At 45.8% G+C, this 215071-nt stretch overlaps 4 protein-coding genes and 5 pseudogenes across 11 annotated transcripts; 3 read left to right on the top strand and 6 right to left on the bottom strand.

Moving 5' to 3' along the window:
• Window positions 1-834: 834 nt before the first annotated feature.
• Window positions 835-17401, bottom strand: LOC136170673 (apolipoprotein L3-like). Of its 3 annotated transcripts, none has more exons than XM_065939087.1 (6): window positions 17227-17401; window positions 15147-15296; window positions 14733-14828; window positions 11313-11411; window positions 6005-6128; window positions 835-3487 (listed from the first exon to the last, which is right to left on the bottom strand). In XM_065939087.1, exons 4-6 carry the CDS (start codon window positions 11341-11343, stop codon window positions 2680-2682), a joined length of 963 nt encoding a protein of 320 aa, XP_065795159.1. In that variant the 5' UTR covers window positions 11344-11411; window positions 14733-14828; window positions 15147-15296; window positions 17227-17401; the 3' UTR covers window positions 835-2679. The 3 variants fall into 3 exon arrangements, with proteins under 3 accessions (XP_065795159.1, XP_065795168.1, XP_065795151.1); XM_065939096.1 differs by having other exon boundaries at window positions 15197-15296; XM_065939079.1 differs by having other exon boundaries at window positions 14733-14808; window positions 15197-15296.
• A 4357-nt stretch (window positions 17402-21758) lies between these two features.
• Window positions 21759-124934, bottom strand: LOC136170656 (apolipoprotein L2-like). The gene is made up of 4 exons (XM_065939057.1): window positions 124859-124934; window positions 30464-30571; window positions 25695-25815; window positions 21759-22811 (listed from the first exon to the last, which is right to left on the bottom strand). The coding sequence occupies exons 2-4, from the start codon at window positions 30492-30494 to the stop codon at window positions 21950-21952; spliced, it is 1014 nt and encodes a 337-aa protein (XP_065795129.1). The 5' UTR covers window positions 30495-30571; window positions 124859-124934; the 3' UTR covers window positions 21759-21949.
• On the top strand, window positions 26190-27224 carry LOC136143978 (zeta-crystallin pseudogene; annotated as a pseudogene).
• Window positions 45015-50033, bottom strand: LOC136159301 (apolipoprotein L3-like). Its single transcript, XM_065921367.1, has 3 exons — window positions 50003-50033; window positions 48565-48688; window positions 45015-45819 (listed from the first exon to the last, which is right to left on the bottom strand). Exons 1-3 carry the CDS (start codon window positions 50031-50033, stop codon window positions 45015-45017), a joined length of 960 nt encoding a protein of 319 aa, XP_065777439.1.
• On the bottom strand, window positions 106544-115228 carry LOC136164881 (apolipoprotein L2-like; annotated as a pseudogene).
• Window positions 110922-113869, top strand: LOC136143852 (zeta-crystallin pseudogene; annotated as a pseudogene).
• Window positions 124935-128705: 3771 nt separating the features above from the next.
• Window positions 128706-133609, bottom strand: LOC136164830 (apolipoprotein L3-like; annotated as a pseudogene).
• A 21632-nt stretch (window positions 133610-155241) lies between these two features.
• LOC136170578 (apolipoprotein L3-like) lies at window positions 155242-214386 on the bottom strand. Of its 6 annotated transcripts, XR_010663656.1 has the most exons (7): window positions 214259-214361; window positions 204753-204863; window positions 193964-194087; window positions 191324-191447; window positions 176158-176265; window positions 171403-171522; window positions 155242-159394 (listed from the first exon to the last, which is right to left on the bottom strand). XR_010663656.1 is itself a non-coding variant. In XM_065938898.1 (5 exons), the coding sequence occupies exons 3-5, from the start codon at window positions 199293-199295 to the stop codon at window positions 190640-190642; spliced, it is 963 nt and encodes a 320-aa protein (XP_065794970.1). In that variant the 5' UTR covers window positions 199296-199363; window positions 204753-204863; window positions 214369-214386; the 3' UTR covers window positions 187968-190639. The 6 variants fall into 6 exon arrangements, 4 of the variants coding, with proteins under 4 accessions (XP_065794970.1, XP_065794978.1, XP_065794968.1 ...); XR_010663657.1 differs by lacking the exon at window positions 171403-171522; XM_065938898.1 differs by lacking the exons at window positions 155242-159394; window positions 171403-171522; window positions 176158-176265; window positions 214259-214361 and adding exons at window positions 199265-199363; window positions 214369-214386 and having other exon boundaries at window positions 187968-191447.
• Window positions 171907-172865, top strand: LOC136164772 (zeta-crystallin-like; annotated as a pseudogene).
• Window positions 214387-215071: the final 685 nt, after the last annotated feature.

Genomic DNA, 215071 nt, shown 5'->3' with positions numbered 1-215071 from the left:
GAAATTTATTGTATTTTCTGTTTTTATTAGGTGTAGAGTAGGCAAATTGATCAAGACAGAAAGTTAGGGTGGTGGTTGTCAAGGGCTGTGGGAGGGGGAGGCGGATTTATGGTCTCGTGGAGTCTCAGGATTCAGGAAGAAAGACTATGGGGATGGATGGTGGTGATGGCTGCACAATATATGAATGTATTTGAGACCACTCACCTGTACACTTAAAAATGGTTAAGGGGTACATTTTATGTTGTGTATATTTTACCACATGAAGTAAAAAAGAAAGAAAAAAAATCCTATTACAAAGGACAAATATTGTATGATTCCACTCACATGAGGTCCTGAGAGGAGTCAAATTCATAAAAATCAGGGGCACACTTGTGCTTGCCAGGGGTGGAGAGGAGGGAGAATGAGGTATTAGTTTATAATTGGGACAGAGTTTCATTTTTGATGTAAAACATTCTGTGGATGGATGGTGATGCTGGGTGTACAATGATGTGAATGTCCTTAATACCACTGACCTGTCCACCTAAAAGTGGGTAAAATGGTAAATTTGATGATTTTCAAAAATTAAAACAAACTGTTAAAAAGCTGAACCTTTGTGGGAAAACATAGCAGCACCTGGACCCTTTACAGTCTGTAAAACACCTTCACACACACCGTCATGCAAGCTACCTCAGCCCTGTGATGGAAACGTTTACTATCTCAATGTCACCAGGGAAAACTGAGGTTCAGACTTGCCCCCAAATGGGGAAACTGGCTGGTCGGTCTGTTTTCTGGACAATGCCATTTCCTTACAGGAAGAGAAATCCCTAAACCTTCCAGTAGTCTAAAAATGTACTTTCCTGTTGGGATTATGCTGTCAGTCTTCACGCTCCAGGGAATCAGCCAGAAATAGAGAGAGAGAGAGAGAAAGAAAGACACAGGGACCCAAGCTGTGATGGAACAAGGGTGCTTTATTGAATTCTATAAGAGTATATATACTGTAATACAAGGTAGCTTCTTCAGATAAAGATCAAGAGATCAGACTTTATTACAAGTTACCAAGGAAGCAAGGAGCAATAGAGGCCATAAGGCCAAAAGGTGATCCATATCAAAAGAGGGTCGTAAACAATCCCCTTCACCAAATGGAAAAGCTAAGGAAGGAAATCCTATGCAAGCATCCCAACTCTTTGATCTCCATCTTGGGAGCAGCTTGCCTGCTCCTCTCACCAGCCATGGACTGATAAGGAAGAGAGGGCTCAAGGGAGATAGGAAACAGCACACAGGAATCCTTCTGTTAAACATTCCCTGACACTTTCCTTCCATAAATGCTCCCTGTTAGCTTGAGATGAGTCATAAACATCAATTATCTCTTGTCCGAAGTAGTGAGCTCAAGGCCCGAGTCCCTAGGGGCCACAGGGAGCTGAGTCTGGCAGAGCCAATGGGGACCCTCTGCGACTGGCATCAAGTGTCAACTCACTTCTGCAACAGTCCCACCTCGGCGGAAAGCTGCCTGAATTCTTCCTTCACAGAGACTCTGGGGCCCACTCTGCTGTGTCCACATCCCTCCATCTTCCATGAGTGGGGAGAAAATTTGGCATCATGCAGCCCTCCTTGGTGGGGATAAAATGGAAACAGTGACAGACTTCATTTTCTTGGGCTCTAAAATCACTGTGGACGGTGACTGCAGCCATGAAATTAAAAGACATTTGCTTCTTGGAAGAAAAGTTATGACCAACCTAGACAGCATATTAAAAAGCAGAGACAGCACTTTGCCGACAAAGTCCCCTATAGTCAAAGCTATGATTTTCCCAGTAGTCAGGTATGGATGTGAGAGTTGGACCATAAAGAAGGCTGAGTGCTGAAGAATTGATGCTTTTGAACTGTGGCATTGGAGAAGACTCTTGAAAGTCCCTTGGACTGCAAGGAGATCCAACCAGTCCATCCTAAAGGAGATCAGTCCTGAATAGTCATTGGAAGGACTGATGCTGAAGCTGAAACTCCAATACTTTGCCCACCTGATGTGAAGAGTTTACTCATTTGAAAAGACCCTGATGCTGGAACAGATTGAAGGCTAAAGGAGAAGGGGATGACAGAGGAGGAGATGGTTGGATGGCATCACCAACTCAATGGAAATGAGTTTGAGTAAACTCCGAGTGTTGGTATGGACAGGGAGGCCTGGGCTTGCTGTAGTCCACGGGGTCCCAAAGAGTCGGACATGAGTGAGCAACTGAACTAAACTGAAGAACTCATAAAAAATTAAAAAGCATCAATATGGACACAGATATATGCATAATTGAATCACTTTGCTATATACCTGAAGCTAATACTATATTGTAAATCAACTATACTTTAATAAAATATGGAAACAAACAAGTCACTATCTATTGAGTTCAAAGGTGAGTTGATGCTGGCGAAGTAGGGCTAGAGACCCTCACCATGGGGAAACCCTTCTTGCTGGAACATCAAACCCTGGGGAGCGTGACAGAGGAGCCCCTGCTACTTGTGCTGGACCTCTGCAATCCTAACTCTTTGGCTTTCTCACATTTTCAAAGCTCCCCTATTCCTGGCCTCTCACTGCTCGTCTCCCTGTCTCTCCCTTATTCTGCCCTCCGTGTCTTCTTTAGTCCAAAACAAGTGGTTTCTCCCCGTGACCCTGCACACGTCCCCGGTCCCTGCATTGCTCTAGGGGTGGCCAGTCGGGCCCTATTGCAGACTCTCATAGATCCAGGAGAGCGCCTCCAGCTTCTTCTCCAGCTTCTGCGCTTTCTGCCTCATGTTCTCAGCTGATTCTGTCTTTGCCCCCTCCTGCAAGTCCTGTACGTCTTTCACCAGGAAGTACACGTGCAGCGCCAAGAATAAACCTGATGTGACTCCACTCGCGATGCGGGCTGTTCTACACATTGCCAGAGGTGTGCCTCTGAAATGACTTCTCACCTGTTGGGCACTTTGGACAGAGACTCGTCCGGTGGTTATGTAGCGCTGAGCAGTGGCTCCTAATTGAGGGTTGCCTCTGGCCACCCTGACGGCACGAATATGCCTCCCAAAGTTTTTAACTTCGTAGAGATACAAGCCATAGGAAATTATTTCGGCTGCATCAAGGAGACTGGCCTGGGTTTCTGCTGATGACGTGTTTACCTTTTCCACCACCATGGTGGACACCCCTGTCACAGCAGCTGCTGCTCCCAGCCCTAGTCCAGTGACTGAGAGTCCCAGGCTGAGGCCTGCTGTAAAGGGTGCCAGAACCAGGCCAAGGATGCCCAGGGCACCAGACGCAATGCCGGTGGAGGAGGCTACCACATTGGAGATGGTGCAGTCCCTGTGCACCTTGTCAACGTGGTCTGCGAGCTCACGGAGCTTTTTTATGCTCTCCTTCAGCTCCTGTTTTACCTGAGGAAACTCCTTCAGAAACCTCTCCTTTTCCTGCTGGTATTTTTGGAGCCTGTCTGGGTCCTCCCTGGCCAAGTCTGTTAGCAGCTTGATCAGATGTTCACGGAGTACATCTGCACCTTCCCTGTAACAATGAACAGTAAAGCCTTAGAAAGAGAGTTTGCTTGTCTATGCAACAGGCTCAACAAGCTCTATCCTGCACAAACCACAGAGATTTTATTGTAAATCACAAGAATTTTACTAATGTAAAAGTTTTTCCAACCTGAAACCCTCATTTGGATATTGTTAGTGCTCCATGTATTTATTCAGTCATGGACTAAATAAGCAAAGGTCATCTTAGGATACCTTTAACTTAAGAGAGATATTTGATAAAGACACCTCAAAGGCGGACCAATACCATCACTTCCAGAATGTGTGTAAAATGGGAACTTCACAGATAAACAAAGAGAAGTGGGATTAGAGCAGAAAACCCTTCATTCAAGGACTTTAGTGTATAGTGAGGAGTCCACTTGTTCTTTGTTCTTGGCTGCTAGGATGTGGTCCCTAGGCCCCCAAAATATTCTGGCTGATAGAATGTCCTCGTCTGTCTGGGACTTTGGCCACTGGACAGTCTGACAAATTGACATGTGATGGGCCTCTGGGTCACGTGGTATCAGTTCTGACCTCCAGAGGAGCTGGGCTCTAGGGCATTAGTCTGACCTCTGGGAGGGGCTAGAGATGACAGGTCAGGGTAATTTGTTGTTAAATAGGGTGAGCGTTCCTGGCGGGCAGTGCTCCATGTGTCCTGCCCCACTGAATCCAGGACAGTAACGCATCCTGGGGACAATGGGACCTTCATGTGTGAAACATGCCCAGACTCTGCCCTGTGGCTGATGGGAAACTGCATCCTTCCCTGTGAAAAACCATAACTGGGATCCTGAAGCTTTAAGTGAGTCTGGGCATCCTTCTATGGAGTTCTAGAATCTGAGGGTGGTTGTGGGATTCCCCCAAATTTGCCCTTGATGGGAAATGTAAGGACAGTCCCAGCACTGTGTCCTCATACTTTTCAGACTGGCTAACTGTGAACCTGGAATTTTATTTTATTTTTTTAATAAAAACTCAGCTAGAAGGACCCTTAATGATCATTTTGCCTGGCATCTGCTCTCATTCAAGCCCAATACCCTTGGCCTTCTCAGCAGAAGGACACTGGGTCTGTCCACTGCCCATATTGACTGAGAAGCAGGAGATGTGCTGTGAGTCTTGTTACCCATGGCCCCTCCAGCCCACCTCACTGACTCCTGACCCAGGACCCAGCACCCCAGATCTCTCAGGGGTTATATGTTAATTTCTGACAGCTTCATGAGCCTGCACCCCAAGGCTGTGTGCAACTTTATGGAACCTCTAAAGATTCAAGGCATGACGAAACACCCATCTGAGTGGCTGAGCCTGAGGAGACCGGCACTTGCACAGCTGGTGAAAGAAGTGTTTTCCTCTTTGGTGGGGATGCGTGAGGCTCCTCGGAATCCCTCAAATGATGCACAATCAGAGCCACCCATTGTGACCCTGGAGGGCTCACTGAGCCACACAGCCTCCTACTGTCAGAGCAGCTCCACGTAGACTAGAAGAGGGTCCCAGATGGAGTGAGAACCCAGGTCCCAGGCAGGGTGTGGAGGACACGGTCACCGAGGGCCCTCTAGCCCGGCTTGAGGGGATCCCATCAGAGAGGGAAGAAATGTCCCCCGTCCCACTCCTGGGACCTCTGCTAGGGTCACAGCCCCTTCAGTTCTGTGTCCTGGCGCCTACCCTCCTCACTCTAGTCCTGGCCCTGCTGCCCAATCCTGCCTACTAGTCCTACAACCTGGACCCTCTGCTCTACCCTGACCCCTGGGTCTGACCCTGTTCCAGGTTTCCCTGGGCTTTTGGATGAGATGATTGCACTTGGTTCCCCACCTCTGACCTGCAGTTCACTCTGAGGTCATCACTACAATCCATCAGATTGAATTGGTATTCCCACTGGACACATAACACATAACAAATCTGAGACTGAAAGTCTTAAACCCACAGGCTCAGATTTGGGCAGGGCTAGATCCAGGATCCCACCAGGTCCAACCAGTTCCCCTCCAGCCTCTCTGCCTTATTGGCCAGCGGGAACATGCAGTGTTGGTATAATTCCTAAGATGGGGAATGAAAGAGTTCTAGTCAATTCCCAGGAACACAAAATGATGTTCGGGTCAGGATTTTCTGACTTGACCCAAAGGAAGTCCTTCTTGGTTCTCATCTCCAGGAAGAAGGTCCCTGATTCTTCCCAACAAGCTTATCTTAAAATTAACATAGATTGAGCACCTACTCTGTGTCAGCAATCATGAAAAACACTTGCATGCATGATCTCAGAGTCCTCACAATAAAACTGAATAGATGATGAAGCAGAGAGTAGTTCAGTAACTTGTCCAAGGTCATATAACCTGCCCTTCCTTTCAGGTTTCACCTCTTCTCAACCCAACATCATTCACTGCCAACAAATAACAGGGAGGAAGCATTCCACATAGGATCTTGAGGAGGAACATCCTCAACCCCAACCATAGGATCTGTCTGGAGAAAACTAGCCTGGGAGAATCTTCCTGGGGGCATACTGGTGACATTTCTGGTGTACCTGCATGGTTACCTGGACAAACCGGCCTCAGTCACAAAATTCTCCCAGGGTTTGTCTTCGAGCAGGAATTTCAGGTGTTCCCATCTCACACTCTTTTGGAGAAATTCAACGACATCCTCAAAAAAGCTTTGGCTCTCTAGACAGAAAAATAAAAATAATTGAAGATTCAAATAAACTATGGGGTGATGTAAACAGTATCGAGTATAAGTGGTTAAAGTTCACCTTTCTCAGCAGCATTCATCTGGCATGCTGTTGATGGATTTATCTGGGGTGTCATGTGGACTGTGTGCAGTAGCCCCAACTCATAAGTTAACTAACGCCCAGACCCACCCACTCTGCAATGACTGTATTAGAAGATAGGGGGCTTTAAAGCAGTAATTAGGTGAAATGAGGCCTTAAGTGTGGGGCCTTAATTCAGTAATATCAGTGTCCTTGTTAAATAAAGAGACGCCAGATCTCTTCCTCTCTTTCTCTTCCCTGTAGTATTAAGTGTTCTTAGGTTTTCTTTTTCTCATGCATCACTAAGGGAGAAATGAACTCAGGGCTCACATGAAGGGAAACCACAGCACTAGATCTGTGGTTTGATTGATTAGGGTGGGTGTGGGTGGAGGAAATAACTGAGCACCTGGGTGTCTGCTGCTTTCCCTTGTAGCTCAGTCAGTAAAGAATCTGCCTGCAGTGCAGGAGACCCAGGTTCGATCCCTGGGTTGGGAAGATCTCTGGGTTGGGAAGATCCCCTGGAAAAGGAACTGGCAACCCACTCCAGTATCCTTGCCTGGAAAATCTCATGGACAGAGGAGCGTGGTGGGCTGCAGTCCATGGGGTCGCAAAGAGTCGGACACGACTGAGCAGCTAACACTTACTTAGGGCTTCCCTTGTGGCTCGGCTGGTAAAGAATCTGCCTGCAATGCGGGAGACCTGGGTTTGATCCCTGGGTTGGGAAGATCCCCCGGAGAACGGAAAGGCTACCCACTCCGGAAGCGCAGTGGCTGCCATGGACCGCGCAGGAAGCACGGCTGAGAGGTGCTATCCCACGCTCACGGTCAGGGGCGGCGGCCGAGAGGAGCAACCCCACGTCCAAGGTGCGGTGGCTACACGGGCTCAGGAGGGCCGAGAGGAGCTACTCCACGTTCAGGGTCAGGAGGGGCGACTCCTCCAAGGTAAGTAGCAGCAGCTGCGGTTTGCTGGAGCAGCCGTGAAGAGATGCCCCACGTCCAAGGTAAGAGAAACCCAAGTAAGACGGTAGGTGTTGTGAGAGGGAATCAGACTGCAGACACATTAAAACCATAATCACAGAAAACTAGCCAATCTGATCACAGGGACCACAGCCTTGTCTAACTAACTCAGTGAAACTAAGCCACGCCCTGTGGGACCACCCAAGAAGGAGGGGTCATGGTGGAGAGGTCTGACAGAATGTGGTCCACTGGAGAAGGGAATGGCAAACCACTTCAGTATTCTTGCCTTGAGGACCCCATGAACAGTATGAAAGGGCAAAATGAAAGGATACTGAAAGAGGAACTCCCCAGGTCGGTAGGTGACGAATATGCTACTGGATACCAGTGGAGAAATAACTCCAGAAAGAATGAAGGGATGGAGCCAGAGCAAAAACAGTACCCAGTCGTGGGCGAGACTGGTTATAGAAGCAAGGTCCGATGCTGTAAAGAGCAATATTGCATAGGAACCTGGAATGTTAGGTCCATGAATCAAGGCAAATTGGAAGTGGTCAAACAGGAGATGGCAAGAGTGAACATCGACATTCTAGGAATCAGCAAACTAAAATGGACTGGAATGGGTGAATTTAACTCAGATGACCATTATATCTACTACTGTGGACAGGAATCCCTTAGAAGAAATGGAGTAGCCATCATGGTCAACAAAAGAGTCCAAAATGCAGTACTTGGATGCAGTCTCAAAAATGACAGAATGATCCTGTTCGTTTCCAAGGCAAACCATTCAATATCACGGTAATCCAAGCCTATGCCCCAACCGTTAATGCTGAAGAAGCTGAAGTTGAACGGGTCTATGAATACCTACAAGACCTTTTGGAACTAACACCCCCAAAAGACGTCCTTTTCATTATAGGGGACTGGAATGCAAAAGTAGGAAGTCAAGAAACACCTGGAGTAATAGGCAAATTTGGCCTTGGAGTACAGAATGAAGCAGGGCAAAGGCTAATACAGTTTGGCCAAGAGAACGCACTGGTCATAGCAAACACCTTCTTCCAACAACACAAGAGAAGACTCTACACATGGATATCACCATATGGTCAACACAGAAAAATCAGATTGACTATATTCTTTGCAGCCAAAGATAGAGAAGCTCTATACAGTCAGCAAAAAGAAGCACAGGAGTGGACTGTGGCTCAGATCATGAACTCCTTATTGCCAAATTCAGATTTAAATTGAAGAAAGTAGGGAAAACCACTAGACCATTCAGGTATGACCTAAATCACCTCCCTTATGATTATATAGTGGAAGTGAGAAATAGATTTAAGGGACTAAATCTGATAGACAGAGTGCCTGAAGAACTATGGATGGAGGTTCGTGACATTGTACAGGAGATAGGGGTCAAGACCATCCCGATGGAAGCAAAAAAGCAAAATGGTTGTCTGAGGAGGCCTTACAAATAGCTGTGAAAAGAAGAGAAGTGAAAAGGAAAGGAGAAAAGGAAAGATATAAGTGTCTGAATGCAGAGTTCCCAAAGAATAGCAAGGAGAGATAAGAAAGCCTTCCTCAGCAATCAATGCAAAGAAATAGAGGAAAACAACAGAATGGGAAAGACTAGAGACCTCTTCAAGAAAATTAGAGATAACAAGGGAACATTTCATGTAAAGATGGGTTCGATAAAGGACAGAAATGGTATGGACCTAACAGAAGCAGAAGATATTAAGAAGAGGTGGCAGAAATACACAGAAGAATTATACAAAAAACGATCTTCATGATCCAGATAATCACAAGGGTGTGATCACTCACCTAGAGCCAGACATCCTGGAATGTGAAGTCAAGTGGACCTTAGAAAGCATCACTATGAACAAAGCTAGTGGAGGTGATGGAATTCCAGTTGAGCTATTTCAAATCCTGAAAGATGATGCTGTGAAAGTGCTGCACTCAATATGACAGCAAATTTGGAAAACTCAGCAGTGGCCACAGGACTGGAAAAGGTCAGTTTTCATTCCAGTCCCAAAGAAAGGCAATGCCAAAGAATGCCCAAACTACAACACCATTGCACTATCTCACACACTAGTAAAGTAATGCTCAAAATTCTCTAAGCCAGGCTTCAGCAATACGTGAACTGTGAACTTCCAGATGTTCAAGCTGGTTTTAGAAAAGGCAGAGGAACCAGAGATCAAGTTGCCAACATCTGCTGGATCATCGAAAAAGCAAGAGAGTTCCAGAAAAACATATATTTCTGCTTTATTGCCTACGCCAAAGCCTTTGACTGTGTGGATCACAATAAACTGTGGAAAATTCTGAAAGACATGGGAATACCAGACCACCTGACCTGCCTCTTGAGAAACGTATATGCAGGCCAGGAAGCAACAGTTAGAACTGGACATGGAACAACAGACTGGTTCCAAATAGGAAAAGGAGTATGTCAAGGCTGTATATTGTCACCCTGCTTATTTAACTTATATGCAGAGTACATCATGAGAAATGCTGGGCTGGAAGAAGCACAAGCTGAATTCAAGACTGCTGGGAGAAATATCAATAACCTCAGATATGCAGATGATACCACCCTTATAGCAGAAAGTGAAGAGGAACTAAAGAGCCTCTTGATGAAAGTGAAAGAGGAGAGTGAAAAAGTTGGCTTAAAGCTCAACATTCAGAAAACTAAGATCATGGTATCTGGTCCCATCACTTCATGGCAAATAGATGGGGAAACAGTGGAAACAGTGTCAGACTTTATTTTTGGGGGCTCCAAAGTCACCCCAGATGGTAATTGCAGTCATGAAATTAAAAGATGCTTACTCCTTGGAAGGAAAGTTATGACCAACATAGATAGCATATTAAAAACAGAGACATTACTTTGCCAACAGAGGTCCATCTAGTCAAGGTTATGGTTTTTCCAGTGGTCATGTATGGATGTGAGAGTTGGACTATGAAGAAAGCTGAGAGCCAAAAATTGATGCTTTTGAACTGTGGTGTTAGAGAAGACTCCCTTGGACTGCAAGGAGATCCAACCAGTCCATCCTAAAGATCAGTCCTGGGTGTTCATTGGAAGGACTGATGCCGAAGCTGATACTCCAATACTTTGGCCACCTCATCGAAGAGTTGACTCATTGGAAAAGACCCTGATGGTGGGAGGGATCGGGGGCAGGAGGAGAAGGGGACGACAGAGGATGAGATGGCTGGATGGCATCACTGATTCGATGGACATGAGTTTGGGTAAACTCCAGGAGTTGGTGATGGACAGGGAGGCCTGGTGTGCTGCGATTCATGGGGTCGCAAAGAGTCGGACACGACTGAGTGACTGCTCTGAACTGGATGTCTGCATGGGCATTAGAGAACAACCGAACTAGTACCTGCCTGAGGCAGTCACCTAGTAATCAGGTATGTATCATGGGAGCACTGGGCAGGGGCCCTAACACTCCACAGGGGAGAGGGGATTCTAGAGAAGGGGAGAGGTTTCTATTTGGAGCTAACACATTCCAGGTAGGGGGGGCAGCGCGACACTAGGCAGGAGTTGCTATGCGGTAGGCCCCGGCCCAGGCCACGGACACACATTATATTTGGTCCTCATCACAACATAGGGAAATACCCTTCTCATTTTACAGGTTAGGTCAGGTAAGGTGCTCCAGATCTGGGAGTCCTGTTTGGGAGGCAGCAAAGGCCAGATTGGGGTTCAGTTTAGAGTCCACTGACCCTCAGAGAGCAGCTGGGTGGGCAGCAGGGCGAGCAGTGGAGGAAACAGCCTCTGTGTTGACAGCCCAGGGTCTGGGAGCAGAAGGAGGCTTGGACCACGGGAGAGGGCAGGAGAAGCTCCAGGGGACCTCCCCTCCCTGTCCACCTAGCCTTGGAGACTTCCTCTGCTGTGCCCGCCCCCTCCATGGGCTGTCCTGGCCTCACTTCTGAGTCATTAGCAGGGGGTCAGAAGGTAGGGGGAGGAAGTTAGCATCTTGTCTGTGGCTCCCTGAGGACCAGGAAAGAGACTGTGGGAACAGACCAGCAAGTGTTAGGGGACTCCCCATTGCCTCTCTGGGGGATGCTTCTCCACGCCTTTCTTGGTTCTTGATTACTTGGCAGGTTAATTTGGCCTGGAGGCACCACACTCAATTCTGGGTCACAAGTAGGAACCTGCCAGAGACGAGGTGGCTGACTACCTGAGCGGTCCCTGGGATCTTCTGAGCTCATGGTGACAGCAGCAGGGTCTCAGAGATCTCACCCGTCTGTGTCAGGCTGGAAGAAGGTGTCGTTTCACCCTTGGGGAAGAGAAAACAGATTGTGGGCTTGATCACGTGTGAGCAGTGGCTGTAGGGAGCAGCGAGGGGCGTGGTCCTGGTTTCCCCTGGGACGGCCACCAGCGCCACCAGGAACTTAACCCAGCGTGGTTCTCTGTCCCCTGGGCTCTGCAGATCACTTGTTATGGAAAGTTACTCATCCTCCTGCCGTCCTCCCCAGCCAGAGTCCTGCTCTCCTATTGGGGCACAAGGAGAGGATAATCAGAGAGGAGGCAGCCATCTGCGAAGTTACAGGAGCAATAAAACCAGAGACAGAAGAACAGGTAGGAAGGGAACACTCTGGAAATTACATGAGACTGGGAACAGTTGTGTTACTAGTTGGTTATAGGTGATAATGATCCATTGTCTATGATGTGCAGGCTCCTGAAACTCACCTAAACTTAGGTCAGTCCAAGTTTTCCCATTTCTGTTGAAGCCCAGCCTTGAACCCAAGTCTTTCTGATCCAAATTCCGGTTTGTGATGACTAAGCTCTACTTGCTTTAATGTACAAAAATGTCTATTTGTGGATGCATGTTAATTGGAAAATGACTTTTTACTGCAAAATGATGTCATGCACCCTGTGGTTGAGTCTCTGCCTTGATAAAGTTCCCTGTGCTGTAGCTCCCACAGCCCACATCTTCCTCGCTTCTGCAACAGCCTTTATCCCACAAACCTTTTTTCTGGAGTCCCACCAGCCCCACTCCAATCCCTGCAGCCCTTCCCTGGTCGGCTGAGGACCTGAATGGTGTCCTCTGCTGTCCACTCCTGATTGTTGGACTTCAGGCTGTTTTTAATCCTTTATGTAAATAATAGTGCAAAGAACACTCTTCTTGTATAAAACTTTGCCTACACTTAAGATTCTTTCATTAAGCTGTTTCTAGAAGTAGAATGACTGGATCCAAGGGTATCAACACCTAACATTTTTTCATACTTAAGCTACTTTGTTATGCAAAGTAACTGTACAAATTTCCATTCACACATATCATATGTGGTGGTGTCCATCCTTGTCTTGCCAGTTCTCTGTTATTTTTTAAATAGCAGATCTTTATATAGAGAGAACTTCTTCTGGTTCCAGTTGTGACTATCTTGTGTTGGGAGATGAGAAAAGAAGCCATGTTAATTATACTTAGGCAGTATTTTAAGAACGCAAAAGAGTACTTATTTAAGTATTCTTCCTGAGACCTGGCTGAAATGATAGTAAAGGTCCTTATAGTTACAGTAACAGCTACTCGTGAGAGTGGCTTGTATTTCTGATTTTGCTCTGCACTGGTAGTTAGTCTAACTAAGACTATAAATTATAATCCATATTGTTCTGATAACCAGGAGGTGTGTACCACTGTATCCCCATGTATAGCTAAGGAAGCTGAAGCATAGATGTTCTATGATTTGCCTGAGGTCAGAAACCTTGTTCATGGAGAACTGGACCCCACCTCACTCTCTCGGCTCAAGATCCCATACCTGTCTTCTTCTCACTTTACTTCTAGCAATAATAGTAATAAAAAAGCAGGGATGGTGGCGACAGGAAACCAGAGTCTTCACACTCCTCCCTGGGTTGAAAATTATGACTGCTCCTTATTTACCGATTGCACATTTATCCTTGCTCTGGTCTCCCCTCTCCATAGATAGAGTTACTGAGACAATCACTGGTAAAACTGCCCCTGCCATTCTCTACAGCACCCAGTCTAGAGTGGCCCAACTTCCTTAGAGTTTTCCCCAAGCCCCCTAACCTGAGCCCTGATCCTAGAATCTTTCTTTCTATCACCTTCCCTCTGCAATGCCCAGGGTTCCCCTCAAGAAGAGTAACCATCAGCTCGATTACTAGGGAGTATGCCTGGTGACACAGGCTGTGGGCACTGACTGTGGATGGGAGAGAATTTACACAGACAGGCCTGTCTCCAGGCAGGTGGGAGAGGAGAGCTGGCTGGTCCCCTGCCTCCTTCTCTGCCTCGAAGCTGTAGGACCGCAGGAGCCAGGGCAGCCAATTGAAATTCGGAAACATAAGGACCAAGAGCCAAGGCAGAGACAGGAGAAGAGCTTGGGCAGAGAGGGCTGATCCTGGATGATGGCAAACACTTGAAAATGCATTTGGACCCTTGACCTCATCCTTCCATCCTTCCCTGCCATTCTTGTCCTTGTCCTGACCCTTGTCTGGGGCCTCAGCTGGGTGTGGATGCTGGACAGTGCTTCCACTGCTGGATTTCTATCCAGGGCGTTTTAGCATCTGATTGGTCACTGCTCGAAAAGCCTATCAGTGGGAGAGAGGAGAATCCTGAAAAGACTCCTCACCCAACTATATGGCCAGATGCAGAGGCCTCCCCTCCATGCGTCAGAGATTCTCACCAAACATCTCCCTCCATGTGGCTGCAAGTTATCCACCTTGGGCAGGGAAAGGGTTGGGGGGGTTAGGGCAGGATCAAGTGCAGAGCCCTTAGCCCATCACCAGGCCGTCCTGATGTCCCTCCTCCTGTCCTCCTCACCCTCCTGACCCCACAGGGCCTGGTCCAGGGGTCTGGAAGACTCCCAGCTCCCTGGACTCTGACTCCCCCCCAGCCTCCAGGCCTTCGCTCAGGTTGCTCCTCCCCCTGCAATGCCTTTCCCTACCTGCCTCACCAGGTGAAATGTTACCTGTAATTAGAGTTCCCACTCCAAAGCCTCCTCCCCCTGCTGCCTCCTCCAGTTCCTCTCCAGGCCCCCCCCTGGAATCTTGCACTTTTCTGGTTGTGGGTCTATTTGTGTGGAGTTTCTTCAGCTCCCAGCACTGGGCAGGTGCCCTGTCTCTTCTCTGCTGCTCCTCCTGCTCCAGGGCCTCGGCTGCTCCCTCCACCCTCCCGGGCACAGCCTGGCTAGAATACGAGGTGTGGGACCCGTTACTGGGACATGAAGCAACCAGCTTCATGAAGACACAGCACCACACTTCCTTTACCTGTGGTGGAGTACTTATATTTGTTTTCCTTGTCTGTCTTGATAAAAGTTCTTTCTGATAGACAGTGTCATCACATTTCTGAGTGTTTTCATCTATGGGCATCCTGAAGTTTCTAGAAGATCACACTCTGCCAGTAAACTGCAATGTGAGACCTACATTGTCCATGCTCCATGTCATCTTGCTTTAGGAAAGCTTTTGTAGGAACACAGACACCTGCCTCCACATCCAGGTTCTGCCCCTGCTTAACCTGTGCCTCGGGCCATGACCTCACCTCCCTGAGCTTCCATTTCCCTTCTGTAGTGACTGATCACCACCCTTTGCTCAGACAGTCGTCCTGAGGATGGGGAGATGGGCGGGGGTCCTACCCACCCCTGCTTACCTAGGAGTCTTCCTCTGGCTGAGTGTGAACAGGATCCAGTTGTTCTCAGCTCTGCAGATGCAGCCGCCTTCTGTCTCTGCAACAAACCACACACACCTTGTGGTCCCAGATATATTCGGAGAAACAGAAGGAAAGTGAAACCCTCACTTCTGAGTGGCTCAAGTAACCACCACTCTGCCCACCAGGCCCTGCCCAAAACTATTCCCACCCTGCTGCTGCCTCCTTAGAGAAACAAGCCCAGCCCTGACATCCCACGTCCTTCTGACACAGCCCACCCTGACTTGGCTCCTTGAAGGAGACCTGCCACCAACACACCGCGAGTCCCTTGGCCAACCACTGCCCCACCCATGGCAGTCTCTCCACCCCCTCAGCCCTCTCCACCCACCAGCTCACCAGCCTGCCTGCTTTATTCACCCTCATGCCACCAACACGTGGCACAGTTCCAGAGCACACCAGCTCCTCACCGCATACTGGTCATACTGCTGCTGCTGAGGGTCACATCCACGTGGCTTCTAGGGTTTGTTCATGCAGGTCCTTGTGCCAGGGACACCTGCTGCATCGAACCTGGAGAAATCATACTCACCCTGTAAAGCCAAAGTCTGGCCTCACCTCCACTGAGAAGCCCTCCAGGACATCCCTTGCAGAATCCCAAGTCCTTGCTCTGCTCCCTTGGTACCTGGGAGAGGGGCCTAATGCCACCCCTCAGCCACTCTCCTCATGCCCGCCCCCACTCTTTCAATCAAGTCTTTCTAGACTTGGCCCTGCTGACAGGCACAGAACTAGTGCCTTCAGGTCTAGCAACTCGCCTGAGGAGGCCCGCATTGGTGGTCAAGAGCTCACAAGGCTCTGGGCTCAGTGGCCCCTGGGCTCTCCTGCTCCCGTGTGGTGGGCGGTCAGGCAGCCCTGGGGACTGCTCCCTCCTCCTTGGTGGGCAGACATGGGCCACCTCCAGCATGTCTTCTGCACAAGGTGAACATTAGTCCAGAGGACCTTAAGGGGGAGAACTGATATTTGTGGGTCCTGTAGTGAGTTAAATGGTAGCTCCCCCAAAAAGTACATCCACTACCTAATCTCTACAACTGTGTATGGGACCTTATGTGGAAAAGGGTCTCTGAAAACCCTTTAAGTGAAACATCTTGTAATGAGAGCATTATGGGTTCTCTGAGTAGGCCCTAAATCAACTAGCATCCTTGTAAGACACACAGAGACAGCAGAGAGTAGGGGGAGAAGGCCAGGAAGTGACAGGGGCAGGATGGAGGCGTGCAGCCACAGCCAAGGAGCGCTGCAGCCTCCACCAGCTGGGAGTGGCGGGGAGTGGCCCCAGAACTTCTATGGGAGTGGCCCCGCTGACAGGAAGCAGCACTCCAGCTCCAGTGCTGGCCCCCACCTCTCTCATCACCTCCTGCTGCTCTCTTCCCAGGGCCCGAAAGTGTACCTGCTCGGAGGCTGGACGGGTCAGCAGCTGGAGGCCTGGGAAGCGTTTGGTCTAGGAGCCTGCAGCTCTCCTGAGCAACCAGGCCAGCCAAACAGGGACCCAGGGGCCTGAGTGCTGACCTGCTGCCCTAGTGCAAAACATACCTTCTTTGCTACAAATAAGTCTAAACCCAGCATATACAGAACAGTGAGGAATACAGGGAAATTGAGCCACCAGTGTAGACCTGGTAGGACAAGCCACTCTCTTCTAGATGTGGAAGTGAAAGTGAAAGTCATTTAGTCCTGTCCGGCTCTTTGCGACTCGCGGACTACACAGTCCATGGAATTTTCCAGGCCAGAATAATGGAGTAGGTAGCGGTTCCCTTCTCCAGGGGATCTTCCCAACCCAGGGATAAAACCCAGGTCTCCCATATGGCAGGCAGATTCTTTTTTTTTTTCTTTTGCAGGCAGATTCTTAAGCAGCTGAGACACCAACAAAGCCCCAAACTTGAAGCACTTCCTTTGAGCCAGAATCCAACCAGCGACCCAAGGATGACAGCAGCTAACCACCTCTACAGTCCCCTGCTCTACCAGCTGAGCTACCAAAGGATGCAGAAGTGGAAGGACAGCGATAAAGACTAGAAATTTTACCATTTTTATAGGAAGAGGAGAAAAGAAACCTTTTTTTAAAATTAAAAATATAAAAATTAAAAAAAATTTGCAACTACCACAGATTATTTTTTATGAACAAGGCAGCCTGACACACTTTAATAATAAAGGGATGTTTTTAAGCCTAGGGAGGGCGTCGTCAGACGCAGATCCCGAGCCAGATTTCCTGAGTAGGCAGTGCTGTCTCTACGTGGAGCCGACGTGGGGACGTTGGGTCGACAGCACCTCGGCCGTCCACGCTGAACACACGCCCCAGCTCACACCCCTCGAGACCCCTCAGGGCAGGACCATCCCCGGCTCAAGTTCTGGGCCCGGGGACACAGGGCAAAGCGCCAGCCCGGGGCCCGAGCCCCGCAGGAGGCCGGCGTGCGGCCCGCTGGTCCCTCTGCCGCACGGAGCCCCCCAGACCCACCTTGGTGAAGAGCCGCCACCACTGCCAGATGCGCAGCTTGAGGTGGGCGGCGCAGTTCCTCTGCAGGGCCTTCATGGCCGTCAGCTGCTGCGGCCGCTTGCCGAAGGCCCTGTGGGCGAGGGTCACGGTCAGCGCCTCCAGGCGGGGCGGGCCGGCCAACCTCCCTGCCCGCAGTCCAGACCTCGCTCCTGGGGTTTTTCCCGGAGCTAAGATCCAGCGGTGTGACCTCACCCAGGGAACTGTGTCCCCCCCACCCCCACCCAGCAGATGTTCCAGGACGTCTGGAGACAGCGCTGGCTGTCCCAAGTAGGGAGGGCGCTGCTGACCTCTGGTGGGGAGAAGCCAGGGCTGCTCTAAAGCCTCTGAGAGTCCCCCTGTGGGCCACAAAATGTGGTTGTGTGAGGGTTGGAAAGAATTTCCAGATACAGGGCATTTAGAAGAGAGAAAGTGCTGGGAACAAAGGGCAGAGGGAGCGAGGAGCGCTGCTCAGACAGTGGGCAGACTTCCTGAAGGACCAGGGACAGCTGACTGATCAGCCAGGATGCTTGATGCCCTCTGTGGGCCAGTGGCCAATTTTTATAGCCTCAACACAAAGAAAATTCCTGCTGGAAGGGTGGCGTTAGGTGATTTGTTAGGGTGAGTTTGTTTGTTTGTTTGTTTGTTTTACCTACTATGGGGTCAGGGAGCTGGCCGGTTAGATCACAGGACTCATGGCGACGGTCGGTGTGGGGCGCAGTCAGTTTGGGAGATGACCGTGGTGTGGAGCTCTGTATCTGTGGCCGTGGGATAGGGCTCCACATGGCATCTAGCTTTGCCCTCGGGGGACCCCAGGGTCCAGGAGAATACTTTGGGCTGCATGTGTTACAGAATGCAAGTCCCAGAGCCTGACATACTGTGAGCCAAACAATAGCAGAACATCAGAGTTTGGGGCCCAGAAAGGTTTATTGCTGGGCCATGCAAGGAGATGAGAAGTAGCGCATTCTTTAAACATCCTGAAGTCCCCAAAATCTCTCAGCAAAGCCCTTGGACAGGAAAGATATGGGAGGGGAGTGGTGAGTTTTTGTAAAGTTCTTGTTGTCAGATCCTTTGTTCTTAAGGTCAGGTCACTGCCAGCTCATGATGTTTGTCAAAACCTCTACAATAAAAATGTTATTTTCTCTTCAGACAAGAAAGGGCAAATTCCCAAGGCTCAACTTTCACTCTCTGAGGTCCAGGCCCTATCTAAGAGGAGCGGGTCCCATGTGGGCCGGTTACCCTGCCCAGGAGCCTTCTTCCAGCACCCAGTCTACGTCCTCCCACCAATGCCCAGGCCCCGATAAGATGGCAGATCTCAGCTGGCAACACCCTCAGGTCCCCAGGCCCTGTCCAGCCGTCATCACTGAGGGAGCCAGACACCCAGACCCAGCTGTCCCTCAGACTTCACATTTAACCTGGAGCGATCGTTGCATGGGATCCATAGGGACATGTGTTGCAGCAAATGCCCTTCAGGTTAATCCCTAGCCCCCAGCTGTGGCCCTTCTTAGGGAACAGCCCCCACCACAGAGTAGACCTGAAGCAATGCGGTGCAATGTCTTTGCCACTTAACCCTGACCTCTGGCACCTTCTCAGGGTCGACAACTGACCTCAGCTGGACCAGTTCTTGGAACTTGAATGGAGTGACTGAAGCTGGTTAAAGCTGTCACCTTAATGACAGTGTCCAGTTACTCCAGTTGCTGAGGCCTCAGTGCACTGGGACCCATGGAGACCTCCACCACCTCAGGGCTCAGAGGTGGGGATTGGGGAGAGGTTCACTGTCTTCTCAAGAAGGGGCCTGGCCAGTGGGTGTCCAAGTGAGGGTCTGGAGCTCTGCAGGTCAACGTCCCCAGCCTGTCCCCCACCCTTCAACTCACCTAGAGGCCTGAGGCTGGAAGGCCTGGAGGGCCGGGGAGAAGGTGGCCATCCCCCTCTTACCACACTCCGCGTTGAGAGGACACGGCTGCCAGGCTGACTGTTGGTGGGGTGGGACCTGCTCCCAGGTCTCCTGCCGACTGTCTCCTAACTGTCTCGATCTAACGGCTGTAGGACCCCACCCCTATTACACCGGGAAGTTTGGGCATCCATGCTCAGAGTCATGGGTGCCAGGGAAGAGCTGGACGCGGGTGTTGCTAAGGTCGATATTTTTAAGGATCATTCTAGCCCCATGGGGAATAGATGGGTGGGGGCAGGGCAGTGCCCCAAGGTGAACACAAAAAGATGGTTCTGGAAGCTCCTGGTGAAACGTGAAGGCAGCCTAGGTGAGGCATGTGCTGTCTTTCTCTGCCCCTCTGTTTACGGCTGACCCTCTCTCACACCTGCACACAAGCCCTCTGCCCTTAATCACCCTTGAGTGCCCCATGTCCATCTTGGTCCCCAGGGCTAGAGGAGGAGCATCTCCATGCTCAGCCCAAGTCAGACAACACGGGCTCCCCTGGGGGTCCCATGGACTATGTCTGTTTGCCCCAGGCTTGTTGACCTCCTTGTCACACCCTGAAGTTCCTTGACATGTTGCAGCCAACCGGTTTCATTTTTCTCTCTTTCTTTTTTGTTTTTTCCGAATCAAAGTCTGTTACTGCACAATGTCTGGAATTTCACGGGAATTTCCAGACCAGGTCACTGGTGCACTCCAGACCCAAACAGCACCTTGCAATTTGTTAGATGTTCCATCCACTGTGTTGTCATCACCACTGCGGCCACCACGGTTATCTTCACCATCGTCATCAAGAAGTCACTGCCTTAAGATCTACATAGACCATTCTTCATAAAGACATACAGACGGCCAACAGGAATAAGTGAAGATGGTCAACATTGCTAATAATTAGAGAAATGCTAATGAAAACTACAATAAGGTGTCACCCCCTACCAGTCAGAAGGGCCATTGTCTAAGTCTACAAAGAAACAGTGTTGGAGAATATGTGGAGAAAAGGGAAGCCTCCTGCACTGCTGGTGGGAACGTAAATTGGGGCAGCCGCTATGGAAAACAGTATGGAAGTTTCTTAAAAACTAAAAATAGAACTATCAAGTGATCCAGCAATCCCAATTCAGGGCATATATCTGGAAAAGACAAAAGCTCCAATTCAAAAAGATACATGCACTTCAATGTTCCTAGCAGCACTATTTATGATAGAAAGACATGGAAGTAACTTAATGTCTGTCAGCAGACAAAGGAATAAAAACCATGTGGCACATGCATGCAATGGAATATTGCTCATTATTTCAAAGAAGGAAATAATGCCATTTGTAGTAACATGTATGGATCTAGAGGTGATCATGCTAAGTGAAGTAATTGAGACAGAAAAGACAAATATATAGTGTCACTTATATGGAGAACCTAAAAAAGTAGCACAGGGAGTACCTTGGTGGTCTAGTGTTTAGAATTTGGTGTTTTCAATGCTATGAAATTGAAAGTGAAAGTCACTTAGTCGTGTCTGACTCTTTTTGACCCCATGGACTATATAGTCCATGGAATTCTCCAGGCCAGAATACTGGAATGGGTAGCCTTTTCCTTGTCCAGGGGATCTTCCCAACCCAGGAATCAAACCCAGGTCTCCTGCATTGGTAGGTGGATTCTTTACCAGCTGAGTCACCAGGGAAGCCCCGTTCATTCCCTGATCAGGGAATTGAGATCCCAAAAGCTGCTTGACATGGCCAAAAAAAAAAAAAAAAAAAAAAAAGAATACAAATGAACTTATTAACAAATCAAAAGAGACTCAGAGTCACAGAAAACAAATTTATTGTTACCAAAGGGGCAGAGGGGTAAATTAGGAGTGTGGGATTAAAAGATGCACATTACCATACATAAAATAGACTAAAAAAAAAACCCCAAGAACTTAATGTATAGTACAGGGGAAAATATTCGGTACCTTGTAATAATCTGTAATGAAAAAATGAAAAAGAACAGATATATACATAGATATGCGTTAATGGAAACATTTTGCTGTATATCTGAAACTAATACAATATTGTAAATCAACTGTACGTCCATTAAAGAAACAAGCAAGCAAAAGAAGTCACTGGCTAATTAAGATAAGCTGCTGGGATCCAAGGTGAGTTGATGCTGGAGAAGTAGGGCTAGAGACCACCAACAGGGGGAGACTCTTCATGCTGGGGCACCAGACCTTGGTGAGGGTGCTAGTGAAGCCCCTGCTGCTTCTCCTGGATTCCAACAATCCTAACTCTTTGACTTTCTCTCATTTTCAACCCATTCATGTTCCTGGTCTTTCGTTGCTAGTTCCTCTGCCTCTCCCCTTATGCTGCCCCCAGTGACTTCTTTAGTTCAAAGTAAGTGGTTTCTGATGGGAGGGGGTTTGGGGGGAGAATGGATACATGTAGATGTATGGCTGAGTCCTTTCACTGTTCACCTGAAACTATTTTGTTTCACAACATTGTTAATTGGCTATTCCTCAAATTAAAGTAAAATTTCATAGTATGAAGGGAAAAAGTGGTTTCTCTCCCCCCACCCCCACCCCTACTCTAGTTCCCCCTCTTCCCTCAATCCAGGCTCCAGGTTCCTTCCTTCACTCTCCCTGAGCCGTCACCAACATCCATCCCTCGCCTGCTGTACTCAGCTGCAGAAACCCCAAATTCCTGATACTCAGCTCCAAAAGTTTTCTCTCCCTCTCTTTTTTTTCTCTAACAAGGTACCTCTGCACCTTGACCCATGTGTATCCTGATCCATGCACTGCTCTGGGGGTGGCTGAGTCAGGCCCTACTGCAGAAGTTCATATATATTGTTGAGCTCCTGCAAATTCCTCTCCAGGTCCCTGGCCCACTGCCTCAGGTTTTCAGCAGACTCTGCCTTTGCACCATCATGCAAGTGCATTGACTCCCTCACTAGGAAGCCCACATCCACCAGGAGGAAGACACCTGCGGTGGCTGCACCCACAATCCGGGCTCCTGCGACAGCTGCCGGAGCCATGCTAACGGAACAGGCATTCTTTATCACCCGGGTGCCTGGGACTATGATTTTCCCAGGGGCCAAGTAGTCACCTACATTGGCTGAAAAGTCAGGGTTGACTTTGCCTGTTTCCATGTTACATATATTTTTTTGAATGTGTTCCACAGCTTTTGTAAAATTCTCTGTTGTATCAACAATTCGGGAGTTTCTCCTGAGTACCTCTAGGAGCATCTTCCATTTGTTGATGCCTGTTGACATCAGGCTACTGGCTTCAGCTTCAGCTGCTGACCTGATTGCATTTTCCTTGCGGCTGGTGGACAGAGTTGACATAGCAGATGCTGCTCCCAGCGCTAACCCAGCGCCCGAGAGTGCCAGACTGCCCCCCACTGTCACGGGTGCCAGAGCCAGGCCAAGGAGGGTCAGGGCACCAGATGCAGCGCCAGTGGTGTGGGCCACCATGCTGGAGATGGTACACTCCTTGTGGGCCTTGTCAACCTTGTCTGCGAGCTCGTGGAGCTTTCCTATGAGCTCCTCCAGCTGCTGCTTCACCCGAGGAAACTTCCTCAGAAACCTCCTCCTGTCCAGCTGCGCTTTGGTGAGTGTTTCCTGGTCCTTCTCTATCAAGTCTCCTTTCAATTCATTTAGATATTTGTGTAGTGCAGCCTCATCTTTCCTGTAACAATGAAGGTCAAGGGATTAGAAAGGCAGTTTGCTTGTCTGCAAAATAGGTTCCATAATGTCTATTCTGCATAAATATGGATTTAGCATTATAAATCTATTAGAGAAGAATTTTACAAATGTAAAATTTTCTCTTTCAACGTTAAACACATGTTTTGTACCTTGTAGATGCTTCATATACTTATTCAATCCTGGAAAGAAAGAAGAGAAAGTGAAGTCGCTCAGTCATGTCTGACTCTTTGTGACCCCATGGATTTCAGTCTGCCTGGCTCCTCTGTTGGGATTTCCCAAGCAAGAGTACTGGAGGGGGTTGCCATTTCCTTCTCCAGGGGATCTTATCGACCCAGGGGTTAAACCCAGGTCTCCCGCATTGCGGCAGACTGTTTACCATCTGAGCCACCAGAGAAGCCCCATTTAAATCCTGAAAGAGATCAGCAAATGTCACCTTAGGATACTGGTAAGTTAAGAGAGGTATTTGATGGAATTCCCTGGTGATCCAGAGGTTAGGACTCTGTACCCTCACTGCCCAGGATATGACTCAATCCCTGATTGTGAAACTAGGATCCCACGAACCATGTGGCTCAGCCAAAAAGAAAAAATAGGTATTTGGTAAAGATGCCTCAGAGACAGGTGAACATCATCACTTCCAAAGAGTCGGTAGGTTGGGAACTCCACAAATAAGAGAAGTGGGATTGGAGCAGAAAACTTGTATTCAAGGGCCTCGGTGTGTAGTGAGGAGTCAATATTTCTTTGCCCTTGGCTACTGGGAAGTGGTCTCTAAGCGCCTAGAATATTGTGGCTGATGTGAATGTCCTCATCTGCCTGGGCCTCTTGCCACTGGACAGTCTGATGAGATGTATGATGGGGCCTTTGGGTCATGTGGTATCAGTTCTGACCTCTGAAGGAGCTGGACTCTAGGACATTCGTCTGACCTCTGGGAGGGGCTGGAGACCAAAGTCAGGATAATTTGTTTTTAAATGGATGAGTGTCCCCAGCAGGCAGTGTTCCCTGTGCCCTGCCACTCACTGAATTCCAGAACAGTAATGCATCCTGGGGACAATGGAAGCTTCGGGTGTGAAATCAACCCAGACTCTGCCCTGTGACTGATGGAAACCCACAGGCTTCCTGTAATACACTGGGGTCATGATGGCTCTCAGTGAGTCCTGTCTGTTCTATAGGGAATTCTCAAACCTGAGGGGTGTTTTGGGGATCCCCTAAATATGCCATTGGTTCAGATGAAAGCATATTCCTGGGCACTGTGCCCTCACCCTTTGCAGATTGGCTGTCTCTATGACTTAGAATTTGTAGGAGAAAAAAAAAAGCCCAAACTCAGAACTAGGAGGCACCTTAACAGTCCTTTAGTCTGCCATCTGCTGTCTTCTAAACCTTGTGTCCTTGGCCTTCCCAGCAGCAGGTCCCTGAGTCCATCCACTGCCCCAGCTGCCTGGAGATCAGGAAATGTGTTGCTGGATCCCCTGGCCTCTGCAGCCCACCTCACTGACTCCTGACCCAGCACGCAACGAGCCTGACCTCTCAGGGGTCACATGTTAATTTGTGACAGCCTCAGGAGCCTGCACCCCAAGGTCATGTGCAGCTTTGTAGAACCTCTAAAAAAGATGAGGAAACATCCATCTGAACGGCTAAGCCTGAGGAGACTGGCACTTGCACAGCTGGTGGAGGAAGCGTTTTCCTCTTGGGTGGGGATGCGTGAGGCTCCTCAGAATCCCTCAAATGACACACAATTGCAGCCACTCACTGTGACCCTGGAGGGCCCCCTGAGCCACATGGCCTTCCTACTGTCAGGCGGCTCCACGTAGATTAGAAGAGGGTCCCAGATGGAGGGAGAAGTCAGGTCCCAGGCAGGGTGTGCAGACATGGTCACCGAGGGCTCTCTAACCCAGCATGAGGGGATCCTGGCAGGGAGGGAAGAAATGCCCCCCGTCCCACTCAGGGGACCTCTGCTAGGGTCACAGTCCCTTCAGTTCTGTGTCCTCGGGGCCACTCTCCTCACTCTAGTCCTGGCCCTGCTGCCCCAGCCTGCCTACTAGTCCTCCAGCCTGGACCCACTACTCCACTCTGACCCCTGAGTCTGACCCTGGTCCAGGCCTCCCTGGTCCTTGCTTTCCCACCTCTGACCCTACGGTTCACTCTAAGGCCATGAACAGAGTCCATCAGACTGAATTGCTATTCCCATTGAACACAGGCAAGTCTGAGACTCTAACATATAAGCACAGAGCCCCAGAGTTGGGCAGCGCTAGATCCAGGATCCACCCAGCTCCAACCAGTTCTTCTCTAGCCTCTCTGCCTTATGGGCCAGCAGGATCCTGCTGTTTGGTTTGATACAATCGTTTGGTACAATTCCTAAGATGGGGAATAGAAAGGCTTCAGGCAGAAGCCTGAGTAATACAAATGATGGCGTCAGGATTTTCAGACTTGCCCCAAAAGAAATTCTGCTTGATTCTCACCACCAGAAAGAAGACTCTTGGCCCCTGTCTCTTTCCAACAAGTTTTTAATATGTTCATATTGACTGAACACCTACTCTGTGTCAGTCACTATGGGAAGCTCTTTGCATGCATAATCTCAGTGTCCTCACCGTTTAACTGAAGAGATGAAGAAACTAAGGCAGAGAGTAGTTCAGTAACATGTCCAAGGTCACATAACCTGCTCCTTTCTTGCAGGTTTCATCTTTTGTCAATTCAAGGTTATTCACTCACTACCAGCAAATGACATGGAGGCAACATTCCTCACGAGATGTTGAGAAGGAACATCCTCAGCCCCCTCCATAGGGTCCTGCTTGGAGGAGGTGTGCCTGCCAGGAGGAGACTAGCCTGGTGCTGGGGGAGTGGGTGGCCTTCCTGATACACCTGTGCAGGTTACCTGGACAAACCAGCCTTCGCCTCAATTTCCCTCAGAAATTCAGTCAGCAGGAGTAGCAGTTCTTCTCTGCTCAGTATGTCCCAGAGATACTCAGTGACTTCCTCAAAAAAGATCTCAATATCTAGATGAAAGGAAAGGGAATAAGGTTAGAACTTGTGAAGTGAAAAACGGAAACCGTTTGTTGCTCAGTGCTCTTTGACTCTTTGTGACCCCATGGGCTATTGCCCGCCAGGTTCCTCTGTCCATGAAATTCTTCAGGCAAAAATACTGGAGTGGGTCGCTGTTCCCTCCTCCAGGGGATCTTCCCGACTCAGGGATCAAATCCAGGTCTCCTCTGTTGCAGGCAGATTCTTTAGTGTCTGAGTCACCAGGAAAGCCCAGAAAAATGTGTGGTGGATAATAAATGATACTGAGTATATATATATTTTTTAAACCCTGTTGAACCTGGGCTTGCAGATTTTGATTTTTCAGCCTAGAACAGGTATCTAGATCACTATGGTGATAGGATAGAAGTTGGTGAGAGCTATTTGAGTTTTTGAATTTGGTGGACCCGAAGTGCTGAAACTCCAGTTGGATGTTGCTGTACCAATTCTGAAAGACCACCAGGTTCTAACAAAGTCCAAGCATGTGGTGTAAACCTAGTGGACGCATATATCCACTCTGGAACTCGCAGTATAAAACCATTTCTACCTTATACTTCATGCTGAGATATGGCTGGGATGGTAGAAGCTGCTGGAGAGAACGTATCTGCTTTCAAGAAAGGTGACATTCACTACCAGGATGATCTCTGGGGGCTACGCCGAGTTTGCTGTGGCAGCCCATCACACTGTTCACGTGTGTCCCCAAAAAACTGGACTTTAAACAAGGAGCTGCCATCAGCATCTCATGTTTTACTGCTTATCGAGTCTGCTCCACAGTGTCCGTGAAAGCTGGAGGAAGTGTTCTGGGGCTAGTGGAGGAGTTGGAAGAGCAGCAGGTCAAATGGTTAGAGCTTATGGCTTAAAGATTTGGGCACAGCTACTACTGAGGAAGGACAAAAGATTGCTTTCCAAAATGGAGCCCATGAAGTGTTTAATCACAAAGAAGCTAATCATATTGATAAAATTAAAAAATCTGTTGGTGAAAAAAAGTGGATGTGATTATTGAAATATTTGCTAATGTCAATCTTAGTGATGATTTGAATTTTTGTCACATGGAGGACGAGGAATTGTTGTTGGCCGCAGAGGTCCTACTGAAATAAACCCACAGGATCCATGACAAAGGAATCTAGCATAAAAGCAGTAGCTCTCAAAAAAAAAAAAAAAAAAAAGCAGTAGCTCTCCATTCATCCTTCAAGAAGCATTTCAGCAGTTTGCAGCAGCCCTCCAAACCAGAATGGAAATTGGTTGGTTGAAACCAGTAATAGGTCCCCGGTATTCACTGGAGAAGGCAGCCCAGGCTCATGAAGATATCATTCATAGCTGTAGGGCTATGAAAAAACGAATTTCTCTTCAAATGATTAATCCTTCCATTGATTTCCTGTATAATTAGAGGTTTCTTACCTCAGTTTTGAGTACACTGTGTTTGCTCTGCTTAGCATTCATTTGATTCAGTGAGTTTCTTCTCTTTAAAAAAAAATTCTTTTTCCCTATCATAGGCATTGGAGTGTAGTTTATTTTATAGCTGGCAATATTCTTTATGCCTTCTACCTCTCATCAAGGAATCATCATGATGGGAAACAGGATGCTAGTGGTCACTTGGCATTGGAGGACATTACAGATTCCTAACCGATGCTTATCATTAATTCCATACCTTTGTCTAAAACATGCTAATTCAAAAGAGGATCGCTTGATTTCCAAGTCTGCTTCTCCTTATAAAGTTTCTTTAGTCTCTGATTAGTCCACAACTATACTGGACTCTTTGACGATTCTCTGAACTAAACAAGACCTCTTTTCCAAACTAATCTCATCTAGATCTACAAGTCTCTCAGAGGGGCAAGATAAACATATGTCCAGAGAAATCTGTTAGCTTTCCAATATTCCCCAATATTTTATGCTATTCACTAGGTTCAGGATTGATTACCAGTGATCCATGTATTCTGTGAGAACAGCAGCCTTATCTCTGGTATGATATGATACTAGGAGCACAGTTGGGCTTCCCAGGTGGTGCTAGTGGTAAAGAAGCTGGCTGACAATGCAGAAGGTGTAGGAGATGCAGGTTTGATCCCTGGGTGGGGAAGATTCCCTGGAGAAGGGAATGGCAACCCACTCCAGTATTCTTGCCTGGAGAATTCCATGGACAGAGGAGCCTGATGGGTTATAGTCCATGGGGTCACAGAGAGTGAGACATGACTGAAAGGACCTAGCACATCAGGTGCATAGTTTCCAAATATATATGTAATGATTGGTTCAACGTCCAAGTAAATTTAAAATGATCTCTTTGTGTGACAGGGATCATATATTTTTGTTTAAATTAATAAACAAATCTGATGCCTTAAGGATGATCTGCTTTTGTTATCATAACATGTATCAGCAATAAATTCTATAGTGCATTAAAAAAATGGTATTTTTTAGTATAAATTAGTTAAAATTCATTTTTTTGAGCAGAAATCACCTGGGCACTCTTGGCAGACTAACCTGGGGTTATGGATGAAACTGTTTCCCTCCCACCGTTCAATTCATATGTTGAAGATTTAACCCCCTGGTGACTATATTAGAAGACTGGGCCTTTAAGGAGGTAATTACGGTAAAATGAGGTCATAAGTGTGGGGCCCTAATCCAATCAGTTGAATGTCTTTATTAGAAAGGAAGACACCAGATTCTCTCTCTATTCCTTCTCTCTCCCCCAGGGGAAACGCCATGTGAGGAAAGAGAGAGAAGGCAGTTAGAATTTACAAAACAGGTGGAGAGGTCTCACCAGAAACCACCACGACCTTGATCTTGGACTTCCAAAGCTCCAGAAATAATTATTTAATTCTGGGATTTAGGTGTCTTCAGGAATCTACAATTTTAAACCTTCAGAAAGAGAAGGAGGACTTCCCAGGAGATGCAGTGGTAAAAATTCACCTGCCAGTGCAGGAGATGCAAGAGTCATGCATTCAATCCTTGGGTCGGAAATATCACCTGGAGTAGGAAATGGCAACCCACTCCAGCATTCTTGCCTGGAAAATCCCAAGAACAGAGGAGCCAGGCAGACAACAGTCCACGAGGCCATAAAGATTCGGACACAACTGAACAACTGAGCACACACACACACACACACACAAAGAGATGGAATACAAGGGATGTGTTTTGTTAGTTACTACTTGTGGCAGAGACTCGTAGCACCCTATAAATGACTGCTTTCATGTTTTGGTAGTGAAACAAAAGAATATTCACGTTAAATGTGATAAAGAATGTAATGACAATAAATAGCCTCAGATCAGTACAGAGCAAGATCACTGCTCAAATGAGTTACCAAAATCCCCGTGTGATTTCAGGGATCTAGAGGTTATGGAATTGCTCAGTGTTAGTTACTCAGTCCTGTCCAACTCTTTGTGACCCCATGGACAGTAGCCCACAAGTCTCCTCTATGCATGAAATTCCCCTGGCAAGAATACTGGAGTGGGTTGCAACTTCTTCCTTCAGGGGTTCTTCCCGACCCAGGAATCAAACCTGGGTGTCCTGCATTGCAGGCAGATTCTTTTACAGTCTGAGCCACCAGGGAAGCCCAGAAGTTATGGAATTGTAGGTAAGACACAGGCAACTGGAAAATGTATATATAATATATGGAGGGTGGGGCTGGGTCAGGATGTAAGATGTGTTTCCTGGTACATCCACACACAGATGCATTATTCTTATTTCACAGATGAGGAAAATGAGACTCAGCCAAGATAAGGGACAGCCCAAGGCCAGTGAGCAGAAAGCTCAGAGGTGGAATCCAAGGTCAAGTGTCAGATACTTCTTGGACATGACTTGAATCCTCCTTATTTAAACTCCAGTGATTTCTTCATTCTACCATGCAGTACACCTAGAGGGATTTTTGCAAGTGATTTTTAGTGGTGAGCACGCTGCAGCATGTACAGAAGTAGAAATATAATGTTGTACACATGAAACTTATAGAAAGGTATAAACCGATGCTACCTGATTTTAAAAAAGGGTTTTGGGCCGCCTGCCGTTGAATAAGACTACCATGTGAGAGGCTTCATCTTACTGATCAGAGACACTCAGGATGTGCAGTTAAGGGGTGGAGCCAGACGTGATCCTGTGTAAAACCCCATCATCCTTCCCCTCCAGTTGGGAGCCGGCAAAGATCAGACTGGGGTTCAGTTCAGGGTCCGCTGATCCTCGCAGAGCAGCTGGGCAGGTGGCAGGGCAAGTGCTGGACAAAAGGTGTCTGTGGTGATACCCAGGGCCTGGGAACAGGAGTAGACCCAGGCCAAGGGAGAGGGCAGCAGGAGCTCCAGGGACCCTGGATGACCTCCCCTCACTGCCCTGCCTGGCCCTGGGGACTCTCTCTGCTGTCCCCCTCCCCATGGGCTGTCCTGGCCTCACTTCTGAGTCACTTGCTAGAGGGCAGTGGGGGAGGAAGTGAGCACCTAGCAAGTGGCTCCCTAAGGAGAGGGCTGGGAAGGAGGCTCTGTGGACACTCTCCCATTGGGGGAACTCCGTGTGGCCCCTCTGGGGGGCTCCAGGATGCTTATCCATCCTCTTCTTGGTTCTTGCTTCCTCTGTGGGTTAACTCTGCTGGGAAGAACCACCCTCAATTCTGGGTCACATGCAGAAGTGGACAGAAAAAAGGCAGCTGACTACCTGAGCATTTTCCAAGGTTTTCTGAGCTCATGGTGGCAGCAGCGGGGTCTCAGAGATCTCCGTTCAGCTCCTTGTTTCCGTCAGTCTGGAAAGAGGTGTGGCTTCACCCTTGGGGAAGAGATAAGAGCTTGTGGGCTCGATCACGAGTGAGCAGTGCCTCCAGGGAACAGGGAGTGGTGAGGTCTCTGGTGAGTTCCCCTGGGACGGCCGCAAGTGCCACCGGGAATTTAACCCAGTGTGGTTCTCTGTCCCCTGGGCTCTGCAGGTCACTAGCTAAGGAAAGTTACTCATCTCCCGCCACGTCAGAGTCCTGCTCTCCTTTTAGGGCACAAGGAAAAGGTCATCAGACAGAAGACTCCCATCTGCAAAGTTATAGGAGCAAAACCAGAGACAAGAACAGACAGGAAGGAATAATCTGGAAATTAGGTGAAGCTGGGAACATTTGTGCTTACTAATTGGTAATAACTAATGTTGATCCATTGTCTATGATGTGCAGGCTCCTGAAGCTCACTTGAACTTACTTGAGCCTAAGTTTTCAAGCTGATTCCAGAACCTGGGCTTGAACCCAGTCTTTCTGATCCAAATCCCAGGTTTGTGATGACCATGCTCTACTCCCTTTAATATACAAAAATATTTATTTGTGGATATATGTGTATCAGTTAAATGAGTGCTTTCATCCCAAAATAATGTCCTGCTCCCCGTGCTCGATTCTTTGCCTTGATAAAGTTCCTGGTGACACAGCTCCCAGAGCCCACACTCTCCTTGCTTCTGCAATAGCCTGTATCCCACAAAGGCCTGGAGTCCCATCGTCCCCACCTCAATTCTTGTATCCCTGCCCTGGGCAGCTGAGGACCCCAATGGTGCCCGATCCTCTCTGCTGTTCTCCCCTGACTACTGAACTTTAGGTGGTTTCTAATTCCTTATGCAAATAATCGTGTAAAGAACATTCTCCTTGTATAAAACTACATTTGAGACTGTCTCCTTAAACTATACCTATAAATAGGGTCTAGGTAGATAGCTATCTAGGATATAGGTTATGGGATCTAGAATATAGCTATCTAGGCTAGACCACAAGACATTTGCACCTAAAAAGTATTCATACTTAGAGACATAACTGACAGGAGAGAGGAACGGTCTGTTGGGCAGAGTCCCAGAGAGGGATCAACATGAGAGGGAGGCCGAGGGGAGAGCAAGGGACAAGTTTACCAACATCATGGCCCATCCCATATTCACAGCAGCCTTCACTCTTCACCAGACTTTTCAGAAAACTAGTTGAGAATGAATTGCAGGAAAAAAAAAAAAAAAAAAAAAAACAAAAAACAAAAAAAACAGGTGGTGTGTTTGTATAATTACGGAGGAAGATAAAGGATACCCATGAGAGAGATAGACATGGGATCCAGAAATCAGGAACATCAACCCAGAGGGAAGGGAATCCAAGGATCCCAGCTGGGCATGCAGCAGACCTAGAGAGAAACCAGTCCAGAATGGGATAAGAAGTCCAGAGTCTGTGGGGACAGGGGACTTGGTATCATATGAGGCACAGTTCCAAAGAAATGGAGGAAATGTTGGAGATAAGCAGTGCAAGGGGTGAAAACGAGGCCAATTAGAAACATCAGGAAAAACTAAAGCTTCGATGAAAATCATGTGCAGCTACAAGGTACAACTTAGCTCTAAAAATGTATTAAAATAACACAAAAGTCTAAACTCCTTTGTTTGATTTTTTTTATTTTAAGGTAAATTTATTTATGTTCAAGTCTTGATTTTGGAGTTTACCCAAACTCATCTCCACTGAGTTGGTGATGCCATCCTACCATCTCGTCCTCTTTCGTCCCCTTCTCCTCCTGCCCTCAATCTTTCTCAGCATCAAGGTCTTTTCAAATGAGTCAGCTCTTCTCATCAGGTGGCCGAAGTACTGGAGTTTCAGCTTCAGTATCAGTCCTTCCAATGAATGGCCAGGACTGATCTCCTTTACGATGGACTGGCTGGATCTCCCTGCAGTCCAAGGGACTCTCAAGAGTCTTCTCCAACACCACAGTTCAAAAGAATCATTTCTTCTGAGCTCACCTTTCTTTATATTCTGAATCTCATATCCATACACAACTACTGGAAAAACCATAGCCTTGACTATATGAACATTTGTTGGCAAAGTAATGTCTCTGCTTTTTAATATGCTGCCTTGTTTGGTCATAACTTTATTTCCAAGGAGTAAACGTCTTTTAATTTCATGGTTGCAATCATCATCTACAGTGACTTTGGAGCCCAGAAAAATAAAGTCTGACACTGTTTCCACTGTTTCCCCATCTATTTGCCATGAAGTGATAGGATCAGATGCCATGATTATAGTTTTCTGAATGTTGAGCTTTAAGCCAACTTTTTCACTCTCCTCTTTCACTGTCATCAAGAGGCTCTTTAGTTCCTATTCACTTTCTGCCATAAGGGTGGTGTCATCTGCATATATGAGGTTATTGATATTTCTCCTGGCAATCTTGATTCCAGCTTGTGCTTCCTCCAGCCCAGAGTTTCTCATGATGTACTCTGCATATAAGTTAAATAAGCAGAGTGACAGTATACAGCCTTTGTATATTTGTATATTTGAAAAGTACTGCTTTCCGGATTTGGAACCAGTCTGTTTTTCCACGTCCAGTTCTAACTGTTGCTTCCTGACCTGCATACAGGTTTCTCAAGAGGCAGGTCAGGTTGTCTGGTGTTCCCATCTCTTGAGGAATTTGTCACAGTTTGTTGTGATCCACACAGTCAAAAGCTTTGGCATAGTCAGCAAAGCAGATGTTTTTCTGGAACTCTCTTCCTTTTTCAATGATCCAGCAGATGTTGGCAATTTCATCTCTGTTTCCTTTCCCTTTTCTGAATCCAACTGGAACATCTGGGAGTTCATGGTTCATGTACTATTGAAGCCTGGCTTGGAGAATTTGAGTGTTGCTTTGCTAGCATGAGAAATGACTGCAATTGTGTGGTAGTTTGAACATTCTTTGGCATTGCCTTTCTTTGAGATTGGAATGAAAATTGATCTTTTCCACTCCCATATGAGAAGGCAAAATGATAGGATACTGAGAGATGTACTTCCCCAGTCGGTAGGTGCCCAATATGCTACTGGATATCAGTGGAGAAATAACTCCAGAAAGAATGAACAGACGGAGTCAAAGCATCAACAACACCCAGTTGTGGATGTGACTGGTGGTGGAAATAAAGTCTGATGCTGTAAAGAGCAATATTGCATAGGAACCTGGAATGTTAGGTTTATGAATCACGGCAAATTGGGAGTGGTCAAACAGGAGATGGCAAGAGTGAATATGGACATTTTATGAATCAGTGAACTAAAATGGACTGGAATGGATGAATTTAACTCAGATGACCATTATATCTACTACTGTGGGCAAGAATCCTTTAGAAGAAATGGAGTAGCCATCATAGTCAACAAGAGTCTGAAATGCAGTACTTGGATGCAGTCTCAAAAACGGTAGAATGATCTCTCCTCGTTTCCAAGCAAACCATTCACTATCATAGTAATCCAAGTGTATGCCCCGACCAGTAATGCTGAAGAAGTTGAAGTGGAATGGCTGTATGAAGACCTACAAGACCTTCTAAAACTAACACTGAAAAAGATGTCCTTTTCATTATAGGGGACTGGAATGCAAAAGTAGGAAGTCAGGAAACACTTGGAGTAACAGGCAAATTTGGCCTTGAAGTACAGAATGAAGCAGGGCAAAGGCTAACAGAGTTTTGCCAAGAGAACACACTGGTTTTAGCAAACACCCTCTTCCAATAACACAAGAGAAGACTCTACACATGGACATCACCAGACGGTCAACACCGAAATCAGATTGATTATGTTTTTTGCAGCCAAAGGAGAAGTTCTATACAGTCAGCAAAAACAAGTGCAGGAGCGGACTGTGGCTCAGATCATGAACTCCTTATTGCCAAATGCAGACTTAAATTGAAGAAAGTAGGGAAAACCACTAGACCATTCAGGTATGACCTAAATCAACTCCCTTATGACTATAGAGTGGAAGTGACAAATAGATTCAAGAGATTAGATCTGATAGTGCCCGAATAACTGTGGATGGAGGTTCGTGACATTGTAAGGAGGCAGGGATCAAGACCATCCCCAAGGAAAAGAAATGCAAAAAGGCAAAATGGTTGTCTGAGGAGGCCTTACAAATAGTTGTGAAAAGAAGAGAAGCGAAAGGCAAAGGAGAAAAGAAATATATACCCATTTGAATGCAGAGTTCCAAAGAATAGCCAGGAGAGATAAGAAAGTCTTCCTCCCTGATCAATGTACTTGTTAATCAATATAAAAATTAAAATACACTTCTAGAATTTGGCATCTGAAGCACTAAAGGGAGGAGGAGAATTAATATCTCAGTTTACAAAGCTGAGAATCAAGAAATAGTGGGTCCAGTTGAAAGCATAACAAATGAAGATGTAAATAAGATGCTTACAAGTACACAGCTTCCTAATGGGAGATATCAAGTTAGTGAAATAATGATATAAACAGAAGATGGGGAAAGGTATAAGAAAAAGTAAAAAAATAAATGGAATCCTTATTTTTCCCAGTCAGAAGTAAGTAAATAATACCAAATTTTGAAGTCAAGAAAAAGAAAAATGCAACCCTGAATATTGATTAGCTATTGTGGTTGATGACTCCCCACTTTGCACAAGGAACCTTCCCAATTGCTTGGTATGAATTCACTTCCTTTGAGTTCTCACAATGATCCTATAAGAAAAGCAACTGAAACTCAGAGAGGTGAAGCAGTTTACTCAAAGCACACAGCTAGTGCTAGAGCCAGAATCCAAGTCCAGGTTCCTGTCTCCTGAGGACACATTCTCACACCATTCCGCCTCCCAATGTAGTAATATCATTTAAAGACATTGATTAACTATCTAAGCTTTTCCTTGGGAAGGAATGAGCAGAACCCTCTGTACAAATTGATCTGTTTAACCATATACACTTAGGACTGGATTGTTTTAACTCTAAGACAGCAGCGGTCACTTTATAGCAGTCAGTAACCCACAAAATGGGGTGGTTTCTAGTGCCACCACCCTCAAGATGATGGAAGCAGTTGAATTAAATGCCAACAAGAAATAAGTGTGTCTCCTGTTGTGACAGCTGTCAGTATGGGAGACACATTCCTTTTGATGAAACCAGTTGTCTTAGAAAGCAAAAGTGAAAGTGGAAGTGTTAGTTACTCACAGTGTCTGACTCTGCGACCCCAGGGACTGTAGCACTCCAAGCTCTTTTGGAGGAAGTTCTCCAGGCGAGAATACTGGAGTGGGCATTACCTCCTCCAGGAGATCTTCCCAACCCAGGGATGGAATCCAGGTCTCCTGTATTGCGAGCAGATTCTTTACCTTCTGATCTACTAAGGAAGCCCTTTAAATTCTCTAAGTAGGGATGGTAACTGGGGTTTAACCAGAATAATCAGAATGAACAGTAACCCTAAACAGACACACTGTCCAGCAGCCTCTTGCCCACCCACATGTACACACACGGGCTTCTGTCCACTCAAAGGAAGGAAGACCCCTTGCAGGGGAGGTGGATCCCACAGGCTGGCATCTCTGCTCCTGCAAGGGCAAGGATGCTCTTGAAGATGATCAGAGAAGGTCAGAAGGGGCACCCACATAAATAATAATAGTAAAAGATAGTGATTACTATAAAGATGTTTCACTGGGCCAAGCTGAGTCTGTGAAAGGCTGTGAGTTCAAAATAATATTCCATGGAGAGGACTTTAAATAAAGTGTGATCAAAAAGGGAGACATAAAGGTTAAAAAGTGTGCTAGTGGTAATGCAGGAGACACAAGACTCAAGAGACATGGGTTCAGTCCTGGGTTTGGGAAGATGCCCTGGAGAAGGAAATGGCAACCCACTCAAGTATTCTTGCCTGGGAAATCCAATGGACAGAGGAGCCCAGTGGGCTATAGTCCATGGGGTCACAAAGACTTCGAATCTTTCTTTTCCTTCTTAGTTGCCAAGAAGAGTAAGTACGATGGGAAATATTTCATTGTTAATTAAGTTTATAAAGAAGAGGAGTCTTGAAGTCTATAGGTATATTCCTTTCTGTTTATTAACATGAATGTTTATAAAAGATTGAGAAAGAAAGAACAAGCCCTGACATCCTGAGGCTGGCCTGGTGTCACAACAGGACGATGCTCTTCTTCTGTTGGATGTAAAGGCTCTCACAGAACTCCAGCCTCACACAGGGTCACCCTGAGAGCAGGAGCGAAGGGGAGAGCACACACTCATCACTGCACCCTCACCAACTCCTTGCCCCCGACCTTGGCTGAAAAGCATGACTGCTCCTTCTTTACCAATTACACCTTATCCTCGCTCTGGTCTCCATACAGGGAGTTACTGAGACTCACACTGGTAGAACTGACCCCTATTCTCTGCAGCACCCAATCTAGAGTGGCCCCATTTCCTTAGAGTCTCCCTCAAATCCCCTCACCTGAGCCCCATCCTAGCATCCTTCTTTCTAACAGTTTCTCTCTCCGATCCCCAGGGTTGTCCGTCAGGAAGAGTAACCATCAGCTTGCTCACTAGGGAGTGTGCCCAGTGGCAGAGGCTGAGGCACTGGCCGCGTAGGTGGGAGAGAATTCACACAGGCCCACCTCCAAGCAGGTGAGAGAGCAGAGCTCACTGGTCCCCTGCCTCCTTCTCTGCCTAGAAGCTGTGGGAGCCCAGGAGCCAGGGCAGCCAATTGCAATCATGAAACATGGGGATGAAGAGTCAAGTCAGAGAGAAGAGGTGGGCTCAGGCATAAAGGGCTGGATCCTGGATGATGTCAAACACTTGTAAATGCGTCAAACCCTTGACTTATTCTTTTGTCCTTCCCTGCCATTCTTGTCCTGGTCCTGACCCTTGTCTGGGGGCTCAGCTGGGTGTGGATGCTGGATGGTTCTCCCTTCTGCCAGATTCTTATCTGGGTGTCCTCCTCTATTAGCCTCTGATTAGTCACTTCCTGGAAAGGCTGCCAGTGGGAGAGGGGAGGAACCTAGAGCAGCCTGTCCCTGCCCAACTGCATGGCGAGACACAGAGCCCTTCCCTCCATGTGGGCAGACAGAGATTCTACCAAACCTCTTCCTCCACGTGGGACAGCTCATACTCTATGGGCAGGGACAGGAAGGGTAACGACAGTGTCAAATTCAAAGTCCTTAGCCCATCACCGGGCTGTCCTCATGCTCCAACTCTGTCTGACTCACCCTCCTGACTCTACAGGGCTTGGTGGAGGGGCCTGGAGGACTCCCAGCTGCCTGGACTCTGATTCCCCCCCCCCCACCCCCAGCCTCCAGGCCTTCGCTGAGGCTGCCCTTCCAAGGCCTTTCCCCATGTGCCTCACAAGGTGAAATGTTTCTTGTCCTTGGAGGCCCATCTCAAAAGCTTCCTGCCCCTGCTGTCTTCCTCTAAACCCTTCCAGTCTCCCTTGGAATCTTGACTTTCCTGCCTGTGGGTCTATTTGTGTGGAGTTTCTTCAGCTCCCAGCACCGGGCGGGGGCTCTGTCTCTTCTCTGCTGCTCTTCCTGCTCCAGGGCTTCTGGGGCACCCTCAACCCTCCTGGGCACAGCCTGGCTAACACATGAGGTGTGGGACCTGTTACTGGGGCATGAAGCAACCAGATCCTCAAAGACATGTTACTATACCTCTTCTACCCACAGTTGAGTCATTCCATTTGTTTCCCCTGTCTGTCTTCATAAAAGCTCTTTCTGATAGAGAGTGTCATCAGATTTCTGAATGTTTCCATTTATGGGCATGTCATCGTTTCCCGGAAGATCACCCTCTGCCGGTAAAAGAGGATGTGAGACCTACATGGTCTATGCTCTCCACCATCTTGGCTTAAGAAAGCTTTGGTATGAAGACTGTACTCTCAGGTAGCAGGAAAACACCTGCATTTCTTCATGCTTCCTTACTCCAGCCATGATATTTTTGTAAGAGGATAAAGAGGAAGAGAGACCTGTGGGAAAACATGAGGCTTACCCCAAATCTGATATCCTATCCTGAGACTTGAAGACTCGAGCAGGACATTCCTAAATCCCCGCTCCCATAAGATGTCCAGTCCAGGTCTGGGCTGGGTGTGGGGCCCAGCTTCTTCCAGTCTCTCGCTCTCTGCTCCCTAACTGCTGCCTGGGACTTTGAGGGGAGAAGCGTGGAGTCATTTCCCGACTGCATTGGAGGCAATTTGGAAAGCACAGAAATGGGTGTGCTACTCTTTGACTGAGAAAAGTACCACTTAACCATGTCCTGCTTGAAAGAGCAGGAGGAGAAGATGGAAAAAAAGGAGGTGGGGTACGAAGAGAAAGAGGAAGAGACAAAAAGATTCTAAGCAATCAATCAATTCCAAAGGATCTAAATGAAAATGGAAAAGAAAAAGAACTACAAACATGCTAGAAAAAATGTTAAAAATAACTTTGAGTTGAGGAAACCATTCTCATCAAGACATAATTGCTGGAGCCATAAGGAAGGTTTGATTTATTTGACTTCTTAAAAACTGAATATTTCAAAAGGATGCCACAAAACAAGTTAGAAAAGAATGAGAGGCCAGAAGACACTGTTTGCAATGTTTATAGTAGACAAAGATGAACATTCGCAACACAGAAAGAGCCTAAAATCCACATGAAGAGACTGAATGCAGTTTTTCACAAATGGGTAAGAGATGTGAACAGACAACTCCCGGGGAGGCAACTTGCCCAGGGTCACACTGCTCTCCGTGGACACAGTGCAGGCCAAGTTCAGACCTTCTGACATGCGTATGTGAGGGAGGGGAGTGGAATGTGATTTTAATACCCCAGAAATTTCTAGGTTTGTCTCTACCTTTATAAACACATAGATCTAATCTCATGCCCCTCTTGTTATACTGATATATCTACAGTTTGGCTTCTTGTCTTGAGATTGTAAAACCTGTATCATAATGTGGGCATTGTGTGGCAAGGCCTGCATCTCCCTACTTGGTCTCCTCTCCTTCCTCTCTCAGGCCTTTTTTTCTCCCCCAGGACCTGGCACTGAGCAGTCACTCAGAGACCGGGTGGGTGATGAAACCTGATTCCTTGTATCTCAAAAGAAAACCCCACCAACCTCAGCACAGCACCCAGGGGCAGACTCAAGTTGGCCAGGCCACAATGAGGAAGGACTCTAGCTGCTTTGCCCTACTCCATCCCGTCAACTTTCTTGAAATTTCCCAAAGGACTGAGCACCCACAACACACACCTTCCTTCTGGGGTCACCGCTCGTGTCTCAGGGGTCCACATCCCAAGCTGAGACCCCCTGAACAGGTGTCTCCCTCCCTCTGCACTCTTTAGGGGCCACGGGGGTGGGAGGAAGCTGTCAGACACACTTGCTTCCACATCCAGTCTCTGCCCTTAGGGCCATGGTCTCACCTCTCTGAGCTTCCATTTCCCTTCTTATGTCAACTAGTGACAATCAAGGTTTACTCAGACATTTATCCTGAGGATGAGGAGATGGGCAGGGGTCATACCCCCTGCTGCTTACCCAGGAGACTTCCTCTGGCTGAGTGTGAACAAGATCCAGTTTTTCTCAGCTATGCAAATGCAGCTGCCTTCTGGGTGTCTCTGCAATAAACAACGCATACCTTCCGGTCCCATATATATTTGGAGAACCAGAAGGGAAAGTGAAACCCTCACTTCTGAGTGGCTCAAGTTACCATCACCCTGCCCCCACCAGCCCCTGCCCAGAACTATTCCCACCCTCCTGCTGCCCGTTTAGGGAAACAAGCCCAGCCCTGACAGCCCACATCCTTCTGACACACCCCCCCTGCCTCGGCTCCTAGAAGGTGACCTGCCACCAACACACTGCGAGTCACTGCCCCACCCATGGCTGTCTCTCCACCCCCTCAGTCCTCCCCACCCACCCGCTCACCAGCCTGCCTGCTTTATTCACCCTCATGCCACCAGCACGTGGCACAGAACACACCAGCTCCTCACCATATACTGGTCATACTGCTGCTGCTGAGGGTCACATCACTGTGCCTTCCAGGGTTTATTCATGCAGGTCCTTCTGCCAGGTACACCTGCTGCATCCAACTTGGAGAAATCATACTCACCCTGCAAAGCCAAAGTCTGGTATCACCTCCACTGAGAAGCCCTCCAGGACCTCACTTGCAGAGTCCCCTATCACTGCTCTGCTCCCTTGGTAGCTGGGAGAGGGGCCGAAGGCCACCCCTCAGCCTCTCTGTCCATTCCCCACCTCCACTCCTTTTGATCAAGTCCTTCTAGACTTGGCCCTGCTGACAGGCACAGAACTAGTGCCTTCCGGTCCCAGCAACTCACCTGAGGAGACCCAGCCTTGGTGGTCAAGGTCATTTGAATGAATGGAAAGTTTGTGGGAAGGGCTGAGAGCATGCTGCTATTTTCTACCCTGGATTATTTCTAGCTGCAGTTTCTTTTCTTGAAATGGAGGACCTTTACAGGAAGGCTAGTGATCTGGCAACTCAAAAGTCAACAACAGAAAACCAGTCTTATTTTCTGCTTGGTTCTTGAGCAAAGAGCCAAAGTGTAGGGAGGGCTGAAATTAGCCCCGCTCTGTGCAGGCTCTGTCCACACCTTTCCTGTTTTACTCTCACATCATGTCTAGGAAGTGTCGGCTCCATTTTTCAGATAAAGAAACAGAAGAAAAGGTCCTACAGCCTGAGAGTCTTGGTAGATTTTCTTCTTTGCCCCAATGACAAGGCGCAGCAGTGGGGCTGGACCCCCCATGGAGGCCCACCTGCCCATCCTTCAGGGCTGTTTCATCCCAGAAAATGGCCCCAGTCATCATGACCACCTTCCCCATCTTAGAGGGAGGGACAGAGGAGTGATGGGTGTTACTCCATGAAGACCACACTCTACGGTTTGGTCTTACAATTACCGACCAGGAACCTGACCTATCTTTGCAGTAGGGTAGCTGATGGCAGGGGCGAGGAGGGGGCTTTCTTCCAGCAACTCAGGGAGGAGCCAAGATTCAAACCAAGGTTATCACTGCCTATTGGAAACGCCACTCCTTGTTTAAAGTTGCTTTTTTTTTTTCCTTTAAATCATTTTTTCCCCAGTAAACTCCCTCCTAGTGATTCTTCTCTCTTCCACTAGCATGAGTTTGTCTGGAAGTTAAGCAAAACCTCCCTGAGGTACAGAACTCAGCTAATCCAGAGGACTGTGTCCAGCTGTCATGAAGGTCCTCTGCTGAGAACGCCTAATAGACGCCAGCCCATCATGGGCTCAATAAACACAAGCCCATGGGAGAGCAGCCACGGGAGCTACAGACTCAAATCAGGTGAGGATTCAGCAAGGCTTCAACCCAGGGGCATGAGCTGAGACCACCCATTTCAAGATCCTAAAGATTTAATGATGATAAAATTGGGCTTCACTTAACCCCAACATCACAAGAGAAGTACCCCAGGATGGCTACAGCGACGCACCTGCCTGTCCTCGTCACTTTTTATAGGACCAGTGGGAGTGAGTAGGGAGCTTCAGACTGAGCATGTGACCAGAGGGCTTTAGAGTCATCAGAGTTGCTGATGGAGGTGGACCCCAGGGGGCAGAGCACAGGGGATCCCCTCCAGGCTGACAGCACAGGTGACCTCAAGGGAACGCGTCTCGGCCACTCACTGCCAGGCTGCTCTCGTCACAATAGCCAAAGTAGGAAGAAAGAAAAATAATATAAGAAAAATTCTGTCTATGCATACCACGGACTATTACTCACTTAAAAAAGGAAGAAAGTTCTTTTTAAAAAAATTATTTTAAAAGGAAGAAAATTCAGACACGTGCTACAGCCTGGATGTGCCTTGAAGACATTATGTTCAGTGAAATAAAACAATTACAAGAAACTTATTGTATTTTCTGTTTTTATTAGGTTTGCAGAGTAGGCAAATGGATAAGGACAAAAAGTAGGGTGGTGGTTGTCAGGGGCTATGGGAGCGGGAGTCACGGTCCAGAGGAGTCTCAGGTTTCAGGAAGAAAGAATATGGAGATGGATGGTGGTGATGGCTGCAAAATAGATGAATGTATTTTATACCACTCACCTGTACACTTAAAAATGGTTAAGTGGTACATTTTATGTTGTGTATATTTTACCACAGGAAGTAAAAAAGAAAGAAAAAAAATCCTATCACAAAGAACAAATATTGTATGATTCCACTCACATGAGGTCCTGAGAGGAGTCAAATTCATAAAAATCAGGGGCACACTTGTGCTTGCCAGGGGTGGAGAGGAGGGAGAATGAGGTATTAGTTTATAATTGGGACAGAGTTTCATTTTTGATGTAAAACATTCTGTGGATGGATGGTGATGCTGGGTGTACAATGATGGAGTGTCCTTAATACCACTGACCTGTACACTGAAAAGTGGGTAAAATGGTAAATTTGATGATTTTAAAAAATGAAAACAATTTGTTAAAAAGCTGAACCTTTGTGGGAAAACATAGCAGCACCTGAACACTTTACAGTCTGTAAAACACTTTCACACACACCATTGAGCAAGCCATCTCAGCCCTGTGATGGAAACATTTACTATCTCAATGTCACCAGGGAAAACTGAGGTTCAGACTTGCCCCCAAATGGGGAAACTGGCTGGTCGGTCTGTGTTCTGGACTATGCCATTTCCTTACAGGAAGAGAAATCCTTAACCTTCCAGTAGTCTAAACATGTACTTTCCTGTTGGGGTCCTTTAATGGACAGGAACCTGGTGGTCCAGAGGTGACGATGAGAAAGTGAAAGAAGGAAGGAGGCTAATATTCCCTGGGTTATGCAGCCAGCCTTCGCTCTCCAGGGAATCAGTCAGAAAGAGCGAAAGACACGGGGACACAAGCTCTGATGGAACAAGTGTGCTTTATTGAATTCTGTAAGAGTATATATACTGTAATACAAGGTAGCTTCTTCAGATAAAATCAAGAGACCAGACTTTACAAGTTATCAAGGAAGCAAGAAGCAATAGAGGCCATAAGGCCAAAGGCGATCCATATCAAAAGAGGGTCGTAAACAATCCCTTTCACCAAATGGAAAAGCTAATGAAGGAAATCCTATGCAAGCATCCCATCTCTATGCTCTCCATCCTGGGAGAGGCTTGCCTGCTCCTCTCACCAGCCATGGACTGATAAGGAGCAGAGGGCTCAAGGGAGATAGGAAACAGCACACAGGAATCCTCTTGTTAAACATTCCCTGACACTTTCCTTCCATAAATGCTCCCTGTTAGCTTGAGATGAGTCATAAACATCAATTATCTCTTGTCCAAAGAAGGAAGCTCAAGGCCCGAGTTCCTAGGGGCCACAGGGAGCTGAGTCTGGCGGGGCCAATGGGGACCCTCTGCGACTGGCATCAAGTGTCAACTCACTTCTGCAACAGCCCCACCTCGGCGGAAAGCTGCCTGAATTCTTCCTTCACAGAGACTCTGGGGCCCACTCTGCTGTGTCCACATCTCTCCATTTTCCATGAGTGGGGAGAGAATTTGGCTTCATGCAGACCTCCTTGATGGGGATAAAATGGAAACAGTGACAGACTTCATTTTCTTGAAGTCCAAATCACTGTGGATGGTGACTGCAGCCATGAAATTAAAAGACATTTGCTTCTTGGAAGAAAAGCTATTACCCACCTAGACAGTGTATTAAAAAGCAGAGACATCACTTTGCCAACAAAGTCCCCTATAGTCAAAACTATGATTTTCCCAGTAGTCATGTACAGATGTGAGAGTTGGACCATAAAGAAGGCTGAGTGCTGAAGAATTGATGCTTTTGAACTGTGGTGTTGGAGAAGATTCTTGGGAGTCCCTTGGACAGCAAGGAGATCCAACCAGTCAATCCTAAAGGAGATCAGTCGTGAATATTCACTGGAAGGACTGATGCTGAAGCTGAAACTCCAATACTTTGGTCACCTGATGTGAAGAGTTGACTCACTGGAAAAGACCCTGTTGCTGGGAAAGATTGAAGGTGGAAGGAGAAGGGGGCGACAGAGGATGAAATGGCTGGATGGCATCACTGACTTAATGGACATGTTTGGGTAAACTCCAGGAATTGGTGATGGACAGGGAGGCCTGGCGTGCTGCAGCCATGGGGTCGCAAAGAGTCAGACACCACTGAGTGACTGAACTCAACTGAACTTAAGAACTTATAAAAAATTAAAACAGGATAAATATGTTCATAGATGCACATATAATTGAATCATTTTGCTATACACCTGAAGCTAATACAATATTGTAAATCAACTATATTTTAATAAAATATGGAAACAAACAACTCACTACCCAATGAGTTCAAAGGTGAGTTGATGCTGGCGAAGTAGGGCTAGAGACCCTCACCAGGGGAAACCCTTCTTGCTGGAATATCAAACCCTGGGGAGGGCGACAGAGGAGACCCTGCTACTTGTGCTGGATCTCTACAATCCTAACTCTTTGGCTTTCTCCCATTTTCAAAGCTCCCCTATCCCTGGCCTCTCACTGCTCATCTCCCTGTCTCTCCCTTATTCTGCCCTCCGTGTCTTCTTTAGTCCAAAACAAGTGGTTTCTCCCCGTGACCCTGCACATGTCCCCGGTCCCTGCATTGCTCTGGGGTGACCAGCGGGCCCTATTGCAGACTCTCATAGATCCAGGTGAGCTCCTCCAACTTCGTCTCCAGCTCCTGGGCTTTCTGCCTCATGTTCTCAGCCGATGCTGTCTTTGTCCCCTCCTGGAAGTCCTGTGCGTCTTTCACCAGGGAGTACACGTCCAGTGCAAAGAATATACCTGACATGACTCCACTCCCGATGTAGGCTGCTCTTGTCGCTGCCAGAGCTGTGCCTCCGAAATGTCTTCTCACCTGTTGGGAACTTTGGACAGAGACTCGCCCGGGGGTTAGGTAGGGCTGAGCAGTGGCTACTAATTGAGGGTTGCCTCTGGCCACCCTGATGGCACGAATATGACTCCCAAAGTCTTTAACTTCGTAGAGATTCCTTCCATAGGAAATTATTTTGGCTGTATCAAGGAGACTGGCCTGGGTTTCTGCTGATGACATGTTTACATTTTCTACCTCCTTGGCGGACACACCTGTTACAGTAGCTGCTGCTCCCAGCTCTAGTCCAATGACTGGGAGTCTGCTGAGGACTTCTGTAAAGGGTGCCAGAACCAGGTCAAGGAAGCCTGGGGCACCTGAAGCAACGCCAGTGGAGGAGGCTACAACATTGGAGATGGTGCAGTCCCTGTCCACCTTGTCAGCATTGTCTGCGAGCTCACAGAGCTTATTTATGCTCTCCTTTAGCTCCTGTATTACCTGAGGAAACTCCTTCAAAAACCTCTCCTTTTCTTGCTGATAGTTTTGGAGCCTGTCTTGGTCCTCCTTGGCCAATTCTGTTTGTAGCTTGATCAGATGTTCACGTAGTACATCTGCCTCTTCCCTGTAACAGTGAATTAAAGCCTTAGAAAGACAGTTTGCTTCTCTATGAAGCAGGCTCAACAAGCTCTATCCTGCATAAGCCACAGAAATTTTTTGTGTGTGTGTGCAATAGAGTTTTTATTAAAGTATAAAGGAGATAGAGAAAGCTTCTGATATAGATATCAGAAGGGGGTAGAAATAGCACCCCCTTGCTACTGTTAGCAATGGAGTTATATACTATCCAATGAATCCAAAGAATGTCTGGAGGTTGTAAAGACTTCACCAGACCTACTCCCATAATTTACATTTTAAGATAACAGAGTTGGCCAGAAGGATAAACCACAGAGATTTTATTGTAAATCACAAGAATTTTACTAATGTAAAAGTTTTGCCAACCTTAAACCCTCATTTGGATATTGTTAGTGCTCCATGCACTTATTCAAACATGGAATAAATAAGCCAAGGTCATCTTAGGATACCTTTAACTTAAGAGAAATATTTGATAAAGACATCTCAAAGGCTGACTAATACCATCACTTCCAGAATGTGTGTAAAATGGGAACTTCACAGATAAACAAAGAGAAGTGGGATTAGAGCAGAAATCCCTTCATTCAAGGACTTTAGTGTGTAGTGAGGAGTCCTCTTGTTTTTTGCTCTTGGCTGCTAGGATGTGGTCCCTAAGCCCCCAAAATATTCTGGCTGATAAGAATGTCCTCATCTGCCTGGGACTTTGGCCTCTGGACAGTCTGACAAGTTGACATGTGATGGGCCTCTGGGTCACGTGGTATCAGTTCTGACCTCTGGAGGAGCTGGGCTCTAGGGCATTAGTCTGACCTCTGGGAGGGGCTGGAGATGACAGGCCAGGGTAATTTGTTGTTAAATAGGGTGAGCGTTCCTGGCGGGCAGTGCTCCATGTGTCCTGCCCCACTGAATCCAGGACAGTAACGCATCCTGGGGACAATGAAAGCTTCGTGTGAGAAACCCGCCTAGACTCTGCCCTATGGCTGATGGGAAACTGCATCCTTCCCTGTAATAGACCATAACTGGGATCCTGAAGCTTTACGTGAGTCTGTGAATCCTTTTATGGAGTTCTACAATCTGAGGGAGGTTGTGGGATCCCCCATGTTGCCCTTGATGGGAAATGTAAGGACAGTCCCAGCACTGTGTCCTCATACTTTTCAGATTGGCTAACTGTGTGCCTAGAATTTTATTTTAAATCAAAACTCAGCTAGAAGGACCCTTAACGATCCTATTGCCTGGTATCTGCTCTCACCCAAGCCTGAACCCTTGGCCTTCTCAGCAGAAGGACACTGGGTCTGTCCAAAGCCCATATTGACTGGGAAGCAGGAGATGTGCTGTGAGCCCTGTCCCCCGTGGCCCCTCCAGCCCACCTCACTGACTCCTGACCCAGGACCCAGCACCCCTGATCTCTCAGGGGTTTTATGTTAATTTCTGACAGCTTCATGAGCCTGCACCCCAAGGCCATGTGCAACTTTATGGAACCTATAAAGATTCAAGAGACGTGAGGAAACGCCCATCTGAGTGGTTGAGCCTGAAGAGACTGGCACTTGCACAGCTGGTGGAGGAAGCATTTCCTCTTGGGTGGGGGTGCGTGAGGCTCCTCGGAATCCCTCAAATGACACACATCAAAGCCACTTACTATGACCCTGGAGGGTTCACTGAACCACACGGCCTTCCCACTGTCGGAGCAGCTCCACGTAGACTAGAAGAGGGTCCCAGATGGAGTGAGAACCCAGGTCCCAGGCAGGGTGTGAAGGACACAGTCACCCAGGGCCCTCTAGCCCAGCTTGAGGGGATCCCATTAGGGAGGGAAGAAATGTCCCCGCTCCCACTCCTGGGACCTCTGTTAGAGTCACAGCCCCTTCAGTTCTGTGTCCTTGGGGCCCACTCTCCTCACTCTAGTCCTGGCCCTGCTGCCCAAGCCTGCCTACTAGTCCTACAACCTGGACCCTCTGCTCCACCCTGACCCCTGGTCTGACCCTGCTCCAGGCCTCCCTGGGCCTTTGGATGAGATGATTGCACTTGGTTCCCCACCTCTGACCCTACAGTTCACTCAGAGGCCATCACCACAATCCATCAGATTGAATAGCTATTCCCACTGGACACATAACACATAAAAAATCTGAGACTCAAAGTCTTAAACCCACAGGCTCAGAGTTGGGCAGGGCTAGATCCAGGATCCCACCAGGTCTAACCAGTTCCCCTCCAGCCTCTCTGCCTTATTAGCCAGCAGGAACCTCCAGTGTTGGTATAATTCCTAAAATGGGGAATGAAAGAGTTCTAGTCAATTCCCAGGAACACAAAATGATGTTCGGGTCAGGATTTTCTGACTTGACCCAAAGGAAGTCCTTCTTGGTTCTCATCTCCAGGAAGAAGGTCCCTGATTCTTCCCAACAAGCTTATTTTAAAATTAACATTGATTCAACACCTACTCTGTGTCAGCAATCATGAAAAGCACTTGCGTGCGTGATCTCAGGGTCCTCACAATAAAACTGAACAGATGATGAAGCAGAGAGTAGTTCAGTAACTTGTCCAAGGTCATATAACCTGCCTTTCCTTCCAGGTTTTGTCTCTTCTGACCTAACGTCATTCACTGCCAATAAACAACACGGAGGAAACATTCCACATAGCATCTTGAGGAGGAACATTCTCGGCCCCAACCATAGGATCTGCCTGGAGAAAACTAGCCTGGGAGAATCTTCCTGGGGGCATGTTGGTGACATTCCTGGTGTACCTGCAAGGTTACCTGGACAAACCAGCCTCAGTCAAAAAATTCTCCCAAGGTTTTTCTTCGAGCAGGAATTGCAGTTGTTCCAATGTCACACTCTCCTGGAAATACTCAATGACATCCTCAAAAAAATTTTGGCTCTCTAGACAGAAAAATAAAAATTGAAGATTCAAATAAACTGTGGTGTGATGTAAACGGTATCGAGTATAAGTGGTTAAAGTTCACCTTTTTGAGCAGCATTCATCTGGCATGCTGTTGATGGATTTATCTGGGGTCTCAGGGGTACTGTATGCACCAGCCCCAGTTCATAGGTTAACGCCCAGACCCACCAACTCTGCAATGACTGTATTAGAAGATAGGGGGCTTTAAGGCAGTAATTAGGTGAAATGAGGCCTTAAGTGTGGGGCCTTAATTCAGTGATACCAGTGTCCTCTTTAAATGAAGAGACGTCAGATCTCTTCCACTCTCTCTCTCTTCCCTGAAGTATTCACTTTTCATAGGTTTTCTTTTTCTCATGCATCACTAAGGGAAAAATGAACTCAGGGCTCATGGGGAGGGAAGCCACAGCACTAGATCTGTGTGTTGATTGATGAGGGTGGTGTGGGTTGAGGAAATAACCGAGCACCTGGGTGTCTGCGTGGGCATTTGAGAACGACAGAACTAGTGCCTGTCTGAGGCAGTCACCTAGTAATCAGGTGTGTATCATGGGAGCGCTTGCAGGGGCCCTAACACTCCGCAGGGGAGAGGGGATTCAGAGAAGGGGAGAGGTTTCTACTTGGAGCTAACACAGGTAGGGGGGACAGCACGACACTAGGCAGGACCTGCTATGTGGTCGCCCCGGCCCAGGCCCTGGACACAGATTATATTTGGTCTCATCACAACATAGGGAAATACCCTTCTCATTTTACAGGTTAGGTCAGGTAAGGTGCTCCAGATCTGGGAGGCCTGTGTGGGAGGCAGCAAAGGCCAGATTGGGGGTCAGTTTAGAGTCCGCTGACCCTCAGAGAACCGCTGGGTGGGCAGCAGGGCGAGTGGTGGAGGAAACAGCATCTGTGTTGACAGCCCAGGGTCTGGGAGCAGAAGGAGGCTTGGACCAAGGGAGAGGGCAGGAGAAGCTCCAGGGGACCTCCCCTCCCTGTCCACCTGGCCTTGGAGACTTCCTCTGCTGTGCCCGCCCCCTCCATGGGCTGTCCTGGCCTCACTTCTGAGTCATTAGCAGGGGGTCAGAAGGTAGGGGGCGGAAGTTAGCATCTTGTATGTGGCTCCCTGAGGACCAGGAAAGAGGCTGTGGGAACAGACCAGCAAGTGTTAGGGGACTCCCCATTGCCTCTCTGGGGGATGCTTCTCCACGCCTTTCTTGGTTCTTGATTACTTGGCAGGTTAATTTGGCCTGGAGGCACCACACTCAATTCTGGGTCACAAGTAGGAACCTGCCAGAGACGAGGTGGCTGACTACCTGAGCGGTGCCTGGGATCTTCTGAGCTCATGGTGGCAGCAGCAGGGTCTCAGAGATCTCACCCGTCTGTGTCAGGCTGGAAGGTATCGTTTCACCCTCGGGGAAGAGAAAACAGATTGTGGGCTTGATACGCGTGAGCAGTGGCTGTAGGGAGCAGCGAGGGGCGTGGTCTCTGGCAGGTTCCCCTGGGGCGGCCACCAGCGCCACAAGGGACTTAACCCAGCGTGGTTCTCTGTCCCCTGGGCTCTGCAGATCACTTGTTAAGGAAAGTTACTTATCCTCCCACCGTCCTCCGCAGCCAGAGTCCTGCTCTCCTGTTGGGGCACAAGGAGAGGATAATCAGAGAGGAGACAGCCATCTGCGAAGTTACAGGAGCAATAAAACCAGAGACAGAAGAACAGGCAGGAAGGGAACACTCTGGAAATTACATGAGGTTGGGAACGCTTGTATTACTAATTGGTTATAGGTGATATTGACCCACTGTCTATGACATGCAGGCTCCTGAAACTCACCTAAACTTAGGTCAGCCCAAGTTTTCCCATTTCTGCTGGAGCCCAGCCTTGAACCCAAGTCTTTCTGATCCAAATCCCAGGTTTGTGATGACTAAAGCTCTACTTGCTTTAATGTACAAAAATGTCTATTTGTGGATGCATGTTAATCGGAAAATGACTTTTTACTGCAAAATGATGTCATGCACCCTGTGCTCATGTCTCTGCCTTGATAAAGTTCCCGGTGCTGTAGCTCTCACAGCCCACATCTTCCTCGCTTCTGCAATAGACTTTATCCCACAAACCTTTTTTTCTGGAGTCCCACCAGCCCCACTCCAATCCCTGCTGCCCTTCCCTGGTCAGCTGAGGACCTGAATGGTGTCCTCTGCTGTTCACTCCTGATTGTTGGACTTCAGGCTGTTTTAAATTCTTTATGTAAATAATAGTGCAAAGAACACTCTTCTTGCATAAAACTTTGCCTACATTTAAAATTCTTTGATTAAACTGTTTCTAGAAGTACAATGACTGGATCCAAGGGTATCAACACCTAACATTTTTTCATACTTAAGCTACTTTGTTATGCAAACAAACTGTACAAATTTGCATTCACACATATCGTATGTATGGTGTCCATCCTTGTCTTGCCAGTTCGCTGTTATTTTTTTAAATAGCAGATCTTTATATAGAGAAAACGTCTTTTGGTTCCAGTTATGACTATCTTTGTTGGGAGATGAGAATAGAAAGCGTGTTAATTACACTTAGGCAGTATTTTAAGAAGGCAAAAGAGTACTTATTTAAGTATTCTTCCTGAGACCAGACTGAAATGATAGTAAAGGTCCTTATAGTTACAGTAACAGCTATTTGTGAGAGTGGCTTGTATTTCTGATTTTGTTCTGTACTGGTAGTTAATCTAAGACTTTATAAATTATAATCCATATTGTTCTGATAACCAGGAGGTGTGTACCACTGTATCCCCGTTTATAGCTTAGGAGGCTGATGCATAGATATTCTGTGATTTGCCCAAAGTCAGAAACCTCATTCATGAAGAATTGGGTCCCACCCCACTCTCTGGGCTCAAGATCCCATACCCAGCTTCTTCTCACTTTGCTGCTAACAATATAGTAATTAAAAGCAGGGTTGGTGTTGGCAGACAACCAGAGTCTTCACACTCCCTCCCTTGGCTGAAAATTATGACTGCTCTTTATTTACCAATTGCACCTTTATCCTTGCTCTGGTCTCCCCTCTCCATAGATAGAGTTACCGACACAATCATTGGTAAAACTGCCCCTGCCATTCTCTACAGCACCCAATCTAGAGTGGCCCAAATTCCTTAGAGTTTCCCACAAACCCTCTAACCTGAGATCTGATCCTAGAATCTTTCTTTCTATCACCTTCCATCTGCAATGTCCAGGGTTCCCCTCAAGATGAGTAATCATCCGCTTGATTACCAGGGGTATGCCTGGTGGCAGAGGCTGTGGGCACTGACTGTGTGGATGGGAGAGGATTTATGCAGACAGGCCCACCTCCAGGCATGTGGGAGAGGAGAGCTGGCTGGTCCCTTGTCTCCTTCTCTGCCTCGAAGCTGTAGGACCCCAGGAGCCAGAGCAGCCAATTGAAATTGGGAAACACAAGGACCAAGAGCCAAGGCAGAGAGAGGAGGAGAGCTTGGGCAGAAAGGGCTGATCCTGGATGATGCCAAACACTTGAAAATGCCTTTGGACCCTTGACTTCATCCTTCTGAACTTCTCTCCCATTCTTGTCCTGGTCCTGACCCTTGACTGGGGCCTCAGCTGGGTGAGGATGCTGGACAGTACTTCCGCTGGTGGATTACTATCCGGGGTGTCCTCCTCTGTTAGCCTCTGACTGGTCACTTCCCAAAAAGCCTATCAGTGGGAGAGAGGAGAAGCCTGAAAAGACTGTCCCCACCCAACTATGTGGCCAGATGCAGAGGCCTCCCCTCCATGTGGGCAGAGATTCTCACCAAACATCTCCCTCCATGTGGCTACAAGTTATCCACCTTGGGCAGCGAAAGGAGGGGTTAGGGCAGGATCAAGTGCAGAGTCCTTAGCCTATCACCAGGCCCTCCTGATGCTCCTACTCCTGTCTTCCTCACCCTCCTGCCTTCTCAGGGCCTGGTCGAGGGGCCTGAAGGATTCCCAGCTTCCTGGACTCTGATTCCCCCCCAGCTCTCAGGCCTTTGCTCAGGTTACTCCTCCCCATGAAATGCCTCTCCCCACCTGCCTCACCAGGTGAAATGTTACCTGAAATTAGAGTTCCCACTCCAAAGCCTCCTTCCCCTGCTCTCTCCCCCAGTTCCTGTCCAGTCACCCCTGGAATCTTGCACTTTCCTGGTTGCGGGTCTGTTTGTGTGGAGTTCCTGCAGCTCCCAACACTGGGCAGGGGCCCTGTCTCTTCTCTGCTGTTCCTCCTGCTCTGGGACCTCTGGAGCTCCCTCCACCCTCCCGGACACATTCTGGCTACAATACGGAGTGTGGGACCCATTACTGGGACATGAAACCACCAACTTTTGAAGACATAGTACCACACTTCTTTTACCTGCAGTTGGGTAATTCCATTTGTTTTCCTTATCTGTCTTGATAAAAGCTCTTTTTGACAGAGAGGGCCACCAGATTTCTGAGTGTTTCCATTTATGGGTGTCCCTTGCTTTCCAAAAGATCACCCTCTGCCCCTAAACTGTGAAGTGAGGCCTACATCCTCTTCACACTATGCCATCTTGGTTTAGGAAAGCTTTTGTAGGAATACTGTACTTTCAGGTGGCAGGAAACACCTGTATTTCCTCATGTTTCCTTACTCCAGCCATGACATTTTTACAGGAGGAGAAAGAGGAAGAGAGAATTGTGGAAAGACATGGGCTCCTGCTAAAATCTGAATAAAGCCTTACTGCACTGGAGGCTCCTTTAAAGGCAGAACAAAAGCGTGTATTCCTTTTTCACTGCAGTAGGTACCTGTTAAGTAAATCCTTCTTTAAGGAAATAAAGCAGCAGACATGCAGGAAGGAAGGTAGGGAGTCTGGGAGAGCAGGAGAGGAGGAGGAGAAAAAAAGAAGGCGGGGAGGAAAAAAGAAGGAAGAAAAAGAGGAAGAAGAAGAAACAAAAAGCTCTAATCACTTAGTCAAATCTAAAGGGATCTAAAGGTAAACCCGAATGAAAGAAATGAAAACATTATGCAAAACATACTGGAAAAATACTGCTAACTTGAGGAAAACTGTCTCACCAAGATACAAATCCCAGAAACCATTGGACCTCTTAAAAATTAGAAATTGCTAAGGACACTGTAAACCAAATCAAAATGCAAGGGATCTGGAGACAGTGTCTGCAATACTTAGAGAAGATAATGGTGAATATCCCCAACACAGAGAGAAGCTACAAACCCATATGAGCAGACGGAAACTAGCTTTTAAAAGTGGGTAAGAGAACTGAACAAACACTCCCTGGGGAGGTGGCTTGTCCAGGGTCACACAGCTCTCCCTGGGCAGGGTCGAGGCCAAGACCAGGCCTTCTGACACTGGTATGTAAGTAGGGAATGAAATTTTCTTTAATTTTATGTAAACTGATCAAATTGAACCCTCTGTTTTATTTTTTTCTTTTTCTTTTTAGCTGGACTGCCCACTATGTGGGATCTTAATTCCCCAACCAGGGACTGAACCCACAATCCCTTCATTGGAAGCAGGTCGTCTTAACCACTGGACCACCAAGGAAGTCCCAGGAATATGATTTTAATAACCCCAAAGTTCCTAAGTTTATCTCTGCCTGTCTAAACACATAGATCTAAGCCTATCCCCTCCTGTTACATTAGTGTGTCTACAGTTTGACTTTTCATTTTATATTGCAAAACCAGGATCATAATGCTGACATTGTGTAGTGAGCCCTTCTCACTTCCTGCATCTGGACCATCTTCCCCACACGTGATCAACCATCATGGGCAGCCCTGAGCTGAAGACTCAGAGAGCACAGGAAGGCAATGCCCTGGTTTCCCCACTTGGTCTCCTGCCCCTTCCCTCTCAGGCCTCAGTTTCCCTCTAGGACCTGGCACTGAGCAGGCACTCAGAGACAGGGTGGTAATGAACCTGGATTCCTTGTATCTCAAAAGGAACTCTTTCCCCACCCTGGGGGCAGCCACAAGGTGGCCAGGCCATAGGAGAAGAGGCTTTCATTCTCCTGTCCTCTACCCATCTGCTTTCTCCAGATTTCCCAAAGGGCTGAGCACCCCCAACACCCTCCTTCCTTCTGGGATCACCGCTCGCATCTCAGAGTCCCCATCCTGAGCTGAGCCCACCTGAGCAAGTGTCTGACCTCCCTCTGCACCGTTTAGGGGCCTCGGGGGTGGGAGGAAGCCCTCAGACACACCTGCCCCCACATCCAGGCTCTGCCCCTGCTTAGCCTGCCCCTCTGGCCGTGACCTCATCTCTCTGAGCTTCTGTTTCCTTCTTCTGTCAACTAGTGACAATCATCCTTTTCTCAGATGGTTGTCCTGAGGATGCGGAGATGGGCAGGGTCCTACTCCCTTGCTTACCCAGGAGTCTTCCTCTGGCCGAGTGTGAACTAGATCCAGTTGTTCTCAGCTCTGCAGATGCAGCCACCAGCTGTGCAGTAAACCACACACATCCTCTGGGCCCAGCTATACCTGGAGAAGCAAAAGGGAAAGTGAACGCCCTTCCATCTGGGTTGCTCAGATTAAACAAACACCCTGCCCACCAGGCCCCACCCTGAGCTAATCCCATCCTCCCTGTTGACTGCCTTAGATAACCAAGCCCAGTGCTGTCCTGTGGAGTCCTTCATGGCCGAGCACATTGTGCCCTGGGCTCTGTGAAGGAAGACCTGCCAGCAATAGACTGTGAGGTCTTTGCCAATAGTGCTCCATCTACTCCAGGGCCGCCTTCCCAGCCCCTCCACCCTCTCCATCTACCCTCACTCACCAGCCTGCCTGCCTTCTTCACCTTCGCACTGCCAGCACTTGGCACAGTCCCAGAAGATACCAGCTGCTCACTGCATACTGGTCGTACTCCTGCTGCTGAGGGCCACACTCATGTGGGTTCCAGGCACTTCCTCCCTCAGATCCTTCTTCCAGAAACACCTGCTCCTACCACCTGGCAAAGTTATGCTCACCTTTCAAAGCCCAATCCTAGCATCACTTCGCCTGAGAAATCCTCAGGAAGTCCCCTGCTCTGCTCACATGGTACCTGGGAGATGGCCTAAAGTCAACCGCTTAGCCATTCTGTGCATGTCACCTACAACCCTTGTAGTCTCAGTTCAGTTCAGTTCAGTCACTCAGTCATGTGTCCAACTCTTTGCAATCTCATGGATTGCAGCACACCAGGCTTCCCTGTCCATCACCAACTCCTGGAGCTTGCTCAAACTCATGTCAATTGAGTCGGTGATGTCTGGGTCCCTGTAGTCTTGTCCATGAAGGTAACAATGACACCAGTGACTTTGGTCCCAGTGGCCCAGGCTGGGTGATCAAGGCCATTTGGATGGATGCAGAGTTCACAGGATGGGCTGAGAGCACACTGCACTTTTCTACCTCAGCTTGTTTCCACTTGACAATAGGTCTATTTTGCAGGACTTTTGTAGGAAGTCCAGAGTCTTAGTAACTTAGGAAAGTCTACAGAGAAGGCCAACCCTGTTTCCTCTCCCATGATGACTCTTTTCTGGGGAACCTAAAAGGAAATAGGCTTGGTTCTCTCAGGAGAGCATCACTCAAGGTGCTCACTTCTTCTCCCACTGTAATCTAGCACCTGATTCAGCAGTGAGGGCCGGACGGGGAGGGGGACAGCAGATTGAGTCCCCAAGGCCAGGAGGGGAAGGGGAGGTGGCCTCACAGCATCCCTGGAGCTTCTCCTGCTCTCTCTCTTGGTCTCAGCCTCCTCCTGCTCCCAGGCCCTGGGGCATCACCACAGAGGCCCTTTCCTCCAGCGCTAGCCCTTGTCCACCCAGCTGCTCTGTGAGGGTCAGCGGACCCTGAACTAAACCCCAGTCTGGCCTTTGCCACATAGCACCTGTGTGACCTGGAGCTCCTTAACTGACCTCACCTTAAGATGGAAATCATGTTTCCCTATGTGTTCATGAGGGTGAAGTCACGTGTGTGTCCATGTCCGGGGCCAGTGCCTTCCACACAGTAGGTCCTGCCTAGTGTGCTGCTGTCCCCTCTCCCTGGAATGTGTTAGTTTCAGGCGGAAACCTCTTTCTCTAGAACCCCCCTCCCCCATGCTGTGTTAGGGCATTTTCCCAGTGCTCCCTTATATAAACACCTGCTTGCCAGGTGTGCCTGCCTCAGGCAGATACTGGTCTTATTGATCTCAAGCACCCCTGAAGACACCCGGGTGCTCCATTGTTTCCCCAACCCAATCAATCAGTACAGAATTAATTCTGTGGGTTCCCTCAGTTCCTGCTGAACTCCCACCAGCAAGTTCTAGTTTCCTTTCTCCCTAAATGATGCAGGAAAACGGGAAAAATTTAGAAGCCTTCCTGCTGAGTGGGTAGAGAGAGAGAAAGAAATCTGATGTCTCTTCTAATAAGGGCATGAATCTTCTTGGATTAGGGTTCTGCACTTATGGTCCTACTTAATTACTGCCTTAAAGGCCCTATCTCCTAATACAGTCATTTCAGGGGGAAGGATGGGTCAGGATTTCAACTTATGAATTAGGGGCAGGGGAATGGTCTACCTGCAACCCCAGGTGAATGCATTAACAGCACCCCAATGACTCTTGCTCAGGAAGATGAAATTTAACCACTTTATGTGTGTTCTTGTTTGCTCAGTCACTCAGTCGCATCTAACACTTTGCACCCTCATGCACTGTAGCCACCAGGCTCCTCTTTTCATGGGATTCTCCAGACAAGAATACTGGAGTGAGCTGCCAGTTCCTCCTCCAGGGGATACTCCAGACCCAGGGATGGAACCCGTGTCTCATGTGTCTCCTGCATTGCAGTCAGATTCTTTACTGCTGAGCCACTTTAAACTCAATGGCCAAGACATTATTGACGATCTCATTGAGTATTTCCTGGAGAGAGTGAGCAGGGAAGAACTGCAGTTCCTGCTCACTGAAGACAATGCCTGGGAAAGTTTTGTGGCTGAGGCCAAATTGTCCAGGTAAAGCACACCAGTGTGCCGGGAATTTTACCCAGATCCCTTGGGAAGATCACCTCAGGCTGTCTTCCTCCTGGCAGACACACCTCCTCCAGGCAGGATCCTAAGTTTGGGATCCAGGTTGTTCCTCCTCAAGATTCCATCAGGTATATTTCTTCCACATCATTTGCTGGCAGTGAATGGCCTCAGGTTGAGAAGAGATGAAACCTGTAAGGAAGGGGCAGGTTACGTGACCTTCAACAAGTTACTGAACTACTTTTGGCCTCAGTTACTTCATCTGTTCCATTTTATTGTGGAGAAAACTGAGATCATGCGTGCAAAGTGCTTCACATGATGGCTGACACAGAGTAGGTGCTCAATTAAGGCTAACTATTAAAAACTTGCTGTGAAGAGACGGGATCAAAGTTCTTTTCCCTAGAGATAAGAACCAAGCCGGACTTCCTTTGGGACAGGTCAGAAAATCCTGCCACCAACATCACTTTGTGTTGGAAGACCTTTTAGAACTAACACCCAAAAAAGATGTCCTTTTCATTATAGGGGACTGGAATGCAAAAGTAGGAAGTCAAGAAACACCTGTAGTAACAGGCAAGTTTGGCCTTGGAGTACAGAATGAAGCAGGGCAAAGGCTAATAGAGTTATGCCAAGAGAATGCACTCATCATAGGAAACACCCTGTTTAATAACACAAGAGAAGACTCTACACATGGACATCACCAGATGGCCAACACAGAAATCAGACTGATTATATTCTTTGCAATGAAAGATCGAGAAGCTCTATACAGTCAGCAAAAAGAAAACTGGGAGCTGACTATGGCTCAGATCATGAACTCCTTATTGCCTAATTCAGACTTAAATTGAAGAAAGTAGGGAAAACCACTAGACCATTCAGGTATGACCTAAATCAAAATGCTTGTGTTTATACAGTGGAAGAGAGAAATAAATTTAAGGAACTAGATCTGATAGAGTGCCTGATGAACTATGGACAGAGGTTTGTGACATTGTACAGGAGGCAGGGATCAAGACCATCCACAAGAAAAAGAAATGCAAAAAAGCAAAATGGCTGTCTGAGGAGGCCTTACAAATAGCTGTGAAAAGAAGAGAAGTGAAAGTAAAGGAGAAAAGGAAAAATGTACCCATTTAAAAGCAGAGTTCCAAAGAATATCAAGGAGAGATAAGAAAGCCTTCCTCAGTGATCCCTGCAAAGAAGTAGAGGAAAATAATAGAATGGGAAAGACTAGAGATCTCTTCAAGAAAATTAGAGATACCAAGGGAACTTTTCATGCAAAGATAGGCTCAATAAAGGACAGAAATGATATGGACCTAACAGAAGCAGAAGATATTAAGAAGAGGTGGCAAGAATACACAGAGGAACTGTACAGAAAAGATCTTCACAACCCAGATAATCACAATGGTGTGATCCCTCACCTAGAGCCAAACATCCTGGAGTGTGAAGTCAAGTGGGCCTTAGGAAGCATCACTACCAAGAAAGCTAGTGGAGGTGATGGGATTCCAGTTGAGCTATTTCAAATCCTAAAGGATGATGGTGCACTCAATATGCCAGCAAATTTGGAGAACACAGCAGTGGGTGCAGGACTGGAAAAGGTCCGTTCTTATTCCAATCACAAAGAAAGGCAATGCCAAAGAATGCTCAAACTACTGCACAATTGCACTCATCTCACATGCTAGTAAAGTAGTGCTAAAATTCTCCAAGCCAGGCTTCAGCAATACGTGAACCGTGGACTTCTAGATGTTCAAGCTGGTTTTAGAAAAGGCAGTGGAACAGAGATCAAATGGTCAACATTTGCTGGATCATCGAAAAAGCAAGAGAGTTCCAGAAAAACATGTATTTCTGCTTTATTGACTATGCCAAAGACTTCGACTGTGTGGATCACAATCAACTGTGGAAAATTCTTCAAGAGATGGGAATACCAGAGCACCTGACCTGCCCCTTGAGAAACTTGTATGCAGATCAGGACGCAACAGTTAGAACTGGACATGAAACAACAGACTGGTTCCAAATAGGAAACGGAGTATGTCAGGGCTGTATATTGTCACCCTGCTTATTTAACTTATATGCAGAGTTCATCATGAGAAACTCTGGGCTGGATGAAGCACAAGCTGGAATCCAGATTGCCAGGAGAAATATCAATAACCTCAGATATGCAGAGGACACCACCCTTATGGCAGAAAGTGAAGAAGAACTAAAGGGCCTCCTGATGAAAGTGAAAGAGGATAGTGAAAAAGCTGGCTTAAAGCTCAACCTTTAGAAAACTAAGAAAATGGCATCCAGTGCCATCACTTCATGGCAGATTGATGGGGAAACAGTGGAAACGGTGGCTGGCTTTATATTTGGGGCTTAAAAATCATTGCCGATGTTGACTGCAGCCATGAAATAAGACGCTTGCTCCTTGGAAGGAAAGTCATGATCAAAATAGACAGAATATTAAAAAGCAGAGACATTACTGTGCCAACAAAAGTCCATCTAGTCAAGGCTATGGTTTTTCCAATGGTCATGTATGGATGTGAGAGTTGGACTATAAAAAAGTTGAACACAGAAGAATTGATGTTTTTGAACTGTGGTGTCAGAGAAGATTCTTGAGGATCCCTTGGACTGCAGGAGATCAAACCAGTCCATCCTAAAGGAGATCAGTCCTGAATATTCATTGGAAGGACTGATGTTGAAGCTGAAAATCCAATACTTTGGCCACCTCATGCGAAGAGCTGCCTCATTTGAAAACACCCTGATGCTGGGAAAGATTGAGGGCAGGAGGAGAAGGGGATGACAGAGGATGAGATGGTAGGATGGCATTACTGACTCAGTGGACATGAGTTTGAGTAAACTCTGGGAGTTGGTGATGGACAGGGAAGCCTGGCGTACTGTGGTCCATGGGATCACAAAGTCGGACACGACTGAGCGACTGAACTAAACTGAAGTGAATGTTAGTAAATCAGGTGGCCTTGGAAGAAGTTGGTGCATTTTGAAGTATTACTGAAATGGAATATGACCCTATGGTCCTTGCCCCCCACTCCCCGTCCCGCCACCCCCCACTATGCCCTCTGTTGTCTTTTGCCTGTGGAAAACTTAATCAAAGAATAAATTTCATCAGAGAAGTGAGAAATGCTGAAACAAAGCAAAACAAAATAAGGAGATAAATAATGTAGTCATTAAGGATTTTCAAGGACCTTTAGTTCTTTCTCAAGGGCTATAGGTCCTATTCTAAGCCTTATCCTGTGAGCTGTCTAACAGATACTAAAACACCAGGTGGAGAAGTTAGCTACATGATGACCAGACTTATACCCAGGACTTGAGCTGCCACAATTCCGAGAAGTGACCCCAAAGAAATGGGAACAAGTGCACCCTGGAACTGAAGATTAACTGTACCTAAAACAACCAAGATGATGCTAGCCAGACCAGTGATGACCAGTTGAAGATGACTGTTAGAGATGACTCTGCTGTTTCTGCATGTAACGCCACCCCCCCCCCCAACTCTGTCTATAAATGCTCTCACCTCCTGCTTGTTCGGGGGTGTGGGGAGTCAGGCTGAGGACAGATGTCTGCCACCCTCGCCTGCAGTTGCCAGCATCTGAAATAAAGCAAACTTTTCTTTCCACCAACTTGCCTGTTTACTGGCTTTTGAGTGGCGAGCAGAGGGACCCTCCCATGCCTACCTTTTGGTAACATTACCTGAGGCGGGATAAGGGTGAGGGTGGGGCTGGAACTGTCCGCAATCCTAACAGGGAATGATTTACTTCTATGACGAGTCTTTTTTAAGAACCCATGTGGCTCCTGGCCTATCAGCCAGTCCCCACATGTCTGAGTCAGTCTCTTGTCTTGTAAACTCCGTGCACAGAAGGTTCTGGGGCTCTGGGGGCACGACTCCAGAGTTTTGTTCTAATGTCACCACTTGCCGCAGAGTTGTGCAGCTGTAGAGCTTGTGGCAGGGGGCCTGAGAGGAACTCCAGGGCCCGGAGCACCAACTGAGGGCAGCCTCTGGACATAGGTCAGGGGTCCTCACAGGCAATCAACCCCACCAGATGATTTCCAGGGCACTCATTGGAGGACCCCTGTCATGGATCATTGGTTTCAGTTGGGTCGGCTGTAGCCTGGATACCAGAAGTTCCTTTTTAAACTAGAACTCTTAAATTGAGTGATTTCAGTAAGGCTTTTTTTTTTCCCCATGGTGAGGGAAGAATTGCCCACATTCTGGTGAAATGCTGGAGTTTCTGGTGACAGTGGGTAGGGATGCAGGTCAAGCTCATCTGTGGGATACTGTGCCCCCTCCATGCAGGCTCCCTGGCATTCTTGCCCCGCTGGATGAGGAGTGCTGGTTCTCCAAAGCCACGGGAAAGAGCTTCGAGGAGAACGTGGTGCAGGAGCAGGACACGCACCCCAAGTTCCAGAAGCCCAAGCAGCTGAAGGACAAAGCAGATTTCTGCATCATCCACTTCATGGGCAAAGTGAGGAGCGCACACAAAGGAAGGTGCAGATGGACCTTATTGGGAGACAGACGATTCTATGACCTTGAGCCCTGAGGTGGGGGACAGGTGAGCAGTACTTATTCATCATCACGTGTTCCGTTTTGCTAGAAGCTTGCAGCAAACCTGTAAGGTGCTCAGGCCGTGTATAATTATTAGGTGCATTTTCCAGGTAAGGAAGTGAGATTTGTGCTAAAGGTGCTGGCTCTGGAGTTTGTATTGGGGCTCTGTGTCTGTGTTATTTTGGGCCAGACAATTCACCTCTGTGAGTCTTGGTTGCCTAACATGGAAATTGGGGGTGACCAGCACTGTATCAGGGAACATGAATTAAGTAGTCTTGGGAAGCCCAGCACTGCACTGTCAGTACTCTGTGGCAGGGCCTCTCAGCCTCCACATTGCCCTTCTTGAGGGGTGGAGGCCGGCTCAGTCTTTACTCTCCAGGACTGTCCGGTGCATTGTAGGATGCTTAGTAGCAGCCCTGACTCCTCCCCACCAAGGTCAGTGGGGCAGTCCCTACTTGAAACAGCCAGTAAGGCCTCCAGACACCCCAAACATCTGCAAGGTGTGGCCAGTAACTGGCCGAGCTGCCGTCACACCAGCTGGCGCACCTTCCCCAGGTGCCTTGTTCCTGGGGCTTGGCCCTGACCGAGCAGGACTGTCCTGAGTCTGCAGAGGTCCAAGCTTAGACTAAAGCTGGTCCTTCTCAGCATGTTGTGATGTTGGTACAGAATATCTTGCAGTTGGTTACTCTTGGATATGTGATGAGCCAGGCTGTACTCAGTCCCCTCGTCAATGACAACTGGTGACAGGAGACTTATACTGATGCAGCGCTGCTCCCAAGCCACCTCTGGTCCTTGCCCACCATCCTCCACGTGGCCCCGCACTGCTTGGCCTTGTGTGCTTGACTCCAATGGCTTCTTAGTATGTTGAAGACACTCGTGACTTTCAAATGCCTGTTAAAAGAAACTCCATTTCCCTAGTTATCTAAGGTAATGCCACCTGAACCCCCTTGTCCTTTGGCACCTTGGTTAGAAATGCACATGGGCAGAGATGTTTGCAGGTAAGGTCCTTTCAGGGCCGAGGATTTTCTTTCCCTGCAAGTCTGACTCATTATCTGCCCTGCGCTGCTGAACCCCACCTGCCTACTTTCCTGCCTCCTTTCAGTCTCATTTCCCTCTACCAGGTGAGGCTGCCTACAGCAGTGGGCCCAACCCTAGCTCTAGGCCCACCCTCGACTTCGGCCTTGCTCCAGTGTTACTTGGTGGCTGGGGTAGCCTCTTGGAGAGGGCTAGCAGCCGGCTCTCCTCCTCTAGATCGAAGCCCTTGAGCTCGACAGCAACTTGTACCGCATGAGCGAGAGCAAGGTCTTCTTCTGGGCCAGAGTGCTGGCCCCCCTTGAGGAGGAGCGGGACCTGAAGATCACGGACGTCATCATCGGCTTCCAGGCCTGCTGCAGGGGCTACCTGGCCAGGAGGTGCATCCCAGGATGCCCGCCCACAGCTCAGGGCCCCCAGCTGTCCTGTGGTGGAGGCACTGATGAAGTGGGGCCTGGGCGCCCTCACTCAGGCAGGTGTCCCACGGGGAGGCCTATGTGCTTTCCCTGCCCCCTGCTTCCGGGATTTCTCCCTGAGGTTTAGAGTGAGCAGGCGGGAGGGGTGACTGTGCTCAGATTTCCCCTGCAGGAGAACTCCTGCTTCCCACTGTTCCTCCGGGGTGACTCCCAGAAGATCCCAAGCTCCAGGGAGGAGGCGTCCTTGAGTCCCAGCAGCTCCTCTGTTGTCAGGTGCAGACTTGTACAGGTCAATGGGCAGGACAGCTGAACGTTTACCCCCTGACCACTCTGAATCTGTGCTCAGGGGTGTCTGTCCCAGCCTGAACTCTGAACTCTGTGGGCAGAGCGTGAGTGTGTGGTCTTTGGACAAATGGACTTTTGCAAGACATGAACTGCTGACATTCTCCTGCCGAATGGAAGTCCCTGAGTTACTGGAAGAAGTCCCCTGCCTCTCCCTTCCCCCACTCCACTCCTCCCAACCCCTCTTCCTTATCTGGAAAATAAAATTGAATTCCTGGCTTTGATTATGGGTGATTGTAAGACCGGACAGTAGTGTGTGGTCCTCATGAAACAACACTCATCACTCTTATGTCCCTCCCCTAAAATCAGGGAGGAGGTGGCCGTGATGGCCCAGGGACTTTTCCTGGGATGAAGTAGCCCTGATGGAAGGTCAAGCAGGCCTCCAGGAGGGGTCAGGGTTCCAGGAAAACTGCAGTCCCTTCTGCTTGGGACAAAGCAGAAAAGTCCACCAGCAGTCCAGCTGCAGGACTCTCAGGCTGTGGGATCTTTGTTTCTCAGTTTCTTTATTTGCACAGTGGAGCTGACAGTTCCTAGAGCTGATGTGAGAATTAAATAGGAAATGTGAGGGTGGTGCCAGCAGGGACCCTGGCACATGCTCAGTCTTCTCCCCACAATGAGTCTCAGGCACTAAAAAGGAAAAGGGCTGACTCTCTCTTGTAGAATTTTCTGAGTTACCAGGACACTAGCCTTCCTGTCAAAGTCCTTCATTTGGAGTGAAATTAATCTGTTGTCAGGTGGAAATAAGCCAGGGGAGAAAAGAAGTGTGCTTTCAGCCCTTCCCGCAAACTTAGGCATCCACCTAATGGTGGTGACCACTGAGGCCAGCCCTCCTCCTGTGGGTCACTGGGAGAAAAGGCACCTGTATCATCCCTGTCATCAAGGCCAAGTCTAGAAGGATCTGATCACAAGTGTTGAGGGTAGAGGCCTGGATAGAGAGGCTGAAGGGTGGCCTTAGGCCCCTCTCCCAGGTGCTGTGGGAGCAGAGCAGGGGACAGTGGACTCTGAACCCACATGGACGTGGCTCTCAGCAAGAACAACATGGCCAGTATGTGGAGAGCAGCTGGTATCTTCCAGGACTGTGCCACATGCTGGTGGCATCAAGATGAATAAGGCAGGCAGGCGGGTGAGAGTGAGTGGATAGGCAGGGTCAAGGGGGCTGGAAGAAGCCCATGGGAAGGGGGAGGGATTGGAAAAGGGGCTCACAGTGCATTGGTGGCAGGTCTTCCTTCGGGGAGCCCAGGGCAAGACGTGCTGAGTCAGTAAGAGCCTGACATGTCAGGCGTGGCTTGTTTAGCTAAGGGAGTCAACAGACAGTCTGGGTTTAGCCCAGGGTGGGACCTGGTAGGCAGAGTGTTTATTTAATCTGAGCAATCCAGATGTGAGGGCATTCGCTTTCTCCTTTGCTTCTCCAAGTGTATCTGGACCCACACGATGTGTGTGGTTTATCGCAGAGATGCACTGCTGGCGGCTGCATCTGCAGAGCTCAGAACAACTGGATCTTGTTCACACCCAGCCAGAGAGGATTCCTGGGTAAGCAGGCGGGTAGGACCCCCACCCCTCTCCCCATCCTCAGGATGAATGTCTGAGGAAAGATGATTGTCACTAGTTGACAGAAGAAGGAACTGGAAGCTCAGAGATGTGAGGTCATTGCCGAGGCAACAGGCTAAGCAGGAGCAGAGCCTGGCTGTGGAAGCAGGTGTGTCTGACGGCTTCCTCCCGCCACCTGGGCCCCTGAACAGTGCAGAGGGAGGGTCACACCTGCTCAGATGGGCTCAGCTCAAGATGTGGACTCCTGAGATGTGAGTGGTGACCCCAGAAGGAAGGCGGTTTTGGGGGTGCTCAGTGCTTTGGGAAATTTAGAGAACGCTGAGGGGGTAGAGGAGGGTGGTGCGGTCAGACTCTCCTCCTGTGGCCTGGCCTCAAGATTGAGGCTTCCGCCAGGGTGCTGTGCTGAAGCTGACAGGGAAAAAGAGTTTCTTTTGCGATATTAATATAAGGAATCCAGGTTCATGACCATTTTGTCTCTGAGCGCCTGCTCAGTGTCAGGCCCTGGGGGGAAACTGAGGCCTGAAAGGGGAGGGACAGGAGACTGTGTGGGGGAACACAGGGCTTTGTTTTCCCGAGCTCACCAGGCCCTCAGGTCAGGACTGTAGGTGATGGTGCTACTTTGGGGGAAGATGGCCCTAATAGAGTGAGGGGGCTTAGAGTGCTGTGTCCACATTATGATGCTGGATTTGCAACATTAAGATAAAAAAGCCAAACTGTAGACATGTCAGTATAACAGGAGGGACATGACCTTAGATCTATGTGTTTAGACAGGCAGAGACAAACCTAGAAAGTTTGGGGTTATTAAAAGTATATTCCTGGGACTTCCCTGGTGGTCTAGTGGTTAAGACTTTGTGCTTCCATTGAATTGGTTGTGGGTTCAGTCCCTGGATGGGAAACTAAGATCCCACATGCTGGGTTTTAAGGTTAAAAAATTAAGTAAAAGAGAAAAATAGAATGTATATTTTGATCAGTTTAAATAAAATAAAATCACATTCCCCACTTATATACCCACATCAGACAGCCTGGTCTTGGCCTCCACTCTGTCCTCTTGCTCTCTGAGAGCTGTATGACCCTGGACAAGTCACCTCCCTGGGAATTGTTTGTTTAGATCTCTTGCATGCGTGACTTCTTAGTAGTTAAGTCGTGTCAGATTCTTTGTGACCCCATGGATTGTAGCCTGCCACGCTCCTCTGTCCATGGGATTTTTCAGGAAAGAATGCCAGATTGGGTTGCCATTTTCCTCCTCCAGGGGAATCTTCCCAACCCAAGGATCCAATCCACATCTCCTGCAATGCAGGCCAATTCTTTACTGTCTGAGCCACCTAGGAAGCCCTTTCAGATCTCATGCATTTCTTAAAAGCTGGTTTCATTCTTCACATGTGGGTTTGCAGTTTCTCTCTGTGTTGGAAATATTCACCTTTGTCTACACAATATATTGCAAACCTTGTCTCCAGGTCGCTTATCTTATATTCTCATCTAGTTTATGGTGTCCTTTGAAATTTTTGATTTTTGAGGTCAAATGGTTTCTGGGATTTGTGTGTTGGTGAGAAAGTTTTCCTTAACAATATTTTTCCAGATTGTTTCCTTTCTTCTAGTATGTTTTTTTTTTTTTCTTTTTTCTTTTTTCTTTTGGATTTACATTCAGATCCCCTCGGGTTTCATTGATTGATTGATTAGAAGCTTTTTGTTCCTTCTTCGCCCTCTATTTCTTCCCACTTTTATCTTCCCCTTCCTTCCTTTTTTTCCCCTCCTACTCACCTACTGTCCTGAACCCCTCTCTCCCTGCCTATGTCCTTCTTCTTCTCCTTAAAGCGAACATGTTTAACAGGTACCTACTACAGTCAAAAAGGAACACACTGTTCTTCTATGCCTTCAAAGGAGCCTCCAGTGCAGTAAAGCATCTTTCAGATTTTAGCTGGAACCCATATCTTTCTTCTTATAGAAAACTATTGTGACTGGGGTAAGGAGACATGAGGAAATGCAGGTGTTTCATGTTACCTGAAAGTAGTGTTCCTAGGAAACTTTTCTTAAACCGGGATGGCATTGGCGAAAAAGGATATAGGTCTCATATCACAGTTTATTGGCATAGGGTGATGTTGAAGGAGGAAACAGAGAGAGCTGGACTCCATCTTAGGCCAGGCTGTGAACATTAGGCTACACGCATGGTCACCCTCCTAATGGACTCTCAACACTGTGCCCGGTGTCTATAGAAGCGGCATAGCAATGGGAAACCAGACTCCCTGGATAAAAGAGCCTCAGGACTTGTACTTGAACTCTCTGCTGCCTATAAAGAATATGGTAATTATCTCTGTAACAGAACAGAGTCGTAAATTCCATTATGTTTTCGGGATATGATCACAGGCCTATTGATAAATGTCCACTGTTTATCTAGTCTTGTGACACATAAATCATAGGTTATCTTTGATCATATCTCTCTTTTACCTTGTTCAAACTAGTTTCAAGGAATTTGGAGAGGTGTGTTTGAGCAAGTACACTTGGGGTATATAAAGTTTTCACAAAAACTGATCGTGGTCCTTGGCTAAGAGGAGACTCTGCCTTTGGCATGCCGGTGTAATAAACTGCACTCCACTATCTGCACTCTCCTTCTGAGTGAGCTTGTTTTCCAGAACGCGTGGCTACAACATTTGGTGCATTGGCCAGGAAACTCCTTACTTTGAGGAGACAAGTCCCATTTGGCACTCCTCTGAGGCCTTGCAGCTTGAATCTTCTAGAAGGGGGAAGGCACCTCGCCCTTCTCGAAGGATTCTTCTTCTCAACGCCCAGACCTTTCATGTTAGCAGGTAGTGGACAGCAGCTGGGAAACTGAGCGCTCAGGTGAGGAGGAACCCACCCAGCAGGGTGGAAGAGGGGGCCTGATCCGCCCCCCCCCCCCGGGAGGGACTAGAAGGGACACGGCCTCACAGGAGCCTGGAATAGGCAGACAGCAGCGATTGCTTGGCACACAGGTTGACTAGCGTGCTAGGGTTTAGGAAGAAATTTGTGAAGGTCATTTAGGAGGTGTGTCCATGCCGTCTCAGGGAAAATTATTACCAAGTGATCACCAGGGGATTTTTAGGATAGGAAACTGGTCCTTGTATGCTTGTGTTCTCCCCTCCCCCAGGAGGTGTCCCATCTGCTGTGAAATTCTTGACCCCCTTGGAATTGTTAGACTAGAAGGAGGGGGATATATAAGTGAGTATGAATTGGCTTTCCCGGAGATGGCCTGGGACATGGGATATTTAACCCATCTGTGTTTTCATCCATACCTGATCAAGCCCACCAAGGGATAACAGACTTTAAGGGAGAAACAGCCTTGGACCACATGGTGTTCTGGTTCGGCTGTGCTGACCAGCAGGTGAAGACACGCTGATCCCCCTTCTCCCTCTGGGATCTGGCAGGTAAGGCTCTTCCTACCCCAATTAGGAAGGAAGCAGAATAGCAATTTAAGTGTCACTGAGTGGAAATATCAGAAGTACATAGGGTACTGAGAACTTCGTAGACAGAACAAAAAGGAAAAGTAGAAGAAGGTCCGAAAAGGTAAGCAAGATGGGGGGAAGTGAATCTAAGGCAACTGTATTGGAGTGCATGATTAAAAATTTAAAGAAGGGATTAGGAGGAGACTATGGGGCGACTCGATGGACATGGGTTTGAGTAAACTCTGGGAGTTGGTGATGGACAGGGAGGCCTGGCGTGCTGTGATTCATGGGGTCGCAAAGAGTCAGACACGACTGAGCGACTGAACTGAACTGACTGATGGGGTGAAGATGAAGCTTAACCCCCTCCACATACTCTGTGAAGTCGAATGGCCCCCTATGGGAGTAGGATGAAATTCAAGATTTTCACCACCAGAGAACACCATGAGCTTAAAAATAGTGGAAGCAGTCTATACAGTAGTCAAAGGAGAGCCAGGACACCTGGATCAACATCCATATAATGACTCACGGCTAGGGTTAGCTCAAGACCCTCCTATTTGGACAAGGTTCTGTATCCAGAAGGGAAAGGGAAAAATATTAATGGCACAAAAGTTGACTGATGATAAAAAAGGAAATTCTACAGGATTTGGACGGGGATGACCTGACCCTTCCCCCTTTTGGATAATGAGGCGCCTGCCTCCCAGTGCTCCACCAGGACCGGAGGCCGCCTTAATGCCCAATCCAGGGTCTGGTGAAGTTCCTGCAGCAGCCACTGCTCTCCCATCAGCTCTCCTGGAGTTCCTAGAGCCGCCGTTTTGCAGGCTCCAATCCCCGGTGACAGAAGCCTCTGGCTAACACTTCCAGGATCCAGCTCCAGCCGAACCTCCCAACTTATACCTGCATCTCCAGGTGAGTACTGACAAGAAGGGGAGGGAGACATTAGAATTAAGCGGAGACTGCGCTCTGCCAGAGAACTGGAAGAAAAGAAAGAGAACAGACAAGAGATTTGCAATGCTAGCTGCTGCTCTGGGAAAGTCTATCTCAGGCCCTCTGGAAAACCTCCTCTGCCCCAGGGACAGGACAGTGCTTCAACTGGTCCCAACGGAGGCCCCGGCCCCTGTTACAGCCCAACAAGTGTGCCCGCTGCCGAGCTTGTGGCCACTGGAAGAATGAATGCCCTAAGGCAAGGAAGGAAGAGGACGTTCCTGCAGTTGCGGGGCTTGCTAACTTGGAAATTAAATAGGGCTGCTGGGGCTCAGAGATATCAGGTCCCTGAGAGCCCATGGTAACCTTAGAAGTAGGGAACCAAAACATTGACTTCATGGTGGATACAGCAGCAGAACTGTCACTAGTAACAAAACCTGTGGCACCACTGTCCAAAGAGACTACCACTGTAACTGGGATTTCGGGAGAAGAGATGATCAAATCGTTTTGCCAGCCCAGAAAATGTCAGATGGGGGGTTACCAAGTGATTCATGAATTCCTCTACATTCCTGAGTGCCCAGTACCCCTGCTGGGATGAGACTTGCTCTCCAAACTATGAGCACAAGTGACTTTCTCTCCTGAGGAAAGGCCAGTGTCCTTCAAGATGGGTACTATGTCTTATTTGCTCTCTCTCTCAATACCACCCCAAGATGAGTGGAGGTTGCATGGTCCTCTGAAGGAAGAACCGGGTGGGCCGGAAGAGCATGAGAGAGAGCTAACTGAATTATTCCCTGAGGTCTGGGTGGATGACAACCCCCCTTCCCCCAGGCTGGCTAAACATCAAGCCTCAGTGATAATAGAACTCAAACCAGGCACCATCCTAGTTAGAACGTGCCAGTACATGCTACGGATAGAGGCTTGGGCCGGCATACTGCCCCACATCAATAGATTGAAAGAAGTGGGCATTCTAGTAGACTGCCAGTTGGCTTGGAATATGCCAATCCTGCCAGTCAAAAAGGAAGGAGGACAGGACTGTAGGCCTGTACAAGATCTCAGGCTAGTCAACCAGGCTCCTGTGACTTTACACCCCACTGTTCCAAACCCCTATACCTTACTTAGCCTCCTGCCAAAGACTAAAGTTTATACTTGCCTAGATCTCAAGGATGCCTTCTTCTGTGTACACCTTGCCCCAGTGTCACAGCCCATCTTTGCCTTTGAATGGGAAGATCCAGTTGGGGGCACCAAACAATAGTTCACCTGGACTCCCCCACACAGGTTTAGGAACTCTCCAGCCATCTTTGGGGAAGCCTTGGCTTTTGACCTGGACTCATTCCATCTGAAAGAGTTTGGATGTTGGCTCCTACAATATGGGGATGACCTGCTACTGGCTGCCAACAACAAGGAAAAATGCTGGAAAGGGACAAATGCACTGCTCCAGCTGCTGATGGAAGCAGGTTACCGGGTGTCGAAGAAGAAGGCACAGATCTGCAAGGAGGAGGTAAGGAATCTGTTTTAAAGAAGGGCACAAGGTTCCAGACCCTAACTGGGTCCTATATACTGTTGGCACTAGCCTGATAAAACAAGGACAATGGCTGTCAGGTTAGCCAAAGCGGAAGGGGCCATCAAGACTCAAAAGGGATGGTGGGAATTGCCAAGTGGCAAATTATTGGTACTGGAGGAGCTGGCAGACACTCTGGTAAGCCAGACACACCAAGCGACCCACCTAGGCCATGCTGCCTGCTCACAGGTTAATGCTGCCTCTCGGGTATTCAGACAAAATCCTCTGGGTATTCAGCTGAAAGGCACGCTGCCCTTTGAACACCTGGGAGTGGACCTCACTGAAATGAAACCTCACTGACACTACTGTTACCTGCTGGTCATGGTATGTACATTCTCAGGATGTATAGAAGCTTTTCCTACCTGGACTGAAAGTGCATCAGAAGCAGCCTGCTGCCTGCTTAGGGAAATAGTTTCCAGATTTGGACTTCCTACCAGCATTGGTTCAGACAATGACCCAGCTTTTGTAACTGATTTAGTACAACAAGTAAGCAAAACTTTAAACATCAAATAGAAACTGCACACTGCATATAGGCCCAGAGTTCTGAGATGGTGGAATGAACCAACTGGACACTTTCAAAGACTCTCCAAGTGGATCATAGAGACTGACTGCTCCTAGGTGGACTTGCTCCCGATGGCTCTGCTCAGACTCAGGATGACCCCACAGTCCCAAAGCTGTTCTCCATACGAAACTGTGTATGGGAGGCCCCCTTCCATAATAAAAGCGGAGTCAACAAATTTGCCTCAGGTAAGAGGGGATAGGATTTCACAGCAGATGGAACTGGGTAAGGTAATAAATTGGGTAACTAAGTTTGTACAAGAAAGGGTGCCATTCCCCCTTGGGAACAGATTCATGAGTTTACACTTGGTGATCAAGTATGGGTCAAAGATTGGAAACATGATTTGCTAGCCCCTTGGTGAAAGGGCCCTTATATTATTTTAACTACCCCTACTGCAGTTAAAGTTGCAGGTATTGTCCCCTGGTTCCATCATACGAGGGTGAAGAGAACACACTACACAGACCCAGAAAACACTGAGTGGACTGCACAGAGGGACCCCGCTGACCCTTGAGGGATTAAGAAGGAAGAGATCCCGGACGAGCCCCTTCAGAATGAAGCTGCACAACCAACTCCTGATGCTTGGCCCCATCAATGTGATTTTGAATTTCCGTTTCAACTCAGGACAGTGTTTTCATCTCATGGGCAGATTCCTATGCAGACTTCAACAGCACCTTCAACTGCTGTGTATGTGGGGCTATTCCTCTTTCTGTGACAGACGGACTTCTTTGGTGGGTGTCACCGCTCTGCCAAGGAGATTTTAAACCACTCTGCTCTTTTCTGGGATGACAAAAAGAGACTTTCCTCTCTCTTTTCAATCATAACTTCTCCTTGTTATCTTGATGTAAGACCTACAGTCAATAGACTCGGGTCATGGGGTTACATTTGATATAAATGCCAGTATAACAAAAGCCTAACCTACAACAAGCCCCAGTAAATCTACCTTATTTACATGCTAGGTGAACAAGATCTGTGTTTCAGTGGTATGAGTATATTGCTGCCTTATTCATACCCTCTATAAGGACAACAGATATTATGATTAAAGTAGAGGTCTTGACCAATTTCACAAAACAGGCCCTCCTAGATAGAACAAAAGCCATCCAAACCTTAAATGAAGAGCAAATCCAAATGAGAAAAGCAGTAATTCATAATAGAATGGCTTTGGACATACAGCTGCTCAAGGTGGGACCTGTGCTAGAATTAAGGTTGAATGTTGTGTATACATTCCTGACTTATCTGACAATGTATCGACTGCTTTAGATGACATGAAAAACCAGGTAAAAGCAATGTCAAATGAAAACATTCCTTTCTGAACTTCGGTCCTATCTTGGGTGAAGGCGATTGGTAGAAAACTATATATACCACTGTTATAGTTGTCTTGATAGTTCTGCTTTGTGGACCCTGAATTTTACAACGTATTATGAACTTTGTAACCCGAAGGTTGATGTCATTCTCCCAAGCTGGCGGTCGGAGAGCCAGGGTGCAATATATCCCTATGAATGATGCTCATAATATGAGTTAAGAGCATCAAGAGGGGGAAATGAAGGAGGAAACAGAGAGAGCTGGACTCCATCTTAGGCCAGGATGCAAGCATTAGGCTACACGTTTGGTCACCCTCCTAATGAACTCTGAACTTTGTGCCCGGTGTCTATAGAAGTGGCATACCAATGGGAAACCAGACCCCCGGATAAAAGAGCCTCAGGACTTGTACTTGGACTCTCTGTTGCCTAAAAGTATATGGTAATTATCTCTGTAACAGAACAAAGTTGTAAATTCCATTATGTTTATCGGGATATGACCACAGGCCTATTGATAAATGTCCACTGTTTATCTAGCCTTGTGACACATGAATCATGGGTTAACTTTGATTGTATATCTCTTTTACCTTGTCCAGACTAGTTTCAAGGAATTTGGAGATGTGGGTTTGAGCAAGTACACTTAGGGTGTATAAGGTTTTCACAAAAACTGATCGTGGTCCTTGGCTAAGAGGGGACTCTGTCTTGGGCCCACCGGTGTAATAAACTGCACTCCACTATGTGCATTGTCCTTCTGAGTGAGTTTGTTTCCTGGAACGCATAGCTACAGCAATGTTTTGGAAATTGAGGAATGCCTGTAAATGGAAATGCTCAGAAATCTGATCACAGAGATTGTCAGAAAGAGTTTTTCATCCAGACAGACAAGGAAAGCAAATGGAATTACTGCACCATAGGGAAAACAAGGGTTGTGCTGTGTCTTCAAGAAGGTGGTTGTTTCGTGTCACAGTAACAGGTCCCACACCTCATGTTTTAGCCAGACTTTGTTCAGGAGTTTGGAGGGTGCTCTGGAGGCCCTGGAGCAGGAAGAAGAGAAGAGAAGAGACAGGGCCCCTGCCCAGTGCTGGTAGCTGAAGAAACTCCACACAAATAGAGTCACAAGCAGGGAAGTGCAAGATTCCAAGGATGCCTGGAGAGGAAGTGGGGGAAGGCAGTAGAGGAAGAAGGCTTTGGAGCTGGTCCTCCAAGGACAGGTAACATTTCACTGAAATCAGATTGATTGAATTGTTTGCAGCTGAAGATGTAGAAGCTCTATACAATCAGCAAAAACAAGACCTGGAGCTGACTGTGGCTCAGATCATGAGCTCCTTATTGCAAAATTCGGACTTAAGTTGAAGAGAGTAGGGAAAACCACTAGGCCATTCAGGTGTGACCTAAATCAAATCCCTTACTTACAATTATACAGTGAAAGTGACAAGTAGATTCAAGGGGTTAGATCTGATAGACAGACTGCCTGAAGAGCTATAGATGGAGGTTCATAACATTGTACAGGAGGCAGTGATGAAAACCATCCCCAAGAAGAAGAAATGCAAAAAAGGGAACTAGTTGTCTGAGGAGGCCTTACAAATAGCTGTGAAAAGAAGAGAAACAGAAGACAAAGGAGAAAAGCAAAGATACACCCATCTGAGTTCAGAGTTCCAAAAAACAGCAAAGAGAGAGAAGAAAGCCTTCTTAACCAAACTATGTCAAAAAAGAAAAGAAAAGAAATAGAGGAGAACATAAAATGTGAAAGCCTAGAGATTTCTTCAAGAAAATTAGAGACACTGAAGAGAATATTTCATGGAAAAATGGGCACAATAAAGGACAGAAGTGGTATGGTCCTAACAGCAGCAGAAGATGTTAAGAAGAGGTTGCAAGAATACACAGAAGAACTATAAGAAAAAGGTCTTAATAACCCAGATAATGACAATGATTTGATCACTCGCCTAGAGCTGGACATCTGTTGGGGTCCTTTAATGGACCCGAACCTGGTGGTACGGAGTCAATGATAAGAAAGTAAAAGAGAGAAAGAGAAAGAGAAAGAGAGAGAGAGAGAGAGAGAGAGAGAGAGAGAGAGAGAGAGAGAAAAGACCCGGGACCTAAGCTCTGATGGAGCAAAGGTGTTTTAATGATTTTTCTATGAGTATATATAGGCTGTGGTACAAGAAACTTCTTTTGGGAATGATAGAGATCAAAAAACCAAACTGTTACCAAGGGAACAAGGGGTAATGTCAGTCACAAGGTCAGGAGACAATCCATATCTCATGAAAGGGGAACGAGACTAAGCAGTTTTGTCCTAAGGAGAATGTTTACTAAAGGAGACCCAAGTCTGCCTCACACAGTGACCTCAGTCCCTGGGAGCAGCGTGCTGTTCCGCTTGAAGAGGGACAAAGGACTCATGAGAGACAGCACGTAGGAATCCTCCCATCAAACATTCCCTGACAACTCCCCCTTATTTATTTATAATATTTGTAAGAAGAGTTCTGACCATCAGAGTTTATTCAGTTTTAACAATCTTTGCATGAAGGCAACAGCAGACAGCAAATATAATTGTTAAGATAATCACCAAAATTATAGTTCTAGACCCGATGCTATGAGTAAGGCTTTGAAACCATCCATGTGGGTCTAGCCCAGATAATTGATGAGCCAATTGTTCAGCTAAAGTTTCCATACTATTGGAAGAGGGCAGATTATTAGAAAAGGTTTTACATATTTCTTTTTTGTAATAACTGTACATTCAGAAAGGCATTATCATATATGTTTTGTAAGTTAAACTTGATTTGTTTCCAGTTGTAACCACTATTATAGAAATGAACAGGAGTAACATGAAATTGAGTAGAATTTCAATCATCTTTTAGCATCATCTGTTTTTGTACGTCTGTTCATTGATCTCCAACCCATTTGATGGTTGTTCTCAGTTCCTGTATTTCTTTTTTAATATCCTCATCTATTTGAGCCTGAGTGGCCCACATAGTATGAGCATCTTTAGTCCAATTTTGGATAAAATTGTGTGTTTGAATTGAGGTTTGTAAAGTAACGCTAGTGATGGCAGCAATGGTGTAAACAGTTATTAATCCTATAATGCCAAAAATCAGCCATCCAATGAATCGTTTAGATCACTAGAGCAATTTAGTAAATAACTGGGAAGCAAGTCTAGCCTTGGGACTTTCTTCCCAGAGCCACTGGAGATTTATTGCTAACCATAGATTATGTTGAGATCGAAGAATCAAAAGGGAGTAATTTTTTAAGGAAATAGAGGAGTTAAGACAAGTATATAATTTGCAATTTATGCAAGCTACAGAACATAGTCTTATTAAATTGTGAATTTCCTATAGCTACAACAAAAGGAAGTGGAACATAGGCTTGTATAAAATATGATTGATTATAGTGAAAGAAATAATTGCTATAGCTATGATTGGTCCCTGTGAAATGTCTGGTCCAAGTCCCAAGTTCTTCGGTGTTTGCAGCAAGTTTTCAGATGTCCCATTGTTTAGGCCCAATCTGTTTATCAAGGATGATTCGAGAACGAGGTGGGGGCCATTCCATCGTCAAGCTAGCCAAGAAGTCCTCTGTCATGGTAATGTTCCATTGTAGTATTAGTAACCTTCCATGTTACTTGAGTAATATAATCATACATAGTATTGTTAATACCATCTGAGCAGTTCAATAACAACATACTGTGGGGTCCCCAATTGACAATTGTATGATTAGCTTTAAACATTAATTTTCCTGATTTGGCCTGACATTTGTCCCAACGAACAGGAATATATTTAAAGTTCTTATTAGTAAACCCTTTGCATAGTGCTCTTTGTTTTTTCTTTAATTCTTTTCCTAAAGTTTTAGTAGTATAAACATGATTCATGGACAAAGAAAGGGCAGTAAGTAATCCAAGAAGCATCAGAAAGTCCTCTTTTGGAGGCAGGGGAAGGCCTAAGTTTGTCGGCTAATATGCGTAATTCTGTTGTGCCCATACACAAAGGAAGGATTTCATAACCTAGAAAGATATTAATTAGTTTTTCTTTTTCTTCAGGATGAGAGGGCCCCTCCAAGTTCCAAGGAGGGGACATATGTGTTGACTCATTAGTGGATATGATTGGTCCTATATCTGTCCATTTTACAACCTACAATAAAAAAGGGGGTTTAGGTATATAAGCCCAGTAAGTGTGATCTATCAGGTCAGCCTGAGCTGGGAAAGCAAAAACAAGCAAAGCAAGCATAGCGAAGAAAAATATTTTCAGGATTCTGAGGCATTCCCTGTTGAGAAATCAGATTTTTAGTTGGATTAGTAAGGGTTTTTATCTGTCCCCAAGTAGGGAGATCATAAGGCTGATGACGTCGAGTGCGGCGTTTTTTGGAAATTTTTAATGTCGCCATGGCTTGCATTGGAATTCTTTCTTCCTGGGTTTTTTTTTGCTGTTTCATCTCTAGTCTGAATGCTGGGGGGCCCCTTAGGTTGAATCTTCTGAAGAGGAAGTCATGTGAGTTCGTTGGATCCATCTGGAGAAATAGAAGCATATCCTTTCCCTGTAAGATTAGTTTCTTAGATTTCCATTGATTAGTTAACCCGTCTTGATATCAAATGGGCAAAGGAAAGGAGGTGTCCTTTAATGTTTCAAAACTTCTTTTTTTGTTTGTTTGTTTTTTGTTTTTTGCTTTTGTCAAAACATCTCTTTGTGGTAAGTTTAAAAAGTTTAAAACAAATAAGGCTATATTAACAATAGTTATAAAAAGAAAGGAAAGTGATAATGATGAAAACATCCTTAGGAAATATTTCAGTCCAAAAGAAAAAAATCATTCAGAAATCTGTTTGGGACTGCTATTTGGCTGTGGTTTGTGTTATTTGGGGCAAAGGATTAGGAGTAACCATTCAAATATTTTTCCCTAAGTGAAATTATTGAAAAGGTGATGTAGAACAACTTGACTAATGAAAGTGTTGCTCACATCCAAATATATTTGACCTTGTCCTTGAAAAAGAAATGCAGCTTAGCAACTGTTGAATCTCACTGTTCAGTGTGTTAAAAAGGATGACTACACTTCCAAGACAGACCTGAAAAGAAGGTGAACATTCCACATTTCTGATATTCTTAGGAACAAATAATCCATTCGGGAAATGGTGTCTTTTTTTATGCCGTTTTCGCCCTGCTTTAAGAATCCTACAGATTGGGAATGGAAATAAAGTCACACCAACAATAGTTACAGGCTTAAAGACTACATTACACCAGAATCTAGTAAAGTTTGCTCTGGACAAGGAAGACAAAAGTGTTCTTGTGTATTTCCTCTTATTTAATTTTTTTATTTGCAGTTACAATGTGTAATGTGTTTGTCCAATCATGTCTTGTGTTTGTGGACTATGAGGAATGTCTGCAATCTGTTTAATAGAGAATGAATGTAAAAATTGTTTGAACTGCTTAGAAATATAGGCAGAGTCACTGTCTGTTTTTATAGAATTAGGTGTTCTCATTATCGTGAAGTAAGTTGATAGGTGGGTTATAACATGTTGTGTAGTCTTACGTTAGAGAGGTGTTGCCCCTAGAAAAGAAGAATTTGTATTGATCGAGACATGGAAGAAGGAAGAGTAAGAAAGTTGAGGACAATGAGTTACATCTATTTGCCATAAAATTTGCTTTCATTTGTCATTAGCCCTTCTAAAATTCTAGCACTAAACATCCCTAAAAGTTAAAAGGCCAAAACAAAATATGATAGCACAATAAACAAATGTAATATTTATTTTAAATAAACACATCATACTTTGTGGTTTTCATTGTGATCCACCCAAGCACTTTAATTGCATTTTTCAATATATTTGCAGTATGAATGTATCTGCTGACCAAAGTTAATTCTGTTAAATGTTGTTTTCCCAGAATTTTTCTTTTGTTTCTAATTTGGCCTGATTTGGAGAAAGAACATCTGCTGTAGCTAGAACAACAATGAAAAACTGGCCTAGCAAAGCCTATGTAAATATTACTTTATTTTATAATAAATGTTTCAACAATTAAAAAAATATTTTTGTATTTATCATTTTATTTGCCATTTCTTATATTTTTTATTAAAAGCATATATTTTACTTTTCTATAGCAACCATGAAATGTCTTGTATGTTAGCATTTTATAGACCATTGAACATATTTATCAAATCATATTATATTATATATATATATCTATTCTTATACAAATATATATTTATATTCATTAACAGCTCAAAATCTCTTCAGCTCTTCTGTAAGATAAACCCCTTGTAAGAGTAAGCCAATGTTCAGCAATTAATGCTTCAAAATCTTACTTCATTTGGAAATGACCCAGCCATTTAACAAACTTTTACTACTTAGTTCAGCACAACTCTAGAAACCTAAGTCACTCCAATCCCAAGAGACTGCTCCAGATTATAGATAATAGATCATTCTATCAAAAATACAATGATTTCTAATAGAGCTTATCTAAAAGTTTTCATCTCATCTATATATTTGTATATATATATATAAAGAGTTACCTTTTTGTTGACAAACTTAGTCCACCCCAAACCAAGGCATAACAAAAGTATTATATAATGTTGATAACTCAAGACATGTCTCAACTAGATTAACAAATAATTATATTTAAATCACATTCACATTTAAATAAACATTCTACCCAATATTGAACACCCTTTAGTTCATGTAAAGCTGAATCTAAATAGAGCTCATTAACTCCACACTATCTAAAAACAAAGACATACATTGAGACATAGATAATTTTAGATACATTGGCATAGTTCTCTGCTTGAAATTTAAAATATCCTTTTGTTTTATTTATTTATTTTGAGTTCCACCAATTTGTTAATGGCTGGAGTCCTAGATAGAGTGGGCTGTGTATCCCAAGGACATGATAAGAGTTGACATAAGGTTTTTTTTTTTCAGGCCTATTTTTGTTTCCCAGGCAGAACTGGAGCTCTAAAAAAATATTTTAACAAGTTAACCTTTTCCTAACTGTACGTGCAAGAAGAACCGGTTTTGCAATTTCAAAAAAGATTTTATTTTAATCAGTTTTCTCCTGAGTCTAAAGAATATCATAGCCATTCAGTGTCAAAAATATCATTTCTCCTTTTTGTAGCTATAATATATTATTAATGATATATTCATGAGGGAATTTTTGTCACATAGGAAGTAAAGCCTTGGCTACAAAATTTTGACAAATACTAGGACTGTTATGGAGAAGGCAATGGCACCCTATTTCAGTACTCTTGTCTGGAGAATCCCAGGGATGGGGGAGCCTGGTGGGCTGACATCTATGGGGTCGCATAGAGTAGGACATGACTGAAGTGACTTAGCAGCAGCAGTAGCAGGACTTTTAAGCATACGTTGAGGTAACATAGTCTATTGAAATCTTTTATGAGGCCCTATATGATTAGGATAAGGGAGAGAGAAAGTGAATCTCTCCCGGTCTAAAGGGTGTAAAGGTATATTGAAAAAGCAATCTTGTGAATTAGTAATAATAATGTGCCAATTTTGAGGAATAGTAATAGGTGATGGGATCTCTGGTTGCAATGCACCCATAGGTTTCATAAAAGAATTAACTTTTCTAAACTCTGTTAAAAGACACCATTTGTTATATTCCCTTTTTATAACAAAAATAAGAGAGTTTCAAAAAGAGCAAGATTCTTCAATATGTTTCAATTTTAATTGTGTGTTTATAAGTTCTTTAGTAGCTTGTAATTTTTTTTTTTTGTAAGGGGCCATTGCTTTGTCCAAATAGGCTCATAATTTTTCTCAGGTATTTTAATAATCATTTTGTTAAACGAGCAGTGGCCCCTAGGAAAAATGTGGAATGTATATCTGAGTTTGCCATTGCATAAGTAAGTCCCTTCCTATTAGATTAAGGGGTGCATCTATCACATAAGATCTTAATGTTGTAGGTTGGCCCTTTGGTCTATCATATGGTAGATTTGAATATTTTGATAAATTTCTTGTACTTTGGTTTGAGAAATTCCTGCAATTTGGCAAGAGACCTTTTGTATAGGTCAGGATTTGGGCCACAAGTGTTTGGAAATAATCATAATATTAGATCCAGTGCTGAGGAGACTAGAAAATCTTTTACCATTAATTTTGATGTTTATATTTGGTTGGACATATTTAAATACCAATGATGTCCATAAGGATCGTTTTTGATCTGTATTGCCAAATCTGCCCGTCCGTACATTATTAGGGGAGTTAGTAGAAATGTAAGGCAAAAGAAATAATTGAGCAATTTTGTCCCCCCTTTTGAATTGTCATAGAATCTGAGCTGATATCATAATTTGAATTTCTCTTTTATAATTTGAATCAATTATTTTAGGGTAAACAGTAATTCCTTTAGAAGCCAAATTAGATCAGCCAAGTAAAAGACTGAAGGTTTGTGGGGACAGGGGTCCAAAAAGTCTAGTAGGTATTCTAGAAGGGACTGCTTAAGGGTAAAGGAAAAAATCATTTAGGGCTGGTATATTAATGGCAGCACTGCTGGACGTTGAGGGTTTGAGGGAAAAGAGAATTTGCCCCTGGTTTTTGTTGTAGGGGACCTGGGAGGTCCCCTGTTTGAAGTTTCCTGGAATAGGTTTTCCTTTAGTATCAAATTTAAATTTATTGTCTTTGGCCCAGTGCATTCCTCTATGGCAGCAAGGGCAAATTTTTGGAGGTTTTTTATTAACCTTCTTAGGGCAGTCCCTTTTAAAATAGTTTTTATCTGTACATGTAAAGCATCCTTCATTTCCCTTTTTAAAAGGTAGTAGCCATTGTTTCAGCTAGTATTTGCATCTTTTAAGTTTTTGATCCTAGATTGTGACAAGTCTTCAAATAATCAATAATAGTCCTAGTCTCACAAATTGTAGCTATAGCTCTTTGACATTTCTGATTTGCATTCTCATAAGCAAGTAATTTCTCTAGCTGTTTTTTTATTTCTTCTCCAATTACAGTACGGGAAATAGCAGCTTCTAATCTAGCTTAAAAATTAGCATAACTTTTCATTAGGTTCCAACAAATGAGAGACTTTTGGAGTTGCGACTGTTGGCAGAGGAGAAGCATTTGGAGCAGCCGGGGCAGGGCTAGTAAGAAAATTTTGAGATATTTTGTATTGTTTTAACTGGACCTTTTGTAAAGTTTAATCATTTAATTTATATTTATGTAATAAGTGTTCTGTCTGTTGCTGAATATTGGAAGGGCTAGAATGTACCTCTAAATGGCAGAATTACAGCTTTAATAAGAGCCCATAGGGGCTAGAGATCAATTGGAATATTTTTTCCTTGTTTGGCTGCTCATTTAACATTTTCTTTGACTTGGAGCCAAATTTCTAAATCAAAACTGCATTTATCAGGAAACTAAGGATTATATTCAACTACTGTTTGAAGGCAAGCCTCTATTCATTGGCATGAAACCAGAAGTCCCTGAAATTTAAACAAATGGTGAAGTAAAGTAGAAAAATAATGGGGCTGGCCAGCCGTTTGACCCATTCCTTAGTACTCACCGACCTCAAAAGGTCCCTGAGTCAGTCCACATGATATGCCATGTATACCAGTGTCCCTGTTGAGGCACCATTTGTTGGGGTCCTTTAATGGACCCGAACCTGGTGGTACGGAGTCAACGATAAGAAAGTAAAAGAGAGAAAGAGAGAGAGAGAAAAAAAAAAAGACCTGGGACCTAAGCTCTGATGGAGCAAAGGTGCTTTAATGATTTTTCTATGAGTATATATAGGCTGTGGTACAAGAAACTTCTTTTGGGAATGATAGAGATCAAAAAACCAAACATACAGCAACCGTTACCAAGGGAACAAGGGGTAATGTTAGTCACAAGGTCAGGAGACAATCCATATCTCATGAAAGGGGAGCGAGACTAAGCAGTTTTGTCCCAAAGAGAATGTTTACTAAAGGAGACCCCAGCCTGCCTCACACAATGACCTCAGTCCCTGGGAGCAGCGTGCTGTTCCGGTTGAAGAGGGACAAAGGACTCATGAGAGACAGTACGTAGGAATCCTCCCGTCAAGCATTCCCTGACAGACATCCTGTAGTACGAAGTGAAGTGGGCCTTAGGAAGCATTATTACAAACAAAGTTAGTGGAGGTGATGGAGTTCCAGCTGAGCTATTGAAAGGTTGAGGCTGTGACCCTTTAATGACACCCAGCTTCTTGGCCTCTGGAGGAGAGGATTTCGATCCAGGGCCAGAGATGAGACTTGATCACTTGAAGCTTCTGTGTAGCAAAGTTTTATTAACATGTAAAAGAGATAGAGAAAGTTTCTAACACAGACATCAGAAAGGGCAGAAAGAGTGACCTCTTGCTAGTTTTTAGCAGGGCATTATATACCTGATAGCAAGCTGCTATCAGATAAAAGAAATGCCTCTTCAGACAGAGAGTGTTGCACCAGGCTCCTCCCCCACAACATGCAATTTGAGATAGAATGGCCCAAGGGGAGTCATCTCCAGCCATAAAACAATTGACATGCATCTTGAAGAAACGCAGATTTCCAAGCAAATACATAGTGTCATTAATATAGCTTAAGGAAAACATTTCCGTGAGTAAGACATACTGATTTGCTGAGCCATTATCAGCTCAAAGTTTGAAAAAAGGTTAGTCTTAGGGGGAATCAATTTGAAGAAAAGCAGATTCCAAAGCAAATACATAGTTTCATTAGCATAGCTTAAGAAACACATTTCCATGAGAAAAATGCATTGGTTTGCTGAGCCATAACAGCCCAAGGTTAATTTCTGACACTGAGTTCACAACCAAGTGTCCTCCTTCAACAACAGGGTTAGAGGAGCCTCCTTTAATTTTGTGTTAAAGAAGAAGAAAGCTTCTGGCACTTGCAGTTTATTTCCTCCTGCCGCTTGGGGACCTCTGGCCTTTCTACCTGAGTGTTAACCCTCTCACTAGTTCAAATCCTAAAAGATGCTGCTGCTAAGTGCTGTACTCAGTATGTCAACAAATTTGGAAAACTCAGCAGTAGCATCAGTCAAGGTGCTCACTTCCTCTCCCACTGTCATCTAGCACCTGACTCAGCAGTGAGGGCAGGATGGGGAGGGGGACAGCAGATTGAGTCCCCAAGGTCAGGAGGGGCGGGGAAGGCGGCCTCCCAGCACCCCTGGAGGTTCTGCTGCTCTCTCTCTTGGTCTCAGCCTCCTCCTGATCCCAGGCCCTGGGGCGTCACCACAGAGGCCCTTTCCTCCAGCGCTAGCCCTTGTCCACCCAGTTGCTCTGTGAGGGTCAGCGGACCCTGAACTAAACCCCAGTCTGGCCTTTGCCACGTCCCACCTGTGTGACCTGGAGCTCCTTAACTGACCTCACCTTAAGATGGAAATCATGTTTCCCTATGTGTTCATGAGGGTGAAATCGCATGTGTGTCCATGTCCTGGGCCAGTGCCTGCCACACAGTAGGTCCTGCCTAGTGTGCTGCTGTCCCCTCTCCCTGGAATGTGTTAGTTTCAGGTGGAAACCTCTCCCTCTCTCTTGAATCCCCCCTCCCAGTGATTTTGGAGCCCAAGAATATAAAGTCTGTCACTGTTTCCACTGTTTCCCCATCTATTTGCCATGAAGTGATGGGACTGAATGCCATGGTCTTGGTTTTCTGAACGTTGAGTTTTAAGCCAAATTCTTCACTCTCCTCTTTCGCTTTAATAAGAGGCTCTTTAGTCTTTCTTCGCTTTCTGCCATAAGGGTGGTGTCATCTGCATATCTGAGGTTATTGATATTTCTCCCAGCGATCTTGATTCCAGCTTGTGCTTCATACAGTCCAGCATTTCGCATGCTGTACTCTGCATATAAATTAAATAAGCAGGGTGAAACCATACAGCCTTGATGTACTCTTTCCCCAATTTGGAACCAGTCTCTTGTTCCATGTCCGGTTCTAACTGTTGCTTCGTGAACCGCGTACAGACTTCTCAGGAGACAGGTAAGGTGGTCTGGTATTCCCATCTCTCGAAGAGTTTTCCACAGTTTGTTGTGATCCACACAGTCAAAGGCTTTGGCATAATAGTAAAGCAGAAGTAAATGTTTTTCTGGAACTGCCTTGCTTTATGGATGATCCAACGGATGTTGACAATTTGATCTCTGGTTCCTCTGACTTTTCTAAATCCAGCTTGAACATCTGGACGTTCATGGTTCACGTACTGTTGAAGCCTGGCTTGGAGAATTTTGAGTGTTATTTTGCTAGTGTGAGAGATGATTGCAATTGTGCTGTAGTTTGAATATTCTTTCATATTGTCTTTCTTTCAGATGCGAATGAAAAATGACCTTTTTCAGTCCCATATGAAAAGGCAAAATATAGGACACTGAAAGACGAACTCCCCAGGTCAATAGGTGTCCAATATGGTACTGGATATCAGTGGAGAAATAGTGCAAGGAAGGATAAAGAGATGGAGTCAAAGCAACAACACCACCCAGTTGTGGGTGTGACTGGTTATGAAAATAAAGTCTGATGCTGTAAAGAGCAATATTGCATAGGAACCTGGAATGTTAGGTTTGTGAATCAAGGCAAATTGGAAGTGGTCAAACAGGAGATGGCAAGAGTGAACATCGACATTCTAGGAATCAGCGAAGTAAAATGGACTGGAATGGGTGAATTTAACTCAGATGACCATTATATCTACTACTGTGGTCAAGAATCCTTTAGAAGAATTGGAGTAGCCATCATAGTCAACAGGAGTCTGAAATGCAGTAATTGGATGCAATCTCAAAAACAGCAGAATGATCTCTGTTTGTTTCCAAGGCAAACCATTCACTATCATAGTAATCCAAGTGTATGCCCCTACTAGTAATGCTGAAGAAACTGAAGGTGAACGGTTCTATGAAGGCCTACAAGACCTTCCAGAACTAACACCCAAAAAAGATGTCCTTTTCATTATAGGGGGCTGGAATGCAAAAGTAGGAAGTCAAGAAATACCTGGAGTAACAGGCAAATTTGGCCTTGGAGTACAGAATGAAGCAAGGCAAAGGCTAACAGAGTTCTGTCAAGAGAACGCACTGGTTTTAGCAAACACCCTCTTCCAACAACACAAGACAAGACTCTACACATGGACATCACTAGATGGTCAATACCGAAATCAGATTGATTATATTCTTTGCAGCCAAAGGAGAAGTTCTATACAGTCAGCAAAAACAAGCCCAGGAGCGGACTGTGGCTCAGATCATGAACTCCTTATTGCCAAATGCAGACTTAAATTGAAGAAAGTAGGGAAAACAACTAGACCATTCAGATATGACCTAAATCAAATTCCTAACAACTATACAGTGAAAGTGGCAAAGAGATTCAAGGGATTAGATCTGATAGGGCCTGAAGAACTATGGAAGGACGTTCATGACATTGTAGAGGAGGCAGGGATCAAGACCATCCCCAAGGAAAAGAAATGCAAAAAGGCAAAATGGTTTCCTGAGGAGTCCTTAGAAATAGGTGTGAAAAGAAGAGAAGTGAAAGGCAAAAGAGAAAAGGAAAGATACCCATTTGAATGCAGAGTTACAAAGAATAGCCAGGAGAGATAAGAAAGCCTTCCTCAGCGATGAATGTACTTGTTAATCAATATAAAAATTAAAATACAATTCTAGAATTTGGGATCTGAAGTACTAAAGGGAGGAGGAGAACTAATATCTCAGTTTACAAAGCTGAGAATCGAGAAATAGTGGATCCAGTTGAAAGCATAAGAAATGAAGATGTAAATAAGGTGCTTACAAGTACAAAGCTTCCTGATAAAGGATATCAAATTAGTGCAATAATGATATAAACAGAAGATTGGGAAAGGTATAAAAAATAAAAAATAAATAAAATCCTTATTTTTCCCAATTAGAAGTAAATAAATAATATCAAATTTAAGTTAAGAAAAAGCAAAATTCAATACTAAATATTGATTAGCTATTGTGGTTGATGACTTCCTACTTTGCACCAGGCACCTTCCCAATTGTTTGGTATGAATTCACTTCGTTTTAGTTCTCACAATGATCCTATAAGAAAGGAAACTGAAGCTCAGAGAGGTTGACTAATTTACTGAAAGCACACAGCTAGTGCTAGAGTCAGAATCCAGGTCCAGATTCCTGTCTCCTGAGCACACATTCTCACACTATTCCACCTCCCAATGTAGTAATATCATTTAAAGACATTGATTAACGATCTAAAGCAGAAGCTTTTCCTTGGGAAGGAATGAGCAGAACCCTCTGTACAAATTGATCTGTTTCAACCATATGCACTTAGGACTGGATTGTTTTTACTCTAAGACAACAGGAGTCACTTTATAGTAGTCAGTAACCCACAAGAATGGGGTGGTTGCTAGTGCCACCACCTTAAAGTAGATGGAAGCGGCTGAATTAAATGCCAACAAGAAATGTGTGACCCCTGCTGTGACACCTGTCAGTGTAGGGGACATGTTCATGTTGATGAAACCTAGTTCTCTAGAAAAATAGGCATGAAAACAGAGTTAAACCAGAATAATGAGAGTGAACTGTGACCTTCAACAGATATTGTCCAGCAGCATCTTGCCCACCCACACGTGCACCCATGGGCTTCTGTCCCCTCAAAGGAAGGAAGACCCCTTGCAGGGGAGGTGAATCACAGAGACTGGCATCTCTGCTCCTGCAAAGACAAGGATGATCTTGAAGATGATCAGAGAAGTGGTCATAAGGGGGCACCCACATATAATAATAATAATAATAATAATAATAATAATAATAAAAGATAATGATTGCTATGAATATGTTTCCTTGAAGCAGGCTGAGTCTGTGAAAGGCCGTGAGTTCACGATAATATTCAAATGAGAGGACTTTAGAAAAGTGTGGCCAAAAAGAGAGACATAAAGGTTAAAAAGAATGCTAGTGGTTATGCAGGGGACACAAGACAAAAGAGATATGGGATCGATCCCTGGGCAGGGAGGATCCCCTGGAGAAAGAAATGGTTGCCCATAGGGGAGGAGCCAAGATGGCGGAGGAGTAGGACGGGGAGACCACTTTCTCTCCTAGAAATTCATCAAAAGAATAACTGAACGCAGAGCAAACTTCACAAAACAACTTCCGATCGCTAGCTGAGGTCACCAGGCGCCCAGAAAAGCAGCCCATTGTCTTCGAAAGGAGGTAGGACAAAATATAAAAGACAAAAAGTGAGACAAAAGAGCTAAGGACGGAGATCCGTCCCGGGAAGGGTCTTAATAGAGGACGTTTCCAGACACCAGGAAACCCTCGCACTGGCGGGCCTGGGGGAAGTGTTTGAATCTCGGAGTTTGAATCTGGCTGGGAGGGACAGAATAAATAAAACCCACAGATTACGAGCCTAAAAGCAACTCCCAGCAGAAAAGTACCCCAGACGCCCGCATCGGCAACCAGCAAGTGGGGGCAGAACGGAGAGGAGTGGGCGGCATTGCTTGGGGTAGGGTCTGGGGCCTGAGTGCCCTGAGGACAATCGGAGGGAGCTTTTGTGGGTTCCCAGCTTGAACTGTGGGAGAGCAAAAGAGAGAGAAAATTAACCGGCCCGAACACACTGCCGGCCGCTCGCAGAACAAAGGGACCGAGAAAGTCCTGAGAAGAGCTCGTAGGCTGCGGACCGGCCCAGCCCCGCTGGAGGCAGGAGGCAGGGGGGAGGGGAAAGGGGGCAGGCTCGGCCCCAAGGACCGCATCCCCTACCACACTGCAAACGGGCCTCCGCCTTCTAATCAAAGACCTCCGGGGATTCTGGATGGTCGACATCTGCCGGGAGGGTCGTGGTTAGACACAGTACACGCATCTGGCCAGTGCGGGCGGGATTGGGGCTGGGGACGCAGAGGGCAGAAGGCGCACGCACCCGACTGGCGCAGCGGAAACTGAGGCTGGGATAGCACAGGACAGAAGGCGCGCCGCACCCGGGGGGAGAGAGCGCCCGACAAGCGCCTGGCTGCCTGAGCCACTCGGCGGCGTGGGGACAAACCGCAGGCGCAGCTTCGTGTACCGCGCTTTTGTGAATCACCCGAGGGCTGGAACCGCCTGGAGCCTGAGCAGCCCAGACGGTGAAAATAGCGCCAGCCCCTCCCTGCAGCGCCAGCTCCACCCCAGAGCGCGACGGAACTAGCTACCTGAGCGCGACGGAACTAGCTACCTAAGTAAGAATCCACCTCCGCCCACCTGTGTCAGGGCGGAAGTTAGGTGCGGAAGAAACCGGCAACAGAAGCCAAATAAACAAAGGGAACCGCTTCAGAAGGGACCGGTGCAACAGATTAAAATCCCTGAAGAAAACACGGACTTCACCGGAAGGACCTATAGATATCGAGAAGTATAAGCTGGAACGAGGAGATATCTGAAACTGAGCCGAACCCACACTGACCGAAACAGCTCCAGAGAAATTCCTAGATATATTTTTTTCTTTTTTCTTTTCTTTTTTTTTTTTTTTAAGTAAGAAAAAAAAATTTTTTTTTTCTTTTTTCTCTTTTATTTTCCTTTAAAATTCCCTATTACTCCCCCATTACTCCTTAACTTTCATTTTCATAAGATTTTTACGATTTTTTTAATTAGGTAAAACAATTTTTTTTCTTTTTTTTTTTCTTCTTTTTTTTTCCTTTTCTTTTTTCTTCTTCTCTTCTATTTTCTATTTTTCTTTTTCTCATTTCTTTTAAAGTCATCTAGTACTCCTCTTACTACTCCTTAATTTTCATTTTCAATACACTATAACCTTACAGGGGGAAAAAAAAAAAGAAGAAGAAGAGAAGCCCTATTTTTAAACCAAACTTCATATATATTTCTAAAATTTTTTTTTTTAATGTTTTGGTTTTTGTTTTTAATATAGTATTTTTAAGAGTCTAACCTCTACTCTAGATTTTTAGTTTTTGTTTTTCAGTATATGATATAAATTGTGAACATTTAAGAATCCAATATTCAGCTCCCATTTTTATTCAGGAGTGTGTTGATTATTCTCTCCCAATCTTGACTCTCTGTTTTCTACCTCAGAACACCTCTATTTCCTCCTTTCTCCTTCTCTTCCCAATCCAATTCTGTGAATCTTTGTGGGTGTCTGGGCTACGGAGAACACTCTGGGATCAGACAACTTCGTAGATCTGTCTCTCTCCTCTTGAGTCCCCCTTTTTCTCCTCCTGCTCATCTCTATCTCCCTCCTCCCTCTCCCCTTCCTCATGTAACTCTGTGAACCTCTCTGGGTGTCCCTAACGGAGGAGAAACTTTTCACCATTTACCTAGAAGTTTTATTATCAGTGCTGTATGGTTGGAGAAGTCCTGAGACTACAGGAAGAATAAAACTGAAATCCAGAGGCAGGAGATTTAAGCCCAAAACCTGAGAACACCAGAAAACTCCTGACTACATGGATCTTTAAGTAACAAGTGACCTTCCAAAAGCCTCCAAACCTACACTGAAACCAACCACCACCCAAGAGCCAATAAATTTTAGAGCAAGACATACCACGCAAATTCTCCAGCAACGCAGGAACATAGCCCTGAACGTCAACATACAGACTACCCAAGGTCACACCTAACACATAAACCCATCTCAAAACTCATTACTGGGCACTCCATTGCTCTCCAAAGAGAAGAAATCAAGATTCACGCACCAGAACACTGACGCAAGCTTCGCTAATCAGGAAACCTTGACAAGCCAATCATCTAACCCCACCCACTGGGTAAAACCTCCACAATAAAAAGGAACCACAGACCTCCAGAATACAGAAAGCCCACTCCAGACACAGCAATCTAAACAAGATGAAAAGGCAAAGAAATACCCAACAGGTAAAGGAACATGAAAAAAGTCCACCAAGTCAAACAAAAGAGGAGGAGATAGGGAATCTACCTGAAAAAGAATTTAGAACAATGATAATAAAAATGATCCAAAATCTTGAAAGCAAAATGGAGTTACAGATAAATAACCTGGAGACAAAGATTGAAAAGATGCAAGAAATGTTTAATAAAGACCTAGAAGAAATAAAAAAGAGTCAATTAAAAATGAATAATGCAATGAATGAGATCAAAAACACTCTGGAGGGAACCAAGAGTAGAATAACGGAGACAGAAGATAGGATAAGTGAGATAGAAGATAGAATGGTGGAAATAAATGAAGCAGAGAGGAAAAAAGAAAAAAGAATCAAAAGAAATGAGGACAACCTCAGGGACCTCTGGGACAATGTGAAACGCCCCAATATTCGAATCATAGGAGTCCCAGAAGAAGAAGACAAAAAGAAAGGCCATGAGAAAATACTCGAGGAGATAATAGCTGAAAACTTCCCTAAAATGGGGAAGGAAATAGCCACCCAAGTCCAAGAAACCCAGAGAGTCCCAAACAGGATAAACCCAAGGCGAAACACCCCAAGACACATATTAATCAAATTAACAAAGATCAAACACAAAGAATAAATACTAAAAGCAGCAATGGAGAAACAACAAATAACACACAAAGGGATTCCCATAAGGATAACAGCTGATCTATCAATAGAAACCCTCCAGGCCAGAAGGGAATGGCAGGACATACTGAAAGTAATGAAAGAGAATAACCTACAACCTAGATTACTGTACCCAGCAAGGATCTCATTCATATACGAAGGAGAATTCAAAAGCTTTACAGACAAGCAAAAGCTGAGAGAATTCAGCACCACCAAACCAGCTCTTCAACAAATGCTAAAGGAACTTCTCTAGACAGGAAATGCAGAAAGGTTGAATAAACGTGAACCCAAAACAACAAAGTAAATGGCAACGGGTCCACACCTATCAATTATTACCTTAAATGTAAATGGGTTGAATGCCCCAACCAAAAGACAAAGATTGGCTGAATGGATAAAAAAACAAGACCCCTATATATGCTGTCTACAAGAGACCCACCTCAAAACCAGAGACACATACAGACTAAAAGTGAAGGGCTGGAAAAAAATATTTCATGCAAACGGAGACCAAAAGAAAGCAGGAGTCACAATACTCATATCAGATAAAATAGACTTTCAAATAAAGGAGGTGAAAAGAGACAAAGAAGGACACTACATAATGATCAAAGGATCAATCCAAGAAGAAGATATAACAATTATAAATATATATGCACCCAACATAGGAGCACCGCAATATGTACGGCAAACGCTAACAAGTATGAAAGAGGAAATTAATAGTAACACAATAATAGTGGGAGACTTTAATACCCCACTCACAACTATGGATAGATCAACTAAACAGAAAATCAATAAGGAAACACAAACCTTAAATGATACAATGGACCAGCTAGACCTAGTTGATATCTATAGGACATTTCACCCCAAAACAATCAACTTCAGCTTTTTCTCAAGCGCACACGGAACCTTCTCCAGAATAGATCACATCCTGGGCCATAAATCTGGTCTTGGAAAATTCAAAAAAATTGAAATCATTCCAGTCATCTTTTCTGACCACAGTGCAGTAAGATTAGATCTCAATTACAGGAAAAAAATTGTTAAAAATTCAAACATATGGAGGCTAAATAACACACTTCTGAATAACCAGCAAATCATAGAAGAAATAAAAAAAGAAATCAAAATATGTATAGAAACGAATGAAAATGAAAGCACAACAACCCAAAACCTATGGGACACTGTAAAAGCAGTGCTAAGGGGAAGGTTCATAGCATTACAGGTTTACATCAAGAAACAAGAAAAAAGCCAAATAAATAACCTAACTCTACACCTAAAGCAATTAGAGAAGGAAGAAATGAAGAACCCCAGGGTTAGCAGAAGGAAAGAAATCTTAAAAATTAGGGCAGAAATAAATGCAAAAGAAACTAAAGAGACCATAGCAAAAATCAACAAAGCTAAAAGCTGGTTTTTTGAGAAAATAAACAAAATTGACAAACCATTAGCAAGACTCATTAAGAAACAAAGAGAGAAGAACCAAATTAACAAAATAAGAAATGAAAAGGGTGAGATCACAACAGACAACACTGAAATCCAAAGAATCATAAGAGACTACTACCAGCAGCTCTATGCCAATAAAATGGACAACTTGGATGAAATGGACAAATTCTTAGAAAAGTATAAAACTTTCCAAAACTGAACCAGGAAGAAATAGAAGATCTTAACAGAACCATCACAAGCAAGGAAATCGAAACTGTAATCAAAAATCTTCCAGCAAACAAAAGCCCAGGACCAAATGGCTTCACAGCTGAATTCTACCAAAAATTTAGAGAAGAGCTAACACCTATCTTACTCAAACTCTTCCAGAAAATTGCAGATGAAGGTAAACTTCCAAACTCATTCTATGAGGCCACCATCATCCTAATTCCAAAACCAGACAAAGATGCCACAAAAAAAGAAAACTACAGGCCAATATCACTGATGAACATAGATGCAAAAATCCTTAACAGAATTCTAGCAAACAGAATCCAACAACATATTAAAAAAAGCATACACCATGACCAAGTGGGCTTTATCCCAGGAATGCAAGGATTCTTTAATATCCGCAAATCGATTAACGTAATACACCACATTAACAAATTGGAAGATAAAAACCATATGATTATTTCAATAGATGCAGAGAAAGCCTTTAACAAAATTCAACACTCATTTATGATTAAAACTCTCCAGAAAGCAGGAATAGAAGGAACATACCTCAACATAATAAAAGCTATATATGACAAACCCACAGCAAGCATTACCCTCAATGGTGAAAAATTGAAAGCATTTCCTCTGAAATCAGGAACAAGACAAGGATGCCCACTCTCACCACTACTATTCAACATAGTGTTGGAAGTTTTGGCCACAGCAATCAGAGCAGAAAAAGAAGTAAAAGGAATCCAGATAGGAAAAGAAGAAGTGAAACTCTCGCTGTTTGCAGATGACATGATCCTCTACATAGAAAACCCTAAAGACTCTTCCAGAAAATTACTAGAGCTAATCAATGAATATAGTAAAGTTGCAGGATATAAAATTAACACAGAGAAATCCCTTGCATTCCTATATACTAACAATGAAAAAACAGAAAGGGAAATTAAGAAAACAATACCATTCATCTTTGCAACAAAAAGAATAAAATACTTAGGAGTATATCTACCTAAAGAAACAAAAGACCTATACACAGAAAACTATAAAACATTGATGAAAGAAATCAAAGAGGACACAAACAGATGGAGAAACATACCGTGTTCATGGATTAGAAGAATCAATATTGTCAAAATGGCTATTCTACCCAAAGCAATCTATAGATTCAATGCAATCCCTATCAAGCTACCAACGGTATTTTTCACAGAACTAGAACAAATAATTTCACAATTTGTATGGAAATACAAAAAACCTCGAATAGCCAAAGTAATCTTGAGAAAGAAGAATGGAACTGGAGGAATCAACCTGCCTGACTTCAGACTCTACTACAAAGCCACAGTCATCAAGACAGTATGGTACTGGCACAAAGACAGAAATATAGATCAATGGAACAGAATAGAAAGCCCAGAGATAAATCCACGAACCTATGGACACCTTATCTTTGACAAAGGAGGCAAGGATATACAATGGAAAAAAGACAATCTCTTTAACAAGTGGTGCTGGGAAAACTGGTCAGCCACTTATAAAAGAATGAAACTAGAACACTTTCTAACACCATACACAAAAATAAACTCAAAATGGATTAAAGATCTAAATGTAAGACCAGAAACTATAAAACTCCTAGAGGAGAACATAGGCAAAACACTCTCCGACATAAATCACAGCAAGATCTTCTATGACCCACCTCCCAGAATATTGGAAATAAAAGCAAAAATAAATAAATGGGACCTAATGAAACTTAAAAGTTTTTGCACAACAAAGGAAAGTATAAGTAAGGTGAAAAGACAGCCCTCAGATTGGGAGAAAATAATAGCAAATGAGGAAACAGACAAAGGATTAATCTCAAAAATATACAAGCAACACCTGAAGCTCAATTCCAGAAAAGTAAATGAGCCAATCAAAAAATGGGCCAAAGAACTAAACAGACCTTTCTCCAAAGAAGACATTCAGATGGCTAACAAACACATGAAAAGATGCTCCACATCACTCATTATCAGAGAAATGCAAATCAAAACCACAATGAGGTACCATTACACGCCAGTCAGGATGGCTGCTATCCAAAAGTCTACAAGCAATAAATGCTGGAGAGGGTGTGGAGAAAAGGGAACCCTCTTACACTGTTGGTGGGAATGCAAACTAGTACAGCCACTATGGAAAACAGTGTGGAGATTTCTTAAAAAACTGGAAATAGAACTACCATATGACCCAGCAATACCATTTCTGGGCATACACACTGAGGAATCCAGATCTGAAAGAGACACGTGCACCCCAATGTTCATCACAGCACGGTTTATAATAGCAAGGACATGGAAACAACCTAGATGCCCATCAGCAGATGAATGGATAAGGAAGCTGTGGTACATATACACCATGGAATATTACTCAGTCGTTAAAAAGAATTCATTTGAATCAGTTCTAATGAGATGGATGAAACTGGAGCCCATTATACAGAGTGAGGTGAGCCAGAAAGATAAAGAACATTACAGTATACTAACACATATATACGGAATATAGAAAGATGGTAACAATGGCCCTATATGCAGGGCAGAAGAAGAGACGCAGAAGTACAGAACAGACTTTTGAACTCTGTGGGAGAAGGGGAGGGTGGGATATTTCGAAAGAACAGCATGTATATTATCTGTGGTGAAACAGACCACCAGCCCAGGTGGGAGGCATGAGTCAAGTGCTCGGGCCTGTTGGGCTGGGAAGATCCAGAGGAATCGGGTGGAGAGGGAGGTGGGATGGGAGACCGGGATGGGGAATTCGTGTAACTCTATGGCTGATTCACATCAATGTATGACAAAACCCACTGAAAAATTAAAATAAAAATAAAAATAAAAAAATAAAATAAAAAAAAAGAAATGGTTGCCCACTCCAGGACTCTTGCTTGGAAACCCATGGACAGAGGAGCTGGGAGGGCTGCATACATGAGGCTGCGAAGAGCTGGACACACCTGAGCGGGTACCTTTCTTTTGTTTCTATGGTGCAAAGAAGAGTGAATGTGATGGAAATATTCTGTGTTAATTGAATTTAATAATAAGAGGAGTCTTGACGTCTATGGGTATATTCCTCTCTGTTTATTTACACGAATGTTTATAAAGGATTGAGAAAGAAAGAACCCCTGACATCCCGAGGCTGACCTGGTGTCACAACAGGACGATGCTCTTCTTCTGTTGGATGTAAAGGCTCTCACAGAACTCCAGCCTCACACAGGGTCACCCTGAGAGCAGGAGTGAAGGAGACAGCAAACACCCATCACTGCGCCCTCACCCACACCTCTCCCCCTCCCTTGGCTGAAAAGCATGACTGCTCCTTCTTTACCCATTACAGCTTTGTCCTCACTCTGGTCTCCCCTCTCCATTGATGGAGTTACAGAGACCCCACTGGTAGTGCTGCCTCTGCAGCACCCAATCTAGAGCAACCCCATTTCCTTAGAGCTTCCCCAAAATCCCCCTACCGAAGCTCCACTCCTAGAATCTTTCTTTCTACCCCTTCCTCTGCGATGCCCACAGCTCTCCCTCAGGAAGAGTAACCATCAGCTTGTCTTAGGGAGGGTGCCTGGTGGGGAAGGCTGGCAGCATTGTCATGTCGATGGGAGAGAATTCACAAAGGCCTGCCCTCCTCCAAGTAAATGGGAGAGGAGAGGTGGCTGGCCACCTGCCTCCTTCTCTGCCCCGAAGCTGCAGGACCCCAGGAGTCAGGTCAGCCTATTGAAATCATGAGACATGAGAACAGAGTCAAGTCAGAAAGAAGAGGCGGGCTCGGGCAGAAGGGCCAGCTCCTGGATGACGACAAACAATTGTAAATGCGTTGAACACTGGACTCATCCTTCCGTCCCTCCCTCCCATTCTTGGCCTGGTCCTGACCCTTGTCTGGGGCCTCAGCTGGGTGTGGATGCTGATAGTGCTTCCTCTGCTGGATTCCTGTCCAGGGCTTCCTCCTCTGTTAGCCTCTGATTGGTCCCTTTCTGGAAAGGCTGTTGGTGGGAGAGGGGAGGACCTTGGAGAAGCCTGTCCCTGCCCAGCTGCATGGCCAGTCATGCATTCCTCCCTTCCTCATGGGCAGACAGATTCTCCCCAACCATCTCCCTCATGTGCCTGAAGCCATGCTCCCTGGGAAGGGAAAGGGGCGTTAAGAAAGTCCCTAGCCCAGCACCCAGACCCTCCTGACTGCCCCAGCTCCTGTCTTCCTCACACTCTCTGTCTCCACAGGGCCTGCTGCAGGAGCCTGACACCTCACTTGGCACAAGCTGCTCCTCCCCATGAAATGTGTTTCCTTACTGGCCTCACTATGTGACAGGTTACTTGTCCCTGGAGGCTCAGCTCCTAGCCTCCCTCTGCCACCTTCCTCCAGTTCCTCTCCAGCTCCTCTTGAAGGTCACACTTTCCTGGTCATGGTTCTCTTACTGCTCAGTTGCTCCAGGTCTGAGAATCCTACCCGCATCATCAGGGGCCCTGTCCGTTCTCTGCTGCTCCTCCAGTCCAGCACCTCTGGGGACCCTCTGCCCTCCTGGGCACAGCTTGGCCAAAATATGAGGGGTGGGACCCCTTCTGGGGACATGAAACAACCAGCTTCTCGATGACACAGCACAAGCCCAGGTCCCCTGTGAAAGTTAGAAAGGGAGGGAGTATAGAAGGGGGACAAAGAGGAAGAGAATAGAGAAGAGGCGGAGAAGAGGTGGAGAAGAAACTAAAGTCCTTATCAGTCAATCATTCAAAAGGATTCAATGTAAACCAGAGAGAAAAAAACTGAAGGGACTGAAGGAAGCATTAAAAATAACATTGATTTGAAGAAACCTTTCTAAATACACACATTCCACAAGATATGAAGGAAATTTTGACCTACTGGACTCTTGGAAATTAAAATTGCCAAGGATCCCATAAACCAGGTCAGAAAAAACATCTGCACCCACAGGGAAATGTGAAAATCAGCTTTTAAAAACTTAGTAAGAGAATAGAACAATCAATTCCCCAGGAGGTAGCTTGCCCAGGGTCACATGGCTCTCTGTGAGCAGAGAGGAGGCCAAGACTAGGCCTTTGGACATGGGTACGAGGGAGGGGTTGGAATGTGGTTTTAATAACCCAAAGTTTCCCCAAGTCCAAGAAACCCAGAGAGTCCCAAACAGGATAAACCCAAGACGAAACACCCCAAGACACATATTAATCAAATTAACAAAGATCAAACACAAAGAACAAATACTAAAAGCAGCAATGGAGAAACAACAAATAACACACAAAGGGATTCTCATAAGGATAACAGCTCATCTATCAACAGAAACCCTCCAGGCCAGAAGGGAATGGAAGGACATACTGAAAGTAATGAAAGAGAATAACCTACAACCTAGATTACTGTACCCAGCAAGGATCTCATTCAAATATGAAGGAGAATTCAAAAGCTTTACAGATAAGCAAAAGCTGAGAGAATTCAGCACCACCAAACCAGCTCTTCAACAAATGCTAAAGGATCTTCTCTAGACAGGAAACACAGAAAGGTTGTATAAACGTGAACCCAAAACAACAAAGTAAATGACAATGGGACCATACCTATCAATAATTACCTTAAATGTAAATGGGTCGAATGCCCCAACCAAAAGACAAAGACTGACTGAATGGATACAAAAGCACGACCCCCTATATATGCTGTTTACAAGAGACCCACCTCAAAACCAGAGACACATACAGACTAAAAGTGAAGGGCTGGAAAAAAATATTTCACGCAAAAGGACACCAAAAGAAAGCAGGAGTCACAATACTCATACCAGATAAAATAGACTTTCAAATAAAGGCTGTGAAAAGAGACAAAGAAGGACACTACATAATGATCAAAGGATCAATCCAAGAAGAAGATATAACAATTATAAATATATATGCACCAAACATAGGAGCACCGCAATATGTATGGCAAACGCTAACGAGTATGAAAGAGGAAATTAACACTAACACAATAATAGTGGGAGACTTTAATACCCCACTCACAACTATGGATAGATCAACTAAACAGAAAATTAACAAGGAAACACAAACTTTAAATGACACAATGGACCAGCTAGACCTAATTGATATCTATAGGACATTTCACCCCAAAACAATCAACTTCACCTTTTCCTCAAGTGCACACGGAACTTTTTCCAGAATAGATCACATCCTGGACCATAAATCTAGTCTTGGAAATTCAAAAAAATTGAAATCATTCCAGTCATCTTTTCTGACCATAGTGCAGTAAGATTAGATCTCAACTACAGGAAAAAAATTGTTAAAAATTCAAACATATGGAGGCTAAATAACATGCTTCTGAATAACCAGCAAATCATAGAAGAAATCAAAAAAGAAATCAAAATATGTATAGAACCAAATGAAAATGAAAACACAACAACCCAAAACCTATGGGAGACTGTAAAATTAGTGCTAAGGGGAAGGCTCATAGCATTACAGTCTTACCTCAAGAAACAAGAAAAAAGTAAATAACCTAATTCTACACCTAAAGCAACTAGAGAAGGAAGAAATGAAGAACCCCAGGGTTAGTAGAAGGAAAGAAATCTTAAAAATTAGGGCAGAAATAAATGCAAAAGAAACTAAAGAGACCATAGCAAAAATCAACAAAGCTAAAAGCTGGTTTTTTGAAAAAATAAACAAAATTGACAAACCATTAGCAAGACTCATCAAGAAACAAAGAGAGAAGAACCAAATTAACAAAATTAGAAATGAAAATGGAGCCATCACAACAGACAACACTGAAATACAAAGGATCATAAGAGACTACTACCAGCAGCTCTATGCCAATAAAATGGACAACTTGGATGAAATGGACAAATTCTTAGAAAAGTATAACTTTCCAAAACTGAACCAGGAAGAAATAGAAGATCTTAACAGACCCATCACAAGCATGGAAATCGAAACTGTAATCAGAAATCTTTCAGCAAACAAAAGCCCAGAACCAGATGGCTTCACAGCTGAATTCTACCAAAAATTTAGAGAAGAGCTAACACCTATCTTACTCAAACTCTTCCAGAAGTTGCAGAAGAAGGTAAACTTCCAAATTCATTCTATGAGGCCACTATCACCCTAAATCCAAAACCAGACAAAGATGCCACAAAAAAAGAAAACTACAGGCCAATATCACTGATGAACATAGATGCAAAAATCCTTAACAGAATTCTAGCAAACAGAATCCAACAACATATTAAAAAAAGCATACACCATGACCAAGTGGGCTTTATCCCAGGAATGCAAGGATTCTTTAATATCCACAAATCAATCAATGTAATAAACCACATTAACAAATTGAAAGACAAAAACCATATGATTATCTCAATAGATGCAGAGAAAGCCTTTGACAAAATTCAACACCCATTGATGATTAAAACTCTCCAGAAAGCAGGAATAGAAGGAACATACCTCAACATAATAAAAGCTATATATGACAAACCCACAGCAAGCATTACCCTCAATGGTGAAAAATTGAAAGCATTTCCCCTGAAATCAGGAACAGGACAAGGGTGCCCACTCTCACCACTACTATTCAACATAGTGTTGGAAGTTTTGGCCACAGCAATCAGAGCAGAAAAAGAAGTAAAAGGAATCCAGATAGGAAAAGAAGAAGTGAAACTCTCGCTCTTTGCAGATGACATGACTCTCTACATAGAAAACCCTAAAGACTCTACCAGAAAATTACTAGAGCTAATCAACGAATATAGTAAAGTTGCAGGATATAAAATTAACACACAGAAATCCCTTGCATTCCTATACACTAACCATGAGAAAACAGAAAGAGAAATTAAGGAAACAATACCATTCACCTTTGCAACAAAAAGAATAAAATATTTAGGAGTATATCTACCTAAAGAAACAAAAGACCTATACATAGAAAACTATAAAGCACTTATGAAAGAAATCAAAGAAAACACAAACAGATGGAGAAACATACCGTGTTCATGGATTAGAAGAATCAATACTGTCAAAATGGCTTTTCTACCCAAAGCAATCTATAGATTCAATGCAATCCCTATCAAGCTACCAACGGTATTTTTCACAGAACTAGAACAAATAATTTCACAATTTGTATGGAAATACAAAAAACCTCGAATAGCCAAAGTAATCTTGAGAAAGAAGAATGGAACTGGAGGAATCAACCTGCCTGACTTCAGACTCTACTACAAAGTCACAGTCATCAAGACAGTATGGGACTGGCACAAAGACAGAAATATAGATCAATGGAACAGAATAGAAAGCCCAGAGATAAATCCACGAACCTATGGACACCTTATCTTTGACAAAGGAGGCAAGGATATACAATGGAAAAAAGACAACCTCTTTAACAAGTGGTGCTGGGAAAACTGGTCAGCCACTTGTAAAAGAATGAAACTAGAACACTTTCTAACACCATACACAAAAATAAACTCAAAATGGATTAAAGATCTAAATGTAAGACCAGAAACTATAAAACTCCTAGAGGAGAATATAGGCAAAACATTCTCCGACATAAATCACAGCAGGATCCTCTATGACCCACCTCCCAGAATATTGGAAATAAAAGCAAAAATAAACAAATGGGACCTAATGAAACTTAAAAGCTTTTGCACAACAAAGAAAACTATAATTAAGGTGAAAAGACAGCCCTCAGATTGGGAGAAAATAATAGCAAATGAAGCAACAGACAAAGGATTAATCTCAAAATATACAAGCAACTCCTAAAGCTCAATTCCAGCAAAGTAAATGACCCAATCAAAAAATGGGCCAAAGAACTAAACAGACATTTCTCCAAAGAAGACATACAGATGGCTAACAAACACATGAAAAGATGCTCAACATCACTCATCATCAGAGAAATGCAAATCAAAACCACAATGAGGTACCATTACACACCAGTGAGGATGGCTGCTATCCAAAAGTCTACAAGCAATAAATGCTGGAGAGGGTGTGGAGAAAAGGGAACCCTCTTACACTGTTGGTGGGAATGCAAACTAGTACAGCCACTATGGAGAACAGTGTGGAGATTTCTTAAAAAACTGGAAATAGAACTGCCATATGACCCAGCAATTCCACTTCTGGGTATACACACTGAGGAATCCAGATCTGAAAGAGACACGTGCACCCCAATGTTCATCACAGCACTGTTTATAATAGCCAGGACATGGAAGCAACCTAGATGCCATCAGCAGACGAATGGATAAGGAAGCTGTGGTACATATACACCATGGAATATTACTCAGCCGTTAAAAAGAATTCATTTGAATCAGTTCTGATGAGATGGATGAAACTGGAGCCGATTATACAGAGTGAAGTAAGCCAGAAAGATAAAGATCATTACAGTATACTAACACATATATATGGAATTTAGAAAGATGGTAACAATAACCCTATATGCAAAACAGAAAAAGAGACACAGGTATACAGATCAGACTTTTGGACTCTGTGGGAGAAGGCGAGGGTGGGATGTTTTGAGAGAACAGCATTGAAACATGTATATTATCTATGGTGAAACAGATCACCAGCCCAGGTTGGATTCATGAGACAAGTGCTTGGGCCTGGTGCACTGGGAAGACCCAGAGGGATCGGGTAGAGAGGGAGGTGGGAGGTGGGATGGGGATGGGGAATACATGTAACTCCATGGCTGATTCATGTCAATGTATGACAAAACCCACTACAATATTGTAAAGTAATTAGCCTCCAACTAATAAAAATAAATGAAAATAAATAAATAAAATTTTTTAAAAATTTAAAAAGAATAAAAAGATCCTGATCATCATCATGGAAAAAGTTAGGTAAAAGTTAATAGTAAGTAATATAAAGCCCTGTTCTAGCCCGTACTGGTCAGAACATAATTGAGATATTTAAAAAATAAATTCTTTCCACCTTTCCTTGCTAAAAAAAAAAAAAACCAAAACCAAAGTTTCTAGGATTGTCTCTGCTGATAAAAAACATAGATCTAAGCTCATGTCCTTCCTGTTATACTAATGTCTGTAGAGTTTGACTTTTCATCTTAATATTGTCACACCCAGATTGCATGTGGACCTTGTGTAGTGAGCCCTTCCCGCTTCTTCCAGCAGGGCCATCTTCCCCACACAGGACGTCCCACCACCCACATCCTGAGCAGAGGGCCCAGGGAACACAGGAAGCCAATGTCCTTCGACTCCCCGCTTGGTTTCGTGTCTCTCTCCAGGCTGCAGTGTACCCCAGGGCCTGGCACTGAGCCTGGCACTCAGAGGCAGGGTTTTTCAACAAACCTTGATTCCTTGTAACTGAAAAAAATCCCGTTTCCCCAATCAGCCCCAACCTAACTCCCTGGGGGAAGCTTCAAGGAGGCCAGGCCATAGGAGGGAGGCTCTGATTCCCCTGTCCTCCTCCACCCACTCTGCTTCCTGCAGTTTCCCAAAGTACTGAGCACCCCCAATACCCACCTTCCTCCTGGTCTCACTGCTCATGTCTCATGGGTCCACGTCCTGAGCAGAGCCCATCGGGATGGGTGCCACTCTCCCTCTGCTCTGTTCAGGGACCCTCCATTGGGAGGAAGCCCTCAGACACACCTGCCCCCACATCCAGGCTCTGCCCCTGCTTCACCTGCTGCCGTGGCCATGGCCTCACCTCTCTGAGCTTCCAGTTCCCTTCTGTCAACTAGTGACATCATGCTTTTTCAGACATTCATCCAGAGGACGGGGAGATCGGCAGGGTCCCTCTCCCCTGCCTATCCAGCCGTCTTCCTCTGGCTGAGTCTCAACAAGATCCAGATGTTCTCAGCTGTGCAGATGCAGCCACTGGCTGTGTGTCTCTGCAATGACCTCACACACCCTCTGTGCCCAGATATACTCTGGGAAGCAAAACTGAAAGTAAAACCTTCACTTCTGAGTGGTTCAAGTCAAACAACCTGCCCACCAGCCCCACCCTGCGATTATTTCCACCTCCATCTGACCCCCTTAGAGACAGAAGCCCAATCCTGACATTCCATGCCCTTCTTGACACTGTCCACTCTGTCTTAGGCTCCATGAAAGAAGACCTGCCACCAACAGACCGTGAGTCCCTTGGCAAATCCTTCCCCCCCCCCATCCCAATTTCCATTTTCTCACTGCTTAATCCCACACTCATCATGCAGGGACACCTGGGGCGGGTGGCAGTGGGTGGCGGGGATGGGTCAAAAACAGGGAGCCTTGAAGCGCTCATTCCCTTTACCCCAACAATGTCATCTGCAGGGCCCACCCCCAGAAAAACAGCATCAAAGATGAGGGAAAACTTCATACACAAATATGTTCACTGCAGTATTATTTAAAATGAAGAAAGCTGCAAGAGCCTAAATTCCAACAATATGGGCAGAGTGAACTTACACATTTGCAAAGTGTTAGTCATTCAGTTGTGTTCAAGTCTTTGTGAAGCCGTGGACTGTGGCTCTCCACACTCCTCGGTCCATGAAGTTCTCCAGGCAAGAATACTGGAGTGGGTTGCCTTTCCCTTCTCCAGGAAGTCATCCTGACCCAGGGATATGAATTTGGGTCTCCCGCATTGCGGGCAGATTCTTTAGGATCTGGCCACCAGGCAAAGACCTTTTTGAAATATAGGGATGAACTTAAGTATGTACAGAAGAAATGACAAGATGTTTGAGGTTTGCTTCTAAAAACATAGCTGCGCTGTAGGGAGATGTCCAATAATCTTACTGGGGGGATTATTTTACTTCTCTAGGTTTTACCCCATTTCCTGAATCTGAACTGTTGGTTGTAATGTTTTCATAATGAAATATACAGCTTCTTTAAGTATCAGGTTAAAGAATGGTTGGCCATAACACGTCTGCTGTCTTTCAAAAACAATGTCCCTATCGTTGGAGGGAGGGCTATGCCCAGACTCAGCTTCATCACTGGTGTGAGGTCCAGGACAGCACCCTTTGGAAAAGAACAAGTTAATATGAACTTCCAGGCATTGTTGAGAGATGGGAGCAGGATGTTAAAGATGCCCAGACCGAGGCATGAGAGACACATGACACTGTCAGCAGAGGCTCCGCCCAGAGGCGCGCAGGCCCTGGGGGGCGGGCGCACGTGTGCAGCACACCTCCCTGCCCGTCTCCCCACGTGGGACAGGACAGCAGGTGGGGACAGACAGCTGCATGGGCTGGGCTTCCAGGGGGGTGGGTACACTGCCCCGGGCCAGGATGAGCTGTGCTACAGAAACACCACAGGCTTGATTCACTTCCTCCTGGAACAGGACACCCTGCCTTCTCCCGACCAATCAGCTCAACATGGATCAGGGAGGAGGCTCAAGGCACCCAGAGGGCCCACCCAGGATGGCCCTTCCCAGGCAGGGGCCTCAGCCACTCTCCTGGTCCCTGGGCCCAGCTTCCTCCTGTTCTCCATGGGGGTGATACCAGCTGCTCTCAGAGGGGCAGTGAGGACCTGATGAGGACCCAGGTGATGGTGATGAAACAGCGATGGCCCAGCCCAGGCTCCCCAGGTGTGAATTTCCCTGCAGCAAAGAGGAACAGGGAGTGAGATCCCAATGAAGACTGGTATCAGGGGAGCAATGTTCCTGGAGGCCAGGGTCTCTACTGCACCTCCTTGCTGCCTGCACATACATAACATACAAGCAGAATACTGAGAAGGGAGCCCAACGGAGCAGGAGAAGCACTGGCATCCCCCAGGAGCCCTTCACCCCTGACATCACTGTAAGATGCAGCAGGTTGCATTGATTCGTGTTTGTCTCCAGCTGGGGAAGTGGGCGAGGCACTTACTGTTGTGTGTGGGGTGGTTGGACCCAGAACAGTGTGAGGAGAGTCATTTCTGTTGGTCTGGGAAGAGGGAATGTGTGCATCCAGGAAGCACTAAATCTGGAGCCTCTCTTTCTGAGAATTTCCCCCAGGGTTTGGGTCCCTGTTACTCATTCATCTTCCTCATCCTTCAGCCTGAACTATTAGTCCAAGATACTGTCCCCAGGCCCAAGTTATTCTGTCTCCTGGGAACTTGACAATGAGATTCCAGGTGTTTGGACCTAAGCCGTCTGCTCACGGGACCTCAGGGGCCAGACTGGGATCCTGGAGGGGGACCTGTCCTGCTTTCTGTCCTCCCTGAACTGTGAACATTGGGGACGTCTTTCTATTCTCTGACCTGGGCTTCTTCCCTCCCAGTGCACGCTCTTCTGCGCTCACTCAGCCAGACTCAGTCTCTGTTGCTCAGGACCACAGGGCTCTCACCTGACACGCGTCACCGTGGAGTTGCATCAGCCGCACAGTGAACTCAATGGGGTCCAGCTCTAGGGGCTCCCGGAAGATTGGGGGGGGACACTGAATGGCTCTGTACCCGGTGCCTGAAACCTGCCCAGAGAAGTCTGTGCAGGATGGGAATTCTCCAGGAACTGAGGAAGAACTGTTGAAGGAATGAACTCACATTTCCGAAGGTCAGGCAGGTGATGGCCATGACTGCTGACGTCTTCAGGAAGGAATGAGAGGACCAGTCGGAGCCTCCGGAAAACATGGGTGGAGTTGGGTCCTCTTGCAGATGCTTTCCAACTTCCTCTCCAGCTCCCTGGCCCGCTGCCGCAGGTTTTCAGCTGATACTGTCTTTGCACCATCATGCAGGTGCATTGATTCCTTCACCAGGAAGCCCACATACACCAGAAGGAAGACACCTGAAGTGGCCACACCCACGATTTGGGCTCCTTTGGTAACTGCCGAAGCGGTGCCTTTGAAACCTGCCTCTACCTGTTGGAGAGCTGGGGCTGAGATTCTTCCAGGGCTCACAAGGATGTTTGCATAGGCTGCAGAGTCAGGGTTGGCTTCACCTGTCTCCACGGCATGGATATTTACTTCAAGGTGTTTCTTGGCTTTTGTCAATTTCTCTCTTGTGACAACAATGTGGGGGTTGCTCTTGAGTACCTCTAGGAGCACCTTCCATTTCTGGACATCAATTGACATCAATTGACTGGCTTGTTTTCCGCTGATGACCTACTTACACGTTCCACGATGCTGGTGGACACAGCGGTCACAGCACTCACTGCTCCCAGCCCTATCCCAGTGACTGAGAGTGCCATACTGGCCCCAGCTGTCACGGGTGCCAGAGCCAGGCCAAGGATGGTCAGGGCACCAGATAAAGTGCCGGTGCTGTGGGTCACCACATTGGAAATGGTACAGTCCCTGTGGACTTTGTCTACATTGTCTGCAAGCTCCCGGAGCTTGCTTATGAGCTCCACCAGCTGCTGAGTCACCCGAGGAAACTTCCTCAGAAACCTCCTCCTGTCCAGCTGTTCTTTTGGGAACGTTTCCTGGTCCCTCCCAGACAAGTCTCTTTTCAGTTCATTCAGATATTCATGTAGTGCATTCATGTCTTCCCTGTAACATGAAGGTCAAGGACTTAGAAAGGCAGTTTGCTTGTCTGTAAAATAGGTTCCCAAATGTCTATTCTGCATAAATACAGAGGTAGTACTATAAATCAATTAGAAAACAAATTTACAAACATAAAATTTCCTCTTTCAACATTAAACACAGGTTTTATACCTTGTAGAGGCTCCATATACTTATTCAATTCTCTAACAGCTAAGCAAGTCACCTTAGGATACTAGTAACTTAAGAGAGATATTTGATGAAATTCCCTGGTGGTCCAGAGGTTATGATTCTGCACTCCCACTGCCTCGGGCATGACTCAGTCCTTGGTCAGGGAACGAGGTTCCCACAAGTCTTGTGGCTCAGCCAAAAAAAAATGTATTTGGTAGAGACATCTCAGAGGCAGGTCAACACCAGAACTTCGAAAGAGTTGGTGAGTGGGAACTCCGCAGAGAAACGAAGAGAAGTGGGATTAGAGCAGAAAACCTGCATTCAAGGGCCTCAGTGTGTAGTGATAGAGAAGGCAATGGCACCCCACTCCAGTACTCTTGCTGGAAAATCCCATGGACGGAGGAGCCTGGTAGGCTACAGTCCATGGGGTCACTAAGAGTCGGACACGACCGAGTGGCGACCAAGTGGCTTCACTTTCAATTTTCACTTTCATGCATTGGAGAAGAAAATGGCAACCCACTCCAGTGTTCTTGCCTGGAGAATCTCAGGGACAGGGGAGCCTGGTGGGCTGCCACCTATGGGGTCGCATAGAGTCGGACACGACCGATGTGACTTATCAGCAGCAGCTGCAGCAGTGTGTACTGAGGAGTCAACCTGATCTTTGCTCTTTGTTACTGGGAAGTGGTCTCTAAGTCCCTAGAATATTTTGGCTGATACTAGTGTCCTCATCTGCCTGGACCTTTTGGCCACTGTTCAGTCTGACAAGGAGACATGTGATGGGGCCTCTGGAGGAGCTGGACTCTAGGACATTTGTCTGACCTCTGGGAGGGGCTGGAGACCACGAGTCAGGGTAATTTGTCTTTAAACGGGTGAGTGTCCCTGGCAGGCAGTGTTCCCTGTGCCCTGCCACTCACCGAGCTCCAGAACAGTAACGCATCCTGGGGACAATCGAAGCTTCGGGGGTGAAATCTGCCCAGACTCTGCCCTGTGGCTGATGTAAACCCATAGGCTTCCCGTGATACACTGGGATCATAATGGCTCTCAGTGAGTCCTGTCTGTTCATTAGGGAATTCTCAAACCTGAGGGGGGTTTTGGGAATCCCCTAAATTTTCCATTGGTTCAGATGAAAGTATAGTCCTGGGCACTGTGCCCTCATCCTTTGCAGATTGGCTGTCTCTATGACTTAGAATTTGTAAAAAAAAAACAACCCCAAAACTCCAAGGTCAGAACTAGAAGGCACCTTAACAGTCCTTTAGTCTGCCATCAACTGTCTTCTATGGCTTGTGTCCTTGGCCTTCCCAGCAGCAGGTCCCTGAATCCGTCCACTGCCCCAGCGGCCTGGAGATCAGGAGATGTGCTGCTGGTTCCTCTTGGACTCTCCAGCCCACCTCACTGACTCCTGACCCAGCGCCCCTGACCTCTCAGGGGTCACATGTTAATCTGTGACAGCTTCATGAGCCTGCATCCCAAGATCATGTGCAACTTTGTGGAACCCTAAAGATTCAAGAGACTTGAGGAAACACCCATCTGAATGGCTGAGCCTGAGGAGACCGGCACTTGCACAGCTAGCGGTGGAAGTGTTTTCCTCTTGGGAGGGGATGCGTGAGTCTCCTCACAATCCCTCAAATGACACATAGCCGCAGCCACTCATTGTGACCCTGGAGGGTTCACTGAGCCACATGGCCTTCCCACTGTCAGGGGGACTCCACGTAAACAAGAAGAGGGTCCTAGATGGTGTGAGAAGCCAGGTCCCAGGCAGAGTGTGCCGTCAGGGTCACCCAGGGCCCTCTAGCCCAGCATAAGGGGATCCCATCAGGGAGGGAAGAAATGTCCCCTCTCCCACTCAGGGGACCTCTGCTAGGGTCACAGCTTCTTCAGTTCTGTGTCCTCGAGGCCCACTCTCTTCACGCTAGTCCTGGTATGCTGCCCAAGCCTGCCTACTAGTCCTCCAGTCTGGACCCTCTGCTCCACCCTGACCCCGGGGTCTGACCCTGGTCCAGGCCTCCCTGGGCCTTTGGATGAGATGATTGCACTTGGTTCCCCACCTCTGACCCTGCAGTTCGCTCTGAGGACATCACCATAGTCCATCAGATTGAATTACTATTCCCACTGGACATATGCAAGTCTGAAATTCTAATACATAAGCCCAGAACCCAGGAGCTGGGCAGGGCTAGATCCAGGATCCCATCAGCTTCACCCAGTTTCTCTCCAGCCTCTCTGCTTTGTGGGCCAGCAGGATCCTGCAGGGTTGGTACAGTTCCTAAGATGGGGACTAGAAAGGCTCTATCTAGGTAGAAGCCCGAGTAATCAATGATGGCATCAGGATTTTCTGACTTGCCCCAAAGGAAATTCTGCTTGGTTCTCATCTCCAGAAAGAAAACTCTTCCCAACAAGCTTTTTAAATGTTAATATTGATTGAATACTTACTCTGTATCAGTCATTATGGGAAGATCGTTGCATGCAAGAGCTCAGTATCCTCACAAATAAAACTGAACAGATGATGAAGCGAAGGCAGACAATAGCTCAGTAACTAGTCCAAGATTACATAATCTGCCTCTTCCTTATTGGTTTCATCTTTTCTCAACCTGAGGTTGTTCAATGCCAGCAAACGACATGGAGGAAACATTCCTCATGAGATACTGAGAAGGAACATCCTCAACCCTCACCATAGGGTCCTGCTTGGAGGAGGTGTGCCTGCTAGGAGAAATCTAGTCTGGTGCCGCGGGGTGTGGGTGACCTTCCTGACACACCGATACACCTGTGGAGCTTACCTGGACAAACCAGCCTTCGCCTCAATTTTCCTCAGGAATTCAGTCAGCAGGAGAAGCAGTTCCTCCCTGCTCAGTATGTCCCAGAGACACTCAGTGACTTGCTCAAAGAAGATCTCAATATCTAGATGAAAGGAAAGTGAATAAGGTTAGAAGAATTTGTGAAGAGAAAAAGGGAAAGTGTTAGTTGCTCAGTCCTTTTTGACCCTTTGTGACCCTGTGGGCTGTAGCTCGCCAGGCTCCTCTGTCCATGGGGTTCTCCAGGCAAGAATACTGGAGTGAGTAGCCATTCCCTCTTCCAGGGGATCTCCCCAACCTAAGGATAAAATCCAGATCTCCCACATTGCTGGCAGATTCTTTACTGTCTGAGTCACTGGGAAACCACAGAAGATTTTGTGGTGGATCATAAATGGTATTGGGTAGCTTTTTTTTTTTTTTTTTAACCCTGTGTAACCTGGGGGAGGGCTCACAGATTTTGACCATCCACTCTAGAACAGGTATCTAGATCACCATGGCAATAGAAGCTGAAGAGAGCTATTTGAGTTTTTTAACTTGGTGGACCCAAAGTGCTGAAACTCCAGTTGGATGTTGCTATACCAATTCTGAAAGACCACTACATTCTAACAAAGTCCAAGCATGTGATGTAAACCCAGTGGACGTATATTCACTCTGGCACTCACATTATAAAACCATTTCTACCTTATACTCCTAGCTGAGATGTGGCTGAGATAGTATAAGCTGCTGGAGAGAATGTATCTGCTTTCAAGAAAGGTGACATTTACTACCAGGACAACCTCTGGGGGTTACGCCAAGTATGCTCTGGGAGCCCATCACACTGTTCACATGCTTCCCCCAAATACTGGACTTTAAACAAGGAGCTGCCATCAGCATATCGTGTTTTACAGCTTATCAAGCTCTGCTCCACAGTGTCCGTGTGAAAGCTGGAGGAAGTGTTCTGGGGCTAGTGGAGGAGCTGGGAGAGCAGCAAGCCAAATGATTAGAGCTTATGGCTTAAAGATTTTGGGCCAGCTACTACTGAAGGAAGGACAAAAGAGTGCTTTGCAAAATGGGGCTCACGAACTGTTTAGTCACAAAGAAGCTAATTATATTGATAAAATTAAGAAATCTGTTGCTGAAAAAAGAGTTGATGTGATTATTGAAATGTTTGCTAATATAAATCTTAGCAAAGATTTAAATTTTTTGTCACATGGAGGACAAGTAATAGTTGTTGGCAGCAGAGGTCCTATTGAAATAAACCCCAGGATTCATGACAAAGAAATCTAGTATAAAAGAGTAGCTGTCCACTCATCCTCCAAGGAGGAATTTCCGCAGTTTGCAGCAGCCCTCCAAGCCAGAATGAAAATTGGTTGGTTGAGACCAGTAATAGGTCCCCAGTATTCACTGGGAAAGGTGGCCCAGGCTCATGAAGACATCATTCATACCAGTGGGGCTATGGGGAAAATTATCCTTCTCTTAAAATCATTAATTCTTCCATTGGTTTTCTGTGTAATTAAGAGGTTTCTAACTTTAGTTTTATGTAGACTGCATTTGTTCTGCTTAGCAATCATTTGATTCAGTGAGTTTCTTCTATTTAAAAAAATATTTATCTTAGGATTCACAAGCATTGGAGTGCAGTTTATTTTATAGCTGGCAATACTCTTTATGCCTTCTACCTCTCATCAAGGAGTAGTGGGAAATAGGATGTTAGTGGTCACTTGGCATTGGAGGACATTACAGAAATTCCTAACTAATTCTTATCATTAATTTCATACCTTTGACTAAAACATGCTAATTCAAAAGAGGACTGCTTGATTCCCAAGCCTAGTTCTCTTTACAAAGGTTCTTTAGTCTCTGATTAGCCCAGAACTATACTGGATTCTGACAATTCTCTGAACTAAGTGAGACCCCTTTTCCAAACTAATCTCATCTAGATCTATAGGTCTCTCAGAATGGCAAGATAAACAATGTCCAGAGAAATCTGTTAGTTTTCCAATATTCCCCAGTATTTTATGCTATTCACTAGGTTAATCATTGACTACCAAGGATCCATGTACTCTCTGAGGACAGCAGCCTTATCTCTGGTATGATATGACACTAGGTGCATAGTTGGGCTTCCCAGGTGGCGCTAGTGGTACAGAATCTGCCTGCTAGTGCAGGAGATGTAGGAGATGTGGGTTTGATCCCTGGGTCAGGAAGATCCCCTGGAGAAGGGCATGGCAACCCACTCCAGTATTCATGCCTGGAGAATCCCATGGACAGAGGAGCCTGGCAGGCTACATACAGTACATAGGGTTTCAAAGATTCGTACATAATGAAGTGACTTAGCACATCAGGTGCATAGTTTCCAAATATATATATATTGATTGATTCAACGTGTTTCTGACTGCATGAAGGCTTTTAAATTACAAATGGTTGTTCAAGCTCCTCCAAGTGCCACAGCCTTCTCCAACTATTACTTGGGGCCTCCTGGATCAAAGATCCTCAATATGAGTTTAAGCAGAACATGCTGCCTCAACCATTTAGGGTCTGTGTCCCTGGCCATCTCAAAGCAGTGTGAACAGAATTGCCACCCTTTTCCCAAGTAGCCATATTCTCCTAAATGAAAAGGGGAGAAATAAAGGATGACAGTCAGGGAGGAAGGACAGGGGTCCCCAAGTGGCAGGAGGAAATAAACTGTTAGTGGCAGACATTTTTTCCCCCTTATCTCCATGAGATTAAAAGGTTCCTTGTAATCCTGTGTTCCTATGACGACACTTGGTGCACCCTGAACTTAACTTTTTCTCAAACCTTGAGCTAACCAACGTGTCTTTCTCATGGAAATGTTTTTCTTCAGCTGTGTTAATGTAGCTATTCATTTTCTTGGAAATCTGGCTTTCTTCAAGATTCATGTCAATTGTTTTATGGCCAGAGGTGAGCCCCCTTGTGCCATTCTCTCTCACAATGCATGTTGTGGGAGAGGAGCCTGGTGCAGCACTCTGTCTGAGGCATTTTTAAAATCTGATTAGTAACTTGCTATCAATTATATGCTGAAACTCCAATACTTTGGCCACCTCATGTGAAGAGTTGACTCATTGGAGATGACTCTGACGCTGGGAGGGACTGGGGGCAGGAGGAGAAGGCGACAACAGAGGATGAGATGGCTGGATGGCATCACCGACTCGAAGGACATGAGTTTGAGTAAACTCCGGGAGTTGGTGATGGACAGGGAGGCCTGGCGTGCTGCGATTCATGGGGTCGCGAAGAGTCGGACACGACTGAGCCACTGAACTGACTGACTGAACTGATCAGGTATATAACGCCTTGCTAAAAACTAGCAAGGGGACATTCTTTCTGTCCCCTTCTGAAGTCTATGTTAGAAACTTTCTCTACCCCATTTACAGTTTAATGAAACTCTATTACAAAGAAACTCTGAGTGATCCAGCCTTGTCTCTGGCTTCAGATTGAAGTCTTCTCCTTGGAGGTCAAGGATACTGGATTCGCTCACAGCTCACAGAAGTAGCCTCACAGAATTGTATCTGTGTGTGACAGGGATCATTTATTTTTATTTAAATTAATAAACACAGTTGATGCCTTAAGAATGATCTGCTCTTGTTATCATAAAATGCTAACTGCAATAAATTCTAGAACAATTCTTTTTAAAAAAAATGCTCTTTAGTATAAATTGTTAAAATTCATCTTCCTGGGGAGTGATCACCTGGGCACTGTTGGTAGAGCCACTTGGGTCATGGATGGACCTGCTTTTCCTGCCCTCAGCCCCCAATTCATATGGTGAAGCTTTAACCCCCAGTGACTATTTGAAGGTTGAGCCTTTAAGGAGGCAATTGAGGTAAAATGAAGTCATAAGTGTGAGGCCTGAATCCAATACGATTGTTGTCCTTATAAGAAAAGAAGACTTCAGATTCTCACGCAGGAGAGGTGGCTCAGTGGTAAAGAATCCTCCTGTCAATGCAAGAGACCCAGGTTCGATCCCTGGGTCAGGATGTTCCCCTGCAGAAGGCTTCCCTGGTGGCTCAGATGGTAAGGAATCTGCCTGCAAGGCCAGAGAAACCTGGGTTCAATCCCTGCATTGAACCTCCATATCCCCTGGAGGAGGGCACGGCAACCCACTCCAGTATTCATGCCTGGAGAATCCCATGGACAGAGGAGCCTGGTGGGCTGCAGTCTATGGGGTCGCAAAGAGTTGGATACGACTGAGTGACTACACACACCGATTCTCTCTCTTCCTCTTCCCTCCTCCAGAGGAAAGGCCATGTGTGGACACAGTTAGAGGGCAGTTAGGATTTGCAAGCCATGTGGAATGTTCTCATCTGAAACCACCACTACTTTGATGATCTTGGACTTCCAAACCTCCAGAAATCATTATCTAATCCTAGGATTTAGATGTCTTCAGGAATCTACAATTTCAATGTTTAGAAAGAGAACGAGGGCTTTCTAAGTGGTACAGTGGTAAAGAATTGGCCTGCCAATGCAGGAGACACAGGAGTTGTGGGTTCAATCCCTGGGTTGGGAAGATCCCCTGGAATAGGAGATGGCAACCCACTCCCAGTATTCTTGCTGGAAAATCCCACGAACAGAGGAGCCTGGCAGGCTACAGTCCATGAGGTCACACAGAATTGAACAGGACTGAACAGATGAGCACTTGCACACACACAAAGAGAGAGAATACAGGGCCTGTGTGTTTGTGAGTTACCACTTCTAGCAGAGACTGGCAGCTTATCCCTCCTCTTCTTGGTTCTTGATTCCTCTGTAGGTTAACTATGCCTGGAGGAACCACCTTCAATTCTGGGTCACATGTAGGAACTGGCCAGAAAAGAGGCAGCGGCCTAGCTGAGCGGTCTCCGAGGTTTTCTGAGCTCATGATGGCAGCAGCGGGCTCTCAGAGATCTCCCTTCACCTCCTTGTTTCTGTCAGGCTGGAAGGAGGTGTGACCTTACCACTGAGGAAGAGAAAACAGACTGTGGGCTCGATCACGAGTGAGCAGTGCCTGCAGGGATCAGGGAATGGTGAGGTCCCTGGTGGGTTCCCCTGGGACGGCCACCAGTGCCAGCGGGGACTTAACCCAGTGTGGCTCTCTGTCTCCTGGGCTCTGTAGGTCACTAGTCAGGGAAAGTTCCTCATCTCCGTCCAACTTCCTCCAAGTCGTAGTCCTGTTATCCTGTTGGGGTACGAGGAGAAAAATAATCACAGAGGAGACAGCCATCTGTGAAGTTATAGGAGTAATAAAACCAGAAACAGAAGAACAGATAGGAAGGAATAGTCTGGAAATTACATGAGGTTGGAGCAACTCTGTTACTAACTGGCAATAGGTGATGTTGATCCAGTGTCTATGACTTGCAGGCTCCTGAAACTAATCTAACTTTAGGTCAGCCCAGTTTTTCACACTGGTGCCAGAGCCTGGACTTCAACCCAAGTCTTTCTGATCCAGATTCCAGTTTGTGATGACTATGCTCTACTCCATTTAATATATGAAAATAATTACTTGCGAATATATGTTTATTGGTAAATGACTCTTCTCATTCTAAAGTGATGTCTTGCCCCCAAGGCTCAAGTCTGCCTTGACAAAATTCCTGGTGGTGCAACTCTGACAGCCCAGGTCTTCCTTGCTTCTGCAAGAGCCTTTATCTGACAAGGGCCTGGAGTCCCACCAGCCCCAGCCCACTTCCTGTATCCTTGCCCTGTGTGGCTGAGGACCCTGAATGGTGCCCCGTCCTCCCCTGCTGTCCTCCCCTGTTGGAGTTTAGGTTGTCTTTAATACCTTGTGTAAATAATAAAGAACATTCTCCTTGTATTAAACTTCACTCACATCTGAGACTGTTTCCTTAAGCTATTTCTAGAAGTACAATTACTAAATTACAAGGCATCAATACCTAAAAAATTTTCGTACCTATTTCATAGGTTTCATAAATTTCATAAAATTTGATACCTGTTGTTATGCAAACAAATTGTCATAACTTATGTTTGCACTCATAATATATGAGGATGTACATCCTTTCAGACTTTCCCATTCTCAGTGGTCTTTTAAAAAAAAAGCTCAGGTCTTTGTATATAAAAATTTTATTTTGGTTCTGCATGTGATTATCTTGCCACGAGAGACGAGGAAGGAAAGCAGATGTTGATTACATTTAGCTACTCTTTTAAGAAAGCAAAAGAGCCTTTGTCAACTCCTCCTCCTGAGACCTGACTGAAATGATAATAAAGATATTTACAGGTATAATAACAGCTTCGGATAAGAGTGACTTGTGTTTGTGGTCATTGCTCTGCATTGGTGTTGGCTCTGAAACTTTACATATGATAACTTGTATGTTATTCCATTAACATTTGATATGTGTACATTGTATTCCCATCTACACATAAGGAAGCTGAAGTACAGAAGTTATATGATTTGGCCAAGGTCAGAGGTCTTGCCCCTGGTAGACTGGCCACCCCACTCACTGGGTCAAGAATCATAACCTCCCTCTTCTTCCTCTGCTGTTAATAAAAACAAGCATAGGGGCAACAGGAGACCAGAGTGTTCAACAAATGCTTGAAGACTCACTGGATGGAGAAGCGATAGCTGAATAAAGAGGAGTGCAGGAGAGGGAGAGAAACAGGGAGCATGTTCACAGGAGAGAAGACTGGTCTGCTGGGCAGAGCCCCAGAGAGGGAGCAAGATGAGAGGGAGGCTGAGGGGAGAGCAGGGGACAAGTTGACCAACCCCACATCCCATCCCATATTCACAGCAGCCACCAGACCTTTAGAAATTACTTGAGAATGAGACGCAAGAAAAAATTAGATTATGTGTTTGTTTAATTAAGGAGGAAGATAAAGGATACCCATGAGAGAGATAGATGTGGGATCCAGGAATCAGGAACATCAACCCAGTGGGAAGGAAATCCAAGGATCCCAGCTGGACGCGCAGCAGACCTAGAGAGAAACCAGCCCAGAATGGGATAAGAAGTCTAGAGTCTGTGGGGACAGGGGACTCGGTATCACATGAGGCACAGTTGTAAAGAAATGGAGCAAATGTTGAAGAAAAGCAGTGCAAGGGCGAAAATGAAGCCAGTTAGAAACATCAGGAAATACTAAAGATCTTCCCAGAAGCATGTGCAGCTATTTGGTATAAGTTCAAAATCACTGCAGATGGTGACTGCAGCCATGAAATTAAAAGACACTTACTCCTTGGAAGGAAAGGTATGACCAATCTAGATAGCATATTAAAAAGCAGAGACATTAGTTTGCCAACAAAGGTCTGTCTAGTCAAGGCTATGGTTTTTCCAGTGGTCATATATGGATGTGAGAGTTGGACTGTGAAGAAAGCTGAGCTCTGAAGAAATGATGCTTTTGAATTGTGGTGTTGGAGAAGACTCTTGAGAGTCCCTTGGACTGCAAGGAGATCCAACCAGTCCATCCTAAAGGAGATGAGTCCTGGGTGTCCATTGGAAGGACTGATGCTGAAGCTGAAACTGCAATACTTTGGCCACCTCATGCGAAGAGTTGACTCGTTGGAAAAGACCCTGATGCTGGGAGGGATTGGGGGCAGGAGGAGAAGGGGACAACAGAGGATGAGATGGCTGGATGGCATCACTAACTCGATGGACATGAGTTTGAGTAAACTCCAGGAGTTCGTGATGGACAGGGAGGCCTGGTGTGCTGTGATTCATGGAGTCACAGTAGTTGAACAGGACTGAGCGACTGAACTGAACTGAACTGAGTTCTAAAAAAAAGTATTAAAATGTCACAAATATGTAAACTCTCTTCTTGAAGTTTTTTTAAAAAAATCCAAGGTAAATTAATGTATGTCCGTGTCCTGGTTTTCCCATTTTGATTATTTTGGATGCTGTTTTAAAACTGAAGTATTGTTGATATATATAATATTTATCAATTCAGTTACTCAGTATAAAAATTAAAATACACTTATAGAACTTGGGAGCTGAAGCCCTGAAAGGAAGCATTGTTTACAAAGCTAGGAGTAAAGAAATAGTAGCTCCAGTTGAGAGTGTAACAAATAAATATGTAAATAAAATGTTTACAAGTGCAACACTTCCTAATAGAGGATACAAAATTAGAGGAATAAAGATACAAGCAGAAGATGGGGAAGGGTATTAAAAGTATAAAAGTAAATGAAATCCTTATTTTTCCTAGTAAGAAATAAATAAATAATATACAAATTTTTAAGTCAAAAAAATGAAAAATGCAATACCTAATACTAATTAGCGATTGTGGTTGATGACACCCCGCTATGCACAAGGCACCTTTCCAATTGCTTGGTATGAATTCACTTACTTTTAATTCTCACAATAATCCTATAAGAAAGGAAACTGAAACTCAGAGAGGTTAAGTAATTTACTCAAACCACACAGCTAGTGCTAGAGTCAGAATTCAAGTCCAGATTCCTGTATCCTGAGCACATTCTCACATGATTCCACCTCCCAATGTTGTAATATCAACATTTGTGTGTGTGTTAGTCACTCACTATGTCTGACTCTTTGTGAGCCCTTGGACTGTGGCCCACCTGGCTCTTCTATCTATGAAATTCTCCTGGCAAGAATACTGGAGTGTGTTGCTGTTTCCTTCTCCAAATATAATTTAAAGACCTTGATCAACTATCTAAAGAAATAGCTGGATTTAGAAAAGGCAGAGGAACCAGAGATCAAATTGCCAACATCCGTTGGATCATTGAAAAAGCAAGAGTTCCAGAATAACATCCACTCCTGCTATATTGATTATGCCAAAGCCTTTGACTGTGTGGATCACAACAAACTGTGGCAAATTCTGAAGGAGATGGGAATACCAGACCACCTGACCTGCCTCCTGAGAAATCTGTATGCAGGTCAGGAAGCAACAGTTAGAACTGGACATGGAACAACAGATTGGTTCCAACCTGGAAAAAGAGTGCGTCGAGGCTATATATTGTCACCCCGGTTAATTAACATATATGCAGAATACACCTGAGAAATGCTGGGCTAGATGAAGCACAAGCTGGACTCAAGATTGCCAGGAGAAATATCAAGAACCTCAGATATGCAGTTGACACCACCCTTATGGCAGAAAGCGAAGAACTCAAGAGACTCTTGACGAAAGTGAAAGAGGAGAGTGAGAAAGTTGGCTTGAAACAACATTCAGAAAACTAAGATCATGGCATCTGGTCCCATCACTTCATGGGAAATAGATGGGCAAGCAATGGAAACAGTGACAGACTTTATTTTGTTGGGCTCCAAAAATCTCTGCACATGGTGACTGCAGCCGTGAAATTAAAAGACGCTTACTTGGGGAGAGTCTTGTGGATTTTGTTATATCATGCAACTATTTTTCATTTAAATTCAGTCAAATAAAATTTCTCAAAATTGAAAAAATAAAATAAAATAAAAGACGCTTACTCCTTGGAAGAAAAGTTACAACCAACCTAGACAGCATATTTACAAGCAAAGACATTACTTTGCCAACAAAGGTCCATCTAGTCAAGGCTATGGTTCTTTCAATGTGAGGTGTTGGACTATAAGGAAAGCTGAGCTCCGAAGAATTGATGCTTTTGAATTGTGGTGATGGAGAAGACTCTTGAGAGTCCCCTGAACTGCAAGGAGATCCAACCAGTCCATCCTAAAGGAAGTCAGTCCTGAATATTCATAGGAAGGACTATGCTGAAGCTGAAACTCTAACACTTTGGCCACCTGATGAGAAGAACTGACTCATTGGAAAAGACCCTGATGCTGGAAAAGATTGAGGACAGGAGGAGAAGGGGAAGACAGAGGATGGGATGGTTGGATGGCATCACCAACTCAATGGACCTGAGTTTGAGTAAACTCTGGGAGTTGGTGATGGACAGGGAGGCTGGCGTGCTGCAGTCCATGGGGTTGCAAAGAGTTGGACACGACTGAGTGACTGAACTGAACTGAAAGAAATAGCTTTTCCTTGGGAAGGAATGAGTAGAACCCCTTGTAGAAATTGATGTTTTTAACCATATGCACTAAGGATTTTTTATTGTTTTAACTCTAAGACAGCTACTGGTGAAGTTGCTCAGTTGTGTCCGACTCTTTGCAATCCCATGGACTATAACCTACCAGGTTCCTCCATCCATGGAATTTTCCAGCCAAGAGTACTGGAGTGGGTTGCCATTTCCTTCTCCAGGGAATCTTCCCCACCCAGGGATTGAACCCAGGTCTTCCACATTGCAGGCATACGCTTTCCTGTCTGAGCTACCAGGGAAGCCCTAAGACAGCAGAAGTCACTTTATTGTAATCAGTAACCCACAAGAATGGATGGTTTCTAGCATTACCACCTTAAAGATGATGGAAGCAGTTGAATTATGTGCCAACAAGAAATCTATGACTCTTGCTGTGACAACTGTCACTGTAGGAGGCATGTTCGTGTTGATGAAACCAAGTTCTCTAGAAAAGTAGGCATGAAAACAGGGTTAAACTAGAATAATGAGAGTGAACTTGACCTTAAACAGATATTGTCCAGCAGCATCTTTCCCACCCACATGTGCACCCATGGGCTTCTGTGGGGAGCGGCCTGAACCAAAAGGCTGGCTCTGGGAGCTGCCTTGATCCTCAAGGGTCTGTTCGCGGACATAGCTCTCTGTCCCGCCACCCCTCTCTGGAATTTATTATCTAAGTTAATCTTAAAGAACATTTGTAAGCCTTGAATGCACACATGACACAGATGGATAAGCCTTTCACGACCACCCTTAAGATAAACGGGATGTCTTTGATGTTATCAGAGGGTTCTGGTGACGGTTATCTCAAAGTGATGTTTATGGAAAAATATTTTCTCTTCTTAAGATTCTCTTCTTGGTTTAGTATAAATGTAACCCTGAGAAATAAAGAATCATCGCTGACTGCAGCGATCCTCTCGACCCCATCTGTTCTGTGTCTTTACTTCTTAGCCTAAAGGAACGCGTCGTGTTGCTCGCTGAAATCTTCCGGCTGGCCCGGCAGGCTTCTGTCCATCAAAGGAAGGAAGGTCCCTTGCAGGGGAGGTGATACCCACAGGCTGGCTTCTCTACTCCTGTAGAGGCAAGGATGCTCTTGAAGATGATCAGAGAAGTGGTCAAAAGGGACACCCACATATAACAGTAAAAAAAATAATAATAATAAAAGGTAATGTTACTATAAATATATTTCATTGGGCCTTGTTGAGTCTGTGAAAGGCCATGAGTTCATAATATCATCAAATGAGAGGACTTTAGATAAAGTGTGGCCAAAAAGGGAGACATAAAGTTTAAAAACTGCACTAGTGGTAATGCAGGAGATGAAAAATGCAAGAGATGTGGGTTCAGTGCCTGAGTCGGGAAGATCCCCTGGAAAAGGAAATGGCAACTGTGGGGCTGCTGGGGCTGGCAGGCGGCCCGGACCTGGGTTTCGGTTTCCCCTGAAATGGTGGGATTCCCCGCCCCCATCAGGGAACCTGGAGCCAGCCAATCAATATGCGCCCAGTAAGAAACAAAGGGAGAGCTGAAAAGCCCGCGAACGCCCAGGTTTGATAAAAGCCAGCGAAAGTTTGTACCAATAAAATTGCTTTGCAAACATGTAACCAATCCGCTTAAGCCAGCTACCAACTGCTTATGTTCACCCTATAAATTTATGTAACAGCTGGGGCTCGGGGCTTTTTTCTGAACCTGCACCACTGCATTGGTTGCGGCAAAAAGCCCTGACTCGAGTCAGTAATAAACTTCCCTTTTTTGCAAATTGCATTGTCTTAGAAGCCTTCTCTCTTCCCACTCGGGGATTCGGACATCGGGCAAAACAGCAACCCACTCAAGTATTGTTGCCTAGGAAATCCCATGGAGAGGAGCCTGGTGGGCTACAGTTCATGGGGCTACAAAGAGTTGGACAGGACTGAGCTGGTATCTTTCTTTCTTTTCTTTTCATGATGTAAAGAAGAGGAAGTATAATAGGAAATATTTTGTTATGAAATAAATTTAATAAGAAGAGCTGTCTTGAAGTCTGAGGGGATATTTCATTCTGTTTATTCACAGGAATGTTTATAAAGGATTGAGAGAGAGAGAACCCCTGACATCCCAAAGCTGGCCTGCTATCACAACAGGGTGATGTTCTTTTCCTCTTGAATGTAAAGGCTCTCACAGAACTCCAGCCTCACACAGGGTCACCCCGAGAGCAGGAGTGAAGAAGAGAGCAAACATGCATCATGTGCCCCCACCAAGGAAACACCCCTCCCTTGGTTGAAAAGCATGACTATTCCTTCTCTACCAATTTCACCTTTATCCTCACTCTGGTCCCCAACTCCACAGATGGAGTTACTGAGACTCACACTGGTAGAACTGACCCCTGTTCTCAGCAGCACCCAATCTAGAGTTGTCCCATATCTTTAGAGCCTTCCCCAAATCCCCTCCCCTACGCCCCATCCTAGGATCTATCTTTCTATCACCTTCTCTCTGTAATGCCCAGGGTTGTCCCTCAGGAAGAGTAACCATCAGCTTGTCCACTAGGGAGTGTGCCTGGTGGCAGAGGCTAGAGGCACTGACCTTGTGGATGGGAGAGTATTCACAGAGGTGGCCTGCCTGCAAGCAGATGGGAGAGGAGAGCTGGTTGCTCCCCTGCCTCCTTCTCTGCCTCAAAGCTGCAGGACCCCAGGAGCCAGGGCAGCCAATTGAAATCATGAAACATGAGAAGGAAACTTCAAGCCAGAAAGAAAAGGGCTCCAGCAGAAGGGCCAGCTCCTGGATGAGGCCAAAGAATTGTAAATGCATCATGACCCTTGACTTATCCTTCTGTCCTTCCCTCCCATTCTTGTCCTGGCCCTGACCCTTGTCTTGGGCCTCAGTTGGGTGTAGATGTTGGGCGATGCTCCGTTCTGATGGATTTCTATTGCGAGTATCTTCCTCTTTTAGCCTCCAGGTCACTTCCTGGAAAGGCTGTTTCTGGGAAAAGGGAGGACTGTGGGGAAGCCTGTCCCTGCCCAACCGCATGGCCAGACACAGAGCCCTCCCCTCCCTGTGGGCAGACAGAGATTCTACCAAACATCTCCCTCCATGTGGTACAGCGCATACTCTATGGGCAAGGACAGGAGGGGTAAAGGCAGGGTCAGATTCAGAGTCCTTAGCCCATCACCAGGCCCTCCTGGTGCTCCTACTCCTGTCGTCCTCACCCTCCTGACCCCATAGGGCCTGGTTCGGGGACCTGGAGGACTCCCAGCTCCCTGGACTCTGATTCCCCCCCAGCCTCCAGGCCTTCATTCAGGTTGCTCCTCCCCCTGCAGTGCCTTTTTCCACCTGCCTCACCAGGTGAAATGTTACCTGTAATTAGAGTTCCCACTCCAAAGCCTCCTCCCCCTGTTGCCTCCCCCAGTTCCTCTCCAGGCCCCCCTGGAATCTTGCACTTTCCTGGTTGCGGGTCTGTCTGTGTGGAGTTTCCTCAGCTCCCAGCACTGGGCAGGTGTCCTGTCTCTTCTCTGCTGCTCCTCCTGCTCCAGGGCCTCGGGGGCTCCCTCCACCCTCCCGGGCACAGCCTGGTTAGAATACGAGGTGTGGGACCCGTTACTGGGACATGAAGCAACCAGCTTCATGAAGACACAGCACCACACTTCTTTTACCTGCAGTGGAGTACTTATATTTGTTTTCCTTGTCTGTCTTGATAAAAGTTCTTTCTGATAGACAGTGTCATCACATTTCTGAGTGTTTCCATTTATGGGCATCCTGCACTTTCCAGAATACCCTCTGCCAGTAAACTGCAATGTGAGACCTACATTGTCTATGCTCTATGTCATCTTGGTTTAGGAAAGCTTTTGTAGGAACACAGACACACCTGAGTCCACATCCAGGCTCTGCCCCTGCTTAACCTGTGCCTCGGGCCATGACCTCACCTCCCTGAGCTTCCGTTTTCCTTCTGTAGTGAGATCACCCTTTGCTCAGACAGTCACCCTGAGGATGGGGAGATGGGCGGGGGTCCTACCCACCCCCTGCTTACCTAGGAGTCTTCCTCTGGCTGAGTGTGAACAAGATCCAGTTGTTCTCAGCTCTGCAGATGCAGCCGCCTTCTGTCTCTGCAACAAACCTCGTACACCTTGTGGTCCCAGATATATTTGGAGAACCAGAAGGGAAAGTGAAACCCTCACTTCTGAGTGGCTCAAGTTACCATCATTCTGCCGACCAGGCCCCGCCCAAAACTATTCCCACCCTGCTGCTGCCTCCTTAGAGAAACAAGCCCAGCCCTGACATCCCACGTCCTTCTGACACAGCCCACCCTGCCTCGGCTTCTTGACGTTGACCTGCGATCAACACACCGTGAGTCCCTTGGCCAACCACTCCCCTACTCATGGCCGTCCTTCCACCCCCTCAGCCCTCTCCACCCACCGGCTCACCAGCCTGCCTGCTTTATTCACCCTCATGCCACCAGCACGTGGCACAGTTCCAGAACACACCAGCTCCTCACCGCATACGGGTCATACTGCTGCTGCTGAGGGTCACATCACCGTGCCTTCTAGGGCTTGTTCATGCAGGTCCTTCTGCCAGGGACACCTGCTGCATTGAAACTGCAGAAATCATACTCACCCTGCAAAGACAAAGTCTGGCATCACCTCCAATGAGAAGCCCTCCAGGACCTCCCCTGCAGAGTCCCCTGTCCTTGCTCTGCTCCCTTGGTACCTGGGAGAGGGGCCTAAGGCCACCCCTCAGCCTCTCTCTTCATGCCCACCCCCACTCCTTCGATCAAGTCCTTCTAGACTTGGCCCTGCTGACAGGCACAGAACTAGTGCCTTCAGGTCTAGCAACTCGCCTGAGGAGGCCCAGCCTTGGTGGTTAAGGTCATTTGATGGATGCAAAGTTTGTGGGAAGGGCTGAGAGCACGCTGCTCTTTCCTACCCTGGATTATTAGGTGCACAGTTCCTTTTCTCGAAATGGAGGACCTTTATAGGAAGGCTAGTGATCTGGCAACTCAAAAGTCAACAACAGAAAACCAGTCTTATTTTCTGCTTGGTTCCTGAGCAAAGAGCCAAAGTGTATGGAGGCCTGAGCATTAGCCCCGCTCTGTGCAGGCTCTGTCCGTACCTTTCCTGTTTTACTCTCACATCATGTCTAGGACATGTTGGCTGCATTTTTCAGATAAAGAAACAGAAGAAAAGGTCCTACAGCCTGAGAGTCCTGGTGGACTTTTCTTTTTTGCCCCAACCACAAGGGGGAGCAGTGGGGCTGGACCCCCCATGGAGGCACACCTGCCCATCCTTCAGGGCTGTTTCATCCCAGAAAACGGCCCTAGTCATCATGGCCACCTTCCCCATCTTAGAGGGAGGGACAGAGGAGTGATGGGTGTTACTCCATGAGGACCACACTCTACAATTACCCTGGGACACAAACCAGGAATCTGACCTGATTTGTGCAGTAAGGTAGCTGATGGCAGGGGCGAGGAGGGGGCTTTCTTCCAGCAACTCAGGGGAGGCACCAAGAACCAAGGTTGTCACTCCCTATTGTAAATGTAACTCCTTGTTTAAGGTTCCTTGTTTTTCTTTCCTTTAAATCATTTTCCCCCAGTAAACTCCCTCCTACTGATTCTTCTCTCTTCCACTAGCATGAGTTTGTCTGGAAGTTAAGCAAAACCTCCCTGAGATGCAGAACTCAGCTAACCCAGAGGAGCTGTGTCCAGCTGTCATGAAGGTCCTCTGCTGAGAACGCCTAATAGACGCCAGTCCATCATGGGCTCAATAAACACAAGTCCATGGGAGAGCAGCCATGGGAGCTGCAGACTCAAATCAGGTGAGGACTCAGCAAGGCTTCAACCCAGGGGCATGAGCTGAGACCACCCATTTCAAGATCCTAAAGATTTAATGATGATAAAATTGGGCTCCACTTAACCCCAACATCACAAGAGAAGTACCCCAGGATGGCTACAGCGACCCACCTGCCTGTCCTCGTCACTTTTTATAGGATCAGTGGGAGTGAGTAGGGAGCTTCAGACTGAGCATGTGACCAGAGGGCTTTAGAGTCATCAGAGTTGCTGATGGAGGTGGACCCCAGGGGGCAGAGCACAAGGGATGCCCTCCAGGCTGACAGCACAGGTGACCTCAAGGGAACGGGTCTCGGCCACTCACTGCCAGGCTGCTCTCGTCACAATAGCCAAAGTAGGAAGAAAGAAAAATAAGAGAAATTCTGTCTATATGTACCACGGACTATTACTCACTTAAAAAAGGAAGCAAGTTCTTTTTTAAAAAATTATTTTAAAAGGAAGAAAATTCAGACTCACGCTACAGCCTAGATGTGCCTTGAGAATATTATGTTCAGTGAAATAAAACAGTCACAAGAAATTTATTGTATTTTCTGTTTTTATTAGGTTTGCAGAGGGGGCAAATGGATAAAGACAGAAAGTAGGGTAGTGGTTGTCAGGGGCTGTGGGAGGGGGAAGGGGACTCAGAGTCAAGAGGAGTCTCAGGTTTCAGGAAGAAAGACTATGGGGATGGATGGTGGTGATGGCTGCACAGTATACGAATGCATTTGAAACCACTCACCTGTACATTTAAAAATGGTTAAGTGGTAAATTTTATGTTGTGTATATTTTACCACAGGAAGTAAAAAAGAAACAAAATCCTATCACAAAGGACAAATATTGTATGATTCCACTCACATGAGGCCCTGAGAGGAGTCAAATTCATAAAAATCAGGGGCACACTGGTGGTTTCCAGGGGTGGAGAGGAGGGAGAATGAGGTATTAGTATATAATTGGGACAGAGTTTCATTTTTGATGTAAAACATTCTGTGGATGGATGGTGACATTGGTTGTACAATGATGTGAGTGGCCTTAATACCACTGACCTGTACACTGAAAAGTGGGTAAAATGGTAAATTTGATGATTTTAAAATTAAAACAAATTGTTAAAAAGCTGAGCCTTTGTGGGGTAACATAGCACCTGAACCCTTTACAGTCCATAAAACACTTTCACACACACCGTTGTGCAAACTACCTCAGCCCTGTGATGGAAACATTTACTATCTCAATGTCACCTGGGAAAACTAAGGTTCAGACTTGCCCCCAAATGGGGCAACAGGCTGGTCGGTCTGTTTTCTGGACAATGCCATTTCCTTAGAAGAAGAGAAATCCTTAAACATTCCAGTAGTCTAAAAATGTACTTTCCTTCCATAAATGCTCCCTGAGAGCTCGAGATGAGTCATAAACATCAATTACCTCTTGTTCAAAGAAGTGAGCTCAAGGCCCGAGCCCCTAGGGGCCACAGGGAGCTGAGTCTGGCAGGGCCAATGGGGACCCTCTGCGACTGGCATCAAGTGTCAACTAATTTCTGCAACAGCCCCACCTCGGCGGGAAAGATGCCTGAACTCTTCCTTCACAGAGACTCTGGGGCCCACTCTGCTGTGTCCACATCTGTCCGTCTTCCATGAGTGGGGAGAGAATTTGGCATCATGCAGCCCTCCTTGATGGGGATAAAATGGAAGCAGTGACACACTTCACTTTCTTGGACTCCTAAATCACTGTAGATGGAGACTACAGCCATGAAACTAAAAGACATTTGCTTCTTGGAAAAAAAGCTATAACCAACCTAGACAGCATATTAAAAAACAGAGACATCACTTTGCTAACAAAGTCCCCTATAGTCAAAGCTATGATTTTCCCAATAGTCATGTACAGATGTGAGAGTTGGAGCCTTCTTTATAGAAGGCTGAGTGCTGAAGAATTGATGCTTTTGAACTGTGGCATTGGAGAAGACTCTTGAGTGTTCCTTGGACAGCAAGGAGATCCAACCAGTTCATCCTAAAGGAAATCAGTCCTGAATATTCATTGAAAGGACTGATGCTGAAGCTGAAACTCCAATACTTTGGTCACCTGATGTGTAGTGCTGACTCATTTGAAAAGACCCTGATACTGGGAAAGAGTGAAGACAGAAAGAGAAGGGGACGACAGAGGATGAGATGGTTGGATGGCATGGTCGACTCAATGGACATGAGTTTGAGTAAACTCCGGGAGTTGGTGATGGACAGGGAGGCCTGGCTTGCTGCAGTTCACAGGGTCGCAAAGAGTCAGAAATGATTGAGTGACTGAACTGAAGAACTTATTAAAAAATATATATATATATGTACATAGATACACATATAATTGAATCACTTTACTATATACCTGAAGCAAATACAGTATTGTAAATCAACTATACTTTAATAAAACATGGAAACAAACAAGTCACTACCTACTGAGTTCAAAGGTGAGTTGATGCTGGCGAAGTAGGGCTAGAGACCCTCACCAGGGGAAACCCTTCTTGCTGGAATATCAAACCCTGGGGAGGGCGACAGAGGAGCCCCTGCTACTTGTGCTGGATCTCTGCAATCCTAACTCTTTGGCTTTCTCCTGTTTTCAAAGCTCCCCTATCCCTGGCCTCTCACTGCTCGTCTCCCTGTCTCTCCCTTATTCTGCCCTCCGTGTCTTCTTTAGTCCAAAACAAGTGGTTTCTCTCCGCAACCATGTACACGTCCCCGGTCCCTGCACTGCTCTAGGGGTGGCCAGTCGGGCCCTATTGCAGACTCTCATAGATCCAGGTGAGCTCCTCCAACTTCGTCTCCAGCTCCCGGGCTTTCTGCCTCATGTTCTCAGCCGATGCTGTCTTTGCCCCCTCCTGCAAGTCCTGTACGTCTCTCACCAGGGAGTACACGTCCAGCGCCAAGAATAAACCTGATGCAACTCCACGCCCAATGCGGACTGCTCTACTCACTGCCTGAGCTGTGCCTCCAACATGTCCTCTCACTCTGGCACTTCGGACAGAGAGTCTCCCGGTGGTTAGGTAGCGCTGAGCAGTGGCTACAAATTGAGGGCTGCCTCTGGCCACCCTGGTGGCATGAATATATCTCCCAAAGTCTTTAACTTGGTAGAGATTCCATCCATAGGCAATCATTTCAGCTGTGTTAATATTACTGGCCTGGGTTTCTGCTGATGACGTGTTTACCTTTTCCACCACCATGGTTGATACACCTGTCACAGCAGCTGCTGCTCCCAGCCCTATTCCAGCAGCTGAGAGTCCCAGACTGAGGCCCGCTGTAAAGGGTGCCAGGATTAGCCCAAGGATGCCCAGGGCACCAGACGCAACGCCGGTGGAGGAGGCTACCACATTGGAGATGGTGCAGTCCCTGTGCACCTTGTCAACTTTGTCTGCGAGCTCATGGAGTTTTCTTATGCTCCTCTTCAGCTCCTGTTTTACCTGAGGAAACTCCTTCAAAAACCTCTCTTTTTCCTGCTGGTATTTTTGGAGCCTGTCTGGGTCCTCCCTGGCCAAGTCTGTTTGCAGCTTGATCAGAAATTCACGGAGTACATCTGCCTCTTCCCTGTAACAATGAACAGTAAAGCCTTAGAAAGAGAGTTTGCTTGTCTACCAAACAGGCTCACCAAGCTCTATCCTGCATAAACCACAGAGATTTTATTGTAAATCACAAGAATTTTACTAACGTAAAAACTTTGCCAACCTTAAACCCTCATTTGGATATTGTTAGTGCTCCATGTGCTTATTTAAACATGGAATAAATAAGCAAAGGTCATCTTAGGATACCTTTAACTTAAGAGAGGTATTTGATAAAGACACCTCAAAGGCAGACCAATACCATCACTTGCAAAATGTGTATAAAATGGGAACTTCACAGATAAACAAAGAGAAGTGGGATTAGAACAGAAATCCTTCATTCAAGGACTTTAGTGTATAGTGAGGAGTCCACTAGTTCTTTGCTCTTGGCTGCTAGGATGTGGTCCCTAGGCCCCAAGAATATTCTGGCTGATAAGAATGTCCTCGTCTGTCTGGGACTTTGGCCACTGGACAGTCTGACAAGTTGACACGTGATGGGCCTGTGGGTCACATTATATCAGTTCTGACCTCCAGAGGAGCTGGGCTCTAGGGCATTAGTCTGACCTCTGGGAGGGGCTGGAGATGACAGGTCAGGGTAATTTGTTGTTAAATAGGGTGAGCATCCCTGGCGGGCAGTGCTCCATGTGTCCTGCCCCACTGAATCCAGGACAGTAACCCATCCTGGGGACAATGAAAGCTTCGTGTGAGAAACCCGCCTAGACTCTGCCCTATGGCTGATGGGAAACTGCATCCTTCCCTGTAATAGACCATAACTGGGATCCTGAAGCTTTAAATGAGTCTGTGAATCCTTTTATGGAGTTCTACAATCTGAGGGTGGTTGTGGGATCCCCCAAATTTGCCCTTGATGGGAAATGTAAGGACAGTCCCAGTACTGTGTCCTCATACTTTTCAGACTGGCTAACTGTGTGCCTAGAATTCTGTTTTTTTTAAATCAAAACTCAGCTAGAAGGACCCTTAATGATCCTATTGCCTGGCATCTGCTCTCACCCAAGCCTGATACCCTTGGCCGTCTCAGCAGAAGGACACTGGGTCTGTCCAAAGCCCATATTGACTGGGAAGCAGGAGATGTGCTGTGAGCCCTGTCCCCCGTGGCCCCTCCAGCCCACCTCACTGATTCCTGACCCAGGACCCAGAACCCCTGGTCTCTCAGAGGTTTTATGATAATTTCTGACAGCTTCAGGAGCCTGCACCCCAAGGTCGTGTGCAACTTTATGGAACCTATAAAGATTCAAGAGACGTGAGAAAATGCCCATCTGAATGGCTGAGCCAGAAGAGACCGGCACTTGCACAGCTGGTGCAGGAAGCGTTTCCTCTTGGGTGGGGATGCGTGAGGCTCCTCAGAATCCCTCAAATGACACACATCAAAGCCACTTACTATGACCCTGGAGGGCTCACTGAGCCACACAGCCTTCCCACTGTCAGGGCAGCTCCACGTAGACTAGAAGAGGGTCCCAGATGGAGTGAGAACCCAGGTCCCAGGCAGGGTGTGGAGGACACGGTCACCCAGGGCCCTCTAGCCCAGCTTGAGGGGATCCCATCAGGAAGGGAAGAAATGCCCCCTCTCCCACTCCCGGAACCTCTGTTAAAGTCACAGCCCCTTCATTTCTGTGTCCTTAAGGCCCACTCTCCTCACTCTAGTCCTGGCCCTGCTGCCCAAGCCTGCCTACTAGTCCTCCAACCTGGACCCTCTGCTCCACCCTGACCCCTGGTCTGACCCTGCTCCAGGCCTCCCCGGGCCTTTGGATGAGATGATTATTCTTGTTTCCCCACCTCTGACCTTGCAGTTCACTCAGAGGCCATCACCACAATCCATCAGATTGAATTGCTATTCCCACTGGACACATAACACATAAAAAATCTGAGACTCAAACTCTTAAACCCACAGGCCCAGAGTTGGGCAGGGCTAGATCCAGGATCCCACCAGGTCCAACCAGTTCCCCTCCAGCCTCTCTGCCTTATTGGCCAGCGGGTACATGCAGTGTTGGTATAATTCCTAAGATGGGGAATGAAAGAGATCTAGTCGGAATCCCCAGGAACACAAAATGATATTCGGGTCAGGATTTTCTGACTTGACCCAAAGGAAGTCCTTCTTGGTTCTCATCTCCAGGAAGAAGATGATTCTTCCCAACAAGCTTATTTTAAGATTAACATTGATTCAACACCTACTCTGTGTCAGCAATCATGAAAAGCACTTGCATGCATGATCTCAGGGTCCTCACAATAAAACTGAACAGATGATGAAGCAGAGAGTAGTTCAGTAACTTGTCCAAGGTCATATAACCTGCCCTTCCTTCCAGGTTTCATCTCTTCTCAACCCAACGTCATTCACTGCCAATAAATAACACGGAGGAAACATTCCACATAGCATCTTGAGGAGGAACATTCTTGATCCCAACATAGGATCTGCCTGGAGGAAACTAGTCTGGGAGAATCTTCCTGGGGGCATGTTGGCGACATTCCTGGTGTACCTGCATGGTTACCTGGACAAACCAGCCTCAGTCACAAAATTCTGCCAGGGTTTGTCTTCAGTGAGCAGGAATTGCAGTTGTTCCAGTGTCGCACTCTCCTGGAAATACTCAATGACATCCTCAAAAAAGCTTTGGCTCTCTAGACAGAAAAATAAAAATTGAAGATTCGAATAAACTATGGTGTGATGTAAATGGTATCGAGTATAAGTGGTTAAAGTTCACCTTTCTGAGCAGTATTCATCTGGCATGCTGTTGATGGATTTATCTGGGGTCTCAGGGGGACTGTATGCACCAGCCCCAATTCATAAGTTAATGCCCAGACCCACCCACTCTGCAATGACTGTATTAGAAGATAGGGGGCTTTAAGGCAGTAATTAGGTGAAATGAGGCCTTAAGTGTGGGGCCTTAATTCAATAATATCAGTGTCCTCATTAAACGAAGAGACGTCAGATCTCTTCCACTCTCTCTCTCTTCCCTGAAGTATTCACTTTTCATAGGTTTTCTTTTTCTCATGCATCACTAAGGGAGAAATGAACTCAGGGCTCATGGGGAGGGAACCCACAGCACTAGATCTGTGTGTTGATTGATGAGGGTTGTGTGGGTGGAGGAAATAACGAAGTACCTGGGTGTCTGCGTGGGCATTAGAGAATGACAGAACTAGTGCCTGCCTGGGGCAGTCACCTGGTAATCAGGTGTGTATCATGGGAGCACTAGGCAGGGGCCCTAGCACTCCGCAGGGGAGAGGGGATTCAGAGAAGGGGAGAGGTTTCTACTTGGAACTAACACATTCCAGATTGGGGGGGGGGGGCAGCACGACACTAGGCAGGAGTTGCTATGTGGTAGGCCCCCGCCCAGACCATGGACACACATTATATTTGGTCCTCATCACAACATAGGGAAATACCCTTCTCATCTTACAGGTTAGGGCAGGTCAGGTGCTCCAGATCGGGGAGGCCTGTGTGGGAGGCAGCAAAGGCCAGATTGGGGTTCAGTTTAGAGTCCGCTGACCCTCACAGAGCTGCTGGGTGGGCAGCAGGGTGAGTGGTGGAGGAAACAGCATCTGTGTTGACAGCCCAGGGTCTGGGAGCAGAAGGAGGCTTGGACCAAGGGAGAGGGCAGGAGAAGTTCCAGGGGACCGCCCCTCCCTGTCCACCTGGCCTTGGAGACTTCCTCTGCTGTGCCCGCCCCCTCCATGGGCTATCCTGGCCTCATTTCTGAGTCATTAGCAGGGGGTCGGAAGGCAGGGGGAGGAAGTTAGCATCTTGTCTGTGGCTCCCTGAGGAGAGGACCAGGAAAGAGACTGTGAGGACAGACCGGCAAGTGTTAGGGGACTCCCCATTGCCTCTCTGGGGGATGCTTATCCACGCCTTTCTTCATTCTTGATTACTCTGCAGGTCAATTTGGCCTGGAGGCACCGCCCTCAATTCTGGGTCACAAGTTGGAACCTGCCAGAGACGAGGTGGCTGACTACCTGAGGGATCTTCTGAGCTCATGGTGGCAGCAGCAGGGTCTCAGAGATCTCACCCGTCTGTGTCAGGCTGGAAGAAGGTGTCATTTCACCCTTGGGGAAGAGAAAACAGATTGTGGGCTTGATACGCATGCAGTGGCTGTAGGGAGCAGCGAGAGGCGTGGTCTCTGGCAGGTTCCCCTGGGACGGCCACCAGCACCACCAGGGACTTAACCCAGCATGGTTCTCTGTCCCCTGGGCTCTACAGATCACTTGTTAAGGAAAGTTACTCATCCTCCCGCCGTCCTCCCCAGCCAGAGTCCTGCTCTCCTGTTGGGGCACAAGGAGAGGATAATCAGAGAGGAGACAGCCACCTGCGAAGTTACAGGAGCAATAAAACCAGAGACAGAAGAACAGGAAGGAAGGGAACACTCTTGAAATTATATGAGGTTGGGAACTCTTGTATTACTAATTGGTTATAGGTGATATTGACCCACTGTCTATGATGTGCAGGCTCCTGAAACTCACCTAAACTTAGGTCAGCCCAAGTTTTCACATTTCTGCTGGAGCCCGGCCTTGAACCCAAGTCTTTCTGATCCAAATCCCAGGTTTGTGATGACTAAGCTCTACTTGCTTTAATGTACAAAAATGTCTATTTGTGGATGCATGTTAATCGGAAAATGACTTTTTATTGCAAAATGATGTCATGCACCCTGTGCTCATGTCTCTGCCTTGATAAAGTTCCCGGTGCTGTAGCTCCCACAGCCCACATCTTCCTGGCGTCTGCAATAACTTTTATCCCACAAACCTTTTTTCTGGGGTCCCACCAGCCCCACTCCAATCCCTGCAGCCCTGCCCTGGTCAGCTGAGGACCTGAATGGTGTCCTCTGCTGTCCACTCCTGATTGTTGGACTTCAGGCTGTTTTTAATCCTTTATGTAAATAATAGTGCAAAGAACACTCTTCTTGTATAAAACTTTGCCTACACTTAAGATTCTTTCATTAAGCTGTTTCTAGAAGTAGAATGACTGGATCCAAGGGTATCAACACCTACCATTTTTTCATACTTAAGCTACTTTGTTATGCAAAGAAACTGTACAAATTTCCATTCACACATATCATATGTGGTGGTGTCCATCCTTGTCTTGCCAGTTCTCTGTTATTTTTTAAATAGCAGATCTTTATATAGAGAGAACTTCTTCTGGTTCCAGTTGTGACTCTCTTGTGTTGGGAAATGAGAAAAGAAAGCATGTTAATTATACTTAGGCAGTATTTTAAGAAGGCAAAAGAGTACTTATTTAAGTATTCTTCCTGAGATCTGACTGAAATGATAATAAAGGTCCTTATAGTTACAGTAACAGCTACTTGTGAGAGTGGCTTGTATTTCTGATTTTTCTCTGCACTGGTAGTTACTCTAAGATTTTTCAAATTATAATCCGTATTGTTCTGATAACCAGGAGGTGTGTACCACTATATCCCCATTTACAGCTAAGGAAGCTGACCCATAGATGTTCTGTGATTTGCCCAAGGTCAGAAAACTTGTTCAGGGAGTACTGGATCCCACCCCACTCTCTGGGCTCAAGATCCCATACCCAGCTTCTTCTCATTTTGCTGCTAACAATAATAGTAATTAAAAGCAGGGATGGCGGTGGCAGGAACCCAGAGTCTTCACATTCCCTCCCTTGGCTGAAAATTATGACTGCTCCTTATTTACCAATTGCACCTTTATCCATGCTCTGGTTTCCCCTCTCCATAGATAGAGTTACCGACACAATCATTGGTAAAACTGCCCCTGCCATTCTCTACAGCACCCAATCTAGAGTGGCCCAACTTCCTTAGAGTTTTCCCCAAACCCCCAACCTGATATCTGATCCTAGAGTCTTTCTATCAGCTTCCCTCTGCAGTGTCCAAAGTTCCCCTCAAGAAGAGTAACCATCAACTTGATTACCAGGGTTATGCCGGGTGGCAGAGGCTGTGGGCACTGACTGTGTGGATGGGAGAGAGTTTACACAGACAGGCCCGTCTCCAGGCATGTGGGAGAGGAGAGCTAGCTGGTCCTTTGCCTCCTTCTCTGCCTCAAAGCTGTAGGACCCCAGGAGCCAGGGCAGCCAATTGAAACTGGGAAACACAAGGACCAAGAGCCAAGGCAGAGAGAGGAGGAGAGCTTGGGCAGAAAGGGCTGATCCTGGATGATGCCAAACATTTGAAAATGCATTTGGACCCTTGACTTCATCCTTCTGTCCTCTCCCATTCTTGTCCTGGTCCTGACCCTGACTGGGGCCTCAGCTGGGTGTGGATGCTGGACAGTACTTCCGCTGCTGGATTACTATCTGGGGTGTCTTCCTTTGTTAGCCTCTGACTGGTCACTTCCCGTAAAGCCTATCAGTGGGAAAGAGAAGCCTGAAAAGACTGTCCCACCCAACTATGTGGCCAGATGCTGAGGCCTCCCCTCCATGTGGGCAGAGATTCTTATCAAATATCTCCCTTCATGTGGCTACAAGTTATCTACCTTGGGCAGGGAAAGGAAGGGTTAGGGCAGGATCAAGTGCAGAGTCCTTAGCTCATCACCAGGCCTTCCTGATGCTCCTACTCCTGTCTTCCTCACCCTCCTGCCTTCTCAGGGCCTGGTCCAGGGGCCTGGAGGACCCCCAGCTCCCTGGACTCTGATTCCTGCCTAACCTCCAGGCCTTTGCTCAGGCTGCACCTCCCCCTGCAATGCCTTTCCCCACCTGCCTCACCAGCTGAAATGTTACCTGTAATTAGAGTTCCCACTCCAAAGCCTCCTTCCCCTGCTGACTCCCCCAGTTCCTGTCCAGTCACCCCTGGAATCTTGCACTTTCCTGGTTGCGGGTCTGTTTGTGTGGAGTTCCTGCAGCTCCCAGCACTGGGCAGGGGCCCTGTCTCTTCTTTGCTGCTCCTCCTGCTCTGGGACCTCTGGGTTCCCTCCACCCTCCCAGGCACAGCCTGGGTACAATACGAGGTGTGGGTCCTGTTACTGGGGCATGAAACCACCAACATTTGAAGACACAGTACCACACTTCTTTTACCTGCAGTTGGGTAATTCCATTTGTTTTCCTTATCTGTCTTGATAAAAGCTCTTTTTGACAGAGAGGGCCACCAGATTACTGAGTGTTTCCATTTATGGGTGTCCCTTGCTTTCCAAAAGATCACTCTCTGCCCCTAAACTGTGAAGTGAGGCCTACATCCTCTTCACACTATGCCATCTTGGTTTAGGAAAGCTTTTGTAGGAATACTGTACTTTCAGGTGTCAGGAAACACCTGTATTTCCTCATGTTTCCTTACTGCAGCCATGATATTTTTAGAGGAGGAGAAAGAGGAAGAGAGAATTGTGGAAAGACATGGGCTCCTGCTAAAATCTGAATAATGCCTTACTGCACTGGAGGCTCCTTTAAAGACAGAACAAAACAGTGTATTCCTTTTTGATTGCAGTAGGTGCCTGTTAAGTAAATCTTGCTTTAAGGAGATAAAGCAGCAGACATGCAGGAAGGAAGGTAGGGAGTCTGGGAGAAAGAGCAGGAGAGGAGGAGGAGAAAAGAAGGGGGGAGAAGGTAGAAGTAGGAAGAAAAAGAGGAAGAAGAAAAAACAAAAAGCTCTAATCACTTAGTGAAACCTAAAGGGATCTAAAGGTAAACCAGAATGAAAGAAATGAAAACATTATGCAAAACATACTTTGAAAATACTGCTAACTTGAGGAAAACTGTCTCACCAAGACACAGATCCCAGAAACCATTGGACCTCTTAAAAATTAGAAATTGCTTAGGGCACTGTAAACCAAATCAAAATGCAAGGGATCTGGAGACACTGTCTGCAATACTTAGAGAAGATAATAGTGAATATCCCTAACACAGGGAGAAGCTACAAACCCATATGAGCAGACGGAAACCAGCTTTTAAACCTGGGTAAGAGAACTGAACAAACACTCCCTGGGGAGGTGGCTTGTCCAGGGTCACACAGCTCTCCCTGGGCAGAGTAGAGGCCAAAACCAGGCCTTCTGACACTGGTATGTAAGTAGGGAATGAGAGTTTTCTTTTCTTTTATGTAAACTGATCAAATCCTACCCTCTGTTTTTATTTTTTTCTTTTTCACTTTTTAGCTGCACTGTTCACTATGTGGGATCTTAATTCCCCAACCAGGGACTGAACCCACAACCCCTTCAGTGGAAGCAGTTTGTCTTAACCACTGGACCTCCAAGCAAGTCACAGGAATATAATTTTAATAACCCCAAAGTTCCTAAGTTTATCTCTGCCTGTCTAAACACATAGATCTAAGCCTGTCCCCTCCTGTTACACTAGTGTGTCTACAGTTTGACTTTTTATCTTTATATTGCAAGATCAGGATCATAATGCCGACATTGTGTAGTGAGCCATTCTCACTTCTTCCATCTGGGCCATCTTCCCCACACGTGATCAACCATCATGGGCAGCCCTGAGCTGAGGACCCAGAGAGCACAGGAAGGCAATGCCCTGATTTCCCCACTTGGTCTCCTGCCCCTCCCCTCTCAGGCCTCAGTTTCCCTCTAGGACCTGGCACTGAGCAGGCACTCAGAGACAGGGTGGTGATGAACCTGGGTTCCTTGTATCTCAAAAGGAACCCTTTCCCCACCCTGGGGGCAGCCACAAGGTGGCCAGGCCATAGGAGAAGAGGCTTTCATTCTCCTGTCCTCTACCCATCTGCTTTCTCCAGATTTCCCAAAGGGCTGAGCACCCCCAACACCCTCCTTCCTTCTGGGATCACCGCTCGCATCTCAGAGTCCCCATCCTGAGCTGAGCCCACCTGAGCAAGTGTCTGACCTCCCTCTGCACCGTTTAGGGGCCTCGGGGGTGGGAGGAAGCCCTCAGACACACCTGCCCCCACATCCAGGCTCTGCCCCTGCTTAGCCTGCCCCTCTGGCCATGACCTCATCTCTCTGAGCTTCTGTTTCCTTCTTCTGTCAACTAGTGAAAATCATCCTTTTCTCAGATGGTTGTCCTGAGGATGCGGAGATGGGCAGGGTCCTACTCCCTTGCTTACCCAGGAGTCTTCCTCTGGCCGAGTGTGAACAAGATCCAGTTGTTCTCAGCTCTGCAGATGCAGCCACCAGCTGTGCAGTAAACCACACAAACCCTCTGGGCCCAGCTATACCTGGAGAAGCAAAAGGGAAAGTGAACGCCCTTCCATCTGGGTTGCTCAGATTAAACAATCACCCTGCCCACCAGGCCCCACCCTGAGCTAATCCCATCCTCCCTGTTGACTGCCTTAGATAACCAAGCCCAGTGCTGTCCTGTGGAGTCCTTCATGGCCGAGCACATTGTGCCCTGGGCTCTCTGAAGGAAGACCTGCCAGCAACAGACTGTGAGGTCTTTCTCAATAGTGTTGCATCTACTCCAGGGCCGTCTTCCCAGCCCCTCCACCCTGTCCATCCACCCTCACTCACCAGCCTGCCTGCCTTCTTCACCTTCGCACTGCCAGCACTTGGCACAGTTCCAGAAGATACCAGCTGCTCACTGCATACTGGTCGTACTCCTGCTGCTGAGGGCCACACTCATATGGGTTCTAGGCACTTCCTCCCTCAGATCCTTCTTCCAGAAACACCTGCTCCTACCACCTGGCAAAGTTATGCTCACCTTTCAAAGCCCAATCCTAGCATCACTTCGCCTGAGAAATCCTCAGGAAGTCCCCTGCTCTGCTCACATGGTATCTGGGAGAGGGCCCTAAGTCCACCGCTTAGCCATTCTGTGCATGTCACCTACAACCCTTGTAGTCTCAGTTCAGTTCAGTTCATTCACTCAGTCATGTGTTCAACTCTTTGCAGTCCCATGGATTGCAGCAAACCAAGCTTCCCTGTCCATCACCAACTCCTGGAGCTTGCTCAAACTCATGTCCATTGAGTCAGTGATGTCTGGGTCCCTGTTGTCTTGTCCATGAGGGTAACAAATACACCAGTAACTTTGGTCCCAGTGGCCCAGGTTGGGTGATCAAAGCCATTTGGATGGATGCAGGGTTCACAGGAAGGGCTGAGAGCACACTGCACTTTTCTACCTCAGCTTGTTTCCACTTGACAATAGGTCTATTTTGGAGGACTTTTGTAGGAAGTCCAGAGTCTTAGCAACTTACGAAAATCTACAGAGAAGGCCAACCCTGTTTCCTCTGCCCATGATGGCTCTTTTCTGGGGAACCTAAAAGGAAATAGGCTTGGTTCTCTCAGGAGAGCATCAATCAAGGTGCTCACTTCCTCTCCCACTGTCATCTAACACCTAACTCAGAAGTGAGAGCAGGACAGGGAGGGGGACAGCAGATTGAGTCCCCAAGGCCAGGAGGGGAAGGGGAGGTGGCCTCCCAGCACCCCTGGAGCTTCTCCAGCTCTCTCTCTTGGTCTCAGCCTCCTCCTGCTCCCAGGCCCTGTGGCGTCACCACAGAGGCCCTTTCCTCCAGCTCTTGCCCTTGTCCACCCAGCTGCTCTGTGAGGGTCAGCGGACCCTGAACTAAACCCCAGTCTGGCCTTTGCCACATCCCATCTGTGTGACCTGGAGCTCCTTAACTGACCTCTCCTTAAGATGGAAATCATGTTTCCCTTTGTGTTCATGAGGGTGAAATCATGTGTGTCCATGTCCGGGGCCAGTGCCTGCCACACAGTAGGTCCTGCCTAGTGTGCTGCTGTCCCCTCTCCCTGGAATGTGTTAGTTTCAGGTGGAAATCTCTTTCTCTAGAACCCTCCTCCCCCATGCTGTGTTAGGGCATTTTCCCAGTGCTCCCTTCTGTAAACCCTTGCTTACCAGGTGTGACTGCCTCAGGCAGACACTGGTCCTATTGATCTCAAGCACCCCTGCAGACACCCGGGTGCTGCATTGTTTCCCCCACCCACCCCCGCCCTATCAATCAATACAGAGTTAATTCTGCGGGTTCCCTCCAGGCAAGTTCTAGTTTCTTTTCTCCCTAAGTGATGCAGGAAAAAGGGGAAAATTTAGAAGCCTTCTTGCTGAGGGAGTAGAGAGAGAGATAAAGAAATCTGATGTCTCTTCTGATAAGGGTACCAACCTTATTGGGTTAGGGCTCTGCACTTATGGTCTTGTCTTACCTAATTACTGCCTTAAAGGCCCTATCTCCTAATACAGACAGTGCAGGGGGAAGGATGGGTCAGGATTTCAACTTTTGATTTAGGGGCAGGGGAATGGTCTACCTGTAACCCCAGGAGAATGCATTAACAGCACCCCAATGACTTTTGTTCAGGAAGGTGAACTTTAACCACTTTATGTTTGTTCTTGTTTGCTCAGTCACTCAGTCGTGTCTAACTCTTTGTAACCTCATGGACTGTAGCCACCAGGCTCCTCTTTTCATGGGATTCTCCAGACAAGAATACTAGAGTGAGTTGCCAGTTCCTCCTCCAGTGGATACTCCAGACCCAGGGATGGAACCCGTGTCTCATGTGTCTCCTGAACTGCAGGCAGATTCTTTACTGCTGAGCCACTTTAAACTCAATACAATTTATGTTACACCATAATTTCTTCTAATCTTTTTTCTTTTTTCTCTGTGCAGAGCCAAGACGTTATTGACGATCTCATCGAGTATTTCCCGGAGAGAGTGAGCAGGGAAGAACTGCAGTTCCTGCTCACTGAAGATAATGCCTGGGAGAGTTTTGTGGCTGAGGCCAAATTGTCCAGGTAAACCACACAAGTGTGCCAGGAATTTTACCCAGATCCCTTGGGAAGATCTCCCCAGGCTAGCTTCCTTCTGGCAGATACAACTCCTCCAGGCAGGATCCTAAGGTTGGGATCCTGGTTGTTCTTTCTCAAGATTCCATCAGGAATGTTTCCTCCACGTCATTTGCTGGTAGTGAAAGGCCTCAGGTTGAGAAGAGATGAAACCTGTAAGGAAGGGGCAGGTTACGTGACCTTCAACAAGTTACTGAACTACTTTTGGCCTCAGTTACTTCATCTGTTCCATTTTATTGTGTAGAAAACTGAGATCATGCGTGCAAAGTGCTTCACATGATGGCTGACATAGAGTAGATGCTCAATTAATGCTAACTATTTAAAAACTTGTTGTGAAGAGATGAGATCAAAGTTCTTTTCCCTAGAGATAAGAACCAAGCCGGACTTCCTTTGGGACAGGTCAGAAAATCCTGCCACCAACATCAATTTGTGTTGGAAGACCTTTTAGAACTAACACCCAAAAAAGATGTCCTTTTCATGATAGGGGACTGGAATGCAAAAGTAGGAAGTCAAGAAACACCTGGAGTAACAGACAAATTTGGCCTTGGAGTACAGAATGAAGCAGGGCAAAGGCTAATAGAGTTATGCCAAGAGAACGCACTCGTCACAGGAAACACCCTCTTTAACAACACAAGAGAAGACTCTACACATGGACATCACCAGGTAGCCCACACAAAAATCAGACCAATTATACTCTTTGCAGTGAAAGATTGAGAAGCTCTATTCAGTTAGCAAAAATAAGACTGGGAGCTGACTGTGGCTCAGATCATGAACTCCTTATTGCCTAATTCAGACTTAAATTGAAGAAAGTAGGGAAAACTACTATACCAATCTGGTAAGACCTAAATCAAATCCTTTGTTATTATACAGTGGAAGTGTGAAATAGATTTAAGGGACTAGATCTGATAGAGTGCCTGATGAACTATGGACGGAGGTTTGTGACATTGTATAGGAGGCAGGATCAAGACCATCCCCAAGAAAAGGAAATGAAAAAAAGCAAAATGGCTGTCTGAGGAGGGCTTACAAATAGCTGTGAAAAGAAGAGAAGCGAATGGCAAAGGAGAAAAGGTAAGATGTAACCATTTAAAAGCAGAGTTCCAAATAATATCAACGAGAGATAAGAAAGCCTTCCTCAGTGATCCATGTAAAGAAATAGAGGAAAACGATAGAATGGGAAAGACTAGAGATCTCTTCAAGAAAATTAGAGATATCAAGGGAACATTTCATGCAAAGATGGGCTCAGTAAAGGACAAAAATGGTATGGACCTAACTGAAGCAGAAGATATTAAGAAGAGGTGGCAAGAATACACAGAGGAACTGACAAAAAAGATCTTCACAACCCAGATAATCACAATGGTGTGATCCCTCACCTAGAGCCAAACATCCTGGAATGTGAAGTCAAGTAGACCTTAGGAGGCATCACTACCAACAAAGCTAGTGGAGGTGGTGGGATTCCAGTTGAGCTATTTCAAATCCTAAGAGATGAAGCTGTGAAAGTGCTGCACTCATTATGCCAGCAAATTTGGAAAACTTAGCAGTGGGCACAGGACTGGAAATGGTCAGTTTTCATTCCAATCCCAAAGAAAGGCAATGCCAAAGAATGCTCAAACTACTTTACAATTGCACGCATCAAACACACTCGTAAAGTAGTGCTCAAAATTCTCCAAGCCAGGTCTCAGCAATACATGAACAGTGAACTTCCAGATGTTGAAGCTGGTTTTAGAAAAGGCAGAGGAACAGAGATCACATTGCAAACATTCGCTGGATCATTGAAAAGCAAGAGAGTTCCAAAAAAACATCTATTTCTGCTCTATTGACTATGCCAAAGCCTTTGACTGTGTGGATCACAATCAACTGTGGAAAATTCTGAAGGAGATGGGAATCCCAGACCACCTGACCTGCCCACTGAGAAAGCTGTATGTAGGTCTGGAAGCAACAATTAGAACTGGACATGGAAGAACAAACTGGTTCCAAGTAGGAAAATGGGTATGTCAAGGCTGCATATTGCCACCCTGCTTATTTAACTTATATGCAGAATACATCATGAGAAACTCTGGGCTGATTGAAACACAAGCTGGAATCAAGATTGCTGGGAGAAATATCAATAACCTCAGATATGCAGAGGACACCACCCTAATGGCAAAAAGTGAAGAAGAATTAAAGGGTCTCTTGATGAAAGTGAAAGAGTTGAGTTTCAAATAACTCTACTAAACGTTGAGTTTAAAGGTCAGCTTTCAGAAAATTAAGATAATGGCATCCAGTCCCAACACTTTATGGCAGACTGATGGGGAAACAGTGGAAACAGTGGCTGGCTTCATATTTGGGGCTACAAAATCATTGCAGAGGTGACTGCAGCCATGAAATTAAAAGACACTTACTCCTTGGAAGGAAAGTTATGACCAACCTAGACAGCATTTTAAAAAGCAGAGACATTACTTTGCCAACAAAGGTCTGTCTAGTTAAGGCTCTGGTTTTTCCAGTGGTCATGTATGGATGTGAGAGTTGGACTATAAAGAAAGCTGAGTACAAAAGAAATGATTCTTTTGAACTATGAAGGAGACTCTTGAGAGTCCCTTGGACTGCAAGGAGATGCAACCAGTCCATCCTAAAGGAGATCAGTCCTGGGTGTTCATTGGAAGTACTAATGTTGAAGCTGAAACTCCAATACTTTGGCCACCTCATACGAAGAGCTGACTCATTTGAAAAGACCCTGATGCTGAGAAAGATTGAGGGCAGGAGGAGAAGGGGATGACAGAGGATGAGATGGTAGGATGGCATCACCAACTTGAAGGACATGAGTTTGGGAAACTCCGGGAGTTGGTGATGGACAGGGAAGCTTCGCCTGCTGTGGTTCATGGGGTCACAAAGTCGGACACGACTGAGCGGCTGAACTGAACTGAACTGAATGTTAGTTAATCAAATGGCCTAGGAAGAAGTTGGTGCATTTTGAAGTATTACTGAAATGGAACAGGACCCTATGGTCCTTGCCCCCCACTTCCCGTCCCGCCACCCGCCACTATGTCCTCTGTTGTATTTTGCCTGTGGAAAACTTAATCAAAGATTAAATTTCATCAGAGAAGTGAGAAATGCTGAAACAAAGCAAAACAAAATAAGGAGATAAATAATGAAGTCATTAAGGATTTTCAAGGACCTTTAGTTCTTTTTAAAGGGCTATAGGGCATATTCTAAGCCTTATCCTGTGAGCTGTCTAACAGATACTAAAACACCAGGTGGAGAAGTTAGCTACATGACGACCAGACTTATACCCAGGACTTGAGCTGCCACAATTCCGAGAAGTGACCCCAAAGAAATGGGAACAAGTGCACCCTGGAACTGAAGATTAACTGTGCCTAAAACAACCAAGATGATGCTAGCCAGACTAGTGATGACCAGTTGAAGATGACTGTTAGAGATGACTCTGCTGTTTCTGCATGTAACGCCACCCCCCCCCCCCCCAACTCTGTCTATAAATGCTCTCACCTCCTGCTTGTCTGGGGGGGTGTGGGGAGTCAGGCTGAGGACAGACGTCCGCCACCCTCCCCTGCAGTTGCCAGCATCTGAAATAAAGCAAACTTTCCTTTTCACCAACTTGCCTGTTTACTGGCTTTTGAGTGGCAAGCAGAGGGACCCTCCCATGCATACCTTTTGGTAACATTGCCTGAGGCGGGATAAGGGTGAGGGTGGGGTTGGAACTGTCCGCAATCCTAACGTGGAACGATTTACTTCTATGACGAGTCTTTTTTAAGAACCCATGTGACTCCTGGCCTGTCAGCCAGTCCCCACACTGTCTGAGTCGGTCTCTTGTCTTGTGAACTCCGTGCACAGAAAGTTCTGGGGCTCTGGAGGCACGTCCTCTGCCGGGAGCCAACACAGGCGACCCTACCCCTAAAAAGGCCATAGGGGAGAAAACCTGACCGGCAAGGCGAATCAGGTTTTCAGGGGTTTCGATAAAGTCAGCTCACGAGACCCTACCCCTAACAAGGCCGTAAGGGAGAAAATCTGACGGGCAAGGCGAATCAGGTTTTCAGGGGTTTTCAAAAAGTCCAGCTCACGAGATCCCACCCATGACAAGGTCACGAGGAGAAAGCCTGACAGGCAAGGCAGATCAGGTTTTCAGGGATTTTGAAAAGCTGCCCCCGGCTCTCACCTTAAAGATGATATCTGTCTTTCTGATGCCTGCCTCAATGGACTACTCCCTAATTTCTCTGACACAGGCAGGAAGGCCTTCCCCAATCTCTTCCCAAATAAGAATCAACTTAGAACTTTAATCAATAAGTTTCCAGGTGGTGGTATTTTATGAGATTATTCAGGATGAAAGGAGTGTTTTAATTCAAACTCCTTTGCTGGTAGTTTTGTTAGCGAAATGCAGTTATGCGCTTGGTACTAATATGCATGATTGCTTATAATATCCTAGTCATAAAATAGCATAAAGAACCTGATTATATAAAAGCCCTAATAGATATAGAGCCCTTTTAAGGGGTAAAGGAGTCCTATTAGAAAACATAAGAAAATTATTCTATAGGTAGTTATTGGGTTTTGATTTGCTTGCTGTGTTTTTCTTGCTGTATTTTTGCCTTTAATGTGTTAAGGTTGTGTTATAACAACCATTGTTAATATAGTTAAAGATCTAGAGAAATAAAAACTTAGCCCTAGTGTGGTAACAATGAGATGGTTGTTAATTGTCAGCCAGGAGTACTAGACAGAAGCTGCCTCACTGAAGCCGCAGAGTCTGTATGGGGTAAACTACTTAGATAAACGCAACTACAACTTTTGCAGAAAGATTAATTTTTGTATTAACAAGAATATAATTCTACTCTGTACTATTTCCCTATGACCCTGTTACCTTTAAGTTAAGGTCACCATAAAAACAGAAAATAGGTTTACAATCACCTGACCTGCATGAAATGTTAATAGCCTCAAGGCCAGAAGATCATGTGCTAAAAATTACTATAGAATTAGAAAGCAAAAAAATCCTGCTTTTCCTAAAAATCAAAATGATGTAATGCTAATCCTGTGTAATCATGAGCAAGCATCTTGTACCTTGAAATGTTTCTGTGAAAGGGTATAAAACCGGTTGTCAAAAAGTAAAACACAGACTTGGCCCTATCAAGGCTGGTCTCACGTGTCTTCTCTCTCTCTCGCCGACGCCGTTTTTCCTGAGGGTACCCCTGGATCCTGTCGAGGCTGGACCCCGGCAGTCCTCCAGAGTTTTGTTCTAATGTCACCACTTGCCGCAGAGTTGTGCAGCCATAGAGCTTGTGGCAGGGGCCCTGAGAGGAACTCCAGGGCCCGGAGCACCAACTGAGGGTAGCCTCTGGACATAGGTCAGGGGTCCTCACAGGCAATCAACCCCACCAGGTGATTTCCAGGGCACTCATTGGAGGACCCCTGTCATGGATCATTGGTTTCAGTTGGGTCGGCTGTAGCCTGGATACCAGAAGTTCCTTTTTAAACTAGAACTCTTAAATTGAGTGCTTTCAGTAAGGCTTCTTTTTTTTTTCCCATGGTGAGGGAAGAATTGCCCACATTCTGGTGAAATTCTGGAGTTTCTGGTGATAGTGGGTAGGGATGCAGGTCAAGCTCATCTGTGGGATACTGTGCCCCCTCCATGCAGGCCCCCTGGCATTCTTGCCCTGCTGGATGAGGAGTGCTGGTTCTCCAAAGCCACGGGAAAGAGCTTCGAGGAGAATGTGGTGCAGGAGCAGGACATGCACCCCAAGTTCCAGAAGCCCAAGCAGCTGAAGGACAAAGCAGATTTCTGCATCACCCACTTCACGGGCAACGTGAGGAGCTCACACAAAGGAAGGTGCAGCTGGACCTTCTTGGGAGACAGACGATTCTATGACCTTGAGCCCTGAGGTGGGGGACAGGTGGGCAGTACTTATTCATCATCACGTGTTCCGTTTTGCTAGAAACTTGCAGCAGTCCTGTAAGATGCTCAAGCTGTGTATTATTATTGGGTGCATTTTCCAGGTAAGGAAGTGAGATTTGTGCTAAAGGTGCTGGCTCTGGAGTTTGTATTGGGGCTCTGTGTCTGTGTTATTTTGGGCCAGACAATTCACCTCTCTGAGTCTTTGTTGCCTCACATGGAAATTGGGGGTGACCAGCACTGTATCAGGGAACATGAATTAAGTAGTCTTGGGAAGCCTAGCACTGCACTGTCAGTACTCTGCGGCAGTGCCTCTCAGCCTCCACATTGCCCTTCTTGAGGGGTGGAGGCCGGGTCAGTCTTTACTCTCCAGGACTGTCCGGTGCATTGTAGGATGCTTAGCAGCAGCCCTGACTCTTCCCCACCAAGGTGAGTAGCGCAGTCCCTACTTGAAACAGCCAGTAAGGGATTAAAGATCTAAATGTAAGACCAGAAACTATAAAACTCCTAGAGGAGAACATAGGCAAAACACTCTCCGACATAAATCACAGCAAGATCTTCTATGACCCACCTCCCAGAATATTGGAAATAAAAGCAAAAATAAACAAATGGGACCTAATGAAACTTAAAAGCTTCTGCACAACAAAGGAAACTATAAGTAAGGTGAAAAGACAGCCCTCAGATTGGGAGAATATAATAGCAAATGAGGAAACAGACAAAGGATTAACCTCAAAAATATACAAGCAACTCCTGAAGCTCAACCTCAAAAAAATAAATGACCCAATCAAAAAATGGGCCAAAGAACTAAACAGACATATCTCCAAAGAAGACATACAGATGGCTAACAAACACATGAAAAGATGCTCAACATCACTCATTATCAGAGAAATGCAAATCAAAACCACAATGAGGTACCATTACACGCCAGTCAGGATGGCTGCTATCCAAAAGTCTACAAGCAATAAATGCTGGAGAGGGTGTGGAGAAAAGGGAACCCTCTTACACTGTTGGTGGGAATGCAAACTAGTACAGCCACTATGGAAAACAGTGTGGAGATTTCTTAAAAAACTGGAAATAGAACTGCCATATGACCCAGCAATCCCACTTCTGGGCATACACACTGAGGAAAGCAGATCTGAAAGAGACACGTGCACCCCAATGTTCATCGCAGCACTGTTTATAATAGCCAGGACATGGAAGCAACCTAGATGCCCATCAGCAAATGAATGGATAAAGAAGCTGTGGTATACATACACCATGGAATATTACTCAGCTGTTAAAAAGATTTCATTTGAATCAGTTCTAATGAGATGGATGAAACTGGAGCCCATTATACAGAGTGAAGTAATCCAGAAAGATAAAGAACATTACAGTATACTAACACATATATATGGAATTTAGAAAGATGGTAATGATAACCCTATATGCAAAACAGAAAAAGAGACACAGAAGTACAGAACAGACTTTTGCACTCTGTGGGAGGTGAGAGTGGGATGTTTCGAAAGAACAGCATGTATACTATCTATGGTGAAACAGATCACCAGCCCAGGTGGGATGCATGAGTCAAGTGCTCGGGCCTGGTGCACTGGGAAGACCAGAGGAATCAGGTGGAGAGGGAGGTGGGGGGGGGGGGGATCAGGATGGGGAATACGTGTAACTCTATGGCTGATTCATATCAATGTATGACAAAACCCACTGGAAAAAAAAAAAAGAAAGAAACAGCCAGTAAGGCCTCCAGACACCACAAACATCTGCAAGGTGTGGCCAGTAAGTGGCCGAGCTGCCGTCATACCAGCTGGCGCACCTTCCCCAGGTGGCTTGTTCCTGGGGCTTGGCCCTGACCAAGCAGGAGTGTCCTGAGTCTGCAGAGGTCCAAGCTTAGACTAAAGGTTGTCCTTCTCAGCATGTTGTGCTATTTGTACAGAATATCTAGCAGTTGGTTACTCTTGAATGTGTGATGAGCCAGGCTGTACTCAGTCCCCCCGTCAATGACAACTGGTGACAGGAGACTTATACTGATGCAGTGCTGCCCCCAAGCCACCTCTGGTCCTCCCCCACCATCCTCCACGTGGCCCCGCACTGCTTGGCCTTGCATGCTTGAGTCCTCTGGCTCCTTAGTATGTTGAAGCCACTTGTGACCTTCAAATACCTGTTTAAAGAAACTCCGTTTCTCTAGTTATCTAATGTCGCCTGAGCCCCCTTGTATATTGGCACCTTGGTTAAAAAGGCACGTGGGCAGAGATGTTTGCAGGTAAGGTCCTTTCAGGGCCGAGAATTTTCCTTCCCTGCAAGTCTGCCTCGTTGTCTGCCCTGCGCTGCTGAACCCCACCTGCCCACTTCCCTAACCTTTCAGTCTCATTTCCCTCTACCAGATGAGGCTGCCTACAGCAGTGGGCCCAACCCTAGCTCTAGGCCTGCCCTCGACTTTGGCCTTGCTCCAGGGTTCCTTGGTGGCTGGGGTAGCCTCTTGGAGAGGGCTAGCAGCCGGCTCTCCTCCTCTAGATTGAAGCCCTTGAGCTCGACAGCAGCCTGTACCGCATCAGTGAGAGCAAGGTCTTCTTCTGGGCCAGCGTGCTGGCCCCCCTTGAGGAGGAGCGGGACCTGAAGATCACAGACATCATCATCGGCTTCCAGGCCTGCTGCAGGGGCTACCTGGCCAGGAGGTGCATCCCAGGATGCCCGCCCACAGCTCAGGGCCCCCAGCTGTCCTGTGGTGGAGGCACTGAGGAAGCGGGGCCTGGGCGCCCTCACTCAGGCAGGTGTCACACGGGGAGGCCCATGTGCTTTCCCTGCCCCCTGTTTTCTTGATTTCTGCCTGAGGTTTAAAGTGAGCAGGCTGGAGGGGTGACTGTGCTCAGATTTTCCCTGCAGGAAAACCCCTGTTCCCACTGTTCCTCCCTGTAAAGCCCCTCCTATAGGGGTGACTCCCAGAAGATCCCAAGCTCCAGGGAGGAAGCGTTCTTCAGTCCCGGCAGCTCCTGTGGGGTCAGGGGAGGACTTGTGCAGGTCAGGGGGCAGGACAGCTGAACATTTACCCCCTGGCCCCTCTGAATCTGTGCTCAGGGGTGTCTCTTCCAGCCTGAACTCTGAACTCTGTGGACAGAGAGTGAGTGTGTGGTGTTTCGACAAATGGACTTTTGCAAGACATGAACTGCTGACATTCTCCTGCCGAATGCAAGTCCCTGAGTTACTGGAAGAAATCCCCTGCCTCTCCCTTCCCCCACTCCACTCCCCCCAACCCCTCTTCCTTATCTGCAAAATCAAATTGAATTCCTGGCTTTTATTATGGGTGATTGTAATACCAAACAGTAGTGTGTGGTCCTCGTGAAATAGCACTCATCACTCTTATGTCCCGCCCTTAAAATCAGGGAGGAGGTGGCCGTGATGGCCCAGGGACATTTCCTGGGATGAAGCAGCCCTGATGGAAGGTCAAGCAGGCCTCCAGGAGGGGTCAGGGTTCCAGGAAAACTGCAGCCCCTTCTGCTTGGGACAAAGCAGAAAAGTCCACCAGCAGTCCAGCTGCAGGACTCTCAGGCTGTGGGATCTTTCCTTTTCAGTTTCTTTATCTGTACAGTGGAGCTGACAGTTCCTAGAGCTGATGTGAGAATTAAATAGGAAATGTGGGGGTGGTGCCAGCAGGGACCCTGGCACATGCTCAGTCCTCTCCCCACAATGAGTCTCTTCTCAGGCACTAAAAAGGCAAAGGACTAGCTCTCTCTTGTAGAATTTTCTGAGTTACCAGGACACTAGCCTTCCTGTCAAAGTCCTTCATTTGGAGAGAAAGATATCTGTTGTCAGGTGGAAATAAGCCAGGGGAGAAAAGAAGTGTGCTCTCAGCCCTTCCCGCAAACTTAGGCATCCACCTAATGGTGGTGACCACTGAGGCCAGCCCTCCTCCTGTGGGTCACTGGGAGAAAAGGCACCTGTATCATCCCTGTCATCAAGGCCAAGTCTAGAAGGATCTGATCACAAGTTTGAGGGTAGAGGCGTGAATAGAATGGCTGAAGGGTGGCCTTAGGCCCCTATCTCAGATACTGTGGGAGCAGGGCAGGGGACAGCAGACTCTGAACCCACATGGATGTGGCTCTCAGCAAGAACAACATGGACAATGTGTGGAGAGCAGGTGATATCTTCCAGGACTGTGCCACATGCTGGTGGCATCAAGATGAATAAGGCAGGCAGGCGGGTGAGAGTGAGTGGTCAAGGGGGCTGGAAGAAGCCCATGGGAAGGGGGAGGGATTGGAAAAGGGGCTCACAGTGCATTGGTGGAAGGTCTTCCTTCGGGGAGCCCAGGGCAAGACGTGCTGAGCCAGTAAGAGCCTGGCATGTCAGGCGTGGCTTGTTTAGCTAAGGGAGTCAACAGACAGTCTGGGTTTAGCCCAGGGTGGGACCTGGTAGGCAGAGTGTTTATTTAATCTGAGCCATCCAGATGTGAGGGCATTCACTTTCTCTTTTGCTTCTCCAAGTGTATCTGGACCCACACGATGTGTGTGGTTTACTGCAGAGATGCACTGCTGGTGGCTGCATCTGCAGAGCTCAAAACAACTGGATCTTGTTCACACCCAGCCAGAGAAGATTCCTAGGTAAGCAGGTGGATAGGACCCCCACCCCTCTCCCCATCCTCAGGATGAATGTCTGAGAAAAGATGATTGTCACTAGTTGACAGAAGATGGAACTGGAAGCTCAGAGAAGTGAGGTCATGCCCAAGGCAGCAGGCTAAGCAGGAGCAGAGCCTAGTCGTGGAAGCAGGTGTGTCTGACGGCTTCCTCCCGCCACCTGGGCCCCTGAACAGAGCAGAGGGAGGGTGACACCCGTTCTGGTGGGCTCAGCTCAGGATGTGGACTCCTGAGACGTGAGCGGTGACCCCAGAAGGAAGGCAGTTTTGGGGGTGCTCAGTGCTTTGGAAAATTTAGAGAACGCTGAGGGGGTAGAGGAGGGTGGCGGGGTCAGACTCTCCTTCTGTGGCCTGGCCACCTTGAGACTTCCCCCAGGGTGCTGTGCTGAGGCTGACAGGGACAAAGGGTTTCTTTTGTGATATTAGTATAAGGAATCCAGGTTCATTACCATTTTGTCTCTGAGCGCCCGCTCAGTATCAGGCCCTGGGGGGAAACTGAGTCCTGAGAGGGGAGGGACAGGAGACCGTGTGGGGGAACACAGGGCTTTGTCTTCCTGAGCTCCCCAAGCCCTCAGGTCAGGGCTATAGGTGATGGTGCTACTTTGGGGGAAGATGGTCCTAATAGAGTGAGGGGGCTTACTGTGCTGTGTCCACATTATGATGCTGGATTTGCAACATTAAGATAAAAAAGCTAAACTGTAGACATGTCAGTATAACAGGAAGGGCATGACCTTAGATCTATGTATTTAGACAGGCAGAGACAAACCTAGAAAGTTTGGGGTTATTAAAAGTATATTCCTGGGACTTCCCTCGTGGTCTAGTGGTTAAGACTTCGTGCTTCCATTGAATTGGTTGTGGGTTCAGTCCCTGGATGGGAAACTAAGATCCCACATGCTGGGTTTCAAGGTTAAAAAATTATGTAAAAGAGAAAAATAGAATGTATTTTTTGATCAGTTTAAATAAAATAAAGTCACTTTCTCCACTTACATACCCACGTCAGAAGGCCTGGTCTTGGCCTCCACTCTGCCTTCTTGCTCTTTGAGAACTGTATGACCCTGAACAAGTCACCTCCCTGGGAATTGTTTGTTTAGATCTCTTGCATGCGTGACTTCTTAGTAGTTAAGTCGTGTCAGATTCTTTGTGACCCCATGGATTATAGCCTGCCACGCTCCTCTGTCCATGGGATTTTTCAGGAAAGAATGCTGGATTGGGTTGCCATTTTCCTCCTCCAGGGGAATGTTCCCAACCCAGGGATCCAATCCAAATCTCCTACAAGCAGTCTGATTCTTTACTGTCTGAGCCATCTAGGAAGCCCTTTCAGATCTCTTATGCATTTCTTAAAAGCTGGTTTCAGTCTTCACATGTGGGTTTGTAGTTTCTCTCTGTGTTGGAAATATTCACTTTTGTTTACTCAATATATTGCAAACCTTGTCTCCAGGTCGGTTATCTTTTTTTTTTTTTCTTTTGAGGCTTGAGTTTTTATTCACTCAATAATGTGTTTCTAAGAGTCATCCATATTTAATGAATAATTATAATAAACTAATTAGAAATAAACTGTACTTACTCTTTTTTTTTCATTTATTTTTATTAGTTGGAGGCTAGTTGCTTTACAATATTGTAGTGGGTTTTGTCATACATTGACATGAATCAGCCATGGAGTTACATGTATTCCGCATCCCAATCCCCCCACCCACCTCCTCTACCCAATCCCTCTGGGCCTTCCCAGTGCACCAGGCCCAAGCACTTCTTTCATGCATCCAACCTGGGCTGGTGATCTGTTTCACTATAGATAATATACATGTTTCAATGCTGTTCTCTCAAAACATCCCACCCTCACCTTCTCCCACAGAGTCCAAAAGTCTGTTCTGTACATCTGTGTCTCTTTTTCTGTTTTGCATATAGGGTTATTGTTACCATCTTTCTAAATTCCATATATATGTGTTAGTATGCTGTAATGTTCTTTATCTTTCTGGCTTACTTCACTCTGTATAATGGGCTCCAGCTTCATCTATCTCATTAGAGCTGATTCAAATGAATTCTTTTTAACGGCTGAGTGATATACCATGGTGCCTATGTACCACAGCTTCCTTATGCATTTGTCTGCTAATGGGCATCTAGGTTGCTTCCATGTACTGGCTATTATAAACAGTGCTGTGATGAACATTGGGGTGCACGTGTCTCTTTCAGATCTGGTTTCCTCAGTGTGTATGCCCAGAAGTGGGATTGCTGGGTCATATGGCAATTCTATTTCCAGTTTTTAAAGAAATATCCACTGTTCTCCATAGCGGCTGTACTAGTTTGTATCCCACCAACAGTGTAAGAGGGTTCCTTTTTCTCCACACCCTCTCCAGCATTTATTGCTTGTAGACTTTTGGATAGCAGCCTTCCTGACTGGCGTGTAATGGTATCTCATTGTGGTTTTGATTTGCATTTCTCTGATAATGAGCGATGTGGAGCATCTTTTCATGTGTTTGTTAGCCATCTGTATGTCTTCCTTGGAGAAATGTCTGTTTAGTTCTTTGGCCCATTTTTTGATTGGGTCATTTACTTTGCTGGAATTGAGCTTTAGGAGTTGCTTGTATATTTTTGAGATTAATCCTTTGTCTGTTGCTTCATTTGCTATTATTTTCTCCCAATCTGAGGGCTGTCTTTTCACCTTGCTTATAGTTCCCTTTGTTGTGCAGAAGCTTTTAAGTTTCATTAGGTCCCATTTGTTTATTTTTGCTTTTATTTCCAATATTCTGGGAGGTGGGTCTTAGAGGATCCTGCTGTGATTCATGTCGGAGTGTGTTTTGCCTATGTTCTCCTCTAGGAGTTTTATAGTTTCTGGTCTTACATTTAGATCTTTAATCCATTTTGAGTTTATTTTTGTGTATGGTGTTAGAAAGTGTTCGAGTTTCAATCTTTTACAAATGGTTGACCAGTTTTCCCAGCACCACTTGTTAAAGAGGTTGTCTTTTTTCCATTGTATATCCTTGCCTCCTTTGTCAAAGATAAGGTGTCCATAGGTTCGTGGATTTGTCTCTGGGTTTTCTATTCTGTTCCATTGACCTATATTTCTGTCTTTGTGCCAGTACCATACTGTCTTGATGGCTGTGGCTTTGTAGTAGAGTCTGAAGTCAGGCAGGTTGATTCCTCCAGTTCCATTTTTCTTTCTCAAGATTACTTTGGCTATTCGAGGTTTTTTGTATTTCCATACAAATTGTGAAATTATTTGTTCTAGTTCTGTGAAAAATACTGTTGATAACTTAATAGGAATTGCATTGAATCTATAGATTGCTTTGGGTAGAATAGCCATTTTGACAACATTGATTCTTCCAATCCATGAACACGGTATGTTTCCCCATCTGTTTGTGTCCTCTTTGATTTCTTTCATCAGTGTTTTATAGTTTTCTATGTATAGGTCTTTTGTTTCTTTAGGTAGATATACTCCTAAGTATTTTATTCTTTTTGTTGCAATGGTGAATGGTATTGTTTCCTTAATTTCTCTTTTTTTTTTTCTCATGGTTAGTGTATAGGAATGCAAGGGATTTCTGTGTGTTAATTTTATATCCTGCAACTTTACTATATTCGCTGATTAGCTCTAGTAATTTTCTGGTAGAGTCTTTAGGGTTTTCTATGTAGAGGATCATGTCATCTGCAAACAGCGAGAGTTTCACTTCTTCTTTTCCTATCTGGATTCCTTTTACATCTTTTTCTGCTCTGATTGCTATGGCCAAAACTTCCAAAACTATGTTGAATAGTAGTGGTGAGAGTGGGCACCCTTCTCTTGTTCCTGATTTCAGGGGAAATGCTTTCAATTTTTCACCATTGAGGGTAATGCTTGCTGTGGGTTTGTCATATATAGTTTTTATTATGTTGAGGTGTGTTCCTTCTATTCCTGCTTTCTGGAGAGTTTTAATCATAAATGGGTGTTGAATTTTGTCAAAGGCTTTCTCTGCATCTATTGAGATAATCATGTGGTTTTTGTCTTTCAATGTGTTAATGTGGTGTATTACATTGATTGATTTGTGGATATTAAAGAATCCTTGCATTCCTGAGATAAAGCCCACTTGGTCATGGTGTATGATTTTTTTAATATGTTGTTGGATTCTGTTTGCTAGAATTTTGTTAAGGATTTTTGTATCTATGTTCATCAGTGATATTAGGCTGTAGTTTTCTTTTTTTGTGCCATCTTTGTCTGGATTTGGAATTAGGATGATGGTGGCCTCAGAGAATGAATTTTGAAGTTTACCTTCTTCTGCAATTCCTGGAAGAGTTTGAGTAAGATAGGTGTTAGCTCTTCTCTAAATTTTTGGTCGAATTCAGCTGTGAAGCCTTCTGGTCCTGGGCTTTTGTTTGCTGGAAGATTTCTAATTACAGCTTCGATTTCCTTACTTGTGATGAGTCTGTTAAGATCTTCTATTTCTTTCTGGTTCAGTTTTGGAAAGTTATACTTTTCTAAGAATTTGTCCATTTCTTCCAAGTTGTCCATTTTATTGGCATAGAGCTGCTGGTAGTAGTCTCTTATGATCGTTTGTATTTCAAGGTTTCTGTTGTGATCTCTCCATTTATCATTTCTAATTTTTTAATTTGGTTCTTCTCCCTTTGTTTCTTAATGAGTCTTGCTAATGGTTTGTCAATTTTGCTTATTTTTTCAAAAAACCAGCTTAGCTTTTTTTATTTTTGCTATGGTCTCTTTAGTTTCTTTTGCATTTATTTCTGCCCTATTTTTAAAGATTTCTTTCCTTCTACTAACCCTGGGGTTCTTCATTTCTTCCTTCTCTAGTTGCTTTCCAGGTCGCTATCTTATATTCTGATCTAGTTTATGGTGTCCTTTGAAATTTTTATTTTTGAGGTCAAATGGCTCTGGGATTTGTGTCTTGGTGAGAAAGTTTTCCTTAACAATATTTTTCCAGATGGTTTCCTCTCTTCTAGTATGTGTTTTCTTTTTTTCTTTTTTCTTTTGGGTTTACATTCAGGTCCCCTCCGGTTTCATTGACCGATTGATTAGAAGCTTTTTGTTCCTTCTTTGACCTCTATTTCTTCCCACTTTTATCTTTCCCTTCCTTCCTTTTTTTCCCCTCCTACTCACCTACTGTCCTGAACCCCTCTCTCCCTGCCTATGTCCTTCTTCTTCTCCTTAAAGCGAACATGTTTAACAGGTACCTACTGCAGTCAAAAAGGAACACACTGTTCTTCTATGCCTTCAAAGGAGCCTCCAGTGCAGTAAAGCATCTTTCAGATTTTAGCTGGAACACATATGTTTCTTCTTATAGAAAACTATCGTGACTGGAGTAAAGAGACATGAGGAAATGCAGGTGTTTCCTGCTACCTGAAAGTAGTGTTCCTAGGAAACTTTTCTGAAACTGGGATGACATTGAGGAAAAAGGTTATAGGTCTCATACCACAGTTTTTTGGCAGAGGGTGATGTTGAAGGAGGAAACAGATAGAGCTGGACTCCATCTTAGGCCAGGCTGCGAACATTAGGCTACACGCATGGTCACCCTCCTAATGGACTCTGAACTTTGTGCCCGGTGTCTATAGAAGTGGCATGCCAATGGGAAACCAGGCTCCCTGGATAAAAAAGCCTCAGGACTTGTACTTGGACTCTCTGCTGCCTATAAAGAATATGCTAATTATCTCCATAACAGAACAGAGTCGTAAATTCCATTATGTTTATTGGGATATGACCACAGGCCTATTGATAAATGTCCACTCTTTATCTAGTCTTGTGACACATGAATCATGGGTTATCTTTGATCGTACCTCTCTTTACCTTGTTCAAACTAGTTTCAAGGAATTTGGAGAAGTGGGTTTGAGCAAGTACACTTAGGGTATATAAGGTTTTCACAAAAACTGGCCGGGGTCCTTGGCTAAGAGAAGACTCTGCCTTGGGCCTGCCGGTGTAATAAACTGCACTCCACTATCTGCACTGTCCTTCTGAGTGAGTTTGCTTCCCAGAACGCGTGACTACAACATTTGGTGCGTTGACCGGGAAACTCCTTACTTTGAGGAGACAAGTCCCATTTGGGACCACTCCGAGGCCTTGCGGCTTGAATCTTCTAGAAGGGGGAAGGCACCTCGCCCTTCTGGAAGGATTCTTCTTTTTAACGCCCAGACCTTTCACGTTAGCAGGTAGTGGACAGCAGCTGGGAAACTGAGTGCTCAGGTGAGGAGGAACCCACCCGGCAAGGTGGAAGAGGGGGCCTGATCACCCCCCTGGGAGGGACTAGAAGGGGCACGGCCTCACAGGAGCCTGGAATAGGCAGGCAGCAGCGATTGCTTGGCACACAGGTTGACTAGCGTGCTAGGGTTTAGGAAGAAATTTGTGAAGGTCATTTAGGAGGTGTGTCCATGCCATCTCATGGAAAATTATTACCAAGTGATCACCAGGGGATTTTTAGGATAGGAAACTGGTCCTTGTATGCTGGTATTCTGCCCTAACCCAGGAGGTGTCGCATCTGCTGTGAAATTCTTGATCCCCTTGGAATTGTTTGGCTAGAAGGAAGGGGATACTTAAGTGAATATGAATTGGCTTTTCCAGAGATGGCCTGGGACATAGGATATTTAACCCATCTGTGTTTTCATCCACACCTGATCAAGCCCACCAAAGCAGAATGGACTTTAAGGGAGAAACAGCCTTGGACCACGTGGTATTCTGGTTTGGCTGTGCTGACCAGCAGGTGAAGACATGCTGATCCCTCTTCTCCCTCTGGGATCTGGCAGGTAAGGCTCTTCCTACCCCAATTAGGAAGGAAGCTGAATGGCAATTTTAGTGTCATTGAGTGGAAATATCAAAAGTGCATAGGGTACTGAGAACTTCGTAGACAGAACGAAAAGGAAAAGTAGAAGAAGGTTCAAGAAGGTAAGCAAGATGGGGGGAAGTGAATCTAAGGCAACCGTATTAGAGTGCATGATTAAAAATTTAAGAAGAGATTTGGAGGAGACTGTGGGGTGACTCGATGGACATGGGTTTGAGTGAACTCCGGAAGTTGGTGATGAAGAGGGAGGCCTGGCGTGCTGCGATTCATGGGGTCGCAAAGAGTCAGACACGACTGAGCGACTGAACTGAACTGGCTGATAGGGTGAAGATGAAGCCTAATCTCCTCCACATACTCTGTGAAGTCGAATGGCCCCCTATGGGAGTAGGATGAAATTCAAGATTTTCACCACCAGAGAACACCATGAGCTTAAAAATAGTGGAAGCAGTCTATACAGTAATCACAGGAGAGCCAGGACACCTGGATCAATATCCATATAATGACTCATAGCTAGGGTTAGCTTGAGACCCTTCTACTTGGACAAGGTTCTGTATCCAGAAGGGAAAGGGAAAAATATTAATGGCACAAAAGTTGACTGATGATAAAAAAGGAAATTCTACAGGATTTGGACGGGGATGACCTGACCCCTCCCCCATACTGGATAATGAGGCGCCTGCCTCCCAGTGCTCCACCAGGACCGGAGGCCGCCTTAATCCCCAATCCAGGGCCTGGTGAAGTTCCTGCAGCAGCCACTGCTCTCCCATCAGCTCTCCTGGAGTTCCTAGAGCCGCCGTTTTGCAGGCTCCAATCCCCGGTGACAGACGCCTCTGGCCAACACTTCCAGGATCCGGCTCCAGCTGAACCTCCGAATTTATACCTGCATCTCCTGGTGAGTACTGACAAGAAGGGGAGGGAGACGTTAGAATTAAGCAGAGATTGCACTCTGCCAGAGAGCTGGAAGGAATGAAAGAGAACAGACAAGAGATTTGCAATGCTAGCTGCTGCTCTGGGAAAGTCTATCTCAGGCCCTCTGGAAAACCTCCTCTGCCCCAGGGACAGGACAGTCCTTCAGCTAGTCCCAACGGAGGCCCCAGGCCCTGTTTCAGGCAAACACGTGTGCCTGGTGCCAAGCTTTTGCCCACTGGAAGAATGAATGCACTAAGGCAAGGAAGGAAGAGGACGTTCCTGCAGTTGTTGGGTTTGCTAACTTGGAAATTAAATAGGGCTGCTGGGGCTCAGAGATATCAAGTCCCCGAGAGCCCATGTTAACCTTAGAAGTAGGGAACCAAAACATTGACTTCATGGTGGATACAGGAGCAGAACTGTCAGTAGTAACAAAACCTGTGGCACCACTGTCCAAAGAGACTACCACTGTAACTGGGATATCAGGAGAAGAGATGATGAAATCATTTTGCCAGCCCAGAAAATGTCAGATGGGGGGGCACCACGTTATTCATGAATTCCTCTACATTCCTGAGTGCCCAGTACCCCTGCTGGGATGAGACTTGCTCTCCAAACTAGGAGCACAAGTGACTTTCTCTCCTGAGGAGAGGCCAGTGCCCTTCCAGATGGGCACTATGACTTATTTGCTCTCTCTCTCAATACCACCCCAAGATGTGTAGAGGTTGCATGACCCTCTGAAGGGAGAACTGGGTGGGCTGGGAGAGCATGAGAGAGAGCTAACTCTATTCCCTGAGGTCTGGGTGATTGACACCCCCCCCCTTCCCCCAGGCTGGCTAAACATCAAGCCCCAGTGATAATAGAACTCAAACCAGGCACCGTCCTGGTTAGAAAGTGCTAGTACCCGCTACTGATAGAGGCCTGGGCCGGCATACTACCCCACACCAATCGATTGAAACAAGCGGGCATTCTAGTAGACTGCCAGTCGGCCAGGAATATGCTGATCCCACCAGTCAAAAAGGAAGGAGGACAGGACTGTAGGCCTGTACAAGATCTCAGGCTAGTCAACCATGCTACTGTGACTTTACACCCCACTGTTCCAAACCCCTATACCTTACTTAGCCTCCTGCCAAAGGCTAAAGTTTATACTTGCCTAGATCCCAAGGATGCTTTCTTCTGCGTACACCTCGCCCCAGTGTCACAGCCCATCTTTGCCTTTGAATGGGAAGATCCAGTCGGGGGCACCAAACAGCAGTTCACCTGGACTGCCCCACAAGGGTTTAGGAACTCTCCAGCCATCTTTGGGGAAACCTTGGCTTTTGACCTGGACTCATTCCATCTGAAAGAGTTTGGATGTTGGTTCCTACAATACGGGGATGATCTGCTGCTGGCTGCCGAGACCAAGGAAAAATACTGGAAAGGGACAAAAGCTCTGTTCTAGCTGCTGATGGAAGCAGGTTACCGGGTGTCGAAGAAGAAGGCACAGATCTGCAAGGAGGAGGTAAGGTATCTGGGGTTTGTGTTAAAGAAGGGCACAAGGTTCCAGACCCTAACTGGGTCCTATATACTGATGGCAGTAGCCTGATAAAACGAGGACAACGGCTGTCAGGTTAGCCAAAGCGGAAGGGGCCATCAAGACTGAAAAGGGATGGTGGGAATTGCCACGTGGCAAATTATTGGTACTGGAGGAGCTGGCACATACTCTGGTAAGCCAAACACACCAAGCAACCCACCTAGGCCATGCTGCCTGCTCACAGGTTAATGCTGCCTCTCGGGTATTCAGACAAAATCCTCCGGGTATTCAGCTGAAAGGCATGCTGCCCTTTGAACACCTGGGAGTGGACTTCACTGAAATGAAACCTCACCGACACTACTGTTACCTGCTGGTCATGGTATGTTCGTTCTCGGGATGGGTAGTAGCTTTTCCTACCTGGACTGAAAGAGCATCAGAAGTAGCCTGGTGCCTGCTTAGCGAAATAGTTTCCAGATTTGGACTTCCTACCAGCCTTGGTTCAGACAGTGACCTGGCTTTTGTAACTGATTTAGTACAAGAAGTAAGCAAGACTTTAAACATCAAATAGAAACTGCACACTGCATATAGGCCCAGAGTTCTGAGATGGTGGAATGAATCAACTGGACACTTACAAAGACCCTCCAAGTGGATCATAGAGACTGACTGCTCCTGGGTGGACTTGCTTCCGACACCTCTGCTCAGACTCAGGATGATACCACCATCCCAAGGCTGTTCTCCATACGAAATTGTGTATGGGAGGACCCCTCCCATAATAAAAGAGGAGTCAACAAGTTTGCCTCAGGTAAGGGGGGGATAGGATTTCGCAGCAGATGGAACTGGATAAGGTAATAAATTGGGTAACTAAGTTTGTACAAGAAAGGGTGCCATTCCCTCTTGGGGAACAGATTCATGAGTTTACACTTGGTGATCAAGTATGGGTCAAAGATTGGAAACATGATTTGCTAGCCCTTGGTGAAAGGGCCCTTATGTTATTCTAACTACCCCTACTGCAGTTAAAGTTGCAGGTATTGTCCCTTGGATTCATCATACAAGGGTGAAGAGAACATACCACGCAGACCCAGAAAACGCTGAGTGAACTGCACAGAGGGACCCCGCTGAGCCTCGAGAGACTAAGACTATCCTTAAGAAGGAAAAGAAGATCCTGGACGAGCCCCTTCAGGATGAAGCTGCACGATCAACTCCTGCTGCTTGGCCTCATCAATGTGATTTTGAATTTAACTTCCGTTTCAACTCAGGACAATGTTTTCATCTCATGGGCACATTCCTACGCGGACTTCCACAACACCTTCAACTGCTGGGTATGTGGGGCTATACCTCTGTCTGTGACTGATAGACTTCTTTGGCGGGAGTCACCACTCTGCCAAGGAGATTTTAAACCACTCTGCTCTTTTCTGGGACGACAAAAAGAGACTTTCCTCTCTCTTTTCAAACATAACTTCTTCTTGCTCTCTTGGTGTAAGACCTATAGTCAATAGACTCGGGTCATGGGGTTACATTTGATATAAATGCCAGTGTAACAAAAGCCTAACCTACATCAAGCCCCAGTAAATCTACCTTATTTACATACTAAGTGGACAAGATCTGTGTTTCAATGGTATGAGTATATTGTTGCCTTATTCATGCCCTCTATAGGGACAACAGATACTATGATTAAAGTAGAGGCCTTGACCAATTTCACAAAACAGGCTCTCCTATATAGAACAAAAGCCATCCAAGTCTTAATGTACTCCTTTCCCAATTTGGAACCAGTCTGTTGTTCCATGTCTGGTTCTAACTGTTGCTTCTTGACCTGCATACAGATTTCTCAAGACACAGGTAAGGTGGTCTGGTATTCCCATCTCTCGAAGAGTTTTCCACAGTTTGTTGTGATCCACACAATCAAAGGCTTTGGCATAGTAGTAAAGCAAAAGTAGATGTTTTTCTGGAACTGTCTTGCTTTCTCGATGATCCAACGGATGCTGATAACTTGATCTCTGGTTCCTCTGCCTTTTCTAAATCCAGTTTGAACATCTGGAAGTTCATAGTTCACGCACAGCTGAAGCCTGGCGTGGAGAATTTTAGAGCTTCCCTGGTGGTTCAGAAGTTAAAGCATGTGCCAGCAATACCGGAGACCCAGGTTCAATCCCTGGTTGGGAAGATCCTCTGGAGAAGGAAATGGCAACCCACTCCAGTACTCCTGCCTTGAAAATTCCATGGATGGAGGAGTGTGGTAGGCTACAGCCCATGGGGTCACAGGGAGTTGGACACGTCTGAGCGACTTCACTTTCTTTCACTTTGCTAGTGTGTGAGATGAGTGCTATTTTGCGGGAGTTTGAGCATTCTTTGGCATTGCTTTTCTTTGGGATTGGAATGAAAACTGACCTTTTCCAGTCCTGTGGCCACTGCTGAGTTTTCCAAATTTGCTGGCATATTGAGTGCAGCATTTTCACAGCATCGTCTTTCAGGACTTGAAAGAGCTCAGCTAGAATTCCATCACCTCCACTAGCTGTGTTAGAAGTGATGTTTCCTAAGGCCCACTTGACTTCACACTCCAGGATGTCTGGCTCTAGTCCAGTGATCACACCGTCATGGTTTTCTGTGTCATTAAGATCTTTTTCATACAGTTCTTCTGTGTATTCTTGTCACCTCTTTAATATTTTCTGTTTCTGTTAGGTCCATACCATTTCTGTCTTTTATTGTGCCCACCTTTGCATGAAATATTCCCTTGTTGTCTCTGCTGTTCTTGAAGAGATTTCTAGTCTTTCCCATTTTATTGCTTTCTTCCATTTCATTGCATTTCTCACTTAGGAATGTTTTCTGATCTTTCCTTTATATTCCTCTTGAACTCTGTATTCAAGTGGATATATCCTTCCTCTCTCCTTTGCCTTTTGCTTCTCTTCTTTTCTCAGCTATTTGTAAGGCCTCCTCAGATAACCATTTGCCTTTTTGCAGTTCTTTTTCTTGGGGATGATTTTGATAACCACATCCTGTACAATGTAAAGAACCTCCATCCATAGTTATTAGGACTCTGTCTATCAGATCTCGTCTCTTGAATCTATTTGTCACTTCCAATGTATAATTGTAAGGGATATGATTTAGGTCATACGTTGATGGTCTAGTGGTTTTCCCTTCTTTCTCCAATTTGAGTCTGAATTTTGCAGAAAGGAATTCATGATCTGAGCCACAGTCAGCTCCCAGTCTTCTTTTTGCTGACTCTATAATGCTTCTTCATCTTTGGCTGCAAGGAATATAATCAATCTCATTTCAGTATTGACCATCTGGTGCTGCCTATGTGTACTCATCTCTTGTGTTTTTGGAAGAGCGTGTTTGCTATGACCAGTGCATTCTCTTGCCAGAACTTCATTATCCTTTACCCTGCTTCATTTTGTACTCTAAGGCCAAACTTGTCTGTTACTCCAGGTATCTCTTGACTTCCTACTTTTGCATTCCAGTCCCCTATGATGAAAAGGACATTTTCTTTGGGTGTTAGTTCTGGAAGGTCTTGTAGGTCTTCATAGAACCGTTCACCTTCAGCTTCTTCAGCATTAGTGGTTTGGGTATAGAGTAGATTACTGTGATATCGAATGGTTTGCCTTGGAGACAAACCAAGATCATTCTGTCATTTTTGAGACTGCACCCAAGTACTGAATTTTGGACTCTTTTGTTGTCTATGAGGGTTACTCCATTTCCTCTAAGGGATTTTTGCCCATAGTAGTAGATATAATGGTCACCTGAATTAAATTTGCCCATTCTGGTTCGTTTTAGCTCAATGATTCCTAAAATGTCAGTGTTCACTCTTGCCATCTCCTGTTTGGCCACTTCCAATTTACCTTGATTCATGGAACTAACATTCCCAGTTCCTATGCAATATTGCTGTTTTCAGCATCGAACTTGAGTTTCACCACCAGACGCATCCACAAGTCGGTCTTGTTTCCGCTTTGGTTCAGCCTCTTCATTCCTTTTGGAGCTATTTCCCCGGTCTTCTCCAGTAGCATATTGGGCACCTACCAACCTGGGGAGTTCATCTTTCAGTGTCATATCTTTTTGCCTTTTCTTACTGTTCATGGGGTTCTCAAGGCAAGAATTCTGAAGTGGTTTGCCACTCTCTTTTCCCGTGGATCACTGAGTAATGGAATATTACTCAGCCATAAAAAGGTACACATTTGAGTCAGTTCTATTGAGGTGGTTGAACATAGAACCTATTATACAGAGTAAAGTAAGTCAGAAAGAGAAAAACAGATAGCATATACAAATTCATATATATGGAATCTAGAAAGATAGTACTATGAAATTATTTGCAGGGCAGCAATAGAGACACAGACATAGAGAACAGGCGTATGGATACGGGGTGTGGGGGAGGAATGAGAGGGTGGGATGTATGGAGAGAGTGACATGGAAACTTTGCCATATGTAAAATAGATAGCCAATGGAATTTTCTGTCTGACTCAAGGAAATCAACCTGGGGCTCTGTAACAAACTAGAGAGGTGGGAGCGAGGTTCAGGAGGGAGGGGACAAATGTATACCTATGGCTGATTCATGTTGATGTTTGGCAGGAACCAACACAATTGTGTAAAGCCTTTATCTTTCAATTAATAATAAATAAATTTTTAAAAATTTAAAAAAAAGTCACTACTTGAAGACCTACATAGACATTTCTTCAAAGAAGACATAAGACGGCCAACAGGCATATGTAAAGATGCTCGACATTGTTAATTATTAGACAATGCTAATCAAAACTATAATAAGGTGTCTATCACCGCATACCAATCAGAAGGGGCATCATCACCTGAAAGTCTACAAATAATCAATGTTGGAGAAGACATGCAGTAAGAGAAGTCTTGTACAGAAGGTGAGAATGTAAATTGGGGAAGCTGGTATAGAAAACAATATGGAATTTCCTTAAAAACTAAAACTAGAGCTATCATGTGATCCAGTAATCCCATTTCAGGGCATATATCTGGAAAAGACAAAAGCTTCAACTCAAAAAGATACAAGCACTCCAATGTTCATAGTAGCACTACTTACAATAGTCAAAACAAGTAAGTAACCTTAACGTCTGTCAACAGATGAAGGGATAAAGACATCGTGGTACATATACACAGTGGCATATTACTCAGCCAGAAGAACGAATGAAATAATGTCATGTGCAGCAACATATATGGATCCAGAGATAATAAGTAAAGCAAGTGAGAAAGAAAAGTAAAATACATACTATCACTTAAATGTAGAATCTAAAAACAGTGCAGGGAGTTCCCTGGTAGTCTAGTGGCTAGGATTTGCACTTATACTGCTGTGACCACATTCATTCCCTGGCCGGGGAACTGAGATCCCACAGTTCCACTTGGCATCGCCAAAAAAAAAAGAAGAGTAAAAATGAACCTATTCAGTTCAGTTCAGTTCAGTCGCTCAGTCGTGTCTGACTCTTTGCGACCCCATGAACTGCAGCACACCAGGCCTCCCTGTCCATCACCAACTCCCAGAATTGACCCAAACCCATGTCCATCGAGTCGGTGATGCCATCCAACCATCTCAACCTCTGTCGTCCCCTTCTCCTCCTGCCCCCAATCCCTCCCAGCATCAGGGTCTTTTCCAACGAGTCAACTCTTCGCATGAGGTGGCCAAAGTATTGGAGTTTCAGCTTCAGCATCCGTCCTTCCAATGAGCACCCAGGACGGATCTCCTTCAGGATGGACTGGTTGGATCTCCTTGCAGTCCAAGGGACTATCAAGAGTCTTCTCCAGCACCACAGTTCCAAGGCATGAATTCTTTGGTGCTTAGCCTTCTTTATAGCCCAACTCTCACATCCATACACGACCACTGGAAAAACCATAGCCTTGACTAGATGGACGCTTTTGGCAAAGGAATGTCTCTGCTTTTTAATAGGCTGTCTAGGTTGGTCATACCTTTCCTTCCAAGGAGTAAGCATCTTTTAATTTCATGGCTGCAATCACCATCTGCAGTGATTTTGGAGCCCAGAAAAATAAAGTCAGCCACTGTTTCCACTGTTTCCCCATCTTTTTGCCATGAAGTGATGGGACCAGATGCCATGATTTTAGTTTCCTGAATGTTGAGCTTTAAGCCAACTTTTTCACTCTCCTCTTTCAGTTTCATCAAGAGGCTCTTTATTTCTTCTTCACTTTTGCCATCAGATGGCTGTCTGAGGAGGACTTACAAATAGCTGTGAAAAGAAGGGAAGTGAAAAGCAAAGGAGAAAAAGAAAGATAACCCCATTTGAATGCAGAGTTCCAAAGAATAGCAAGGAGATATAAGAAAGCCTTCCTCAGCAATCAATGCAAAGAAATAGAGGGGTGGGGGGACGGGGAGTGGGGGGCAAGGACCATAGGGTCCTGTTCCATTTCAGTAATACTTCAAAATGAACCAACTTCTTCCTAGGCCATCTGATTAACTAACATCCAGTTCAGTTCAGTTGCTCAGTCATGTCCGACTTTGTGATCTCATGAACAGCAGCATGCCAGGCTTCCCTGTCCATCACCAACTCCCGGAGTTTGCCCAAACTCGTGTCCATTTGAAGTGACTTAGCAGCAGCAGCAGTATGTCCATTGAATCAGTAATGCCATCCTACCATCTCATCCTCTGTCATCCCCTTCTCCTCCTGCCCTCAGCTTTTCCCAGCATCAGGGTCTTTTCAAATGAGTCAGCTTTTCACATGGCCAAAATATTGGAGTTTCAGCTTCAGCATCAGTCCTTCCAATGAACACCCAGGACTGATCTCCTTTAGGATGGACTGGTTTGATCTCCTTGCAGTCCAAGGGACTCTCAAGAGTCTTCTCCAACACCACAGTTCAAAAGCATCAATTCTTCTGCATTCAGCTTTTTTATAGCCCAACTCTCACATCCATACATGGCCACTGGAAAAACCATAGCCTTGACTAGACGGACCTTTGTCAGCAAAGTAATGTCTCTGCTTTTTAATATATTGTCTAGGTTGGTCATAACTTTCCTTCCAAGGAGTGTCTTTTAATTGCATGATTAATCACCATCTGCAGTGATTTTAGAGCCCAGAAAAATAAAGTCAGCCACTGTTTACTGTTTCCCCATTAATCTGTCATGAAGTGATGGGACTGGATGTCATGATGTTAGTTTTCTGAATGTTGAGCTTAATCCAACTTTTTCACTCTCCTCTTTCACTTTCATCAAGAGGCTCTTTAGTTCTTCTTCATTTTCTGCCATAAGGGTGGTATCATCTGCATATCTGATGTTATTGATATTTCTCCTGGCAATCTTGATTCTAGCTTGTGCTTCCTCCAGCCCAGCATTTCTCATGATGTACTCTGCATATAAATTAAATAAGCAAGGTGACAATATATAGCCTTGATGTACTCCTTTTCCCATCTGGAACCAGTCTGTTGTTCCGTGTCCAGTTCTAACTGTTGCTTCCGGACCTGCATATAGGTTTCTCAAGAGGCAAGTCAGGTGGAATACCAGACCACAAAGACCTCTTTCAGAATTTTCCACAGTTTATTGTGATCCACACAGTCAAAGGCTTTGGCAGAATAAATAAAGCAGAACCGGATTTTTTTTTAACTATCTTGCTTTTCAATGATCCAGCGAATGTTGGCAATTTCATCTCTTGTTCCTCTGCCTTTTCTAAAACCAGCTTGAACATCTGGAAGTTCTCGGTTTATGTATTGCTGAAGCCTGTCTTGGAGAATTTTGAGCATTATTTTACTAGCGTGTGAGATGAACGCAATAGTGCTTTAGTCTGAGCATTCTTTTGCATTGCCTTTCTTTGGGATTGGAATGAAAACTGACCATTTCCCGTCCTGTTGCCACTGCTGAGTTTTCCAAATATGCTGACATATTGAGTGCAGCACTTTCAGAGCATCATCTTTCAGGATTTGAAATAGCTATTTGAAATAGCTCAACTGGAATTCCATCACCTCCACTAGCTTTGCTCATAGTGATGCTTCCTAAGACCCACTTGACTTCACCTTCCAGAATGTCTGGCTCTAAGTGAGTGATCACACCATTGTGATTATCTGGGTTGTGAAGATCTTTTTTGTCAGTTCTTCTGTGTATTCTTGCCACTTTTTCTTAATATCTTCTGCTTCTGTTAGCTCCATACCATTTCTGTCCTTTATTGAGCCCATCTTTGCATGAAATATTCCCTTGGTATCTCTAATTTTCTTGAAGAAATCTCTAGTCTTTCCCATTCTATCATTTTCATCTATTTCTTTGCATTGATCGCTGAGGAAGGCTTTCTTATCTCTCCTTGCTATTCTTTGGAAATTTGCATTCAAATGTGAATATCTTTCCTTTTCTCCCTTGCTTTTCACTTCTCTTCTTTTCACAGCTATTTGTAAGGCCTCTTCAACAGCCACCTTGCCTTTATGCATTTCTTTTTCTTGGGGTGATCTTGAGCCCTGTCTCCTGTACAATGCCAGGAACCTCCATCCATAAGTCTTCAGGCACTTTGTTTATCAGATCTAGTCCCTTAAATCTATTTCTCACTTCCACTGTATAAGGAATTTTTTTAGGTCATACCTAAATGATCTAATGCTTTTTCCCACTTTCTTCAATTTCAGTCTGAATTTGGCAATAAGGAGTTCAAGATAATTTGTTTTAAAATGTGTGAGTGTCCCTGGCAGGCAGTGTTCCCTATGCTCTGCCACTCACTGAGCTCCAGAACAGTAATGCATCCTGGGGACAATTGAAGCTTCGGGTGTGAAAACCACCCAGACTCTACCCTGTGGCTGATGGAAACCCACAGGCTTCCTGTAATGCACTGGGATCATGATGGCTTTCCGTGTGTCCTGTCTGTTCTATAGGGAATTCTCACATCTGAAGGTGGTTTTGAGGATACCCTAAATTTGCCATTGGTTCAAATGAAAGCATAGTCCTTGGCACTGTGCCCTCACTCTTTTGCAGATTGGTTGTCACTGTGACTTAGAAGTTGTAAAAATAGAAAAAACAACCAAAAGTCAGAACTAGAAGGCACCTTAACGTCATTTGGTCTGCCATTGGCTGTCTTCTAAACCTTGTGCCCTTGACCTTCCCAGCAGAAGCTCCCTGAGTCCATCCACTGCCCCAATTACCTGGAAATCAGGAGATGTGTTGCTGGTTCCCCTGACCTCTGCAGCCCACCTCAGTGACTCCTGATCAAGCACCTCTGACCTCTCAGGGGTCACATATTAATTCGTGGCTTCATGAGCCTGCCCCAAGGTCATGTGCAGCTTTGTGGATCCTCTAAAGATTCAAGAGGCTTGAGGAAACATCCGTCTGAATGGCTGAGCCTGAAGAGACCAGCATTTACACAGCTGGTGGAGGAAGTGTTTTCCTCTTCTTGGGGATGCGTGAGGCTCCTCAGAATCCCTCAGATGACACATAGTCACAGCCACTCACTGTGACCCTGGACGACTCACTGAGCCACACGGCCTTCCACTGTCAGGGAGGCTCCACTTAGATTAGAAAAGGGTCCCAGATGCAGGGAGAAGCCAGGTCCTAGGCTGGATGTGGAGGACATATTCACCCAGGGCCCTCTAGCCCAGCATGAGGGGATCCCATCAGGGAGGGAAGAAATGTCCCCCCTCCCACTCAGGGGACCTCTGCTAGGGTCAAAGTCCCTTCAGTTCCGTGTCCTCGGGGCCCACTCTCCTCACTCTAGTCCTGGTCCTGCTGTCCAAGCCTGCCTACTAGTCCTCCAGCCTGGAACCTCTACTCCACCCTGACCCTGGTCGAGGTCTCCCTAGGCCTTTGGATGAGATGATTTCACTTGGTTCCCTACCTCTGTCTGTGCAGTTCACTCTGAGGCCATCAGCAGAGTCCATCAGACTGAACTGCTATTCCCACTGGACACAGGCAAGTCTGAGACTCTGACATATAAGCCCAGAGCTCCAGAGTGGGGCAGCGGTAGATCCAGGGTCCCACCAGCTCCTCCAGCTCCTCTCTAGCCTCTCTGCCTTATGGGCCAGCAGGATCCTGCTGTTTGATTTGGTACAATCGTTTGGTACAATTCCTAAAATGGGGAATTGAAAGGCTCTAGGCAGAATCCTGAGTAATACAAACAATAGCGTCAGGATTTTCTGACTTGTCCCAAAGGAAATTCTGCTTGATTCTCATCATCAGAAAGAAGACTCTTGGCCCCTGTCTCTTTCCAGCAAGTTTTTAAAATGTTAATATTGACTGAACACCTACTCTGTGTCAGTCACTATGGGAAGCTCTTTGCATGCATACTCTCAGTGTCCTCACAGTTTAACTGGACAGATGGAGAAACTAAAGCAGAGCATAATTCAGTAACATGTCCAAGGTCACATAACCTGCTCCTTTCTTGCAGGTTTCATCTTTTGTCAATTCAAGGTTGTTCACCCCCAGCATATGACATGGAGGAAACATTCCTCATGACATGTTGAGAAGGAACATCCTCAGCCCCCACCATAGGGTCCTGCTTGGAGGAGGTGTGCCTGCCAGGAGGAAACTAGCCTGGTGCTGGGGGTTGTGGGTGGCCTTCCTGATACACCTGTGTAGGTTACCTGGACAAACCAGCCTTTGCCTCAATTTTCCTCAGGAATTCAGTCAGCAGGAGTAGCAGTTCCTCTCTGCTGAGTGTGTCCCAGAGACACTCAGGGACATCCTCAAAATGATCTCAATATCTAGATGAGAGGAAAGGGAATAAAGTTAGAACTTGTGAGGTGAAAAAGGAAAAGCATTTGTCGCTCAGTGCTCTTTGACTTTTTCGACCCCATGGACTACAGCCTGCCAGGCTCCTCTGTCCATGGAATTCTTCAAGCAAAAGTACTGGAGTGGGTAGCCATTCCCTCCTCCAGGGGATCTTTCCGACCCACGGATCAAATCCAGGTCTCCTGTGTTGCAGACAGATTCTTTAGTGTCTGAGTCACAAGGAAAGCCCAGAAAAATGTGTGGTGGATAATAAATGGTATTGAGTAGCTTTTCTTTTTTTTTTTAAAACCCTGTGGAATCTGGAGGAGGGCTTGCAGATTTTGATTTTCCAGCCTAGAACAGGTATCTAGATCACTATGGTGACAGGACAGAAGTTGGTGAGAGCTATTTGAGTTTTTGAATTTGGTGGACCCAAAGTGCTGAAACTCCAGTTGGATGTTGCTGTACCAATTCTGAAAGACCACCAGGTTCTAACAAAGTCCAAGCATATGGTGTAAACCCAGGGGACGCATATGTCTGCTCTGGCACTCACAGTATAAAACCGTTTCTACTTTACACTCCTAGCTGAGATGTGGCTGGGATAGTAGAAGCTGCTGGAGAGAACGTATCTGCTTACAAGAAAGGTGACATTCACTACCAGGAGGATCTCTGGGGGCTACACTGTGTTTGTCTCGCAGCGCATGACACTGTTCACATGTTTCCCCAAAAAACTGGACTTTAAACAAGGAGCTGCCATCAGTATCTCGTGTTTTACTGCTTATCGAGTCTGCTCCACAGTGCCTATGTGAAAGCTGGAGGAAGTGTTCTGGGGCTAGTGGAGGAGCTAGAAGAGCAGCATGCCAAATGGTTAGAGCTTATGGCTTAAAGATTTTGGGCACAGCTGCTACTAAGAAAGGACAAAAGATTGCTTTCCAAAATGAAGCCCATGAAGTGTTTAATCACAAAGAAGCCAATAATATTGATTAAATTAAGAAATCTTTTGGTGAATAAAAGTTGATGTGATTATTGAAATGTTTGCTAATGTCAATCTTAGTGATGATTTGAGTTTTTTGTCACATGGAAGTTGGGGAATAGTTGTTGGCAGTAGAAGTCCTATTGAAATAAATCCACAGGATCCATGACAAAGGAATCTAGCACAAAAGGAGTAGCTCTCCCTTCATTCTCCAAGGAGGCATTTCAGCAGTTTGCAGCCACCCTCCAAGCTGGAATGGAAATTGGTTGGTTGAGACCAGTAATAGGCCCCCAGTATTCACTGGAAAGGGCAGCCCAGGCTCATGAAGATATCATTCATAGCTGTGGGGCTATGGAAAAATGAGTCTTCTCTTCAAATGATTAATTCTTGCATTGATTTCCTGTGTAATTAGAGGATTCTTACTTCACTTTTGAGTACACTGCACTTGCTCTGCTTAGCATTCATTTGATTCATTGAGTTTCTTCTATTAAAAAAAAATATTTCTTTTTAGCAATCACAGGCATTGGAGTGTAGTTTATTTTATAGCTGGCAGTATTCTTTATGCCTTCTACCTCTCATCAAGGAATCATCATAATGGGAAACAGGATGCTAGTGATCACTTGGCATTGGAGGAAATTACAGAAATTCCTAATCGATGCTTATCATTAATTCCATACCTTTGACTAAAACATGCTAATTCAAAAGAGGACTGCTTGATTTCCAAGCCCACTTCGCCTTATAAACTTTCTTTAGTCTCTGATTAGCCTACAACTATATTGGAGCTTTTGATGATTCTCTGAACTAAGCAAGACCTCTTTTCCAAACTAATCTCATCTAGATCTACAAGAGGGGCAAGATAAACAATGTCCAGAGAAATCTGTTAGCTTTCCAATATTCCCCAATATTTTATGCTATTCAGTATATTAAGGATTGACTACCAGTGATCCATGTACTCTGTGAGGACAGCAGCCTTATCTCTGGAATGATATAATACTAGGAGCACAGTTGGGCTTCCCATGTGGTGCTAGTGGTAAAGAACCTGGCTGACAATGCAGAAGATGTAGGAAATGCGTGTTTGATCCCTGGGTCGGGAAGATCCCACGGAGGAGGGCATGGCAACCCACTCCAGTATTCTTGCCTGGAGAATTCCATGGACAGAGGAGCCTGATGGGTTATAGTCCACGGGGTCTCAAACAGTGAGAGGTGACTGAAAGGACTTAGCACATCAGGTGCATAGTTTCCAAATATATATGTGTTGATTGGTTCAACTTCCAAGTAAATTTAAAATGATCTCTTTATGTGACAGGGATCATATATTTTTGTTAAAATTAATAAACAAATATGATGCCTTAAGGATGATTTGCTTTTGTTATCATAACATGGTATGTGCAATAAATTCTACAGCTCATTTAAAAAAATGTTATTTAGTATAAATTAGTTAAAATTCATTTTCTTGAACAGCAATCACCTGGGCACTCTTGGTAGAGTAACCTGGGATTATGAATAGAACTGTTTCCCCCCCACCCCCAAATTCATATGTTGAAGGTTTAACCCCCTGGTGACTTTATTTGAAGACTGAACCTTTAAGAAGGTAATTAAGGTAAATGATGTCATAAGTGTGGAGCCCTAATCCAATAAGTTGAATGTCTTTATTAGAAAAGAAGACACCAGATTCTCTCTCTGTTCCTTCCCTCTCCCCCAGAGGAAAGGCCATGTGAGGACAGAGAGAGAAGGCAGTTAGAATTTACAAAAAAAGGTAGAGGTCTCATCAGAAACCACCACTACCTTGATCTTGAACTTCCAAAGCTCCAGAAATAATTATCCAATCCTGGGATTTAAGTGTCTTCAGGAATCTACAATTTTAAACCTTCAGAAAGAGAAGGAGGGCTTCCCAGGAGATGCAGTGGTAAAAATTCACCTGCTAATGCAGGAGATGCAAGAGTCATGCGTTCGATCCTTGGCTCAGAAACATCCTCTGGAGTAGGAGATGGCAACCCACTCCAGCATTCATGCCTGGAAAACCCGAAGAGCAGAGGAGCCTGGCAGATAACAATCCATGAGTTCATAAAGATTCGGACACAACTGAAAAACTGAGCACACACACACACACACACACACACACACACACAAAGCGATGAAATACAAGGGGTGTGTTTTGTTAGTTACTACTTGTGGCAGAGACTGGCAGCACCCTATAAATGACTGCTTTCACGTTTTGGCAGTGAAACAAAAGAAAATTCACATTAAATGTGATAAAGAATTTAATGACAATAAATAGCCTCAGATCAGTACAGAGCAAGATCACTGCTCAAATGAGTTACCAAAATCCCTGTGTGATTTCAGGGATCTAGAGGTTATGGGATTGCTCAGTGTTAGTTACTCAGCCCTGTCCAACTCTCTGTGACCCCATGGACAGTACCCACAAGTCTCCTCTATGCATGAAATTCCCCTGGCAAGAATACTGGAGTGGGTTGCAACTTCTTTCTTCAGGGGATCTTCCCAACCCAGGAATCAAACCTGGGTCTCCTGCATTGCAGGCAGATTCTTTTACCATCTGAGCCACCAAGGAAGCCCAGAAGTTATGGAATTGTAGGTAAGACACAGGCAACTGGAAAATATATATATAATATATGGAGGGTGGGGCTGGGTCACGATGTAAGATGTGTTTCCTGGTACATCCACACACAGATGCATTATTCTTATTTCACAGATGAGGAAAATGAGACTCAGACAGGATAAGGGACAGCCCAAGGCCAGTGAGCAGAAAGTTCAGAGGTGGAATCCAAGGTCAAGTGTCAGATAATTCTTGGACACGACTTGATACCTCCTTATTTTAAACTCCTGTGATTTCTTCATTCTACCATGCAGTACACCTAGAGGGATTTTTGCAAGTGATTTTTGGTGGTGAGCACACTGCAGCATGTACAGAAGTAGAAATATAATGTTGTACACATGAAACTTATGGAAAGTTATAATCTGATGCTACCTGATTTTAAAAAAGGGTTTTGGGCCACCTGCCGTTGAATAAGACTACCATGTGAGAGGCTTCATCTTACTGATCAGAGACACTCAGGATGGGCAGTGAAGAGGTGGAGCCAGACGTGATCCTGTGTAAAACCCCATCATCCCTCCCCTACAGGTGGGAGCCAGCTAAGATCAGACTGGGGTTCAGTTCAGGGTCCGCTGATCCTCACAGAGCGGCTGGGCAGGTGGCAGGGCAAGTGCTGGACAAAAGGTGTCTGTGGTGATACCCAGGGCCTGGGAACAGGAGTAGACGCAGGCCAAGGGAGAGGGCAGCAGGAGCTCCAGGGACCCTGGATGACCTCCCCTCACTGCCCTGCCTGGCCCTGGGGACTCTCTCTGCTGTCCCCCTCCCCGTGGGCTGTCCTGGCCTCACTTCTGAATCACTTGCTAGAGGGCAGTGGGGGAGGAAGTGAGCACCTAGCAAGTGGCTCCCTAAGGAGAGGGCTGGGAAGGAGGCTCTGTGGACACTCCCCCATTGGGGGAACTCCATGTGGCCCCTCTGGGGGGCTCCAGGATGCTTATCCATCCTCTTCTTGGTTCTTGATTCCTCTGTGGGTTAACTCTGCCTGGAAGAACCACCCTCAATTCTGGGTCACATGCAGAACTGGACAGAAAAAAGGCAGCTGACTACCTGAGCATTTTCCAAGGTTTTCTGAGCTCATGGTGGCAGCGGCGGGGTCTCAGAGATCTCCCTTCAGCTCCTTGTTTCCGTCAGGCTGGAAGGAGGTGTGGCTTCACCCTTGGGGAAGAGAAAAGAACTTGTGGGCTCGATCACGAGTGAGCAGTGCCTCCAGGGAACAGGGAGTGGTGAGGTCTCTGGTGAGTTCCCCTGGGACGGCCGCAAGTGCCAGCGGGAATTTAACCCAGCGTGGTTCTCTGTCCCCTGGGCTCTGCAGGTCACTAGTTAAGGAAAGTTACTCATCTCCCGCCAAGTCAGAGTCCTGCTCTCCTGTTAGGGCACAAGGAGAAGGTCATCAGACAGAAGACTCCCATCTGCAAAGTTATAGGAGCAATAAAACCAGAGACAAGAACAGACAGGAGGGAATAATCTGGAAATTAGGTGAAGCTGGGAACACTTGTGTTTACTAATTGGTAATAACTAATGTTGATCCATTGTCTATGATGTGCAGGCTCCTGAAGCTCACTTGAACTTACATCATCCTAAGTTTTCAAGCTGGTTCCAGAACCTGGGCTTGAACCCAGTCTTTCTGATCCAAATCCCAGGTTTGTGATGACCATGCTCTACTCCCTTTAATATACAAAAATATTTATTTGTGGATATATGTGTATCAGTTAAATGAGTGCTTTCATCCCAAAATAATGTCTTGCTCCCCGTGTTCGATTCTTTGCCTTGATAAAGTTCCTGATGACACAGCTCCCAGAGCCCACACTCTCCTTGCTTCTGCAAGAGCCTGTATCCCACAAAGGCCTGGAGTTCCATCGTCCCCACCTCAATTCTTATATCCCTGCCCTGGGCAACTGAGGACCCTGATGGTGCCCCATCCATTCTGCTGTCCTCCCCTGACTACTGGGCTTTAGGTGGTTTCTAATTCCTTATGCAAATAATAGTGTAAAGAGCATTCTCCTTGTATAAAACTACATTTGAGACTGTCTCCTTAAACTATACTTATGAATAGGATATAGCTAGATAGCTATCTAGGATATAGGTTATAGGATCTAGGATATAGCTATCTAGGCTAGACCACAAGGCATTAGCACCTAAAAAATATTCATACCTAGAGACACAGCTGACAGGAGAGAAGAACGGTCTGTTGGGCAGAGTCCCAGAGAGGGATCAAGATGAGAGGGAGGCCGAGAGGAGAGCAAGGGACAAGTTTCCCAACACCATGGCCCATCCCATATTCACAGCAGCCTTCACTCTTCACCAGACTTTTCAGAAAGCTACTTGAGAATGAGTTGCAGGAAAAAAAAAGAAACACAAGAACAACAACAGGTGGTGTGTTTGTATAATTACGGAGGAAGATAAAGGATACCCATGAGAGAGATAGACATGGGATCCAGAAATCAGGAACATCAACCCAGAGGGAAGGGAATCCAAGGATCCCAGCTGGGCATGCAGCACTAGAGAGAAACCAGTCCAGAATGGGATAAGAAGTCCAGAGTTTGTGGGGACAGGGGACTCGGTATCATATGAGCCACAGTTGGAAAGAAATGGAGGAAATGTTGGAGATAAGCAGTGCAAGGGGTGAAAACGAGGCCAATTAGAAACATCAGGAAAAACTAAAGCTTGCTGAAAATCATGTGCAGCTCCAAGGTACAACTTAGCTCTAAAAATGTATTAAAATGCGCAAAAGTCTAAACTCCTTTGTTTGATTTTTTTAAATTTAAGGTAAATTTATTTATGTTCAAGTCTCGGTTTTGGAATTTACCCAAACTCATCTCTACTGAGTTGGTGATGCCATCCTACCATCTCATCCTCTGTCATCCCCTTCTCCTCCTGCCCTCAATCTTTCCCAGCATCAGGGTCTTTTCAAAAGAGTCAGCTCTTCTCATCAGGTGGCCGACCTATTGAAGTTTCAGCTTCAACATCAGTCCTTCAAATGAATACCGAGGACTGATCTCCTTTACGATGGACTGGCTGGTTTTCCCTGCAGTCCAAGGGACTCTCAAGAGTCATCTCACCACAGTTCAAAAGCATCAATTCTTCTGAGCTCAGCTTTCTTTATAGTCCAAATCTCACATCCATACATGACTACTGCAAAAACCTTAGCTTTGATAATATGGACATTTGTTGGCAAAGTAATGTCTCTGCTTTTTAATACGCTGTCTAGTTTGGTCATAACTTTATTTCCAAGGAGTAAACATATTTTAATTTCATGGCTGCAATCATCATCTGCAGTGACTTTGGAACCCAGAAAAATAAAGTCTGACACTGTTTCCACTGTTTCCCCATCTATTTGCCATGAAGTGATGAGACCAGATGCCATGATTTTCGTTTTCTGAATGTTGAGCTTTAAGGCAACTTTTTCACTCTCGTCTTTCACTGTCATCAAGAGTCTCTTTAGTTCTTCACTTTCTGCCATAAGGGTGGTGTCATCTGCATATATGAGGTTACGATATTTCTCCTGGCAATCTTGATTCCAGCTTGTGCTTCCTCCAGCCCCGCATTTCTCATGATGTACTCTGCATATAAGTTAAATAAGCAGGGTGACAATATACAGCCTTTGTATATTTGAAAAGTATTGCTTTCCGGATTTGGAACCATTCTGTTTGTCCATGTCCAGTTCTAACAACTGTTGCTTGCTGATCTGCATACAGGTTTCTCAAGAGGCAGGTCAGGTGGTCTGGTATTCCCAACTCTTGAAGAATTTGCCACAGTTTGTTGTGATCCACACAGTCAAAAGCTTTGGCATAGTCAAAAACGCAGATGTTTTCTCTGGAACTCTCTTCCTTTCTCGATGATCCAGCAGATGTTGGCAACTTGATCTCTGCTTCCTCTCCCTTTTCTGAATCCAACTTGAACATCTGGAAGTTCATGGTTCATGTACTATCGAAGCCTGGCATGGAGAATTTGAGTGTTTCTTTGCTAGCATGAGAAATGACTGCAATTGTGTGGTAGTTTGAACATTCTTTGGCATTGCCTTTCTTTGAGATTGGAATGAAAACTGATCTTTTCCACCCCCGTATGAGAAGGCAAAATGATAGGATACTGAAAGATGAACTTCCCCAGTTGGTAGGTGCCCAATATGCTACTGGATATCAGTGGAGAAATAACTCCAGAAAGAATGAGGAGACGGAGTCAAAGCATCAGCAACACCCAGTTGTGAATGTGACTGGTGGTGGAAATAAAGTCTGATGCTGTAAAGAGCAATATTGCATAGGAACCTGAAATGTTAGGTTTATGAATCACGGCAAATTGGGAGTGGTCAAACAGGAGATGGCAAGAGTGAATATGGACATTTTATGAATCAGTGAACTAAAATGGACTGGAATGGATGAATTTAACTCAGATGACCATTATATCTACTACTGTGGGCAAGAATCCTTTAGAAGAAATGGAGTAGCCACCATAGTCAACAAGAGTCTGAAATGCAGTACTTGGATGCAGTTTCAAAAATGGTAGAATGATCTCTCCTCGTTTCCAAGGCACACCATTCACTATCAGAGTAATCCAAGTGTATGCCCCGACCAGTAATGTTGAAGAAGTTGAAGTTGAATGGTTGTATGAAGACCTACAAGACCTTCTAAAACTAACAGCAAAAAAAGATGTGCTTTTCATTATAGGGAACTGGAATGCAAAAGTAGGAAGTCAGGAAACACTTGGAGTAACAGACAAATTTGGCCATGGAATACAGAATGAAGCAGGGCAAAGGCTAACAGAGTTTTGCCAAGAGAACTCACTGGTTTTAGCAAACACCCTCTTCCAATAACACAAGACAAGACTCTACACATGGACATCACCAGATGGTCAACACCGAAATCAGATTGATTATATTCTTTGCAGCCAGAGGAGAAGTTCTATACAGTCATCAAAAACAAGTGCAGGAGCGGACTGTGGCTCAGATCATGAACTCCTTATTGCCAAATGCAGACTTAAATTGAAGAAAGTAGGGAAAACCACTAGACCATTCAGGTATGACCTAAATCAACTCCCTTATGACTATACAGTGGAAGTGACAAATAGATTCAAGGGATTAGATCTGATAGTGCCCGAGGAACTGTGGATGGAGGTTCGTGACATTGTACAGGAGGCAGGGATCAAGACCATCCCCAAGGAAAAGAAATGCAAAAAGGCAAAATGGTTGTCTGAGGAGGCCTTACAAATAGCTGTGAAAAGAAGAGAAGTGAAAGGCAAAGGAGAAAAGGAAAGATATACCCATTTGAATGCAGAGTTCCAAAGAATAACAAGGAGAGATAAGAAAGTCTTCCTCCGTGATCATTGTACTTGTTAATCAATATAAAAATTAAAATACACTTTTAAAATTTGCGATCTGAAGCACTAAAGGGAGGAGGAGAATTAATATCTCAGTTTACAAAGCTGAGAATCAAGAAATAGTGGGTCCAGTTGAAAGCATAACAAATGAAGATGTAACTAAGGTGCTTACAAGTACAAAACTTCCTAATAGGGGATATCAAATTAGTGAAATAATGATATAAACAGAAGATTGGGAAAGGTATAAGAAAAAGTAAAAAAATAAAGGGAATCCTTATTTTTCCCAGTCAGAAGTAAGTAAATAATACCAAATTTTTAAGTCAAGAAAAGGAAAGATACAACCCTGATTATTGATTAGCTATTGTGGTTGATGACTCCCCACTTTGTACAAGACACCATCCCAATTGCTTGGTATGAATTCACTTCCTCTGAGTTCTCACAATGATCCTATAAGAAAAGCAACTGAAGCTCAGAGAGGTGAAGCAATTTACTCAAAGCACACAGCTAGTGCTAGAGCCAGAATCCAAGTCCAGGTTCCTGTCTCCTGAGGACACATTCTCACACCATTCCGCTTCCCAATGTAGTAATATCATTTAAAGACATTGATTAACTATCTAAGCTTTTCCTTGGGAAGGAATGAGCAGAGCCCTCTGTACAAATTGATCTGTTTAACCATATGCACTTAGGATTGGATTGTATTAACTCTAAGACAGCAGCAGTCACTTTATAGCAGTCAGTAACCCACAAAATGGGGTGGTTTCTAGTGCCACCAACCTCAAGATGATGGAAGCAGTTGAATTAAATGCCAACAAGAAATAAGTGTGACTCCTGCTGTGACAGCTCTCAGTATGGGAGACACATTCCTTTTGATGAAACCAGTTGTCTTAGAAAGCAAAAGTGAAAGTGGAAGTGTTAATCAATCAGGGTGTCTGACTCTGCGACCCCAGGGACTGTAGCCCTCCAAGCTCTTTTGGAGGAAATTCTCCAGGTGAGAATACTGGAGTGGGCATTACCTCCTTCAAGAGATCTTCCCAACCCAGGGATGGAATCCAGGTCTCCTGCATTGCGAGCAGGTTCTTTACCTTCTGAGCTACTAAGGAAGCCCTTTTAATTCTCTAAGTAGAGATGGTAACTGAGGTTTAACCAGAATAATCAGAATGAACAGTAACCCTAAACAGACACACTGTTCAGCAGCATCTTGCCCACCCACATGTGCACACACGGGCTTCTGTCCACTCAAAGGAAGGAAGACCCCTTGCAGGGGAGGTGGATCCCACAGGCTGGCATCTCTGCTCCTGCAAGGGCAAGGATGCTCTTGAAGATGATCAGAGAAGGTCAGAAGGGGCACCCACATAAATAATAATAGTAAAAGATAGTGATTACTATAAAGATGTTTCACTGGGCCAAGCTGAATCTGTGAAAGGCCATGAGTTCAAAATAATATTCCATTGAGAGGACTTTAAATAAAGTGTGATCAAAAAGGGAGACATAAAGTTTAAAAAGTGTGCTAGTGGTAAGGCAGGTGACGCAAGACTCAAGAGACACGTGTTCAGTCCTGGGGTTGGGAAGATGCCCTGGAGAAGGAAATGGCAACCCACTCCAGTATTCTTGCCTGGGAAATCCAATGGACAGAGGAGCCCAGTGGGCTACAGTCCATGGGGTCACAAAGAGTTCAAATCTTTCATTTCTTTCTAAGTTGCCAAGAAGAGTATATACGATGGGAAATATTTCATTGTTAATTAAGGTTAAAAAGAAGAGGAGTCTTGAAGTCTACAGGTATATTCCTTTCTGTTTATTAACATGAATGTTTATAAAGGATTGAGAAAGAAGGAACCCCTGACGTCCCGAGGCTTTCCTGGTGTCACAACAGGGCGATGCTCTTCTCCTGTTGGATGTAAGGGCTCTCACAGAACTCCAGCCTCACACAGGGTCACCCTGAGAGCAGGAGTGAGGAGACAGCAAACACCCATCACTGCGTCCACACCCATACCTCGCCTCCTCCCTTGGCTGAAAAGCATGACTGCTCCTTCTTTACCACATACACCTTTATCTTTGCTCTGGTCTCCATACAGGGAGTTACTGAGACTCACACTGATAGAACTGACCCCAATTCTCTGCAGCACCCAATCTAGAGTGGCCCCATTTCTTTAGAGTCTCCCTCAAATCCCCTCACCTGAGCCCCATCCTAGCTTTCTTCTTTCTAATAGCTTCTCTCTCCGATCCCCAGGGTTGTCCCTCAGGAAGAGTAACCATCAGCTTGCTCACTAGGGAGTGTGCCCAGTGGCAGAGGCTGAGGCACTGGCCGCGTGGGTGGGTGAGAATTCACACAGGCCCACCTCCAAGCAGGGTAGAGAGCAGAGCTCACTGGTCCCCTGCCTCCTTCTCTGCCTAGAAGCTGCGGGAGCCCAGGAGCCAGGGCAGCCAATTGCAATCATGCAACGTGGGGATGAAGAGTCAAGTCAGAGAGAAGAGGTGGGCTCAGGCAGAAAGGGCTGGATCCTGGATGATGTCAAACACTTGTAAATGCGTCAAACCCTTGACTTATTCTTCTGTCCTTCCCTGCCATTCTTGTCCTGGTCCTGACCCTTGTCTGGGGGCTCAGCTAGGTGTGGATGCTGGATGGTTCTCCCTTCTGCCGGATTCCTTTCTGGGTGTCCTCCTCTGTTAGCCTCTGATTGGTCACTTCCTGGAAAGGCTGCCAGTGGGAGAGGGGAGGAACCTAGAGCAGCATGTCCGTACCCAACTGCATGGCCAGACACAGAGCCCTTCCCTCCATGTGGGCAGACAGAGATTTTACCAAACCTCTTCTTCCACGTGGGACAGCTCATACTCTATGGGCAGGGACAGGAGGGGTAAAGGCAGTGTCAAATTCAAAGTCCTTAGCCCACCACCGGGCCCTCCTCATGCTCCAACTCTGTCTGACTCACCCTCCTGCCTCTACAGGGCTTGGTGGAGGGGCCTGGAGGACTCCCAGCTGCCTGGACTCTGATTCCCCCCCAGCCTCCAGGCCTTCGCTGAGGCTGCCCCTCCAAGGCCTTTCCCCACATGCCTCACAAGGTGAAATGTTTCTTGTCCTTGGAGGCCCATCTCAAAAGCTTCCTGCCCCTGCTGTCTTCCTCTAAACCCTTCCAGTCTCCCTTGGAATCTTGTACTTTCCTGCCTGTGGGTCTATTTGTGTGGAGTTTCTTCAGCTCCCAGCACCAGGCGGGGGCTCTATCTCTTCTCTGCTGCTCTTCCTGCTCCAGGGCTTCTGGGGCACCCTCCACCCTCCTGGGCACAGCCTGGCTAACACTTGAGGTGTGGGACCTGTTACTGGGGCATGAAGCAACCAGATCCTCAAAGACATGTTACTATACCTCTTCTACCCACAGTTGAGTAATTCCATTTGTTTCCCTTGTCTGTCTTCATAAAAGCTCTTTCTGATAGAGAGTGCCATCAGATTTCTGAGCATTTCCATTCATGGGCATGTCATCGTTTCCCAGAAGATCACCCTCTGCCGGTAAAAGAATATGTGAGACCTACATGGTCTATGCTCTCCACCATCTTGGTTTAAGAAAGCTTTTGTATGAACACTGTACTCTCAGGTAGCAGGAAAACACCTGCATTTCTTCATGTTTCCTTACTCCAGCCATGATATTTTTGTAAGAGGAGAAAGAGGAAGAGAGACCTGTGGAAAAACATGAGGCTTACCCAAAATCTGATATCCTATCCTGAGACTTGAAGACTCGAGCAGGACATTCCTAAACCTCCGCTCCCACAGGATGTCCAGTCCAGGTCTGGGCTGGGTGTGGGGCCCAGCTTCCTCCAGCCTCTCGCTCTCTGCTCCCTAACTGCTGCCTGGGACTGTGAGGGGAGAAGCGTGGAGTCATTTCCTGACTGCAATGGAGGCAATTTTGAAAGCACAGAAATGGGTGTGCTAGTCTTTGACGAGAAAAGTACCACTTAAACATGTCCTGCTTGAAAGAGGAGGAGGAGAAGATGGAGAATAAGGAAACGGGGGCGTGAAGAGAAAGAGGAAGAGACAAAAAGATTCTAAGCAATCAATCAATTCCAAAGGATCTAAATGAAAATGGAAAAGAAAAGAACTACAAATATACTAGAAAAAATGTTAAAAATAATTTTGAGTTGAGGAAACCATTCTCATCAAGACATAATTGCCAGAGCCATAAGGAAGGTTTGATTTATTTGACTTCTTAAAAACTAAATATTTCAAAAGGATGCCACAAAAGAAGTTAGAAAAGAATGAGAGACCAGAAGACACTGTTTGCAATATTTATAGTAGACAACGATGAACATTCCTAACACAGAGAGAGCCTAAAATCCACATGAAAAGACTGAATGCAGTTTGTCACAAATGGGTAAGAGATGTGAACAGACAACTCCCGGGGAGGCAACTTGCCCAGGGTCACACAGCTCTCCGTGGACAGAGTGCAGGCCAAGTTCAGACCTTCTGACATGCGTATGTGAGGGAGGGGAGTGGAATGTGATTTTAATAACCCAGAAATTTCTAGGTTTGTCTCAACTTTTATAAACACATAGATCTAATCTCATGCCCCTCTTGTTATACTGATGTATCTACAGTTTGGCTTCTTGTCTTAAGATTGTAAAACCTGTATCATAATGTGGGCATTGTGCGACAAGGCCTGCGTTTCCCCACTGGTCTCCTGTCCTTCCCCAGCTCCCAGGACATGGCATTGAGCAGTCACTTGGAGACAGGGTGGGTGATGAAACCTAATTCCTTGTATCTCAAAAGAAACCATTTGCCCCCACCAGCCCCAGCACAGCACCCAGGGGCAGACTCAAGGTGGCCAGACCACAGGGAGGAAGGACTCTAGCCCCCCTGCCCTCCTCCATCCCCTCAGCTTTCTTGAAATTTCCCAAAGGACTGAGCACCCACAACATACACCTTCCTTCTGGAGTCACCGCTCATGTCTCAGGGGTCCACATCCCAAGCTGAGACCACCTGAGCAGGCATCTACCACCCTCTGCACTGTTTAGGGGTCCCCGGTGGGAGGAAGCCATTATATACACCTGCTTCCACATCCAGGTTTTGTCCTTCGGGCCATGCTCTCACCTCTCTGAGCATCCATTTCCCTTCTTTTGTCAACTAGTGACAATCAAGGTTTTCTCAGAAAATTGTCGTGAGAATGGGGAGATGCCCGGGGGTCCTACCCCCACTGCTTACCCAGGAGTTTCCCTCTGGCTGAGTGTGAACAAAATCCAGTTGTTCTCAGCTCTGCAGTGCAGCTGCCTACTGTGTGTCTCTGAAATACACCACGCACAGCTTGTGGTACCAGATATATTTGGAGAACCAAAAGGGAAAGTGAAACCCTCACTTCTGAGTGGCTCAAGTTACCATCACTCTGCCCACCAATCCCAGCCCAGAACTATTCCCACTCTCCTGCTGCCTCCTTAGAGAAACAAGCCCAGCCCTGACATGCCGCGTCCTTCTGACACAGCCCACCCTACCTCGGCTCCTTGAAGGTGACCTGCCATCCACACACCGCGAGTACCTTGGCCAACCACTGCCCCACCCCATGGCCCTCTCTCCACCCCCTCAGCCCTCCCCCACCCGCTCACCAGCCTGTCTGCTTTATTCACCCTCATGCCACCAGCATGTGGAACAGTTCCAGAACACACCAGATCCTCACCGCATACTCGTCATACTGCTGCTGCTGAGGGTCACATCACCGTGCCTTCTAGGGTTTATTCATGCAGGTCCTTCTGCCAGGGACACCTGCTGCATCCAACCTGGAGAAATCATACTCACCCTGCAAAGCCAAAGTCTGGCATCACCTCCACTGAGAAGCCCTCCAGGACCTCCCCTGCAGAGTCCCCTGTCCCTGCTCTGCTCCCTTGGTACCTGGGAGAGGGGCCTAAGGCCACCCCTCAGCCTCTCTGTCCATTCCCACCCCCACTCCTTTTGATCAAGTCCTTCTAGACTTGGCCCTGCTGACAGGCACAGAACTAATGCCTTCCGGTCCCAGCAACTTGCCTGAGGAGACCCAGCCTTAGTGGTCAAGGTCACTTGGATGAATGGAAAGTTTGTGGGAAGGGCTGAGAGCACGCTGCTATTTTCTACCCTGGGTTATTTCTAGTTGCAGTTTCTTTTCTTGAAATGGAGGACCTTTACAGGAAGGCTAGTGATCTGGCAACTCAAAAGTCAACAACAGAAAACCAGTCTTAATTTCTGCTTGACTCCTGAGCAAAGAGCCAAAGTGTATGGAGGGCTGAGCATTAGCTACCCTCTGTGCAGGCTCTGTCCATACCTTTCCTGTTTTACTCTCACATCAGCTCTAGGAAGTGTTGGCTGCATTTTTCAGATAAAGAAACAGAAAAAAAGGTCCTACAGCCTGAGAATCCTGGTGGAGTTTTCTTTTTTGCTCCAATGACAAGGCGCAGCAGTGGGGCTGGACCCCCCATGGAGGCTCACCTGCCCATCCTTCAGGGCTGTTTCATCCCAGAAAATGGCCCCGGTCATCATGACCACCTTCCCCATCTTAGAGGAAGGGACAGAGGAGTGATGGGTGTTACTCCATGAAGACCACACTCTATGGTTTGGTCTTACAATTACCGACCAGGAATCTGACCTATCTTTGCAGTAGGGTAGCTGATAGCAGGGGGGAGGAGTGGGCTTTCTTCCAGCAACTCAGGGAGGAGCCAAGATTCAAACCAAGGTTGTCACTGCCTATTGGAAACGCCACTCCTTGTTTAAAGTTGCTTTTTTTTTTTTTCCTTTAAATCATTTTTTCCCCAGTAAACTCCCTCCTAGTGATTCTTCTCTCTTCCACTAGCATGAGTTTGTCTGGAAATTAAACAAAACCTCCCTGAGATGCAGAACTCAGCTAATCGAGAGGGCTGTGTCCAGCTGTCATGAAGGTCCTCTGCTGAGAATGCCTAATAGACGCCAGCCCATCATGGGCTCAATAAACACAAGCCCATGGGAGAGCAGCCACGGGAGCTACAGACTCAAATCAGGTGAGGACTCAGCAAGGCTTCAACCCAGGGGCATGAGCTGAGACCACCCATTTCAAGATCCTAAAGATTTAATGATGATAAAATTGGGCTCCACTTAACCCCAACATCCCAAGAGAAGTACCCCAGGATGGCTACAGCGACCCACCTGCCTGTCCTCGTCACTTTTTATAGGACCAGTGGGAGTGAGTAGGGAGCTTCAGACTGAGCATGTGACCAGAGGGCTTTAGAGTCATCAGAGTTGCTGATGGAGGTGGACCCCAGGGGGCAGAGCCCAGGGGATGCCCTCCAGGCTGACAGCACAGGTGACCTCAAGGGAACGGGTCTCGGCCACTCACTGCCAGGCTGCCCTCGTCACAATAGCCAAAGTGTGGAAGAAAGAAAAATAATATAAGAAAAATTCTGTCTATGCATACCATGGACTATTACTCACTTAAAAAAGGAAGAAAGTTCTTTTTAAAAAAAATTATTTTAAAAGGAAGAAAATTCAGACATGTGCTACAGCCTGGATGTGCCTTGAAGACATTATGTTCAGTGAAATAAAACAGTAACAAGAAACTTATTGTATTTTCTGTTTTTATTAGGTTTGCAGAGTAGGCAAATGGATAAGGACAGAAAGTAGGGTGGTGGTTGTCAGGGGCTATGGGAGGGGGAGTCACGGTCCAGAGGAGTCTCAGGTTTCAGGAAGAAAGAATATGGAGATGGATGGTGGTGATGGCTGCAAAATATATGAATGTATTTTATACCACTCACCTGTACACTTAAAAGTGGTTAAGTGGTAAATTTTATGTTGTGTATATTTTACCACAGGAAGTAGAAAAGAAAGAAAAAAATCCTATCACAAAGGACAAATATTGTATGATTCCACTCACATGAGATTCTGAGAGGAGCCAAATTCATAAAAATCAGTGGTACACTGGTGGTTTCCAGGGGTGGAGAGGAGGGAGAATGAGGTATTAGTTTATAATTGGGACAGAGCTTCATTTTTGATGTAGCACATTCTGTGGATGGATGGTGATGCTGTTTGTATAATGATGTGAGTGTCCTAAATACCACTGACCTGTACACTGAAAAGTGGGTAAAATGGTAAATTTGATGATTTTCAAAAATTAAAACAAATTGTTAAAAAGCTGAACCTTTGTGGGAAAACATAGCAGCACCTGAACACTTTACAATCTGTAAAACACCTTCACACACACCATCGTGCAAGCTACTTCAGCCCTGTGATGAAAACGTTTACTATCTCATTGTCACCAGGGAAAACCGAGGTTCAGACTTGCCCCCACATGGGAAAACTGGCTGGTCGGTCTGTTTTCTGGACTATGCCATTTCCTTACAGGAAGAGAAATCCTTAAACCTTCCAGTAGTCTAAACATGTACTTTCCTGTTGGGGTTATGCAGTCAGTCTTCACGCTCCAGGGAATCAGCCAGAAATAAAGAGAGAGAGAGAGAGAGAGAGAGAGAGAGAGAGAAAGACACAGGGACCCAAGCTCTGATAGAACAAGGGTGCTTTATTGAATTCTATAAGAGTATATATACTGTAATACAAGGTAGCTTCTTCAGATAAAGATCAAGAGATCAGACTTTATTACAAGTTACCAAGGAAGCAAGAAGCAATAGAGGCCTTAAGGCCAAAAGGTGATCCATATCAAAAGAGGGTCATAAACAATCCCTTTCACCAAATGGAAAAGCTAAGGAAGGAAATCCAATGCAAGCATCCCATCTCTTTGATCTCCATCCTGGGAGAGGCTTGCCTGCTCCTCTCACCAGCCATGGACTGATAAGGAAGAGAGGGCTCAAGAGAGATAGGAAACAGCACACAGGAATCCTCCTGTTAAACATTCCCTGACACTTTCCTTCCATAAATGCCCCCTGTTAGCTTGAGATGAGTCATAAACATCAATTATCTCTTGTCCAAAGTAGTGAGCTCAAGGCCCGAGTCCCTAGGGGCCACAGGGAGCTGAGTCTGGCAGAGCCAATGGGGACCCTCTGCGACTGGCATCAAGTGTCAACTCACTTCTGCAACAGTCCCACCTCGGTAGAAAGCTGCCTGAATTCTTCCTTCACAGAGACTCTGGGGCCCACTCTGCTGTGTCCACATCCCTCCATCTTCCATGAGTGGGGAGAGGATTTGGCATCATGCAGCCCTCCTTGATGGGGATAAAATGGAAACAGTGACAGACTTCATTTTCTTGGGCTACAAAATCACTGTGGACGGTGACTGCAGCCATGAAATTAAAAGACATTTGCTTCTTGGAAGAAAAGTTATGACCAACCTAGACATCATGTTAAAAAGCAGAGACATCACTTTGCCAACAAAGTCCCCTATAGTCAAAGCTATGATTTTCCCAGTAGTCAGGTATGGATGTGAGATTTGGACCATAAAGAAAGCTGAGTGCTGAAGAATTGATGCTTTTGACCTGTGGTGTTGGAGAAGACTCTTGAGAGTCCCTTGGACAGCAAGGAGATCCAACCAGTCCATCCTAAAGGAGATCAGTCCTGAATAGTCATTGGAAGGACTGATGCTGAAGCTGAAACTCCAATACTTTGGCCACCTGATGTGAAGAGTTTACTCATTTGAAAAGACCCTGATGCTGGGACAGATTGAAGGCTAAAGGAGAAGGGGATGACAGAGGAGGAGATGGTTGGATGGCATCACCAACTCAATGGAAATGAGTTTGAGTAAACTCAGAGAGTTGGTTACGGACAGGGAGGCCTGGGCTTGCTGTAGTCCACGGGGTCCCAAAGAGTCGGACATGATTCAGCAGCTGAACTAAACTGAAGAACTCATAAAAAATTAAAAAGCATCAATATGGACACAGATATAGGTATAATTGAATCACTTTGCTATATACCTGAAGCTAATACTATATTGTAAATCAACTATACTTTAATAAAATATGGAAACAAACAAGTCACTATCTATTGAGTTCAAAGGTGAGTTGATGCTGGCGAAGTAGGGCTAGAGACCCTCACCAGGGGGAAACCCTTCTTGCTGGAATATCAAACCCTGGGGAGGGCGACAGAGGAGCCCCTGCTACTTGTGCTGGATCTCTGCAATCCTAACTTTTTGGCTTTCTCCCATTTTCAAAGCTCCCCTATTCCTGGCCTCTCACTGCTTGTCTCCCTGTCTCTTCCTTATTCTGCCCTCCATGTCTTCTTTAGTCCAAAACAAGTGGTTTCTCCCCGTGACCCTGCACATGTCCCTGGTCCCTGCATTGCTATTGGGGTGGCCAGTCGGGCCCTATTGCAGACTCTCATAGATCCAGGTGAGCGCCTCCAACTTCTTCTCCAGCTCCTGGGCTTTCTGCCTCATGTTCTCAGCTGATGCTGTCTTTGCCCCCTCCTGCAAATCCTGTACGTCTTCCACCAGGGAGTACACGTCCAGCGCCAAGAATAAACCTGATGTGACTCCACTCGCGATGCGCGCTGTTCTACCCATTGCCAGAGGTGTGCCTCTGAAATGACTTCTCACCTGTTGGGCACTTTGGACAGAGACTCGTCCAGTGGTTATGAAGCGCTGAGCAGTGGCTACTAATTGAGGGCTGCCTCTGGCCACCCTGATGGCACGAATATGACTCCCAAAGTCTTTAACTTGGTAGAGATTCCAAAAATAGGAAATTATTTTGACTCTGTCAAGGAGACTGGCCTGGGTTTCTGCTGATGACGTGTTTACCTTTTCCACCACCATGGTGGACACACCTGTCACAGCAGCTGCTGCTCCCAGCCCTATTCCAGTGACTGAGAGTCCCAGGCTGAGGCCCGCTGTAAAGGGTGCCAGAACCAGGCCAAGGATGCTCAGGGTGCCAGATGCAATGCCAGTGGAGGAGGCTACCACATTGGAGATGGTGCAGTCCCTGTGCACCTTGTCAACATGGTCTGCGAGCTCACGGAGCTTTTTTATGCTCTCCTTCAGCTCCTGTTTTACCTGAGGAAACTCCTTCAGAAACCTCTCTTTTTCCTGCTGGTAGTTTTGGAGACTGTCTGGGTCCTCCCTGGCCAAGTCTGTTAGCAGCTTGATCAGATGTTCACGGAGTACATCTGCCTCTTCCCTGTAACAATGAACATTAAAGCCTTAGAAAGACAGCTTGCTTGTCTATGAAACAGGCTCAACAAGCTCTATCCTGCACAAACCACAGAGATTTTATTGTAAATCACAAGAATTTTACTAATGTAAAAGTTTTTCCAACCTGAAACCCTCATTTGGATATTGTTAGTGCTCCATGTACTTATTCAATCACGGAATAAATAAGCAAAGGTCATCTTAGGATACCTTTAACTTAAGAGAGATATTTGATAAAGACATCTCAAAGGTGGACCAATACCATCACTTCCAGAATGTGTGTAAAATGGGAACTTCACAAATAAACAAAGAGAAGTGGGATTAGGGCAGAAAACCCTTCATTCAAGGACCTTAGTGTATAGTGAGGAGTCTTCTTGTTCTTTGCTCTTGGCTGCTAGGATGTGGTCCCTAGGCCCCCAAAATATTCTGGCTGATAAGAATGTCCTCGTCTGTCTGGGACTTTGGCCACTGGACAGTCTGACAAATTGACATGTGATGGGCCTCTGGGTCACGTGGTATCAGTTCTGACCTCCAGAGGAGCTGGGCTCTAGGGCATTAGTCTGACCTCTGGGAGTGGCTGGAGATGACAGGTCAGGGTAATTTGATGTTAAATAGGGTGAGCGTCCCTGGCGGGCAGTGCTCCATGTGTCCTGCCCCACTGAATCCAGGACAGTAATGCATCCTGGGGACAATGGGACCTTCATGTGTGAAACATGCCCAGACTCTGCCCTGTGGCTGATGGGAAACTGCATCCTTCCCTGTGAAAAACCATAACTGGGATCCTGAAGCTTTAAGTGAGTCTGTGCATCCTTCTAAGAAGTTCTAGAATCTGAGGGTGGTTGTGGGATCCCCCAAATTTGCCCTTGATGGGAAATGTAAGTATACTCCCAGGACTGTGTCCTCATACTTTTCAGATTGTCTAACTGTGAACCTGGAATTTTATTTTATTTTTTTAATAAAAACTCAGCTAGAAGGACCCTTAATGATCATTTTGGCTGGCATCTGCTCTCATCCAAGCCCAATACCCTTGGCCTTCTCAGCAGAAGGACACTGGGTCTGTCCACTGCCCATATTGACTGAGAAGCAGGAGATGTGCTGTGAGTCCTGTTACCCATGGCCCCTCCAGCCCACCTCACTGATTCCTGACCCAGGACCCAGCACCCCAGATCTCTCAGGGGTTATATGTTAATTTCTGACAGCCTCATGAGCCTTCAACCCAAGGCTGTGTGCAACTTTACGGAACCTCTAAAGATTCAAGTCATGAAGAAACGCCCATCTGAGTGGCTGAGCCTGAGGAAATCGGCACTTGCACAGCTGGTGAAAGAAGTATTTTCCTCTTTGGTGGGAATGCGTGAGGCTCCTCGGAATCCCTCAAATGATGCACAATCAGAGCCACCCATTGTGACCCTGGAGGGCTCACTGAGCCACACGGCCTTCTACTCTCAGGGCAGCTCCATGTAGACTAGAAGAGGGTTCCAGATGGAGTGAGAACCCAGGTCCAAGGCAGGGTGTGGAGAACATGGTCACCCAGGGCTCTCTAGCCCAGCATGAGGGGATCCCATCAGGAAGGGAAGAAATGTCCCCCCTCCCACTCCTGGGACCTCTGTTAGAGTCACAGCCCCTTCAGTTCTGTGTCCTTGGGGCCTACCCTCCTCACTCTAGTCCTGGCCCTGCTGCCCAAGCCTGCCTACTAGTCCTACAACCTGGACCCTCTGCTCTACCCTGACCCCTGAGTCTGACCCTGGTCCAGGTCTCCCTGGGCCTTTGGATGAGATGATTGCACTTGGTTCCCCACCTCTGACCTGCAGTTCACTCTGAGGTCATCACTACAATCCATCAGATTTAATTGGTATTCCCATTGGACACATAACACATAACAAATCTGAGACTGAAAGTCTTAAACCCACAGGCTCAGAGTTGGGCAGGGCTAGATCCAGGATCCCACCAGGTCCAACCAGTTCCCCTCCAGCCTCTCTGCCTTATTGGCCAGCGGGAACATGCAGTGTTGATATAATTCCTAAGATAGGGAATGAAGGAGTTCTAGTCAATTCCCAGGAACACAAAATGATATTCGGGTCAGGATTTTCTGACTTGACCCAAAGGAAGTCCTTCTTGGTTCTCATCTCCAGGAAGAAGGTCCCTGATTCTTCCCAACAAGCTTATCTTAAAATTAACATAGATTGAGCACCTACTCTGTGTCAACAATCATGAAAAACACTTGCATGCATGATCTCAGAGTCCTCACAATAAAATTGAACAGATGATGAGCAGAGAGTAGTTCAGTAACTTATCCAAGGTCATATAACCTTCCCTTCCTTTCAGGTTTCATCTCTTCTCAACCCAACGTCATTCACTGCCAACAAATAACACGGAGGAAGCATTCCACATAGGATATTGAGGAGGAACATCCTCAACCCCAACCATAGGATCTGCCTGGGGAAAACTAGCCTGGGAGAATCTTCCGGGGGCATGTTGGTGACATTTATGGTGTACCTGCATGGTTACCTGGACAAACCGGCCTCAGTCACAAAATTCTCCCAGGGTTTGTCTTCGAGCAGGAATTTCAGGTGTTCCCATCTCACACTCTTCTGGAGAAATTCAACGACATCCTCAAAAAAGCTTTGGCTCTCTAGACAGAAAAATAAAAATAATTGAAGATTCAAATAAACTATGGGGTGATGTAAACAGTATCGAATATAAGTGGTTAAAGTTCACCTTTCTCAGCAGCATTCATCTGGCATGCTGTTGATGGATTTATCTGGGGTGTCATGTGGACTGTGTGTACTAGCCCCAACTCATAAGTTAACTAACGCCCAGACCCACCCACTCTGCAATGACTGTATTAGAAGATAGGGGGCTTTAAGGCAGTAATTAGGTGAAATGAGGCCTTAAGTATGGGGCCTTAATTCAGTAATATCAGTGTCCTTATTAAATAAAGAGACGCCAGATCTCTTCCTGTCTTTCTCTTCCCTGTAGTATTAAGTGTTCTTAGGTTTTCTTTTTCTCATGCATCACTAACGGAGAAATGAACTCAGGGCTCACATGGAGGGAAACCACAGCACTAGATCTGTGTTTTGATTGATTAGGGTGGGTGTGAGTGGAGGAAATAACTGAGCACCTGGGTGTCTGTGGCTTTCCCTTGTAGCTCAGTCAGTAAAGAATCTGCCTGCAGTGCAGGAGACCCAGGTTCGATCCCTGGGTTGGGAAGATCTCTGGGTAGGGAAGATCCCCTGGAAAAGGAACTGGCAACCCACTCCAGTATCCTTGCCTGGAAAATCTCATGGACAGAGGAGCGTGGTGGGCTGCAGTCCATGGGGTCGCAAAGAGTCGGACACGACTGAGCAAATAACATTTACTTAGGGCTTCCCTTGTGGCTTGGCTGGTAAAGAATCTGCCTACAATGCAGGAGACCTGGGTTCGATCCCTAGGTTGGGATGATCCCCCGGAGAATGGAAAGGCTACCCACTCCGGAAGCGCAGTGGCTGCCATGGACCGCGCAGGAAGCGCAGCTGAGAGGTGCTACCCCACGCTCAAGGTCAGGGGCGGCGGTGGAGAGGAGCAACCCCACGTCCAAGGTGCGGTGGCTACACGGGCTCAGGAAGGCCGAGAGGAGCTACTCCACATTCAAGATCAGGAGGGGCGACTCCTCCAAGGTAAGTAGCAGCAGCTGCGGTTTGCTGGAGCAGATGTGAAGAGATACCTCACGTCCAAGGTAAGAGAAACCCAAGTAAGACAGTAGGTGTTGTGAGAGGGAATCAGACGGCAGACACATTACAACCATAGTCACAGAAAACTAGCCAATCTGATCACAGGGACCACAGCCTTGTCTAACTAACTCAGTGAAACTAAGCCACGCCATGTGGGGCCACCCAAGATGGAGGGGTCATGGTGGAGAGGTCCGACAGAATGTGGTCCACTGGAGAAGGGAATGGCAAACCACTTCAGTATTCTTGCCTTGAGGACCGCATGAACAGTATGAAAAGGCAAAATGAAAGGATACTGAAAGAGGAACTCCCCATGTCGGTAGGTGACGAATATGCTACTGGATATCAGTGGAGAAATAACTCCAGATAGAATGAAGGGCTGGAGCCAGAGCAAAATCAGTACCCAGTTGTGGGCGTGACTGGTTATAGAAGCAAGGTCCGATGCTGTAAAGAGCAATATTGCATAGGAACCTGGAATTTTAGGTCCATGAATCAAGGCAAATTGGAAGTGGTCAAACAGGAGATGGCAAGAGTGAATGTCGACATTCTAGGAATCAGCAAACTAAAATAGACTGGAATGGGTGAATTTAACTCAGATGACCATTATATCTACTACTGTGGGCAGGAATTCCTTAGAAGAAATGGAGTAGCCATCATGGTCAACAAAAGAGTCCAAAATGCAGTACTTGGATGCAATCTCAAAAATGACAGAATGATCCTGTTCGTTTCCAAGGCAAACCATTCAATATCACGGTAATCCAAGCCTATGCCCCAACCGTTAATGCTGAAGAAGCTGAAGCTGAACGGGTCTATGAATACCTACAAGATCTTTTGCAACTAACACCCTCAAAAGATGTCCTTTTCATTATATGGGATTGGAATGCAAAAGTAGGAAGTCAAGAAACACCTGGAGTAATAGGCAAATTTGGCCTTGGAGTACAGAATGAAGCAGGGCAAAGGCTAATAGAGTTTTGCCAAGAGAATGCACTGGTCATAGCAAACACCTTCTTCCAACAACACAAGAGAAGACTCTACACATGGACATCACCAGATGGTCAACACAGAAAAAGCAGATTGATTATATTCTTTGCAGCCAAAGATGGAGAAGCTCTATACAGTCAGCAAAAACAAGACCAGAAGTGGACTGTGGCTCAGATCATGAACGCCTTATTGCCAAATTCAGATTTAAATTGAAGAAAGTAGGGAAAACCACTAGACCATTCAGGTATGACCTAAATCAACTCCCTTATGATTATACAGTGGAAGTGAGAAATAGATTTAAGGGACTAAATCTGATAGACAGAGTGCCTGAAGAACTATGGATGGAGGTTTGTGACATTGTACAGGAGACAGGGGTCAAAACCATTCCCATGGAAGCAAAAAAGCAAAATGGTTGTCTGAGGAGGCCTTACAAATAGCTGTGAAAGGAAGAGAAGTGAAAAGCAAAGGAGAAAAGGAAAGATGTAAGCATCTGAATGCAGAGTTCCCAAAGAATAGCAAGGAGAGATAAGAAAGCCTTCCTCAGCAATCAATGCAAAGAAATAGAGGAAAACAACAGAATGGGAAAGACTAGAGATCTCTTCAAGAAAATTAGAGATAACAAGGGGACATTTTTCATGTAAAGATGGGTTTGATAAAGGACAGAAATGCTATGAACCTAACAGAAGCAGAAGATATTAAGAAGAGGTGGCAGAAATACACAGAAGAATTGTACAAAAAATGATCTTCATCATCCAGATAATCACAAGGGTGTGATCACTCACCTAGAGCCAGAAATCCTGGAATGTGAAGTCAAGTGGGCCTTAGAAAGCATCACTATGAACAAAGCTAGTGGAGGTGATGGAATTCCAGTTGAGCTATTTCAAATCCTGAAAGATGATGCTGTCAAAGTGCTGCACACAATATGACAGCAAATTAGGATAACTCATCAGTGTCCACAGGAGTGGAAAAGTTCAGTTTTCATTCCAATCCCAAAGAAAGGCAATGCCAAAGAATGCTCAAACTACAACACCATTGCACTCATCTCACACACTAGTAAAGTAGTGCTCAAAATTCTCCAAGGCAGACTTCAGCAATACGTGAACCGTGAACTTCCAGATGTTCAAGCTGGTTTTAGAAAAGGCAGAGGAACCAGAGATGAAACTGCCAACATTCACTGGATCATGGAAAAAGCAAGAGAGTTCCAGAAAAACATCTATTTCTGCTTTATTGACTATGCCAAAGTCTTTGACTGTGTGGATCACAATAAACTGTGGAAAATTCTGAAAGAAATGGGAATACCAGACCACCTGACCTGCCTCTTGAGAAACCTATATGCAGGTCAGGAAGCAACAGTTAGAACTGGACATGGAACAACAGACTGGTTCCAGATAGCAAAAGGAGTACGTCAAGGCTGTATATTGTCACCTTGCTTGTTTAATTTATATGCAGAGTACATCATGAGAAATGCTGGGCTGGAAGAAGCACAAGCTGGAATCAAGATTGCTGGGAGAAATATCAGTAACCTCAGATATGCAGATGATACCACCCTTATAGCAGAAAGTGAAGAGGAACTAAAGAGCCTCTTGATGAAAGTGAAAGAGGAGAGTGAAAAAGTTGGCTTAAAGCTCAACATTCAGAAAACTAAGATCATGGTATCTGGTCCCATCACTTCATGGCAAATAGATGGGGAAACAGTGGAAACAGTGTCAGACTTTATTTTTGGGGGCTCCAACGTCACCGCAGATGGTAATTGCAGTCATGAAGTTAAAAGACGCTTACTCCTTGGAAGTAAAGTTATGACCAACGTAGATAGCATATTAAAAACAGAGACATTACTTTGCCAACAGAGGTCTGTCTAGTCAAGGTTATGGTTTTTCCAGTGGTCATGTACGGATGTGAGAGTTGGACTATGAAGAAAGCTGAGAGCCAAAAAATTGATGCTTTTGAACTGTGGTGTTGGAGAAGACTCTTGAGAGTCCCTTGGACTGCAAGGAGATCCAACCAGTCCATCCTAAAGATCAGTCCTCGGTGTTCATTGGAAGGACTGATGCTGAAGCTGAAACTCCAATACTTTGGCCACCTCATCGAAGAGTTGACTCATTGGAAAAGACCCTGATGGTGGGAGGGATCGGGGACAGGAGGAGAAGGGGACGACAGAGGATGAGATGGCTGGATGGCATCACTGATTCGATGGACATGAGTTTGGTAAACTCCAGGAGTTGGTGATGGACAGGGAGGCCTGGTGTGCTGCGATTCATGGGGTCGCAAAGAGTCAGACATGACTGAGTGACTACTCTGAACTGGAGGTCTGCGTGGGCATTTGAGAACAACCGAACTAGTACCTGCCTGAGGTACTCACCTAGTAATCATGTGTGTATCATGGGAGCACTGGGCAGGGGCCCTAACACTCCACAGGGGAGAGGGGATTCTAGAGAAGGGGAGAGGTTTCTACTTGGAACTAACACATTCCAGGTAGGGGGGACAGCACGACACTAGGCAGGACGTACTATGTGGTAGGCCCCGGCCCAGGCCACGGACACACATTATATTTGGTCCTCATCACAACATAGGGAAATACCCTTCTCATTTTATAGGTTAGGTCAGGTAAGGTGCTCCCGATCTGGGAGGCCTGTGTGGGAGGCAGCAAAGGCCAGATTGGGGTTCAGTTTAGAGTCCACTGACCCTCAGAGAGCAGCTGGGTGGGCAGCAGGGCGAGCGGTGGAGGTAACAGCCTCTGTGTTGACAGCCCAGGGTCTGGGAGCAGAAGGAGGCTTGGACCAAGGGAGAGGGCAGGAGAAGCTCCAGGGGACCTCCCCTCCCTGTCCCGCCTGGCCTTGGAGACTTCCTCCACTGTGCCCACCCCCTTCATGGGCTATCCTGGCCTCATTTCTGAGTCATTAGCAGGGGGTCAGAAGGCAGGGGGAGGAAGTTAGCATCTTGTCTGTGGCTGGTCTGGGAACAGACCAGCAAGTGTTAGGGGACTCCCCATTGCCTCTCTGGGGGATGCTTATCCATGCCTTTCTTGTTTCTTGATTACTTGGCAGGTTAATTTGGCCTGGAGGCACCACACTCAATTCTGGGTCACAAGTAGGAACCTGCCAGAGACGAGGTGGCTGACTACCTGAACGGTCCCTGGGATCCTCTGAGCTCATGGTGGCAGCAGCAGGGTCTCAGAGATCTCACCCGTCTGTGTCAGGCTGGAAGAAGGTGTTGTTTCACCCTTGGGGAAGAGAAAACAGATTGTGAGCTTGATCATGTGTGAGCAGTGGCTGTAGGGAGCAGTGAGGGGCGTGGTCCCGGTTTCCCCTGGGACAGCCACCAGCGCCACCAGGGACTTAACCCAGCGTGGTTCTCTGTGCCCTGGGCTCTGCAGATCACTTGTTATGGAAAGTTACTCATCCTCCCGCCGTCCTCCCCAGGCAGAGTCCTGCTCTCCTATTGGGGCACAAGGAGAGGATAATCAGAGAGGAGACAGCCATCTGATAAGTTACAGGAGCAATAAAACCAGAGACAGAAGAACAGGTAGGAAGGGAACACTCTGGAAATTACATGAGACTGGGAACACTTGTGTTACTAGTTGGTTTTAGGTGATAATGATCCATTGTCTATGATGTGCAGGCTCCTGAAACTCACCTAAACTTAGGCCAGTCCAAGTTTTCACATTTCTGTTGAAGCCCAGCCTTGAACCCAAGTCTTTCTGATCCAAATCCCAGGTTTGTGATGACTAAGCTCTACTTGCTTTAATGTACAAAAATGTCTATTTGTGGATGCATGTTAATCAGTAAATAACTTTTTACTGCAAAATGATGTCATGCACCCTGTGGTTGAGTCTCTGCCTTGATAAAGTTCCCTGTGCTGTAGCTCCCATAGCCCACATCTTCCTCGCTTCTGCAATAGCCTTTATCCCACAAACCTTTTTACTGGAGTCCCACCAGCCACACTCCAATCCCTGCAGCCCTTCCCTGGTCGGCTGAGGACCTGAATGGTGTCCTCTGCTGTCCACTCCTGATTGTTGGACTTCAGGCTGTTTTTAATCCTTCATGTAAATGATAGTACAAAGAACACTCTTCTTGTATAAAACTTTGCCTACATTTAAGATTCTTTCATTAAGCTATTGCTAGAAGTAGAATGCTGGATCCAAGGGTATCAACACCTAACATTTTTTCATACTTAAGCTACTTTGTTATGCAAAGAGACTGTACAAATTTCCATTCACACATATCATATGTGATGGTGTCCATCCTTGTCTTGCCAGTTCTCTGTTATTTTTTTAAATAGCAGATCTTTATATATAGAGAGAATTTCTTTTGGTTCTGGTTGTGACTATCTTGTGTTGGGAGATGAGAAAGGAAAGCATGTTAATTATACTTAGGCAGTATTTTAAGAAGGCAAAAGAGTACTTATTTAAGTATTCTTCCTGAGACCTGGCTGAAATGATAGTAAAGGTCCTTATAGTTACAGTAACAGCTACTCGTGAGAGTGGCTTGTATTTCTGATTTTGCTCTGCACTGGTAGTTACTCTAACTAAGACTTTTAAAATTATAATCATATTGTTCTGATAACCAGGAGGTGTGTACCACTGTATCCCCATTTACAACTAAGGAAGGTGAAGCATAGATGTTCTATGATTTGCCTGAGGTCAGAAGCCTTGTTCATGGAGAACTGGACCCCACCTCACTCTCTGGGCTCAAGATCCCATAGCTGTCTTCTTCTCACTTTACTTCTAACAATAATAGTAATAAAAAAGCAGGGATGGTGGCGACAGGAAACCAGAGTCTTCACACTCCCTCCCTGGGCTGAAAATTATGACTGCTCCTTATTTACCGATTGCACATTTATCCTTGCTCTGGTCTCCCCTCTCCATAGATAGAGTTACTGAGACAATCACTGGTAAAACTGCCCCTGCCATTCTCTACAGCACCCAGTCTGGAGTGGCCCATCTTCCTTAGAGTTTTTCCCAAGCCCCCTAACCTGAGCCCTGATCCTAGAATCTTTCTTTCTATCACCTTCCCTCTGCAATGCCCAGGGTTCCCCTCAAGAAGAGTAACCATCAGCTTGATTACTAGGGAGTATGCCTGGTGACACAGGCTGTGGGCACTGACTGTGTGGATGGGAGAGAATTTACACAGACAGGCCTGTCTCCAGGCAGGTGGGAGAGGAGAGCTGGCTGGTCCCTTGCCTCCTTCTCTGCCTCGAAGCTGTAGGACCCCAGGAGCCAGGGCAGCCAATTGAAATTCGGAAACACAAGAACCAAGAGCCAAACCAGAGACAGGAGAAGAGCCTGGGCAGAGAGGGCTGATCCTGGATGATGCTGAACACTTGAAAATGCATTTGGACCCTTGACCTCATCCTTCCATCCTTCCCTGCCATTCTTGTCCTTGTCCTGACCCTTGTCTGGGGCCTCAGCTGGGTGTGGATGCTGGACAGTGCTTCCACTGCTGGATTTCTATCCAGGGTGTCCTCCTCTATTAGCCTCTGATTGGTCACTGCTTGAAAAGTCTATCAGTGGGAGAGAGGAGAACCCTGAAAAGACTCCCCACCCAACTATATGGCCAGATGCAGAGGCCTCCCCTCCATGTGGGCAGAGATTCTCACCAAACATCTCCCTCCATGTGGCTGCAAGTTATCCACCTTGGGCAGGGAAAGTGGGGGGGTGGGGTTAGGGCAGGATCAAGTGCAGAACCCTTAGCCCATCACCAGGCCCTCCTGATGCTCCTACTCCTGTTTTCTTCACCCTCCTGCCTTCTCAGGGCCTGGAGGACTCCCAGCTCCCTGGACTCTGATCCCCCACCCCCACCCCAGCCTCCAGAACTTCACTCAGGCTGCCCCTCCTTCTGCAATGCCGTTCCCCACCTGTCTCACCAGATGAAATGTTACCTGTAATTAGAGTTTCCACTCCAAAATCTCCTCCCCCTGCTGTCTCATCCAGTTCCTCTCCAGTTTCCCCTGGAATCTTACACTTTTGTGGTTGTGGGTCTGTTTGTGTGGAGTTACTTCAGCTCCCAGCACTGGGCAGGTGCCCTATCTCTTCTCTGCTACTCCTCCTGCTCCAGGGCCTCTGGGGCACTCTCCAACCTCCCAGGCACAGCCTGGCTAAAATACAAGGTGTGGAATCCATTACTGGGACATGAAACCACCAACTTCTTGAAGACACAGCACCACACCTTTTACCTGAAGTTGGGTAATTCCATTTGCTTTCCTTATCTGTCTTGATAGGAGCTCTTTCTGCCAGAGAATGCCATCAGATTTCTGACTGTTTCCATTTATGGGCATACCTTGCTTTCCAAAAGATCACCCTCTGCCAGTAAACTGTGAAGTGAGGTTTACATCCTCTTCACACTACGCCATCTTGGTTTAGGAAAGCTTTTGTAGGAATACTGTACTTTCAGGTGGCAGGAAACACCTGTATTTCCTCATGTTTCCTTACTCCAGCCATGATATTTTTACAGGAGGAGAAAGAGGAAGAGAGAAATGTGGAAAGGCATGGGCTCCTGCTAAAATCTGAATAATGCCTTACTGCACTGGAGGCTCCTTTAAAGGCAGAAAAAAACAGTGTATTCCTTCTTGATTGCAGTAGGTACCTCTTAAGTAAATCCTGCTTTAAGGGGATAAAGCAGCAGACATGCAGGAAGGAAGGTAGGGAGTCTGGGAGAGCAGGAAAGGAGGAGAAGAAAAAAAAGAAGGAAGGAGAAGGTAGAAGTTGGAAGAAAAAGAGAAAGAAGAAGAAACAAAAAGCTCTAATCAATTAGTGAAACCTAAAGGGATCTAAAGGTAAATCAGAATGAAAAAAAAAATCTGCAGACAAACTGGAAGAAATGAAAACATTATGCAAAACATGTTGGAAAAATACTGCTAACTTGAGGAAAACTCTCACCAAGACACAAATCCCAGAAAACATTGGACCTCTTAAAAATTAGAAATTGCTAAGGACACTGTAAACCAAATCAAAATGCAAGAGATCTGGAGACAATACCTGCAATACTTTGAAAAGATAAAGGTGAATATCCCCAGCACAGAGAGAAGCTACAAAGCCATATGAGCAGACTGAAACCAGCTTTTAAAAAATGGGTAAGAGTCAAGGCTATGGTTTTTCCAGTGATCATGTATGGATGTGAGAGTTGGACTGTGAAGAAAGCTGAGCGCCGAAGAATTGATGCTTTTGAATTGTGGCATTGGAGAAGACTCTTGAGCGTCCCTTGGACTGCAAGGAGATCCAACCAGTCCATCTTAAAGGAGATCAGTCCTGGGCGTTCATTGGAAGGACTGATGCTGAAGCTGAAACTCTAGTACCTTGGCAAAGAGCTGACTCATTGGAAAAGACCCTGATGCTGGGAGGGATTGGGGGCAGGAGGAGAAGGGGACGACAGAGGATGAGATGGCTGGATGGCATCACTGACTCGATGGGCATGAGTTTGAGTAAACTCCAGGAGTTGGTGATGGACAGGGAGGCCTGGTTTGCTGTGATTCATGGGGTCGCAAAGAGTCGGAAATGACTGAGCGATTGAACTGAACTGAACTGAAGAGAACTGAACAACACTCCCTGGGGAGGTGGCTTGTCCAGGGTCACACAGCTCTCCATGGGCAGGGTAGAGGCCAAGACTAGGCCTTCTGACACTGGTATGTAAGTAGGGAATGTGATTTTCTTTTATTTTATTTAAACTGATCAAATTGTACACTCTGTTTTTATTATTATTATTTTTCTTTTTTTAGCTGCACTACCGACTATGTGGGATCTTAATTCCCCAACCAGGTACTGAACCCACAACCCGTTCAGTGGAAGCAGGTAGTGTCAACCACTGGACCATCAAGGAAGGCCCAAGAATATGATTTTAATAACCCCAAACTTTCTAAGTTTATTTATGCCTGTCTAAACACATAGATCTAAGCCTACAACCCTCCTGTTACACTAATGTGTCTACAGTTTGACTATTTATCTTAATATTACAAAACCAGGATCATAATGCAGACATTGTGTAGTAAGCCCTTCTCACTTCCTCCATCTGGATCATCTTCCTCACACATGATCAACCATCATGGGCAGCCCTTAGCTGAGGGCCCAGAGAGCACAGGAAGGCAATGTCCTGCATTTTCCCACTTGGTCTCCTGCCCCTCCCCTCTCAGTCCTCAGTTTCCCTCTAGGACCTGGCACTGAGCAGGCACTCAGAGACAGGGTGGTGATAAACCTGGATTCCTTGTATCTCAAAAGGAACACTTTCCCCACCCTGGGGGCAGCCTCAAGGTGGCCAGCCCATGGGAGAAGAGGCTGTCCTCTACCCATCTGCTTTCTCCAGATTTCCCAAAGGCCTGAGCACCCCCAAACTTCCTTCTGGGGTCACCACTCACATCTCAGGAGTCCACATCCTGAGCTGAGCCCACCTGAGCAAGTCTCAACCTCCCTCTGCACCGTTTAGGGGCCTTGGGGGTGGGGGGAAGCCCTCAGACACACCTGCCCCCACATCCAGGCTCTGCCCCTGTTTAATCTGCCCCTCTGGCTATGACCTCATCTCTCTGAGCTTCTGTTTCCTTCTTCTGTCAACCAGTGACATCACCCTTTTCTCAGACAGTTGTCCAGAGGATGGGGAGATGGGCGGGTCCTACTCCCTGCTCACCCAGGAGTCTTCCTCTGGCCGAGTGTGAACAAGATCCAGTTGTTCTCAGCTCTGCAGATGCAGCCACCAGCTGTGCAGTAAACCACACACACCCTCTGGGCCCAGCTATACCTGGAGAAGCAAAAGGGAAAGTGAATGCCCTTCCATCTGGGTTGCTCAGATTAAACAATCACCCTGCCCCCCAGGCACCACCTCCCTTAGATAACCAAGCCCAGTGCTGTCCTGTGCAGTCCTTCATGGCCGAGTACATTGTGCCTTGGGCTCTGTGAAGGAAGACCTGCCACCAACAGACTGTGAGGTCCTTTGCCAAGAGTGCTCCGTCTACTGTGTGGTCTTCTTCCCAGCCCCTCCACCCTCTCCACCCACCCTCACTCACCAGCCTGCCTGCCTTCTTCACCTTCGCACTGTCAGCACTTGGCACAGTCCCAGAAAATACCAGCTGCTCACTGCATACTGGTCATACTCCTGCTGCTGAGGGGCACACTCATGCAGGTTCCAGGCACTCCCTCCCTCAGATCCTTCTTCCAGAAACACCTGCTCCGACCACCTGGCAAAGTTATGCTCATCTTTCAAAGCCCAATCCTGGCACCACTTTGTCTGAGAAATTCTCAAGAAGTCCCCTACTCTGCTCCCATCTTACCTGGGAGAGGGCCCTAAATCCACCACTTAGTCATTGTGTGCATGTCACCTACAACCGTTATAGACTCACTTCAGTTCAGTTCAGTCACTCAGCTGTGTGTCCAACTCTTTGCAGTCCCATAGATTGCAGCACACCAGGCTTCCCTGTCCATCACCAACTCCTGGAGCTTGCTCAAGCTCATGTCCATTGAGTCGGTGATGTCTAGGTCCTTGTAGTCTTGTCCATGAGGGTAACAATGACACCAGTGACTTTGGTCCCAGTGGCCCAGGCTGGATGGATGCAGAGTTCACAGGAAGGGCTGAGAGCACACTGCACTTTTCTACCTCACTTGACAATAGGTCTATTTGGGAGGACTTTTGTAGGAAGTCCAGAGTCTTAGTAACTCAGGAAAGTCTACAAGAGAGGGCCAACCCTGTTTCCTCTGCCCATGATGACTCTTTTCTGGGGAACCTAAAAGGAAATAGGGTTGGTTCTCTCAGAAGCACATCAATCAAGGTGCTCACTTCCTCTCCCACTGTCATCTAGCACCTGATTCAGCAGTGAGGGCAGGACGGGGAGGGGGACAGCACATTGAGTTCCCAAGGTCAGGAGGGGCAGAGGAGGTGGCCTCCCAGCACCCCTGGAGGTTCTCCTGCTCTCTCCCTTGGTCTCAGCCTCCTCCTGCTCCCAGGCCCTGGGGCGTCACCACAGAGGCCCTTTCCTCCAGCTCTTGCCCTTGTCCACCCAGCTGCTCTGTGAGGGTCAGTGGACCCTGAAATAAACCCCAGTCTGGCCTTTGCCACGTCCCACCTGTGTGACCTGGAGTTCCTTAACTGACCTCACCTTAAGATGGAAATCATGTTTCCCTATGTGTTCATGAGGGTGAAATCGAGTGTGTGTCCATGTCTGGGGCCAGTGCCCGCCACACAGTAGGTCCTGCCTAGTGTGCTGCTGTCCCCTCTCCCTGGACTGTGTTAGTTTCAGGTGGAAACCTCTTTCTCTAGAATCCCCCCTCCCCCACGCTGTGTTAGGGCATTTTCCCAGTGCTCCCATTCATGAGCCCCTGCTTACCAGGGGTGACTGCCTCAGGCAGATACTGGTCCTATTGATCTCAAGCTCGCCTGCAGATACCCAGGTGCTCAATTGTTTCCCCCACCCACCCCCGCCCAATCAATCAATACAGAGTTAATTCTGTGAATTCCCTCCAGGCAAGTTCTAGTTTCCTTTCTCCCTTAGTGATGCAGGAAACAGGAAAAAATTTAGAAGCCTTCCAGCTGAGGGGGTGGAGAAAGAGAGAAAGAAATCTGATGTCTCTTCTAATAAGGCCACCAATCTTATTGATTAGGACTCTACACTTATGATCTTGTTTTACCTAATTACTGCCTTAAAGGCCCTATCTCCTAATACAGTCATTGCAGGGAGAAGGATGGGTCAGGATTTCAACTTATGAATTAGGGGCAGGGGGAACAGTCTACCTATAACCCCAGGTGAAACCATTAACAGTACCCCAGACGACATTTGCTCAGGAAGGTGAACTTGAACCACTTTATGTGTGTTCTTGTTTGCTCAGCCACTCAGTCATGTCCAACTCTTTGCAACCTCATAGACTGTAGCCTGCCAGTCTCTTTCCATGGGATTCTCCAGTCAAGAATACTGGAGTGGGCTGCCAGTTCCTCCTCCAGGGGATACTCCTGACCCAGGGATGGAACCCACATCTCATGTGTCTCCTGAATTGCAGGCAGATTCTTTATTGCTGAGCCACTTTAAACTGAATACCATTTATGTTCCACCATAATTTCTTCTAATCTTTTTTTTTCTTTTTTTTTGGTGTAGAGAGCCAAAAGTTTATTGACGATGTCACTGAGTGTTTCCCGGAGAGAGAATACAGGGAAGAACTGCAGTTCCCAATCACGGAAGACAATGCCTGGGAGATTTTTGTGGCTGAGGCCAAATTGTCCAGGTAAACCACATACGTGTGTCAGGAATTTTATCCAGATCTTCTTGGGAAGATCTCCCCAGGCTAGCTTCCTCCTGGCAGACACACCTCCTCCAGGCAGGATCCTAAAGTTGGGATCGAGGTTGTTGCTTCTCAAGAGCCAATCAGGAATGTTTCCTTCATATCATTTGCTGGCAATGAACAGCCTCAGGTTGAGAAGAGTTGAAACCGGTAAGGAAGGGGCAGGTTATGTGACCTTGGACAAGTTACTGAACTACTTTTGGCCTTAGTTTCTTCATCTGTTCAATTTGATTGTGCAGAAAACTGAGATCATGTGTGCAACGTGCTTCACATGATGGCTGACACAGAGTAGGTGCTCAATTAATGCTAACTTTTAAAAAGCTTGTTGTGAAGAGATCAAAGTTCTTTTCCCTAGAGGTAAGAACCAAGCTGGACTTCCTTTGGGACAGGTCAGAAAATCCTGCCACCAGCATCACTTTGTGTTGGAAGACCTTTTAGAACTAACACCCAAAAAAGATGACCTTTTCATGATAGGGGACTGGAATGCAAAAGTAGGAAGTCAAGAAACACCTGGAGTAATAGGCAAATTTGACCTTGGAGTACAAAATGAAGCAGGGCAAAGGCTAATAGAGTTTGGCCAAGAGAACATACTGGTCATAGCAAACACCCTCTTCCAACAACACAAGAGAAGACACTACACAAGGACATCACCAGATGGTCAATACCGAAATCAGATTGTTTATTTTCTTTGCAGCCAAAGATGGAGAAGCTCTATACAGTCAGCAAAAACAAGACCAGAAGTGGACTGTGGCTCAGATCATGCACTCCTTATTGCCAAATTCAGACTTAAATTGAAGAAAGTAGGGAAAACTACTAGACCATTCAAGTATGAACTAAATCAAATCCCCTATGATTATACAGTGGAAGTGAAAAAATAGATTTAAGGGAATAAATCTGATAGACAGAGTGCCTGAAAAACTATGGATGGAGGTTCTTGACATTGTACAGGAGACAGGGATCAAGACCATCCCCAAGAAAAAGAAATGCAAAAAAACATAATGGCTGTCTGAGGAGGCCTTACAAATAGCTGTGAAAAGAAGAGAAGTGAAAAGCAAAGGAGAAAAGGAAAGATATACCCATTTGAATGCAGAGTTCCAAACAATAACAAGGAGAGAGATAAGAAAGCCTTCCTCAGTGAACAGTGAATAAAAATAGAGGAAAACAATAGAATGGGGAAAATTAGAGATATCTTCATGAAAATTAGACATACCAAGGGAAAATTTCATGCCAAGATGGGCTCAGTGAAGGACAGAAATGGTATGGACCTAACAGAAGCAGAAGATATTAAGAAGAGGTGGCAAGAATACACAGAAGAACTGTACAAAAAAGATCTTCATGACTCAGATAATCACGATGGTGTGATCACTCACCTAGAGCCAGACATCCTGGAATGTGAAGTCAAGTGGGTCTTAGGAAGCATCACTATGAACAAAGTTAGTGGAGGTGATGGAATTCCAGTTGAGCTCTTTCAAATCCTAAAAGCTGATGCTGTGAAAGTGCTGCACTCAATATGACAGCAAATTAGGAAAACTTAGCAGTGGCCACAGGACTGGAAAAGGTCAGTTTTCATTCCAATCCCAAAGAAAGGCAATGCCAAAGAATGCTCAAACTGCCACACAATTGCACTCATCTCACACAGTAGTAAAGTAATGCTCAAAATTCTCCAAGCCAGGCTTCAGCAATGCGTGAACTGTGAACTTCCAGATGTTGAAGCTGGTTTTAAAAAAGACAGAGGAACCAGAGATCAAATTGCCAACATCCCCTGGATCATTAAAAAAGCAAAAGAGTTCCAGAAAAACATCTATTTCTGCTTTACTGACTATGCCAAAGCCTTGATTGTGTGGATCACAATAAACTGTGGAAAATTCTTCAAGAGATTGGAATACCAGACCACCTGACCTGCCTCTTGAGAAACGTATATGCAGGTCAGGAAGCAACAGTTAGAACTGGACATGGAACAACAGACTGGTTCCAGATAGGAAAAGGAGTACGTCAAGTCTGTATATTGTCACCTTGCTTATTTAACTTATATGCAGAGTACATCATGAGAAACGCTGGGCTGGAGGAAGCACAAGCTGGAATCAAGATTGCCAGTGGAAATATCAATAACCTCAGATATGCAAATGACACCACCCTTATAGCAGAAAGTGAATAAGAACTAAAGATCCTCTTGATGAAAGTGAAAGAGGAGAGTGAAAAAGTTGGCTTAAAGCTCAACATTCAGAAAACTAAGATCATGGTATCTAGTCCCATCACTTCATGGCAAGTAGATGGGGAAACAGTGGAAACAGTGGCTAACTTTACTTTTTCGGGCTCCAAAATCACTGCAGATGGTGACTGCAGCCATGTAATTAAAAGATGCTTTCTCCTTGGAAGGAAAGTTATGACAAACCTAGACAGCATATTAAAAAGTGGAGACATTACTTCATCAACAAAGGTCCATATAGTCAAGGCTATGGTTTTTCCAGTGGTCATGTATGGATGTGAGAGTTGGACTGTAAAGAAAGCTGAACTCCGAAGAGTTGATGCTTTTGAACTGTGTGTTGGAGAAGACTCTTGAGAGTCCCTTGGACAGCAAGGAGATCCAACCAGTCCATCCTAAAGGAGATCAGTCCTGGGTGTTCATTGGAAGGACTGATGCTGAAGCTGAAACTCCAATACTTTGATCACCTGATGAAAAGAGCTGACTCATTTGAAAAGACGCTGATGCTGGGAAAGATTGAAGGCAGGAGGAGAAGGGGACGACAGCGGATGAGATGGTTGGATGGCATCACTGACTCAATGGACATGATTTTGGGTAAACTCCGGGAGTTGGTGATGGACAGGGAGGCCTGGCGTGCTGTGGTTCATGGGGTTGTAAAGAGTTGGACACGACTGAATAAATGAACTGAACTGAACTGAACTATAATAAGGAGGGAAGATTAGGTAAAATTTATAAAGAAATGTTGTGTATTAAAGTTCAGATTTATGAAGAAGTTAAAAAATGAAGCTATGATGTCTCTACTGTGTGAATATAATATGTCTATGTGTACATTATAAATACTATGTTTCCTTTGCATTTGTTTTTGTTGTTCTTCAGCTGCTAAGTCATGTATGACTCTTTGCAGTCCCATGAACTTCAGCACCCTGGGCTTCCCTGTCCTTCACCATTTCCTGGAGTTTTCTCAGTCTCATGTCCATCAAGTTGGTGATGCCATTCAACCATCTCATCCTCTGTCACCCCCTTCTCCTCCTGCCTTCAGTCTTTCCCAGCATCAGACTCTTTTCTTTGGATAGCTGTTTGTTTTTTTTTTTTTTTTTAATTAACTTTTAAATGAGCTCTGTTTAACTGGTAAAGAAAAGTAAAAGCTTGCAAATCAAACATTTTAAAATGCAATAGAAACTAGTGCAAATGAATTTTAGGTTTTTGTGACTTGAACAATTTTCAGGATTAAATTAATCTGTGGTACTAAAGTTTGTGGTTTAAGTTTGTTAATTAATAGACACATCTTTAGAGTCATCAATATTAAGTATAGTACTTCCCCATCAGCATACTTCTGTACTTGTTTCCTCTGTCTGATTAATTTTCCCCAAACATGGATAACTAAGCAAATATATACATATAAATACAAAGTAGGCCTATCACCAAGGAATATGAAGGACTCATGGAAGGTAGCAACCACTCTGGTAACAAGGAACAAAATATATTGATTATCAGTGCTTTCTATGGAAAAACTTGCAATCAAAAGGGCAAAATGATGGGGAAAATGTTCACATACTTAAGTATGGGAAAATCTTTCTGGTTTATACAGAGTTTAATTTAAAGTTTAGGCTAAACAAAACAGCGTGCTTATGACCTATTAAACATACATTGTTATATGCTTTAACCATTAAAAGAAAAAAATACATTTAAAGGTTAAAATGGAGTAACTGTGGTTCAGATATCGAAAATGGAGCTAATCGCCATTGTGTACATGGTTTTAGACATTTTATTACCAAGAAATTAAGGTTCCTAAACTGTAACAGATTTAAAGATACCACCATCTGTTTTCAAAACTATATCTGCTAGCAGCAGCCAACTGCAACTTGACAGCCCCAAGATCTCGTCTTGTAATTATAAAAACTTCTCTTACTTTAGGAATTGTACCAACCTAGATAGCATATTAAAAAGAGGAGACATTACTTTGCCAACAAAGTTCTGTCTAGTCAAGGCTATGGTTTTTCCAGTGGTCGTGTATGGATGTGAGAGTTGGACTGTGAAGAAAGCTGAGTGCCAAAGAATTGATGCTTTTGAGCTGTGGTGTTGGAGAAGACTCTTGAGAGTCCCTTGGACTGCAAAGCGATCCAACCAGTCCATCCTAAAGGAGATCAGTCCTGGGTGTTCATTGGAAGGACTGATGCTGAAACTGAAACTCCAATACTTTGGCCACCTCATGGGAAGAGCTGACTCATTGGAAAACACCCTGATGCTGGGAGGGATTGGGGGCAGGAAGAGAAGGGGACGACAGAGGATGAGATGGCTGAATGGCATCACCGACTCAACGGACATGAGTTTGAGTAAACTCCAGGAATTGGTGATGGACAGGGAGGCCTGGCATGCTGAGATTCATGGGATTGCAAAAAGTCAGACACGACTGAGTGACTGAACTGAACTGAACTGAATGGCAAATGAAATATCTCAAGCGACTGCCTCCAAGAAGAAGACACTAGATTCTTGAGCAGAATAGTATAAGATAATAAAATTGCTTTAAATTGTGTTTTTATTTTTAACAAAGAGACATGTGGAGTGGCCAATAGCTCCTGTTTTATATGATTAATACTCTTGAAAAAGTTAAAACCAAAATTTATACTAATTTAAGATGTTACTTGGTTACTAGAAGGTGCATAAAGAGAAAATACTGAAAAATTACTTTCCTGGTTGACATCTAAAATAGAATATTTTTAGAAAATAACACATAGTGCATTTTGATCATTATTCTTACCTTACCTACTAATTTTCAAATATTTATTCAGGTGCTATATCAAAGTAATCAAAGAAAAATGTATTTTGTTTTCGTGATGCAAAATATTGGTGCTAAGCTTGGGTCTAGGGACTATTTCCAACACTGTGTCCATTCCCCAAATTGAGGCAGGACCACACTGCATTTCAACAGGAAGCAGCCAGAGCAGTCATTGCTTTATTACCTCAAAATTTGGGGAAAGGTGATAAGAGAATGGAAACTAAAAATGAGTTCCTCTGGCAAGTTTATAATTAACTTCTCTTTCTAAAATTGTATTTCCTTTCCTGTTCCATTCCTGTTCCTCCTCACAGTTGAGGAGTATTCAAAAAGGGGGCAGGGGACAGAGGGATGTGACCAAGCAGGACCCAAAGAGACCTTCCCAGGACAGAACTCTCCTCCACCCTATATCCTCAATCTACCTTAATTACATAAAAACATGTTTGCATCCTAGGCCTCCCCCAAGTTCCAAAGAATAAATTAATTTAGAGAAGTGAGAAAATGTAGAAAGAAACAAAAGAGTTAGCAAGACAAAATAATAATTGTTTAGCCACTAAACAAATTCAAGAACTTTTATTTCCTTCTCAAGAGCTAACATTCTGAATTATGTCACCTGGATCATGCCATCACTTTATGGCAAATAGATGGGGAAACAAAGGAAACAGTGACAAAGTTTATTTTCTTGGATTCCAAAATCACTGTAGATGGTGACTGCAGCCATGAAATTTAAAGGAACTTGCTGTTTGGAAGAAAAGCCATGACAAACCTAGACAGCACATTAAAAAGCAGACATGTTACTCTGGCGACAATGGTCCATCTAGTCAAAGCTATAGTTTTTCCAGTAGTCATGCATGGATGTGAGAGTTGGACCATAAAGAAAGCTGAGCTCCAAAGAATTGATACTTTCAAACTGTGGTGCTGGAGAAGATTCTTGAGAATCCCTTGGACTGCAAGGAGAGCAAACCAGTCAATCCTAAAGGAAATCAGTCCTGAATATTCATAGGAAGGACTAATGCCAAAGTTGAAGTGCCAATACTTTGGCCACCTGATGCAAAAAACTGAGTCACTGGAAAAGACCCTGATGCTGGGAAAGATTGAAGGCAGGAGAAGAGGATGACAGAGGATGAGATAGTTGGATGGCATCACTGACTCGATGGACATGAGTTTGAACAAGCTCCAGGAGTTGGTGATGGACAGGGAAGACTGGCATGCTGCAGTCCATGGGGTCACAAAGGATCAGACACCACTGAGCTGCCGAACTGAACTGAACTGACAGGACTCCTTGCTTGGTGCCCCACAATAAATGTTGCAGTTTCCTTTACCACAACCCAGTGTCAGTAGGTTGGCTTGAAGGTGTATGGCTGAGAGGACCCAAATTTGGCTTGGAAACACTCCATCTGTATTGTCTTCCCCACATAGGACCTCCCATTACTCCAAACCACATCCTGAGCAGAGGACCCAGCAAGTGTAGAAAGGCAAAGCCCTGCATCTCCGTGCTTGGTCTCGTGTCCCTCTTCAGAGACAGGGTGTGTGAATAAACCGTTATTCCTTGCATCTCAGAAGAACCCTTTCCCCCCCATCAGCGTCAGCACAGCACCCTGAGGGTAGCTTCAAGGTGGCCACAGGAAGAGAGGGTGTGACTCCTTCATCCTCCTCCACCTCCTCTGCTTTCTCCAAATTCCTAAAGGGTTGAGAACCCTAAATACACACCTTCCTTCAGGGGTCAGTGCTTACATCTCAGGAGCTCACATCTTGAGCTGAGCGCACCTGAGAAGGTGCCGCCCTCCCTTTGCTCTGTTTAGGAGACCCAAGGCAGGAGGAAGCCCTCAGACACACCTGCCTCCACATCCAGGCTCTGCCCCTGCCTCACCTGCTGCCTCAGCCATGGCCTCACCTCTTTGAGCCTCCATTTCCTTCTTCTGTCAACTAGTGACAATCATCCTTTTTTCAGGCATTCATCCTGAGGATGGGGAGATGAGTGGGGATCCTACCACTCTTGCTTACCCAGGAATCTTCCTCTGGCTGAGTGTGAACAAGATCCAGTTGTTCTCCCCTCGGCAGATGCAGCCACCTTCTGTGTGTCTCTGCAATAAACACACACACTTTCTGGACCCAGATATACCAAAAGAACAAAAGGGGGAAGTGAACTCATTCATATCTGAATTGCTCACATCAAACAAACATCCTGCTCACCAGGACCCACCTTGGCCTAATCCCACCCTCCTGCTTGTCCCCTTTGAGAAACAAGCCTAATGTTGACATGCCAGAGCCTTCCTGGCTCAGCACATCCTGTCTTGGGCTCCATGAATGAAGACCTGTCACCAACACACTGTGAGGCCCTTGGCAAATCACTCCCCTACCCCACTGTTGGAGTCCTTTAATGGACTGGAATCTGGTGGTCCGGAGTCGACGATAAGAAAGTGAAAGAAAGAAAGAGGCTAATATTCCCTGGGTTACGCAGCCATCCTTTGTGCTCCAGGGAATGAGCCAGAGAGAGAGAGAGAGAGAGAGAGAGAGAGAGAGAGAGAGAGAGAAGGACACGGGGACCCAAGTCTCTGGTAGAGCAAGGGTGTTTTATTGAATTCTGTAAGAGTATATATACAATAATACAAGGTAGCTTCTTCAGATAAAGAGCAAGAGACCAGACTTTACAAGTTACCAAGGAAGCAAGGAGCAATAGAGGCCATAAGGCCAAAAGGCGATCCAT

Source organism: Muntiacus reevesi, chromosome 1 (genome assembly GCF_963930625.1).
Source record: "Muntiacus reevesi chromosome 1, mMunRee1.1, whole genome shotgun sequence".
Lineage (NCBI taxonomy): Eukaryota > Metazoa > Chordata > Mammalia > Artiodactyla > Cervidae > Muntiacus > Muntiacus reevesi.
The sequence above is the reverse complement of the archived record's forward strand: the minus strand, read 5'-3'. Positions and strand labels throughout refer to the sequence as shown.

Coding starts and splice junctions, on each gene's coding strand:
- LOC136159301 (XM_065921367.1), bottom strand. CDS start 50,033: ATGAGCTCAGAAGATCCCAGGCACCGCTCAG. Junction 48,689..50,002: donor AGATCCCAGGCACCGCTCAG/GTAGTCAGCCAC, acceptor TTTTCTGTCTAG/AGAGCCAAAATTTTTTTGAG. Junction 45,820..48,564: donor ACTGAGGCTGGTTTGTCCAG/GTAACCTTGCAG, acceptor TCACTGTTACAG/GGAAGAGGCAGATGTACTAC.
- LOC136170578 (XM_065938896.1), bottom strand. Junction 194,088..204,752: donor GGCCAGAGGAAGACTCCTGG/GTGAGCAGGGAG, acceptor TTTTCTGTCTAG/AGAGCCAAAGCTTTTTTGAG. Junction 191,448..193,963: donor ACTGAGGCCGGTTTGTCCAG/GTAACCATGCAG, acceptor TCATTGTTACAG/GGAAGAGGCAGATGTACTCC.
- LOC136170656 (XM_065939057.1), bottom strand. CDS start 30,494: ATGAGCTCAGAAAACCTTGGAAAATGCTCAG. Junction 25,816..30,463: donor AAACCTTGGAAAATGCTCAG/GTAGTCAGCTGC, acceptor CCTTTCATCTAG/ATATTGAGATCTTTTTTGAG. Junction 22,812..25,694: donor GCGAAGGCTGGTTTGTCCAG/GTAACCTGCACA, acceptor TCATTGTTACAG/GAAAGATGAGGCTGCACTAC.
- LOC136170673 (XM_065939087.1), bottom strand. CDS start 11,343: ATGAGCTCAGAAGATCCCAGGGACCGCTCAG. Junction 6,129..11,312: donor AGATCCCAGGGACCGCTCAG/GTAGTCAGCCAC, acceptor TTTTCTGTCTAG/AGAGCCAAAGCTTTTTTGAG. Junction 3,488..6,004: donor ACTGAGGCCGGTTTGTCCAG/GTAACCATGCAG, acceptor TCATTGTTACAG/GGAAGGTGCAGATGTACTCC.